Here is a 279,805-nt window from a genome sequence, read left to right on the forward strand (position 1 = left end):
TGTCCAAGAAGTTCCACCAGGTCAGCATCCTGCTGGGGATCGAGCTCCTGTACCAAGTGAACTTCAGCAGGGAGGTGAGGACCAGGTGGCCGGGGGTGGTCGCTTCCACAGCCCTCCTTTCCCCTCTGGCATTCACTGTCTGTCCGTCCAACCAGCATGCATCCATCCATCCGTCCATGTGTCTATGCACAATCCATCTCTTCCTCTCTCCCTCCCTCCCTCCTTCCAACAACTGCTTACTGGGCGTGGACCAAGCCCTGTGCTCAATTCAGGGGAAATGTGGAACCCTCATCCTCCAAGAACTCACTGCTTATCAGGGAGAACCACAGAGAAGGTGGTGTCCACATTACCTTGGGAAGCTGTCCCAATGAGAGGTGCCCAGGATTCCCTTGGGGGAAACTTCCAGAGGGAACAGGGAGGGCTTCCCAGGGATATTGACAGCTAAACTGAGATTTGAAGGAGGAATTCTAGGGATCAATCAGTTGAAGGTATGAGGAGAAAAGCAACCCAGCAGAGGGAACAGCATAGGCAAAGGCCCAGAGGACAGATCCATGACAGTGGAAGAACTGAGAATCCTGTGTGGTTCCGGTGTTGGGTTTGGGGTGAGAAGCGTGAACAGGGATGCCACGAGGGAACCAGGGGACAGTAGGGGCATGTTGGTGTTTGGATCTGAGTGCCCCCTTGATTCTGAACTCTGCCACACCAGAGAGCACAGAGTATCTGCTTCAGCTCCCCTAGGACTCACTGGTGTATCCCCCAGTATTCCTCTGATGGAGGGGCCCTAAGTTGCTGGTCCTGCAGGGCTGGGTCCAATTGCTTACTTTCCTTGGAGTCAGAGCACAAGCAATTCAGGGTCAGGAGGAGAGGGACAGAAGACAAGGTCATTTCAACCCTTCATGACCTTCTCAAACACCTGCTGCAGGGCCTGAGCACAGGAAGGGATGGGGACACAGGCCCTGGCCCTGGGGAGCTCCACTCTGATGAAGAGGCACGAGCCCAGGAAGGTCATGTCAGTGAATTGTGGAAACAGACGTGGCAGGCTGGGAACTGGTCAGGGCATGCTGGGGGAACCCGTGGGCTGGGGCCTTGGCAAAGGGGCTGTGCCCCCACAGGCCCAGGAGCTCCTTTGTCTGGGAGGCAGTCCCCCAAGGAGGCTTGTGACAGGGGAGCAGGCTGACCCCTCTGCAGACCGCCATGGGTAAGGTTTCGTACCAGGCGATACTCGCTGCCCCTGGAGGCTGGGTGTAGTGGACCCTGGGGAGACTTGCCCAGGAAGATGAGGGCCCTCATGGAGGGGCCGCATTGTCGGGTGTCCCTCGGCAAACATGCACTGAGCAGCCCCTCTGTGTCGGGTGGATGGGAGGCTGGGATATATACACCAGGCAGCTGCTTGGTGTCTGCCAGGCCCTCCACCCTGGGAGCAGGCTTCTCCCCACTCCCCAGAAGGAAAGACCAAGCAATGGAGGGCCCGGCCGGAACTCCTTCCACCTGTTGGCTGGTGTCCGGGCCACCACCATGGACTCTCACTCCCGGGTGCTCCCTTGTCCCCACTGACCCACTGTCTCTCTCCCCACAAGGCCCTCCAGGAGCGCAGGGCGCGTTGCGAGACACAGAACACAGACCCTGTGGTCTGGACCAACCAGCGGGTGCTCAAGTGGGTGCGAGAGATTGACCTGAAGGTGAGGGGCCGTGGCAGGGCGAGTGGGTGCAGTCTGTGACCTCAGGCGTATGCCAAGCAGTGGGCACCTGTGTGTGAAGCGGTATCTGTTTTTGAGTGACCAGGGGTATCATTGCCCAAGTTGGCAAGAATAACCTGCCTCCTGTGAGAGGAGGGAGATACTACCTGCCCCCACCCTGCAGTGCATCCCCTTCATGATGCTTTTCTCATGGGGGTGGGGGTGCTGGGCCACCCTCACCCTCTTAAGCTAATGTGGGGTGGAATCCAGGTCCTCTTCTCACTCAAGTATCTGTGGGCTGCTTGCTAAGGACTGGGGATACATCAGCAACAAAATCATCCTGGCTGCTGCCTTCTTGGCCCTATAAGTTTTGGGGTGGGGTGCCCGTTGGTACTAAACTAACTGGTCCCCACGGGTCCAAGTCCTTGCTATTGCCCCCTCAGGCCAGGAGGGAGGTCCCCTCTGGCTAACCAGCCTCCTACCTGCCCTCAGGAGTACGCAGACAACCTGACCAATAGTGGCATCCATGGAGCTGTCCTAGTGCTGGAACCCACGTTCAATGCCGAGGCCATGGCCACCGCCCTGGGCATCCCCAGTGGGAAGCACATCCTCCGGAGACACCTGGCAGAGGAGATGAGCGCCATCTTCCACCCGGCCACGTGAGTGTGGGCTGCTGGCTACAGCTCAGGGGCTTTGGAAGCAGACGGTCCTGACTTCCCACCCTGGCCCTGGCACTTACTGTGTATCCCATTTCTTCCCTGCAACATAGTGGTCTCCTTTACAGAGCAGGAAACTGAGGCTCTGGGAAGCAAAGAGCTTTAGCCTAAAGGTCATGGTCTAGAAAGAGGCAGCAGAGGGGTCACGTCTTGAATAAAGCACGTGGTGAAATCCCCAAATCCCCTGGGCACTTAGAGAAGGGACAGTGAGCAGCACATGTGTAAGGAAAGGCCGTGTGAGTGTGGAGTGTGAACTGGGGAGGATTTCACTAGCCTGAGAGAATGAGGTGGCCATTGTAGGCAGGGATAACTGTGGGAACAAATTTTGGAGGCAGGGATGAGCATGTTAATGGTGTTTGTGGTTCAGGTAAGCAGACCGTGTCAGCCCACTCACCCCAGCCTCCTCATCTGAAACATGACCAGAGAATAAATACCTGGCTGGATAAACTAGACCCTCTCTCAGTGGATTCTGTCTTTAAAATAAGTGCAGTTAGGGTTAGATGAGCATTTATTGAGCACTTACGTGGACACTAATTTCATCCTCATGACGATGTCAAGAAATCAGTATCACTATCCCTACTTTATAGATGCGGAAACTTGTGCAAAGGGGCCGAGGTCGTGTCCAATGTCACACGCTAGTAAGTAGCAGAGCCCAGATTCATCCTTTATTCTATTAATATGGCGTATTACATTGATTGACATATGTTTGATTGACATATGATTGACATACATATGTTGAACCAACCTTGCATTCCAAGGGTAAATCCCACTTGGGCATGCTGTATAATACGTTTTATATGTCGCTGGATTAGATTAACTCGTATTTTGTTAAGGAGTTTTCATCTATATTTATGAGGGATATTGGCCTGTAGTTATCTTTTTTTGTGATATTTTTGTCTGGTTTTGGTATCAGAGTAATATACTGTCCTCACAGAATTAGTTGGGAAGTATTCTCTTCACTTATGTTTTTGGAAGAGTTTGTGAAAGACTGGTGTTCATTATTCTTCAAACATTTGGTAGAATTTGCCAGTGAGGCCAACTGGCACTGGAATTTTCTTTGTGGGAAGTTTTTTTTATTGCTAATTCAATCTCTTTACTCATAGGTCTATCCAGATTTTCAATTTTTTTCTTGAGTTGGTTTCAATAATTTATGTCTCTTAAGGAATTTGTCTTTTCTCATCTGTGTTAGCTAATTTGTTGGCATACAATTGATCATGTATTCATTTCCTTATAATCCCTCTTACTTCTGTAAAATTGGTAGTCATGTCCCTCTGTCATTCCTGGTTTTAGTAATTTGGGTCTTCACTCTTTAATTCTTGGTCTGTCTAGCTAAGGATTTGTCATTTTGTTGACAGAGCTCAGATTTGAATCCGAAGCTCTCTGAGTCAGTCCTGAGTGATGAACCCCCAAATGGCAAGGCCTCAGAAAGCAGCTGGGCCACACCCCCTGTTACGCAGGGGCAAAACAGGCCTGAGAGAAAATTATGCATCTGTAACAGAGTCCAGGCGTCCTAGACTTCCCTTCCCCCTTGGCCAGAGGATACCTAAGCCATTCTCAAACACACACACCCCTATAGCACAGTCATTGGTGCCCTTGTAAAATGCAGATTCCCCGGCACCTTCTGTTATACAGGACCAGCATTTGCTGGCAGAGCCCAAGAATCTACATTTTTAGCATTTTGAGATGATTCTTATGGAGACCAAGTTTTGACAAAAACCCTTTTACATGAGCCATGAATCAACAAGCTCAAGAGAAAGGCTTTTCTCAGGATTGTCCACCTCGCCTTCTGGAGCCACAAGACCTGTTACAGGTTTAAGAGACCTTCCGAGCCCTGAAGGAGCAGCACAAACATTAGGGGGCATTCGTGCGTCTGATTAAGCCCTTGATGACCCATGAGGGGACAGGTGTGTGTTAAGGCCTGTCCATGATCAGTGGTGAGCACTGGGGAAGGTTCTGGTGGTGCACAAATAGGGTGGGTTCTTATGTTGTTGGGAGAGGTCAGGGACTGCTTCAAGAATGAGAGGAAAGCAATCCTCCTGATAGCAGAATAAAGAACAGGGAAATGGGCTCGGTCCTCCTCATCTTACAGATGGGGAATTGGAGGCCGGTCAGCCAGGGAACTGAGCGGCAGTTCCAGCCCTGGGTCCCAAGCCTGCCTCCCTGTTTAAGCAAAACACCAGGGGAGATGGAGGTCCCCAGGCAGGGGAGAGAGGCTTGGGAAGGTCTGATGGGTTTATATTGGCCAAGATCTGTGAGCTTCACCCTGGGACCTCTCTGCAGTGGCTAGAATATGGAGTCAAATCCTGGCTCCATGGCTTTTTAGCTTGTTGAACATGATCAAGTGATGTCACCTCTGAACCTCAGTTTTCTCATCTGAGATATGGGAATAGGACTTATCCCTATGTCACAGCTTTGTCACAAAGATCTGGTGAGGCAAGCTGTATGCAGAATGCGTCATACATAGAAGCCCTCCAATACCTGATAGTTCATGCCTCCTGGCTTCATGGGAAGACAAGTATTTCAGAAGAGCCAACAGTTTCCTCTTGAATGGGTCACACGGCGTTCCCTTGCTGTCAGTTCGCTCCAGCTTTCTCATTAGCTTTCCGTGCAGAAAAGCAATTCCACTGTGAACTCAAGGAGACTTGACTCTGAAACAGAACAAGAAGCCTCTTGTGCCTCCCACCTCCTTGGCTGGCAGGCTTCCCAAGCCTGCATCTGACAGATCCAAGCAACAGACAAGGAGGAATATTCTCGGACTGCTTGGCAGGTCAAACAAAGGGTGGAGGGAAGGGACACATTGAGATTTCCAGGCACCCATGAGGTGATGTTTTGTAATATTCTGCATATTTTATAGTATTCTAACATAATAATTCCAACCTCAAACAGGTATTGGAATGTGAGCCCAGAGATGGGGCACAGGGGTGATTATTGCCCAGAGTGGTGGTCCTGTGTAATGAGGGGTCACAGCAGTGGCTTTGGGGGCTGAATTCTGGCTCCCCTGCCATCATCTGTGTGATTTTACGCAAGCAATTCACTTGCTCTCTCCTGGTCTCAGTTCCCTCTGCTTGAAATGGGGATAAAGAGCCTCGTGTGACACCAGTCACACAGTGGCAGCCATTTAATGCCCTCTCCAACCCCACCTCATTGGTCTCCACCAAATCCTGGCCTCATTAACCCTTGTTTGCCTGGGTGTGACTTAGTCCTAGGCCGGCAATGGGCAAAGGCTGATTTCCACCCCAAGACCTTCCTGCTGCTCCCCAGTGCCTTTCCAGTGCCCAGCGTGCCCTCTGTGTTGACTCAGGGACCCACTGAGATGCCCTAATTCTCCAGAATCTTTTCTCATCAAACTTATCTTTCCAGTGTTCCATTCCCTCCAGATCTGACAAAGTGGCTAGATATATTTAAGAAGCCATCTCGAGCCTTGAAAAACCTTCATCTTGCACTTGGCTTAGTCCCTGCAGAATTTATGACTTCATAGTTTTAATCCAAAGGAGTAACTGAGGGTGGGGCTTCAGCCCCTGTGGAAAAAACAAGAAGGGGCGATGTTCTGGCATAGCGGTGGCAGGGGCTGTCCGCATGCTCTGTCTGTACCACAGAGGCAGCCACTTTCCGTTCAGGGAATAGCTTGTTAAGACCAGAGCTGCTTACCAGGCCCCAATGCACAGATGAGGAAACTCGGGCCCAGCAAGGTAATCAGCCGGCACAAGGGCACAGTTACAAGATGGCTGAGCAGGGACTCCAACGAGATCCGCACCCCTTACAGCTGGTGTTGGTCACAGGAGAATATAATCATAACAAGTTTTCATGATATGCCACTTCTGGGTGCTTTATATGTATCATTTCATTTAATGCTTGCAATGACCTTTATGAGAGAAGTGCTTTTATTAAGCACACAACTGCTAAGGGGTCAAGCCAAGCCGCTGATGTGAAGCCCCTGGTCCTGCACTACTGCCCAGGGTGGGAAAACACAGTGTAGGTCTTGATCCTAGAGGCCCAAGCTCTAGTTCCATCCCTGTGTCTTGTGTTACCTTTGATGAGTCTCTGGACTTCCGTCTCTTCTTCAGTGAAAATAAGACAGTGGGCTCTGGGGGTCCCCCAGGCTCATTCCCCTGCTAGTGTTCTGTGAGTCAGGGGGATTTAATGCCCTTCCTGCAAAACAGCAAACAGCTGGCTGCGTGAATGTGAATTTTTGTGGCTTCTGCAATTAGAACTGCTTCTCCTCCAGACCCAGGAAATCTCATCTCTGGGTGGAGGAGAGAGAGGAGAGTGGTCATTAACAGAGACCTTATTTCCTGACCCACCACAGAACTCTTTCACGTGGACGCCCCCAACCCCCACGGATCTGAGGACATAGCTTGATTCTCTACCCAGTCAGCCAGTGTTGTCTCCTGCCTGCCATCTCTCCCCTTCCTTGACATTTCCCAACAAAATTTGCCCCAGAAAAAGCAGAAGCAGCTTAAAAGATGTTAGGAGGTTTATTTCTCTTAATGAGTCCACCTCCAGGATGGCCTGAGCTGAGGCTCACAGTTCCCGCAAACCAGTCTGGCTGCCTGTCAGCCATGGCCATTTCCTTTGTAGTATGTTTTCAATGTTAAAATGGATTATTATTATTATAGCCATTTATTTGGATGTCAGCAAAGCACCAAAGCACTTTTCAGCTAACCCAGGCAAGAACTTCATGAGGTTGGCTCTGTTATGATCCCCATTTTGCAGCAATAGAAACTAAGCTTTTAAGAAATGAAGTGACTTGCTCAAGGTCATACCAACAGTGAGCAGTAGAGCCGGGGCCCCTATGAAAACCCCTAGAAAGATTCTGGACATAAGTTTTTGGTTCTGTAAGGGTGCCTAGGAGGTCTAGGAGGCTCTCTGCTGTAGCCACAGCCACCCTGTAGACAAAGAAAAGAAGACTAGAGCCCAAGGGAGACAGTGATTTGCCCAAAATCTAAAAGAGAAAGAGGACAGGTTGAATGACCAAGTTCAGAACTGGGTCTGGACCAGAATTTTTGCAGCACTGATGTTCCAGCCTGGGAGTTGGCAAACCTTTTCTATAAAAGGTCAGTGATATCAAATATGTTAGTGCTTGGGAACCATATGGTCTGTGTCAAAAGTATATGACTCGGTCATTAATAGCAAGAAAGCAGCCTTAGAAAACTCGTAGACAAATGGGCGTGGCTGGGTTCCAATAAAACTTTTATTTACAAAATCAGTCAACTGGCTGGATTCAGCTCCCAAGCTGTAGTTTTCCAAATCCTATTCGAATGGAAGCCTTTGAAGTTTTACACAACGAAGAAAGTAAGCGGCCGGTACAAGCAGTAAGTCAGTGGGGAGACACAAATTTCAAGCGCCACGCGAGGGAAATTTTCCTGATGCTCACATCTAATTAGCTAAAATTTTGGGATTCTCCCATCAAGTCTTTGTTTTCCTGGTAAGGTTTGCAGTACACCAGAGAGTTAAGAGCAAGACTTTGGAGTCTCAGAAACTTGGGTTCCGATCTTAGCCCTGCTGCTTCCAGCTGTGTAATCCTCGGCAACTTGCTTAATCTCCCTGGGTCCCCTTTTCCTCATGCAAAATGCAGGGACGGCAGCCTTGACCTCTAGGCATGTTGTAAGAATTGAATTTATAAAGTGCTTAGCACAACAGGAACCCATAGGAGGTGTTCAGTAGATTGTAGCAGATACGGTCGCGTCACCAGTGTGAGTGTGCGTGTCTCTGGGTGGTAGCAATTGGCTGCTCCCCCTGCCCCCTGCTGATGTGAACTGCTGTCTCCCCCCCAGCTCCACAGGCATCCGGGAGGCTGAGCGTTTTGGAACCCCCCCAGGGAGGGCCTCCAGCATCACCCGGGCCGGGAAGGAGGAGAACAGTGCTGGTACCAAGTACAAGACTGGCCGGGTAAGTCTCACGGAGCTCACCTGTGAGTCCTGCAGCCTGGGAAAGGTGTTCTCAGCATCTGGGTTTCTGTTGCCCTCTCCAGCTCCTGTCTTAGCCTATGGAGGGAAACCGATGGGCCAGGTCCCAGCTGCAGCCGGGAGAGAGGCCTAGATTGCTGCACAAAGCCCCCACGAAGCTTAGAGTAGTACCTCGAAATGTAGGTCTCACCGGCCTGCATCACCTGGGTGTTTGCATAATGCAGATTCAGGGACCCACCTGGGCCTCCTGAAGCAAAGGGCCTCTGGGGTGAGAGGGAACCTAGCATGTGGCCAATCTGCCCAGAAAGCTCCAGTGCATCCCAAATTCTGAGAACCACTGACATGGATTTTGAACTCCAGGGACCTGACCAACAGCAGCACTGCTTTCAGTGCCTGAAAACACATGCAGGCTGGGTGTGTTCACACAGACTCAGCCAGACACAGATTCCTAAAGGGAAACGTGGACATACAGTTGACAGAGGTCTTCCATTCATTCAGCAGACATGTTCTGGGTACTAACTGCGTTCCAGGCACTATCCTAAGCATGGGGTATAAGCATGAATCAATTATCCCCTTACGCTTAGCACTCTCAGTCTAGAACATGCAGTCTCATTGGGGGTGATATCAACTGGGGAGCAAAAACCTTATTCTTTTTATGTACAAAGCACAGATATGCATATGGCACATAAACAGAAACACAGTATATCTATGACATCTCATGGTGGGAGTGTGATTAGGGGAAATGTCTATCTAAAGGCTCTTTTTTAAGGCAGGCAGTAATGAAAGAAAGGTTGAGAAACACTGGTCTGGCAAGAAAGGGAGTCAAGTAAATAAGTAATTACAAAGCACTATCATGACAACTGTAATAGATGTGTGTTCAAAATAAGAGATATTTATTGAGAATGTACTGTGTATGATAACAATAGCTATTCTCTGCCAGCACCTTGCTATGTGCTTTACAGATGGATTCTCTACTCTTTGCAACAACTCTTAGAAAAAGGAATTACAATATTTTATAGCTGGAGAAACACTGAGACTTAGAGAGGGCAAGTCACTTGCCCAAGGTCACACAGCTGGGATGTGGCAGAGCAGCTCCAAACCCCAGTTTGTGAGTTTCCAAAAGCCCACGTTCTCTCTGCCACACCAGGCGGTGCTAGAATGTTTCTTCTTGACTTGGGAATGCAGTCAGACCTCACGCCCATGCTCAGGCACTCTCACCTCTCCTCCCTTATACCCATTCTCCACTCTCCTACTGAGGAGGAAGATAGGAGACTTTGGCAAATAATCAGAAAGACTGGATTTGTCCTCAACCTTGGCAACCAACTGGTTCCTTCCAGTTGGGAGCACAAAGTTCTCTCCTAATTTCAACTCCCAAAATCCTTGAGCAGTAGAATGTTATTGCTAATCAGAGGAACACAGAGAGGTTAGGTAAGTTATTCAAGGTCACACAGCAATTAGAATTGGAGACTCCACATGTCCCAGATCTGAAAACATTCCATTTCTTTTTCTCTTCTTCCTGTCTTTGGTCTCATTCCTCCCTTCTCAGCTGCCCCTGGGGAAGATAGGAAGGGGCTTCAGCAGCAAAGACCCTGATTTCCATGATGACTATGGCTCTCTTCAAAATGAAGATTGTGGAGACGATGACCCCCAGGGCAGGCCAGAGCAGTGCCGCCTGGAAGGCTACAATGGCCTGGAGGTCACCAATGTGTAAGAGATTGCTGCTTCTCCAGACCCAGTACAGACACTCACGGAGGAAGAACAGCCAGATGCCATCGCTGCTGTACATAGCAACCTCAGGCTGAAGGTGCGCCTCTACTCTCGGGCATAATCCCATCACATTGCTGCATTTTCAGATGGGAGCAAAGGAACCAAGAGGCCCCAGCCTGCCTGTCTTTGGCAGCCCCTCTGCAGTACAGGCGCCGCCTCAAGTGACTGTCGGCTCCTGAGCAGTCCCAGAGGCTCCCAGAGCTTTGAGCTGAGCTGGCAAGGTGGAGGGAGGCCCACAGATCCCCAAACATGCTCCCAGGAAGGGCAGGTGGGCCTCTGGGCTGACACACAGAGACCAGGATGACAGAACTAGAGGCACACAAAGCCTGAGGCCGACCCAGCCCCACTTGGACCTGCCAGCCAGCCTGGTGGACGTCTTCGGCCCAGCATCCGTGCCCTCCCATGACGGAGGTTCCAGCTTAGGGCACTGATTGCTCTCTTGGGAGAATGCAACATGGGTAGGTCACTCCCGCCCACCCTAAAAGCCGTGTGTCACATGAGGTGGATGTGTGGAAGAGCTGTTTGCCCCCTCCTCCCAGGAGTGGCTACACAAGGTGGAGGCAGGTGAATGAGGGGTGCAGGGGTGGGACTTAACAGCAACATTTCCAGGAAATGCAGACATCCTGTCACCAGGATAAAGGATGTATGACGACAGGATCAGAGGTCTGTGACAGCAGGACCAAGGGTGAGTGGCTTTGGGAACGGGGAAGTGCTTGTCCTTGTTAACCCTATGAGCCTTCATTGTGATGTCTCTGTCGCCTGAAACATAGGCGTGCTCACAGTGCCCTAACTGAGGTGGCTCTTGCAAAGTCATTAAGGGGGTGGAGAGCGTCCCAGACCTTGCCCTGACCCTGCCACTGTTTTGCTGTGTGGCTTCTTCCCAGTGGCCTCCTGTCTCTGTGCCTCAGTGTCATCATCTGCAATACTTCCAGTTCCCTCCCGGGGACATTGGGGGGATTAACACTTGCTAATGTCTGTAACACACTTTGCAACCTCCCAGGAGACAGGTGGGAAGTCATGGTATGGGGAGGAGGATGTCTAATTTCCTTGCAACACAGAACGGACATTGAACTGGTGCTCTCTGGCTCTGTTTTGGATGGAGCGATGAGAAAAGGGGGTCAAAGAATTGACCTCTCCCCACTAGAGAAAGATGAAATGCATCGAAGCTCTGCTTGCACTTCGATTATCAAAGCGAATGATTCGTTGGAACCACCATGCTCAATTCCACTGAAGCCATTTGCATGGAGAGTCAATGGGAGGTTTGAATTTCTGAGACTCAAAGCAGCTGTCAACCTCTGCAAGCCGTCAAAGCACATGCTCTTGAACCCGGTGAATTGTTTCCCCTAAAGGGAAAAGCATAAACTGAGGCCAGATGAACTTGAGGATTACTCTGCCCCAGAGAAAGACCATTCTCTCCAACTTTGACATAAGCACAGCCTTTCTTTCCAGCAGAGACCAACTGCCCAGCTGGTGGGCAGGTGTATGGTCCCCCTTCATCTGAATGTTTGGCCTCCTGGGGACACAAGTCTGATTCCAGGGCCTGAGGGGTGACGCTCTGGTACCTGAGTTGGCTTTGCTGAGGTTCAAAACCCCGTATCTTTACGACATTCAGCCACACACAGGGGCCTGAAGCTGTAGAGCCTACAGCCCAGGGAGGGGAATAAAACCTCCCGGTAACCTGATGCCTCAGGTCACTCCCTAGCAGCACCCAGACTGGGCAACCCAGGACCCCAGCGACTGCCTCTAGGCAAGCAGCGAACCAGGCAGGCTGCTATTCCTGCAGGGTGAGTGGGAATGTCAGGAGGGTGCCCGAACGCTGGCCTGATCATTTGAAACCAGTGTTCACCCGAGTTGTCAGAAATGAAGCTTGCGTTGTTCCCTGATTCTATTCCATTGAGGATGCGATGGGCAAGTGGGCAATTGGGGGATCACTGGCATTGCCCGAAACATTTGCAGCATTAGGCCCACGGGGCTGGGGCAATGTGGGCTTGGTCCTTAAAGGCTGACATGGCATCTGAACCTGGAAACATATGAATGTGCTTTTTTTGAGAGGTGTTGTCACCTGTGCCCATGGGTGCTGGCCCTTAGAAAGAGGTAGTTGGTACCAGAGTTTGGGAAGAACCAGGGTAGGCAGAGCCACCCCCATATTTCTCCTAGAAGCTGGGGGCCAGAACCACCAGAAGGCACCTTCCCGTGAGCTCTTAGCTTTCTGATCCCAGACACCTCTGAAAGGCCCCTTTGCTGTCAGCTGAGCAGAATGTTTCTCCCAGGAATCCATCTGTCAGCGTCACAGTCCTCAGACCCCAGGCTGCAGGAGGCAGGGGGAAGCCACATGAAAACCTGGACCTGGTGAAGCCGAGGAGAAGGGGTCTGTACACAGCCCAGCCAGCACAGAGGGGCCTCAGAGCAGTGCCTCCAAATCCCAAGCTAATGAACAGGTTGGGTCTGGCAGAATGGGAAGATTTGACAAGATGTGACTTCAGTGCTTACTGCGGGGGCACCCAGATCCCTCTACTGCTCCAAACCCAGCTCCCCCCTTCCCCTGCCACACCACACGTTCTGCGCCCCATCACTTCCATGCTTCAACAGGCTCCTGGTAGTTGAGTGGTGAGGAAAAGGAACCCCATGGGAAATGGCAGCTTCTGAAGCTAACACTGCCCCCAGCGGCGGGCTGGCGAGGAGGATTTCCTAAGCCCTAACACACAGGGGAGGTTGCGGCTGCAAAGCAAACGAGTTGTCCACGAGCAAAGATGATGTGGCTGACCTTTAGTGGCTGGTCACGGCCCCGAATGTCTTCTCAAGAGTGAATTTTAACACTGTAACAATAAATACTACTGCACAGTGCTGTATTGATCTGTAGCCTTTTTCCATGTGTGTTGTCATTTAATTTTCCCTGCAGAGGAGAAATTAATAACCCGTTTTACAGATGGAGAGACTGGGGTTGAAAAGGTGGAGGGGCCTGTCCAACTCCGTAAAGCTGAGAAGTCACATGGCAGGGACTTGAACCCAGCCATCCGCCTCCAAACCCCAGGCTCACCACCTGCACACCTCCAGCCCCACCCTACCTTCCAGCAGGGGCATACCTTACGGGGCAGCATCACTCAGAGTTGCAGTTCAGGGGCTCTCTGTCCTGCTGGCAAAGTCTGGGACCTGCTCTGCCTGTCAGGGCTCGGCCTTCTGTCCTGGGACCCCACTGTCAGGAGGGGAACATCTGACAAGTCCCCTCCCTGCGTGTCATTTGCTCCCCCATCTCACTCCTCCCAGGTCCTGGAATTTCCAGATTGCCAGACTAGATCTGCAGTGGTTGTCTCAGCTCAGGTTGTTCTAACAAGATACCAGAGACTGGGGGCTCAAACGGCAGAGGCTGCCAAGTCCAAGATCAGGGTGCCAGGCTCTCCTCCTGGTGTGCAGGTGGCCGCCCTCTCACTGTGTCCTCACACAGGGGAGGGAGAGAGAGAGGAAGCCAGCTTGCTTCCGTCTCTTCTGAGAAGGGCACTAATCCCATCATGAGAGCTGCAGCCCAGTGAACTGGGCACCTCCCAAAGGCCCCACCTCCAAATACCTTAGGGGTTAGGGTTTCAACACACATTTTGGGAGGACGCAAACATTCCGCCCAGAGCAGTGGTCGCACCGCAGCTGTCTCAGCACCGTGCTTCTCAGACGTTAACAGGCTCACGAGTCGCCAGGGAGGGGCAGGTGCTTTTGGAATGCAGATGCTGGCCTGGGAGGTGGGGCCTGAGATTCAGCCTTTCTACCAAGCTCCCAGTGACGCTGCTGGTCCAGAGACACACACTGAGTGTCTAGATCATGGCAGACAGCGGGGCCCTCCTAGCAAATCCCAATCGCAGGAGGGAGGGACTGGCCTGTGGGCTCCACCCAAGTGTCCGACGGCCCTGCTGGAGCCCCACCCCAGTGACCCAGACAGGAACCCAGCCTGACTCCCTGGCTCAATGCTGAGGTCAGGCAGGGGGTGAGTACGGGAAGTGTGCACTGAACAGGCAGGATTTGGGAAGAGTCGGAAGACACCGTGAGACAGGCCCAGGCTGGCCAGCTTCTGTAGACTGACCACAAATACCATATTTAGTGACTCTGCCTGAGTGCCAGGGTCTGTTCTTGGTGCTGGGATACAGAGTTGAACTGACATAAGGGAGCAAAGGAGGACAAGAAGCTCATCCATGGCCAAGACAGTTGATTTCAGATAGTGAAAGGTATGACGGAGGGAGGGCCTAGAGGACTTTTGAACTGAGACCTGAATTCTGAGAAGAAGACAGCCCTGCCAAGATCTGGGGCAAGAACATTCCAGGCAGGCCGACTCTGAGCTCAATGCTGAGGATATAATGGTAGGCGAAATCCCACCTGGTCTCTGCCCTTGCATTGCTTACAGTCCAGTGGGGAATATAGACAGGAACCAAGTACTCCTCGGGCAATGTGAGAGTGTAATTGCAACCAGTCCTGAGGGCAGAGGCAGCTGGTTGTTGGTGGGCATTTAATGCAGTCAAGAGAGGCAAGGCCTGGGTGGAGGGGAGTTCAGCAGAGGGAAGAGGATGTTAGACCACAGAGACTGTGCAAAGATCCTGTGGCAGGAGGGCTAGAGTAAGTGGGACTGAAAAAGTAGGCTTTTCCATGTGGCTGGAAAGAAGGGAGAAAAAGGCTCATGTCCTGAGGGTGCTGAAGGGGCATCAGACAGCGGCAGCCCTCTGCTGGGCCTTGGCCCACGCCCAGGGCACCCGATCTGGTACCTGTCCATCTGTGTCATCCCTAATGTGATCAGTGCTTCCTAAGTGACACAACTGGACATGAAGTCCCATGTTCTGCGAATGGGTCCTTCTTCCCCTTTGCTCTGGTTCATGGCTAACTTGCGTTCCCCAGCCCACAGAATGATGCACTGGGATTTGTTCGTACCTGCTTCCTGGGGTCAGTACCCCACAGCACAGGCAGCCCTGGCACTGAGGGCAGGTGTGAGGGGAAGGCCTTGGCCCTGTGCAGAAGTGGAGCCCAGTGCAGGGCTGAGGTGAGGGGCTGGGTCTCCCTGAGGCTCCCCAAGCTTCACCACACCTCCCAGAGGAGGGGGCTGAGTTGTAATAAGTAGCCACTAAGATTTTGTTTGTGTGTTTGTTCAAAATGCTCACTGTATGCTAAGGGATTTGCGCAATTAACTCATTTAATCCTAGAGCCATCCTAAGAGGCATGTACCATTACTAATTCCATTTTACTGATGAGAAAATAGATATGGAGAGTGGAGGGCCTCTCCCGGGGCCTCCCAGCTGAGCCTGTCTGCACACACCGGGTTCTGCCTGGCCCTGCCTCCAGCTGTCTCTGCAATGCAGGCCCACTTCCCAGAGAGCCTCAGCAGAGCACAGATGGATTCATTCATCTCAGGATCAGTGTTAGCACTTGACTAATCCCCTCCTAATCCCACCGCCCAACTTCTCTCTGGCCATGATGGCTCTCCACTCAACTTCCAGACCATCACCTGGGCCTCCACTGAAACTTTCAGCTTTGCATGAGGGTTATTTGCATGGGGCCCACGACAGTACTTTATTCCCTAGTACATCATCCAGCACGCACTCCTCGTTTGTTAAACAAATGACTAGATTGAAAAACAAAAAAATAAAAATTCACAGAGCACCACCCACACCATGCAAGACGCTGCATGGCTGTGCTGTCTGGCAGCAGCCACTGGCCTCGTGCGGCTTTTTAAATTATTAATTAATTAAAATGAAATAAAATGTAAAATTCCATTCCTCAGTCACATCTGCACATTTCAAGTGTCCCAGGATCTTTGCACAGTCTCTGTGGTCTAACATCCTCTTCCTCTGCTGAACTCCCCTCCACCCAGGCCCTGCCTCTCTTGACTGCATTAAATCCCCATATGATATCTCCATATAAATCCCCACCAACAACCAGTTTTATTAGACAACTCTCTACTTCCGCCCAGAGGGAATTTAGTTGCTCTAGAAGCTTATGACTTGGCAAAGGAAAAAATAATAATAAAGTCACTAAAAAACACAACCAGAAGAAAGAAAAGATTCTAGGGCAGGTGGGATTTCTGCATCGGCCAATGACAGTGATAAAAACTCAGTTCAAACACTGGTTTAAAAATAAAAAGGAATGTATTGGCTCATGTGAAGAACAGTCCAGAACTCTGGCTGGCTTTGGAAGAGCTGGATGCAAACAACAGTTTCAGGATCTTTGCCTTTCTTCATCTCTTGGCTTTGCTTTCCTCTATAGTGGGTTCGTTCTCGGACAGGTTGTCCCCAGCTGTTGGCAAAATGGCCATGAGACACACAACCTCCCATGAGGTTAGCAACCTCCACCTGAGAGACAGGCTCTGATCTGGAAAGAGCAAAGCCTAGCAAAGTCTCGGGTGGGATCTTACTGGCTCAGTCAGATAGGGCTGCAAGCCCCCCAGGGGTTGGGGTCATGCACACACGGGTAAGAGAACCCTCTGGCTCTTAGGGCACTGTGTCAGTGGGATCCTTTAATGTGGCCCAACGGGTTTCTTCTTTGCTGATAGATGCTTCCTCTCCCTAGATGTGCCCTGGGAGAAAAGCCCCCTGATATTCAGAGAGGGAAAGAAACTTGAGTCCAGGTACCTAGCAGCTCACAGAAGCACCAGAAACAGAATGGAGGATTCAGGGGCATCTGACACAGAGGTCAGACCTAATAACAGCCAGCGTTGGCTGGACACCTGCCCTATCCTTCCCAGCATGGTTTCTCAACCTCGGCACTGTTGACATTCCGGACCCACTTTGTCAGGGGCTGCCCAGGACGTGTAGCAGCATCCCTGGCCTCTACTCCTGGGGTGCCACTATCACTCTCCTCCAGTCATGACAACCCCAAAATTTCTCTGGACGTTGCCAAGTGTCCCTTGGGCAGGCAAAATCGTCCCCAGGTTAAGAATCACAGCTATACATGTTTTTGCCCATTTAATGCCCCAGCAACCCCTTCTGGTAGGTACTGTTTTTTTCTCCTAACAGATGGGAGGCTGAGGCACAGAAAGCTCACATAGATTAACAGGGCCTGGGGCTAGTGAGTGGGAGTCTGGATCTTGCCTGCTGGTAGACTGGCTCCCTGTGGAGTCTGGGTGCCCACCTACTCGCCTAAGGCTGGCCAGCCACACCCAGCTGTTTATGGTGAAAGATTCCTGAAGCCAGATGTGCCCAGGGCAGAAGAGATTTGCTCACTGTGAAGTCCAGCACTACCGGAAGCCGGGTCCACTCCTTCCACCTGGCAGCCAGCCGCTCTGTAAATTACAGGTTTAACGCGCAAAGGCAGATCCCGACTTAAAACAAGGTAGTAATTTAGGGAGGAGAGCGGTCTGGTAGAGTGAGTACTTATAATAGCTAATCTCACGCTACACCTCCATCATCCCCATTTTATTTTTTTTAAAAAGTAACAAGCAGGAAGTTTTGGACAATTGCCTAGATCCTCACAGCAAATCCGTGGATAGAGCTGGAGGGCAGCTGATGCACCCGCCCACCTGACTCTGCTAATCATGGTGTAAGTCAGAGACCCGGCAGGGGCTGACTGTCCCTCGAGACCTGGTCACAGACACAGGCTGTGCAGCCTGGGGCCAATTCCTTTCCCTTTCTGGGCCTCAGCATCTCTGCTGAGCAGCTTTCCCCTCTTCTGCAGGTCTTGGGGGACTCCTCCACCCTCACTTCCCACAGTTCTTAGGGATGGGACTCTGCCCCCTCTATTGCCCCCACTGCCTCCCTCCCTCCCCACTACCATGCCCCAACTCCCACCTTCAGGGAGGTCACATGTTCCTCGCTAGACCAATCCTGGCCCTGCAGCCCCTTGGTCATGGCAAATGGTCCCGGGAATGGGCAGTGAGATCTGAGAAGGGAAAATCAGCACCCTTACCTAGGCGGTTCAGCATGGCGAGCGGAAGGTCAGCCCTCACTTTCCTTCTGGATCTGGAGCTCTAAGACGTGCCTCACAGTTGCAGGCTGCCGTGTCCGGCCCACAAGGAGAGGAGGCCCGTGTGAATGGGGCCAACCTACGAGGTGGGGCTTACAGAACAGACATTTAATATCTCACGGTTCTAGAGGCCAGAAAGCCAAGATCAAATGGACAAACAGAAGCATAACCTGAAAGCAGGTGTGTGGGGGAAGAAAACCAAAAAGTCCAGGGAAATGTCTGCAGGAGATGCGTGCTCAGTGGGCACGGGGCCAAAAGGGCAGGCTGTTTCCTCCTTCCCTCTCTGGAACCATCTGTGGCTGTGGTTTCATGGCCGATTAACCCAGTGAACTCCAGCGTTGAGGTCACTGGCAGCTTTGGACTCATGAAAGATGGCACCACCCTCCGGGTTCCACGAGAGTGTGGGAGTCATGGGGTGCACTCTACATTCAGGGAAGGTGACCTGCAGTTCATAAACCCAGCAGAAAGTTCCTCCGAGGCGGGTTCCCCCAGACCGCCTGGACACTTTCTGCCATATCCGCAAACCTGCTCTGTAATTATTGACTTCATGTCCTCGTCTGTTCCGGCTGCTATAGCGAAGCACCATAGACTGGGGGCTCATAAACAACAGGCATTTATTCCTCACAGCTCTGGAGGCCGGAAGGGTGAGATCAGGCTGTGCGCACAGTCAGGTGCTGGCGAGGGCCCCCTTCTGGGTTGCAGATGCCCATCTTCTCATTATATCCTCACATGGTGGACGGGGCCAGGGAGTTCTGCGGGGGTCTCTTTGATAAGGACTTTTATCCCATTCTCGAGGGTTCCTTCCTCATGATCCAGTCACCTCCCAAAGACCTCATCTCCAAATACTGTCACAGTGGAGATTAGGGACAATGTATGAAGCTGGAGGGATATAAACATTCAGTCCTTAACACTTCATATCTGTATTTTAAATGTCAGACTCAGACCTGACATTGCTACCCACTTCTGTGAAACCATAGGCCAAAGATACTGGCTTTATTTTTTTCTAATACCTAAACATACATACATACATGGGTACAAATACATACATATATGTACAAAGTATATGTACAAATATATGCTCAGTATATATTTATATGAGTATATAAATAGCTATTGCAGCGAATGCTTGTCTGTGTAGTCCCCATTAAAGCCAAGCTGGGAACCGCTGTCTTCTGGCACAGAGTTCTCATTCAGCCACCTGCCATGACAGCAAGCTCACTACCCCGAGTCAATCTACACCCTTCCTAGTTCCAGGGATTCAAAGGTGCTTGCTCACACAGATTGCCCCCTGATCCCCATCCCTTCTTGCACACTGGAGCCTGGTCTGGTATTTTTAAAGCAGGGCCCATGCCTTGCTCCCCAAACACCTCTTCTCCCCAGTTATAGGCCCTTATGCCTTCTGCAGGTCGCCAGCTCTTCCATCTCCTCCTCCTCTAGACATTCCGCTCACAAATATGTCACTAAAATCAGACACAGTATCCCCCCAACAGAGCTGGGCAGTGGGACTGTTAATACAAGACCTACTTCCTAAGGGCCAGGTGCTCTGCTAAGTACTTATACCTGATCTCACTGAGTCCTCACAACAACACTGACAGACAGGTACCCTTACAGCCACTTTACAGAAGCAGGAAGATGTTCAGACATTGGCCCAAGGTCAAACAATTGGTAGTAGAAAAAGCAGGGTGTGAACCCAGATATTAATCACTATATTATATCCTCCTCTAACCTGGACTTTAGGCTTCTAGAATATGACCAAATACAACATCAGCTTTAAAAAAAAAAATCCACATCCTACAGTCTTATTTAACTTGTGGGAAACTGAGTCAGTAGTATTCAAGTCAAGCTGTCCATGGAGTTACTGGAGAAATCTCGATAGGAATTCAGATTTTCAAATTCTTTCCCAAACCTAGTAAATTAGAGTTGGAAGGTAAGGCCTGAGAATCTACATTCTAAAGCTAAACTGAAGATTTTCAGGCCTCAGAGTTTCTGATGCAATAGATGTAGGGTGGGGCTTGAGCATCTGTATTTTTTAAAACGTCCTTGGGTGATTCTGTGGCACAGCCAGGTCTTGGGACCACTACCGTGGAATAACCAACTCTGGGGCAGACAGTTCTTGAGCCTTTACTGCGCCCAGTCCCACCACTGGCCGCTAGATGGCGAGATGATACCTCCCTCGCCAGCCCAGCCGCGCCCAGCTCAGCCTTGGAGGGAGCACATCCGCCCAGACCACACAGCCATCTCGGCCCACTAGGGCAGCTTTGCGTGGGCAGGTGACCCTTATGATCCTGGCTGTTCAAAAAGTGTGGCTCCTGATGGAGAAATGTGTTTGGTTCTCCTCCCACAGAAGGCAAGAAACACCTCTTTTGTGGGACAGGCAAAATTTGGAAGCTGACATGAGGACAACTGGGAATAAGCCAGATTCCCTCCCTGCCAGGAGGCCAGGATCCGAGCCCAGCGCAGTGCCCCAGGGTGACAGGCTGCCTGATGGGAGGCGAGCTGAGAGCCAGGGCTGATGCCAGCTGTGAGGCTTTCCTCTGTTGACACGGCTCCAGCATGAGGCGCTGGCTGTTTCTTCTGAGGAGTCCTGGGGAAGGGGGTGGGTAGCTGCCAGGAGCGGGACCTGCCGAGAAGCAGCTGGAGGCAGCAGGGTATTTTCACGGGCCCTCGTGCCCAGGCAGAGAGGGCCATGAAAACAGCCCGGAGGGACCACGTGGGCAGCCCCGAGGGTGTCAGACACGCAGGTGGGGCCCCTGAAGAACGGCCATAAACCTCACCTTGTCCTGCCCCTCCTCACGTTCCTAGAGGACAAATGATCCTTCCTGCTAGCCCCAGGGCGTGCCAAGGAGGGCCTCTCCCACTGGGTGCCAGGTCGCCACAGGGTTAATCAGGCAGCCAGGTGTTGGGTGCGGTGGGTGAGGAGGGGAGACCCTCACGGCAAATGAAGACAGACGTGTGAAGGAATCTGCGGCGGGCAGGTTCACGAGCCCCCGGCAACGCCCACATCCTAATTCCCAGAAACTGTGAGCTTGTTACCTTCTGTGGCAAATGGGAAGTGAGATTGCTGATGGAACCCATGTTGCTAATCAGGTGACATTAAAACAGGGAGATACTATTTGGGGATTGTCCAGTGTGATCACAAGGGGGCTTACAAACAGGAGAGGAGGGTGGACGGAGATGTGACTGTGGAGGAAGGTCGGCCCCCTCCCCGCCACGTAAGGGCCAGGAGCCAAGGAATGCGGGCAGCCCCAGGGGCTGGAAAAGGCCAGGAAACTGATTCTCCCCTGGAGGCTCCAGAAGGATGTAGCCCTGCCCACACCTTGAAACCCCCTGGGCGGGCAGCACATCCAGGCCCATCACACCTGGTCCTCGGCTCAGCCCCAAGACAGCAAGTGAAAGAAACAGCCTCATTTTAAGAAGAGGCTCTGAGAAGGTAATAGATGAGTTTCACGTTGCCGACTAAGAAAACCAGCAATGAACTTGGTCTGGCCACACTCCAGAGTCATGTTCTTTCTAATGCCCCTGATCTCAGAGTGGTGTGCCCCCTATGGTGGGCCGCACCTAAATGACTCCCAATGGCCCCACCTCCTGGTGTTCCTGTGCTGGCGAAATCCCCTCCCCTTGAGTGTGACTTGCTTCAAGGAATAGAATCCAGCAACAACGATGGATGTCACTCCTAGTTACAGCCTAGGAACAGTGATCCACACTCATCCTCGACAGGTATTCTAACAGGCCACTTACATCAGGCCTGCCTCTCCTGCCAGCCAGCCACACCCAGGAACCCAGCCAAGGGGAAAGGGGTTCACGGCCCAGAGACCTGCCTTCACAGTTGGTCCCACCGCTTCCTACTGGCATGACCTTGGCCTAGATGGTGACCCAGTCTCAGTCACCTCATCTGGAAAAGGGGCATGAGAATGGTTGTTCCTCTCTCCCACTGGGTTATCGAAGGATAAGAATCCAGCAAAGGAGTGTCACCAGGGGCAAAGTCCTCCAAACACCACTCACTGTCATATAATAGTCGTAGCTGAGCTCATATACCGGTGCACCAGATCGCAGAACGGGAAGTGCTTCTAGCTGGGAGGGACAGGTGGGGGGGAGAAACGGTATGGGGATTCTATCTGGAATGAAAGTAAACCACACTATGAAGTTCAGATTTTCGTTCATCAAACACCATCAAATGTCCTCTCCAGGTGGGTGCCTGAGCTGGCCTCCGGTGATAAGGAAATGAAGGAGGCACGGTCCCTCTCCAACTTGGGCTTGCATTCTACTAAAAGAAGGCATGTAAGCAAATTAACTCCCTGATGAGTTACAGGAGCTCTTACAAAGCACCCGAGGCACACAAAAGAGGGGTGTCCTGGCCTCCTGGGGCTCTCTGGTGTGCCTCACTTGTGTGCATGGGGTAACAAAACAGCTGCCCTCGTGAACCCCAGCTAGAGAAAACTGTAGGAACAAGGAGAGGGGTGTCAGAGCAGAGCAGAAAGGGCTCTGTACCAGCAGTCAGAGGACATGAGTTCGGGTCCAGCACTGCCTCTGATTTGCCATGTGATCCTGTGCACAGAAGCCACAACCTACACTGATCTCAGCTTCTTATTCAGAAATGAAAGACTCTGGACAACGCAGCCCTTGCAGCCTTGACAATGGGAATTCTAGAAAAGATGGTGATGGTATGATTAGGGCACTCCATCCAACAGCCCCTGAACTTGGTGTCTCAGCTGGACTGCATTCCCCAGGGAGGCAGTGGTGGGGGTAAGGCAGCCCCAGGCCCCTCCTCCAGCCCTGGGCCTTTGCACAGAGGCATCTACCCTTCAGAGGTCGATCCCCAATGGCCCTGTGGCTCTTCTTAAGAAGTGGTAACCTTGATGTTGTTTATACCACACAGCATGTGGGGCTGCTGGGCCATGTAGCACAGCAGAGTGGACAGAAATGACCTGGGTCTGATTGCCACCTTGGGCTCGGCTGAGAGTGCACAGTCAGGCCGTGGATTGCCAGCTCGATTATGCATGTCAGCCATTTGGGATTGTCATTATTAGGACTGCCTCTACTCCCTGCCACCTGACACCTGTGCTTGTCACACACCACCCATTTGCTGTACTAATATTATTCTGGTTCAAGAAATAATACAGACTTGGAATACAGGAAATGGGAAATAAAAGGAAAAACATACTGGATGTCCAAAATATATGGATTAAGAGGGAGACGTGAATATTTTTCTAACGACAGAAATTCTATGAACTCTGGAATCAGTTTTTATTTGCTCCTATCTATAATCGTAAGGAAGTTTTATAAGTGAAAAGTTATTCATGTTTTTCCAGTACTTTCTACAATTACTCATATGTCTTGAACAGATATTTGTGAGCTAGCTTGGAAAACCACTTTGGTTTTATTAACACTGTTGCCATAAGAAAATATATTTTGATTCCCAGTCACACACCTATCAGGGAACCTTTGGAATGTAACTGGCTCTTTAGGTGTGAACTGGCCAGTTCCATAAAGCTTTCTTGAACAGAAAATCAGGAACATTCAGGTACAACAGTCACTGGTAATGCCACTGAGTAAATAAGGACAGAAAAACTTTTTCTCCCCCAGGCAGCCATCCTGTTAAAGAAGCTCCAGGGCCATATATCTCCACCTGGGAGGGGAGAAATAATTCTTAAGTCAATGCAAGGGGCAAGGTCTAATTTAAGACCTTCCAGGGAAGAAAGATACTACTAATTTCACAGGAAAATGAGACTCAAGTGGTTAAACCAGGGTCCTTCTAAAGAGGCGAGAGTAATTTAAAGATTCATAGACTCAGAAAAGGGAGCTTAGATTAAGTTCCCACAGCAGGGTGGTGAAAGGGTCCTGAGATATTCATCCTGCCAGGCTCAGTAGGTCAGTAGGCATACCCATGCTAATCACCTCTGCCAAGAGAAGCCTTATCTGTGGATCCCAAGATGCCAAGCTATGAAGGAAAGCAGAACCCTCAAGCTTTCAGAGGTTCTCAAGCTTTAATGAGAATAGGAAACACCTGGATGGCTATTAAAAATACAGATGCACCAGCCTAGACACGCTGAACTAGCTAAGTGGTTCTTAGTCCTAGAGGCCAGGCATGGTAGAAACACCTGGAGAGTTTCTTTAAACCCTAGTGTTAGGGTCCTACCCCCAGAGATTCCTATTCAATTGGTCTAAGGCGGGACCCATAATAACTCTTCAAAAGGTGATCCTAACACACAGCTGAGATTGAACACAGATTTTTTAAATCCAAACTCCTACCCATCCAACCTTCCCAAGACACCTCGACAGGTGTATCTAGCCTTCTTCCCAGACATTCTCACTCCTTCTTGCTGCTGAGACCAAAGCAAGTTCTATGTGAACACTAGCTACTGTTATTATTGTTATGTTATTATAATTATTGCAACTATCATTGTGTTTGGTCATAGCTGCGAGTTCAGCTCTCCTGTCCCTGTATCCCAAGTGCCAGGACCCTCTGGTTTGGGTGGAGCTAGGCTAAGCCAATCAGAGTAGTGGTGTTTGCTTCCCTACCTGCCTGTCTGTGGTTGGTTCAGCAATGAGCATGTGACCCAATCAGAGCCAAAAAGACCCCATTCTAAGTCTTATACTGGAATTGTTGGCTCAGAGAATTATACTCCTTTCTACCCCTGTATCTGGGAAGATGTCATCCTAGGGTAGCCAGAGCCACCAGGATGAGAGAGAGGCTGCCTGAAAAGACAGCAGCACAGAAAGAAGTAAAGCCAAGAGATGGAGAGAGACTTTAGGTGACACCATTTGACGCCCTGGATCAAGCCATACCTGAAGCTTGAAGTCCTGCTTTACATTCCCTTTTCCACTTAAGTCGATTTGAGATTGGTTTTCTTTGACTTGCAAATGACAAAGACATACTATTACATTAACACCCAAGCTCACTGTGGACGGTACCCATACTGGCTACCAGAATGGGAAAAGGGCTTTTGCTCCTCCCGGTGACTAAGGCATTCCTACCTGGTTCCAAGTTTCCCAAGTGTCCACGAGCTGCCTGGCTACACTTATTCTTCATCGCTGTGCTCTGCTCACATGTCAGGACACGTCTAGGTCATTGAATTAGGGTGACCAACTGTCCTAATTTGCCTAGCACTGAGGGAGCTCCCAGGATGGGGAACTTTCAAAACTTAGTCCCCACCAACCAGGGTGGGTGGTCACCCTATTTGGATTGCATATGGATTGGAACCAGAAACTGCTGGAACTTCTGGACACTGGGCTCCAAGAGCAACCCACAACCCACACAGCTCAGGCTGCCCCCCCAGAGGGCTGACCTACTCCAGCAGGAGGGGAAAGAGCACCTGCTCCGGCCAAGCAATGCCCAGCAAAGCTGGAGATGGACACCTCCAAGAGAGTGGGCACAGTACAAACAGTACCCAAGTGCATCCTTCCCACCGAGGGATGGTAATCCAGCCCTCCCACTCCTCCCGAGGTAATCCGTTTTCCAGCTGGAAAACCTAACGTGGGAAAAATAACAACTTCATGTGTATAAAGATCTTAGCACAGTACTTGATGAGCCCTAAATAAAGACGGTAGCTGATGCCCCTGCTCAAAACAATGGCTGATTATCTGTTTTCCCCATAAGCACTAATTTTATGGTGCCTCTTATATGCCAGGCCTTATTATAAGTACTTGAATGATATTAACTCACTTAATCTTCACAACAACCTCAGGAGAGAAGTATTACCGTTATCCCCATTTTACAGGAGAGGAAACCCCAAAATCTGCCTGCTTCATGGAGAATGAATTGTTGGCCCCTATTCTGGAGTCAGCCTCCCCTTCAGTCCTAATGATTATTTATTCATTCAACAAGCATTTAATTGAGCACCTGTTAGGGGCCAGGCACTGTTCCAGGCTCCAGGGATACTGTACTGAGCGGGACAGTCCCTGCTGTCCTGGGGCTTACATTTTAGTGGAAAGGACAACAGTAAAGAAGAAAATCAATAGCAGAAACCAGCTCAACTTGTTTTTTGTAAAAGGAATTTACTGGAAGTGCCTCTCAGGTCCTCACTGAATAGATGGACCCGCTCAGAATTAAGATCCAGGGAGGGAGCATGTGATTGGCTGAGCCTGGGTTATGTGCCTGTCAGTCATGTGACTTCCAGAGCTCCTGATTTCCTTCCTCTTTATCAGACTGTCTCCAGAGGAACTGAGGAAATTCCCCCAAAAGGACATCAGAAGGGTTAGGTAGCCAGAAAACAACCCTCAAATATTTAAAGATACAACATTCTATGGGGACCTGGCCTCTCTGAACTGAAACCCCTTGTTCTTCCTCTGGGACTTGGTTCCGGTCAAACTAATCCTAGAACTGTATGATTGTAGAGCCAAAAACTAAGGTAACCCAACTATACGAGTGGCCAAACCCCTGTCATGTGTAGGAGAAGCAGGATCCGGCCAGAGAAACAGAATCAGTAGGAGACATAAATCACGAGATTTGTTGCAAGGAACGGTGGGGGCCTGACGAGGCAAGTCCAAAATCTGCAGGACAGGCCATCAGGAAGGCAGGGGATAAAGCGGCTGTCCACAGACTCCACAGGCAGAGATTCTTCTTCCGGGAAGCCTCAGCCGTGCAGTAAGGCCTTTCAAGTGATTAGATTCGCCCCACCCAGATTATCTAGGATGCTCTACTTAAAGTCAATCATTATAGACTTTGATTATATCTATAAAATGCTTTTGCAGCAGCACCTAAATTAGCATTCGGTGGAATAACTGCGGGGGATGGAGCTGGCCAAGTTGACACTAAGACCGACTATCACACAGGAGTGACCTCACTAAGGCTCTGAAAAGATGTAGCACGCGCAGGGTTGACTGGCAAAATAAAGGAAAATTTAATGCCCAATTAAATTAGAATTTCAGATAAACAATAAAGAGGAGATGGAGGAAAGAAGAGAGAAAACATCCCTTAAAAGCTTTCATATATATTATATAGAGAGAGATAAAACATACAGTTGACCCTTTAACAATGTGGGAGTTAGGGGTGCTGACCTAACCCCCATGCAGTTGAAAATCTGCCATGTAACTTTTGACTCCCCCAAAACATAACAACTAATAGCCTATGTTGACCCCTATTCTAGCCTTACCGGAAGCTTTACTGAGAACATAAATACATATTTCGTATGTCATATGTATTATCTACTCTAGTCTTACAGTAAAGTAAGCTAAAGAAAATGTTTTTTTCAAATTGTTGCAAATCTCCAAAAAGTTTTCCAATATACTTATTGAAAATAATCTGCTTAAAAGTGGACCTGTACAGTTCAAACCCGTGTGTTCGAGGGTCAGTTGTATACACACATATGCACCATGGAAGGCACATGCTGTCGCCTCACACTCCGTTGGTCACACAGGGCCCACCCTAGGCAGTGTGGGAGGAGATGCCTCAAGGCATGAATAGTAGGAAGTGGGGGTCCCCCAGCCAACTCAAGAGACTCTGCCACACTTCACTACTACTCTGCCCTCTAGATACTAAGCCTGGTACTTAAGGAACAGACAGTAAATGAGAGCAACTCACTCCCTGCTCTTGAAATGCCTTACAGAGTAAGGCAAGGGACCACCAATAAGTAAACTAATAAATAAATCATCACAATCTGTGGTGTTAAGCAGAAAGCAGAGAAAACCTGGGGTGACTGATTTCCAGTAGGGATGTGACGTTTGAGGGGGCATCTGAACAGTGAGGAAGAGAACCACTCAAGGAGCAGGACCGACAGCAAGTACAAAGGCCCGGAGGCGGAAAGGCTTGGAAGGTCAAGTGGGGCTGGAGCTGAGTCAAGGACCACCAGGTGTGATCCTGCAGGTGTTTGCAGGTCTGATGAACAGTTAAAGCTTTGTCAAAATGCCTCCTGGAGAAAAGAGAAAGCGGAGGAGCACATAAAGGGACAGGTGAACCAAAGTGACCTCCCTTGCCCTGGACACACATACACACATACTAACATGCTCACATATTTACTCAATTGAAGGGCTCAGTCCTGTGTTGGAGGAAGACTTTCTCTGGATGATTTGGGGAAGGGAGCCTCAAGGAGGGTTCTAGAAGGAGAAAGACCTTGCACCTGAAACTCAATGACCTACTTTGCTGAGCACATCTGCTTTGCATGTAAGGTGGCCCTTTATGCTAGGAAGTCCTGCCTTCAGAACACCACCAGGGCATGTCTCCCTCCGCTGTCTCCTCCTGGCCGAGCCCCATCCCGTCACTGGGTTACTGTCAAGGCCTCTTAAATGGCCTCACTGATTCTGTCCTTGTCCCTGTTTATTCTCCACACAGCAGCCAGCTCCTCTTAGAAAGACTGGGTCAGGTCTCTCCGCATACCTGAGTCCCGGCCAAAGTCCCTGGGGTAACTGGTGTGGCCTTGCAGATCCCCTCCACCCCCTCACCTCTCCAACCTCCCCTCGCCTATCCAGCCAAACCTTCCTTCTCATTGTCCCCCGGACACCCCAGGCAGGCTCTTGGTTCAGGGCCATGGGGCTTGCTGATCCTCTGCCCAGAACCCTCTCCCCATCCCATAGCCCCACCCCTCTCCACAGCACTTCCTCAGCTCCTTCAGGGCTTCTCTGTCACCTTCTCTGATTGCTCTTCAAAAATCCAGGCTCCCCCCATCTCCAAAGCCTCCAACACTTCCCATCCTCCCTCCTGTTTTGTTCTATTCTGTAGAACATACCTTTATCCAACTTATTCCACTTTACTTAAGGGTTTATTGGCCTTCTTCCCTGAGAGAATGCAGGTTATAGGAGGGTAGGCATGCTAATCTGCTTGATGCCAGCTGTAACCCAGAGACGGGAACAGGACTGGGCACATAGTAGGTGAACAATGCAGTTTATTTATTGAATGTTGAATAGAGTAAATGTAGAATTGCATGTCCAATAGAAGGATGATTCCTAGAAGACTACGCTTTTGTGACGACTGTTCCAATTTAGCCCAATGGCACTGGGGAAGATGAATGAATGCACTCCTTCCCTTCCTGTGTAAGGACAAGGCCACTAGAGGCCAGGACTCTGAGTTCCCGGCCCTGCCAATTACCAGCTGGGAGGCTCCAGGCAAGTCACTGCTCTGGGCATCAGTTTCCCTACCTGTAAACTGACGAGTAGATTTGATCATCTCTGAGGTCTACCAGACATCCAGGACTTCAAGAGGCACCATCAGGAGGAGAGGGAGGGGAACTTTCTTCCAGGGTTCGAAAAATCTCTCAAGCACACACATTGCCAGCAAAAGGTCAAATAACTTGTTTGAAAGGGGAAGTGCTGTCAGCAAGTGACTAACATCGTTTCACATCTTCTGATTGTGGCTGCTGGGGTGCGGTGCCCCGTCCCCATTCCGCTTCTCAGATTCTAACACCTACAACCCCAGGCAGCAACTCAGGGGAGTGGCGGGGAGAGATACAACTAGTTCCCCTGCCCCCTATCTTGGAGGATTTTCAAATAGAACATCTAAAAGGCCTGGAAGCACTCCAGGATATGCACCCGATGGAAGCGAGAGCTTCTGTGCCCCAAAAGCCAGATGCACAATGTTCTTAGATGCTTTATTCATAATAGTTCCAAACTAGAAAAAACCTGAAGTCTGTTAACAGGAGAATGAAAACATAAATCATGGTGCATTCATACAGCAGAATATCACAGAGGAGCAAGTCCAGATATATAAACAGCTCCACGTGGGTCTCCCCGACACGACGTTGAATGAAAGAAGTAAGATGTGAAAGGGTACATGCTGTATGTTGCTGTTTATTTGAAATTCAAAAATAGGCAAAAGGAATTCATAGGGCTGAAGTTTAGAACTGGGCTCACTGTGGGGAGTCTTGACTGGGAAAGGGTATGAGGCAGGCTTCCTGGGTCCTGGAAATGCTCTAGATTTTGATCTGGGTAGTGGCTACATGGGTCTGTGCAAAGATAAAATCTCATCAAGCTGTCCACCTTTGCCCCTCACTGAATAGAAGTTATGCCTCAATAAAAAAGAAGAAATGGAAATAAATAAAAAAGGTCTGGAACCAGAGGAGAGTTCCAGGACAGGGGATTTCCACGGGACTGAGAGGCAGTTCCCACCTCCCTGGCAGCCCGTGAGATCACTAACTCAGCTCGCTCATCTGGCCTCCCCCTTCCGAGCAGCCAGGGCCCCAGGTGCCTGGGGAATGCGGGCACAGCTGCTTCTGGCTCCAGGCTGCTATCTATCCCACCCCCTTCCTAAAAGCCAAGGTCAGTGAGTGGGCCCCGTTTTGCCAGCCTTTGCCCCCAACCAGTGGTTCCATGATCCCCAGTGAGATGGAGAGGAAATCCCAGGCTGGCATCTCCTCCTGCCCTTTACGGCCTTCTCAGCACCCACAGTTGGGTCTCTGGTGCCAGTCAAAACACTGCAGAGTCAAATTCAGCTGCCAGTGCTATGTCCTTGGCACTCAAATCATAAGTGTGCGGAGACCAGTGACCCCTGACTCAAGAGCAGTGGCCCCTTCACCCTACCCACTTCCTGGCCCAGAGTGTTCCATTTACATTGGGAGTTTTTCTCCAAGAATAATAATAATTAATATTAATAGTCTCCTTTTACAGAGCAACTTGTCATGAGCGGGGTGTTCCTTGCTGCACGTCATTGACATCCACATAGTCAGGACTATTACTAAGCCCATTTTATAGGTGAGGAAGCTGAGGCTCCAAAGTTTAAATGACTCACCCAAGGAGCTGCAGTCAGTACGGGCAGAGCCAGAGCACAGCAGGGCCGCTCAGCTGTAGGGCCGTGTGCTTAAGCACCAAGGAAGACTACCTCCCTCCTTATCCCCAACTGTGAATATGAGTGGTGGCACTATGAATGGTACCTGGTATCAGCTAAAAGGCAATAGAAGGTGGAAGAAATGGGTACGTTTTTCACAGGAAAAATATCACAAACTCGATTAATACAAATTTTTAAACTTTGAATTAGATTGAATTAGAAAACAAAAAACCTTCCCCCTTTCTGGCCAAACATAGAGCCATTTAGCTCAATGGTGTCGTCCAGACCAGGTCTAGAAGCTGTGTGGGCCAGGGGCTACCCCTGAGAAAGCTCAAGGCATGGGGTGGGTCTGTCTTCTTCCAGGACTGCGCTGACGTCCAGCCTCCTGGCTGAAGAGAGCCCCAGGGCTGAGCCCCTGGGTGGGCAGAGGCCTGGCAGGACAGATGGCTTATCGGGTGCTCCTGCTCACCAAGGGTGAGGAAGGAATGCCTTCGTGCCCAAGTGCTTAGAGAGAACAGTTCTCCCGGGGCCCCAGTGACTAACAACCTTTTGGTTGCTAGCAGGGCTCCTGGACTTGAAGCAGCCAAGGTTACAAAGGGGGAAACCCTGCAGAGAGCTGGGCAGAAAACCCAGGGCAACTCTCTAGGTTGTGCCTTATAACTGGATTTTCGGAGAAATGGTTTTGCCCAGCTTGCAGGGCGGGCTGCTGATTTACAAATGAAGACACAGCCAATATTCACCTTTTCCTGTAACTGGACTTGCCGACAGACGCCACCTCTTGTTTCGTCCTTCCATTTTTATTCCTGCTCTTCTCCAGGGGGTCCCTTTGTCGTGGCCGTCTGGATCTCACGCTGCTGTTAAAGCGGCCTGCGGAGGTCAATGTATTTCTCCGCGTCAATCGTCAGAACCCTGTCCGTCACATCCACTCTGCCAATCAGCTAGGGAATGGGCGGGCCTTAGGAAAACTTTGACCAATGGCCTTTTATTTTCACTCAGGTAAAGATTCTGACTGGCCCCTGGCCTACGCAGAAAGCACCTGGAGTGCCGGAAGCAAAAAAAGGGTGGTGCTGAAATAAAGCGAGGCTTTTAGGGGGACCGAGTATCTAAGAGGCTAGACTGTGTGTTCAAGTCCCAGCTCTATCCTCACTAGCTGTTGACTTTGGGCAAAAACTCCCTCCTTCTTAGCCTTGTTTCCAATTTGAGCTTGAAATGAGATAATGCATGTAAACAGCTTAGCATAGCACCTGGCATGTATAAAGATGATGAGGGGTGACATTTAAAATTAACTGATGTGTTTTTCTTCTCAGTTTTTCTTATTGCTTCAAGAGCTCCACTCCCCATATTCAGGCAGCTGTTATCATATGCCTCTAGGAAGGGATGACACAGCGAAAACAGAGAACTGAACAGTCCTGGCTTTTGAATTTTGAAAGCCTAGGAAATCAGGGCAAATAGAGAGGACTGGTGTGTATAGACAATAGAATGGATTTATTCGAAGTAAGAATGACAACACAGATGTTAGACTAGTGAGGCTTCCTGCCCCTTAGGACAAAATAAAGGTCGCTAGTTCAGGAGGAGAAGGGAAGGCCTGAAAGGAAGTGAGGGAAATGGAGAACGAGGTCCCTGGGCTGTGTCCCATTGTGACCCTTTCCCGTGTGGAGCCAGGGAGTAGCAAGACCCTGGGCTGCATGGCCATTTAATATATCCAGGCAGATGGGACTGAGACAGCACCACAATGTTTCCCTGCACCTGGCACGGAGCAGGAAAAAAATGGCCCCTGGGGACCCAAAAGTGACACAGTAGGAAAGACTGAGTGCCAACTCAAGTGTCTCTGTGGGCCAGACAGATTACATAAATGAGGGAATCCAAGCTGGATGATCATAGAGAATGGTGGGGACTGTGGCAAACACCAAGGGGCATGCCTGGTCTAAAGGGGATGCCATTACACAATGGGGTTTAGTGGATTGCTGCCCCATTGAAACATTTTCCCAGAGCAATCTGCTCCAGATATCTAGATTCTTATGTGAAAATTCCCATTTCAAATATTGGCAACTAATTTTTTAAAATATTATATGGGCCAAATAAAACATACCTATGGACTGCTATGAATCAGAGGATGCCAGGTAGTGGCTTGTTTTGCCAGGTTTTTCCCCAGCTCAGCACAGCATGGGTGTTGGGGTGAGGGATGGCTCTGCATGGACTCGCAGGGACCAGCAGCCAGCAGCCAGTCTGGGAATATGGATGGATGGCCTCTGCACCAGATGTGTTCCTGGGGGACTCTGGCATGACAGAAGTCTTCAGAAATTATATGCAACCCCAGCAAAAGGGGGAGGAGAACGTTTCTGACACCTGGCAGAATAGGAGCTTGTAAGATAAATTTGATTGAGTCATGGAAAAGTACTTATGTTTCCTGCCAGTTTGAGTTTGTGGTCTGAGTCTCTCACCTCCTCTGCTGATTTGGGGAAATTAACTATTTCTGTGCTGCCCGTGCTTTTGAGAATTCTATTTTCCCTTATGTCCCTATGTATTTCTTTATGTATGTATTATTTGGGTTAAATCTTTATTTTGAGATAATAATAGATTCACAGGAAACTGCAACAAAAAAGGGTACAGGGAGGTCTTGTATGTTGTCATGTGGCCCTCCCACCAGTAATGTCTTGCATAACTATTGTACAGTATAACAGCCAGGAAATTGACATTGGTACAGTCCATGGAGCTTATTCAGATTTCATGCTTCTCATGTATTTGTGTGCATGTCTGTGTACATGTGTAGTTCTATGCAGTTTTATCACTTGTGTAGATTCACATAACCAGCACCTCCTATCCCCACAAGCTCTCATGCTGCCCCATGATAGCTGCTCCCATTCCCCCCTCCTCATCCCCAATCCATGGCAATGTCTCATCTCTATAGTTTGGTGATTTCAAGAATATTATGTAAATGGAATCATATCATATGCAACCTTTTGAGACTGGCCTTTTTGACTCAGCATGATTCCCTTGAAATCCATCTAGGTTGTTGTCTACATGGATAATTTGTTCCTTCTTATTGCTGTATAGTATTCCATGGTGTGGATGTACTATGGTTTGATCATTCATTTATTGAAGGGCATTTGGGTTGTTTCCAGCACTTCAGTATAATAAAACCATATGCTTTTATAAAATTAATTTAGAAAAGTTTAGCCAGTGGGAGCTATATTCTGAGTTTGGACAAGATGCAGTATTTTCTGTGGTCCCTCAGAAATTTGCAGACTTTTTCATCTGAACCCTGCAGAAGTCCTGGGAGGGAAGGCAATCAGTCAGTCACCACGTTTTTATTGAACATTTACTAGGTGCCACGTACTATTCCAGGTATTGGGGATATGGCAGTGAACCAACAAGCTAAAATTTCTCTCCTCACCTATTAGCCTCAATACACATACTGGGGAAGGGGGGTCAGAGAGGCTATATGACTTGCTTAAGTTCACAAAGGAAGTAACAGAATTAGGACTTGAACCCAGTGTTCTGACTTCCAGCCTGTGGCTTTTCTGATTGTATTTTGGGTCCCTCCTTGTTGACATCAACTTCACAGCAAAAAGCCTATGCTGGGGTATAGTGTGTGCAATGATTTAAGCAGTGGTTCCTAACTGGGGGTGTCCCCCATCCCCAAAGGACATTGGACAATGTCTAGAGTCATTTTTGGTTGTCACAACTCAAGAGGGATGGTGCAACTGCCATCTAGTAGGCAGAGGTTCAGAGAAGCTGCCAACATCTTACAGTGCCCCAAACAGCCCCACAACAAATAATTATCCTGTCCAAATGCCAACAGTGCCCAGGTTGCAAAACTCTGGCCTGAGTCACAAAGACAACAGCTACCCAGACAACACGGCGTAATATTGAACTTCCCCTAAGTAGACGCAATGATTTGCATGACAGGTATGATGAGAGCAGGAGCTGATGCAGGTAATGTGAAGCAGGTATGAAGACTCACCTCCACTGTGTCAATGCTGGGAGGCTTTTCTGCAGGAGGTGAGGGAGCAAGGACAGCGTGAATGGGAGAAGACAGGGACTGGCAGGCTGCCTGAAAAAAGAGGCAGGAAGTGCAGGAGTCTCATATCTCTGCCCCACGCCCTCTTCATCTGTTTTCCCGAAGAGCCTTGTTAACCTCCCTTCGTGCACAGACGTGCAAGGCAGCAGAGCTGAACATGCGAAGTGTTTTGAGGAGCAGCTGGAAGGTGGTTAGGACATTTAGTCCATACCATGACGTATGGGAGAAACAGAACTTCAGTTTTCAAAACGAGGCTTAATTTCTATTTCAAGACCCCGTTCCACTTGGTGAACAAACTTAATCATAACTAATCAGATTCTCCCTGCCTCTTGTTCTGGGTCATGTCAATATCTCTTTCTTGGCTGGGGGAAGCTCATGAAGTGCCAGGACCTGGGCACGGAGCAGCGGCAATCTGGTCTTCTCAGGCACCTGCAGAGATGGCCTCATTTCTGCCTTGCAGATGCAGACATGGCCACCTAGACCTCCCGGAAGCCCTCTGTGTGCTCAGCTTTTCCCTCTTTCTTCTCTCAGCTTCTGCTTTCCTCTTGGGCATCTGGGAGCAATTGGCAGACACTGGCAGGGCCTGGCAAGCCTCTGAAGGGCTGTGTCAGGCCCCTGCCAACCACTACTTGTCTCTATCCCTTCCTGTGCCACACTGGGTGAGGACAGACGTCCTTCTGGGCTTGCCCCCAACCCACACTCACAAAACCAGCAACAGGGCCACTGTGCTGGCCACCACTCACCTCTCTGGAGACCCACATTATCATGGCTCTTCCACACTCCTCTGTCCCTCTGCCTGGACCCCCAACCCAGTGACACTTGACCTCATCTGGGTCAGGGGAAATGGCTCCTGGATCTTGCTTGGTCTCCAGAGCTTTTGTTAATGACATAAACTTTACACCCAGAGGCCTCCAGGGCTCCCACTTTTGAAACCCCAAACACAGGTTCTTTCTTGCAACCCCAAAGTCAGAGTTCTTAAAACTGAAAAAAGGTTATCTCTGCTTTTCTGCTGAAACAGCCCTCCCCAAATTAAGGGTCACAGCCTGTAAGAGCAAAAGGGGAGGAAAAAAACAAAAGACAACTTTCCTCAATATCACTAAATATTCCCCACTCCAGCAAATGTGCGGAGGAAAAGGATCTAGCCGCAGCGTAAGACGCCATCATGCTCCTCCTTTCGGGCACCTCTCAGCCAGGGGAAGCTGAACCTCTGTCTCCAGGTTCATCTCCTATGGTCTGAACGTGGATCAAATAGTCCCAAAGAACATCACATGCACCATTAGCCTGAGGGCCAGATCGAAGAAGAGTGTGAGAGCACAGACTCCAGGCAGCCTGGGTTCAGAGGCAGACCCTGTCATTTACCGTCTGGATAAGCTTGAGCAAGTCACGTAGCTTTTCTGTGTCTCAGCTGTAAAGTTGGGGAACTAAAGTATAAAGTGGGTTCGTAAGGAGATAGAGATCCCCTCGTGTGGTTACAGGGGTGATTAAATGAGACAGTACGTGTGCAGTGTGTAGAATAGTGCCTAGCACTGTATGAATGTTGGCTCTATTGCTGTCATTTATTTACCCTAGGGGTGAATGGGTTTCCTTGGAACCCGAGTCACATGCCCCCCGCCCCCCACTTGCTGCGGGTTTCAGTGCAGGTAGTTAGCCAGAGGGTTGGGGCATCTGTGCCTGGCCTCTGGCACTGCTTCTTGGCTGCTTGCAAAAGCTTCAGAGGGATTCTCTTAGGATCCCTTTGTTGCAAGAAAAGGAAGCTCATCAAACTAGTTTAAGGGAAAAAGGAAACTCACTGGAAAAAAAGGAATATGCTCGGCCCTACGAACTGGAAAGCCGACAGCAATCCACACAGCCCCTCTCCCACTCCTTCAGCAGCTCCAACACCAGAAGGTGTGCAATGGCCCTACATGGCGGCCTCCCTGTACCAGAGGGCACCTGTTCCAGGGACCTGCTAGAGGCTACCAACGCCAGAGTGGCTTCTCCCTCCTGTTGGCAGAGCCTCCATTTGGTTCAGGTGTCAGTACCAATCCAAATGACTCCAAGTGAATCCCAAGAGCTACCCCGATCTTGAGAATCCTTGCCAGTGATAGGCTTAGGAGTGGGCATGAGACCCATTTCCAGCAAGGGAGATTCCCAAGAAGTTTATGGGGAGCTTCTGGGAAAGGTTTCATCATTGATGGAGAAAGGACCCACAGGAAGGGTGACAGGCTCAGAGCCTGAGGGGGCTATGAGTAACAAGACTGAGCCAATCAGAAGGGCTCACCGATTACGAAGTCCTTGTGTATATCCTTGTCTAAGGAGTCTGGACTGATTCAGAGGGCGATGGGGAAGCACCGTTTCTGGGTTTCACACTGCTGACTATGCAACGTGGAGAACAGATTCAAGGGGGAGCAGGAACCACTTAGGAGGTAGCAGGATGAACTGCACTGGTTCTGAGACCTAGAGAAGGCTCTAGGGATGGGGCACAAAGGAATATGGGGAGATGAGGAGAGAGAATTGCTGGCTGGCTGTGCTCAGGGGTCTCAGGGGTCTGTACCCTAATGCCATGAAGTCCTCACTAGCTCCATTCCGGGCTGTCTGATCCACCTACACAGGCCCAGTTACATTGGTAACTCAGGTAGAATGTATTTCTTGAATGAAAAATTTTTGGGAAATTGGATGAAAATTATTTCATTTAAACAAATAGTCCAGTTATCCAATTTTGCTTTGCTCTCTGAGCACAATTTCTCTGCCACGCAGACGTGATTCACCCTTCACAGAGACTGCGCCAGTATGTCACCAGTGATACCTGTACACAGCACATCCCTCCCCGGTGACTAACGTGAACCGCTACAGCTGAAAACCGGGAGGCAAGTACACATAAGTACGTAGGCGATTTATGCCAACTGTTTACGTTGGCAAGAGTCACACTGCGGAGACATTGCTCAGTTCCTCAAGGGTTTAGAAATGAGCAAAGAGTAGGTGGGAAGAGGAGGTCACCTGCTCAGAACAGAGCAAAGGAAGAGTGGCAGGTGGGGGCAGATGAGAGCAAGAAAGGGAGAGACCAGGTAAGGGGGAGACAAAGGAGGGTGTGTGCTTCTGGTGGACAATACAGGGGGCTCCTGGCTTCCTTTTCTTTTTTCTTTATCATTAATTTAACACATTCTTATTTTTAAAGATTACCTCCCTCTTTCACACACACACATACACACCTTTTCTTGATTTCTAAGGGTAACCACAGGTTTGATTCTTTCTATACAATTTCTCTGCATAATCACACACATATTTGGCTACATCTCTTTAAAAGCCCTGGGGCATCATAATTCTTAGTCTGTTGCCTCTCTCATTTAGTGCTGCATGTTGGAGATTCTTCCCTGCCAGAGAGTTCTACCTCTTTTCTCATGACCTCATAGTATTCCCCCCATGAGCCCACACCATAATTTGTTTAGCATATCTCCCCCTGGTGGCATTTTTCACCGTCAACAAACAATCAGCAATGAAAATCCTTGGACACATGCTCGTGAGCACCCTTGTGAGTTCTGCATGAAGCTGTATTCCTCTAAGTAGACTTTCCAGTTTTACTTCATAATTGATAGAGGTCTAGTTACCAAGCAGACAGTCTCATATTTTAAATCAGTTACATGCCTACTCAGCAAGAGCAAAAAAAAAAATGCATGTCAGGGGAATGCTTGATCCCTCCTCTTAGAATCCAGACTTTCAGAATTGGACAGGCTAATGCCTGGAGCAACTCATGTGCAAATGACACTGGACCATTTATAAGATGCTTTGTCATATTCTGTTTCACCCCATCCTTGTATTGGTCCTGGGAAGTAGCTATTATTAGCATCACTTTTTTTACGGTGAGGAAATTGAGGCTCAGAAAGGACAAGACATCTGCCTAAGGTCACACAGCGGCCAGAGTATTCAGAAACCAAAGTGGCAAAGGACTCAGAAACCAAAAGACAGATCGAATGAAATCCTACCTTCTTTCTATATCCATGATGCAGAGTCTATCATGGTGCCTCTTATGAAAAGGAATTTATGGTGGACAGTTAGCTGAAAAGGTGGGTGAAATAAACATCTGCCTACATGGCTGAGTTTGCAGGATGTGTTGGTTTCTTATTGCTCTTGTGACAAATTACCACAAAGGTCATGGTTTAGAACAACACAGGTTTATGATCTTACAATTCTGGAAGCCAGAAGTTCAAAGTCTGTCTCACTAGCTGCAATTAAGATATCAGCAAAGCTGTGCTCCTTCTGAAGCATCTAGGGGAGAAGCCATGCCTGACCTCCAGGTTCTAGAAGCTGCCCACAGGCCTTGGCTCATGGCACCATCCAGCAACCACTTCACTCTGATCTCTGCTTTTTCCACTGTCACATCTCCTCTGACTCTGACCCTCCCTTCTCCCTCTTACGGGGACCCCTGTGACTACATTGGATCCACCAGGGTAATTCAGGATAACTTTCCTTGTCAAGATCCTTAATTTAATCATAACCGCAACTTTCCCTTTGCCATGTAAAGTAACATATTCCCAGGCTCTGGGAATTAGGAATGTGAACATCATTGGGCAGCATTACTCTGCCTACCACACAGAGTTCCCAGCATAGTGGTTCAGAGCAAGAGTTTAACCTTGGTTCAAATCCTGACTCTATGTGCCGTCAGATCCAGGTATGTAACTTCTCTGAGTCTCAGTTAGCCTCACCTGAAAAACTGGAATAGAATTTTCCTTCTCAGGCTGTTGTGAGGATTAAATAATACAATGTCTGCACCGTATCTGAAACAGGACCGGGTAAATGGCAGCTGTTATCTTCCCTGCTGCCTATTATGATAACATATAACAAAAACTCCATATTCAAGATTTATTTTTTTGGCTCTCCCTAAGGACACATCTCAGGCCCCTGTCAGCTGACACTTAGTGAGATAAGTTGGCACTTGTAAGTCAGTCTCCTCCCTGGGACCTAGAGAAACTCCCAGGAAGAGTCGGAAAAACTGACCTCATAGAGGGAAAGGGCGCCGAAGGGGAGGCGAACAAGGAGAAACGTGCTTCCTCTGCCAGGTTTTGAGTTTTACGTGTAGCTCGGCTTTGCACGGGAATTTCTCCAGCACCTCCCCATATCAGCCAGGGCGAGCCTGCCTAAAAGGAACACTCTGAAGTCAATTCTCTGAGATAGATGAGACCTGCCCGGGTGGGTCTGCAGCAGAGCAGGGCGGATCTGGAGTTGGATCCTGGCGTGGAGAAGTACTGAGACGCTTCGACTCCAGGTAGGAGCTGGAGTAGCCGTCTGAAATGATTCTCCCCAGCCCAGGCCGCTCCAAAGTTGGTCTTGAGGAGGGAAATGGAAACCAGATTCCTAGTCTTATCTGAGATCTATGTGACTGTTTCCCATCACTCCTTTGGAGCCTGGAACGTTCCCAAATTTACTGTCTGAATTTTGCAATGGAACACACAGCTCTCCAATGGGAGCGTGTCATCACAGGTACCTGTCTGCACAAAGGGTTGTCCGTATTCACTAAAATAATGATTACTACTTGGGGCTTTCATTCATTCAACAAATATTTATTAAGCACCCGCTGGGGACAAAGCAAAGCAGGAGGGGACAGGGGTCCTTGTGCTCAAGGAGGGTAGGAAGCAGATTCATAAAGAATTACAGCACTGTGCAGCAAGTGGGACAAAGGTGACTTCTCTTCCTGAAGAGACAGGAGAAAACAGGAGAAGTGGGAACCTGCCCAGGGTCGGGTGTGTGCAGATGAAGAAGTATTCTATATCAGGGAGAGCACAGACTCTGCAGCCAACCAGCTTGCGTCTAGCTCCTACACGTCCCAGCTGTGTGACCTTGGGCAAATGACACCACCTCCTTAAGCCTCAGCTTTGTCTTCTGTAAAGTGGGTGTAACCAATAACTGTTTCCAGCGTTAGGGGGATTAAATGGGATGGGAAGTGGGAGGCAACCTGGAGATTGGTCCATAGTAAGAGAGTGAGGAATAGCAGTTATCCTTATGCTGGTGGAGACCCATCACTGTTTCCCCAAATGCCTTCCCCACCCCAAATCACAGAACTGCCCCAACTTTGCCTTTTTGTGGACACCAGGGTCCTGTTGAACTGTTGTTGTGCCAGTAAAGAAGCAACAATGGCAAAAAAACACCCACATGGACAACTCTGTAAGTGCACATACGTGGGGACCATGTGTACACATTAAGTTGCTGTTTGGAGGTGAACTGGATTGACAATTCCACCAGCGGTGAGGGGGTTTCTAATTTCCGTCCTGGAAATGGCAGATTCTCAGGAGGAGGCGCCTTCTGTGCTCAGCTCCAGTCTCTGACACTCCGCCAGCTGTCTATCAGCTTTTCTCAGGGTTTGAACTTCAAAGGGCTGGACACTCACCCGAGAAGGGAACCCCAGCCTGACCTTTCTTGGAATTCAAAACAATCTAAAATTGAGAGAGCAGGCAGGCTACTTTCTCCAGGGTTTTTGTGGTCTGGCTGAGATCAATCAACTGAATTTGGGCGCCAGAGCGGCAGGGTTCCAGAGCAAACCTCCAGGCAAAGGCCGTAGGTAAGAGGCACCCTCACTGGCTCAAGTTAGCCTTCCCAGAGCCAAGCCTTGGGCAGCAGCTCCGGGGCTGTGACCAGAGGCGGGCCACCTGCCTGCAACCCAGTCGGCCAGAGGGCGACAACCGGTGCTTCGTTGGGAAAGTTCTCCGCAAATCTGGGAATGGGCCCCCAGCAGGAGAGACTCTAGGGCCAGGGCGCCCCCATCCCTTTGCGTGGGCGAGGGCACCCGGAATGGGCTCCACCCCAGCGGAGGCCCGGCCGTGCGAACCGGAGGGTGCGCAGGAGACCCGGCAGGAGGTGTGGGGCTGGGTCAAGAGCAAGAACTGACTCGCTTTTTAAAATCTCGCTTCCTCCTTTCCTACCTCCGCCCACCAGTCACCAAGCAGGGCACCAGCCCTGGGCGGTGCAGGCGGGCCCCAGCGCCCCGAGTGCGCCCAAGGGTGGAGAGGGAGGCGGCGGCCTCCCCAGGAAGTGGAGAGAGGCCAGTGCACCGGGCGGCCAGGTGAGTGCCCGGCCAGGTGAAGGGGCCGCGGTTGGCTCAGGAGTGCTAAGCCACTACTCTCACGCCTGGGGTGAGAAGGCGTGGAGTCACCCAGTTCCACTTAACCCATAAATACCCGGGACTCTCGGCCCGGGACACCTCCCCCATTAAGCCTCAGCACCCCCGCAGCCCCCGAACCCCCACTTTCAATACCTCGGCCCTGGCGGAGGGGGTGGGGAGGGGTCCAGGGCTCGGTTCCCTCCCAGACCCGAACGAGGCCACCTCCGTGGGGCGGGGGACTGGGGAGCGCTAGGGCCCAGCGTCCCCACCGCGCACTCCGATCAGGCGACGCGAGCGAGCGGGTGCCCGCCCTCCGCAGCTCGGATCCCGCGCCCCGGGCCACGGGGTGGCGCCGAGGGCCGAGAGGGAGGGTCGGCTGGTGGGCGGTGCCTCTCGGAGCCCGTGTCCTCCCGGGGCCGGCGCCGCGCTCCGCCCCTCGCCGTCCTCCCTCCCGCACGCCGGCGCTCCGAGGCCGCGCTTCCTACATGCCATCCCGGTCCCGGGCCGGGCGGTTCGCTCACTCCGCCACCGCCTCCCTCGGTGGAGACTTTCCCGTGCCCCCAGCCCCGGGTCACAAGCGCTGGAGGAAGCAGTCCGCGCGGCCGGGGTCGTGGAGCCCCCATTACCCGGCCGGCCGTCCAAGACCAAGCCGGACCCTCCGCCGCCCCGGTGAGTCTGCGCCGCCGCGCCCCGCGGAGGGACTGTCGGCTCCCGGTGGGGCCGTGGGGGCGGGGGAGTCGAGGGCTGTCTGGGTCTGTCGGTCCGTCCGTCCCAGGACTTCCTGCCCCAGGTCGGCCGCCGGGAGGACTCAGCACCCGCACCCTCTGGAGCCTCACCCCGCCAGTACGGGACACCCCCGCCTCCCGTGCATCGCGCCGGGCCAGCTAGCTGTTGGCGGGGACAGGTGCGATCCGCCTGCGGGGTTTTGAACCCTTGGCCTCGACTTAGAGTAGAACTTCCCAGTAGGTGCCCGGAAACCGCTCTGGCTCGGCCAGCATGAGCCCCTCCCCCCCCGCCCCCACCCATCCCTTATTCCCTTCGGCAAATATAAATTTAGGTGTAGATTCGTGTGTCTTTGTTTTTACGTACCAGAAGCAAAAGGGTGGGGAATTGAGCTGGGGTAGAGTGGGGTGAAACTCAGTTTCTTTACTGTAAAACGGGGATAACTTCCTGGGGGAGGTGGAGCGCTCATGCCTAGCACGTAGCAAGTACTCAAAATCCAGATCAGATTTCTAGTCTGTTCCCTGACGGGAGTTGTGTATCCGGGAGCACCAAGTCTGATTAAGAGGATGGTCATTTATAGACAGAAATCTTTCCTAACCGAGGGCTGGGGGGACCTGGAAGTTCCTGAGCCTCCCCCAACCCCTCTAGGGCCCCCCCTGGCCGGTGGCAGCCGTTCGGTACCTGTGCAACGCTCGCGGGAGCACTTGAGGCCCGAGCCGGCCCTACCCAGCTGGGTTGGTGGTCCTGGCGCTGGGAACCTAGGTGCGGTGGGCGCGGGGTGGGCGGGTCCGGAGCCAACCTGGACGCGAGGCTGGGGAGGGATTGCCCTCCAGGGCTGGCTTCTGGCTTTGGTTTTGCGCGAGTGCTTCCAGGGTGACTTCTAGGTGGATGGCTTCAGAGCCCTTGGCTCTGGGACCTGCGGACACTTGCACGCTTGGAGACTTGTCACACAGGATCTCGATCTAAGTTGATAGGGCCACAGGGAATTGGGAGGGAACCCCCTTTCCTCCAAATATTTCCCTCCCCAGGTTGCCAGAGGTACCGCCTGGAACTTTGAGAAAAGGCAGAAGAGAGAGGAAGAGGAGGAGGCTGGGGTGCATCCTCAGGATGTCCTGAGCTGGCAGAGGTTGGATGACTAGGGCCTCGGTGGCATCAGGCAGGGCTGGCCTGCCCCAGCAATAGTACAGGGCCAAGGGGCCTCCCGGAGCGCTCAGCCTAGAGAATAGTAAATGACAAGAGTCCCAGAGAGGTGGTGATTTAGTCAGGCCCCAACACTCCCTGGCTGCAGGACCTCCACCTCGGGGGAAGTGCCTAGCACATAGCAGGTACTCTGTGTAGGGAGTTGTGTTGAGGGCGTTGGGGACAGCAAAAGAAAGAAAATAACTCAGGCCAAGAGGTCCTGCTAAGAAAAGAATGCTGGAATATTAACCAGTGTATTGGTGTCTGGGGCGGGGGGACGACGGGACAGCACAGGCAAAAGGTATGGAGGTGTAAAGGTCTGGGGGTTTCTGTGGGAGGGGATGCTACTCAGGTAGTGGCGGGTGGGTTTGTGGGAGCTGGAGAAAGTGAAGGGAGTGGAAGGTCTAGAATGTGCTGGACTGGGTAAGAGGGCCAGTTCCTTGCAGGTGGGACTTTATCATATAGCCCATCGTGGAACCCTTTAACAGATGTTGTCTGAGTGCCTGAGTGGTCCAGGTCCTGTTCTAGGGGCTCCCAATAGGTGATGAAGAAAGACACAAATTCCACTCGAGTTCTTTTAGGCAGGGAAGTCATTTGATCCTATTGATAACAAAAGGAAGAAATTCTGGTTGCCTGGAAGTTGGATGGGAGTTTGGGGGAGGCTACTAGAGGAGAGAAGGCTGGCCCACAGGCTGGGGGCAATGGGAATGAAAAGGGGGGCTGCATTGGAGTGTCTCACAGGAAGCAGAGGTTAACATGTGGTCCTAACACAAAACCACTGGTCCAGGGTGAGATTTGTGGATTTGCTGTGAGCCCTAACTGCCGGCCTGTCTTCTGCCAGAGAGAGGGGGCAAGTGCCTGGGCTTTCTAGCTCCAGAAGTCGCAGGCCCAAAAGTTTCTCTGTGTGAGGAATGGCAATGCTGGAGGAAGAGCCAACAGCATGGCTCCTGTTGACATTGGCGCTGAGCAGCCTGCCCCTTCTGGGGCTCCTGTTCAGTGGGCCATGGCTCTGGTAAGTGTTCTCATCCCTCCCTCTGAGCGGCTGGCAGTAAACCCCTGAGAGCTCTTGGGCTGGAAGAGGCTGGAGTGTGAGGGGCTTTGGCTCTTTGCTTCTCTTCCCCCAACTCCAAATGCAGGTGGAATTCCAGAGACTGGGAAGGGTTTTCTCCCTAAGTGTGGGAAATCTTCCAGAAGCTCAGATGCCTTCTGACTGGGGATGTGCTGAAGGGAATGGGATCTGTCTGCGTCTGACTGCTGGCTTTTGCTTTCACTTTTGTTGTGTCTGCTCTGAAACTTGGAGGAGTCCTTCCTGCAATTGACAGCAGTAAGAGTACCCTTGTGTTACCAGTCTCCCCTTGCTTGGAGGTGGACCACACACAGTCTTTCACCTGCCACTGGAGGGCCTGTGGTGGCAGGGACCACTCTCATTTGACAAATGAAACTCAGAGAAGGGGAAGGGACTTACCCAAGGGCACGCTGCGCAGCAGAAGTGGGACTGGATCCCAGCCTCCTGCCCCTGCAGCATCCTCAGCATTATCCTGGGAGGCCTGGGCACATTCAGGTCAGAGACTTGTTTGAGGCCCCAGGTTGGTCCAGGTTTGGTGATTTCTCAATGTCTCTCTCTTGTCAGCTACTGCATAGTCTTGCTCCTCTCCAGCCCAGATAGGTGGCCCAGCCCCGCCTGGCGGCATTTCTTTCTCCCACCTCCCAGACTGGGCCCTTCATGCAGCACTGCCCTTCCCAGGAGCTCTGACTCCCCACAGAAACAGGTAACTTTGTATTTTCCAGAGTCAGGCCAGACTGCCCCGCCCCTCCCAGAATGCCACACACTGGCCAGAGGTGGCTCTGAGGGTCCCTGCTGAGCTCTCCCCCTTGCTGAGGCCTCAAGCTGATTCTCAACTCCTCCCTCCCCTGAGCCCGAACCTGCATCTCAAGACATCTGGGACCGCCTGCCTTCTATGCAGTGTTGTTACTAGGGCTAAGCAGCCAAGTCTCCTCATTCTCTTGTGCCCTAGATTTAACAGACTAGCAGCCCTTTGACCTGAATGCTCGTCCCTTTCACTCTTAAAATAGTGGAGCCAGAAGGAACCTTGGCCATTAGAAAGTCCATACTGCTTGTTTTACAAGTGGGGAAACTGAGGCCCAGGGAAGGGAGGAAGTTTGCCTGAGCTCAGACCTAGGGCTAGAACCCAGATTTCCCATTCTGTCTTGAATGATTGTGAGAATGGTTTAAAAAAAAAATTAAGAACCAGAGTCCTCTCCTCTCAGGAGCCCCTTCCTCTCTACACTCCCCACGGGCAGGTATTTTGGAGGCATCCTCAGTGACATGTCCCGAAGGAGTAAATGCCGAGGGCCCTGGAAGACGAGGGGGCACATCAAGGAGTATATATCTTGACCTTTTCGGGTCCTATCTTTTCCACCTGGCATTAACGCCAGAGAGTAAAGTCATGATTAAACTGACTTGCCACTCCCTGAACCATGCTTTATAATGCACCTCTGGATGGGCAGGCTTTTGAACTTGTTTTCTCCCCCTGAATAAAGAAGGAGCAGAGGTTCATTGTAGAAACCTAGAAGGAAGCATCCCAGTGTGCTGGCAGCCACAGTTGTTATTGTGGGGTTTATTGAGATTTTTTGCTTGCTTGCTTGCTTGCTCTGATATTTCATATCCTGATTTTTTAGTTCATTATCATAACATGTATTTTCCCTGTATGACAAGTTTCCACAACGGTTTTGCCCTGCTGGTCTCATGGGCTTCTACCGTCTGTTGGCTAGAAGGTACTCAGGAGGCCAGCTATCTGGGTTGGCCCATCAGAACACTCCAGTGCCCCAAATCCTGTAACACTATGCAAATTATTCCCCACCGTGGGACTTCAGGAGGCCCTTTCTCTGCATCACGGTGCCTGTTTAGAAAAGGGCTATATTTACAACATCAAAGCAAAAACCGATCGTCAGTGAGCCTCTTAGAAGTGGAGGAGGTCAGCCATCTAGGTGGGATGGGTGTGAGCCAAAGATGAAAGGAGGGAGGGAGAAAGCTTCGTTTCTTCTGATTTTTTGCTGTGTTGGTTTTAACCCAGCCAAGTGCTTCCAGCCCACCATTATCAGCCCTTGCCCCAGAGCTTCATGGGAGCAGGTATCTGGTGGCAAGTGCAGATCCCCAGGAAAATCAGTATTTGGCTTGCTTGTCTCTAAGCTCTACGTCTTGGAGAGAAGACGTTTCAATGGAACGATGAACCCAGAATCTGTTACCTACTCAGATGACCCAAGTTGGTCACTCCAACTTTGGGACAGGCTCTTGGGGCGTCTTTCATCCTGTAAGAGGATCACAGCTTTGTTAATGGCCACATTTGTTAATATAACACATTTGTTAATGCCATATAAATTGTTGGTACTAGAAGCAGTCTCGGAGGTTCCCTAGGTTAATATTTACAGACTGTGGACAGTGACTTATTAGTGGGTTTTAAAATCAGTTAAGTGGTTTTCCACTGTTTTTTTTTATATGAAATAGAAGAAAGTAGACTAGAAAACAAAGTGCATCTCCTGTCATGAGAATTATTCTTTAGTAAAACTTTAATCTCAGTTATCCATATATAGGTACCAGCTGAGTCACCAGATAAATATATTTCCAAATGTCTGGTAAGAGCCTTGGGCAGTGGGCTCTGGTTCTCTGGCTTTTTTTTAATTGAGGTGTGATTGACATATAATATTATGTTAGTTTCAGGTACACAACACAGCGATTTGACATTTGTACACATGGCAAAACAGCCCAAGAAGTCTCCTTACCATCTGTCATCTTATAAAGTTAATGCAGTGTTATTGATTATATTCCCCATGCTATCTCCCTGATTTATGTATTTTATAATTGGAATTTTATTCTTAATCCCCTGTTCTCTCCCCCTATAACTCCCATCCTCTTTGTTCTGTGCATCTGTGAGTCTGGGTTTGTTTATTTTTGTTTTTTAGATTCCACATATAAATGAAATCATGATATTTGTCTTTCTCTGTCTTATTTATTTCATGAGCATAACCCCCTCAGAGTCCATCGTGTTGTCACGGATAGTAAGATTTCATTCTTTTTTATGGCTGAGTAATATTCCATAATATATAATATCACTATATATATATATAATCTTCTTTATCCATTCATCCATTGATGGGCCCTTAGGTTTTTTATCTTGGCTATTGTAAATGATGCTTCAGTGAACATAGGGGTGTATGTATCTTTTTGTATTAGTGTTTCATTTTCTTCCAATAAAAACCCAGTAATGGAATTGCTGGATCATAGGCTAGCTTTATTTTTCATTTTTTGAGGAACCTCGATAGTGTTTCTCGTAATGGTTGCGGCCTAGTGTACACAGGTTCCTTTTTCTCTACACCCTCGCCAACACTTGTTATTTCTTGTCTTTTTGATACTAGCTAGCCATTCTAACAGGGGTGAGGCGATAGCTCATTGGCGTTTTGATTTGCATTTCCCTGATGATTAGTGATGTGGAGCATCTTCTCATGTACTTATTGGCCATCTGTATGTCTTCTTTGGGAAGATGTCTATTCAGATCCTCTCCCCATTTTTTAATTCAATTTTTAAAAATTATTGATTTATATGAGTTTTCTGTATATTTTGGTTATTAATCCCTTATCAGATATATGACTTGCAAATATCTTCTCCCGTTCAGGAGGCTGCCTTTTTGTTTTCTTGGTGATTTCCTTCATGGTGCAGGAGCTTTGTAGTTTGATGTGGTCCATTTGTTAATTTTTGCTTTTATTTCACTTGCCTTTGGGGTCAGATCCAAAGAAAAATCACTATGACCGATATCAAGGAACTTACTGCCTATGTTTTCTTCTAGGAGTTTCATGGTTTCAGGTCTTACATTCAAGTCTTTAATCCATTTGGAGTTAATTTTTGTGTATAACGTAACAGTCCACTGATTGATATACTGTGATCCTGGGAAACTTGGGATTCCTTGGACAAGTCCCAGAAGCAACTCAGGTTTGAAGGGACATGGCTGAGGGCTGCGAGGCCGGGCCAGCAGGAAGGAGACTTCTTACAAATCTTTGACATGTCAGAGGTGTGAAACATAACCTTTAAAAGAATTCTGCTGCTTTAAAAATAAAAGTAAACAGGGCTGCCTCTGCTGGTCTAACCACCTCAGTTCTTAGAAGAAGAAACAGGCCAGAAAACAGGCCAGGGTCTGTGCAGGGTGGGTGGGCTCTCAGGCCTCACATTGATGAGAGTCTCCAAATGTAGACCTCTGATAACCACTCCCGATGAGGCACTAAATTCAGTATTAGACAGAGCTATAAAATGCATGGTCACCGTGCAGCCTGAGTCCCCTATGAGCTACACTGTCATGTGTCCTAGGAATGAATGTTTCTTATAAAGCCTGTAGTTATTAGGCGAACGGTCCAGTTAATATTGCCACAGTACACAAAACAGTAATGGTTGAATTGCCAGCATTTAAAACACGTCACAGGGTTAGTAATCCCATTTCGGTACTTCTTTTTTTTTTTTTAACGTCCCCAGAGCTTCATTAATGGAAGTGTCCTGAAGGCAGTTGGCCCAAGGTTACCTAGCAAACACTGGCATATCCAGGATGAGAACTCACTGTGGTGGGCGAGTTCATTTTTTTAAGACTGTGGTTTCAAATGTACAATTCTGGATGTCTCTAGAAGGTTCTGCTATTTTTCGATTCAAGATGTAGAAGCAAGTGGCTCGAATTCCTGGTGAATTCTTGGTGAACACACCTTTGGTCTGATAGACAGATGGAAAGAGAGAGGGGATGGGGGTGGGGAAGAGGGAGTGGGGAGAGGGGAGGAGCGGAGAGAGAAGGGGTATTTACTTACCTTACCATTGTTTACTTACCTTACCTGCATTTCCCCCACCCCACCCTGGCCGGGCTTGTATCAGTTAGGATATGGGCATGGCTGACACATGGAGGAGGATGTGATACAAAACAAAACACGCACACTTTCAGACCCCAAATATTACATCTTCATCAACTGCAGTTTGGAGGGGAGCAATTATGTATTGGAGTTGCCTTTGGATAATTGCTGTTTTCAAATAGCAAGAGATGCAAGTGCCACTATACGGGGGAAGACATCTTTGGCTGCCACAGGCTGTCACTTTAAACAAACGTACTGCATGCCAGTCATGAGCCAGGGGTGAACTAGAGAGGGCCGCTGCCACCCCCGGAGGGGCTGACCGTCCCAGGGGAGACGGCCTGAAGGGGCCCTCTCACGACAGCTGACCAGTGGGGCATCCGCCCAGGAGCATGAGGAGGTTTAATCCAAACTTGGAGAGTCAGACCAGTTTTCAGAAAGAGTGAAGTCTAAGCTAAAACCTGACGGGGAGCAGCAGGCCAATAGCAGAAGAGTGTGTTCCAGGCAGAGGCTGCAGCCTGGGCAAAGGTCCAGAGTGTGAAAGCTTAGTTCACACAGGCTAACAGTAGGTGTGGAGGGCACGACTGGGCAAAACCTTTTCTATAATTTCTTCTTAGAAGTCATTTTGGTTTGGTTAGGTAACTATATTCCTATTATGTTAATGTGTGTGCACAATTTAATTAGTCGTTTAAAACCTATCCATGCTGAAGTTACTCTACAAGAAGATATGTCAAAGAAATAATCAATCTTCCCATGTTTTCTTCCGTCTGCTACTTCTGTAGCTTTTCTTCTTCCTACCCAATCACAACCTTTAAATAGAACTCGTGCCACATGTCGAATTTACCAAGTATCATAATTCTTCCAAGTGGTAAAGACATCTCAAGACAAATGCTGGGCATAGAAGCCACAGAGCATAAATATGCAAAGAAGTAAAAAGCTAACCTTTTCAAATGATAAGGCTTCTCTCTCACTTACCAACTTAACATTTCCCTGTATGGCCCCGGAAGATGACTGGTTAGCCAGAGACGGGTAAGATTCCTCAAGGGAGGAACAACCTAAGACAGGCACAGTCGCAGTAGGCCATCTGGTGAGAAAATGGGGAGCAGCAGAGGTGAGGCTTAGAACCCCCCCCCTCGTGTTCTGAGAGAAATCTTCTGCATATGTGGATGTTTTATTGCCCTTGTCTAGCTTGGATTAACACATAGTCTACAGGCACACACCTGATCATCTACATTTGCTCTCTTACAACACTAAACTCTGTTTTCTACCTTTATCTCGTATCTACCTACCATTTCAGCATTTTATTAAAAATAATAATAATAGAGAAATGTGGTTTCCACATATAAATCAGGTTTAAAAATCAAATGAATATTCATATTTGAACTGTTTATAGTTCATAATGCATTAACAAAACCGAAAGTTTCTGTGATGACTGCCCTTGCACTGTTCACCATGTAACTTATTCACTATGTAAGAATTTGTTCTCCATGTAAGAATTTGTTCGTTATGCATCAGAAGATTGGAGACTGACGAAAATTGGGCTTGGGGTGGATTAATGATTGTGCATTGAGTATTGACCCCCCTATACAGAGATTTGTTGTGGTTAACAACTATTTGATCAATAAATATGAGAGATGCCCTCACTATATATATATATATATATATATATATAAACAAACTTCCAATTGTAAAATAAATAAGTAACCAGGATGTAATGTATAGCATAAGGAATATAGTCAAGATACTGTAACAGCTTGGTAGGGTGATACCTGGTACCTAGAAATATCATGTATATAAATGTTGAGTCGCTGTGTTGTACACCTCAAACTAATGTAATGCAGTACTGTTGTCAACTACCCTTCAATAAAAAAAATAAAAAAAAAAAAAAAAAAAAAGTCATTTTGGAAGCAAAACTCATTCATTCAACCAGTATTCACTGAGTTCTTTCTATAAGCCAGGTGTTTTTCTGGGTTTTAGGAAGAAGTGGGCTGTAAGAGAGACACAGTCCCTACTCTCAGGGAGCTTACACCTTTTTGGGTGGAGGGAAGAGTCAGTAAACTGGGAAACAGACAAGTGAAATAACAGACCAATAACTGTATCAGGCGCCCAGCTAGAATCTGTGCCACCTCCCCACTGCCCGCGGGATCAAGTCTAGGCTAAGCTCCTTAGCTTTCAAAGCTCTAAAGGCTGGACTCTTTAGAGTTCAGACTCAGTTTACTGAGACCCATTCTGCTGCCCCAACCCCTCGCCCTACCCAATGCAGGGGTCACAGGACCCAGGAACCACATCCCATGTCCACCTCCCTCCTAGACGCCACCCATAGCCATGAACTTTGATGGTTTTTCTCTTTCTATTCCTTCTGCTTTTTCTGCCTAGACCATTCTCTGTCCTAACCAAAACTCCTAAAAAAAAAAAAAAAGCACTTTTTTATTTTGGAGCAATTTTAGATTTATTAAAAAGTTGCAAAAATGATTGTTTCTGTATGCCCTTCACTCAGCTTCACCTGATGCTAACATCTTAGATAACCATAGTGTACATATCAAAACTAAGAAATGCATATTGCTACTAACTAAATAATAAACTTTATTTGGATTTCACCACTTTTCCCATTATGTTTCTACTCCAGGATCCATTCCAAGACACCACATTGCATTTAGTCATTTCTACTGGTCTGTGAGAGTTTCTCCCTGTTTCCTTGAATTTTGTGACCTTGAGAGTTTTGAAGAGTACTGGCCACTATTTTGTAGAATGTCCCTCACTTTGGGTTTGTCTTATGACTTCTCATGATTAGACAGGCCTGGGGTTTAGGAAAGAATACTACAGGGGTGAAGTGTCCCCACCGTGTCATGTCGGGATTTACAGGACAGCAATGTGACTTCCTGGTGGCGATGTTAGCCTTGATCATTTGATTAAAGTGGGGTCTGCAAGATTTCTCCACGGTAAAGTTTGCTACAGCCCCTTTTTGGAAAGTAAAATTAGAAAAGAAGTTATTGAAGATGATTGATAGGCTAGGCTTCTAAAATTAAAAAAACTTTGATGCAACAAATGATAAACTGGAGGAATATTTGCAACACATGTTTGGCAGATGAGAGGCTGTTTTCTGAACACACACAAGAGCTTTTTCTCCCCATCAGTAAGGAAAGGCTGCATGCCTTAGTCGAGAGAGAGGATAAAGAAGAAATGCTATTGGCTAATAAGCATATGAAAAAAAAAAACGAAATGATATTCAACCTCATCATATTAGAGACAATGCCAATTGAAACAAAATTGTCTTTCTCATAGGAAATTTTAAATGTTTTGAAAAGTTTTATAATTGTTAGTTATAAAAGGAATGTTAATGTTAGTAGGTGGTCCTTTCATGAGCTCATGGGAGTATAAAGTGACAGGACTTTCTGGAAATGCACGTCAAAAGGTTTAAAAAAGCTTTTAAAAAGGCAGCAGTTTCAATACCAGTAATTTATTCAGAGGAAACATGATTGTGTGAGGAGTTATTTTCAACACTATTATTTTTTTATAATAGCAATAAAATAAGAAATGAACTCTTTGTCCAGCAATAGAGGACTGGTTATATAAACCATGGGTCTTCATATACTGGAATATTCTTCAGCCACTAAAAATTATGGTTTAGGCAAACACTGATGATGTGCAAAATTGTTCTTCATGTATCAAATTCTTAAAAAGTGAGGTTGCAAAGCCATATTGTAGTAAGATCTCATTTTTGTAAAATGAAAGTATATTTGTTTACAAATACACAGGAAAGTCTGAACACCGTCATAGGTATTATCAGTAGTTATGGATGGTAGAATAACAGGTGATTCTAATTTTCTTTCTCTAATCTAGATTTGTTAATTTTTGTTTAATAAACAAGCATTGCTTTTAACCAGAGAAAATGTTTTTTTAAAACCTCCTAGTATTGTTGTGGACACTCCAAGGTGATTCCTAGGTAAGGCGCCTTGTGAGACATGCAGAGCTCTGCAAATAAATGTTAGCCACTGTTCCAGGCGGTTCTTTGACAGTTTCTTTGCACATCATTGGGCTTCTGGGCCTCCATTCCTAGACTTAGGAAGCTGAGATGGAGCAAAGCGAAACCACAGCAGGTCACCTGCAACTGGGAAAATGACTGTTACAGGCTGAATTCCCCAGATGGACACGCTTACCCCCCAGTGTTATGGTGTTAGGAGGCAGGGCCTTTGGGAGCTGTTTAGGTTCAGATTAGGTCATGAAAGTGAAACTGCTACAGTAGGATTAGTGCCCTTAAGATAGAGAGATCACCCCTTAGGGAAGGCCACGTGAGGACACAGCGAGAAGGTAGCCGTCTACAAGCCAGGAAGTGGGCCCTCACCAAATCTGCTGGCATTCGGATCTTGGACTTTCAGCCTCCAAAACTGTGAGAAATAAATGTCTGGTTTTTAAGCCACCCAGTCTGTGGTATTTTGTTATAGCTGCCTAAGCTGTCACCCTCCCAGAATTATGTTTTACACACACACACATATTTAATTGGCACACAGTAAAAATCACCCTTTTTCATGTAGTTCTACGAGGTTTGACAAACACATGCAGTGGTGTAACCACCACCACAGTCAAGATGCAGAAGAGTTTCATCAGCCTCTTTGTCGTCAGCCTCTCTCCTGCCCCTGGTTCTCAGCGAGCAGTAATGTTTGCTGTCCTGATCATTTTTGCTGTTTCCAGTGTGTCACAAAAATAGAACCAGACAGTATGAAGCCTTTTGAGTCTGGCCTCTCTTAGCATAATGCCTTTGAGATTCCTCTGGATTGTGTTTATTCTATTATATACTTGCACCACAATTTGATTTTCCTTTTACTTGTTGAAGGATATTTGAATTGTTTCTAGTTTGGGGTGATTATGACTAAAGCTGCTAGAACATTCATGGGCAGGTTTTAGTGTGAACACACGTTTTTCATTTCTCTTGGGCAGATGCATAGGAGTGGGACGTCTGGGTTTGTATGGTGAGTGTAGTTTATATAAACTGGCCAAACTTAGAAAGTTTTGTGCTGCTGATTCAGGTTGGGGAGGTCGGGTGGGAATGGACTCTTGTTGAGCACCTGCTGTGTGCCGCTTCACAGAGCCAGGAGCTTGACATGCACCACCTCAGGTAATCCCCACCACAGCCTAGGATATAACGGGCACTGGCCCCCCCCCTTTACAGATGACCCATTGAAGAGGCAGTTCCATGAGATTTGACCTAATAAATGCAGAGCTATTCACTTTGAGCTTGAAGGACTTTGTGAGGGGAGGCTGTTTAGCCTTAACTCTGTGTCTGCCCCTTTATCCATTCCAGCTTTGTTCTAGAATTTCTAGATCTTTATACCCTCCAGCCTAGCTCAGACATAGAAAGATGATTCTAATTTATTAATGTAAAAAGATTACAAAATTGGTCCAATTTTTAATTTTAGAAAAGATAGAGTTTACAAATTTGAATATTTACCATTTCTTAATTCCCTATGGAGATGAAAGTAACAGATGTAAATTCAAGTGCTGGCTCTCATGACTTCAGTCATTTGGCAATTGCTGAACTTCTGTAAATGGGGAGAACAGTTTTAGGATTTTGTGAGGATTTAATGAGCTAAGTGTAAGAAGTACTTAGCACATAGATGCTCAGTAAACTTTTAGATGCCGTTATTATCACAATGATTATTTTTAAAATATTTCCACTCTGATAAACTCACTCCAAGTATTTCCACTCTTGATAAACTCACTTCAAGTATTTCCACTCTGATAAACTCACTCCAAATCCAAACTAACCATTTTTGGTAGCCCTTGGGGCTTTACCTCAGAAGGCCTGGGATTGTGGACCCCTGAGAAGCCAGTCTCCACACCCTCTCTCCTCCCCCTGCCCTCTGCTTCAGGGCAGAGTAAAGACAAGTAATTGAGAGACTGCTTTTCAGCGTAGACCCAGGGGTGCTCTGGCTGATGTCTGGTGTCAGTCTTCCACACCAAGAAATAACTGTCTTCTGGGCATAATGGCATATTGGATTCTGGAGTCAGACTCCCTGGATTCCACATTTATCAAATGGGGGGAATGATAGTCTGTCTTCACAGGGCAGGGGATGAGGATGAAATGACACTAAGCTTGTGACACCTTAGCATGATGTCTCTGTAGATGCTAACTCTCATAGATGTGTGGTTAGGCTTCAAAAACTTACATAACGTACAAGCAAACATTTTAAAGTGAATAATTCAGTAGCATTTAGTACATTCACAATGTTGTACAGCCACCACCTCTATCTAGTTCCAAAACATAGTCCTCACCCCAGAAAGAAACCCCGTTCCCATTCTTTGCCACGGAACTACTTCCCTGAACTGTGGGTGGTTTTGGGGCTCAGCTGTGGGTCCCCCAGCACCTTCTGGCTGGCACACATGTGGCCCACGCAAGCAGTCCTCTGCTCAGATCATCAGTCAGCTGGGTCAGAACCCTTCAGGGAACTTATTAAAAACAGAGATTCCTAGGCCCCAGCCATGCCTGCTGAATCTCCAGCAGTGGGACCCAGGAACCTGGATTTTTAATACATTCTCTAACTGATGCAGACATCCAACCAACTTTAGAAGTCCTGACATATGGAACAGAAAGTGGGCTCTGGGGTCAGGCAATCATGGGTTGGAATTCCAGTTCTCTACTTACTAGCTGTGTGATGTTGGGCAAGTGACTTACCCTTTATGATCTAATACTGTTTACTCATCTGTAAAATTGTTACGGAACCTAGACTGGATCACCCGACAGAAGAACCAAGCAGCACTCGGAGGTCTTGGAGGGTGGTAGGAGGTTTATTTCACACGGGCAGGCTCAGAGGAGAGTGATCTCCAAAGTTCTGAGCCCCGAGCACAGGCAAGGGGAGCAATTTATACTTTTCTACTTTCGTATATGTGGCAGTTTGGCATGCGCGGCAAGCAGGGCGGGAGAACCTGGAAGGGTCCCAAGGGGGGTGGGCTGAGATCCTCCTGTTAGCCCTGTCGGCCATGTTGAAAAATTTATTTTCCTTATCAAAATGGGCATAATGCCTACTTTCTTCATGGAGGGTTATGGGAACTGAATGACATAGTTACCAAACTTCAGACATGTAAAATATTACAGTACTTACTGTAGTTAATAAGTGTGCCCAGACATGTCTGGGTGACAGTTCAGATGAGCCCAGATCTTCTGCTTCTTAGGAATATGGGCCTCACCCTGACCATATTCTTAAACAGATTTTTTCCTGACATCTCAAAAACTAGACTTGCTTTTCCTGTCTCTCTCCGTTCACACTCCAGGCACTGTTTCATGTAAATATCAGTTATTTATTTCTTCTTCAGGCAAATTTCACAAATTCCATCTCTAAATAAAAATTATGGCATCAAGACCATTCCAACTTCCAGCCCTAGATTAGATGGCTTAAACAACAGAAACTCTCAAAGTTCCAGAAACTGGCAAGTCCAAGATCAAGGTCAGCACAGTCAGGTTCTAGAGAGGTCTCACTCTTCCTGGCTTATAGACAGCCACCTAATTGCCATGTCCTTGCATGGCCTTTCCTCAGTGTGTGTATGTGGAGAAAGAGAAGGCAGGCTCTCTGGTGTTTCTTCTTATAAGGGCACTAATCCCATCATATGGGCCCCACCCTTGTGACTTCATCTCAACCAAATTAGCTCCCCAACGCCCCATCTCCAAATACCATCACACTGATGGGTGAGGGCTTCAACATGTGAATTTTAAATTCAGGCCATAACAGTGCCCTGCTGTCCTCTTACTTGTTCAGGCTAAAATCATCTGTCCCCTTCTCATTTCTCCCTCTAATCAGATCCATCACAAGTTCATCTCCATTTGTCAGCTTTGACCCTGCCCAGGGCAGTAACCTCCTGACTGTCTCCCTGCTACCCCTCTGCCTTGCCAGTCTTCCAGAGTTATTTCTGCCTCAGGGCCTTGGCACTCACTGCCACTTCTGCCTGGGACTCCCCCCAACCTTCTCATCCTGATGTGCTCCTTCCTTATCAGTCTCAACTGAAATGCCACCCTCTCTGAGAGGCCCTCCCTGATTAACTTATCTAAAGGGCCATGTCTGCCTTTACTCTTATATTGTTCTGTCTTCTCTTCCAAACAATTCTTGTTAATCCATTCCTTCACTTATTTTTCTCTCTCAGTAGAGAAGAAGCTGCATAAGAACAAGTCTTGTTCACTCCTGTGTTCGTAATGCCCAACAGCCAGTAGTTGCTCAGTGAATGTTTGTTGAATGAATAAACGATGTCAGCACAAATTCGTCAAGATTTTGTGGTGTATACTGTTCCATGCCCCATGTTAGAGGAACCCCAGAGAAATGTAAAAATGCCCAGAGGCAGTGATAAGAACAACACAAGTATTAAGCCTTGCCTGCTTAACTTCAAATTTAGAGATAAAGTAGGAATGAAAATTACACTGATGACATCTCTAAATGGCTGGTGGCAGTTAGATAATACACATGACCCACAGTGACAAAGCTTAGAGGAGAGAAAAGCTGCGTGTTGCTGGTACTGAAGGGACGCCTCACAGAGAAGGGGAATGAAGCCTTCAGGGTTAGCAGGGGGAGGGGAATCCCAAGGCAGGGAGACTGGGTGGTGTGCAGAGGGTGGGAGGCGGACCCACACGGCCAGGGCTGTGACATCAGGACTCTTTTCCTCTCTTGCACGTGTGCTTGACATTGCTCTGGTTTTTCTCCTGGGGGAAAGTACATTTTTATCCCCCCTGGTATCATTGGTACCTGGTACCAGGCCCTGCACAAAGTGGGTGCTCAGGGAGCTTGACATAGGGAGTCAGGTTGATGGGGTAGTCCAGACGCTCTGGAGAGCTGGACTTGGTCCCATAGGCTGTGAGGAGCTCTTTTGAAGTTTTGATAGACTGTGGCTGGACTGTTGGTGTGGATGGGCTCAGAGGCTGAGAAGGCTTTAGAGTAATTATTGCAATCAACTAGGCCTGAGAAGTAGGATGGAGCTGGATGGCGGTCAGAAGAATCACTGAAAAGAAAGGCTTTGGGAAGGGAGAAGAAACAAGTCTGGGGACCAGCTGAATGTAGAAGTAGACAGGGGTTACAAATGCATATGTCTAAAAGGAGGCAGCAGGGGATGCTAAGGAGAGAGTCTGGCCAAGTAGGAGGCGTCAGGGAGTGGTGGGGATTGTGGCAAAGTGGAGGCCAGCCCCTTCCATAGGACACAGTTACAACTTGGCACCTGCTGCCTGTTACATGTGAGAATTTGGGCCAAGGTTACCAAATTTTCAAGTTCTTAGATATCACTCACCTTCTCAGTATTGGCAATTACTGTATATTATATAAATTGAATAATCCTTAATGGGCCAAATAAGACACTTCTGTGTGGCCTTAGGCCACCAGTTTGAGACCTGGAAGTGTGTATGTGTTGGAGATGGAGTGAGGAGGGGCGAGAATGCCCAAGGTCACGAGATGGCAAGTCCAGGTCATCAGGAGAATGGTGAACCCTAGCACTATAACTAGGAGTACAGGGGGGTGGGACGGGACGGTGGAGATGTTGAAGTGACTGGCCCAGTCATAAGACAAGGGAGGACATAAACATCTCATCCTGGGGGAGCTGTGGGTTGCAAAGGCAGTTGTTTGAGACTGGAGGGGAGGCCTCTTTATCGTTAATTAGTAGCAGGTGTGGAAAGTGGGCTCTCTGCAACCCTCTGTGCTTCTGTAAGGGGTTTATTTTGTTTTGGATTTTTTTGTGTGTTTTATCTTTTTTTTTTTTTTTTTTTTTTTTTTGCTTAAGATTTCCTGCTTTGCACCCTGGTAGGCAAATGTAAGAACACTGGTGTTGGAGCCTTAGAGACACAGGTTTGAATTTCGAATTAATGAATTAATATTCATTAATAAGAGCATGCTCATCATTAATAATCTTAATTACTACTGGCATGGACCTTGGGTGGAGTCCCGTGGGGCCCTAGTTTCCTAGGTCTCTAGAGACCTAGGCCAGCCTTGATGCTGGGCAGAAGGGCGCTCAACCGCCTCCCCAGTGCAGTCCACACCCCACGATTGTTCAAATTGTCTTCAGGAAACTGTCCCTGTCACAGAGCTGCCCTTCTCAACTGATATGAAGGGCTCCGGGGTCCTTCCTGGTTCCACTCACCCAGCCTGGGGCTGCAGAGGTCCCCGTGTGCCTGGGTGCACTTTGGCTGGAGGGAGGAGGCGGAAGAGGAATCTTCCAGCCAATACAGGCTGCTTCCCCCAGCCACCTAAAGCCGCAACACACCCTAAACATTCCAGAAGAGCCTCCTTGTACTCTGACGGACTTTGAGCCACCTGGGGCTGAAAGAGCAGTTCTCACAGCCGCAGAGCATCCTGAGGCCCTGGACACCTGCTCAGGTGTACTTTTGTCCAACAAGGGTCCTGCCCTCCCAGGGCTTAAATAATCTCTGGCAGGCTACTCAGCAGAATACTAACCCACAAAGGCTGCGACACTCTTTGTTGAGTACTTACTGTAGACCAGGCTGTGGCTCACCTGGCTGATCCGGCTTGTTTCACTTAAGCCCCACGACAGCGCACTAGGTAGGTATTCCCTGCGCACTTTACAGATGAGGAAACCGAGACTCAGTGAAATTGCCTGCTCCCCTCCTCACTCAGGTTGCAGGGCAGGGTCTCCCTGGCCACCAGGAGACCCTGTAGCTGTCCATGGCTAAGCAAATGGGTGCACTGGGGGCGTCTCGGACCAGTAGGGTAAAGCTGAGATGCACAGGAAGGAGAACACAGCTGTTCAGTTGCAGAAGAGCCATGGCCTCTCTTCCCAGGCCCCGTGGACTGGGGAATATTTCTCAGTTGTCAAGAGTCACCAGCTGCCTCCCCAGACCTTGGGCTACCCCGGTACCAGCCATGTGCAGGATGCCCGGCATGGTGTTACGTGCTCTATCCACTTCGGCTCATGACTTCCGTCTGGGACCTCCTTAGAGAAACATTACTTTTTATTATTTTTTTATCCCTTTTGATGGCTCAGCTTTCAACTTGCTGAGGTTCTTCCAACTGGGAACTGGTGTAGCTGGGAGTCAAACCTAAGGCCTCCTAACTCCAGAGTCAAAGCTTTTAACCCTGGCCTGATAATGGCTCCTTTGCAAAGCTGTTAGGACTGCTGAGTTGACCCGCAGGCCACATGAGACACGTGTGGCTGGAATTCCTGGGGCAGAGCCTTGGTGGGGGAATAAACGCATCCCTGGGCCTCCGTGGTGCACTTCTGTGCTGTGGCTCCTCCAAGCCTTAACTGCCTTCCTGGGTCGTTCCACCCCACCTGACTCTGCACCCTCCCACCCAGGTGACTCCCTGGGCTCCGCCTTTGTCCATACTCCGGATGGATGAGGGTGCTGAGGCTTTTGTGAGCATCAGGATCCCTTGGGGAGCTTGCAAAAAGCAGATTCTGAGCCCCAGGACAGATTCTGATTCTGTAAGTCCACAGTGGGGCCCCAGAATCTGCATATTTAGCAAACCCACCCTGTCTCTGTAACAGCGGCTCTCAAGTTGCTGCTGACCCCCATCTGCTGCTCAGCCACCACTGCCGCTCCTTTTATACACCTCACACTGTGTAATGCTTGCTCTGGTATCACACGGTGGTACTGCAAATGTCCCCATTTTACAGGTGAGGAAAACGAGGTGCAGAAAGGTAAAGCAGCTTGCCTGAGGCTGCCCAGACTGATACAGATTTTAATCATCACTGACTCCAACTACCTTGCTTTACTGCCTCTGTTAAATTGGCACTGGAGGCTTTGGGGGTCCCCGGTGGGGTTTAGAGGTTGGCCCACAAATGGTACATTTTCATCAGTGCATTCAATCTGTAGTCCACAGGCAAAGGAGGCGTGACACTCCATCAAAGCCTCGGTAACAGGTATTTCTTGCTCTCTCCATGGGGTTTCAAGCCCTGGTATGAAAAGCTGATATTAAAACAAACAACCCAGAGTCGGTTCAGCTATCAAAGCTATATGTGAATCAAAATGTGGAGTGATTCAAGGATCATTGTTTAGAAAGGTAGATTCCTCTGTGAACTGGGGCAGGTCCTGTGACCTCTGGGGGCTTCTCACCTGGATAGAGGGCTTAAAAGAGGACAGACAAGGGAATTCCACCCCCACCGGGCTGCTGCAGCACCAGGAGAGGGGGTTAAAATAAAGGCTTCTCCCTCGGCACCCGCAGTTCTGCCCTGTGTGTTTATGGAGAGGAAAGCAAACATCTGCCCACACAGACTCCTCCATAGTGTTCACAGCAGCTTTATGCGTCACAGCCAGAGGAGGAAGCGGCCCAGGTATCCATCAGCAGGTGACAGATAAACTGTGATATATCCACACAGTGGACTGCTGCTCAGCAAGGCAGAGGAACGAGACATACTAACTACCGACACTGGCGGCGCCGTGGATGGGCAAAAGGAGGCAGACCTGAGAACACGCGCTGTGTGAGTCCATTTATAGAAACCTCCAGAAAAGGGAAAACGAACCTATCGTGGCAGAAAGCAGATCGATGGTTGTCTGGGCTGGGAAGGGTGGCAGTTCATTGGAAGAAGGCACACCCAGGGAGCCCAGGGAGATGGAAATGTCTTCTTTCTTGATCTGAGCAGTGGCTGCATGGATACATGTGGTTGTCAAAACTCATCAAATTGTACAGCCAGATCTGTGCAATTTACTATATATAAATCATATACTAAGTAAACAAATAAGTAAATGAGCAGATGCCTCTTCCCCAGCCCTGGCAACTCCAAGTCAGCAGGTCTTGGCACGGGCCCACAGGCATCTGTTTTCACCAAGTGCCATAGGCACTATGGACCCCCAGCCTCGGGTGAGCACCCCCAGACTCTAATCACCAAGTCTTTCCTGGCCAGGACAGTTGAGTCTTTGAAGATGCCAAGCTTGGACTGTTCATCTGTTTTTTAAGCATAAACCTAACTGGGGTCAAAGTCTGGCCCCAGGGCTAACTCCCGATGATTGGCAAGACCAGCTCTAAGCCCTGGACAAAGCACCTGCAGTCCCCAGGCTGATGCTGGCCGTGCCGGGCTTTACAGGGTCTGCGATGCTGGCATCAGAGGGCAGGATGCCCTCGCAAGGCTGCAGACATCTGCCAGGCGCTGGGCCTCAGGCAGAGCTAGACAGGCCCTCTCTGGGCTCTGTCTCCCTGGCCGCCCTCCAGATAATGATTTGGGCTGAGTGTTGAGAAGCCGTTGCATTAACAGGCACTATGATGGTTGTCTTGTACATGTTGACTTATATAAGAGCGTACATTGTGCAGCTCTTAGGAGCCGGGGCTCAGAGTCAGCCTAGGCTCAAGTCCCTGATCTCCACAATTAGGTGCATGCCTTTGTGCAAGTGACTTAGCCTCTCTGAGCTCTTCATCTGTAAAAGGAGGAAGACGGCAACACTTCTTTCTTCACGGTGCCCTGAGCATGGGAAGCGTCTAGTAAATGTTGGCTGTTACTGTTATTAATAATACCGAATTTAATTCTATAACCCTACGGGTTAGGTGCTTTTCTTATCCCCATTTTACAGAGCAAAAAATTGAAGCTTGGAGGGACAGGCTAGGTCCCTGGCCTAAAGTCACACAGCTGGAAAATGGCGACACTGGAATTGAAACTCGGGTCTGCCTGACCGCTGAGGCTTTGCTGTGCACTGCACTGCCGTCAGCTTAGTGGGACAGGAAGCACTACAGGAGACCCCGTGTACTAGAAAGAGGATCTCTCCTTGGGCAAGAGACACTCTTGACTTCAGGAAGGCTGTATGAACTGATTCTGAAAGTGGGTTCAAATCCGAGTTCTACTGGACAAGTTGCTTAACTGCCTCAGTTTCCTTATCTATAAAACGGGTGCCAATGCCGACCTCACAAGGCCGTTGTGAGGTGAAATGAGTCACTAGTGCACAGTATACAGGATGGCCGCACACATGGCAGCCCCTCACACTTGTTAGCTTTACTTACCGCCCCCCCTGCAAGGTCGCAGGCCTCCTGGCTCGTGACTGAGCTGGGTGGGGCTCCAGGCTGCAGCCGGAGGGGAGGTCGTGCTTCGTGCCTTTGAGGAAGTGACGGGATACTCTCCAGGGAGGCCTATGTCAATGGGAGCAGCAAAAAGCCTTTATATGAGCCATGTCCCGGGAATCTGAAGGTCTACAATTAAACCCTCTCTTGAATTCTCTCATTTTAAAAATGCAAAGCCTCCCTCCCAAGCTTTGTGTTCTGGTTGTCGTGTGCCCTCCATTGCAGGACACTCAGGGATATGGGAAGGGAGGCGGGCCTCGCCCCGCACTGAGCCGGCGCTCAGACTGGAGGGTGGGGGGCGACAGGTGCTCAGTGAGACTGAGCCCAAGGTGGACGAGCAGCCCTTTGGACTGGCGATTTTACGTTTGTCCTGTTATTATTTTTGCCTGCATCTTGGGAACCCTGGTGCATTTCTCACATTTCCCTGTTTCCTTTTGGTTGAAAACAAAAAATAAAAGGCGAGCCGTCCAACCGTGCCATCCAGCTGCCTGCATGAGACTCTGCGAGGGCTGCTTTATCAGTGAGAAATGGGTGACCGCACTAGGCTGAAGCTGAGCTGGCAACATAGTGCAGCGTGTCGCTGCTGGATTCGAATCCCTGCTCCCTTCTTGGCTCTTTGACCTTGAGCATGTGCCAGCTGCCTCTCTGAGCTCAGTTGCCTCATCCACAGAATGGACACCGTCATGACACCCTCCTCATGGGGCTGCTGTGAGATCAGGCCTGGTACATGATACAGACTCAATAAGCGTTAGCTAACGTGAATGTAGGTATGCCAGTCCCCCTTTCAGTTGAACAGTTCAAGTTCTGGATCTCTCATCGACTGGCTGTGTGACCTTGGGCAAATTACTTCTCTGAGCTTCAGGTTCTTCATTTGCAAAATTTGAGACCCATGATTCCCACATAAAGGATTATCCTGAGGAAGATAACTACCAAAGGCCCCCCAGCACAGTCCTTAGGACATGCTGAAGAAATACAGTGACTGTGCCGATGAAATAACAATGGGGTCGCGTGACCCTGACTCTCAGGGGGGTCAGACAAGGTCATGAGTGCCCCTGCCAAGTGTCCCCAAGCTGCAATGGCAGGGGTATCTGGTCTAGCCCAAGTGACAAGGGTCGTGGCTGAGGCCCCTTGGAGCCAGGGAGAGGGCAGACAGGAAGGGCCGCAGTGGGAATGCTCTGGCTCTCTGAAGATGAACTGCTGCGTGTCTGGTGGCTGTTGAGAGGTGAAGGCGTGCCAGCCCAACAGAGGGCACAGAAATAAATCAACTCTTCCTTAACTGAATAGCCCCCAAATCTTTCCTGTTGGGCTTGTTTCCAGACTTATGTCTGGAGGTAAAATGGTTTATAGCAACAGTCTTTGGTACCATATGGATAGACAGACCTTATTAAACAGATTCCAAATACAAAGATGTAATTTACTCAAAAAGCATTATGATGGGATAATGATTCTCCAACAGTAGCAGTCTTTATTTTTTAGAAGTATTTACTAGGAAATGCTTTTCCATGTCAAGCCCCCATGTGCATGTAAAATGCTGTTTGACTTACAAATAAGAGGGCAGGATTGTGCAGTAGTAACAGGTGTAGTCTCGGGCACCAGAATACCCCCCACCAGCCCCCAGATGGAAACTACTCTGCCTGTTACCAGCTATGAAACCTTGTGCCACGTGTCTCTGTTTCCTCATCTGCAAAATGGGGATTATCATAAATAGCACCTATCTTACCTTGTAGGTTTCATGAAGAATAAACAAGATAATCCATGTAAAGAAATTTACTGACACATATCAAGGGAACAATACTTGAGGCTGTTATTAATTCCAAAAATATTTGCACAACGCCTTCTATGTGGCTGAGGCTGTCTGCCCTGTAAGTGACCTCGTAGGGCTTACTCTGGTGTGTAGGATATGGAGAGAGACAGACAAATACAACATAAACAAACAAGGTGATCACGAGTTGCAATCATAGCCAGGTCCCAACCCAGCAGAGCACTAGGATACAGAATCACACAGGCAACGAACTGCAAGCATTTGGTTTAGACTGTGTCACCACGATGGTGATATTTAAATGACAGATAAGAAGGAGCCAGTGATGAAGGGTGGTATGGTTGGGGCACAGGGTGGAGTGGGGAGACTGGAGCAGCTCTTCACAGACTTGAAAACGTACCCCACCTGTGGGGTTGCAGGTCCAGTGCAGACCTGAGACTCTGCTTTTCTAACCAGCTCTGGGGCTGCCAGGGCTGCGGGTCCACCAACCACATAGTGAGCGGTCAGAGTTTAGAAGAAGGCAGAGGGGGCCAGGGACCAGATGGCAGAGTGCCTGGAAGGCAGGCGAGGAGTTGAGATTTTATCCTCAGGGCAGTAGGAAGCCATGCAGGAGAGTAACATCACTAAAGGACACTTCTGGAAGCTGATTTGGCTGCTAATATGGAGAAGACTTGCTGGGGCAAAAGGGTGGCAGCAGGTGGACAGGGTGGGGGGCAGTGTCACGCACTGACTGGTAACAGTGTCAGCAACGGACAAGGCGGAAAGCAGGTTAATCTGAGATCTTTGGCAACACTTGCTGAGGTATTCAATATAGATATCCTTAATAATCTTAATACAACTTGTTATATGTGCTTCTTTAAAAAATTTTAAGCCAGTAATCTAGAGCACTGAGTCTCAGATGGGGACATTTTGCCCCTCTGCCGTCCTTTGGGATGGGGGTACATTTGGCAACACCTGGGGACATTTCTGGTTGTCCCAGCTGGGATTGAGATGCTGCTGGCACCTAGTAGGTAGAGACCAGAGATGCTGCTAAAAATCCTACATGCACAGTACGACCCGCATAACAATTATCAGGCCCAACATGTGGCTGGTGCTGAGGCAGAGAAACCCGGGTGCTAGGGTGTAGACAGCCAGAAGTGTACAACCCCTTCCACACCCTGACCCCCGCCAAAGATTAACAGTGACAATGTCCTGGCGGTACTTTATGCATGTACACTGGTGGCCTGTAGACCGTCTCACCCTGGAAAGAATGCCAGGGAAATGCCCAAAACATGGCAGCTCTGAGCCCGCATGGGTGAGGGCGTCGGTCTGTTTGCCCAATCTGTTGTGCTCCCACCCCACACCGAGGTCCGCCACCCAGCCAGAGGGCCAGGAGGTGGGCAAGCAGCCCCGACCACCTTCCCCTAAAAACCGTGATGCTCTTTCTTTTCTGTAAGATCTCTGCACAAAACTCATAGCCCTCAAACCTGGGACTAGCCCACGAAGTCAAGAACTTCAGTGCCGGGAGAAACTGGGAAAATCTAGTCCCACCCAACCTCTTATTTCATAGATGGGAAAATGGAGGCCAGGGCTTTTTGTAAATGGGAAAATCCTACAATAAAAACAGTCTCTTCTTAATTTTTTAGATCTTAATGCACAATGACAGCTTATGTTTCTGGGTTTTTTTTTCTCAGTTGTGTCCTTATGTGGGGTTGGTGACGACGGCCGACAAAAGGGGACGTGGCTTAGCCTTGTATTTCCTAAATGCTGTACGCAGACCCTGGCCAGTCAGTGACAAATACTCCATCAGTTCACAGCAGGATTAGAAAACTGAGGGCACTGTATCAAATTTCCCTGAAATCAGAATTACTTTCTTTCTAAGCATGTGCCTGTTACCCCACGATTCTCTCCTCCTACTTTTCCTGTTACACTGAACTTAATCTCATATGGCAAGAGAAGGCAGTAGTAGAGGGAAGGATGCTTTTTGTTTGGGTTTTATTTTATTTTCGTGCCCTTCTTGGTAGAAGAGAAAGGTTACCAGCAATGTCAGTCTTCTCAAAAGACCGGGAGGACCCACGGGCAGGGCTCGGCCTGGGCGAGGGAGAGCCAGGAACCACGGATGGGCTGGGTTTCGCGCCCAGGAGAGGATGGTGATTCTGTCAATGTGGAGAACTGGAAGGGGTTACTGAGCCTCTCCCAGCCTCGGTTAAGTTGTCTGTAGAATGGGGTGAGACACCGGGTTGTGGGGAGGATCAAATGAGATCGTCTGTGCGGATAGCCCAGGCCCCAGAGGAGCGGCAGGCCGGTGTAGGGGCCACAGGGCCCTTTGAGCAGGGCTTTATCCTGGGGGCCATGGGGAGCCAGGGAGGGATCTTGACTGAGGGTGGTGTGATCACATGGCCTGTAGAAAGACAAGACACCCTTGGAAGCAGTGTAGAGAGGATAGGATGGGAGGAAGGGAAGCCAAGGGGGAGGCCTCTGTGGTCCAGAACCAGGTGAGGTGTGAGCTTGGCCTGGACCAGGCAGGAGGCCTGGCTGCTCCCCACAGCCCTGCTTGCTTACAGGTATCCCCTTGCACTTGAGCACCCACCGCCATGAATGTGGGGTGGCGGGCATGTGTCCCGGCAACCCCGCTGTGCGGCTCTCCGTAACTGTTGGCCTTACACAAACATGTGCTGCCTGGCCACTCAGACAGTAGCCAGGACAAAGGCCTGGCCATCTGACCAGCGCAGCCCAGTGGGAGCATGGGGCCCAGCGCCAGATCCACCTTCCCTGCCATAACATCCCCCCCATCCTCTGCCCCCGCCGCACCCCTCTGCCCCACAGGACTCTCCCTGCCCTCATCAGAGGCCCGGCCCCCATTTCTCTTGCTCCTACGCTTTCCCCATGAGCCTCCCCTTGGCTCCCGTTTGTCTCCCTCCTTGGGGTGCCCATGCCTCTCTGTTCCTTCCTGCTCCCCACTCCCCATGTGCCACCTCTCATGGCTTTTCCTTCTCCTTCGCCCTCCTGGGCCTGCAGGAGGCTGGGGACAGAGTTGATGGCTATCTCAGTGCCCAGTGCAGTGCCTGGCCCCCAAGGTGGAAAGAGAGGGCACCCCCTCGGGCAAGTCTGCCTGTCTCAACACATCCTGCCAACTCATTCCCTCCTTCCTTTCTTCCTCCCCAAGTGTGTATCTGTTTGCTGGATGTACATTATAACTTTGGCAGTAATGTTTTCAAGGGCAGGCCCGGTCCTTCTGCCCTGTAATTCCTGCTAACAGCCTAAAGGCATCCCCAACCCGGTGATGGATGATGGGCCGGGTGGCGTGTTCCAGGACAGTGGCCCAGGGAGAGATTGGCCAGCTTTCGGCCCTGGGACTGTGCCCTCTCTCAGTCACTGCCACGGCCACAGGATTCTCTTACTGACTGACCCTAACACTGTGCTCAAAACATTCTGGCCAAGGAAAGAGCTCCAGTAACCCTGGAATCAGGCCTTGATTCTGGGCTCTGGGTTCCAGAACCCCCCGCCCCCACTCTGCAGGTGCTCGCGGCCTGGCTGTGTAATCTGAGAGGACGCTGAGGGGGGTGCCCCAGGGAAGGTGGTGGCCACGGCTGGTCTGTCAGCAACAAATTTGCCTCAGAAAAGGGAGAATTGGGGGGCAACTGGCTGGTTTGGTTTTTGTTTTTTTAAATCACTATTTAATTTTTTGTATTAGGCATGAGGGTATGTATTGGTCCATACAACTGAAACACTGGTCGGTCCAGCTGGATTCATGGGCTCAAGAAGTCTTGCTCACTCTCCATCTCAGCTCCTCTTCCCTCCATGGGGCTCCCTCCTCTCCCCCTTGCAGGACCAGATGGTCAGATAGCTGGGGTTCCCCCAAAAAGCTTTTCCTCAAGAGTGAAGAATTGAGTGTCATTGGTCCTAGCTGGGCTGGGGCCCCGCCCTTTGGGAAATGAAAAGATCTGATTGGCCAGGCCTGGCCACCCCCAGGTCTAGATCCTAGAGCAGGGGTCCTGGTCACCTGGCACCTGGAGGGCCACGCAGCACCTACACACTGGTCCAAGTGTCCCTGGGCAGCCTGGCCCCTGCAGCCCAGAGTGGCCTATCCCCCCAGGACCTGACCCTTCTTGGGAGGATTTGTGGAACAGGCTCTGAACAAGTTGGCACTGGAGAGAGCACAGCAGTGGCCTATTCAAAGGATCCCTGCAGGGACTGCTTATGTGATACTTGCGTCCTTCAGATCACTGGGTCAGGATTTTCCTATTTGATAGTGGATTTTTGTAAAGAAAGGGCATACCTGTGGGGTGCCTGGCATGGGGTGGTGTCTCTGGGAAGCCCGTTGCCATGTCCCCCTGCACCTGGACTTCTACCTGGCATGTTGTGGGTGTGCAGTGAGTGACCACCGGAGACAGCAAGCCAGAGTTCAGCAGCCTTGCTTCTGCACAGCCCCCTTCCAGCCTCACCAGGCAGCAGCATCCGTGCCCAGCTTGTAGGGGGCACTTAGGACATAGCAGCTATTTTATCATCGTTGTTATTACTCTTATGACTGCACGGCTGTTGTTACTGTTCAGCCTGAGAGTTTCCTGGCTCAGGGAGCACTCTTGACCCTGGCTGACCTCACCCCCACTGACTGCCTTTGCTTCAGTGATTCCATCCGATGCCAGAATGTGTGGACTTACAGTTCCTCAGCTGATCTGCAATGTCATGCCTTGCAGGGCACGTCAAAGGCCAGACCTCACAGATACTTAATAAGCTCCTGTGCCATCTGGGCCTCCTGTGGGGCAGAGACAGTATGGCATGGCTTCTGGCCTGAGGGTCCTGGGGACATACTGGAGCACCCACGGACCAGGGAACCGTGGCACCTGCCGTGCAGCTTCCAGATGGATGACTGGGTTGAATCTGGACAGTAACGGTTATGGGCCTGTGGTCTCTGGCTGGTCACCTCCCTCTGCCACCTCCTCTCTCTTACAGGGAGGACAAGGGTTAGCCAGGGAGCCTTAGGATAATTACAAAGATGATGTGTAAACGTGCCCAACTTAGACCTGGGCCCAGGAAGGGCTCTGAACAGGGGACTGAATGGCAGCACTCCCCACTGTGCGGTGGCAGCTGAGAGAGGGCCAGAGCCCTAGGACGCAGGACAGGGCTGCAGGTAGCCTGTGAGCCCTCAGGTGGTGGAGAGGCGCAGGGCCAGCACTCAGCCCTGACGCTGGGCTGCTTAGCAGGTTACTTAAGGCACTGGCATTCGTCTCTCTCCCTGAGGAGTCTGGGACAGCCCAAAGCCCCTTCCGTGTCTCTGCCATCAGCAAACCCCTGCTTCTGACATTGGACAGAGGGGCGTGCAGCTCAGGAAGCAGTGTGTAGATGTTTAAGAAACTTCTTCCTTCAAAGTGTGGCTGGGGTGCAGGTGAGAGGCAGGATTTTAGAGGGACTGTGGACTCAGACTATCTGGTGGTTCACAGCCTCATTCTGCTACTTAATAATGTAAGACCTTGGGTAGGTTACCTAACCTCTCTGGGCCTGAGCATCGGCCCCTGTGGCATGGGAATGATGGTAGCAGCTTCTTCAGGAAGATTAAATGAGCAAATCCAGGCTCCAGCTAAGCAGCCGATGCATGTTAGCTATGCTTATGATTTAAAGTGGCCTTTGAAAATGAAAGGCCCTCCTGTAAAATGTGTAGTCAGCCCACTTGTGTCTGACGCACTGTGTCCAGCCTGTATCTGTGGTCTGTATCCAAGCAGCCTGGGGCTCCAGGAGCCAGGCTGTTAGGTGCCAAGGGGGATTCTTCCCTGGGGGACAGTCGCGGGAAAGCCAGTGAATCTGACACAGTACAGGATCGTACCTAGGGCCCTTATGGTAGGCTGGGCGATGAAATTATTAATGAATAACAATACACTCCCCAAAGATGCCCAGAACCTGTGATTACCTTACCTTATATGGCAAAAGGCCTTTGAGACTTACATTATCCAGATGAGCATGATGCAGTCACAAGAGTCCCTATAAAAGTCTTCGTGGGTCCACATAAGAGGGAGGCAGGAGGGCAGGTCAGAGGAGATAGGAAGATGGAAGCAGAGGCTGGGAGGAAGCACGTGGAAGACGGAGGCAGGGGCCAGGGGCCAAGGAATGCAGCAGGCCCCAGAAGCTGGAGGAGGCAAAGAAATGGATTCTCTGCTGAACCTTCCAGAAGGAATGCAGCCCTGCTGACACCTTAATTTCAAACTCCTGGCCTCCAGAACCCTAAGAGAATGAATCTGTGTTGCTTTAAGCCACTGAGTTTGTGGCCGAGCGCCACGGCAGCCACAGGGGGTGGACCACGGGTGCTCGGCAGGTTTTCACCTGGACTGACCTGGAGACGATGCAGCCGCTGGTCCAGAGCACCCCACCTGGCCCGGGGACCCCTGCCGCGTGTTAGGCCAGTCCCTTCCCCCTCGGGCCTCCAGGTTCCTGTGTAGGACGTCTGAAATATGGATGCGTTTTTCACCAGCCATTGCTTCTCTGTGAAGGGCTCTGGGGATTCCCTCAGAGCAGCCTGTCCTTTCACTGTGGGGGCTCTTGAATTAGGGCCGTCACAGGTGCCCGGGGAGCACGCCTCACTCCTTGCCTGGTCCGCAGTCACACGTGACACTGGCTGCGGGCTGCCCTCCTCACCACTGCTGCCTGAGTGGAGAGCTGGCTGCCATTGAGGCAGCAGACTCCATACAGGCGCTTCTGGGTGGGGATAAACCTGCTAGCAGCTGCTCAGGGCCACAGCCTAACTGGGGTTTATCATTTCACACACCCTCGGGCCTCCACAACTCCCAGTGCTCCCCACACACATGATAACAGCAGCTAGCTCTCTGCCTGCTCTGGGCTAGCCCTGGGCAGGCTATAGCCCTGGGTCCTCGGGATCTTCCTTTTACAGATGAGGAAACTGAGGCTCACAGAGGGAAGGTGCCTTGCCAGAATTAAAGAAAGATCAGAAAAACTCCAAAATCCACGTATTTTCCATGATACCACTATGTCATGTTACTCATTCAATGCACCAACATATATTAAGCTTTTCCTGCATGGGCTGGGCCTTTTCAAGGACTGAGAGAAAGCAGGGAGTGGATCAGACAGACAGAAGTCCCCACCTCAGGAGCTCATATTCCAGAGCACCCCATCCAATAAACAGAATGAAAGTGCCATGTCTAATTTTAAATTGCCCAGTAACCACGTTTTAAAAAAGTACAAAGAAACAGGCAAAATTAAATTTAATAATATACTTTATTGAGCTCAGTATATCTGAAATATATCATTTCAACATGGCATTCATTAAAAATGTTAATGAGCTATTCTTTTTGTCCTACTGATAGGTCTTTGAAATCTGGTATGGCTCTTAGGCTTTTATACCACATCTTGGTGCAGACAAGCTCATTCGCCACGTGTGGCTAATGTCTGTTGTACTGGGCGCTGCAGCTCCTGAATACAGGGAGACAGTCTGGCCAGCCAGCCAACCTCCTGGGTGGGATTGCTGTCACACCCCCCAGGGGTGTTGAGCCGCCATCCGTCCGTTCCTGCCACATCCAGTTTGGGATTACAGTGGTCACACTCGGCTCTGTGGCTTCCGGTGGCTGGGTTGTTGGGAACGAGGGAGCCAGCATTTCTCTGTGGGGCAGAGGTGCTGGGCGTCGGTGCAGGAGGTTGGGATAATCCAGCCCTTAATTGGTACCACACCATCATTTATTTTTGTTACTGTTTTATTCCCTTTTTCTCCCTTCTCCCACTGCATTTTTCCTTTCCTCACGGGGGCAGCCATCCCAGGGGTGGGGGATGCCCTGATTGGCCTGACCCCTGGGGCACATGCAACCCCTGGGGCCAGAGTTAGGCTCGAACACCTGGACTGAGAGTGGGGAGGCCCTGGCAAGGGAAAACAGGGTGCTGTTCTGCCAGGAGTGGGCGTGTTGGCTGGGCAGGCGATACAGCTTCTCTAGGGCCCTTGACTCCAGCGATTGCTCCTCCCTGTGTGCACCTCCTCCTGGAGCCCCCGGACTCTCTCTGCCTGAAGACCCCCTGGTGCTTCTTTGCCCACGCTGCCCTCCTTCCCCGCGTCTGGCTCAGGCCCTCTCAGAAAGTCCGGGCTGAGTCCCACACCTCTCATTCCTGAGAAGACTGCATCTTGACCAGCACCCCATCGATGAGCATTTTCTTGGGGTGTTACCCCTTTGGGAAGGTACCTTTACCGCCATATCACAGGTGAGGAAACAGTCTCTGGGGAGTAAGGAGTAGCCAGTGAAGCCAAGGCACTGAGGCTCGTACCAGAGTCCTCGCCTTGAATCACCGTAGACCCCACGTCCCAATCCACATGTGCCTCCGTCACCAAGGCCCTCTTGGCTCTGAGACTTTGCACCTTGACCTTGCAGAGCTGCGTCTGCCCACAGGCAGCCTCGCAGGCTGAGCTCCCCCCAGTGTCACCCTCTCAGCCTTCCCCTCCCCTTCCAGGTCTCACCCGTTGTTCTACTATGTGGGGTCCTTCACTGACCTCCCCTCATCTCTCCATAGCCCAGTGGGAACAAGACGTTACCCCCTTTGTGAGATCCCCTCTGGATCTATTGCTATGGATCCAGTTACTACAAATTTAGTGGCATGAGATTATTCACATTTATTATTTCATGGTTTTCGTGGGTGAAGAGTCTGAACACAGTTTAGCCAGGTCCTCTGCAAGGCTGCGGTCAAGGTGTGGACCCACAACGGGTTTTCACCTGGAGGCTTAAGTGGGAAGGGTCCACTTCCAAGATGACGTGGTTGATGACAGGGTTCAATTCCTTACAATTGGAGGACAAGAGGCCTCGTTGTCTTGCTGGCTGTCATTGAGAGGCTACCTCAGGTCCTTGCCAAGTGGGTCTTAAAGTCAGCAAGCGAAAGACTTCTCTGCAAGGCAGGCCTTCCAGTTTTCTGTAATACAATCTCACATAGTCACATGTACCATATTTTTTGGCCGGAAGCAAGTGACAGGTCCCTCCCGGACTGAGGCGGAGGAGTCACAGGAGGGCATGGGCGCTAGGAGGTGGGGACACTGGGAGGTGGGGACCCTGGGACCGCCTCAAGGGTCTGCCCATCACACCCACTCTCTGGTTATCTTTTCTTAATGACAGAGTGGGAAAATAGAGTCGGAGACGTGCTCTGTGGCTTTGGGAAAGACATCAGTCCTCATCTGTAAAATGGGGCAGTCCCACCTGGCTCTTGGAGTTCTTGTGATGATTAAATAAGCTCATACAGGTAAAGCTTTTAGCACTGCCCATGGCATAGTTGTTAGTCTTATAAATAATAACAAATTCACTGTTATTATTCACCACCCTCCTTCCCAAGAAAAGCAGGCTAGGGAGGCAGCACCACCTCTTCTTTCTCTCCCTTTAGCAAAAGTAGGAGAAAAGATCAGGAGGTGAGCAGTGCTTGGAGGTGAGCTGTGACCTACAGGTGACACCTCACCGCAGCCAAGTCCCGATCGGCACTTACAGATCAGAATGGCAAAGAGGAAGTGCCACCGAGGTGTGCCCTCTGAGGCCCCCGAGGAATGTGTTTGTACCTCAGGAATGTCCTGGGGCTTTTCTGTAGGTGATGAGGTTCCTCGTTATCCCACAGCTGCAAAGAAAGCAAAGGAGTCTTTTTTCAGTTCCTAGGATTTGTACAAACCTGGGTGGTGAGTGTGAGTCAGGGACAGGCTGGGGGATTGTAAACGCCATCCCTCCTCTGCTGTGCCGTATCTTGGCACTCACTGTATGCCCAGCACTGAACACGTAACGGGCATGAAACATTTACTCCTCGACCCCGTGAGGTCGATGCTGTCTGTCTAATCGCTGGACAGGAGGGGATTTCATTCCAGCCTGGACTGGACTGCGCAGGGACTGAGCCTTGACTTCTCTGTGCAGTGGGGTTAAAGTAGCACTTCCCTCGTGGGCTACTGGGAGCAGGAAGGGAGATGGTGGGAAGTGTTAGATGTTGGGGGTTGTGAGCACTCGGTCAAGGGTAGTTCTCATTTAACTTCTCACTGTGAAAGAGGCGCCAAGCCCCGCAAAGCAAGCCCCCTCCGTGGGCTGTTAGGCACCTCCCCCTCTCCTGTGGGCTGCCCCGTTTTAACCTCAATTCCAGTTTTATGATTAAACATCCCAGCGTCAATTATTTACAGTATGTGCAGATGAGTATCGGGGTTGCAGGGGGCTGAGTGACTCACATGGAGGCCAGTCGGTTTTTATGGAGGGGAAATAACACACACAAAAAACAAGGAATTCTGCAGACCGAGATCAGCCTAGGGAGGGCTTCCAGCAGCCAGGGCGCGGGGAAGGGGTTCTCTGTGAGTCAGGGGGGACTGGGAGGCAGTGGGTGGTGGAGCATGTGAGCCCTGGAGTAAGACATACCTAGTTTGAATCTTTGCTGTGTCCTTCACTGTGTGACTTTGAGTAGATATCTTTACATCTCTGAATTTCAGTTTCCTCATCTGTGAAAAAATGGAGATTATTCTAGACACTTTTTCATTAGGGTTCTTAGGGAATTTAAATGGGACAATAAGTAATAAATTGAAAGTATATTAAATAAATAATAGTAATAATAAATCATTGATAAACATGTAAAATAAGATGCACTGAATTGTATAAATAGAACTAATAATCATCATCATAAATGCATGGAAAGCACCCAGCACAGTGCCTGGCAGTTGGTAAACACTTAGGAGAATATGCACTGTCGTTGCTACAATTCTAAAAAGTAACAGATGGAAAAAAAATTGGGTGTGATTTTACAAAAATCAGAAGCAGGAAGAGACCGGGGACTCAAGAAAGCAGCTCTGGCTACAGTGCCTCCAGAATCTCAAGGAGAAAGGGAAGAGAGGTGAGAACGGGTGGGACAAGCTCAGCCGATTTCCAAAAGGGCGCTTGGCAGAGGCTTTGGGAACCACTTCCATGGAGGAAGCATTGCTGTGGCTAAAAAAGAAAATGTCCAGATATGGGCAGGATAAACTTTCTCTGAGTGTGTCCTCATCTCCAGAAGTGGGGCCAGTCTGATACAGGCCTGGGAACAGGGAGGGCTCGGCTTCTGGAGGACTCAGCGGCCCAGGTCTGCCTGTCTCCTCTACATGCTGCTGGTTTTGATTTAAAACCCCTCATGTAAGGACCACATAAAATAAACGTCTGCCTTGTTTTGTCCCAAGGGTGTAGGAAATGTAGTTTGAGCCACCAGGAAAGCGGGCGCCTGCGGATACAGCGTGACAATGCCTGCCTTTTATCGGTTTTTATCCACACAAAGTTAGAACACGTGCAGATGCGGCTCACTAGGGAAATGGTGGGTTAAGATGTAAACCCAGTACAAGACCCGGCCACACAACGAATGGGTGCAAAATTCACCAAGGGATTGGTCTGACCAGGATTAAGGAACTAGGCCCAGTTAAACCATGTGTTGGGTAAGGGACAGTCTGAGTGTTGGCAGGTGCCTAGAACGGTGTGCAAAGAATGCTGCCCGCGTGCTTTCCTGTGGCTGCCGAAAAAAATGTGGTGGCTGAAAAACACACATTTATTCTCTTGTGGTTCTGGAGGTCAGAAGTCTGAAGTCACTTTCATGGGCTGAAGTCAGCAGGTCGGCAGAGCCAGTTCCTTCGTTCCGGAGGCTCAGGGGAGATTCTGGTTCCCAGTCTTTTCTGGGTCTAGAGGCCCCCTACATTCGTTGGCTGGTGGCCGCTCCATTAATCGCGCCAGACTCCCGCTTCTATCAGCACATCTCCTTCATCCTCCTTTGACTTTTTTGCCTCCCTCTAATAAGGACACTTATCTCTGGGCTCACCTGGATGATCACGGCTGACCTCCCTAGCGCAAGATCTTTAACTTAATAACATCTGAAAAATCCCCTTTGCCATATAAAGTAATAGTCACAAATTCCAGAGATTAGGATCTGCGTATCTTCGGGGCCACCATTCAGCCTCCCACATGCCTCACCCCAAAGAAACACAGGGTGGTGAGTAGCAAATAGCCCTGAGCTGGACCCCAGTCTTCGGTGCCCCCAGCTTGAATGACCTTGCACTGACAAGAAGCAGCAAAGTAGGGTGGGCTGCAGCCTCTCCGGCCAGCCCCCGATCCTGCCACCTCCATGGATGGCTCTCCAGGTCTCAGGAAGGTCGGCCATGACATCTCACTTGAACTTCCTCCTTGTGCCCAGTGCCAGTGGGTGGCCTCAGTGCCAGACACCTATGAAGGATTCTGCCCTGCCTTGGTTTTAGTCAATCAAGCTTGGCTGACAGGATGGTTTTCTGTTGCCCAGTGGATAAGGAAGGTCTGAACAAGGAGACTTTGTGCACAGGACCACCACTTACAAGCTGTGAGACCTGGGGCAAGTTTCTCAACCTCTCTGTGCCTCAGTGTATTCAGTGATAACATGGACAGAGGTGGAGATAGCAGTACCTCCTCACATGGTGTTCGGGCAGCATAAATGCACCAACCCGCGCAAGGCACTTAGGATGAGCCCAGCACGCAATCAGCGGAGGAAAGAGTAGCAACTATTTCATTGCCGACTGTGTGCTGGGGCCAGGTGGGTGGTCAGCCCCTGTGCTCAACATTGCTTGCCAGAGTGGAGGCCACTGGTGGCTCACCCCCAGAGCCTGGAGAAGGATCAAGGGGTCAGACTGGCTCTGAGTTGACAGGAGCTCTGGCTGCTGCCCTGCACCTCACGGGCACCAGACTCTATCCAGGGAGAGAAACACACAGAGATGTCACGTTTCCCAAGAACTACTGAATGTGGCTGGAGTCCTTGCAATTGGGTCTTCATACCAGCCTTGTTATTAGGCTCACGTGCCAGCCACTTGCTTAGAGAAAGATGCTGTGTCAAGCTCCCAGAGAAAAGAGATCTACTTCATTGACTTGTTCCTTCTGTTTATGGCTCCTGGAGTCTTCAGAATGAATTTGTCTTTAATTTTGCCAGCACTTAAATGGATTAGCAAGGAGACTGGAGACATCAGGTCTTATAAAATTCACTTACAAGGGGTTAAAGGTACGACTTTTAGAATCAGACATACCTTACCCTTGCCTAGTACTAGCTGTGTGACCTTGGGCAAGTTACTTTACCTCTCTGGATCTCAGTGTCCTTACCTGTAAAATGGAACTAATAACTGTTATAAGATTATGCACAGAAGGAGCTCAGCCGAGGGCTTGGCACAGAGTCAGCACACAACACATCTTAACTGCTGTCAACTTGCCTTCCATGAGAAAGAATCACCTGTCTACCTGCTGGACTGTAAAAGTTTGTCTCACACATCTGTGTGTGTCCCCCAAAGCCTCTAATACACAATAGGGACCTAGAGGTTGCTAGAATCAAATTCTTTAAAAAGTCATTCATTTTTTTTAAAAATGCGTACCTGTCATCCCTCATGCCTTTGTGATGAAATATCTCCAAGAATAAACGGTGTCTCCAATACTCAGTTCTGGCCTGCGTGTCCCATCCAGGGAGTTGCCCACAGGGACTTGGCCTTGGGGGAGCTGGTATGGTACAGTGTAAGGGACAGGAGATGGGCTTCAAAGTCAGCCAGATTTGATTGTGAATCTTGACTCTGCTGCTTACAGCTGTGTGACCCCAGGGCAAATTACTAACCTCTCTGAGACTCAGACATAGTGGGCCTAATCATCCCTTGAAGGGTGCCTGTGAGGATTGGATGCTTGCTGCTGATTTCATTATTGCTACGGCTGGTACTTCTATTACTATTAGTGCTCTGCCTTGCGGGTTCCTTAACATCCTTCCTTTTTCTTTTCCCGTCAGCTCTCTCTGGCTCAGGCAGCCCTCCTTCCCTCTCCTCTGCCTCTATGACCCACTTGCCTGGTGCTTTCCAGTTTTCCTGAGAGCTCAGTCTACAAAAGCCTATTCAAAAGGAACAGGCACCTGACACCCTTTGACCTTGGTTCATGGGGAGGTGGCCTGAAACCCCCCTGGGCAGGACAGGAGCAGCAGTGGTGACTCAGAACCTTTCTTCCCACCCCCACTCCACCCCACTGCATGGGACTGGAACTTGGTGACAAAAGGGACTGTGGGCTGAAACCTGGCCGAGAGGGCCCCACTGAATTCTTCCTTTGTGACGGGAATGTGGCATGGCCTGCTCCCTGCCAGTGGAGCCGGGGATCCCTTTCCCAATTATGCAGCTTGGCAGGAAGAGGTTGGGGCGCAGGGAGAATGGTCAAGCAGCCTCTTTGTCTCGGAGGCTGGTCATGCTGCCAGACACCTCTGACTGCCGAGATCTCCTCCCCCTAAAGCCAGCTGGGCTGGACGCTTCTGAAAAGGCACCTTCCAGGGCCACGGGGCAGAGCACAGTGGCCACGTGAGGGTCTGGATCAGATCGCTGGTTTCTAAACTGTGTTCCATAGAATTACTGGGATTCAGCTGGAAGGGGGCAAGGAAAGGCTTGACCGTCAGCACTTGGAACCCTGTGCTCTGCTTCAGCCAGAGCAGCGCTGCTCTCTACTGATGCATTTATTTAAATCATCGCCTTTGTATTACATTCACAGAGACACCAATTCAGGTGTGGACAGTGATGACCCCACTTGGGTCTCGGCCAGGTGGAGCACTCTGCCGGGCAGAGCTGTGACTACCTGCCCCCAGGGAAATCCCTGCTGGCTCTGGTTGGCCAAAGATGTGCATGGGGAGCAAAGATGGCTGCCCAGGTGGAGGAGAGAGGCTCAGGGCTTACATACCCCTGCCAGCTTCTGCCTTAGGAATGCCAGGGCACAGCTGAAACCTCCACCCCCACCAGGGAATATTGGAAGAGTCACCTTCTCGGGTCAGAATGGAAATCACATTTAATCTGGGCACCGTTCCCATGTCACTGGCAAATCATTTGCATGCAGATATAAGATGTGGTATAGGTACTCCTGAAAGCTAACTAATCCTTTCCCCCTCAGCGTCCACCTTGGACTAGGAAGTTCCCCTGATTGATCTAAGACATTGGTTAACCTTTTAAACTTGCCAGATATTCGTTCATTCATTCTGCAGATAGTTACTGAGCACCTGTGGGATTCCCAGCATACAGGGCTGGGTCCTGGGATACAAAGATGAGCAAGGGAGAAGAGAAGTTTCCTTCAGGGAGTTTACACTCCAGCTGGGGAGACAGGGAGCCAACGAGAAAACAAACCAAGACTGTTATAGTTATAATGTCATCCGTCCATGGGAAGAAATGTCATCAAGGAACCAAGTATGGGGCTTGAGAGTAGCTGGGTGTGGGGGGGGTTGTTTTACAGAGAGTGTCAAGGAAATCCTCACTGAGAAGGTGGCATCTGAGCTAAGAGACAGAAGTAGTAAAGAAGTAGCCACACAAAAGAGACAGATGGAATAGTGTTCTAGGCAGCTGGAAGCAGCAAGTGCAAAGGCCCTGTGGCAAGAAGTGTTTAGTGTGACTGAGAACAGAACAGAAGCCACTGAGGGGTAGTGAACCGAGAGAGGGGGTTGTTTCTGAGGTGGGAGCCCAGGTCCAGTATGGTGAGATTTGAAGGTCATGGCAAAGGAGTTTGGATTTCATGCTAAGAGTAATGGAAAGACATGGATGGGTTTTTAGAAATTCCTATTACAAAATATTTCAGCCAATCAAAAGAGTACATACCTCAGATACATGTGAAGTTTAAGGCGTACGATAAGCGGTGAACACCCGTGTGCCTTCACCATTCCCCTCCCCAGCACCACTGCTCACTCCTCCAGGAAGGTGGCTCTTACCCTGAATTTCGGTTTATGATCTTTTCCTTTCTTCCTAAATTATTTGGTTTTGCCTGGTTGAACTTTATATAAATGGAATCCTGTTGTGTGTATTCTTCTGCAGTTTGTGTTTCAGTCAATATCCGGTTTGTTGCAATGACCCCCGTGGGCACGCGTAGGTACAGTTCGTTCCTCGTCACTGTCCGTCCTAGTCCACCGGATAATGCTGTCATGGCGTATCCCTTCTCCTGGGCCATGACTTGATTCAATTTCCTAACATTAGACAAATGCAACTTGATTGTGATGTGTTATCTTCTTTTTTTTTTTTTTTTTAACATGTGTCAGGTTCCATTTGCTGACATTTTGTTCGGGGCTCTTGTTTCTGTGCAGGCTGATCAGACAGGACAGTTTCAAACAAGGACAATTTCTTGCCTTGTAGGTTATATACTCTCTTCATAAAATGACCCTGGGGGAGTATTTCCTCCTCTTTTTCCTCTGGAGCACTTGTATAAGAGGAATAAAACCATGGAAGGGTTCGGTACATATAGCCGTCACATTGTTCATCCTTCTGCAACCCCACTTTTTTTGGTACAGAGTCTTGGGTTCTTCTGGTCCAACTCAGCTTACAAGTTGTCCTACCCCAACCTCTGCCCTTCTCCCAGGAAAGACAAAGAAAACGCATGCCTCCGTCATGAGCGCAAACTGAAGTGCTCACAGCTAGCTTAGAAAGCTGTGTTTCTGGTTGTTTACAGGTGAGTCCTTACCTCAAGATGTTAGCATGAAGAGTTGTTTTCAGGCCTGCCCTGTGCCCCTCCCGGTTTCAACAGGTACGTGCCTCTCTTAAACTGTTAACCGTCTGTCTTGAAAAGCCAGACACAAGATCGCTCACTTATCCTTTAGGACTGCCTTGAACACGAGCTGTATTAGGTCCAACTCCAGTGTCCAGAAGTGAGTCTGGCCGAGCTGGGACCCCACGCTGCCCACCAGGATTGCTTTATTTTGGGGACACGTTGGAAACTATGTGGTCTAAGTCCTGGAAGCACAAAATTAGCTTCTTTCCATATTTTTGAAAGGGAAAGAACACTATACTAAATATAACGTGGGTCAACAAGCCAGAAACAAGATAAATAGCCGCCAGCTGCACCTCGGGGAGCTGGGTGTCCATATCCCCTGGTGAGCCCATCCAGACCCTGGTCTCCAGAGGGAGGGTGAAATCAGCAAACAATTTTAAGCCACCATTGGACACATCACCCTGCCTTGAACCCAAAAAACCAAAAACCTTTCCTTTTCTTATTCTAAAAGTGAAATCTGCACATTTCTGTGTTTTCCATTGAAAACACAGTCTATGGAATTCTTACTCTAATAAAAGTCTTAAGTAACAAAAAGAAAGAAAAGAAAAGAAAAATCATTCTAATCCCACCACACAGAGAAAATAACTCTAAATATCTTTGTATGTATAATTTGAACATTTTGAAATTTAATATAACACATTAGAGTTTCTCAACCTTTTTTTTTCCCCAGTAGCATCCCCTAAGGAGTCTTTTTAGACCTTTTTTGCAATCCCACCGCCCCCCCCCCATGAAATTTTAATACCACAGATACACTGTGTATCTGTCTATTACCTTGGAGGGCCACAAACCACTGTAATATCTAAGATTATTATTATTATTTTTTTTTTTAGATAATTATTTTTTATTGAAGGGTAGTTGACACACAGTATTACATTACATTAGTCTCAAGTGTACAACACAGTGATAAAACATTTATATACATAATTCTAGGTTCCAGCTATCACCCTACCAAGCTGTTACAATATCTTGACTATATTCCTTATGCTATACATTACATCCCGGTTACTTATTTATTTTACCATTGGAAGTCTGTCCTTTTTTTTTTTTTTTTTTGTGAGGGCATCTCTCATATTTATTGATCAAATGGTTGTTAACGACAATAAAATTCTGTATAGGGGAGTCAATGCTCAATGCACAATCATTAATCCACCCCAAGCCTAATTTTCATCAGTCTCCAATCTTCTGAAGCATAACGAACAAGTTCTTACATGGAGAACAAATTCTTACATAATGAATAAGTTACATAGTGAACAGTACAAGGGCAGTCATCACAGAAACTTTTGGTTTTGCTCATGCATTATGAACTATAAACAGTCAGTTCAAATATGAATACACATTTGATTTTTATACTTGATTTATATGTGGATACCACATTTCTCTCTTTATCATTATTATTTTTAATAAAATGCTGAAGTGGTAGGTAGATACAACATAAAGGTAGAAAACATAGTTTAGTGCTGTAAGAGAGCAAATGTAGATGATCAGGTGTGTGCCTGTAGACTATGTGTTAATCCAAGCTAGACAAGGGCAATAAAACATCCACGTATGCAGATTTCTCTCAGAACGGGGGGGTGAGGTTCTAAGCCTCACCTCTGTTGATCCCCAATTTCTCACCTGATGACCCCCCTGCGACTGTGCCTGTCTTAGGTTGTTCCTCCCTTGAGGAATCTTACCCGTCTCTGGCTAACCAGTCATCTTCCGGGGCCATACAGGGAAATGTAAAGTTGGTAAGTGAGAGAAAAGCCTTATTGTTTGAAATGGTTAGCTTTTTATTTCTTTGCATATTTATGCCCTGTGGCTTCTATGCCCAGCATTTGTCTTGAGGTATCTTTACCACTTGGAAGAATTATGATACTCGGTAAATTTGATATGAGGCACGAATTCTATTTAAGGGTTGTAATTAAGAAGGAAGAAGAAAAGCTATAGAAGTAGCAGATGGAAGAAAACATGGGAAGATTGATTATTTCTTTGACATATCTTCTTGTAGAGTAACTTCAGCATGTATAGGTTTTAAGCTACTACTTAAATTGCGCACACACATTAACATAATAGGAGTATAGTTACATAACCAAAGCATATCTGTAATTACCAGCCATCTCCAGTGAAACCAAGAAAACCAGTTAGGCACCTTAGGCATTTGTGAAAACTTATCTATGATATGGTGGATATTGTCCAACTGAACTTGAACAGTCTGAGAGAAATCAGACAAATTAAAACAACCCATTCCTGGGGAATGTTCACATCCCTTATGTTCTTTTAACAGTAAATAGTCTGTAGTTGTAAGACTTTGGAGCGCTACAATTTGCACTTCTCCTAATTCTTGGTTGAGTTCCAACAGTATAGATCCAGTCAAATTTGTTGTTTTACTGTATGCACAGGCCAGCTTGGATATCTCCTTCATTCCCATGGCAAGTCCAGGAGCTGGTGGGATGAGTGCGTGGATCTTTGTTGGGGTTTTTTGACGATCGTCTTCTGGCATGAGTCTTCCAGAGAGTGCTGATGTTGGAAGTTCTTTTTCATATCGTATCTTAGTTCATTTTCGGGGTAGCCCAATTAGGCTTTGATCCTCTGTATAAACACAACCAGACCCTTTGCCTACACTTTTATATGCCCTTTATACCCTTGTGTAGAACTCAGTGGAGGTCACCACACAGGAACTGCTTTTTTTTTTTTTTTGGTATCATTAATCTACACTTACATGACGAATATTATGTTTACTAGGCTCTCCCCTATACCAGGTCCCCCCTATAAACCCCTTTACAGTCACTGTCCGTCAGCATAGCAAAATGTTGTAGAATCACTACTTGCCTTCTCTGTGTTGTACAGCCCTCCCTTTTCTCCTACCCCCCCATGCATGCTAATCTTAATACCCCCCTACTTCTCCCCCCTTTCCCTCCCTACCCACCCATCCTCCCCAGTCCCTTTCCCTTTGGTACCTGTTAGCCCATTCTTGAGTTCTGTGATTCTGCTGCTGTTTTATTCCTTCAGTTTTTCCTTTGTTCTTATATTCCACAGATAAGTGAAATCATTTGGTATTTCTCTTTCTCCGCTTGGCTTGTTTCACTGAGCATAATACCCTCCAGCTCCATCCATGTTGCTGCAAATGATTGGATTTGCCCTTTTCTTATGGCTGAGTAGTATTCCATTGTGTATATGTACCACATCTTCTTTATCCATTCATCTATCGATGGACATTTAGGTTGCTTCCAATTCTTGGCTATTGTAAATAGTGCTGCGATAAACATAGGGGTACACTGATCTTTCTCATACTTGATTGCTGCATTCTTAGGGTAAATTCCTAGGAGTGGAATTCCTGGGTCAAATGGTAAGTCTGTTTTGAGCATTTTGAGGAACCTCCATACTGCTTTCCACAATGGTTGAACTAACTTACATTCCCACCAGCAGTGTAGGAGGGTTCCCCTTTCTCCACAGCCTCGCCAACATTTGTTGTTCTCTGTCTTTTGGATGGCAGCCATCCTTACTGGTGTGAGGTGATACCTCATTGTAGTTTTAATTTGCATTTCTCTGATAATTAGCGATGTGGAGCATCTTTTCATGTGTCTGTTGGCCATCTGTATTTCTTTTTTGGAGAACTGTCTGTTCAGTTCCTCTGCCCATTTTTTAATTGGGTTATTTGTTTTTTGTTTGTTGAGGCGTGTGAGCTCTTTATATATTCTGGACGTCAAGCCTTTATCGGATGTGTCATTTTCAAATATATTCTCCCATACTGTAGGGATCCTTCTTGTTCTATTGATGGTGTCTTTTGCTGTACAGAAGCTTTTCAGCTTAATATAGTCCCACTTGTTCATTTTTGCTGTTGTTTTCCTTGCCCAGGGAGATATGTTCAAGAAGAGGTCACTCATGTTTATGTCTAAGAGGATTTTGCCTATGTTTTCTTCCAAGAGTTTAATGGTTTCATGACTTACATTCAGGTCTTTGATCCATTTTGAGTTTACTTTTGTATATGGGGTTAGACAATGGTCCAGTTTCATTCTCCTTATCTAAGATTATTTTACACCATCCCCAAGAACCATTTTTTGGCCCTGTGGGTGATGTGACCCCACTGAGAATGAAGGCTTTAAATACTATTATATAACCAACCTCTCTATAAGGACTCATAGAACTATATACTGGTATTATATGTACATTTACTTATTTACTTATCATAACTCCCTGTGAGGTGAGTACTAGAGAGCTTTTATCTCCATTTTCCAACTGTGGAAATAGAGGCACAGAGAAGTTATGTAACCTGCCTAAGGTCACACAGCTGGGAAAGCACCAAGTAAAGATCTGTGCCCAGGCAGCCTAGCTCTGAAGTTCACACTTAATGACCAAGCTTAGTCGCCTTGTAACAACACATTCTGATCGTGAAAAATTCAAAATGCAGAGATAAGAGTAAAAGGTACGCTTTCCAAGCCCCATCCACCCTCAGAAGCAATTGCTTGTTCAAGTTTGAAATCTGCTCTTTGTCTGAGATTATTATATATATTTGTATAGGTGAAAATATATTGTCTTGTTTTTATTTTAATGTTTAAGTAGGATCATCCAGTCTTTTTTTCCTACATATTCACACACACATCTGTGTACAGAATTTTTTAAAGGTAGAATCATACTGAACATACTGTTTCTTAAACCTTTTTTTGACTTTAAAATGAATCATTAGCTGCTTTGAGACCATAATTTAATAAGTACATGCACCATATTTTATTTAACCAGATCCAGATTATTGACTAGTTAAGTAATTTCTTGTTTCTCATTCCACAAAACTATTATGTATATCCTTGCCTTGTACACGATTCTTAAAAGTTGAAATTACAGAGCCAATGGGTATAAACATTTTTGAAACTTCTGATCCATAAATGCCAAAATATGCCATCCAGAAAAACTGTATGAGATTGCTCATCTTAACACCCTCACCCACACTGGGTATTATCTCCTGTTTTCATCATTGACAATTTAACAGGCCCAAAATGTGTGAATCCTAACATTTTCATTTCTGCCTGTACCTCTCCTCTGGGACCTGTTTTAGTCGTGTGACAACATAAGACAAAGCCTGCGTTGAGATGTAAGGAGAGCAGGAGGGAGGGAGGTTAAAGTGGCCCCAGTCACTGGTTCAGGTAAACTCACCATCAGCCTCCCTACAGGCCTACCTGTCATGCTCCAGGCAGGTGCCCAGTAAGTGGCTTATCATCTCCTGCTTCCAGCACAGTCCTGGGGCTGCATCTCTCCACCACCTTCCCCTCCACCTCTGGCCTAGTCTCAGACCCATTTGGCAGAACCAGTGCATTTCTAGGGCTGCCAAACCCCTCATCCATCCCTTCATTGGCAAGGAGTGATACTGTAAGAAACAAATACCCTTGTATGTACAGTAGCCTGTTCCCAGCCCTGTCCACTGCAACTTTCTGCAGTGGGATCCCTGTTCAGTTCCCTATATGGATACATGTACTTATTCACACACCACCATGCACACATATACATGCTTGTACACACCCGTGCATATGTGCACGCACACATAGTACACACAGTGCATTCCAGGTACTGACCCTATGAGGTGCAATAGGACCCTTCTCTATCAGAGACTTTGCAGATTCCTTCCAGCCTGGGCTGGGACACCTGGCTGCCCTAATTCCACAATTCCAGCCCTTCCTTCCTACTTTATTGTTAATCCTCATAGATGGTTTTCCTGCTTCCCTGGAAGCCCCACTCACCCCTAACTTGCTCACCGGTGTTTCTCCAGGACCAACCACCACCTAGCAGATGCACAATAAGTTATTTGTCAAGTGAAGAAAAGAAGGAACAAACTTCAAGGCGATAAAGGATGTTATCCCAAATATTTTTAGAGTATTTTTAACAAAGTGGCCAGTTTCATATTGAGCTCATTGTTTGATGAGAAAATATCTCTGCAGCATCAGATTTCAAGCAGCCTGGTTAGCCGTCCTTTTGGAAAGATCGGAAAGAATGCAGAATTGAAAACAGGACATTGCCCATCTAAACACTGCAGAGTTTTATTGTGCTGCAAAGGTTGCTGTCCCAGGAGCAATGTATTGTGGATTGGTTAGCATTGTTTGCGGGTCCTCCTGGCCCTGGAAAGTGTTCTGAGTTACCTTCAGTGACTTGGTTCTCTGGCTTACTCTCCCAGCCAGCAAATGGTTCTGGAACCCCAGGATGGATGACTGCTCCCTTTAGCATAAGGTATCTGAGCTGCTTCATGCGTAGAGGGTTTCTTGTCCAGCTGGGCACAGCAGCTAAGATGAAGAATGTGCAGGCTTCTGCCCCTTTAAGAAAAGCAGAACCCCATGTGGCCAAAGAGAAGCTTGTCTTGCAGGATGGCTTCATGTGGCCTCTGTTCATTTCATTCAGTTGATTGAGCAGTTTTTGAGTCCCTGCTGTGTTGCAGGTGCAGAGATGAAGATGTGGTCTGGGAAGAGAGAGACTTGCCACAGTAGTCGATGGAGCCTGTGGAAGCACATGGAAAGGACAGCTGAGCTGGGGTGATCAGGGAACTGTAGAAATGCTAGAAGGGGTGGGGTGTGAGGGGGGAGATGAGTGGGAGTTGCAGCCACGAGCATGATTCTAAGGAGCCTGGATTTTCTGCCTTGGGAAATGGGGAGCCATTGAGGGTGGTGACCAGAAGCAGTAGGCTGTCTGGACTGGACCATATCATTGGCTGGTGCCTGTCACAGAGGCAGTTCTGCTCAAACTATTGATCATGGCTTAGACCTGCCATCGTTCACACCCCTCGCCGTACCTGGTAAGAGTTGAGATTTTACTGCAGTTCATTAAATTCCACAAAATGTTTTAATGACCTGGAGCGCTGACCTTGCTGGCCTCCTGCAGGGAAAGGTCTGGCTTTTCCTTTTCGGGTGGGGGCAGGCAGATCAGCCTGCCTTCTCTTCTGCAGGCTCACAGAAGGAGCTCGAGCACGTAAGACATCTGGAATGCATCAAAGGCGAGGCCCAGCCAGAGCCTGCGCTCAGTCCTGCTTCTGAACTCCATCAGGAGTGCAGGCACTGCGTTCACAAAAGCGTCTGGAGTCGGAACTGATTTGCCTGTCTCCGTTCTGCTTTCTTTTCAGACCTCTCAGCCGTCTGCACGGGACGCCTCACACTTGCTAGAAGCCGCCCCTGGAGAGGTCAGCTGCTGTTCTGCGAGGGTGGCGCTAGGGGTTTTGTTCGGCGCGTCTAATTTTCTGCTGCTACTGCCTGTCTATTTATGTTCTTTCTTTGAGCCCGGCCTTGCCCTGAGCCCACGGGCACGATGGCCCAGTCCAAGGCCAACGGCTCACACTATGCACTGACGGCCATCGGCCTGGGGATGCTGGTCCTCGGGATCATCATGGCCATGTGGAACCTGGTACCCGGGTTCAGCGCCGCTGAAAAGCCAACGGCTCAGGGGAACAACAAGACGGAGACAGGCAGCGGCATTCTCAAGAGCAAGACCTTCTCCGTGGCCTACGTGCTGGTTGGGGCTGGGGCAATGCTGCTTTTGCTGTCCATCTGCCTGAGCATCCGGGACAAGAGGAAGCAGCGGCGGGGCGAGGAGATGGCAAACATCCAGGGTCAGCATGGGGCCGAGCCTCATGCTCAGGAGGAAGACAGGTGAGGACCGGCCGACCCGCCCGCCACCGGGGCGCACACACGCACACACTCACAGCATCCAGTGATGGGATTATTTCAGTCCAGCAGGCTTCACCTGCCCCTTTCTCCCATGAAGGCTCTACAAAACAGTTTATAATTTTACAAATGACTGTATACTTTTATCCCAGAGTTTCCCAAATAATGCAGTAGGGATGGATTACAGGTGTAACAAGATTTTGACACCCTCAGGGAAGCTGCCTGGGGCAGCCCGAGCCCCCAGGCGGGCTGGTTGTCCATTCACCGCAGCACATTGTGTGTATATGCTTTGAGCGGAACAGGTTGGGAAGCGGTGTCCTACTTGACCAAACATGCCACAGGCAAATTTAAGAGATACAGGGCAAGTTGGGGAATGTGTGATAAAGGTTGACATCCCTCTTACGAAAAGAGCCCTTACACGTGAATGTGAGAGATGGACCACCAGCAGGAGACTGGGCACTGGGATACAAGCAAGCATTTCACAGGCGTTCAGATAATCCATGTTCAACCTCATTAGTCAGGAAATGCAAACAAAACGAGGAATCATCATTCCTTGCTGCTGATGTTCACCAAGATTGACAGCCCCTGGTGTTGGAGGGCAGTGGGGAAATGGGTTGCTGATGAGTGTTCATCGGCATAACCTTTCCGAAGGGGGATTTCACAAGAGGCAGTATTAAAGATATGTGTCCTGTTGATCCTGTTCCTAAGAGCCTATCCTTGGGAGACAGTCACACAAGTGCTAAAGGAATTTCTACCCGTGTTAATCACAGCATTACTTAGAATTGCAGAAACTGAGAAACAACCTAAATAGCCACCATTTGAGCTTAACTGTGACACCCATTCACTGGCATTCTGTGCAGCCATTGCTGATCTATGTTTGCTAAGGTGGTACGTTATCCACCACCTTGAGGAAAGGCAGTTATAACACAGCCTCTTTGGTAAGGTCCTGATCGCATCAGATGTGGCTGTGGGATTGGAGAGAGAAAGGTACACAGCAGAATGTTAGTGGTTATCTCCAGGTGGAAGGACTTGAGATGTTTTTGTTTTCCTTGCTAGATTTTTCTGTATTGTTTTCATTTCCTAAAAGTCTGTCTAATCTTTATAGCAGGAAGGGAGCTGTTTTTATTTTGCAAAAATGAAACCCATTTCCTGAAAATAAAAGATAATGTGTGCATATTCTAGAAAACTGAGAAAATATAGAAAAGAAGAAGGCAAAATCAGTCACCGATAACTGCCCACCCTAGCCATAAGCACACACAGGTTCATTCCCAAAGGAGATGGAGAGGAATGCCTGGACAGTGAGGTTTCTGACACTGGCCATTATCACCCACAGGTAAGTGTAGGTAGGGTCCTAGAATATGGCTCTTGGCATTACTCCCTATAAATGTGTGAAAAATGCCCTTTTTGGGTTTGTCTCTCAATCGTCAAATGAGAGGAAGGCCTAGGACCTGACCTGTCCATTGAGTCTTATCGTGAACTTGGAAGATAAAATTACAGGTCAACTTGAAATACATTTTATACTCAGACATTCCTTCTCTACCCGAGGACAACCATTTTACTTCATATTGGCATGCACGTTTATGCTGCATTTGACCAAAGGACCTGGGTGGGCACTAGAATTGCCCACCCACATGGGGTTAAGTGTGAGGCTTTAAGGCCAGGGTGCAGTGGAGGTTAACACCCAGATAACACAGAATAGTAACTGAGACTATGGCATCCAATTCCTGCCCTCCTGCTTCCTAAGGTATACCCAAGTCATGGAACCTCCATGTATCAGATTGGCATCCATAAAATGGGTATGCAGTTGTACCCAACTCAGAGTGTTGTTAGGAAGATGGAATAGGTCCATATGTGTTAAAGTACCTGGAAGAGTCCCCAGCTCATAGCAAACACAGTTGAAATGTTAGCTTTTATTACTTTGAGGAGCCATGTGTTGTTGACAAGTCTGGTGTATGTGGAGCCAGTGCCCACCCAGGGTTTGGAGCCCGTCCCTTTGTGACTTTTACTGACTTGGCGCATGCTCACACTCTCCGTGTCTGCATTTGTTGCTGTCTTGCAGCCAGGAGGAGGAGGAGGCCTCATCAAGGTACTATGTCCCCAGTTACGAGGAAGTGATGAACACAAACTACTCGGAAGCCCAGGACCTGGACCAGAACCCAAGGATGAGCATCTCTCTGCCCTCCTACGAGTCCTTGACAGGGCCCGAGCAGACGAGCCCCACGACCACCAGGGCCGCGGCGGAGGCCAGCCCTGGGGGCCCGCCTGACAGGCAGAACTCCAAGTTGGCCAGACGCCTGAAGCCGCTGAAAGTTCGGAGGATTAAATCCGAAAAGCTCCACCTCAAAGACTTCAGGATCAACCTCCCAGACAAAAATGTGCCTCCTCCCTCCATAGAGCCTTTGACTCCCCCGCCCCAGTATGATGAGGTCCCGGAGAAGGTCCCAGACGCCCGGCCACCTGACTGAAGCCCCCCTCAGGCGTGTTCCCTCCTGGCACTCACCCTTCACACCGACAGACCCCCAGTGAAGCCACTGCAGCCAGTTAAGAAGCGGAGGGGCCAGATGCACACTGAGCAGTTGGGGTCAGGGGTGGGGTGGGGGGGTCCCTGCAACTCAGGGGTGGCTGTGACGGCCACGGCACCTCACATAGCAGGCACATCGGGGAGACGCGTCTGGGACCCCGTGACGTTGTGGACAGGGGGAGGCATCTTCCCCAGGTTTCTCTTCAACTCTGAATTGTTGGCCACCATACTCCTTTCCAGTTCAGAAAGGATACCTAGCAACTGGTTTAGATGGTGATTTTTGTTTTGCTTCCACTAGGACTGTTTTGTTTCAAAAAGAAAAACAAACTATGCCTTTACTTTCTTCACTGGAGTCCTGAACTATGGGTAAGAAATATGACTCAGCTTTGTAGGAAGGACACAGGCCGTTTGGTGATTTAAGCAAACCCAGAGGCTGAATGATTACGTGGGGGTGGGGCTCTCCCAGAGCCCCAGATACCGTTGTTTCTTTGAGGGCCCAAGGCCTGATGACACAGAAGGTCACAGTCTTTACTGATACATTGTCCTGGTCTCCTGTGTAAGAGGAAAACTGTACGAGATGACTCTGTTCCTTCTAAAATGCCATGCACCTGAGCATTTTTGTAATAAAATATTTTATATGTAGTACATTTGGGTGCTGAATTACTTGAGCAGTTCTTCCAATACAGACGAAATGTCACTGACAATAATACCCAATATGTACCAAACAGGATCTGCCAGCACTGCGCTAGGTATTTCACTATGTTATCCTGCTTAACTACTATTTGGTAGGTTAGCTCGTGGAAGCTCACAGAAATAGTTATTAGCTCACTTAATTACAGGGCCCCATGTCACACTGCCTGTAAGTGGCAGAGCTGGGATCCGAATGAAGGCTCTCTGGCTGCAGAGCCTGAGTTCTTAAACACTCTACTTACTGTGCAAACCAGTGTTTAAAAACTTTTTCAGACTTTGAATGAGAACCTGTGCTCCCCCCTTTTTCAGGCTTTGAATGAGGAGTCAAGGTTGTCCCCACCAACCCGAAGGCCCAGTAGAAAGCTCTGGTTGTTTAGACAGCAGCTCTCTACCCATCTAAACATCCTTCCAACCTTCCTCTCCTGAGAACTGACCCAGCAGGGAGAGGATGGGCTGTATGATCATGGAGGGTGGGTAAGTGTGACCTCATGGGGAAGGCAAAGTGCTACCTACCTGGAGAGCCCGGGACAGCAGTTCAACTCCTGAGAATTCCCAGCGGGTGGCAGGCTGCTGAGGCTGGGCCAAAGGAGAGGGACGGAGACGTCTGGGAAGACAGACCTGAGTCCAGAAGTGCCTTCCTGGTATTGGTGCGCATGGAGCAGATCTGCTGGGAATCTGCATGGCTAGAAGCTTGGTTGGCAGAGTGAATTCTTAGGCCCTGGATGACGGGAAGAGACCACAGTTAGGAAGTGAATCACCTTCTTATCTCAGGATTGGCAGCAGGGCCTAAATTCCAACCTTTTAATTTTCTCATGCAAACATATCTATTCAAAAGGGAGCCCCAGAATCTGCTTTGTGGCCTGGGACACCCGGAGGCTTGGTTTGGTCCCAGCACACTACTGAGCTGGCCTGTGGCTCTCTGTGTGTCTCTGAGCTGGACTTGTCCTTTAGTTACTCTGTGCTTCCTCCTGATGGGAGGACAAACAGGAGGAGAAAGAAAAAGGGACTAACAAGGTTCTAAACGGGCTGAGAAACCACTTTGTAGAACCACTTCCATATAGAATCTGCATATAGACATCCCTCAGGGTGTCTGCCCAGCCTAGGCCCTCCTCGGGAGAGAAAGAGGTTTGGAGCTTATAATGGGCCAAAGACATGGTGGCCCCCAAAGACATCAGGCCCTGATCCCTGGAACCTGAGAATGTTACCTTATAGGGTAACATTTTTGCAGATGTGATTAAATTGAGGACCTTGAGATGAATTATCCTGGATTATCCAGGTAGACCCTACATGCCACCCACAAATATGAGAGGCAGGGGGAAATTACAGAACAGAAGAGGAGGAAGCAGCATGACAGGGAGGCAGGGGTCAGAGTGAGGAACCTACGAGTCGGACCGCCAGCAGCCACCGGGGCCCGGAGAGGCCAGAACGTGTTCTTCCCAAGAGTATCCTAGGGAGCGTGCCCCCTGTAGAGAACCCTTGATTTTGGCCCAGCTGATGCTGATGCTGGACTTCTGGCCTCCAGAGCCATGAAAGGGTAAGTTCCTGTTGTAGACCACCAAGTTTGTGTAAATGTGCTACAGGAGTGTTAGGAGACGAATGTAGGGCTCAGCCATCAACTTGTTGAGAGACCAGCCCCGTTTCCATCTGAACACATCTGGATTCTTCCTACAGGCAGAGGTACTATGGAAATAGCATTGAGGACCCTATTTGCCTTGTATGTGCAGAAATGATCAAGTAGAAAATTCTTATTACTCAGAGGAAATACGTATATTTAGCATGTAAAATGTAGAACATAGGTTTACCTCTGTCAAAAAGGAAGGCAGAGAGAATGTTAGCTGGGAACGTTAGCTATAGGCTAGGGTCCAGAGCAATGCCTAGAGAGGTTAGGAAGTTATCTGCACTATGATGCAAAAATGGCCAAAGCAGGGGGCCTCCTTCATCTCAAAATTCTTCAAGGCATACTTGTCCCGTTTGCTTATTGGTTTAGACCTATCAGGGCTCTCTTTTGACTCAAAAAAAAGCTGAAAAGGTAAACACCAGAAGAAAGACCCCAGCTCTCTCCTTGTCATCATGCTTTCGTTCTTAAGGTAAATATAAGAGCGCAGAGATATGGGAGAAAATTCAAGCCACTCACCTGTTCTTGGGCCCTGCATGGCCCCAAGGCTGTGAAAGAGAAAACTCCTACCTAGCAGGTCCACCCCCCACAGACGGCGGAATCTGAGCCGCCATGCTGGTGTCATATGACATCCATCCTCTCAGGTCACAGCTGATTGGACCTGAGGTATGTGTCCACCTGACCCAGGCAAACCAATCAGAAGCAAGGCTGGGCTAGGCTCTTCTCTCCCAGGAACGGTCCAGGGACCGATGGAGAGGCCACTGGGTGATGTGGTCTCAGGGATTAGGGGGCCATCTTGGGGCCAGTCATGATGGGCCACAGGTGAGTGAAGCAGGGGAAGCTGCTGTGCAGAGAGAAGGATGCTAACTGCTGGAAGAGGCAGACCTGAACAATGAGACCTTCCAGATGGCTATCTCCTGATGGCATTTTGGTCCTTGGACCTTGTCCCTGGAGAAGCCCAGCTTTCCTTCTGCTCTTGGCTCCCATTAGAGATGCTGCATCTTCCCCATAAATTCCCCCTTTTAGCCAAGGTCCTTGAAAGCAGGCACTGCTTTTGCATCACAGGCACCACTGGCCCATAGTGGGTACTCCACCTGTTCTCGATTTCTATTCTCATTTTTCTCAGACAAGTCACAGTTCTGACTAAGGGGAGCCGCAAGCAGTAAACAGAAGCGAAGGGTTGCTTTGAACCATGACTGTGACTGCAGCATAGCACTGCCTGGTACGTGTGCAATGAAACTGACTGGGTCCACCCACCGGTATGTACTGAGCTCCTGTTGTATGCCAGACACTGTTCTAGTCTCTGGGGACACAGCAGTGGAGCTGAAGCCCTGCTCTGCATAGGAAGGGTTCTTACTTGGGCAGAGCTCCCCAGAGCGGGTCCTGTGACTTGGGTGACATTGGCCATTGTCATTTTTCACTGGCTATTTGAACTGGGTAAATAAACTTGAAAGCCACAGAGAAGCTGCGTGCACAGAGAAAGCTGGTCTGCAAGAAGAGACAAATGAAGCAGGGCATCATGGAGCAAATGGCCTGAGAGATCAGCTGCTTTGCATTTCCTGGTCCAGGTTCTCCTTATTCTGGCAATACCCTCTGCCCTTTGGGTCTATAGGATGCCCGGGCTGCTTTCAACAGAGTCCCTATCTTTGTCTAAACAAGCTGGAGTGGGAGTCTGTTACTTGATGCCAAATGTCCTGAGACAACTTAGTTCTGGATGAACAAGCAGGAGATGGCAAAGCCAAAATCCACAAGTGTGCAGGCAAGACTGAAAATGGGACACCATCGTGTCACTGCAAATGGACAGATCAATTGAACCACGGGCTGTAAAGGGCAGCTCACAAAGCCCTTCTTAGGATTAATAGACTCATTTGTTGTCTTAAAGTCCTTGACAAGGACCATTTAGCTTGGAAGACAGACCATGCTCGTATTCAGGTGCAGAGTTAGGGAAGGACAGCCCTATTCTACTGGCAAGCCCCGAAGGTGAGAGATGGCTTCCTAGCACAGAGGACCGCTTTAATCCTAGTGCTGCCGCTTCGTAGAAGTATGACATTGGGCAAACCATTTGGCCCTGCTGAGCCTTGATCTCTTTACCAGCAAAATGCAGGTTACTAATTTTGAGGTGGGCACCTGAGAAAACCACAGGTAAAGTGCCTGCGCTGTACCTGGTGTGGAGAAAAAGCAAGGGCTGGTGGCAGCTGTGACTAGACCACAGTCTCCTGATGGAGAACCTGAAGACCAGCACTTCGCCAAGCATAAGCCTCACTCTTAGTTCTGGGAAAATTACAAGTGCCCTGTGGGTAGTAGGGCAGCCTGTGAGCAGCCTTCACAGAAAGCCAGCACCACGAAGACGGCAGCAGGCCCACATAATTAAGGCCAGTTGAGGCAGCCCTGGGGTCAGCCTAGAGCGAGGCTCGGTCCCTGAGTTCTGATGATGGGAATGCCCAACACAGACAGTGGACAAATCAGTCCTTTTTGTTTGATTTTCAGTCTAATGCCACGTCATCGGTATTCAGAACTGAGTGGCTCATACTAAGAAGATGAATCTCAGGAAACTGCAGCTATCGGAATTTTAGAGCCCCCCCCCCCTTCCCTGGTGATTCCTCAAGCAGGTTTGCCTGGATTTTATTGGGTGGAAATGAAAAGGGTCCCTTACTAGATCCATCTGGGAATCCCCAAGATAAAATGTATTCACTCAACACATTTTTACTGAGCACCTACTATGTGCAATATACTGGGCAAAAGGTGCTAACAAGCCAAGTCCCTGCTGGCACAGAGGCTACATTCTGGGTGGAGGGGCACAAGGGGTGAACAAATAAATAAATATTATGACAGAACACCAGAAAACTGAAGAAAAATGAGGCAGGGTATAGACCAGGAGGTGTTGGGGAAGCCTATTTGGGTGACCAGGAAAAGTGTGTGGGGATGTCACACTGGAGATAAGTCGGGAGTGAGCCCCATGAATATCTGGGTGCAGAGAATTCTAAAGTCCCTCATATGCTTAGCACATTATGAGTCTCCAAGCAGACGTGGTAGGACATAGCATTTCCCAAACCAATCTGGCCACAGAACCTTTTTTCCCCATAGAGCATCTTCCATGGTCAATTTTCATGGAACACACTACAGAGAATGGAGATGGAGCCGAACCCAGTAATTCTACAGGGGGAGAAATGGGCCCTACAAACAAGAAACTTGTCTAAAGTCCTACAACTCACTGATGAAGTTGCGCTCTAGCTTTCTAGCTGTGTGGTGTCAGATCACAGATCACCAGCGAGGGCAAGCGACTAGGATATCCCCAGCACCTGACTCACAGGGAGGGAACCAGATCTGTGGACCCAAACTGAGCCAGGCACAGGTGCCTGGAGCCTCTAGCGCTTAGACCCACCCCATACCTCTCTGCATCTACTCCCCTGCAGGGAAGCTTCTGCCCCTGAGGAGACACCCACACCCCCTCATGACAGACAAATGCATGTTTTCCAAAGTTCTTGCCGCCTGTGTGGATGGTGGTTTGCAAGACACACCCAGATCATCCAGAAATGCCCTCCACATTGTGCCTACAGTGGAAAGCTGTTCCCAACTCCTTGTAGCAATGCAGCTGGCCTAGGAAATGATGTCCAAGGGTGCCTGAACCTGGGATGGTAATTTGACATTGAGCTATTGCACATCAGTCTCGGGTTCTCCAATAATCCATGGGGAGCAGCATTTGGGAGACCTGCCCCCTTAAGACATTACAGAGCAAGGTGACCAAGAAAGGGAGGGAAAGACACCAAAGTATGAGCACACAGCATGTAGATGCAAACCTATCCAGAAAAGCCACAATAAAGAACATATGTACACACACACCAGAGCCTTTAAAATGGAGCACTTGCAACAAGCTTGCTTGGGACCAACCAAGCTGCTCGCCACTTGTGTCTCATCAACATACCAACACGCCGGATACACGGACCCCGGAACTCTGCACGTTGGAGGAAGACAGCTGAATGACAACACACTGATACAAACCAACCAACTCCCAAATGCAACGTGTGATTGACAAAACGTTCTCGGCTCCCTGTGGGTCTGTTAAACATGCCCATGAACACCAGACTGGACATTATCACCTTAGATTAGAGGTTCTCCACCAGGGTTGATTTTGCTTCCCAGGGGGCATTTGGCAATATTACAGTGGTTGGAGGGGGGCTGCTTCAAGCATCTAGAAGGACAGAGAGGGAACTAAACATTCTACAATGCAGGGGACAGTCCCCACAACAAAGAATTATCCTGCTGCAGATGGCAATAGTCACAAGGTTGACGAATTCTGCCCCAGACAAAGGGAGATACATTCTCTTGGGCAGAGGGGACTCCAGTTATAGAGCCTGGCCACCCAATTCAGCTCCATCAAATGGCAGGAAATAGTCACCCTTGCAGATCAGCCTCAGTGAAGTATTTATCATTCTTCTTTAAAAAACTCACTTCTACAAAGACTGTTGCCCTATACCCCTCTAATCCAGAACTATAAATCTAATTCTCCATGGCAAGATATAAACATCTGTTCCCTCTCCTTTTCTCCATCCCCAGTCCCAACTCTGCATTGAAGTCTGGAATTTATTAACTAGAATTTAAAGGATGTGGGAAAGACAATGGTCAGTAGAACTTGCAGAAGTAAATAGATTTTGAGAAAGTTTAGTTTATTTAAAAGCATACTTAGAACTAATGAAAGGTACATAACAAAATTAAATAACTAGAATACAATTTGGGAAGCAAAAATTATGGCAAGACCTTTTCTGAACTATAGGCCTTTCTTCTCAGAAAAAGTCAAATAATACAGGCTGCTTCTCAGAGATAAGCTGGGCTCAGTACTGTATAATTTGGGATGTGCCAGGAAACTTTAAATCCAAAAGAATATACTTAATGTTTATCTTCAAGATGTCTTATTTCAGTATGCATCCTTGGCGGTTGTATCCAGTCAAGAAAAATCGTTAGCATCTACTTTAACAAAACATAAAGAGAGAAAAGTAATGTAATAATGTGATAACAAGCTTTTTCCTTCACTTTTCGGATAAAATCTGACAAGCTGTGAATATGTGTTTGTAAGAGAAATTGTGTGAATACTTGATATTTCTAAGCAAATGAATTTTAAAAATGCATCTGCCTTATCTAGTTCCTGCTTCTTTCAAAGTTGAACAATAAAATAAAAACCTGAATTAAAAAAATTTTTTGTTAAGTTATCACTGATATACACTCTTATGAAGGTTTCACATGAAAAACATAGTGGTTTCTACATTCATATTATCAAGTCCCCCACACACCCCACTGTCCATCTGCATAGTAAGATGCCACAGAGTCACTACTTGTCTTCTCTGTGCTACACTGTCTTCCCCATGATCGCCCCCACACCATGTGTGCCAATCATAATACCCCTCAATCCCCTTCTCCCTCCCTCCCCACCTGCCCTCCCTCACCCCTCCCCTTTGGTAACCGCTAGTCCCTTCTTGGAGTCTGTGAGTCGGCTGCTGTTTTGGTCCTTCAGTTTTGCTTTGCTGTTATACTCCACAAATGAGGGAAATCATTTGGCACTTGTCTTTCTCCAACTGGCTTATTACACTGAGCATAATACCCTCTAGCTCCATCCATGTTGCTGCAAATGGTAGGATTTCTTTCTTATGGCTGAATAGTATTCCATTGTGTATATGTACCACCTCTGGTTTATCCATTCATCTACTGATGGACACTTAGGTTGCTTCCATATCTTGGCTATTGTAAATAGTGCTGCAGTAAACATAGGGGTGCATATGTCTTTCTGAACCTTAGAAATTATATTCTTTGGGTAAATTCCTAAGAATGGAATTCACAGGTCAAAAGGTATTTCTATTTTTAGTTTTTTGAGGAACCTCCATATTGCTTTCCACAATGGTTGAACTAGCTTACATTCCCACCAGCGGTGTAGGAGGGTTCCCCTTTCTCTGCATCCTCACCAGTATTTGTTGTTCTTCGTCTTTTTGATACTGGCCATCCTAACTGGTGTGAGGTGATATCTCATTGTGGTTTTTATTTGCATTTCCCTGATAATTAGTGATGTGGAGCATCTTTTCATGTGCCTGTTGGCCATCTGAATTTCTTCTTTGGAGAAGTATCTGTTCATATCCTCTGCCCATTTTTTAATCGGATTATTTGCTTTTTGGGTGTTGAGGTGTGTGAGTCCTTTATATATTTTGGATGTTAACCCCTTGTCAGATGTGTCATTGACAAATATATTCTCCCATATTGTGGGATGCCTTTTTGTTCTGTTCATGGTGTCCTTTGCTGTACAGAAAGAAGCTTTTTAGTTTGATGTAATCCATGTGTTCATTTTTGCTTTTGTTTCCCTTCCTCGAGGAGATGCATTCAGGAAAAAGTTGCTCATGTTTATATTCAGGAGATTTTTGCCTATGTTGTCTTCTAAGAATTTTATGGTTTCATGACTTACACTCAGGTCTTTGATCCATTTCAAGTTTACTTTTGTGTATGGAGTTAGACTATAATCCAATTTCATTCTCTTATATGTAGCTGTCCAGTTTTGCCAACACCAGTTGTTGAAGAGGCTGTCATTTCCCCATTGTATATCCATGACTCCTTTATTGTATATTAATTGACCATATATGCTTGGGTTTATATCTGGGCTCCTTCGTCTGTTCCATTGGTCTATGGGTCTGTTCTTGTGCCAGTACCAAATTGTCTTGATTACTGTGGCTTTGTAGTAGAGCTTGAAGTTGAGGAGCATAATCCCCCCACTATATTCTTCCTTCTCAGGATTGCTTTGACTATTTGGCACCTTTTGTGGTTCCATATGAATTTTAGAACAATCTGCTCTAGTTTGTTGAAAAATGCTGTTGGTATTTTGATAGGGATTGCATTGAATCTGTAGCTTGCTTTAGGCAGGATGGCCATTCTGACTATATTAATTCTTCCTATCCATGAGCATGGGATGTGTTTCCATTCATTGGTATCTTCTTTAATTTCTCTCATGAGTATCTTGTAGTTTTCTGAGTATAGGTCTTTCACTTCCTTGGTTAGGTTTATGCCTAGATTTTTTTTTTGATGCAATTGTGAATGGAATTGTTTTCCTGATTTCTCTTTCTGCTCGTTCATCATTAGTGTACAGGAATGCAACAGATTTCTGTGTATTAATTTTGTATCCTGCAACTTTGCTGAATTCAGATATTAGATCTAGTGGTTTTGGAGTGGATTCTGTGGAGTTTTTTTATGTACATTATCATGTCATCAGCAAACAGTGACAGTTTAACTTCTTCCTTCCCAATCTGGATGCCTTTTATTTCTTTGTGTTGTCTGATTGCTGTGGCTAGGACCTCCAGGTACTATGTTGAATAAAAGTGGGGAGAGTGGGCATCCTTCTCTTGTTCCTGATCTTAAAGGAAAAGCTTTCAGCTTCTTGCTGTTAAGTATAATGTTGGCTGTGGGTTTGTCATATATGGCCTTTACTATGTTGAGGTACTTGCCCTCTATACCCATTTTGTTGAGAGAGTTTTTATCATGAATGTATGTTGAATTTTGTTGAATGCTTTTTCAGTATCTGTGGAGATATCCTGTGGGTTTTGTCCTTATTCTTGTTGATGTGGTGGAGGATGTTGGTGGATTTTCTAATATTGTACCATCCTTGCATCCCTGGAATAAATCCTACTTGATTGTGATGGGTGATCTTTTTGATGTATTTTTTAATTTGATTTGCTAATATTTTGTTGAGTATTTTTTGCATCTATGTTCATCAGGGATATTGGTCTGTAATTTTCTTTTCTTGTAGTGTCTTTGCCTGGTTTTGGTATTAGAATGATGCTGACCTCTTAGAATGAGTTTGGAAGTATTCCCTCCTCTTCTACTTTTTGCAGAACTTTAAGGAGGATGGTTATTAGGTCTTCACTAAATGTTTGATAAAATTCAGTGGTGAAGCCATCTGGTCCAGGAATTTTGTTCTTAGGTAATTTTTTGATTACCAATTCAATTTCATTGCTGGTAATTGTTCTGTTCAGATTTTCTGTTTATTCCTTAGTCAGCCTTGGAAGGTTGTATTTTTCTAGAAAGTTGTCCATTTCTTCTAGTTTATCCAGTTAGTTAGCACATAATTTGTAATAGTATTCTCTAATAATTCTTTGTATTTCTGTGGTGTCTGTAGTGATTTTTCCTTTCTCATTTCTGATTCTGTTTATGTTTGTAGACTCTCTTTTTTTCTCAATAAGTCTGACTAGCAGTTTGTCTATTTTGTTAATTTTCTCAAAGAACCAGCTCCTGCTTTTATTGATTTTTTTCTATTGTTTTATTCTTCTCAGTTTTATTTATTTCTGCTCTGATCTTTATTATGTCCCTCCTTCTACTAACTTTGGCCTCATTTGTTCTTCTTTTTCTAGTTTCATTAATTGTGAGTTTAGGCTCCTCATATGGGATTGTTCTTCTTTCCTGAGGTAGGCCTGTAATGCAATATACTTCCCTCTCAGCATGGGCTTCACTGCATCCCACAGATTTTGCAGTGTTGAGTTATTGTTGTCATTTGTCTTCATATATTGCTTGATCTCTGTTTTTATTTTGTCATTGATCCATTGATTATTTAGGAACATGTTGTTAAGCTTCCATGTGTTTATAGGCTTTTTTGTTTTCTTTGCATAATTTATTTCTAGTTTTATACTTTTGTGGTGTGAGAAGCTGTTTGGTACAATTTTAATCCTTCTGAATTTACTGAGGCTCTTTTTCTGGCCTAGTATATGATCTATTCTTAAAAATGTTCCATGTGCACTTGAGAAGAATGTATATCCTGCTGCTTTTGAGTGGAGTGTTCTGTAGATGTCTATTAGGTCCATCTTTTCTAATGTGTTGTCCTTTGGAGTGAGTGGTTTGGTGAATTCTCCTAAAATGAATGCACTGCATTCCAGTTTTCCCTTTAATTCTGTTAGTATTTGTTTCACATATGTAGGTGCTTCTATGTTGGGTGCATAGATATTTATAATGGCTATATCCTCTCATTGAACTGACCCCTTTATCATTATATAGTGTCCTTCTTGTCTCTTGTTACTTTCTTTGTTTTGAAGTCTATGTTGTCTGATACAAATACTGCAACTCCTGCTTTATTCTCCCTATTATTTGCATGAAATATCTTTTTCCATTCCTTCACTTTTAGTCTGTGTATGTCTTTGGGTTTGAAGTGAGTCTCTTGTAGGCAGCATATAGATGGGTCTTGTTTTTTTATCCATTCAGTGACTCTATGTCTTTTGATTGGTGCATTCAGACCATTTACATTTAGGGTGATTATCTATAGATATGTACTTATTGCCATTGCAGGCTTTAGATTTGTGGTTACCAAAAGTTCAAGGGGAACTTCTTTACTATATAACAGTCTAACTTAACTCACTTAGTACACTATTACAAACACAATCTAAAGGGTTTTTTTTCTTTTCCTCCTTTTCTTCCTCCTCCATTCTTTATATATTAGGTATCATATTCTGTACTCTATACCTATCCCTTGACTGACTTTGGGGGTAGTTGATTTGATTTTCCATTTGCTTAGTAATTAATTGGTCTACTTTCTTTACTGTGGTTTTATTTTCTCTGGTGGCAGCTATTTAGCCTTAGGAACTATATAGCCTTCCATCTATAGCAGTCCCTCCAAAATACACTGTAGAGACACTTTGTGGGAGGTAAATTCTTTCAACTTTTGCTTATCTGGAAATTGTTGAATCCCTCCTTCAAATTTAAATGATAATCTTTCCAGGTAGAGTAGTCTTGGTTCAAGGCTCTTCTGTTTCATTGCATTAAATGTATCATGCCACTCCCTTCTTGCCTGTAAGGTTTCTGCTGAGAAGTCTGATGATAGCCTGGTGGGTTTTCCTTTGTATGTGATATTTTTACTCTCTCTGGCTGCTTTTAATACTCTGTCATTATCCTTGATCTTTGCCATTTTAATTATTGTATGTCTTGTTGTTATCTTCCTTGGGTCCCTTGAGTTGGGAGATCTGTGTACCTCCATGGTCTGGGAGGCTATCTCCTTCCCCAAATTGGGGAAGTTTTCAGCAATTAACTCCTCAAAGACACTTTCTATTCCTTCTCTCTTCTTCTTCTTCTGGTATCCCTATAATGTGAATACTGTTCCATTTGGATTGGTCACACAGTTCTCTCAATATTCTTTCATTCCTAGAGATCCTTTTTTCTCTCTGTTCCTCAGCTTCTTTGTTTACCTGTTCTCTAATTTCTATTTCATTTACCTTTCCTTTACTTCATCTAATCTGCTTTTAAATCCCTCCATTGTATGTTTCTTTTTGGATACTGTATTTTTCAATGTAGTTTCAATGTATCTCATTCTTGAATTCCTCCCTGAGGTCTTGAATATTTTTCTGTAGCTCTGTGAGCATGTTTATGATTTTTATTTTGAAATCTCTTTCAGGAAGATTGGTGAGTTCAGTTTCACATGGCCCTCTTTCTGGTGTTTGTGGGATTTGGGTTTGAACCAGATTCCTTTGACAATTCATATTTGCAGATGACATCCTCTAGTGCCCAGAAGCTCTACTCTCCAAAGCTGCTCAGCCCCTGGAGTGATGGTGGGGGTCGCACACGAGCAGCACTGGTGCCTGTTGGGAGGAAAGAGCTCTTTCCTGCTTCCCAGCTGCAGTGCCTGCCTCCACTGCCAGGGCCGGTGGGCCAAGCACACAGGAAGGAGCCTCTATACTATGCACTTGTATCTGCTGTAGGCAGAGCCACTCTCTGGCTGGCCTGGCACAATGGTGGGGGCAGCCAGTTTCTGCACCAGTGCCAGTGGGGAGGAAGGAGTAACAGGCTATGTATCACGGTGGGGGACCTCGTAGCTGCATTGCCAGCCAGGGTCATGGAGCTTCTGAAGCTCCTGAAAGTTCCCAACCTGCTGGGCTGAGAGTGTCGGGACGATCTTTTCAACATGTCCTTTCTCCTGAGCAGCAAGCTCCATGCAATCCTTGCCCCTTAGCAGCCCTCTTGCTGTTGGGAAGTCTCTCAGAGTGCCTGCCTTTCTTCTGTCCCAGAGCGGCTGGTTATGGGTACCTGTTTTCCACAAGCAGCCAGAATCTCAGTCTCTTCAATATTCTGCCTGTCTTGGCATTCCAGCCCCACTAATCTCCAGGGCACCGTGTAATGTAGGTTTGTGCTCCCAGAGCAGATCTCCAGTGCTAGGTGTTCAGGAATTCTAGGCCTCCACCCCCTCCCTGCTCTGTTTCTCTTCCTCCTGCTGGGGTGGGGCAAGGGCTTGGGTCCTGCCAGATCACAGCTTTGGTACTTTACCCTTTTCCATAAGGTCTGCTCTGTTCCCCAGGTGTATGCACTCTGCTGCAGCCTTCTTTCCTGTTGCTCTTTCAGGATTAGTTGTATTTGGTATATTTTCTATTATATGTGGTTTGGGAAGGAGGTTTCTGTCTCACCTCTCACATCTTTAATTGAGCTTTCAATTTTTTTAAATTTCTGACAAATTGGTTGTCTGTTTTAAAAATCAGATCCAAATTGACTCTTTAAATTGGCAAGGTCACACCATTCTAGCAGTTGCCAGTGGTAAATTCACGTTAGCCCCAAATGGGTCCTTTTAAATCAGCACAAATGCCACAGAGAAAATGATACTGGAATATGCATCTTATAGGAGAAAAACTGAGCAGAAGAGTGCAAAATTTAATTATTTTAAAAGGTAAGGCTAAGTTTATTGACCATATCCATTCAATAAATTAAAATGTCAAAGAAATGGGACCATAAAATCTAACTGCAATTTGGGATAAAACTTGGTTTTGATGTTTACTTCCTGAGTTGGGAAAAAAAAAAAGTTAAGGCCTAAAATGTTTCCATTAGCCTGAAAGCAGTAAAAAATTGTCCATCAATCTTCCTTTAAGCCAATAATAGAAAGGTCTCAAGGGGCAAAACAGGAGCCAGAAATAAGATTTATGGGGAAATGGTAGAACACCAAAGGGCTATGTTCTATGGATATGTTCAAAACAGCCCATCCCATCATCCTGCTTGATGTATAGTTGAATTCTCAGATGTACACATTTTTATATATCCTCTCATTGAGTAAAGAGTGAGTTAAAAGAATATGATTTTTGTCTCTCTGAATTGCTTCAAGCTAGGATTTCAAGTTGGCACTACTGACATTTGAGGTTGGATAATGCTGACATGATGGGAGGCTGCCCTGTGCTCTGTAGCCTGTTCAGCGGCATCCCTGGCCTCTTCCAACTAGATGCCGGTTGCCATGCCCAGGTGTGACAACCAAATACATCTCCAGACATTGTCAAATATCCCCTGGGGAGCAAAATATCCCTGATTAAGAACCACAGCTCTAAGTCTACTGGGAAAAATGCAGGGTGAAGAAGTCAAAAAATTATCTTCACCTGGGTGGCAATTTCCATGTTTATAAAATGAAGATGTTGATAACTGCACTGGGTCACGAGACTGAGAGAATCAGCTGAGCAAACTACATGTGAAAATGCTGCAAAAAGTAGAGCTTTGAACAGGGGCACTTCTGGAGCTCATCTTGCCCGACTTACTTGTCCTGGGAAGGAAAACAGATGAAGGGACGTTTGCCTCAAGACCACACCAGCGTGATACAAACGTAGATGGTTATAATTAAATACTGCATGGTTTCCACCTGGAAAAACAAAGGACACCGGAGCCAACCTCAACCGACCCCTGAGATGGCCCAGGGTGAGCATCAGACCAAATAATGACTTCAACGGACTGAAAGACGTCTACATAGTTTTAAAGCAAAGATTCCTAAGGATATTTTTGAAGACTTAATTTCAAGAAAATTGGTCACGGCGGCAGCTGCTGCTTTCTTTGAATATCGACACATGAAAGGAAAAACCATTTATTCTGCCTTTCCTGAACAAACTGTGTTTTTTGTGATAAAGAGTTGAGGAAGGAAAATCCTTCTTTATGGAAATCCAGCTAATAATTACCAAAGGAATAACAATCAGAAAAACCACAACTCCACAACCCCAAAGGAAATGATGGATCTAGGGGATGCTTAAACTAATAGGTAAAAAGTTGATGAGCCCAGTGTCCAGTGACGGATGAATAGATAAGCAGAATGTGGTCTATCCATACAATGGGATATCACTGAGCCTTAAAAGGAAGGAAATTCTGACACATGCTACAACATGGATGGACCCTGAGGACATTATGCCAAGTGAAATCAGCCAGTCACAAAAAGTCAAATACTGCATGACTCCACTTGCATTAGGTACTTAAGAGAGTCAAATTCACAGAAACAGAAAATAGATGGGTGGTCTCAAGGGGAGGGGGAAATGGGGAGTTGTTGTTTAATGGGTATGGAGTGTCAGTTTCACAAGATGCAAAAATTTTGGAGATTGTCACACAACAATATGAGTATACTTAACATTAGTGAACTGCATACACAAAAATGGTTAAAATGGTAAGTTTTCTATTATGTGTATTTTTCCACATTTAAAAATAAAAACTAAAAAGTATTTGAAAAATAATTGCCGATGGGGACTTCGTAATGGCCGGCTGGCTCAATCTACTAGCACTGTTCCTACGGATCAACCTCGGAATTAAAAATGGGATGACCGGACGTTATGTGCTCACAATGTGGTGCAGGAGGGATCTCACAGCACCACCTATGAAACAGTCTTGACAACAAAAAGATTCTAAAATCACTGTGTGTTCAATATTTTTCAGAAGAGGGATTTTTAAACAAGCAAGGAATGAGACTATCAAAAATGGCCAGGCATTTGTCCTCAGTAGTTTGTGGGAGCACAGAGAAAACTATTTAAACCCTGTATTTTTGGCACTTCCATTGATGGGAGGAACAGATGTACTTACAGAATCAAATTATACTGGGGGTAAAACCAAGTGTTTCCAGAAGCCAGAGAGGAAACGGGAGCAGTGCTGTGGGCAGAGAGAATATAGGCTGTATCTAAAGAGAGCTGTCCCACCTCGGCCCTAGCAGATTGTTGATCTATCTGCAAGAACAGAGCCCAGCTATGGCCAGGTGTTCCCATCTTCCAAAAAAAATGTACAAATCCCGATTTTAATTGCATTAAAATGACCTGTACATGTTGGCCACTGCAGTAGACGTCTGAAGTTTTTGTCACCCAATATGGTCTCACCTCTCTTCTGAAATATTATGGTGTTATAATCTCCCCTTTGGGGACCACACCTTTCTCCCAGTCTCAGTCCAGTCTCTCAGAGACTCCATCTTTGGCTGCCGAGATGTGCATGTGACCCAAGCTCAGCCAATCAGAGCATAGCAGTCTCCCAGGCCCGAAAAAATGAGAAGCAGTTAAGTTAGGGCTTTGGGGGGAAAAAAGACTCTCACTCTTCCTCATGGGCTTCAAAGCTGAGAGGATGTAAGGGCTGGAACTATGACAACCTTTTTGTGACCATTATACAAAGAATCTGTCTGATATTGGATCCACATGGTTAAAAACATTGATGAGAGCTAAACAGAAACCAAGGCCTGATGACATCACTTGGGCCTGAACCCGGATGTTCCCTCTAGACCTTTCATTGATAGTAATCAGTGAATTTGCTTTCATGCTGAAGCAAGTTTGAAATGGTTTCTGTGTCACTCCACAAAAAGAGAATAATCCCTTCAGCAACTAATTAAACATCTTCTAACACACTGTGAAAGCTAAACAAACATATCTGAGGACTACCTTGGCCTTCAGTTTGCAATCTCAGCACGGGGCATCCCTCTGCCTCTGTACCACCTAAGTAGCTTTTCTTAATACCTGTCTCCTAGCCTCTATTCCCAGTGCTCCTTCTCTTCCCTGCTCTACCACCTGAAATCCTACCCACCCTTCATGACTCGGGTAAATGCTTCCTTTTTCTTAGAGCCTTTCCGGACCAGCCCCCATCCATACTGCCCTCCCTCCCTGTCCCCAGGTCCCTCAGACCACCTACTGCAGGCGCAGCCCTTCTACCAAGCATCCTGATTACCCAGCACCATCCTGTCTCCCTTGCTTTTTGACAGTGATTCATGCTCAGGCCCAGATTAAAAGGGATGATCTTCCAGGCTTAAATTTCAAAAAACAATCAGTTCTTAGAAGAGGTCAGAAATGGTGAAAGATGAGGATCTGGGTGAGGGATCAGAAAGAAAAGAACGGTTGTTCTGGGAAAAGAGAGGGTCTATGTTGAGTGCAGTGAGGAAGGAAGAAAAGGTGGACATACGTAGACCAAATGAAATGATTCAGAGGGAACCGGAGAAGAAATGTGTAGAGAGGCACAAGGGTGAGCTGCTTGGAAAGAAAGACAAGATGTGTGCAATGAGAATGACCCCCTACCATGCCAAAAAACGCTCGAAACAGAAGCACTGTTCAAATGAGAAAAGAATGCAGGCAGCAGCAAGATGCTGCACAACCTCCAGAAAACGAGAGAAGGTGACAAAGGATGAGGTTATACCCAAACTAGATAAACTGGGAGCCTTTCTGTTGATTGATGCAGGTTGTCTCAAAAGGTGGGGCTCATGTCGGCTTGCCACTGAAGAAGACTCAAGGCCACTGAGCCTTCTGGAATTTTCTGTTCAACAAATAGACTCCGGGGAGGGCCGCAAGAGGTGAGGCAGTTGCCAGATGCCCCCAAAGAGCCACTGCAGGTCAAAGGTGAAAACAAGCCAAGTGACAGCTTAGGAGTCACTCTCGGCAACCCCGGTCTCCCTTCTTCTAAACTCCTTCAAGCTCCACCTTGTAGGTGGTTCCCAGGCCTCCTTTTGGATTATCAACAACTGTTTCTTTATGTGATACAATAACTAAGCCACCACATCCCATCACAGTGACCTTCCTCTGCTGGGGAGAAATCTGGTTAAGGCTCTGGGCCCTCTTTCCAGAAAAATGTACATGGGCTCAGACATATCAAAGTTTCCTCCCCATTTCAGTGGGTTCACACTCTCTCCGAAGCCCATTTCATGAACAATAGTACTTAAACTCATTCATTTAATCAGAAAATAATTTGTGTGTCACTACACACCATGTACTGGTCACCAGGGGCACATCAGGAAGAAGACAAGGATCCTTGCCTCATGAATGAACTTTCCAGTTTATTGCCTGGCCTTCAAACAACCAGAAAGTCTGGAGATGTGCTGGGAATTTGGTGATTCTGACACAGGACCAGATTTAGGACCTACAGTCCTAAGGAATCTCTGGTCAAAAATCCCCTATGGAAGGAGAGAGGGGAGGAGGATGTTTTAAAATGTGTGCTCTGGCTTCACTACTCATACCTGCTGGGAGGTGCAGGTGGTACCAGTGCTTTGGAAAAATGTGTGGCAGAATCTTGTAAGCTGGATACCCTACGACCCACCAATTCTACTCCTGGGTACATAAATGCATGTGCTTACCAAACAACATAAACCATAGCCCCCAATCCTCCCTGGGGTTCACACCTCTGTGTGATCCCCTCCCCTTGAGTGTAGGTAGGACCTGCACCTTACTTCTAACTCACAGAATGCTGCAAAGGTGATGGGATGTCATTTCTGTGATTACATTACATACGATTGCAACTTGCATCTTGCCAGGAGATTCTATTGCCTCTCATCAGCTTTGACGAAGCAATCCACCTCACAGAGAGGTTCACAAGGCCACAAACAGAGGGGGGCCTCTGGCTAACAACCAGCAAGGAGGTGAGGCCCTCAGTCAAAAACCCTCAAGGAACCGGATCAGCCAACAACCACATGAACTTGAAAGTGGATCCTTCCCCAGCTGAGCTTCAGATGAGACCCCAGCCCAGGCTGACCCACCCACTGCAGCCTGTGAGAGACCCTGAGCAGAGGACCCAGCTCAGCAATGTCCAGTCCTGCCCCACAGCAATGGTGAGATGATAAGCATGTGTTGTTTTGAGCCACTAAGCTTGTTATAACTTGTTATGCAGGAATAGATAACTAATGCAGGGGAACATGATACAGAAATGGGAATGAATGAACCATAGCCATCCCAGGCAGCATGGCTGAGTCTCCCAGACATAATGCTGATTGAAAGAAACCAGGCAGAAAATGGAATCTGCCTGATTCCATCTATATAAAGTTCAAAAAGAAGCAGAACTCATCCATGATGTTGGAGGTCAGAGTAGTGGGTGGGTGATAACCAGAAGGGAGAAAACAGCAACTTCGGGAGGGGCTGGTGATGTTCTACTTCTTGATCTGGGTTCTGATTAGTTGGGTGCACACACTATGTGAAAACATGTATATTATTTTCTATAAAAAGCTTACAAAAAATTACAGCATTCTGGAGTCAAACCCTGGACCCACCATCTTATAAGATCTGTAACTGGGAAAATTACTTGATTTTTCTGTTCCCCCTTCTGTAAAATGGGTTAGGCTGAGAATTAAGTAAAACTGTGCATGGCATAGTGGCTGATACCTACCAAGTCTTGATCAATGTTAGCTGGTTTTGTTAAGCACATTCATAAAGATTCATTGTTACTAGCCAAAAAGTAGTGGGGGTTTGTTTGCCCAGATGCCTGGAAGTAGAATTCATGGGGTGGTCCAACAGGTACCACCCACAGAGGCCAGCTGGGCTCTCAGGAATCCCCTCTAGGGGCCATCAAGGGAGGGATCAGCCTGTCTCTGACCTCCATACCCAGAAAGGTTCCAGGGCAACAGGCAAGATGATATAAGACTGTTCAGAAGCCAGGTTTGCTCTGGGTTTTTACTGAGTCTGTGCAAATCAAAGTTTTCCCCAGGGTATTTGTCACGTGGGTTAACATTGGGCTGTCCTCCCATATCATCAGAAAACAAAACTAAACTAAACTAAAATAGAAATTAATCATTGCAAACACTCACAGAGCAAGTGTGTTGTACCAGGGCCAATTTAGTACTTTACACATATTAACCCATTTAATCCTTACAGTCCATGTTGTTATCATCCCCATTTTACAGGTGAGAAAAGTGAGGCAGAGACACAATAAAACAAAAAATCAGGCCCCTCGTGTAGGATCAGCACACTTTGCCATTTTCAAACAGAACGTACAGACCAACTCCCACGGCAAAACCCAAGGAACCGAGGGGAACTGACTTTGAACCCTAACTCGCAGGAGAAATCAGTGCCCCAAACCAGCCATAGAAGAGTCCGTTTGAGAAAAATCTGGGTGTTTCCTCATTTTCTGTGAGGGGCAGGGCATGAGGACAGCTTCAGAAGACCTCAGTTACTAGTTCTTCTCATGGTTTGAATTTATTTTGAGAGAGAGAGAGAGAGAGAGAGAGAGAATGTGTGTGTGTGTGTGTGTGTGTGTGTGTGTGTGTGTGTGTGTGTGTGTGTGTGTGTGTGTGTGTGTGTGTGTGTGTGTGTGTGAAAACCTGCATTTCCTCCGCCCATAGGGGTCAGGTCATTAACGGGCCATGGAGCCTCTACTGGGCCCTCTGCTGTCCCAGCTGTCACCCTACTCAACATCTTGGCTGCTTCCCGCCCACCCCGCCACCCAGCTCTTTCTCGCTCTTCTCCTCGCTTGCTCCTCTTCCACACTTTCTCTGGCTCTCTTTCCCCAGAGGCTGGGCAAGCCTCCCTGCCTCTCCATGTGGGAGGGCTGGGGCCTGGGGCCAGCATTCATTTCTTGTTGGAATGCAAGGGGCAAAAGAGGAAAAACAATAGACGAGTGGAGGGGTGAGGGGTGGCGGACAGTGCATGCGCTCTCCCCAGTCAAGGACAGCCTGGGGAAGGTAGCTCGGGGAGAATGAGATTTCACGGAAACAGCGGGCCCCTAGCTAGGAAGCCTAGTGTCTGTGGGGAGAATTTGGTGGCAGTGTCCAACTGGCCCCTCTTGGTCTCAGCCCCTCCATGCCTCAGGCACCGCCAGGGAGTGAAGCCTTCTTGTTCCTGTGAAGCTGTCACCCAGGCCCCAGCCTCTGTGGTCACACCTCAAACTTTATGCCTAGGATCTTTCTGGCTGTAGAGTCTTTCTGGTTGAACTGATCCAGGCAGAACTTGACAGGCTGAGAGAGCCTGAGGGACAGACTCTAGGAAACGTATTTACGGTTCAACTGCGTAAATCAGGGTTTTTGCCAAGGTTGGAACAAATACACATTCCAGACTTGCTCCATTTAAATCTCTGGGGTCTGTTTCCAGGAATCTGCATTCTAAAAACCTCCCGGCATGTTTGAACATCTCTTTTCCATATTTTCCACCCCAAATAGATTTCTGTGATTTCTCTCTTTTACATCTTTTAACTGACTAGGATAAAGTCTGCCGTATTTCATCTAAATGGTTTGTTTTTTTCTTGAGGCACCTTGCTAGCCATTAGGGGCTGGTCTGAAAAAGGTGACATGAGGGTTGGGGGAGATAGCAGGGATCTGAATGTCTTCTCAACACACTCCATTCGCCCCAGTCCTGTGCCGGCAAGCGGAGGTCCTCTTAAGGGCAGTTACTAATCCAGCTCAGTTCTGGGGGCCACAATCTGACATTTATAAGGGATGTTTGTAGAGATAAAGAAAGAACAAATGAATAGGTAAGTACCAGTTTTGACAGAGAATGACAGGAACAGTCCCCCAGCGCATGGAAGAAACCCTCATTCTTTCGAAATTGTTCCTTCCGCCTCACCCCTCCTCCACCCCCACCCTACCCTCAGAAGTGGCCCCCTAACTTACTCTATTCCCTTGTCTGCAGTAGAAAGGACTAGAGGTTTGGGTGGGGGAGGGGGCGGTAACCTCCACGTTCTCCTGATTCGTCTCCATTACCCTCTTCCCCTCAACCTACCCAGCCTAGAGCAAGGGGTGACAGGAAGGACTCTTGCTCCTTCCTGGCCGTAAAGCCTTGGGCTACTTCTGCGACCTCCGAGCCTCCGTCTCCCCATCTGAGCAATGGGACTGAAGACCCAAGGGCAGGGCCCGGAAGCCTCCAGACGCTGGGCAGGTGCCGTTGCACGGGTGCTCGCGTGCCGTCCGTCGCCCGGTCCGCGCACGCCACGCCCTCGGCGGCCGGGCGGCGTTGCCATGGCGACGCGCGTACACAGGCCGGGCGGGCACGCGGGGTGCGGGCGGCCGGCTGGAGACTCCGCGGGAGCGCGGCCAGGCGGCCTCGCCCCGGAGCGGGCGCTTCCCGAGCCCGCTGGGCTCTCGGAGGACAGAGCGTAGACCTCTTCCTCCCGCCAGGTGAGTGGGACGCGGGAGGAGACGGCGGCGGGCGAAGGCCCGGGGCCGGGCTGCGAGGTCACGGGCTTGGCGGGGAGGCGCCGACGCTGCCCCAGCCCGAGCCCGAACTCCTCTTTGATCCAGGCTCAGGTCCCAGGAGCCCCCAGCAGCAGCCCTTCGTCCCTAAGTGCAGCCCCCGATACCGCCCCTCGGTTGTCCTGTGGGGTACAGCTGGGATTGGGAGGGGCGCCCCCTGGTTCCCTGATTCACAGACCACACACACCCAGTAGTCCGCGAGCCCACTTGCCTGACCTGTCCTCTGATGAACTTGTACAGCTCCGAGGCCACTGAGGACGTGGCCGCCCTCAGAAGCAGTATTACTCCTGCCGCGCAATCCTGACCCGTGGGAACTGGTCAAGGGGATGCACATGTTGAAGCTCTTCTGCCCTTTACAATGGCTGATGCTCCATGACACTAAGAATGAACTTACAGAGTTTAACACATTCACATTACTTTCTACAGTGTTTCCAGGCAGGGGAGTAACTCACAGGACAAGATTGAGGGGAAGAACTATTATCTAACCCAAAAGCTAAGGAGGTAGTATTTAGATTTTCTGAAGTCATCTAAGATAGATACTGAAGGGAAAAATGGAAGATAGTTACTGTCAAAGATTTCTAGCCAGCCAGCTGCACTGACTTGCTTTAAGGTGTCATTGTGAATCTTCATTCATTCGACAAGTGTTTACTGAGCACCTACTATGTGTCAGGCCCTGGTTCAGGCACTGGAGATGGGGTCATGAACAAAAAGGTCAGAAACTGCAAAGGGTCTGAGGTTTTACCCTGCTTGCAAGAGAGGAAGTTAGCCTGCCCAGTCTTCAGATGCTCCCAGAAGACAGACTCCTGGACAAGGGACGTTATTACTCACAGGACAGCAGGCACAGCATATCCATAGGCCTCAAGAGTTTACAATATAAAATAAACTCTCTGGGTTATTTTTATTTCTCTTACCCTCAGGTAGGATCTTTTCCTTTCAGAGGATAGAATCCTGGTTTAAAGGACTTTCTGTTTTTGCATGTCCAAAGGGTCAGTAGTCAGGGTGCTAGCCCTGTCCCACCCCCAGCGACAGCAGAGGTGTAGAAAGCTAAGCAACCAGAGGACTGTGCAGTGCTTACATGCAAAGGCTCAGGGTTCTCTCCCTGACACGTACTGCTGTGTGACCCTAGCCTGAACCTCAGTTTCTCCATCTGTCCATTGGGACAATACTGATACCTACCACACAGGATTGCTCTGAGGATGAAAAAAGGCAATGTGTATAAAAGGATAGCATAGTGCCTGGCACTTAGCAGGGAGACAATAAATGATGATGGAGATGCTGGCGAAAAGTAAAACCAGACCTTTATGATCACAACTAGATGAATTTAGGTTTTATCCACAGCCCAACAACTTCACATTACAGTGACCTTTCAGTTCACAAGAAAAGAGAGGGACTTTTGGTCTTTGTCATGGCTTTATGATGCACTGTGTAACTGGACACATCTCAAATCAGAATTCAAACACCACATGAATCATCTTCAACATTTTGGAACCCACCAAAGTCAACTGAAATTTTTATGTTTTAAAAAACATGTATAGCATTTACTGTGAAATGTATCAAAATGTAAAATAGGTGGATGAATGGCTAGATGGATAGATAAGTGATAAGGCAAATATAGCAAACTGTCAATTGTAGAATCTATGTAGCAGGTATATAGCAGTGTACCATCCACTTCTTTCAACTTTTCTGTGTGTTTGACATTTTCACAATAAATATGCAGAGTCCTGATCATATGGCCAAGCTATATAATCTTTATACTTTGCCTTAAGAAATCATCCTTTTTTTCTAAGTATATGAAAAAATGGAGTGATTTAAAAAGAAAATATCATTTAAAGCACATTTTCTCAATGACTGACTCAGCATTTCAAGAAGTTCTGTAGAAACTTGGAGATCCTTGGATCAGAGTTCAAGAAGTCCAAGAAGACAAACAATAATAACAGTAGTGATACTAAATGTGTATTTAGTGTGTAGCAGTCACCATTCTAAATGCTTCACACATATTATTACATTTAATCCTCACAAAATACAGAGTGGTATTAATGGTTTTACAGGTAAGGAAACTGAGGCATAGAGAGAGAATAAGTAACTTAGCCAAGCTTGCAGACCAGTAAGTGGTGGGTTGAGAGTACTGAATGTGAATACTTGGTATGTCAGGTAACAAATCGCATTACTAAGCTTTATGGGAGGTGGAGAGCAATTACCAGAGGAATTCAGATTTGTTGTTGAGTTGTTTGAACTATTGTTCGTGCTCTAAGTTATGTAAAAAAAATGTCTTCTATTTGATTATCAGAACCAAGCTAATCTATGCTAGATATCGCTATGAAGTTAGTCTTGAAAATATGCAGAATTATCATTGTGATCATTGTTAAGTCCATCTGTCCACTCCTACCTCTGCTGATTTGTCCTTTGGCTGTTACGGTGTATTTCATTCATTCTAAATATGATATTGTTGCATGATTAAAAGACTACCTTTTCCTAAAAAGATATTTTTCTGAAAACCTCATCTAGGAAAAGCAGAGAGTATGAAAGCCTACCTAAAGAGTGCAGATGGCTTTTTTGTCCTCAATAAAAGTACTACTATTGGAAAGCATGAAGACTCAGACCTTGTTTTAGAGGTAAGAACTCTTCCCACCCATTCGTCACCCCTCCCCAACACCTCACCCTCTCCAGGTGTCCTTACTGCTTTGTAGCCCGGAATGTCTTTTAAAGCACAACCTCTGGCTAAGAGCCACATCTCTCCTCAGTGTGCTGTCAATAACCAGTTGCTGAGTTTGCTGGGTTCCCTTGCATACACAGTGAAAATGAGCACACAGCAAAGAGCAACGTGCCCTCTGTCCTTCGCTGACAATGTCTATGGGTGTCCCACCCATCATCCCCGCCCCAGCAGCCTGAGGGGGCAGGCAGTTTGGAAGGTGGGCCTGGAGCTGCTATGGGCCTGATAGCCAGGGCCACCTGAAGTGCCCAGTATGGCCAAAGGGCCTTTTGTCCTTTCAAGAGCTCTTGGAAACTGTTGTGATGTGTATAACATTTCGAGAATGTTTTATCAATGGAATCATACAATATGTGACTTCTTGAGATTGTCTGTCTTCACTCAGTCTAATGCCTTTGAGATCCATTTACGTTGTTAGCCTATTTTATGGCTGAGTTTCTTTTTCTTGCTGAGTAATATTTCATGGTATAGATGCACCTCCATTTGTTTAACTGTTCACATATGGAAGGACACTTCGATAGTTTGTGATTTTTGGGCTGTTACAAGTAAGTCTACTATAAACATTTACGTATAGGTTTTTGTGTGAATGTAACTTTTTATTTCTCTGGGATAAGTGTTCAGGAGTATGATTGCTGGACCACACAGGAAGTATATTTTTGGTTTCTAAAGAAAACTGCCAGACTATTATCCAGGTGACTGTACCATTTTACATTCCCACCAGCAATGGATGGAACATAGTTTGCCTGCATCATATTATTGTCACTGGTTTTAATTTTAGCTGTTCTAGTAAGGGTGTAGTGAAATAGCTCATGGTCTTAATTTTCATTTCCCTAATAGCTAGTGATATTGAATGTCTTTTCATAGGCATATTTGCCTTTTGCATATCCTCTTTGGTGAAATGTCTCTTCATATCTTTTGCTCATATTATAATCAGATAGTGGTTTTTTTTTTTACTGTTGACATTTTTTAGGGTTCTTTATATATTTTAGATATGAGTCCTTTGTCAGATATATAGCTTGCAAATCTTTTCTCCCTGTCCAGTCTGTCTTTTCAGTCTCAACAGTATATCTCACACAGCAAAGATTTTAAATTTTGATGAAATTCAGTTATCATTTTTTGCTTTTATGAATCATGCTTTTAATGTCATGTCCAAGAACAAGTTACCAAGTCCTTGATCCTGAGGATTTTCTCTTGCGTTTTCTTCTAAAAGTTTTTTGTTTTATGTTTTATGTTTAAATCTATGAACTATTTTGAGTTCATTTTCATGTAGGACATGAGGTTCAGGTCAAGGTTCATTTTTATTGCATATGGATATCCAGTTCCATGACCATTTGTGGAAAAGGCTGTCCTTTCTCTATTGAATTGCTTCTGCAATTTTGTCAAAAATCATTTGGCCATACTTGTGTGGGGACTACTTCTGAGTTTCCTAGTATGTTTCATTGGTCTGTGTGTCTATCCCTCTACCAAAAAGACAATCTTCATTACTGTATCTATATAAGTCTTAAATCAGATAGGTCAGTTCTCCCATTTTATTCTTCTTAAATATTTTTTAACCTATTCTAGTTCTCTTACCTTTCCACATAAGTTTTAGTATTAGCCTGTTTATATATACAAAATATCTCATTGAAATTTTGATAGAATTGTGTTTAAACCTATATATCAGTTGATATCTTTACTATGTTGTTTTTCAGTCCATGAACATGGTATATTTCTTCATTTATTTAGGTGGTCTTTGATTTCTTTCATGAGTATTCTGTAGTTTTCAGCATACAAGTCCTGTACATGTTTTGTTAGATTTTCACTTAAGTATTTCTCTCTCTTTTTTTTTTGAGTGATTATAAATGGTATCATATTCTCAATTTCAGTGTCTACATGTTCATTGACAGTATATAGAAATACAGCTGATTTTTGTATGCTTATATGGTATCTTGCAACCTTAACTGACTTTTCTAGAAGATTTTTTTGTAGATTTCTTGAGGTTATACATAAACAATCATCTCATTACAATCATAAACAATCATATCATGTCATCTGCAGTTAAGAACAATTTTATTTCTCCTGTCAGAAAAGAGATGTAAATGACTTTAATTTCCTTTCTCTTTCTGTATTGCACTGGTTCCAGTATTCTGCTGAATAAGAGTAATAAGAACAATATAATAAGAACAAAATAAATATCTACTTGTTCCTGATCTTAGGGGGAAAGCATTCAGTCTTATACCACTAAGTCTGATGTTAATTGTAGGTTTTTGTAGATGTCCTTATCCAGTCGAGAAAGTTCCTCCTTCATTCCTAGTTTTCTGAGAGTGTTTATTATAAGATTTAAAAATAACTCAATGGCCCTCCCATTGAGATTCTCATCCATGGTGTGGTCTCCCCGCAAGAACACAGAAAATCTGTTCAGTGTACAAAGTGCAAGGCTGTGGAGGATGCAGGGAGTGGAGAATTACAGTTTTTTCTTTATCATAACTAAGGATAGATTTCAGGTAATTTTATTTCCTGTCTGGCCAGAGTAGAGACAGAGATCTCTGTTTTGAATCTGACTATGATATTAGGAAACTGCAGTCATTTTTAAATTACAGGCTTTGGAGATAAATAGAGCTGGGTTTGGATTTCATTAGGCCACTTTCGCTCTGAGCTCCTTTTCCCTGTCTGTAAACCTCTAAGCTCACAGCGTTATTGTGAAGATTAAGGGAGAAATGCACATAAAGAGCCTGGCATGTGGTGCTAAGTAAATGACACCATGATCGTTATTATGGTCTCATAAATTGGAGACTGAGAAGATGCCTCAGAGGTACACAGGGTTGTGATGAGGATCCACTGATACCAACAACCTGTTTGGAAAATGGAACTAATGAGGGAAATCAATATGTAGACAGAAATTGAGTTGCTTTTATTGTATTAAAATAATTGGCATCTTACTGCTCCTTGTACTTAGTTTAAGAAATAAGTTACCAGTGCCAGCAACAGTCACACTGATTTATGAAGGAATCAGGTGCATTTCCAGAAGTTGGCTCCCTTCAGAACATGATACATGGATTGCCAAATGTTTTGTGAATAAACTTCTGATGGGAGCTTCTATCTCTTTGTGAAAAATTCTCTTCCCAAAGTTTAAGTGGCTTTGGGGAAGGGGATTTGCTTTAAAAAGGGATGGGGGGACACAAGCCCATTTTGAAGAATTGAACCTGCAGATGTGTCGACATTTTCCAGTTTTATAAAACAAGATGAGGTGAACATTTCCTCTCTGCTGACTTCATTGGGCCCTTCTGATTAGAAGAATTACCCTTGGCCAGCAATGGGCCACTCTAAGGAGTCAACAATAAACAGTCAATTTATAGTTTAAAGTTCAGAAATATATATGAATAAAAAGTTATCTTTGAAATTACCTAGAGATTACAGCTAGCAGATAGAAAAAATTGTTTGTTTTGCTTACCTGGGTAAATCCTAAAGAATATGCAGTCATTCTTCTTAAGATTTATACTCATTTGCATAGCTGACATATTGTTTTGATGGTTGATACCACAATATTTTGACATCATTTACTTTTTCTGATAATGGAAGGTAGTTACATGCTTGTCGTTTTTAAAAGTTAGGAGGAAGCAAAATATAAGAAAACAAAAGTCACTTGTCATCATTTGGCTCAGGGAAAATCAATATTAATATTTGCAGGGTTTTGCTTTCCAGACTTCTTTTTTTCCATATCCTCTAAGGAGTTTGGCCTCCTAATGGCAATAGGAAGCCTCTTTTAGCCAGCCTAGGTTTCAGGGTTGTTATCACTCACTTGTTCCATAAATATTTACCTGGAACCTCAGCGCTGAAGCAAGCCTAGGGATACAAGGCAGAACCAGGCGTGGTACCTGCAATCAGGAAGTTGCTAGGAGGGAGAGACATAAGTCAAAGACAATGTATAGTCCATTCTAATGATGGGGCTCTAAAGGAAAGGAATATGGAGGACATGGGGCACTTAGCAAAATGGGAGGAGGTAATGGCATGTGCAAAGGCCCTGGGATGGAAGAGTACATTCTGAGTCCAAGGGACTGAGGGAAAATCAGTGTGTCCAGAAGAAGAATGGGAAGAAAGAGGGCATAAGAGACGAGCAGGCCCCCTTTGTGCCACCATAAGGATTTTGATCGTCTGATGAGGAATGGGAGGAAGGCACTGAAGGACCGTAAACAAGGGAGAGAACTGCGTTTTGAAATGACCATCCTGGCTGCCGTGTTCAGACTAGCTATCAGGAGCTCTGTTCAGAATATCCCCTCTCCTGTTTTACAGGGATCCAAACCCTGGGCCCTTGCTTCTGTCAAGGCTAAACGTTGTGAATTATAATTTGCATAATTTGATGTGGCTTGTGAGCTGTAATTTTTAGAGTTGGATGTGGCCATTATTTAAACTCTGCTGAGAAAGGGGTTCAGTTCTTCCAGAATGAAGAAACGCTGCAAGCCAATGGTTGTTGAATTTTTCATTTGCATAAGAGTGTTTGTTAAACACGAACCCCTAGACATTCTGACCCAGTGGGTTTGGGGTAGGACCCAGGAATCTGCACATTTGTGTGCTCCCCAGGTTCCCGTGGGTGGAGTGGGGCCCCTGGAGCGCACTTTGAGAACCTCAGCGGAGTGCTCCCTCCACCTCCTCCTCGCTCGTGGTGCTTCTCTGCTTCTGATATTGTGGGAGCTCCTGTTTGGGGTGTGTAGTATTTCAATAAACTTTGTTGTGAGGAGAAGCAGAGGTTAAACAGTGGAGAGCTGACTGGCCCCATTCCCTCCCCAAGAATGTACCCAGCTTACACTAAGGACAGAAATGGCAGGGGGTGGAGTGCTCGTGCCCACACCTCTGCCCTCGGTGGCCAGGGTCCTGCCAGCTGGCTCCTTTCCCACTGGTGGAACAATCTCTCTCGAATGTGCCAATCGCTCCTCTTGTGGGATCCGAGGGTCGTGGAGCAAGTCTGATCTAATGAACACGCTGGAACCCGTACAGCCAGGTGGCTCTTGTCTCTCTGCCTTGCACCTGGCGGTCTGGGCTGCCCCTTGGAAAAGAACCACAAGAGCCTACATCATAATCTTTTTATAATTATTAAACAAGGCTGCTGTGATTTCCTGTTATTGGCATCATCTCATGGATGCGTGGGATCATCTGCTGTGCCGAGGGGCATGTGCATCTGTAACTGACAGCGTTGCCCAAATTGCCCAGCAGAGATTTACAGATGCAGGTTTACGGAGGACCCCACTCCCACCCCGGCGTGGTATGGGGCCCCGACATTAGATCTTTGCTAATCTAAGAGGTGAAATATGATACCCGTGTCATTTTAACTTGAGTTTGCTCTTGCTATGAGTGAACCCCTGTGTCTGGGGATGTATGTTGACAGGTGGACCTGGCCTGGATAGGATTCGTATCCCTGATCAGTCCCTGTGGGGAAATCCCTGAAAGGACAGGCCTTAGGGCGCCTGCCAGCCCCTCAATCTGCCCTTGCTCACTGGCCTTCTTGCCTGGGCCTCACTCTCCAGTTTGAGAACTGACCACTGGAACTTGGGGCTGATTTCATTAGTCAATTCCCACTGCAGCGATTTACGGGCCTATTTTTCCCTCTGGCCTGTGGAGGGCTTTTGAGGAGAAAAAATTCAGGGGAAAGGGCTGAACCATAATCTCATTGTTCTCTTTTTTTTTTTTATTGTGGTAGAATACTCATAAAATGTACCACCTTACCCATCTTTAAGTGTGCAGTTCAATGGCGTTAAATATAGCCACACCGTTGTGCCACCATCACCACCATCCCCCTCCAGAACCTTTTCATCTCGCAAAACTGAAACTCAGCACCCACAAAATGCTACCTTCCCTTTCTCACCTCCCCACAGCCCCTGGCACCTCTGCTTTCTGTCTCTGTGACTCTGACTGCTCTGGGGATCTTGTGTAAGTGGAATCTTACAGTATGTGTCCTTTTGTGATACTTGTTTCACTTAGCATAATGTCTTCAAGATTCATCCATGTTGTAGCATGTGTCAGAATTTCCTTCCTTTTTAAGGCTGAATGATACTCCATTGCGTGTATTCACATTTGCTTATCCACCCATCGATGGACTCTTGGGCAGTTTCCACTTTTGGCTACTGCAAATAATGTTATGAACACAGGTGTGAAAATATTTCTTCCAACCCCTACCTTCAGTTCTTTTGAATACATGCCCCCAAGTGGAGTTGCTGGATCATATGATAATTTTATTTTTAATTTTTTGAGGAACTGTCCTTCTCCTTCTGTAGCAGCTACACCAATTTACATTCCCACCAACCGTATACAAGAGTTGTACTTTCTCCACATCCTCACCAACACTTGTTATTTCCTGGTTTTTTGTTTTTTGTGGGGTTTTTTGGATAGTAGCCATCCTAATGGATAGGGGGTGGACGATCATTATCTTTTGAATAACACAAATGATACAAACATCTACAGCTTACTTTTTATAGACTACTTACTGTGCCTCATATGGTTTTACATGTTTTATGTATGGTCTTTATATGTATTTTACAGACTTGTATCCTCAAAACAAATCCTTTGGGGTAGGAACTTCTATTATCATTATATCCTCATTTAGAGATGTGGAAATGAAACTTAGAAAGGTTAAGTAACATGCCCAGAGTCTCACAGCTAGTCATGGAAGGTGGGGCTGAGCTTCTGACTCAAAACTGATAGAAAAAGAAGCATCGTGCGTGCTTTGGGAACACCTAAAATCTAAATATCTGAAATTCCTTGTGAGTTAGCGTGACAATAAGGTAGTTGACTAAGCTAAGGAAATCCCATAGAGCGTAATCCTAAATGAGGGTCGTCAGTGAAACATAACTCAGTTTCTTTGTGATCCTTATTCACGCAATTAACTGGAGTGGCACCATCTAGTGGGAGATGTGGGTAAAGAGGGAGTGTGTACCCTGTGCTTTCTGGGAAGAAGAGCTTTGGGGTCTGTCACTAGAGGCCCCGCAGGAATCCCGGGTCAGGCAGCCCCTCACAGTAGACCAAACTCTTGCCTAATTGCTCTGGCTGGAACTTTTAGTATTTTGTTGAATAGGCTGGCAAAAGCAAGCATCCTTATCTTGTTCTTGATCTTAGAGGAAAAGCATTCAGTCCTTCACCATTGACTATGATCTTAGCTGTGGGCTTTCATATATTGCCTTTATTGTTTTGAGGTAATTTCCTTCTATTCCTAATTTGTTGAGTGTTTTTAACATGAAAGAGTGTTAAATTCTGCCCAATGCCTTTTCTGCATTAACTGAGATGATCATGTTTTTTTGTTGCCTTCTTTCTGTTAATATGATATATTACATGGATTGATATTCATATGTTGAACCACCAACCCTATATTTCAGGAATAAATCCCATCAGCCATAGTATATAATCATTTTACTATGCTGTTGAATTCAGTTTGCTAGCATTTTGTTGAGGGTTTTGTATGAATGTTTAGAAGAGATATTGGTCTGTAGTTTTCTTTTCTTGTAGTTTCTTTGCCTGGTTTGGGTATCAAAGTAATGCTATCCTCTCACGTCACCTTTTGAGTCCCAGCTTCCACTGTAAGATGGGGGTAATAATAGAAACTCTTGTATAGGGCTGTGAGAAATATGAGAAAATGCACACAAAATGTTTCAGCAGGGCCCAGCTCACAGGAATCCTTATAACATATTAATTGCTAATGATAATAATAATAAAACATTTTCTCTCATAGTGGGACAGCTCAGGAGGATGGAGCTTATACATTCAGCCTGTATCAGCAGCAGGACTTTTGTCCAGTAGTCACTGTCCAATAGTAACTTTTAGCAGTTTTCCAAGGGAAACGTATGGTATTATAGGGCAAAGCTAGAAAGCTCTCTCTTGACCTAACATGTGGCGAAGGCTTGTCCCATTTGTGGAGTCATTAAAAACTTCCTGCTTGCTTTGATTTCTTAATAATAGTTCGACAGCTTTTGAAGAACTGAAAGTAATGAGGCCTGGGAAAAGAAAAGCAAAATGAACCACATGAAATTTCTCTCTTTGATGGGTTATCAAGGGTTCATAGAGCACGAAGATGAATGGAAATGGTGATGAAGATGACATGGTGGTATTTTCTGAAGAACTGATGTTTTTTAATGTTTTTAAAAATACTCTATTTTTAGAATACTTTTAGGTTTACAGGAAATTAAGAAGATAGTACAGAGAATTCCCATATGTCCCTCCCTTCCCCAACACACACAGAATTTCTCCTATTATTAATATCTTGCATTAGTGTGGTTCATTTGTTATGACTGAAGAAATAATATTGACATATTATTATTAACTAAAGTCCATTGTTTACATTAGGGTTCACTCTGTACATTGTGTGGAATGACACACATGTAAAATGACAAGTATCCACTACTACAGTATCATACAGAATAGTTTCACTGCCCTAAAGGCCACCTTTTCATCTCATCCCATCTCTCCCAGAGCCCCTGGCAACCACTGGTCTTTTTGCCGTCTTTACAGAAGTTTTTTTTTTTCTGGAATTTCATGTAGTTGAAATCATACAGAACATAGCCTTTCAGACTAGCTTCTTTCACTAAGCATATGCATTTCAGGTTCCTCCATGTCCTCTTCTAGCTTGATAACTCATTTCTTTTGTTGTCAATGACTAATATTTCGTTGTATGGATGTACCGCAATTTGTACCCATTCACCTTTCACAGGACCTCTTAGTTGCTTCTAGTTTTTGGCAGTTATGAATAAAGATGCTATAAACATGTATCCAAAATAAATGAGTCTTAAAACTCAACAATAAGAAAACAAACAACCCAATGTAAAAATGGACAAAAGATCTGAACAGAGGTCAAAGATTATTTGCTACAGATAGCAAATAAACATATGAAAAGATGCCATTTACCATTATGGAATTACAAATAAACATGGAATATCTCTTCATTTATTTAGATCTTTGATTTCTTTTATTAACACTAGGTACTTCATATAGATCTTGTACATATTTTGTTAGATTTATTCCTAAGTACTTCATTTGTGCATGTGTGCTAAATAGTGTTGTGTTTTTAATTTCAAATTCCAGTTGTTCATTGCTGATATATAAGAAAACAACTAACTTCTATATATTAACCTTGTATACTGCAACATTGTAATAATTGCTTATTAGTTCCAGACATTTGTTGCTGATTCTTTGGGATTTTCTACATAGACAATTATGCCATCTGCAAACAGAGACAGTTTTATTTTTTCCTTCACAATTGATATACCTTCTATTCCCCTTTCTTGTCTTATTGCATGTCCAGGGTAGGATAGCCACTGTGATGTTGTAAAGGAGTGGTAAAAGGGCACATCCTTGCCTTGTGCTTGATCTTAATAGGAAAGTTTCTAGTTTCTCACTGATAAGTATAATGTAGCTTTAGAATTTTTGTAGAGGTTCTTCAGGTTGAGGAAGTTCCCCTCTAATCCTAATTTGCCAAGATTTTTTTTTAATCGTGAATATGTGCTGCATATTGTCAAATGTTTTTTCTTCATCAAGTTGATATGATCATGTGATTTTTTAGCCTGTTGAGAATGATGGATTACATTAATTTATTTTCAAATGATTTTCAAAAATTGAACCAGCCTTGCAAACTTGGTTGTGGTATATAATTACTTTTATACATTATTGAATTCTATTTGCTAGTATTTGTTGAGAATTTTGCATCTATGTTCATGAAGGATATTGGTCTGAAGTTTTTCTTTCTTGTAATATATTTATCTGATTTTGCCATTAGAGTAATGTTGGCCTCATAGAGTTAGGAGTGTTCCTTCTGCTTCTATTTTCTGGAAAAGATTATAGAGAATTGGTATCACTTTTTTCCGTCTGGGCCTGATGATTTCTGTTTTGGAAGGTTATAATTATTGATTCGAAGCCTTTAATAGATGTGGGTCTATTCACATTATTTATTTCTCCTCATGTGAGTTTTGGCAGATTGTTTCTTTCAAGGAATTTTTCTATTTCATCTAAATTATCATATTTGTGGACATAGAATTGTTCATAGTATTCCTTTATTACCTTTTTAATGTCTCTGGAATGTGTGGTGATCTTTCATTTCCAATTTTAGTAATCTGTATCTTCTTTCTTTTTTTGTTGGTTAACCTGCTAGAGGTTTGTCGATTTTATCAATGTTTTTAAAAAAAACAGCTTTTGGTTTCATTGATTTTTTTCCTTTCTTTCTTTTTATTTTATCAAACATGCATCACATGGTTCAACAGTTTCCCCCCCATCCCTGCTCCCATCCACTCCCCTCCCCCTTGGTAACCACTAGTCAATTCTCAGTGTCCATGAATCTAATGCTGTTTTGTTTCTTCTGTTTTGCTTTGTTTTTATATTCCACAAATAAGTGAAGTCATATGGTATTTATCTTTCTCCACCTGGTTTATTTTGCTGAACATAATACCCTCTAGATCCATCCATGGTGTTGCAAATGGCTGGATTCTTTTCTTTTTATGGCTGAATAATATTCTATTGTGTATATGTACCACATCTTCTTTATCCATTCATCTACTGATGGATACTTAGATTGCTCCCATACCTTGACTATTGCAAACAGTGCAGTGATAAACATAGGGGTGCATATATCTTTTCAAATCAGGGATTCTGTTTTCTTTGGAAAAATTCCTAGGAGTGGAATTACTGGGTCAAATGATATTTCTATTTTTAGCTTTTGAGAACCTCTATACTGCTTTCCACAGTGGCTGCACTAATTTGCAGTCTCACCAACAGTGTAGGAGGGTTCCTATTTCTCTGCACTCTGGCCAGCATTTGTTATTTCTAGTCTTTTGGATAGTGGCCATTCTAACTGGTGTGAGGTAATATCTCATTGAAGTTTCATTTGAGTCTCCCTGATGACTAGCGATGTGGAGCATCTTTTCATGTGCCTGTTGGCCATTTATATTTCTTCTTTGGAGAAGTGTCTGTTCGGGTCCTCTGCCCATTTTTAGATCAGGTTATTTGGTTTTTGGGTGTTAAGGAGTATGAGTTCTTTATATATTTTGGATGTTAACCCCTTATCAGAGGAGTCATTTATGAATATCTTCTCCCATACTTGATGACTTTTTGTTCTGCTGATGGTGTCCTTTGCTGTACAGAAACTCTTTAGTTTAATGTAGTCCCACTTGTTCATTTTTAATTTTGTTTCTCTTACCCAAGGAGATCTGTTCAGAAAAAAGCTGCTCATGTTTATATTCAAGAGATTTTTGCCTATGTTTTCTTCTAAGAGTTTTTTGGTTTCATGAGTTACACTCAGGTCTTTGAGCCACTTCAAGTTTACTTTTGTGTATGGGGTTAGACAGTGATCCAGTTTCATTCTCTTGCATGTACCTGTCCAGTTTTCCCAACACCAGGTGTTGAAGAGACTGTCATTTCCCCATTGTGTACTCGTGGCTCTGTAATCCCTCAAGCTTTGTTCTTCTTTCTCAGGATTGCTTTGGCTATTCGGGGTTTTTTGTGGTTCCATATGAATTTTAGAACTATTTTTTCTATTTCATTGAAGAATGCTGTTGATATTTTGATAGAGATTACATTGAATCTGTAAGTTGCTTTGGACAGGATGGCCATTTTGACAATATTAATTCTTCCTATCCAAGAGCACAGGATAGGTTTCCCTTGTGTGTGTGTATGTGTGTGTGTGTGTGTGTGTGTGTGTCTTCTTTAATTTCTCTCATTAGTGTCTTGTAGTATTCAAAGTATAGGTCTGTCACCTCCTTGGTTAGGTTTATTCCTAGGTGTTTCATTCCTTTTGATGCAATTGTAAATGCCATTGTCTTCCTGATTTCTTATTCTGCTAGTTCATAGTATAGGAATGTAACAGATTTCTGTGTATTAATTTTGTATCCTGTAACTTTGCTGAATTCAATTATTAGTTTTGTTAGTTTTTTGGTGAAGCCTTTAGGGTTTTCTATGCATAATATCATGTCATCTGCAAACAGTGAGAGTTTAACTTCTTCCTTACCAATTTGGATGCCTTTTATCTCTCCGTGTTGTCTGAATGCTATGGCGAGGACCTCCAGTACTACATTGAATAAAAATGGTGAGGATGAGAATGGGCCTCCTTGTCTTGTTCCCGATCTTAGAGGGGTTTCATTGATTTTTCTCTATTATTTTCCTGTTTTTGTTTCATTCATTTGTTTTCATTTTTCTTTCTTTTCTTCTGCTTGTGTTAAGCTTACAATGCTATTCTTTCCCTAGTTTCCTAATGTAGAAGCTTAGATTGTTGATTTTAAATCTTTCCTCTTTCCATATGTATGCACTCCATACTATACATTTCCCTCTAATCACTGCTTTCACTGCATCCCACACTTTTGATATTATATTTTCATTTTCATTTGATTCAAGATAATTATTGATTTCTCTTGAGACTTCTTCTTTGACCCATGTGCTATTTAGGAATGTGTTGTTTAATCTGCAGATATTTTGGAGTTTTCCAGTTATGTTTCTGCTATTGATTTCTAGTTTAATTCCATTGTGATCTGAGAGCATGTTTGCATAATTTCTACTCTTTTAAATTTATTGAGGTGTGTTTTGTGGCCCCAGAATGTGATCTATCTTGGTGAGTGGTCCATGTGAGCTTGAGAAGAATGTGTATCTTTTTGTTGGATGAAGTCCTCTATAGATGTCAATTAGATCCAGTTGACTGATGGTGCTGTTCAGTTTAATTTTTCCTTACTAATACCCTTCCTGCGGGGTCTGTCCATTACTGATCGGGGGGTGTTGCAGTCTCCAACTATCGTAATGAATGTGTCTACTTCTCCCTGGACTTCCATCAGTTTTTGCCTCTCATATTTTGACACTTATTGTTAGGCACTGACAATTAAGGATTGTTATGTCTTCTTGGAGATCTTATGCCTTTTATCATTATTGTAATGCCTCCCTTTATCCCTGATAACTTCTCTTGCTCTGATGTCTGCTCTATCTAAAATTAATATAGCTACACCTGCTTTCTTGCTGTGTTTGAATATTTTGAGTGCCAAACTGTTTGGTAGATATTTGCAAAGTGGGTAAGAGCACAGACATTTGAATCAGAAAACCTGTGTACAAGCCAAGCTAGTCAAGCTGGGTGACTGTGGGCAAATGTAATCATTCCATGCCTCAGTTTCCTCACCTACAGAATGGAGGACTATCCCTTTGAATTATTGTGAAGATGAAATGGAATAATGCAACAAAGCACATAGCAAATTTCCTGGCATGTAGCATTTAATTAATATATTCTGTTAATGTAAGCTATTATATTATTATGTAATAATACAAGCTATATAATATAAGCTATTACATTAGTAATATAAGCCATTGGTTATTAATGTATTAGGGGACTTTAGTGTAGATTTCTAAATGCAGGTACTCTTTGTATGAAAGTTGGATGAGGCCCTCTAAGAAGAAAAACTTAAGAAAATAATTGCAAAATTTCAAGCTGGAGTGGCTGTCTCATAGGCAGTGTCCTGCAAAGACCAAGATGTCACATGTGCCCTGCAGCCCACAGTCCAGAGCCCTGCAACCAAGAGAAATGAAGTATTTCCTCCTGGGGGATGAGCTTTGCTCACTCTTCTTGTTAAAATGAATTTACAGAGGCACCTTCTGCCTCCGACTCCCAATTCACAGACGTACTGTCTGGGATCACTTTCTTTTGGGGAAACATGGTCACAATAGGCCCCCTATTAAAAAGTAGGTCATCTTTAACTAGATAAATTCTGAGTAGCTTTTAAAAAGCAATAGAAATAACTAGTGACATAGGAAAACCTTTCATGTACACCAAGGTTTTTTTAAGGTATGTCATATGGTATAATCTCAATTTTGTTTAAACTTTTTTAAGAGATTGTAACCATAGAAAAAAGACTGGAAGGATATGAACCACAGTGCTAACTGCCTGCTTCTGGCGGGTGGGATCCTAAGCGACGTTAATGTATTCTCTGTGCTCTTCTCTAGCTCTCATTTTCTGCAGTAATAAAAAAAAAAGTTATTTTAAAAGTGAAGAGAACAAATGAATGAACAACAATCATCACAAAACCTCCCCTTAACTATATGTACCATATTCCATAAACATGGTATTTTCCTCGCAGAGAAGTGGACAGTTGTCGCTCGCCAACTGACCTTTCTGGTTTGTTTTTGAGCCATTTCTGCTTTCTGTCCTGCCATTTGGGACAAACAAAGGCATACCGGTATGGAGTCAGAGAAATCAAAAGTGGCTAATTCCCTGGCCAAACATGTGCCCATTCAGACTCCCCCAGGTTCCCTTTGCCTCTGTGCTGCCTGAACTTGGACACCTGTTCTGGGTCTGGAGTCGGAGCACATATCCCAACCCCACCACACATTTGCTGTGTGACCTTGGGCAAGTCACTTAACCTCAGCATCTCATTTAAAAATGAGCATTGTGGTGACCATCCAGCTAAGCTAGGGGAGGCCCTTAGCACATTCTGGCACCCAGTGCTCGCCAGTAAATGTTAGGGGCCCTGTTGTTGTTCTTGTTTTCATGGCTACAGCTGTCACGTTCTGTGTTTCAGTCGGCCGACATCGACAACCATCATGCACTCATTGAGTATAACGAGGCCGAAGGCAACTTTATTCTCCAAGACTTCAATTCCCGCAATGGCACCTTCGTCAACAATTGCCACATCCAGAATGTGGCTGTGAAGCTGTTACCTGGAGACATCCTGAGGTTTGGGTCTGGAGGCCTGACCTATGAACTGATCACCGAAAACCCACCTTTGGTAAGTCCAGGCCCCTGTGGGGTAGTGGGGTCAGAGGTGCTGTGTTGTCCTTGCAGCCCGGGGCTCAGATACAGCCGATGGGTGCAGCTTGTCCAGAGCGCACTCTGATTCACGCTGTGCACAGTACTGGCGGTGACCTAACTGGACCCTGCAAAGCTCAGACCCCTCCGGGCAAATCCTGACCACGAGAGTGTCCTCGCGCCCTCTTCTGGGCGTTGCTTGGAATTACATGTAAGAGTTGCACGTGGCCATCACAGAACTATATACAGCACATTTCCTGAAAATGTGAAGCTTGGTGAGAGGTGGGAAGCAGGTGCGTGCTTTTGAAAACTCAGAGATGGATGCTTCACTTTGAGGCAGATCAGAGCGCTGCAGCTTCCTAGTTCTGTGACCTCAGCCAGGGTTCTTTATATGCCTGCGTTTATAGCTTCTCACCGTGTGTGGCGTTGAGAAAATACCTATCTGGAAGGCATGAAAGTCAATGTCCCACCCCAGGGGACGTTCAACACACAGCAGCTGTTACTATGCCCGGATCAGAAATGTTCCTGGGATCCTGGCCTAAAGTGTGGCCCCAATTGAAGCGGAATGTAACACAAAACTTGCCACTGTGAACCCAGTCACAGTGCAAAGTTTGACAAAGGGAGCATAGAGTTCACTAGGGAGGCAGGCTGCAGGGAGGGACTGTCCACAACACAGGCTTTGGTTGCCAGCTCTGCCACCTGCTGATTCTGTGTGTTCTAAAGCCAGCCACTGGACCCCTCAGGACCTTGGTTTTCTCATCCACCACATGGGACCAATGACCACAGTGACCTTGCAGGCTTATCTGGAGGGGTGAATGAGATTATTAAAGTAATAAAACAATAAAAGATTACCACAGCAATTGTAAAACCCCGAGCACAGTGCCTGTTAGGGTGAGCCCTCCATCAGTATCTGTTGTGTGTGTCCTAGAGGGATGGTGCATTCATCTCACTCCCCACCAGCAAGAACGTGGCAGATAGTGACACCCCCAGGGATTAAAATCCTTTCTGAGACAAGGCTGAGTATACATAAGTCAAATTTAGAGGATCTAGACGGCATCCAGCCCTAAATATGCTCTCCACCAAGAGGCACAGCATCCCTCAGGCTGCATGAGCCATGATGCCACCTCTATCACATTTGGCTTTGAAAATCTGGGGCAGGCTTTTTCTGCTACTGCTTAGCTGCCTTATACTCCTAAGGAACACAAAAGTGTGTTTGCCCACAGAATGCACCAGGGTCCACTGGCAACACTGAGAAGGGGCTCCTGCCCCAGAAGGTGTTGATGCAATCAGGGTTTCTCAACATGGGTACTAAGCAACCCCCACATGGGGGGCAGACCAGGCCCAAGGACTCATATTTAGGGCTACCCAATAAAATACAGGACACCCAGTTAAATTTCAACTCCAGGTGAACAACAAATAATTTTTTAATATGAGTATGTCCCAAATATTTCAAGGGACCACTTATGCTATCAAAGTTATTTGGTGTTTGTCTGAAATTCAGATTTAATTGGACACCCTCTACTTTTTTATTTATATTTTTATTTATTCATTCCTTTCTTTAGGCAAAGCTGGCAACCCTATACATCCTCCCTGGGAATGGGGCCTGGGAATGTGCATTCTCACAAACTCCCTGTTGATTCTGATGTAACCCCAACAGAAGGGAAACCTGACTCTAGAATCATATGTATGGAGCATTTGCAGATTTTTTAGGAACCAAAGAATGGAATTTCAAACCCCAAGCCTGTAAATCCAGGTTTGTGAAGTTTAGTCAATGTTTCTCTAACATGTCTGATTAGAAGAATTTCCCTGGAATGTTCAGTAAAATTACAGATTTCCAGTCCCCCTCTCTGGGAAATTCGGATTTTATGGTTTGCCAGTGGGGGAGTGACAATATCTGCATACAAAGATACTTTTTCATACAAAGATATTTATTGAAATATTATTTATAGGGGCACAAAATTTGAAACCTAAATTATCCATCAAAAGAGGGCACTGTTTAGGAAAATATAAGTTTATTCCTATATGGAGTACTGTGCTGCTTTTTTGAAAAACAGCTTTATTGAGAGATAGTTGACATACAATAAAGTGCACACTTAAAGTATATTTTGCAAAGTTTTGACATATGTGTACACCTGTGGAACCATCACTAAAGTTGAGACAACAAACATATCCACCATCCACAGCATTGTTTCCTTGCTTGTAACAGTTTCACTGAAGTATAATTTATGTAACATAAACTTCACCCATTTTAAAGGGTACAGTTCAATTTCAACATACTTGCAGAGTTATGTGGCCATCACCACAATGCTCTTTCAGAACATTTCCATTCATTTCTATCACCCCAAAAAGAAATCTCAGATGTACTTAGCTTTTTGTTTTTAATTTTTAAAACTGTGCTAAAATACACATAAAACTTAGCATCTTCACCATTCTGAAGAGTACAGCTCGGTGGCATTAAACACAAACCCGCTGGTGCGCAACCACCGCCAGAACGTTTCCCATCTTCCCAAACTGAAACTGAATGCCCTTTAAGTAAAAACTCCCTCTTCTTTCCTCCCACCAGCCACCATTTCCTGCCTCTGTGAACCTGACATAAAGGGCCTAAGTACTCCAGGGACCTCACAGAAGTGGGATCCTGGAGTATTTGTCCTTTTGTCACCATCTTACTTCCCTTGGTTCATCCCTGTTGTAGCACGTGTCCGAATCTCCTTCCTTTTTAAGGCCGAGTAATATTCTGTGGTGTGCAGATGCCACATTTTGATTTCCATTCACCTGTTGATGGCCACCGGAGTTGCTTTCTTCTGGTTATATAGGCTGTGATGAACATGGCCACACAGGTAGAGGAGGGGCCCTTCATTTTAAGACATTCTTCTTCTGCCAGGTGAGCGTGGGGAACCGGGATGATCCCCAGCCTTGCCTAGAGCAGAAGGGCGAGGGTGCTCTGCAAAGAGGAATGAGTGGAGTAGCAGGAGGACCTTTGACGACCCTGTGCCAAGCAATTCACCTGCTTTCCCTTATTTAACACTTACAACAACCTGTGAGGGGGTTCTGTAATGGTCCCCATTTTATAGACAAGGAATCCAAAACTCAGAGAGGTTAAGTAATTTCCTCAGGGTCACCCAGCTAGTCAGTGCTAATTAAACTCTCCCCACTTACAGGACACGGAGGGGAGGAAACCACTAGTCTGATGCTCTTTAGAACAGTATCATCAGCTGGGTTTCAAAGAGAGCAAAGCACACTTTTATGGCCACTTGAATATGCACGAATTTTTTGAATCCTTATTCCTACCTGTACTTGATCCCGCTTTGTTCCCCAAATGACTGAAGGCAGCTGCTCAAAGGTGCCCCCGTCTGTGCCCAGGGCGCTTCGCAGCAACTGGAGCCTTTCCAGGGAGCCACTGTGCGAAGGGACTGCCCACTGCCCCATCTGCACAGTCGTGCTCTCTGCTGGGTGTCCCTTCCCACACTGGGAGTCTTTCCTGCAGGCAGCCTCTAAGCTCTGACCACTGGGGTCCCTTGCAGGGCCTGAGTGAGAGCAGCCTTGTGGACTGAGTAACCCATTCCTGCAAAGGCCACATCCTGATGACCCAAACATGTGGGCTATTTTTAAAAAAGAAAGAAGAGGTATTGAAGGGCATCTCTCACCAAAGAATTTGATGCCCAGTTGTTCTAAGACATTTGTGCTCATCTTGATCCCTGCATGCTCTTGTTTTTGATTGATTTGGAAGGCCCCAGGCCAGGGGCCCCCCGTGTTCCCCCCGTATAGAGTTTGTGAAGACAGGTGTCCTGATGCCATGAGGGCTGGGTGAGATCAGAACTGTTCTGCTCCTGCAGAGTCCCCAAATGAAAACTTTCATTTCAGGCTTTGTGACCATAACCAATAGAGAGGGATGGGGAAGCATTTCATTGAGGGGTGGGGCAGGGAGAAGTCAGGGAACCGAATGCGTCTGCAGATGTCACAGGACAGGTATGCATCCTGAAGGTATGTGTCCTTGATCTGATGTGAGCTGTGGGCTCATGAACAGGCCACTTCGGCGATCAAAGCTTCAGTTCCTGTGGCTGTAAAAGTGGGTTAATAGTAGCTCCCACCACACGGAGTTGCCATGGAATTAAGTGGGCAATGTGTCAATTGCTTAGCCCAGCATCTGGCACCCGTGATAGGCAGGCAATAACTCTCAGCTTTAGAATCAAGCAAACAAACTTGTTAACAGCCAGGATGCTTTGAGAGTGTTCCTCTGGACAGGAAACCTCCCAAGACCTCCCCAGCCAGCAGATGGATACATCTGCAAATAAATTATCCATAAATAAATAGAAAAATATAGAAACTCATATTTTTTAAATAAGAAAGACTTTTGGTTGACAGAATGCACTGGCACCCAGGATATGCCCAGGAAAATACTTTGTCAATCATGGCTCTTTCACCAAAGTGTAACCAAGGGCCGCCACGTTCGTTGCACAGCTCCAGGGTCACTGTTCACACGGTAGTCCGTGCGGGTGGCCCCTCGGAGTTGTGCGGGGTATACGCCGCAGGGCCATTTGCGGTGCCCTGAAGCTACCGCCCAGTAATAGCAGAGCCTCTGCCTCGGCACCAGGCTGGGAACCTACTTCTTTAAGCTCCAAAACCTAAAAATAACATATAACTTGGCTGTTCTGTGTTCCAAGTATATAATCCTGATTTCTCACATTGAAAATCCTGAACATAATTTACCCTTTTCTTGGAGACTTAGAATTATCACCCCACTTTGAATTATGGCAACACCCAGGAACTGGCAAGGGGAGGTCATTTGCCCTGGCACCAAATAGCCCCCTCTGCTGGCTTGTAACTCTAATGTCTGAGTTCTCGTCTTGTACTTATACCAGCGTGGACTCATGTATTTATTGAATGCTTAGGTTATAATCCAGTACGACATCATCTATTTCATTGCTCAAATTATTTCAGCCTCGGCCACTGGGAGCTCGCTCAGGCTGGCTGCTCTGCACTTTGACATGCACCCCCCCCCCTTTGATTTCGAGCACTTCCTTACTTTCTGCTATTGCAAGATATGCCAGACTTACCATGTATTTTCCCTGCCCCAGCCGAGAATCAGTCAAAGGCCTTCTTACTTACATTCTGTTTTCCCATCATTGCATTCCATTCAGTCAGCAAACACCTGCAGCACGTACCGGGCCCTTTGCTGGGTGCTGGCCACAGCAAGTTTTTGGCTGGTACATGTTTTCTGATTTGCTCTTTAAAAAAAGTAAAGTATATGCATGTAGAGTATAAGGTTTACTGATATAAAAAATATGTAGCATATTCTTTCCAGAAAATAATAAACAATACAATACTCTTTATTGAAAATTCCATATAGCTAATCGATTCTCACAGAATGCTTTCACGGACCTCTGGCTGAACTCTTAGATTCATAGCCAACTTCGTGTTGCAAATGACAAATGAGTGAGTTCCCCACCTGAACACTGGTGGATATTTTGTGTGCATTTACGAGTTAGACAAAAGCAAAATAAGAAAGATGTGTGTGGGAACTTAATATGTTTATTAGTGACATGAGTGATTATTTGCTGCATTATATAAATTTTTTGAATACTGGAAGAATATGTCCTCAATTTTTTGTGCTACTCATAATGTAATGGCTGCAGACACAACATGTTTTTGCATAATCTGCAATTAACATTTCCTCCATAACCGTCTTAAGTGTAGACAATCAAAAACAAGAAAAATCAAGCTGTGATTTACAGCATTTCCTGATTTCTTTGGTGTAAATATTCCCACCATGGTCAGTTCAAACTGCCAATAAAACGTCACCAACAGTCACATACAGTGGAGTTAAAAAACCTCAGGACCATAGATAACAATAAAGTAGAGTAAATTAATTAGGAAGGGATGAGTTTTGTTACCTCTGTTTCTGATATAATTTAATTTAGGCTAATGTAATTTAATTTTTATTCATGGTTGTGTTTATTAACCAGCTCACAATTTCCTGGACACTCACTGACAGGCTCTGTTGAGGCGGCCGGCAGCTGGCCCCAGCATCCCTCTGGTACAACAGTGAATATCCCCCAGGTCCTGCCTGGATGGAGGCTGGGGTCCTCTGAGCTGCTTCCAGGGTGTGGCATGTACCATATGGGCAACACTTCTGCAAAGGAGTTGTCAGTGTTCTTAGGAAACCCCTTTTCTAAGTACCCAATGCAACATCTTGAGGTTTGTCACACCACCTATTTTTTATTTTCTTTTTTTAACTCAGAAAATCCCCTATTCTTTACTAACCCATCATCTAAGATCCTTCTGCGAGTATGGAAAGTAAGCATAAAATCATGACTTCAAATAACCAAAAAGCTCCAAGGGTACAGGTTTTAGAACCCACAGCATCACCACTTCCTGGCTGTGGGACCTTGGTCCTGTCACTTAACCTCTCTGCACTCCAGTTTCTTAATCCACAAAATGGGCTTTAAAATGCCTCCTCCATTCCGAGATTACTCTGGCAACTAGATGAGACCCCGTATGTTAAGTGCATGGCACAGTCTCTGGCATTACATGCCTTCCCTGTGTGGTGGTTCATAGCTATAGTAATGTCAGTATTCAGTTACAAATGGCAGAGGCACACGACAAACTCTCCAAGGCCAAGTCTACTTCTCTACTTTCCACCCAGCCTCTGGGGCTTGATGGCTGAATGCACGTGTCCTGTAGGCACCCTATGTGCAAACAATCTTGATTGTTTTAGGGTGTCCCCTCCAACCTGCCGCCTTTACAGGGTAAGAAGCAGATATTGGACAGATAACAGAAAGAACAAGCAGATAAACTGAAAACAAAAAAGGATTGTGATTACTTGAGTAAATAATTGACTGGTGTTTGTTCAAGCTGATATAAACTCAGCAGTGTGTGTAGAAACAGTTAATCCAGGTGGTTGACAACCTGCTATTTTAAAGATATCACGGAAGAAATCAGGAATATAACACATGCTCTCTCAAAATTAAAAACCAAAAAAACCAACTGTGCAACATGCCATATGGTCAGAGAACAGAAAAAAGACAGAAAGAAAACAGGCATTAGCAAGTATTTTTAAACCAAAGTTTCTAAAAACAGACTTGTTGGTAACTGACCTTGACCCCAAGCTCCATGTACCTTCTAATGTGAGCACAGCCAAGGGCTGGCTTTTCATGTGAGTCTTTTCCTTATGTTTGCTTTTCCCCTTGCCTGTTTCCTTATATTTACCAGCAGCAATTTCTGAGAAAACTTTGACCTTGCTTACGAGAGAGCAAGCCTGCAAAATAGAGAAGAGTAACTTTAACTTTCCAACTAAAGCCTCCCTCAATCAACAAGCTGTAGAAAGAAAACAAAAAAACCTTATTTTTTATTTTTGAACCCAAAGAGCCAGTTAGAGTCTTTGCTGCATTAACACATCTTTGGCACCTTCCCCCTGTGGGGCCCTATCATTAGGGCTCTGTGCTGCAACCAACAGAAAGCAGCTCTGGCCAGCCTCATGAGGCTGAGCAGTTCAGGATACTGCCCAGCCAGGCCTCAACACCAGCTCCCCTATTTGCACCTCCATGTTCACTGTGGCATAGAGCTAGACCACATGTGTTCACAGTCACAATAGCTAAAAGGGGGGATAAACAAAACGTGACATATACATATAATGGAATAGTATTCAGCCTTGAAAAGGAAGGGGATTCTGACACATGTTACAACACTGATGGACCTTGAAGACACTGTGCTGAGTGAAATAAACCGGTCACCAAAGACAAATACTGTATGATTCACCTATCTGGGGTACCTGGAGCAATCAGGTTCATAGAGACAGGAAGTGGAATGGTGGTTGCCAGATGCTGGGGATGGGAAAGGGGGAGTTGTTATTTAGTGGAAATAGAGTTTCAATTTTTTAAGATTTGTAAGGAAAATTTCTGAAGGTCTCACAGCAATTTGAATATACTTAATATATTCACAATACACTAATGAACCATACCCTTAAAAATGGTTAAGATGGTAATTTTTTATGTTATGTATTATTGACCACAACTTTTTTTAAAAGAGGCTTCCCTCTTTCCATGCGTGGGCCCCACTCCCTCATGCTGGCTACATCCTCAAGTCCCCCAAGGTCACTCCAGACCCTGCTGGTCCAGCCAGCTCTCCTGGGATGTCCTTGGCTCTGATTGGTCACATGCCCCACCACTGAACCAATCACTATGACCAGGGAATGTGATTGGCTGGTTGCCTAGCCCCACCCACAACCTGAGCTGAGCGATAGACAGGGAGCTTCCCTGGAATCTCCAGAAGAGTCAAGTGGGTTCCGGCCTGTCCCTGAGGGGAGGGGAGCTTGAGGCAGGGGTTGTGCTCACTGCCTTTAGCCCCTTGAGCTGAGTTGGAGGTGAGGCCCATTTACCTGAGCATCCTGGCTCAGGTAATTCCTCACCACTACCAATAATCTCTAGGCTTATTCTCCAGCAGACTTGGGTGAAACACATCAGAATTTACCCCTTCTCATCTTCAGCCCATTTATTCAATAAATATTTATTAAGCCAGTGGGAAAAGGTTATAGGAATGATTGAGGCAAGGTGGCCCCAGAGAAGGAGAAGGAAGGGACAGGCAGGGAAGACTGGGGAAGCTTGTGCACGACAGGAGCAGGGTGCCCCAGGTTCTGCAAGAAAAGTGAAGATGGGGAGACTGAGATGTTAACAGAGGAGAGAGATTCAAAACTCTACGGAAGTAACAGAGTTCCTGAACACTGCCCCGTCTTTTCCCAAAACACATTTACAGTGGCCAGTGCTATGAGTGCTGGGCCAGATGTGCCCAGGCAGTTGGAGCTTGGAGCTTGAGTTCCCTGAACTCTGTTCTCACCGGCTCCAACGGGAGTCTTCAGGGGGAACACGCAGGATTCTTGACTTGCTGGGGAGAGACTGCAGCTGAAAGGAGGGTTCGGGATCTTGAGTGGAGGACCTTCCCCTTGAATAAAATCCACCTGAGGTCGTAGGAAGTTCTGTATGTCAGTGCTCATATTCTGGAAGCGTCTGTGTCTCACCACGTGTCTCTGAGCTCACATTCTCTCCAGTCTACAGGAGAAACAGGGGCCCAGGGAGACTGGATGTGGGGCCATACACAGGTGGCAAACCTTTGAATTTAGCTTCTGCCTTGAAAAGTGTGTTTTTTCTGCCAAGAGAATTGGGAGGGAGAGAAGATGATGGGCTGGGTGTGGAGGGAGAAGAGAGAGAAGGGGAAAGAGAGAAAAAGAGAACAGAGAATGAGAGAGGTCGTCAGACCGTGATCCCAACTCCCTCCCCGCCACTGCCTGAGCTTGGTACCCTCCTTCACCTCTTCAAGCCTCATTTGTAAATAGGAATAAGGAGACCTCCTGCTCAGAAGGGCTATTGGGAAAAAGAGATGCAGAAAGTTCAGTAAAGGAGGGCACTGGCCACTGTCCCTGGTCAGCCACTAGGTGCAGGGAGAAACCACCACTAAATCACGGAACCAAGCCCAAAGCCAGATCTCGATATAATGCTTAACACCCCCTCTGCCCTTGCTTTTCCTGGTTAGCTGGATTTTAATATGCTTTCCCGTGAAAGCAGCTACAAACATCTTCTGCGGGGTCAGGTGAGGAAAGTCCCTTGATGGGTATTTACAGAGCTCCTGCTGAGAATCAGGTGTGGTGGGTGTTAAGGATCAAAAGTTAATGAGACCGTTGGGATCCCTGCCACCCCAGAGCTCTCTGCTTTGGGGGACAGATGGAGTAGAAGTGCCAGGGACACACTATGTGGATGGCAAGAGCAGGCTGTGGGTGCTAGAGAGCTGGGCTTGAATCTCGGTGATTGGCTCATTCATTCTCCAACCAGTATTGGAGCAACTCTGTACGTGCCAGGTACGTGCTCTAAGTGCTGCAGATGGTGGGCAAGATTGTAGACAACCAGCCTGTATCCTCTTAGAGGTGACGTTCTACTGGCTCAGCAGCTCACTAGCAAGTCTATGATCTTGGGAACGTCACTAGGTCTTGCTCAGCCTCGGTCTCATGACAGTCAGGAGTGTGAGATGAGGTCATGCACGTGATCCTCATGGCAGGGTGCCTGGCATGAAGGCTGCACCCCACAAGTGGTGGTGTGAGAGTGTGCAATGTGACCCGGGGTGGGAACCACCATCCCAAACTTGGGGAGAATCTGGGAGGGCTTTCTGGGAGAAGTGACTTATAAGCTGAGACCTAGGGCGGCAATTACAGGACTGGGACAAGAGCCACCCCAGCTGATCACAACCTCCCTGACCCTCTTGTCTGACCCTGCAGGTCTCTTTCCCATGGATGAGGGGCCCAACACCTTGGCCAGGGCCGCAGCAGCCAAACCAGTCACCCTCGCCAACACAGATCCCCTTCTGTCCAGGCATCTGGCCAGCGCCGGTGCAGAGGAGCTGGTCCCAGGGTTTCCCCAGGCCCACCATGGCCCCGCCCGCCTCCCACAAGCGGCCCATGAGCACCAGCGGGAAGACGTTCTCCATGATGGATGATGCCTACAGGGCGCCCTTCATCAGGCAAGGTATCCGGGGCAGTCTGCTGGCCGCTCAGGATGGGCTCGTGGCCATGAGGGTGGGCCTGGGGGTTTTGCTTGTTTACTCTGATTCTAAAAGTAGAACATAGTCACTTGTGAACAAATCAGGGATAAACCGAAGGTAAGAAAACAGTTAAAGATCAGCTATCACCCTCATCACCCAGTCCCCCCTGTTGACTTCATGGTGCACCCCCTTCAGATTCTGTGCTCTGTCCGTGGGCATGCCTGTTGGGTGTGTGTGTGTGTGTGTGTGTGTGTGTGCGTGTGTGCGTGCGCGCGCATATATGTGAATGGGTAGCAGGATCTAAATTTACACACTTTTACTCAAAAGTGGAGTACTACTAGCAACTGAAATCTCCCTTGCCCACAACAGCCTTAGGAGGTTTTTAAATATTTTATTACCATTTTATAAGAGAAGGCTGAGGCTTATCAAGGAAAATTACTTCCCCAGAGGTGGTAGCATCTATTTAATCTAATCTAATATTTATCAGTCAAATTTAAGGCTTGTTACCTCAGTGACTGTCACCCACTGCCCGGTCACTTTGGGGACGTAGCGCCTTCAGGGTTTCCTCCCTCTCCCTCTCTCTCCAAAGGCCTCGTGGCATTTGGGGAGGAGACACCCTATCTGTCACAGTCTTCTTGGCCTCACCAGCCTCGGGGGCAGAGTAGCTGGGCTGACTTCGTCGCAGGAATGGTTCCTGGGTTTCCGCCACCGCCTCTGGTGTGAGGGTCCCATTCCCCGTCCCCTGTGTCCCAGCCCCAGGCCCGTCTCGGTGCTGCCACACCTGCTCTTGCTCAGGACCACTCCTCTGGCCACCTCCCTCAGCCATTCCAATAACAGTTATTTTTATGCAATAGACAAAATAAGGGGTAAACGAAATGTCTCTCTACAGTTTGCACCACCTTCATCATCATCATCATCACCACCAAACGAATCCTCGTGGGCCTGCCACCTGTTAATTACTCAGCCAGTCTCCAACATTTTAATATGAAACATTTCAACATACAGAAAGTAAAAAGAATTTTACAGAGAATCCCCACCTAATTCTACCATGACCATCTGCTGTACTCTTAATTGTATATCTGTCTCTCCATCCGGGTATTCTATTCATCCATCTTATTTTTTTGATGCATTTCAAAATAAATTGCATGCATCTATAGCCTTCCCCCTTAATATTTTAGCATATATGCCCCTAACTAGAGTTCAACAGTTTTTATATTTTGATGTAGAATTAACATGCAATGTGTATTAGTTATCAATTGTTGCATAACAAACTCTCCCAAAACTTAGTGGCCCAAACCAAAGTAAATAAATAAATGTGTTATCTTAGTTTCTGTGGGTCAGGAATTTGGGAGCAGCTTAGGGTGGCTGTGGCTGGGGGGCCTCTCATGAGGTGGCAGTCAGGCTGCTGGGCGGGACTGCCGTCATCTGGGGGATTGACCAGGGACAGAAAATCTACTTCCAAGATGGCACACTGACATGGCTGTTGGCAGGAGGCCTCAGTTCCTCACCCATGAAACTCTCCAGAGAGCTGCTGGAGTGTCCTCATAGAATGGCAGTTGGCTCTTCCTGAGCAAGTGACCCAGGAGAGAAGATGGCAACTGTAACGTCTCTTACGACCAAGCCTCAGAAGCTATTCCCTGTCATTTCTGCAATATCCTGTCAGTTCACAGGCCAGCGCTGTGCATTGTGGGAAGAGACTACACATGGGCCTGAACATCAGGAGTCAAGAATTCCGGGCAGTCCCATTGTGGAGACTGCCTACCACAGTTTGCCTCTGGTCCTCAATGATTCACCCTCGCTCCTATGTAAAATACCCTCATTTCTCCTGAGGCCCCCAAAAGTCTTACACAATTCCAGCATCAGCTGAAATTCCGGAATCTCATCTAAATCAAGTCCAGGTACAGATGGGGCTCACTGGGTATAGGTCCTTAAGTTCGGCTCCTCGAGTACTATTTCTAGCAGTCTCCAGACTGCACTGAAGAGATAGGTTGTCCGCCCCTCACACTGATGGACAGACACCGCATACTGCTACAGACACCCCTCCTAGTCAAAAGGGGGGAAAGCAGGAAACACACAGGAGTCCCTGGCCCAGAGCCGTTCTGAAATCCAGCCAGGACAGTGCTTGAAGTCCCCTGATTAGGATTCAGTACTACTTCCGCCCAGAAATGACTTTCCCAAGTCTCTTGGTTGTGCCCTCTGACCCCTCAGTTCTCAGTTATCCTACCTTTTCCATGAAAAGTAGCATATTTGCAGCTGCAGTTTTACAGTCTGCTTCCCGCCTATATAAACACTGGCAGGGAGGGGGGAGCAAAGGCTGCTTCTACCTGCGCAGGCTCTGTCCCTGTTGTCTGAGTTGGCAGTGTTTCTGTTGGGGTTTCTTATTGGAGTTCACGCTGTCAGGCAACCCACAGATTCCTTTGACACAGCCCTTCTCTCCCTTGGGCTTCTGCTGAGGGACAACACTCAGGAGTCTCTTAGAAACCTGTGTCCGACCAAATGGTTCTCTGACCCACCGCTTTGGATATTTCTTTGTCCTTAATAGCCTCACACTCAGCTTCACCTTTGGACCATGCTTTCCCAAGAGTGCCCTTGGTTCGGTCTTCGCCCAAAACCTATTGCTCACATTCCTCTTGCCATCCGGAGAGGCAGGGAGTTCTCAAGCCCAGTCCCGGCCTCTTCTCGTTCAACATTCCTTCCCTCAGCCTGTCTCTGCCCCTTCCCACTCCGCCTTAGCAGCGAGGAGTCAGCAGATGGCACCGTCCAGCACCGCCTGTGCTCCATCACCCAGTCCATCAGGAACGCTTCCCACATCACCACACACACGTGTTAGGAAGCTTCCTAGGACCGCATCGCAAGGGTCACATAACTCCCCACTTGCTGAAGACACTCCCTCACTGCCTCCTTGAAGGCTACCAGGCTTCTACTAACAGGCCTGTCATGTTTTCACTAAATTCTTGCCAGAAGTCTTCCAGCTTCTGGCTACTGTCCCATCCCAAACGACCCCACATGTTAACATTTAGTTAAGGCAGCACCCCACTCATGGTGCCAAAATCTGTATTAGCTGTTTGTTGCTGGGTAACAAGTTACCCCAGGACTTAAGGGTCTAAAATAACCATAAACATGTATTATCCCGCACACTTTCTCTGGGTGAGGAATTTGGGAGTGGCTTCCCTGGGTGGTTATGGCTCAGGGTCTCTCATGAGGTCACAGTCAGAATGTTGGCTGGGCTGCAGTCATCTGAGGGCTCCCTGGAGCTGGAGGGCCCCTCTCCAGGATGCTTCACTCACATGGCTTTCAGGAGGAGGCCTCAGTTCCTCAGTAGCTGTTGACGGGAAGCCTCAGCTCATCACCACATGGACCTCTCCGTAGGTGGCTTGAGTTTCCTCGTGACATGGCTGCTGGCTTCTCCAGACAAGTGGTCCCAGAAAGCAAAGCACAAGCTGCCATGTCTCTTATGATCTAACCTCAGAAGCCAAACTCCGTCATTTCTGCAATATCCTTGGTTCAATAAATAATGAAGGACTTAATTATGTCCCCCAGAAAATGTGTATGTTGGAGCACTAACCCCAGTACCACAGAAAGTGAGTGTATTTGGAAGTGGGGTGTTTAAAGAGACAATTAAGTTAAAATGAGGCCCTCAGGGGGGGGCCCAAATTTAGGTTGCCTTGCATTCTTGTAAGAAGAGAGAGAGACAACAGGGATGACCACATGTGGAGGAAAGGCCACGGGAAGCCACACTGAGAAGGTGGCCGTCTGCACACCGAGGAAAGAGGAAGCCTCAGGAGATACCAACCCTGCTGGCACCTTGATCTTGGAGTTCCAGCCTCTGGAACTGTGAGAAAATAAGTCTCTTACTTATGCCAAATCTGAGGTATTTTGTTACGGCGGCCTGAGCTGACTATCACGAAGTCTGTCTGCTGTCAGAAAGGACAATACAAGGGTGTGAGTACCAGGGGACAGGAACCACCAGGGCCATCTTGGAGACTGGCTGACACAGAACAAAAGGCACAAATCTGGAGTTTGCACTCACTGAGTTTTGGTAGTTGTACTCTGAGACCAAATCTCTATTGAGATGTAGAACAATACCATCACCCCAAAAAGTTTCCCCATGTCCTCCTAGTCAATTCTCACCCCCATAAGCAGCCACTCTTCTGAATACCTGTTCCACCATGGTTTAGATCTTCCTGTTTTGGAGTCTCAAATGTCTGGTATATGTTCTTTGTGAAAGGCTTTCTTCAGTCAGCATATTTCTGAGAGTCATCCATTTTGCCATATATATCACAAATATGTTCCTTTTGATTGTTGAGGAATATTCTATTGTATGAACATATATACAGGTTTTTTTTTTATCCATTCTCTTATTTTGGGGACATGGACCATTTCTTTCCTTTGTTTCTTAGCCATTTTAACTTCTCTACTGTAATCAGTGGATTTCACCACCTGTTTCTCCAGCCTACAGAGAAGGGCTTTTGCTTCCCTGTGTGATGGGAAGTTCCCTGGTGTCAGACTCTGGGCCTGTCTACTCCATGCTTTGGAGTCAGCCCTATGCTCCAGTCCTCGAGGCTGACTCTTGATAGAAAACACCTATTTTGAGGGTTCTGAGAAAACCTTTCCCCTCTTAACAAAGCCAGGCTCTTCAAATAAAACTGTTTTGCTGTTAGACTGTTCCCCTGCTTTAGACTTGAAAAGTTCCAGTTGAAAACCAAGGACTTACTGTAGGTCAAACCTACATTTAGGTCTCAGCCAGATATTTGGGGGACCAGATAATTCTTCACTGTAGGATCTGTCCTGCACACTGAAGAATGTTTAGCAACCTCCTGGCCCCTACCATCTAATGCCAGTAGCAACGCCCTGTCACAGCTGTGATGCTCAGAAATGTTCCCAGACATTGCCACATGTCCCCCATTTAGTGTTCACCTCTCCCCTTCCATAGGCAATGAAACTTCAGCTCCGGGGCTGAATCTTAATTCTCAAAAGCTGTGGAAGGTTGGGGAGAAAGAATTACTAAGAACAGAAAATTCGTGGGGTAATTTTTTTGATTTGTATATTCTTCATAATGATGGAATCATTCAAACCTGACAGTGGTAATCCACTTTTTTAAACTCACTAATATATCATGAACATCTTCCCATGTCATCAAATTTACCACATAACGGTTAAGAGCACAGGCTCGAATCAAACAAAGTCAAACCTTGGCTCTACCACTTACCGACCACTTTGGGCAGGTGACTCGATATCTCTGTACAGCAGATCCACCATTTATTAAATAGAAGTGGTAATAATGACACTTACCTCACTAGGTCATGAAGAGTAAATAGGGTCCTGCCAGTGAATGCTGAGTACAGTCCTGGTGCAGAGTGGACACTCAATAAGTACTTAATTTTCAAAATTAAATTGTTATCTACCCATGCTTGTTATTGAACTTGTATTTACAACTTACAATGTGTAGAAACCGATTCAAATCCCAAAGACCCGGATGAGGTACACAGTGCCGTCCCTGATGAGGACTAGTGATAATCTGATAAGCACCAGGGCGACTGGTGGGTTGGTAAATATTGAGTAACTTCCCTGCCATTTGGCAAACAGCTGCTGCTTGAAAATCTTCAAGTGCTTCTGTCCCCACTCCTCATCCCCCTGCCCCAGCTGGCCTGTCCTCCCACCGGGATTCTCCCCCCTGGGACCTCCAAATGATCTGACAGTGAGAGGGTTTGTTTTGAACTGACTCAAGCCAGTCTGGCCATACACAGGCAGTAGGTTCTCCCTGACAGATAACAGGGGCCGGTGACGGCGCTGGGGGCAGGGGAGGGTAACTTCCAGCACCTCCCAGCCTGGGCACGAGGAAAGTGAGTCTCTGGGCAAATTTCACGCCTGTGAAGACTTTCAGTAAACACACCCTCAGCAGCAAAGGGATCCTGAATGTCACATAGCCCATCCTGTAGTTTTGATGAAGCCCAGGCTCTCTGTCCTTTAAGGACTTGGCCGTCACCCTGCAGAAAAAGCTCACTCAAGGCAGTCACTCCCACATTACAGAGGCATCTGGAGTTACCCCTAGAGATGGCACCAGACAGCAGAGGTCTAACCCAAGCCTGGACACCAGCCCAGTTAGGGCCAGACCTCAGGGCCCTCCCTGAGGGCACAAAGGTGAGTCCCCAATCCTTCAGCTGACCCACAGGCCATACCTTCCTCCATTTGACCCCTGGGAGCCTGATTCTAACATTCAGCCTACCAAGTAACAGGCCACCCTTTTTACCAGTAAAAACCATGTGTGGCCTTCCATCTGTTAATTAGGAAAGCCTCAGGTGTCACGGCTGCCTCTGGACTGCGGCCCCTCTGATTAATGCTGCCCGGCCACCCAGCGTGGAGACTTCTGACTAGGGCAGCTGACCGACCCTAGGTTGAAAGTTGAGCAACGCGCACATAGGCAGCATCAAAAAGACTATGCTGAATATTTAAAAAGTAAGGCACAGGCCTTGTAACAATCATTAATGCACCACAGGGGCCTCCAGAATTCAACTGGATGTTAGAGTCAAAGCCTGTGCCATGTTTTTTAAACCTCACTTCTCCCATATTCCTTAAAAAAAAAAATCCATCTATATAAGTTGGCAGGAAGGGAGGTATTAGGTAAAGAAGAACAAGAGGGAAAATGCTCTAATTCTGTGCTTTCTGATGCCGTGGCCACCAGCAACCTGTGGCTACTGAACACCTGAAATATGGCTGGTGTGACTGAGGACCTACATGTTTAATTTTAATTAATTCAAATTTTAAAATTGATACCTGATTCAGTTACCGAAAGACTTTAAGTATGCCTGGAACATCTTGGGTACACAAATCTTTTTCAACCATAAGTTTTTGTGAAATCCAAATCCAAATCCAGTATTTGCCTGGAAGATCTGGCTCCCAAATGGAGACACAGTATCGGCATCAAATAAACCCCAGGTTTCAAAGACTTATTTCCCAAAAGAAAAAGCGTAAAATGTCTCCATATTTTTTGTCTTGATGACATGTTGAAATGATAATATTTTTTATATATTGGGGTAAACAAAATATATTATTATGGTTAATTTCACTCTTTTTACCTTTTCCATGTAACAATGAGAACATCTTAAACTGTGTCATGTAGCTCACATTATTTTTCTGTCAGACAGCGTTGCTCTAGTCAGTGAGGACTCAGGTGCTCAGGACCCCAGGTGGTGAGGAGGGGGAAGTGGGCTTCAGGGGAGGGCCTTCTAGTCGTGGACTTTGGGCAAGTGGAGGAAAGAATAGCAGCTGCCTAAACAATTCAGGGAAACGCCACGCAGCCCTTCCGCTGCCCCCTGTGCTATTCAGCACCTCCCTTTTCGGCCACCTCCAGTGGCAGCTGTCTTCAAGAAGATATGGGGAAGGAGACGCAGGAGGAAAACTGTTTCAGAAAGAGAGAGAGAGCCGCCGTCCTGGTGCTTTGGGCCCAGCCCAGGGCCTGCTCCCCACATGGCACAGAACGAGAGCTCCTGGGAGGTGCGGTCCCTGGTGGCGTGAGGCTGCTGCCTCCTGACTTGACAGCAGAGCACCAGCCGGCACCAGCAGGGCCTCCTCCCCGAGTCCTCCTGCCTGGAAGAGCCGCAGGCCTCCCCACGGTGGCAGGAAGCCAAGTGGGTGTGTAAGTGGGCGGGTGGGGAGCTTGCCTCAACTACTTCTAGGGAGACCACGTCATCCGGGCTGCCTGGGACTTTGCTGGCTATGGCGCTGCAAGCTCTCCATCCCAGGAAGCCCCTCAGCCCCGGGCAAGCCGGGACAGTCACCTTCACTGTGTCATCAGGCTGCCGCTAGAACCACCAAGCGGATCATCTAGCTCAGTCCTGGGCAGTCAATGGGAGTGAGACGCTCCGAGGGGCGTAGTCCACTAAAAGCACTGCTGTTGATGGCTTGTCAGGGTGATCCGGGTTCCTAGATCCCTCACTCACCCCTCACCTTAGGACCAGAGCCCATGATGGCTGACCCTGACCCTGACCTTGCCCCGAACCAGACGTGTGGCCCCAGTCTGTCCGCGCCTTGGCCTCCCAACGTCTGGACGGGGCCAGTACCAGCCCCACCTCAGCGAGGCTGTGAGCGCTGCTGCTCGCCTAAGGAAAGTGCTGGCGGCCCACCAGCCCTCGTGAGTCATCAGTTATGAGTAGAGGCCAGCTGGGCAGGACGGAGGGAGGAGGCCCCGCTGGTGCCAACAGACCCTCTGGTCTCGCAAACAGGCCCACTGGGCACCTTTCCCTGTTGATATGTACGGAACAGCCTCGAGGCGAGTGGAGGCTCCCAGGGGGGCTTGGCCTATTCCCAGCGGTGAGCCTGGGTGAGGGTTTTCTCCCCAGGCCCCACTCCGCACCCCTGTCACAGAGGATTAGTAAACTCATTTTGAGGGGTACCAACTGAGACATGGTCGGTCCCCAAACCCACAGAACTTACTCTCCAGCCAGGGAGACTGACGTTACCAACCAATCACAGAACAACAGCTACATGGTAACCATGACAACACCGGGTAGGAGAGGTACCCCAGTGGCCCTTGAGCTCATAACAGTCGGACCTGACTTAGTTGGGGGATCAGGAAGGTGTCCCCAAGGGAGCGACACTCAAGCCAAGTGCAGAAAGGGAGTGACACCCACTGAATGCAGAGGGGAGGGCACAGCATCCAGAGGAGGGGCCTTGAGTGCTGAGGCTGTGTGGTAGGCGGGGTGGGGTGAGCTCCAGCTCCGTCAGTGTGGCTTACGTGGTCTGGAGAAACGTGTCTGGAGATCACATAAGAAGAGCAACAGGAAGCAATCGCTGTTGTTAGGCAGGGAGGGGACCTGACCCAAGTCTGGCCACACCAGGTGTCAACTTGGGGTACACTGCCACCACAGAGAAGGTGACTTGCCTGTAACTGAGAAGGGTTTTGTTCCTTCCCTCTTTGAGTTTTGTTTGATCAGTTTGTTTTATTGCCTGTAAAGGAATAAATAAGAAACCCAACCCATTAAAGAGCAGAATCAGGACTCTCCTGCAATCCTAGCCAGCAAGGGTGGTCAGGATTTCAGGCTCTGTTGCTTCGGCCTGGGAATCACTATCTGAGGCCATTCATTCAACATGAAAGGCCATGCATCCCCCAGGCACCATGGGCCACTGGCTATTTCCACTAGGGATTCTGGGGTCCATAAACATATTTGAGATGTGGAGGGTGGGGGGAATCATTGGCTTAAAATGCACAGATAAAAAAACGCAGAATCCCATTGAACAAGTGTTCAAATAAATGTTCACAAACGTGTTGTACTTCATTAATTGTTAATGTTAGCATTCGTTCATGTTTAATTGCCTTTGAAAACAATTGATTCAATCTCTCACTTCACAGGAAGCATGTGCAATAATTGCCCAGAAATCATAGTCACTTGGAAATTTAAAATATACCACTTGGAACCAAGTGATTTCAAAAGCAAAATTAGAGAAATCTTTTCAAAGATTTCTACACCAAAAAAAATAGAACACATTTATTCAGGGTCAGTGTGAATAAACTGTGATATATTTGATGTGTTACAACATGAGATCTCCAAATGGAATAATGCCAGAACCCCTGAAAGGCACATAAACAGCCCTTATAACATTGGAGGTAAATAAGAAAAAAAAACACCAGGAAAACCTAAATGTCTGTCAAGTGAGTCCTAGTTAAACACCTTTAGACACACTTGTACAATGGATCACAATGCTACCGCTAAAAAGAACACAGTATAGCTACAAAAAGTGACACGGGAAGATGTTTTGGATACATTAGCAGGTAAAAAAGCAAGCTGGAGAAAAATCTCTGTGATATAAACCTGCTTCTGTTTTTTAAAGATATCATTGCAATAAAAATAGCTAATATATAGTGCTAAATGCTCTACGTCAGGGGAAGGAAACTACTTCCATAAAGAGCCTGATAGTAAATACTTCAGGCTTTGTGGACTTTTATGGTCTCTATCCCAACTACTCAACTCTGCCTTTGTAACTGGAAAATAGTGTAGACAACATATCAATGAATGGCCAGCTGTCTTTCAATAAAACTTTATTTATAAAAACAGCCAGAGAGCCAGATTTGTCCCTAGAGCCATAGTTTACCAACCCCTGCTGTACTCCACCACTTCGTTTAATCTTCCATTAACGAAAGACCATTAGTGTCCCTAAGTAATATATGTGGAAACTAAGGCTTAGAGAGAGTAAATGACCTGCTCAAGGTCATCAGCTTTTATGTGGCATTAAAAAAATGTCTGGAAAGAGACACATTAAAGTGAATCCAGCACGGTTAACACTAGAAAAGAGGAAGGAGGTACTCGCTCCCTTTCTAATGCTTCTGTAAGTCTTTCATTGCTTTTCAATGAACAGATACATCACTCTGTCATTTTTTATCTACATAAAATGTAAATCTCAGCAGGACATTAATGTGTAGGTTAATCTGCAAATGTTCGTCCCGACCTTAGGGGAACTCACACTCTCCTCTGTGCTCTCTGTTGGTCTTGTGTGTCAGTGTGGACCAGTGCTGGGCAACTGTCAGAACGGTCCGTGGCCGAGGGAATTCCCAGGGCAGGACCTTCCCGGGAGATTTACGTGGACCAGGACCTGCCCCCGCAGGATAAGGTGAGAGGTCTCAAGGGAAGCACAGAGCTACAGGAACAAGAGGGCCTGTGGAGGGATTGCCGTTGCCTCATTCTCTGCAGCCTAGAAGAGCCTTTTTTACAACTTCCACAAAACCGCCTCTTATTCCCAGGACTTTCAACCAAAAGTTTGGTCACTGTTCATTTTACCCCAAATAACATCTACGACCACAGTGTATTGAGCACCTACCGTGTGCTGGACTGTGTCCTGCGCACTTGACATTTAATTAGCTTGTTAATCTTCACCATCTTCAAAGGAGATTTTACCACCCTCACTTTACAGATGAAGGACCCAAAGCTCAGAGAGGTTAAGTAACTTGCCCAAGGTTGCACAGTGTAAAGGGCAGAGCTGGAATTCAGACCTACGTCTGGTTAACTTCAAGCTGGTGCTTCTAACTCCCACACAGTAACCATTAGTCAAATCATGAGAGATGAAGGTGTGGGGGGGAAACACGTTTCCTAGCAGGAAGACGTGAGTGCTGAAGCCAGAGAAGACCAAACAGGAGAGGGACTTGCTAAAGAACCAGAGAAGTTAAGACTAAAGCAGGAACGGGAGCCAGAACGAGCAAATTCAAGCAACCCTGGGCAGGGTCCATAATGGTTTCTCCCCAACTTAGACATGTGAAAATTATCCTAAAAGAAGCAGTCCTACAATATCCTGCTTCCCTTAAGGACCAGGGCCTGCGCTTGCAGCAATCCTCGGAGTCTGTGAGGAGCAGAGCCACCCTGAGTTCTTGTTAGATGCAGGGGAGTCTGCAGCTTGAGGTGGCAGGTGGTTCCGATGCCCCTGTCCTGGGACCGGACTTTGAGACATGTTGCAGAAAGGTGAGAAGCCAGGCATGCAAGTTGTTATTGGTTATCTTTTGCTTTGTAATAAGCCACCCCAAAAACCTAGTGACTTAAAACAGCAATTTATTATTTCCCAGAATCTGTGGGTTGACCTGGAAGGTCTGCTGGTGTCCCCTGGCCTCACTCAGGCAACTGTGGTCACCTGGTGGCTTGGCCAAGCCAGTGGTCTCACGTGGCTTCACTCCCATGTCTGGGACTTCAGCCAGGATTGGTGGGCCTGTCTGCACACAGGTCTTCATCCAGGGCTGCCTCACAGCATGGTGGCCTCAGGGTCCCCAGAGAGCCAGAAGAGAAGCTGAACAACCTCTTAAGGACCTGCCTGGACACTGCTCAGCATCACTTCTGCCACATTCTGTTGTCAGAATCTGTCACAAGGCCAGTCCAGATTTAGGGAGTGGGGAAATAGACTCCTGATGACAGAAAGCAGCAAAGTATTTATAGCCTTTTTCAAACCACCCCAGTTTAACTGAAAATACAATGCAACCACATTTATAGTATTCTCTGTTTACAAGCCGTTTGGGCTCTGAATTGTCTGGGTTCCTTCAAATACAAGTGACAATAAACAAATTAGCTTAAGCATAAAGCATTTATTGGCCCATTTTACTGGGAAATTTAAGCCCACTAGCTTCAGGCATGGCTAGATCCAGGAGCTTAAATGATGTTGTCAGAATACTCCCCACTACCCATCTCTCCCCGCTGTGCCCTTGGAGTTGGCCTTCTACAGCAGGCTGGCTTCCTGTGTTAGAAAAGACAAACTCAAGCAAACAAGCCTATAGGTTTAAAGTTTATGATCCAAAAGGAAGTAAGCTCACCTCTCTCTGTAAAGGATGTGTGAAATCTGGGAAAACTCTAATTGACCAGCTTGAGCCCCATGCATATGGGGAGACAGGACTGGAAAGAGCAGGGCACGTGATTGACAGTCCTACCAAGACCACATGAAAGGGGGAGCACTCCCTCAAGGAAGAGCATGAGGTCCTCACCAGGAAGGCAGAAACCACAGCTTTAGGCTTCTGCAGGCTTCTTCATACTCCAGTGCCCAGCACAGAGCCTGGCACATAGTAGCTGCCCAATAAATGTTCGGAGCATGACTTATTAATAAGCACATGGCTGACCATATTGGGTGAAACAGGGGAGGCTGCCCAGGAGTGTAGAATCTCTTTGATGCTACTCCTTGAAATCTTGCCGCAAGCATTTGCAAGGACCCAAAGAAAGACCCTTGGCAGCAATTGGCAACGTCAGACAGGCTTCCCCATGACTGGGACCCCATTCTTCCCCAGGTCAGGGTGGAAGTTCATGAGGCTGACTGAGTGGCTCCCTGGGCAACGAGCCGACCCAGAAATGCCCATTTACCTCCTTCCAACCAATGGACAGTTGTTAGAAGAGCAGGGATGCCTTTAAAAGCAGAAATCCCGAAGCTGCATTTGAAAATACATTAGGGAAGGTTTTTTTTTCAGTCTATCTGACATTTTATTGAGGACTTCTGATAAGAAGTTTGGGGGATATTTTTCCCCATTTTGGGGGTGCCTAACAAATGATTTGGCTGCAGAGCTTTTACTTTTGGGGAGATGGAGGACTGGGTTAATTATACCTGCAGATAAAGGCTGCCAGTTTTTTTCCAGCCCGAAGTTTGCATGCGCTCACACAAATTAATCACCATTCCTATCTCATTTACTTTCCAGATTCAGTTACCTGGAATAAACTTGTCCGTGAATAACCAAAAGAGGCAGGAAGTACCCGAGGAGAGAAAAGGGAAAAGAAATCTTTCAGAATGTGTTACATTTTTTAAGTTAAAAAAAAAACCTCATTATAGGCAGAATGTGGTTGAACAGAATGTTGTTTTCCTACCTATACCTTTCCTAGGTCCCCGGGTGCTAAGCTGCATATTATAAAGAAACTTTCTAGCAACAAAGGTTCCCAAGCGGGCTGGTCGTTCCCAATATGAAAGTACAATTTTAGGAGAGAGGAAGGCTTCACTACATGTGAGGGATGAACGTCACTACGACAGTCTGTATACAAGTGTGTGTGTCCTTCTAACCAAACAAGCAAACTCTTGCCTTTACGAGGTTTTCCAAGTGACAGAGCATTGAAAGTCTGCCTTTTCCCTCCCTGCTGCCCTCACCTTCCCAAAAGAATTGCACTGCGTTTTTCCTAAATTTTTTTTAATGGTCTCAGCCTTGCACTGAGACCCACACCTAGTAACGTCCCGTCGGGCCTCCCCCAGGATGAAATCATTCTGCTGCTGGGAAAAGAAGTCAGCCGACTCTCGGATTTTGAGCTGGAATCTCAATACAAAGACGCCGTGATAGCTAGCCTGCAGAACGAAGTGGCCAGCCTGAGTCAGAGGCTGTCGGACACCACCACCACCAGGCAGCACGAGAGGGTGACGTCGCAGAAGTGTCACGTCCCGGATGAAGACATCGATGACAAACAGGAAGAGATCCAGAGCTTGAAAATCCAGGTAGGAGATGCAGACAAATCGGCCGAGGCCTGAGGATCACAACACAGGATGACAACTCTCAGCTAAAGGCAGCGAAGCCCGGAGGGGAGCATGCAGATAGTTAGAAAAGGGGTAGTCAACGTCACATGGTGGGTAGGAGCACAGATCCCAAGGATTAGAGATTTGGCAGGTTCCCAGCCTAGTGAGAACTTCCGCATACAAGCCCTGGTGCAAGTGCTTTAGACGCGTTAGCTCATTAAACCCCACACTCCTCTGATAGATGCCACTGTGCCGATGAGGAGACTGAGGCAGGCTCAGAGACACCCAGCAACTTGTGACAGCTTGCACAGCAGGTGAGAGATGGCTGTGCAATTTGAAATCAGGTCTGTCTGCTTGCAGACCCCATGCTCTCACCCTCCCTTTGTATTTATTTCCACCCAACTCTGTGGTTTCAGCGACCATCTCTCACACCCACCCAGCCCCAGCCAGAAAGAGCTATGCACAGGTGTCTAGAGATGGGGAGAAGGAACCTCCTGGGTTCCAGACACTGAGGCCTTCACCAAACCCTGAAGGCAGCTGCTGGCTCACTTATGGGGAATTTCACCAAGCAAAACTTCTCCATGCAGAACTTCTAGATTTACCAATTATGTTCCTTTCTCTTGAAAGCAGATCCAAAAACATCTTTTTTAAAGAATGACCTTAAACTGGCCACTGATCTTGTACGTAAATTATATCTCAACAAAGTTTATAGAAAAACAAATTGGCCCAGTGTAGAATATGCTGCTTAAAACTTTAGTCATGCTTAAGACCTATGTTCTCTGGTTCCCTGTTTAATGCCTTTCCTTTCTATAACCTATTCCAGGTGCACAGTCTCAATCCTATAAGTGATGCCCTATGAAGGGCACAGATTGTGTGTGGTGAACCTAGGAGATTCTACCAGGAGACTGTATGCTCCGTGAGGGCAGAGACTGGGCCCAGTTACCTTCCAGAATTCTGATAGGACCATGTCTGTTCATTTGTTCATTTATTAATCCATCCATTCTTTCAAATAAATATTTGTAGGGTGCCTGCCCTGAGCCATGCCCTCTTCCAGGCTCTGGGAATTCCGCAGATAACAAGGCCAATTTGATCCTTGCCTTCCCTCAGTTCTGTTCCAATGAGGGAAATGGAATAAACAAGTAAACAAATACGTGCTTTAGTATTTAAATGAATGAATGACTTTCCTTTGGACCTGTTTTTGAAAAATCAATGAAAGGAGCAGGTCTTAAAGGAAATGTTACCACAAACAGTTGCCTTGACATGTAGCTGACCCACTGATGAGCATCTTTTTCTTGATCTGAACCCAATTTTGTCATTGGATGGAGAAATATCCCTTTCAGTTATTCACCCGTTTCAGAGCTTTCCTGAGCAAAAGTGACATGTCTTGTCCAGGTATATGGACAAAGATAAATGATTCCCACATAACTTCTTTGCAATTGAAATCTTTTTGACATGTAGCATTGTGTAATTCCCACATATTTTTGAGTGTCAGCAGGTCACAATTTGAGTATTGTTTAAAATGTCTAGTGATATCTGGAAAAAATTGGGTTTTTACAAAAATGTTACCTATAAATAATTACACTGATTCATCATAGCGTCTTCTCCCCCGACCCCTTGATCTTCACTCATAACAGAGAGAATATTTTATAACAAGGCATATCTGAACCAGAGGCTGCAGTTGGTTTGGACCCAAATCGAATTCCATCTGCTACCATTTTTAACGTCTTAAATATTCTATTGCCTGCAGAACATTCAGCCAGAAGTATGAGCCACATGGCAGGTTGATTTATCATTCTGATTACTTTATATGTTCTCCCTGGTCCCCCTGAAAGAATGTGCATAATGATTTGCTCTCAGAGATCTTCGATCCACTACCCTATCACTAGAAAATGCTTACGTCCATGCTCTCCTGTACTCCTGTGCTAATTAGCAGCCAAAGTATCATCCTGAAGCAATCGCTGCTCCAAGCACTATTAACTTGCTTAGGATTCAGTGCCCATTTTATTACACAGCATAACAGACAACAAGCTTCTTGGGATTTATGCCAATTATAGACAGTATGGATATTTATTTTGGTAATGATAGAAATGAAGAGGTTTGAAGACTCCTTGAAGTTTCCTTGCCATCAGAAATCCTAAAACTCTGGTCCTTCACTGAAATACTGCATATCTGTTAGGAACACTGGAGTCTTTGAGAAGGGGGCATATTTTACCCCCTCCCTTCTGGTAGTTTGTGTTGCATTTCTAGTATCATGCAAATAAAAGCATTAAGCTGAGAAGAGCTAGAAACTCTTTTTTATTTTTATTCCAATTACCTTTTATGGGAAAGTTGCATTTCCCCCACAGAGAAAGGTCAGGGGTGAAAGAAGTATTTTCACTCGAAGTTTCCAAAGCACAAACATGCAAACGTATACCCTTGGGGAGGGTGGGGGGTGAAGTGATTGGATCCCCACCCCCACACTTAGCATATACCCACTCCCCAATGTCTCAGATGCCCCAGGGGAAAAATAAGTGTAACTGTCCCAAATGTCAGAGGGTCTGAGCCATAATGGTGCATGAACTGAGCCAGAAAATTTGTGAAACCTTGATGTTTCTGTTAATTCGACCAGAGTACGTAGTAACAGCAAGATTTGCCAGGACAGAAACCAAGAACAAAGACTATGAGCGCCACCTGGCGGCGAGGATCAGCGCGCACTCACCGGCGTCCCCTGCGCATGACCCGCCCCCATCGTTTTTTCTGCATGACTGTGGCATGACTTGACACTTAACACAGATGCCTGCATTTCTGCTTAATACCAGTCACACTGGTGTTTAAATCAGCCTAGACAAGACTTAAATTGCATAAAAAATATTACCAATCTATCTTCCCCCCACCAGACAGATGAGAGAAGCTGAAGCTAAAAGACACTGCGAGCAGTCAGGTGAGAGGAGAGTCACAAATAATACCTACACGCCAGGCATCATCTGAGCATCCGGCCATTTACTGACTCATTAAATACATTTACCAGCCCCATCAGACTGGGGCTACCATCACCCTGTCTGCAAAATGAGACAAGAGGCAGAATTCGGTGTCCTCCCTGTGTTCACACAGCCTGTAGGTGGCAGAGACAGTAGGTGGCAGACCCATCTCCTGAGTCTGTGCTGCGCTTTAGAGCCTCTAACGTTTAGTGCTGGTTCCTAGAGGCGTCTGGGAAGGTAGAAGGAACCGGAACTAGGCAACAAAGACTAGATTTGAGTTGCGGCCCCGTCTCTGTCCAGCCTTGGGATCCTGAGCAAGTGACCCACCTCTCCGGGTCTCGATCTGCCCACTTGCAAAATGGCAACATTGATGGGAACATTTGCCTTCAGCAGCGCTGTGCGGAGCTGTGGAACAAGGAGCATTGGCGAGTGGGCTTCGTAAACTCTGCAGTGTTCTGGCATAAGCTATGTTATTATCACTGGAGGAAATGAATTCTATTACCTGCCCTCCTCTCTTGAACTTTGCTCTGCATCCAGGCAGTGCTGGGTGGTCTGGAACCAAGGGCTGGTCTGTTTATGGCTGAGAGTCCAAAGGTTGTAGGAAGGCAGTTACGCCAGCAGGTATCCCTCATGGCAGGTGTACCTGAGGCCCTCTGTAGACACAAAGATAAGGTTTATGTTTTGACTACATGTGAAATGGTGGTCACAGAAGGAACAGCCCCTCTCTTATCCTTTTTCTAGTTAAAACTAAAAGGCTTGGTTTCCCCAACACCCCAAGCAAAGATCAATCCAAATCTCTTGTCCAACTTCAGAGAAGGACTGATGTGTCTTGCAGACCGGGGCTGATCCTCCTCTGACTGTGTGTTGCCTCCTCCCACAGATCAGTGCCCTACAGAAGGGCTACAGCCAGGTGCTGTGCCAGACCCTGTCGGAGAGGAACTCAGAAATCACATCCCTGAAGAACGAGGGCGAGAACTTACGGAGGGACCACGCCATCACGGCAGGTGAGCTCTTTCTGGATTTGGGTCTGAGAGCCACACCCTCCCCCTCATTTCAAGCCACAGCAGACATCACCAATCAACCCTGGCACCTTTGCCCACTGAACCAGGCTGCAGCCTCAGAGATATTCTCAGAAGTGGCAGTGAATTAGAGTTCACCCTCAAGAGAAGTTTATTACCATCTAGTTCTTATGGCAGGGCCTGATAAATATTCGGGTGGATGTTACCTCTTAGCTGGACCTTACCAGGGGGGACATACACTGTGTGGCTTGGGCAGTCCCATAAGCCAGCTTGCCCTGAATGCAAACTAGAATGTGGACAGAATGGGATCGCTGCTTTAAGGCACCGATTATCTACCATTGTCTCTTATGTACACTTGGACTCAAATGAAATTTTCTAATTGCCCAACAGAGGTGGTTCCACATTAAGGAACGTGAGTGCAGGGAGAGTACCCAATGCATCTGGCCCAGGGCACAGATGTTTCCTCACCTGAATTCCTTCATTCAGCATGTTTATTGAGCACCTACTAGGTGTTGGGCCCTGTCCTAGGAGCTGGGGAGACAGCTCTGAGCCAAACACTCAGACCCCTGCACTCACGGAGCTCATGTTTAGGACAATAAAGGTGAAGAGTTAAGCCCATTTCAGAGGAAGCTGGGCAAGGTGGTGGCAAAGTGCCTCAAAGGATGACACAGAGGGAGATAGCTTAGTGGGTGAGCAGACAGGCCTCTGAGGAGGGCAAAAGGAAGAGCAGCCAGGAGGCCAGAGGGAGCAGTGGTCCAGGTGCAAGTGCAAAGGCCCTGGGGCTGGCAAGCTGGCCATGTTGGAGGACCTGGAAATGCAGCTGGAGATCAAGGTAGTGAGGGGCTAGGCAGGACCAGAGGGAGAGGAGTCTGGGTTTATTCTAAGGGTGGTGGGAAGCCATTGGGGTTTTCAAGGCAGAAAGTGGCATGTCTAGAGACCTGAAGAGGATGGGGCCATTAACAGAGAAAGAGGGGAGGGAAAGAAGCAGATGCTGGGGAGCAGGCAATGAGTCTAGGCTGGACATCTTGCTCTTAAAGTACCCAGTACATAGCAGGAAACGTGCCCATGGCTGTAAAAGCTGAGCATGGTGCCCTGCTGAATGTAGATCACCATCTTTATATGAATCCATCCACATGCTGTGCCCGGGCCAGCCTGACCACTGGCTTTTCTTCTGCCTCCCTCTGTAATCTGCTCCCCCCTACTCCTATCCTCCACCACCCACCAGCCCTCTGTTTATGCCTTTCTCTAACTTGGAATGTCCTCAGATCGTTGCCAAGCACCGCCTATGGGCCAGGAGCTACTCTAGGCATGAGGAGTAAAAGATAGCGGGCCCTTGCCGTCCTCCCCTGTGTCTGCCTGTCAGATCTCATCCATGGCTCAAGCCTGCCTCAGTACCACCTTCTTCAGTCAGGGAAACGGACAGACCTGGGTCGGGCTAACACTTGCGATGGGCTGGACCCACTCAAAGTGCGGTCCCCAGACCAGCAGCATCACCATTCTCTGGGTCTTTGTGAGAAACACAGCTTCAGGCCCCAACCCGGACTTCCTGAATCAGAATCTGTAGTTTATCAAGAGCCCAGGTGTTTCATGTGTACATTCAAGTTTGGGAAGCTCTGGGCTGGGTTACACTGCAGTACAAACAGCCCCCCATGTCTCAGTGGCTGATGGCTCATGGGCTCATTTCCTGCTTCCACCAGTGCCCATCAAGGGTCAGCCGGGGCTTGGCTCCTTGTAGCACTTAGGGACCAGGGTGACAGCAGCCATCACAACACCTGCTCACATGGTGAGAGAGGCAGGAAGCGTATACAGAGCAGAGAGAGGAACAAGGACTGGACTCACTCTCCTGCCTGAAACAACTGAAAAAAGAAAAAAGAAAACGGTATCTGTCACTGTGATTTTCCTATATTGGGCTCTAAGCAGGGCATGACAGTGATCTGGGAGAGAGGAAACAAGCCAGGGGAGCCCTAAGATTGCCCCAGCTTACTGCCTAGAGGGAGGGGAACCCAGGCAGAGCCCGGTGGGCCCCCAGGTGGAGGCGATGGAGTTGGAGAGGCCAACACAGTTGCTGGGCGGAGTAGCAGGGAGGAGGAGCTGCACTGAGAGAGCCCCAGGGATCTGCAGAGGGTCCCCCACAGGTCTTCAGCTGAGGACTGAGCAGCACATGTATGTGGGCAGGGAAGGAACCACCCACCAGGAGCAGCAACGATCTCAAAGCTCACACAGAGCCGAGGATAGTTCACTTTCCCAACTTCCAGGACGGAGAAACCTCGCAGCACACACTGTCTGCAGAGACTCAAGAAGGTGTTGTCTCAGTCACGAGGCCAAATTAACTCTAGACTTAAAGTTAATCTGGTCCCGCCTCACAGAGCTTGAAGGCAAGCCCCAAAGGGATGAGCTCGTTTCCAAGAAACTTAACTGTGTCCTGGGACAAAGCTCATTTTTTAAATGAAACTCTGGACCATATTGCTCTTTATTTCATGTACCTTCTCGATTGATACCTACCGATAGAACTGGGCATAATGTTCTTCCAAGAACCGGATGAGATAATCCACTACCGCGGCATGTTCGCATGCTTCATCCCGCCTGCCCTCGCTGTGATAATACAGTGATACACCAGTTATCCTACGTAACAGGTTATCCCCAAGTGTAATGGATAAAACAACAACCAGTATGTATTATCTCGCCCAATTTCTGTATTCTGTAGCTCAGGGGTTTGAGGGTTTGGGTTCTGGCTCAGGGTCTCTCATGAGCTGTAGTCAAGATGTCAACTGAAGCAACTATCATGTCACCTAAAGCCTCGATGGCAGCTGAGGGATCCCCTTCCAGAAGGGCTCACTCACGTGGCTGTTGGCTGGAGGCCTCAGTTCCTCACTATGTGGGCCTCTCCCAGGGCTGCCCGGGTGTCCTCACAGCACAGCGGTTGGCTTCTGCCCAAGAGAGTTATCTGACAGGAAGCCAAGAGGAAGTCGCGACGTCTTGTGTGACCAGCCTAGGGAGTCACATCCCATCATTTCCACAATATCATATGGGTCCTATACACACTGGCCCTAGTCAGGGTGGGAGGGGGCTACGCGAGGGCATGAATCCTTGGAGGGAGGGATTACTGGGGCCATTTTGGAAGCTGGCTACCTCAAAGAATCCCAGGCACCGAGGAACAAGCACGGTGGGTTAGCCCCTCCATTCTGATCTTTACATATATCATCTCCCTCAACCCTCCCAGCAGCTCTATGGGGGAGATACAGTGGGAGGTACAATGACTTATCCAAGACCACCAAGCTAATGCGTGGTAGAGATGGCTCCACACTCAGGTGAGTATAGGTCCGGCCACCCCATCTCTCCTCTCCGGCAGTCCCTTTCTTCCACGAGCCCATCTTATGACCTCAGGAGGAAAACTCCTGATCCTTCCTGGTCCTGGGCCTTCACGCTGTGGCCTCTCCCCCCAGCTCTGCCGGGCCTGTGTCCACAAGGCAGGCTTTTCTTCTCCCGGCCACGCTTACTGACTTCTTATTCTCACTTAGGCCTTAAGCCAACGCTGTTCAGTGCATTTTGGTCTCATCCCCATTCCAGCTCTGGGGTCCCTGAAGACAAGCTCCTGGGTTCCAGGAGTGGCCCGGCTTGGAAAGGGCTCGTCCACAAGTAGACTGTGGTGGCAAAGACAGTAATCCTTACTGCCTCTTGACCTCTGTCGGCCTTTTTATTTTACAGGGATCGTGTCATCTTTGCAAAAAGAGGTGTCAACAAGAGATGAGCGAGTTCAACAACTAATACAGGAGGTGAATCAGCTCAAAAGTGAGCACAGAGAGAAGGATCACCAGCTTGAAGCCCTGAGCTCCAGAGTGAGTGCTGGGTCGTCATCATCGTACATAGCTGTCTGCAAAAAGCAAAGCCGAGTCGCATGCCACATTCGTCTCTCTACCTTAGACCGCAGCTTTATGTGTCACTTCCTTCTCTCACGCCATGGTGAGATGAGGCCAGTGCCCAGGAACATAGGGAGGATAGAGGCTGAGTGGGCCAAAGCATGAAATGCATGCCTAGAGAGACTACAGAGGGCCAAGTGCCTTGCAGCTTTTCAAAGAACAGCACATATATGGCTCAGAATAAGCGATATGTATACTCAAATCCAGCAAACATTTTCTAACACCAATTATAAATTAGTTTGTTAATGCCCCCAGCAAGCACATATGTTAGCATGTATTGCCATTGCAAGGCTTACTATGTATGGAAGCAGCATAAAATCTCTCTGTGGGCAAGGATGGCCACACCGGGCTGTACCACCGTCCCCGTCACCACTGGTTGTCACAGTTCCTTCAAAGCAGAAGTGTGAAGGTCCAGATGCAGGCATCCTGACTTCATTTCTCCCCTTAGACTTCAGCATGTAGAAGAATTTCTCTATGTAAAATAAAGCTGGTAAGCAAGTCAAAAGCTTTTTAAACATAACTTTGACTATATGCAAATTTTGCTTTCAATCCTGATCCTATAGGATAAGATTTTTCAGGGTCTGCATGATTTGTCTGTTTCAGTGAATCAAGGTAAAGCCTAGGAGCTCTCATCTCAGGTGGCAGGTCAGTTTCCCAGCAGCTGCCCTCTCGGTCAGCTATGTCTGCATGCACACCAGGGGGGGAATAGATCTTGATGCTCCAAGAAAAGGCAGAAGAAGTATCTGGTACTTGGGACGATACCCAGTTTGGAACTGAAGAAAAGGCAGGCCATGAGCTTTGGGATCAGACAGGCCAGGATCCAATACAAGAGCTTTCTTTCTTTGTAACTTACTTGGCTTCCATTTCCCCGTCTGTGAGATGGGGATCACGGAATCATTTTCTGAGAAGTGGGAGACTGATTTTAATTGTGCTCACTGTTTTATGTGAGTATGCTGCGTGTGCGTGTGCGTGTGTGTGTGCGTGTGTGTGTGTGTGTGTGTGTGTGTGTCGTGGGTGGCATGGGTTGTAGAGCTGACGTAAACAGCACGGGGAAAAACAGCACTGCGTGGCCACTCTGCCTCCTGCAGTGGATCTGTGTTCCCGTCTCCCGGCCCCCTTTTCTCCCTGGCTCTGGCGTGAGCTGCCTTCTCTGCTGCACGCCGGCCCACAGGCTCCTCACCACCAAGGATGTTGCTCTTGAGGACTTTGGGGAGGCCTGCCTTTTGTTTTAGTTACATATGTCATGGGTGTTCATTATAGAAAAATAAGTAGAAGATATTGAAAAGCAAAACTAAAAAGAGAAAGGAATTGCTCCCCCAAGAAATAATGTTTTATTTTAATGTATATTCTTTCAGTCACGGTTCTATACATTACCTAGAAGTAAATAAATAAATTTCATATATATCTTACAGTGAATTTATACTATGCACATTTAAAAATTTTTCAATATTGTTTTCCCATGTTAATAAATAAAAGCTCTTATCATTGGTCTTAATGGCCCCATAGTATTTCACTGGAGGTGTACAACGTAATAAAGCATCTCTCGTTGTTGGACCCTTGGTTGTTTCTTTTTTCTTTTTTTTTTTTTACTGTTACTAACAACACATGAAGATCCTTGAACCTACAGATTTGCTGATTCCTCTGGTCATTGTCCTTAGGATGCAATACTGAAATGGGAATTTCTGGGTCATAGGAAGGCACATCTTTGTGCTCTTCATGCCTGTTGCCAAAGTGCCCTCTGGAAAGACTGTTCTCTTCACATTTCCCCCAGCCAGGCAGGTGTGCTCTTGAGATGCAGCTCGCAGAAAGCCCTCAGAGCCACTCACGTTCACTAGAGAGCCCCCCGTGTATTCCTGAAAGCCGTCCTCAGCTGGTCACAGAGAAAAGAAATCCCAATTCCTGCCCCCTAAGTACCCAGACTCTGCAAAGCTGGGTTTTTCCTGTGGTGTAGACTGCTGGCTTTTGAAGAAGAATATAGACTCTTTACTCCTCAGAACTCATGAGAGGGATGAACTACGAGCTGCTGTAGGATCCCACACATCCATTAGACACAAATGGTCTCTCGGGATTTGGGGGTGTGATTGGATTAAATAGCAGGAAATGCTTGTAGGGACAGACGTGGAGACCAACCCAGACAACCCCACATGGACTTGTCCTTTTTCTATACAGTGCTCGGTGTTAAAAGAAGAGTTAAAAAAGGAAGACGCTCAGAAGGAGCACCGGGAATCCCAAGAGAAAGAGTTAAAACTCTACAAAACTGTGAGTTGAAACTCCTCATTCCTACATGTCCAGAGAGAGGCTAGACTTCGACCCTTCGGGTCTGGGTTTTTCGAGGGGGAGGGGCATCCTTGGCCCTTTAGACAGCACAAGCTCTGGGGTTTTATGATTGCTTATTTGTTTGTTAACATAGTCTCGTTGATCTCTGATTGGCCGCCTCCAGCCTCAAGGAGGAAACAGGTGAACACACTCCCAGGATTCTCCCAGCAGTTGGCTCTGACCCCTCCCGGGCTTCCCCTGGAGCTGGGCTTAGGTGGGAATGGGGACAGGGGTGGAGGTGACCAGATGGCCACCACATGCTGCTAGACGTGCACTGTGGTCCCCTGCCCCTGGACCTGTAACGCCCAAGCTTTTATCTTCCACTGTCACAAGATTTATCATTGTCATAGACAGTATTACTGACATGGCCTTCTTCCTTAAGTATTTTTAGTTAAGTACATTAATTTTACACCAATTCATTAAAAGCCAAACAAAAAAAATCATTTGCCTTATAAAGAAAATGACTATAAAAATTAATGCAATGAAAATATGACCACTAAAATGCACACATTCATTCCCTATGCCACGCCATCCTCTTGCACATCCCAAGCATACATTTTCCATTTGTTGGGAAATACAGCACCTTAGACACAAGGAGGAGACATGCTCTTCTCCTTGTCAGGAACATTGCTATTCTCTGCCTCAAATGGGAAAGAAGAAAAATTGCATTGTTCTGTTCTTCCAAACTATGCCCATGGTGTCATCCAAACAGCCCTTATTTAGACGGGTTTCAAAAAATAAATCCCAGGAGAAGATATTCTAATGAACTGATGAATATCTTGTACTGTTTAACCCAGGATCCATGCTGATTTTCAAAAGAAACTAATCATTTTCCTTTAACCAGCATTTTCAATGTATCAATTGAAAGAAGTCTACTTTGCCCTACAGACATAGAATTTTCCCCCAAGGGAAGCAATTAAGCTAATACCAGACTAGGTTTCTGTCAATGAACCAATGAAATAAGTTACAGAGATTCAGACCTTGCAGCCCAGAGGGCAGCTCCTACTTCCCACCGGGGAAGTTGACTTCCTGTTGTTGCAACTCTTTCAGCAAATCCAAGACATGGAGAAAGAAATGAAGAAGCTCAGGGAGGAGCTGAAGAAGAGTTGTTCTGACCAGACCATGATCTCTAGGACGCTGCGAGAAAAGAGCAAGGTACGACAAGAACAAAGTTGGCCCAGGGACCGCTGTGCGCCAGGCGTTTGGCTCTGTTGTCTCGGCTAACTCCCTGCCCCAACAACGACCCCATGTGGTCGATACTGGTATTAACCCCAGTTTACAGTCGAGAAAACTGAGGCTTACGGAGGTACTTTCTCTCAGATACAGTAGTTGCGGCAGAATTTGAACCCAGGTCTGCCTGCCTCCAGCACTCTTGTGTGTGTAACTAGTACCCTGGATGGACTTTAGATTTTAACTGCAAAGTTTATCCAGAAGAGAACTGATCCATTAAATCAAGTTTGCTGATGAGGTTTTCAAACTTAAATGTCCTTGCTGGGATTTCTTGTTCGTATTTTTTTTGCAGTCATTGCGAGCCGTGTGTTTTTTACAAGCTCCTCATGATTGTGGATTTGCGGATTTCTTCTTTTAATATTGCCAATTTTCACTTTGTATATTTTGAAGCTGTGTTACCAGGTGCATATAAATTTAGAATTTTAATGCTTCCTGTTGCACAAAACATTCGATCATCACAAAACGTCCCCCTCCATCTCTAGTGGTTTTCACTGAAAGTCTACTTTGTCATTAATATGAGTCCACCAGCTACACTGGCTTTCTTTTGGTTAGAGTTTTCATAATATCTTTTTCACACCTTTTCTGTCAGTCTCTAAATTTAGAACATGTCTCTTCTCAATAGCCTATCGCCTTTATAAAATCCAGTTTGACAGTCTTTGTCTCTTAGTCCACTTAAATGTAATGTAATTACTGCTATATTGTGGGTTAAATTTAGCTTCTTGCTCAGGACCAGTTATGCCATCTGTGCTATATTCCCTTCTCTTTTCTTGTCTTCTTTTGAGCTGATGGTTTTCCCTTTTACTATTCTTTTTGTACTAGTAAGACAGTAATATTCACCCCTGACTTACTAAAATCCAGTATTCACTGAGTTTTTCACTCTTATTATTCTTTTAGTGGCCTTCCTAAAGACTATAGTATGCATTCTTGCCTTACCAAGATCCAGTACTAGTTGATAATTATGCCCTTCCCCTTGACAGTGCAATGACTTTAGAACACATTATCACCTGCAGATTGATATGCCATGGTTGTGGTAAAACCCCAAAGACACCATTAGTCTGCTCACATATTCATATCCACACATGGCCCTTTCATTTGTTTGACTCTTTCTACATCTCCAATCATCCATCTGGGATCATTTTTCTTCTGCCTGAAACACACCCTTTAGTGTTTTCCTTCAGCATGGCTCTGCTGATGACATACTCTTCCAGATATGTGTGTGTGTGCTTAAAAATGTGTATTTAACCTTCATTCTTAAAACACATTTTGGCTGACTGTTGAATTCTACATAGGCAATTCTATTTCTCAGCGCCTATAATCAGCAACGTCATTCTATTGTCTTTCGGATCCTGTTGTTTTTATTTAGAAGTCATTATAAGCCTAATTATTGCACCTTTGCATAATGTATTTTCTCTAGCTGCCGTTCATATTTTCTTTTCCCCTGGTTTTCAGCAGTTTTATGATTTATCTAGGTGTGGATTAATTTTTATCTACCTTGTCTGGTGTTCACATGGGCCTCTTGAAGCTGCAGCTTGGTGCTTTGCGTTAGCTCTGGTGCTCAGACCGCATACCACAGGGCAGTGAAAGCTCCTGAAGGCTTTTGAACAGGGGACAGATATAATTACATTTGTGATTAATAATAATGGTAGGAATGATAGCTAAAATTCCTCGTGTACCAGGCAGCATGCCAAAAATATTTGCCGAAACTTTTCATCTTCGCAGCAGCTCCATGATCTAGAAATTGTCCTCTCCATCTTACAGGGGTGGAAGTCAAGGCCACTAACTACTTGTCAAATAAGGAGCCCAAAGCCACCCCATCAGTAAGTGGCAGCCAGGTGTGTCTGACTCCAATCACTGTGGCATAACCATGAGCCACGTGCAACTGTTTACATTGAAATTAGTCAAAATTCAATAAAATTTAAAATTCACTTCCTCAGTCACACCAGCCATATTTCAAGCACTCGATAGCCAGATGTGGCTGGTGAGTACCGTATCAGACAGACACGGGGCATTTCCATCACTGCAGAAAGTTGTCACACAGAGCTTCTCCACAGCTTCTCATGACGAATGTGCTAGAAGGAAATAAGGGAGAGGTAAGGGTGCAGTTATCACAGGCTGAAGGTTGCCAGGGCCTGGCCTGGGCCTCACACAGGGTGGGCACGGAGAAGTGGAGTGGGTGTGAGAGGGATCGGAGCGACAGGCTTGGAGGCCCCCAGGTGTGAGAGATGAGGCAAGACGGTAGCTGAAGGAGACCCCGGGGCTCAGGGTTGGTAAGGGGGCCATTCGTTGAGGTGGGGAACATAGGTCAGGGCAGAGTCGGGGCTGGACTTTGCTTTTTCGGTGTATGAAAAAGTCTGCTGAAACAGAGGTCAGAGCGTGTTTACACCTGGGAGGATGGCACAGGGACGAAGCAAAGCCCAAGGTAACATAGCTAGTTAGCGGCTCTTCCGCTGTACCACACTCCTCAGGAAGAGAGCCCTAAAGGGCTTTTCTGGGTCTTTTATTACATCTGTGTGAAACCCCCACCTTCAGCCCCCTACAAACAACTTGTGAAGTTGTTTCAGCACAAAATCATTTTATTTATTTAGGAGAATTTGCCTCATTTCCTGATAACGACAGAGCCCTGGGCTCAGCAGGTGCTTCCAAAAGCACCTGTTCAAAATGAATTTGAACAGAAATGAATCGAACAGCCGCGGGGCCTATAATGACCAGCAGAGGGTAGCATCGAGCACCCCCCAGCTCGCCTGCTGCTGCCCCAGACAAGCGGGAATAGGCAAGTTTCCTGCTTTAAACGCCGCCTTCTGCAGGCTGTGATCCTTAGTAGACACTGTTTAGCAAGTCTCTGGTGTGGTTTCTACTGGCGAGTGTGCTGAAAGGAGTAATGACAAATAGTTATATAATCAACCAGTAATAACCTCTACCAAGTACCCATAGTGGGCCAATTTCTAATGGCATTAGAACGTGGTAGGCACGTCCTGCCCACTGGACCTACTCAACATTCTGAGGCCCCACAGTAACGCTATGAGGGGTGACTAGCACCATCATCCTGATCTGAAAGAATGAGGGCACTGGTCACGAAGCAGTGAAATAACTTTCCAGGGTCGTACCGCTCGTTAGGGACCCAGCCGGAATCGGAGCTGTCGTAGGACTTAGTTGAGCGCAGGGTGCAGAGCTTTTCTGCAAAGGGACAGCTCCTTGTGAGTGTGCCCTCACCCGGCACCTGTGACCCCTGCCACATGGGCTGCAGCTGTCCCTCCCCCCCGTGGGATGCCCCCATGGCCATGAGACCTCCTAGAAGAATTTCCCCAGAGTGCATCATAATCACATTAGCAGCAAGCACATGCTCTCATCATTTCAGGTTGAAGAGAAGCTTCAGGAGGATTCCAGAAGGAAATTGCTTCAGCTGCAAGAAATGGGGAACAGAGAGACCCTCATTAAAGTCAATTTGGAAAGGGCCGTAGGTCAGGTAGGCGTGCTCCAGAGCCCTCCTCCTCGGCTCAGGGTCCCCCTGGGTTTTCTGCACCCATGCGGCTAGTGGGGTGAGTGAGAGGAAGCCATGGTCTCTTCGCCCATCTTTCTCAGGGCCAGAAGCTCTGTGTGGCCCCCCGCCCCCCCAGGGAATCATGAGGAGGCCTTTCCTGCCGGGCAGCTGCCCACTCCAACAGCTGCTATTCCTGAGACCCTGAGCACACAGCCAGTCCCTACTCATTACCCCCAGTCACCACCCCTCCGTTCCTCTTGGAAAGAATTTGAGCCTCTTGATCCCACTGGTGTTTGCAGTACCTTCTCACTCACACCTCTTTTCCTGACGTGTACCACGATCTTACAGGCCCTGGGCCCCCAGCGGGTGTCAAGGTCAGTACCCATAAGGAAACGCTGCTTTTCTTAAGTAACACCCCAGACCATCAAAACTGGTGCTGGATGGAGCCGTCCCTGGGCAGGGCTGGTCTGGAGATGCTGTTTCTCTAATGCTCTGGCCCAAGACAGCCCAGGGGCCCCGCCTCTCACATGGCACAGATACCAGGGACAGAAATGCAAACAAGACTTGCCCAAAGGCTAAGGGCGAGCAAACAGGAAACCAAATAGGGGCACTGACCCTCCAGAATATGGCCCACCAAGAGCAGCCCACCTTGGACTCCCCTCCAGGAGGCCCTGTCCTGGCAACCGTGGCTCCAGCAGACCCGAGAATGTTTTGCATGTACCCATTTGTGCTTTATTTCTTTTCTGGAAAGGAGGATCTACCACATCCCTCAGTGGATTCTCAGAAGGGTCTGTGACCCACCAAGAAAACGTTAAGAACCACAAGCCTAAAGGGAGCTCTCCATCTGCCCCCCAGCCCCCAAAGCCCTTCCATTTGTGTCCAAGCCCCAACCAGCAGTGTGACCAGGCTTTATCAGAGGCACACACAGTAAATGATGATGCTGACTATTGGGCAGATTTTAAAGCCCCTTCAAAAAATGTCCACCACCATCACCCCCACCGTCCTCTCTCCTGCAGGGTGCCAGCCCTTAGTAAGGGCAGAGAGCCTGCCAGTGTGGGCCTCCCTTTGTGCATCTGGGCTACCCCCTCATTCCTGCACTCCCCAATGCACACCTGATTTGAGGGCATGATCTGTACCACTTGCCCAGGTACCAAGGTCCTGGTTCTGGCCCTGGACTGAGGTCATCCAGGAGGACCCCCAGAGACACTGAGGTTCCTCCAGGTCTAGACTTGAGAGAAAGAGGATGAGCCCTGTCTCTGGCACCAGGGCCTTCCCCCTGCCCCCACCCCCTACCTCCACGGCCCTGCTGCCATCTGAGGTTCTGCCATTCCCCAGGCAGGTGACTCCAGAGCTGAGCCCGTGGCAGGATGGCCTGTCCCCCACCCCAGGCAGAGCCGTAGCATGCCTCTGGTGACAGGAGGGAGCCACCAGCCACAGCGCCCTCCCTTCAGAACCTCTTCCTTGGGCGAGTTGGGACCCTCCCTTTGGCCGTGAAACCAGAGGATGACCTGGACCGCTTCTGGCAGGCTGCCTGCGGGGCTGTCCTCGGAGGCGTCGCTCCACTGCTTGGTTCCCAGAACTCTGTGTGCGGTGAACCCCTGTGGTTTGGGGCCCATCGCCTTCTAAGTTGACTCGGTAGCCCATGTGGCCCCTTAGAGGCTCTGGTTTCCGGCCTTCAGCAACCACATTTTGCACGTGAACCCAACACCCAGGCCATGTAGGTGAATTCCCAGGGAAAGCTTGCCTATCACTTCTCGTGGGAGCCAGGACACCCTGCACTGGCTGTACTTCTATAAGCCATGATTTGATTAGCCGTGCTATTTCATCAACTGTAACCTGCAAACAGGCGCCAGGGAGGCACTAGTGACAGCTGGCGGAACTTAAGTAGAGGCCCCTGTGTTTGGCATATGTTTCTGTACACAAGCACTCAGTGTATATGATGGAGTTTCAGTTCTGTGCCAGGCACTGTACCAGGCTCTGGGGACACAAAGGTAAATACAATAAACGTAGTCTTTGGGACACATATGGTCTAAGGCCCAGAAAGGAGGAAGGGAGCGCTTTCTTCCCTCCACAGGCACCCTCGCTGATTACACCATTTACTTGAGCTGACAGCCTCAATACTTATTTCACAGTCTGGTGCCCACTTAGCAATTATGGAAGAGTGCTCCCATCCCCAGACTTCCCCCTGGATAATTGGCAGCAAGTGGCTCTCCCGAGGGCCTGGGGCTTGTGCGTGCTGACCACGTGTGTGTGCTGGCCACGTGCGTCAGTTGGGCTAGGCAGGCACACCTGGAGAGTAATTAAAACCTGCTGATCTCGACTCTTCTGGGGGCACAGCCCCTTCTGGTGAGAGGTGAAGGTTTTAATAATCCGTCATGACCATCAGAGGCGTGCAGACCCTTCTAGCTGGTCTCTCCTGGCCGCAGGCGAAGGGAACGCCACGTGCAGGCTTGTGGCTGCGGCTGCCCCGCTCACTGGGCCACCTTCCCTTTGTGCCGCAGCTGGAGCATTTCAGAAGTCAGGTCATCAGGGCCGCCTGCGGACGAGGGAGGCCGCTCCAGGACAAGCCCATCACGGATCAGCAGGTTCGTCCGGCTCTCTCAGTTCTTCTCCAGGGACCTGGGACTCCAGACACTGGGAGCATATGTTTCTGTTTTTTGTTGGTGGAACATATTTTTCACACTGTTGCTCCACCATAAAAGACTTGTTTTGATTTTGTGGGAATTCCTGGCTTTTAAAGCAAAAGCCAAGTTAAACTCCCTTGAAATGTTGCTGTGAAGATCCAATTAAACGACTCAGGCCTATTTCTGGTCACCAGACGCACACATTTAACCTTCGTTAGCATCCTGAAAAAGAGGGGCTGCCCCTCCATAGGCCACAGGTTCTTGCTTCATCCATCCGAAGGGGAAGGATGGCAGTGAGGATGGGCTTCTGGCTGTAACGACTGCCTTGCTCTGCCTCCATTACTCTTTCCAACCTTCCGTCACCGTGCGGGTAAGCAACAGGCCACAGGCTGCCCTGCTTGGCTGTCAGAGAACCTGACCTGCTATTTATGAGCCTGTACCATCAGGCTCAGTGTTATGGATCACTGCTACAGAGCAGAAGGACCTAGAACAAACTCATGGCAGCATTACAGGCCCTTGGCTCTTAAAAATCATCTCTGATCTTGGGAAACGTGTCCCAGTGACGGAGCCATCACGCAGCCACGTCAGGACCTCCCTCCTCACCTGCTGACACGGACCAATGCTCCCCAGGTCCCTTTCAAAGCCACCCTACATTTTAAATCTTTTCTCCTTTTTCTCACCAGTTAATAGAGAAGATTACCCAGGTCACTGAGGACAACATCAGATTTCAGCAGAATAAATGGACCCTGCAGACGGAGACTGAGCTCAGCAATTCCAAACAGGAGGAAACCACAGACAACATTGAGAAGCTGAAGCTATCTTTAGACAGCTGCCAGGTGGCCCCTTCTCTGCTTTTCACAAATGTCCCCTCTGTCTAATTTCTATGCTCCTTATTTAGGAAATTGCCCAGCGTTCGTGGCTCATGGAGCAGGGTGGGCAGAAATGCTTTGTTTGGGTTTGTTTTTATTTTTTGTCCACCTTCTCTTACTGGAGAAACTTCAGAACAGAAAACAAAGGATGTCCAAAAACGCCTCCTAAGGGAACTTGGTTTGTCCAAGGAACAGAGATGCCTGAGACACACCAAGTATTGCCTTTGGGAGGCCCGGAACCCCTGCATAAAAAAAAAAGTTATTTCCAGAGAAACCAAAGAAATATTCCTGCTCTTTATTTGCATTTTCTTCTTGGCCCGGCACTGGAAAGGCTGTTTTTGCCCTCTTGCCTTTGACTCGGGAGGAGACAGGACGAGAGGGCCGACTGAACCCCACGGCCCCCCACTCGGCGACACAGCTTATCAGAGCAGGCAGCTGCTTCTGTTTTCTCTGGAAGTAAGCAGCTATATTTGGGGAGTTTGTGCAAACGGTGGCTTGTCAGCACTCCCAAATCAGGAAACACTCTTTCTGACCAGCTTGTGTGTTGATCTCAGCAGAAATTTTGACAAATAGAAGTAGCCAAATTTGGTTCTCATTTCAGACACTCTGTCCCTTGGCCATTTGGGCTTTGGAATTGCATCTACCTAACCAGGGTCTCTCTGACCATCAGGAGTCCAGATTAGAGTGCAAACAAAAAAGTAAAAGCTGCCCCCACGAAAAGAGGCAAAATAAAACCAAGCCATCCCAGTGCAGCCACCTCGTGCCTGCCTGCGTCAGGGCAAAGCCGGGACCATTGCTCTTCTCGGGGCACATCAGGTGCTATTTCTGGCAATGGCGTCTGGGCGCCTCATGATCTCATCTTTTTCCAGGCTTGCATGAAGCTGCCCTGCCGTAGCAATGACCTGAAGAAGGAGGTCGACCTCCTTCAGTACCTCCAGGTGAGCACACCTGTTTCCGGGCTCCAGAAGGTGGCGCTGGACATCCTGCACGTGTCGCTGTCCTGGCTGGAGGAAACAGAGGGTCTCCTGCGGGACGTCGGGATCCCGCTATCCAGCTCTGACAAAGGTGAATGGAATTTCTCACATACTTGCATGACTCTAAAATGTCACGTTGAATCTCAGGATGAGACATCTGTTGAGGAAGGCTCCTTAGGTATGTGGCCAAGTATTCCCTTCTCCAGACTGCCTTTGCTTCGCCACTTGAGAAGCGATTTTCCTTGAAAAAAATACACAAGTGAGAAGTGATTACTGAAGAAAAATGAGACGTGACAGAGGCAAAAGGGAAATTCAACCAAAATTATGCTAAATCCTCTCTCAGAGGTAATTCTCATTGTATACATTCTTAATAGATTTATTTTTAGAGCAGCTTGAGGTTCATAGCAAAATGGAGAGGAAAGTACAGAAAGTTCCATGTCCCTCCTCCATGATCAACATCCCCCACCAGAGTGGAACATCTGTTCCAGTTGATGGGCTTGCACTGACACCCCATTATCACCCAGCCCATCCTCACATGGGAGTGCACTCTTGGTGTGGATCTTCTGTGGGCTTTGACAAATATGTATTGACATTACAGTATCATACAAAAGAGTTTCACTGTCCTAAAAGTCCTCAAGATTGTCATCTGGTTGGGATTATACAGTAAGTAGCCCTTTCAGATTGGCATCTTTCACTTAGCAATGTGCATTTTAAGTTTCCTCCATGTCTTTCCATCGCATGATAGCTCATTTCTTTTTAGCACTGATTAATATTCCATCATCTGGGTGGACCATAGTTCATTTATCCATCCACGCACTGAAGGACCTCCTGGTTGCTTCCAGGTTTTCGGCAATTATGAATAAAGCTGCTCTAACCATCGATGTGCAGGTTTTTGTGTGGATGTAAGTTTTCAGCTCCTTTGGTTAAATACCAAGGAGTGTGACTACCAGATCACACAGTGAGACTATGTCTAGTTTTTTAAAGAAACTGCCAAACCGTCTTTCCCAGTAGCTGTCCCATTTTGCTTTCCCACCAGCAACAAATGAGAGTTCCCGTTGCTCCACATCCTCACCAACATTTGATGTTGTCATTGATGTTACATTTTGGATGTGACTTCAGGGCATTTTCCCATGGAAATAGCTGTGTGACTGTAGGCAAGTTACTTACTCTCTCTCTGCCTCTGTTTCCTTACCTGTAAAATGGGGATAATAAAGAATACCCACCCTAAGGGTTGTTGTGAGGATTGAAATGCATTGATATAAGTAAAATACTTAGAATAATACCTGTCACAGAATAAGTAATACCTATACATTTATTGCTTTTTTTTCCTGAAAAATAGCATTATATTATATACAATTTTCTTTAGTTGTTCAGGAACACCCTTCCATGTCAATACACACAGACCTGCATCATCCCTGTTACTGATGGCAGGGAATCCCATTATATTGGAAGTACTATAATTTATTTAGTTAATCCTCTATCATGGGCACTGCAGTTTTCCACACTTACAGATAATCCCGTGGTAAACACTGAACATATACCTGTTCACCTTTATCGTCCTAGAGGTGGAAGGACATGAATCACATCCAGCAAGGGTTTATTGCATGCCTAGTAGACACCAGGCACTGTGCAGGGCAGAGATGTGATGGGGTCAGAAACAGGTGGAATCCAGGCTGTAGAATCCAGGTATGCGCATTAGCTGTAAAATACCTCCAACTCTACTATACATTTGAAATTATTCACAATAATAATAATAATAATAAATGTTTCAGGCACTATCCCTGTCCTTGTAGAGCTTATGGGCTTGGGAGGAGTAGGGTTGGCATTAAACGAAAAATCATTCACACGTACAACTTCAGCCATTAGAACTGCTGTGAGGAAGAAATACAGAACTCTGACCGGTCAGGGAGGGGGAGGCATCTGCAAGATGCCCAGGGGTCATCTGCCAAGTGTGGAGGGGGGAGCATTCTGAGCAAAGTCTGCAGCGTGGGGGGGGGGAAGTTCAGCAAGGCCACGCCGTGGGGGGCTGGCAGGGCCCTAGTAGGAAGGTCTGCTTTATCCTAAAACCGTGAGAAGCCAGTGAAATGTTTTCAGTATAAAACTGATGGGACAGGTTTACATTTGGAGACAATCATCTGGGCTGCAAGTGGAAAATGTACTGGAAGGGAAGTGACAGAGACAAAGGGGTCTACAGACCTCCAGGTTTCTGGCTCATGTCAAAGGTCAATTGTGGTTCTTTCACTAAAATCCAGAATAAGGCATATTGCATACAACCAGGTTTGAAGGAGAAGATGGGTGCAGGGTGCCCGTGGGCATTCAGGATGGCATGCCAAGGATGCTGCTGTCACCCTGGGTGTCTAGTCTGAAATAGGTATTAGTGATGTACACCCAGAACTGAGAAGAGCATGTGCTACCTAGTGGGTGCTTAATATCTGTGGGATGGATAGATGGATGGGTGGGTGGACGGGTGGACGGTTGGATGGACGGATGGTTGGTTGGATAAGTAAAGGCAGCGGAGTGAATGGTCTTACTTAGGAGGAAAGAACTGAATGAGAAGAGAGACAGCCCAGAGCCACACTTTGAGGAACTCCAACATTTTGAAGATTACTGCTACTCCTTGCCAAATTGCCCTTCAAAGAAGCTGCATGAGTTTGACATTCTTATAGCAATGAATAAGAATAGAGGGGTGATTTTCAACTCTGGTGATCTGACATCCCCAGCCAGGATGTCTCCAGAGGAATCCAGAAGGTCATGGAAAGTTCTATTTAAAAACAAGCAAAACCAAAATTAACTTTTATGTGAGTGCCTGCCCCTCACATGTAGCACAGAGAATAAGGGGGTTGGTTTCCTCCCACAACCCAGTGGCTCCCCAACCCCAGTGTCACTGTCATCACAGCAGTCGTATCACACACGAAGTCAGGTGAAACCTGGATTCTAGTTGTTCTTCAAGGTTGGAACCAAAACACATTTTGCCTTCCTTGCTGCCCTTACTCCCAACTAACATCTCTTGAAATACTGCTCTGTGAACCACCTGCTGGGGAAACAGACTATTCTGTGATCACAACTGCTCGGTTCTAAGAAGTCAGAGATGAAGCACGGAGGGTAGTAACAGAAAGGTCAGTGAATGGGGCCCATCCTTCATTCCCTCACCAGGAGAGGGAGTCGATGGTAAGAGGCATTGTGTCTTCCAGTACAGGCAATATTATGGCAAGGTCCCAAAAGACAAAGAGAGGGGTGAGCTAGAGTATTCCTATATTCTCTGTACAGGTGCCACTGTACCTAATTCCTAGCACAGAGCCAATTAATGAGGAGGAGGAGGAGGGTGGTGTGGCGGTGGCAGTGACGATGGCGGCAGTGATGGTGGTGGCCGTCAGCCATTACTGAGCCCTTATAATCTAAATACTGTTCTGAGCATTTTCCATACTATCTGAGTCACCCTCACAACAGCTCTATGAGGCAGGGGCTATTAGCCTCATTCTGGAAATGAAGAAACTGGCCCAAACACTGTTTTCAGGAGTATTCCACCAGGAGTAAGGTGATTCAAGATACTTCCCGTTCCTGAGGCCAGCAGGGGATCCCCAGTCAGTCCCTGCCCTTCACAAGCCCTCCTAACAGCCTTCCGTGTTCACAGTTCCTGAAAGAAGGCCAGGAACTGAGGTTTATCCAGCTCTCTTGGGAATGTACCACTGTGTCAGTTGTTTTATATGCATTATGTACTTTTATCGTCCCCCATCCCAGCAAGCTAGGTACAATCACTGTCTTCATTTTTCAAGTAAGGAAACTGAGTCCAAGGACATTAAGAAATTTGCTCAAGGTCACACAGCAGGTACATGGTAGGGTCAGGATTCAAACTGAGGTCATTGTAATCCTGAAGCCGGTATCTTTTCTGTGACCCCACACTCCCTCTGAAGATCCGGAGAGGCACCAGGTACAAGCCCAGCTCCTAGCGGACAGGTTCTGCCATTAGCCTGCGCAGAGGCAGAGCTAAGCGTCTGCATTCCCTAAGGAGGTCTGCACCTGAGGCACCCCATGGGGAGTGCCTGTCCGGAGCCCCTGGGCTCCACAGCAGAATGCCTCTGAGTTTGGGCTTTGGAAACCAGCTGCCGAGGTTAGAGTCTCACTCTTACTAGTTGTGTGAGCAAGTTACTTGACTTCTTTGTGCCTCTGTTTACATGTTTATAAAATGGGAATAAGCTCTCATAGGGTTCTTATGAGAATGAAATACTGTGATATGTGCAGAAATCATAGAGCCCAGGCCACAGCAGGCCTTCCTAAGCGGGCGCTGCCGTCAGCAGGAGCCTGAAATACGTGTTGATTTTTTTTTTTTTGGCCTAAATGTGGATGGCAACCAGATGGGTCTGCATGCAGGCAGACAGCTGGATTTATTCACACCAAGGTGACATTACCTGCAACTCCCAGCTCCATGTGGGAGCAAATGGGATTTTCTCAGCCGTAAGCTCTCAGTTGGGTTGAATCCAAAAGAACCCTGCCCGGCCTCCTTTCTAGAGTCAGGAGAACAGGCCGCGTGTCCCAGCTGCCAGTGGTAACACCAGAGCTCAATCCAGGTCTCTGACCCAGAGCCCCTACCCTTAACCACCATAACAGGCTCCCGACCTGTTATAATATTGTCCTAAGAGAAAAAACATACCTAACAAGTGAGGTTTATAAATCGAAATTAATCCCCCAGGGGCATCCAGGTCAAATTACTGAGAGGGAAGCACTTGGAAGAATTGTCGGGTGACATCGTGAGCCACCCAGAAGGTCGGGGCTGCCAGGGAAGGTCTGGTTGGCGGAGGGTTGGTGCGGGATGGTGGGAACCATCTGAGGGGGGACCTTGAAAGTCCCTTCACCTCCCCTCCTGCCTGGTTTCTCAGCTGCTTCTGATAAGGAAAAGAAAGGGCTCTTTACCTTTTTCTACAGGCTCATCTGTTTGGGCCTATTTCTGCCAGACTTTGTTACAAATAAAAGCCTCCCTGCGTGCACAGAAAATCACTCTTTCTCAGATATCCAAGATATGCAGTATTTTTAAATGAAAAAAAAAAAGCAAGTTGTAATACAATATGTTAATGTGCTTCCATTTTTAAATGTTGGCCTCTGACAGAAAGAGAAGTCTGGAGAGAAAGACAGAACTGGCAGGGAGCCTCCTGCACCGCAGGCCCCCCCCCACCACCGTCCTTCCCCGGCCTGGGCCCCCTCCAGCCTGCCCAGCACTCCCAGGTCTCTTCCTTGAAACCCTCCTGCCCGTGGCTCTCCGGGCCTGGCCCGCGCTGCCTCTCGCCCGCTCTTCTCCGCTGGTCTCCACCTGTCGCCAGCCCCTGTCCCTCCCTGGGTGTCCCCTCCAGTGCAGTCCCCGGGGCTCCCCTCTCTTGTCTCCTTTCTCTCAGAGAATCTGCCCACTCTGGATGCCTCAACAGCCACTCCCATGTCGTGAGGGCCAGATGGGCATCTCCACATGCCAGGCCGCCAGGAAGAGGGGTGCAGGGTGGGTACCACAGAAGGGAGCCCAGTCTGGGCAGCCGCGGGGTCCCCTGGCTGGGACCATGTCATCAGAAGGAAGGATGCTCTGTCCTCATTCACATGAAGACCCTGGGTGGACTGGGCCGATCTGGCTAACCGAGCATGTCCAGCTCTCTGCCAGTCGCCTCTCCTGAGAGTCCTTCCTCCAGGTCAACGTGTCGGACACCAAGCTCGGCAGCTCCTCTCCTGTCCCCAGCCCCCACCCTTCGGCCCTCCTCTCTCTGACAGTGGGACCACCGTCTGTCCCTAGAAGAAGCTCGCTCTCTCCCTTTCTTTTCTCTTATCCCCACTTCTCCCACCCTGTTTAGAGCATCAGCACTTATGACCACTTATGGCTGTCCCTCGGGCTCTCAGCCAAATTCCCGGCCTCTAAGTCAGAGGAAGGGATTTTATCATTAGGAGACACCTGGCAAGGTCTAAAACATCCTTGGTTGGGCAGGAGGAACTCCTGGCATCTAGTGGGTAGAAGCCAGGGACGCGGCTAAGCATCCTAGGGTGCCCCACTCCCCTCCCCAGCGAAGAATTGCCCAGCACAACATATCAGCAGTGCTAGCTCCTTCCTCCCTAATTGGCACCAGTTATTTTTCTGAGGAGAAAAAGAAACACTTCTTCAAGCCACTTCACTACTCCCTCAGCAGCTGAAATAGCCAGTGACTCAGACCCTCAGTCACATGGAGAGAGCCCAAGTCCTGGCTCAGCCATTTGCCAGCCTTGTGGCATCCAGCAGTCCCCTGTCTCAGAGCCCAGCTGCCCAATCTGTAAAACAGCAGGACAGTCAGGCCACACCACGGGTGATACACTAGGCTGCACCCATAGGACGTGCTCAGTACATTTCAATGATGTCAAAATCAAATTTGCACTTTTTAGGCTCCTGTTCCGGCCCTGCCACAAACTGACGTCAGCGCTCCCTCCCACCATCTGCTGCGGCAGTTAAGCTCCGCACCCTCCCGGGACATGCACTGCTTTTCCCCAACTCCCCATCTGTCTTCATGCCCCGAATCCGTCTCCTTTTGCTGCTATAACAAATTAGCACAAACTCAGTGGCTTAATACAACACATATTTATTCTCTTCTAGTTCTGGAGGCCAGAAGTCCAAAATCAGTTTCACTGGGCTAATGTCAATGTGTCAGTGGGACTGGTTCCTTCTGAGGTCCTAGGAAATGCTCCATTTCATCACCTTTTCCCATTTCCAGAGCTTTATTCCTCACCTTCCTTGGCTCGGGGCTCCTTCCTCCATCTTCAAAGCCATCAGTGTAGCATCTTCAAATCACTTCTGCTCTGTCACATCACCTTCTCCTCTGTCTATAATCAAATCTCCCTCTGACTCCTCCTTAAAAGAACCCATTTGATTATATTAGGCCCACCTGGATAATCCAGGATAATCCTCCCATCTCACCATCCTTAAATTCATCACATCTGCCAAGTCCCTGCCGCCCTGTAAGGTAACAGTCACGGGCTCCAGGAATTAGGACATGGGTGTCTTTGGGGGCCATCATTCAGCCCCCCACATCTCCCATTCTACTGCATTCATGACATGAAATGCCCTGCCCTCCAGCTCCAAATTCCGTCTACCCACAATGCCCACAGCCTGTGGCTCCTGGGCCAAGCAGCCCTCTGTGATCACTCGGGGTGAATTATCTCCTCCTCTGAGACACACTCCCCGCTCTGCCAGCAGTCACCCGCAGGCCACCTGGAGTCACTCACTGCATGAGGCATCAATCCTCCTCTCTCAGACTGACCCTCAAGCCCCTGAGGAGTGGCTTCGTGTCGTCCCCCACTCAGCTCACAGCGTTGCACAGGAGACGCTTAATCAATAGGTGTTTTATTGTTGGTTTATTTTTTTTCCACCTCCAAAAAAAACGTGGATTTGAAACCAACCAGAGCCAACCAACCACTTTAAAAACAAAAGTTGGACCACAGCTCAAGTTGTCTTGATGAAGGGACAATGTCTCCCTCATCCACCTGCCGGCAAACTTTGAGGCATCATTCAGAAAGCCGAGGAAGGGAAATGAATTGATCCTTCCCTTCTCCTTTCTTCTCATTTTAAGGATTGTCATTGTATCTGAAATATCTTCGGGAACATTATAAAAAAGCTACAAGCCGGACCCAGGAACTTCAGGTAAACTTTCAACTTCAAAAGTTCATTTCAGCCCCACCCTGACATTTATACAGCACTTTGCATTTTAACCCGTCTTTTCCTCTGTTAACCAGTCAGCCTGCATCCGCCAAGAGGTGAAATGGTATCTCCATCTGATACAAAGAGATTCAGGCAGGGTGGCTGAGATCTCCCAGGAGGGCAAAGGCAAAGACAGGGTGCCTGTTTTCCCCCGTCAGAAATCAGAATGACTGAAATGCCATCAGATCTTGAAAATCGTGTTGATCAAATGTAGTGGAAAAAACATAGCTAGCCACAGTCACAGGCAGCAGAATTTCCACACGTTCCATAGTGTCAACGTGTTGGAGGCAGAATCAGCCTTAGGGATTGTATCACTCTGGCCGGTATTGCCATGCCAATGCTGTGTGACAAATAACCACAAAACCTCAGTGGCATTCCACAGTTACTGGTCACTGCTCACGTGTCAGGGGTCAGCAGCTAGGCGAGTCCATGTTAGATGGACTGGGAGTTGGCTGACCCTTGTTGCTCTAGGCTGGCATCAGCTCTTCTCTGCTCCATGCATCTCTCATCTCCCAGCAGGCTAGCCTGGGCATGTTCTCCTGGCGATAGCAGCGGTACAAGACAAAGCAGGCCCAGTCACGGAATGCTTTTCAATCCTCTTCTAGTGTTAAGTCTGCTAACATCCCATTGGCCAAACCAAGTTGCATGGCTGAGTTCAGGGACAGAGGCAGGGGCAGGATGCAGGTGGGCGCTGCAAGGTACTTAGCCCAAGACATGGATAGAGGAAGGTAAGTTTGGGATGACCACTGTGATCAGATGCAGAGACCATCTAGTCCAGGGGTTAGCAAACTTTTTCTGCAAAGGGCCAGATAGTGAACAGGCTTTGCAGACCATACTGTGTCTGTCGCACCTACTCAGCTCTGCTGCTGCAGAGTGAAAGCAGCCGTAGACGGTAGGTTACTGAATGAGCATGGCAGGCATGGCTCTGTTCCAATAAATATTTATAAAAAAGGGGCAGTGGGCCAGATTTGGCCTGCAGAGAGCAGTTTGCCAACCCCTGACGGGGCCCATTCTCTTACTTTACAGATGTGGACATCAAACCTCAGTGGCTAGGAGACTGTTTCAAGGTCTCACAGCTAGTTGATGGAAGAATCAAGACAAAAGCTCAGGCCTTCAGCCCCTAGCTCACTGCTTTGTCCTCTTACACACAGCAAATAATTACTAATAATTCTAGCCACCAGTTCCTGAGAAACTACTGTGTGCTAAGCACTGCACTAAAAATATCCCACTCTTATCTCATTTACTCCTTACAAGTGTAAGAGGTAGATAATAAGATTAATTTTCTGAACAAAGAAGCATCTAGAAAGAACTAGAGCTGAGATTTTATCTAGATCTAGAGTCTGAGTTCTTAACCACCATATTCTGCTGCTTCTCTGATAGTCACTGGGCAAAGCATCGTTTTCTATGTTTCTAAGAAAGTTTAATATAAACCTTTGTTCCCCCACCCCAACCCCCCAAAGGTGAGCAACTCGTTAAAAGGAAAATGTGGAAATGACTCCTTGGTCAGTCTGGCCCCCGTCAGCTTCAGTTTCCATTTCTCTCATTTCAGATCAAGCTCAGCAGCTCCCAGGAAACTCAGCAGTCTTTGCTGCAAGAGCGGATGCGGGAGCATCTGGCAGAGAAGGAGAAGCTGATCGAGGAAAGGACACAGCAAGAGGAGAAGCTGAGAGCCAGAATCAAGCAGCTGACGGAAGAGAAGGCGGTAAGGTGGTCCCTGTCGTCGGCTTTACTTCTGGAAACCAATGCGACCTTTTCTATGAGAAACTGAGGGCATGAACTTGGAGAAATCTCAGCAACTCTTCATTTGGTGCTACGGTAATAAATTAATCAAATGGAGTGAATGGTGTTGGAGGAATTACCATGAAGCATGAATTCTAAAACTCAGCAGAAACAACTTGAAAGGGCAAGGTTATCGCACTTTCCAGAAATGGTCCCTTATTTGTTTATGTATTGCAGTTGATTTTATAAAGCACGTCGCTCCTGCAGGTCCTCAGGTCCTAGCTGGCAGACTTCTTCCACGTGTGTGCAAGATCAACTTCCTGTTATTTCAGTCTTTTGCTTTTGCTTTATACACATCAAGGGAAACAAATGGCAAACATAGCTACTTTTTCTACAAACCAAGCCAATCAGAAGATACTTTACAGTAGTATCTCTCAAACTTAAAGGTGCGGGTGAATCGCCTGGGGATGCTGTTAAAATGCAGATTCTGACTCTGCAGGTCTGGGCGGAGCCTGGGATTCTGCATTTCTAACAAGCTCCCTGCTGATACTGATAGCACAAGTCTGCAGACCACATTTCCAGCAGCAAAGTCTTAGAGGAACGATTTCCCAAAGTTGCCTGATAAGAACCATCTGAATGCATGTTCAAAATACAGATTCTTGGGCCCCGCCCCAGACCCACTAAATCAGAATCTCTGAAGAAAGCCAGGAGATTGCATTTAATAAGCCAGTTCTCAAATTCATCATTGTCCTGGAATTGGCCCTTTTTGATATTCAGGTACATTCACAAATCTAACTACTTCATTGCCACCATCTGAGATCAATGGCTCACAACTTGGGTGGCACTTTTGTCATTTAGGAGGTTGAAAAGCACTCACGCTTTGCACCTGTCCTCCCACACACACCCCAGGTTCTGATCTAACTGGGGTGAGGGTGTAGCTCATGCACCGGGATTTGTAAGTGCTCCTGGGTGGTTCCAGCGTGCAGCCGTGGCTGAGAACCACCGCGTGCTGCCCCTCCTCCCACCCACCTCTAGGCAGCAGCCCCAGAGCTGCTGGATCCCAACTCTGCCCAGAACCTCCTTCCTTCCCCCAGGGGGACTGGACCTGCCACTTTCTCCATCTTTCATGGGTCACAGCTCAGTGGCTTCTGGCTTAGGCCAACCTTCTCTGTCACATTCTCTGTCCCACACACCTGCTCTCCAGAGCCCTTGGCCCCATTCATCCTGCAATTTCAGTTTCCTCAGGAAATCTCCTTCTCTCCTTCTACCTCTTCTCCCTTCTGCCTCCTTCTCAGTCTTTCTGCCTTTTGTGAAATAAAACATTAAAAAGGAAGAACCATCGGGCCAGAATCATGTGTGATCTTCATAAAAGCAATATTGACAATAGCCTTAAATCAAAATGGGTCCATTTTGAAAGTCGATTAGATACAGAAAAGGCCAGTGTCATTCAAGAGAGAAGAAAATAAGGCCAGAAAGGATCTAGAAATCTTCAAAATCTTCACGGAACTCCCACCTGCTTCCTTACTCCTCTCTGATTAGCTTCTCCCCTTCCAAATGTCTAATTTTAATTTTAGTTTTGGATTGATTTTTTTCCACCGTGGGTGTATATCAGCCCCACCATGTTCAGCAGTGTCTTGGGCACCAGCCTAGGCCATCCAGATGCCCCTTTATAACATAGGTCCTGACAGAGACAGAGCCTCAGGGGCTGGCTTCACACCCGTTCCACACGCAGCAGAGCTCAGTGTGCAACCACCCACTGCAGGGAGGGAAGCGCGGTCAGCTGCTGCCCGCGTAACATGCCCGTGTCTGTTACTGTCCCACTGAGGCTCATCACCCCCCGCACTCACCCTGATCAGGCAGACTTATCTGGAAGGCCCACCCCAGACTTTAGCACCAGCCGTCCCAGCTTGAAGGGGCCTTCCTCATACCACAGGACACTGTCACCCCCACCCTTTCTAAAACTATCTGTGTCAAAATTCACTAATTAACTTCCTTCTCATGAATCCTGACTTGTTTGAGGACTCTGTTTCAATGGTAAGAAACTCTAGCTGCCTGTATCGAGTGAACATTCTTTTGTATTAAGAACAGTTCACAACATTCACCTGATTCGTGCACACACTAATGGTTTAGATCGGAAGCTGGCAAACTTATTCCATAAAGAGCCAGACAGTATGTATTTTCAGTTCTGAGGGCCGTCCTCTCTGTTGTGACTGCTCAGTTCTGTTGTTGCAGAAGGAAGGCAGTCTTAGGCAATCCACAATCAATGTGGAGGTATTCCAATAAAACTTTATTTACAGAAAGCAGGCAGCAGGCCAGATTTGGCCCACAGGCCATAGTTTGCCAAGCCCTGGTTTAGAACACAGACTCTAGAGCAAAATGGGCCAGAGTTTGAATCCCTACTCAGGTAATATACTGGTAAATTAGGCAGATTCCTTAATCTCGGTTTCCTCATCTGCAAAGTGGAGATGACAGAGGAAATGCCTGACCCTTAATAATGAATGGTTATCATGTGCCAAGCCTTTCACGTTCATCATCTCATCTGCTCCTTCCATGCAGGAAGCACTACCATTGTCCCCTCTGTACAGATAAGGAAACTGGGGCTCTACAGCTTCTCACTTGCCCAAGGCCGTACAGTTAGGGAGAATGGACCTGGGACTCTAAGCTGGGCCTGCGACTCCAGCTACCGTGCTCGTAGCTCCTAGGCTGTACTGCCCAGAGGCTCCCGTGGGGTCGTGAGACGTGAAGAGCTGGCCAGCGCAGGGGCCTCGGAGTCCAGATCCCTGCCATGGTAACCATGTCCGTGAACAATCATTGACTTCCAGGCTTTGGAGGAAAGCATTACTCAAGAGAAAAACAGAGCAAAAGCAGCGTTAGAGGAAGAACAGAAGAGAGTCCAAGAGCTGGAGAAGCGCTTAGCCGGCCAGAGGAAGGTAAGCAGCCCAGGGACGCAGGCAGCGGAGCTCAAATGAAGGTCAGGCAGCTAGGAAGGACGGCCTGGGTCTCCGTCTGGGCCTGCCAACGCCAGATCCCCGGCTCTTAGCTGCCCACAGTCTGCCCGGGGCATTGTTGTGGGGAGTGAAGAGCTACCCCATGCGCTGCCTGGCACAGGGTCCAGATTCCTCCATGGTAACTATTAAACAGAAGCCATTGGTTTTCAGGCTTTGGAGGAGCGCATGACTCAAGAGAAGAGCAGAGCACAGGACGCATTAGAGGAAGAACAGACCAGAGTCCAAGAGCTGGAGAAGCGCTTGACCCACCAGAAGGAGGTACGCAGCTCCGGGAGAGAAGAGTCGGCTCGAGCCCAAATCTGGCTTGAGGGCCATATGGCAGTGAGTTCAGAACCACAGATGGTGGGGGGAGAGGGTGGTGGAACTTCCCTAGAGGACTTTGTCCCTGGGAGGGCTTAGCGACTTTAGGAAGCATGGGGGGCTCAAGGACAGGACTCTAAAATTGTAGCCTTGAGAGCCAGTTAGAAAAATTGAAACTGCATAAAATACAGTCACAGGTAGGACTTGGGAGACAGGTTGGAACGAGTGACACAAGCATCTTCTGCATTGGAGATTGTGTCCCACACATAGAAATGGAGGAATTACAGAGTCCTGGGACTTCAGGGCCATGTGAATCCTCCAGCGACATGCTAAAATCCTCCAGCCTTCAGCTCTACCACCAAGGACTTGTCTACAGGCCAGGGCAGTCCATCCTGGTGCTGACGCTTGGGGCCGGCAGAAGATGCTTCCTTTAGGTTGAGCTGAAATCAAACTCTTTCTCCCAGAAGGAGATCAACCCTCCATCTACCTCCTGGGCTCCTGCAAGACCTCATCCGCATAATAACCTTTTAGATGCTTGAAAACAGAGGCACCTGCTCCTCTCCAGACCCAAATGCCCTCGGTTCTCCTTACGTGCCTCACGGCACTGGAGCCTGGCTTTGTCCCCCACTGTCCCCCAGCCTGCTCTGCTCTCCAGAAGTCATATTTGGCAGTTCATGGGCTGAAAGGGGCCTGTGAAAATATCATGTTGGCCCCAGAGTATTTTATTTGAACTCTAGAATTCACTTAAAAATTCAATTTCTGCCCTCTCTGAAAAGTCAGAAAATCTGGCCCTCCTTCCCGCTCGGCAAAAATGGACTAGAGCTGAACCAAGTAGCAGCAGTTTGCTACCGTCCACACCGTTCTTTGTTGCGTTAAACACAGCCCACTTCATCTTTGGTAACTGTCTGGCCTCTGTCGGCATCTGAGTTTGCAACCCAGCATCTGTTTTCTTCCCAAAGGGCAGTAGCCAGAACCAGACACCAGACACGGTTCTCCAGCCGCGATGGCCTAGGGCAGGCCTCTCCTCTCCCCTGCTGAAGATGCTGTCCTTCTGTGGATGCACTTAAACTAGCTTTGAGGAAAGCTCTATTGCATTGTGGACTCGTGTGGACTTTGTGGTCGCCCTCAGATCTCTGAGTCTTTTCATAAAATGCTTTCAATAGTTGTTTGATCCTGAGGCAGCACAGAGGAGTATGACGTGTGCTGGCTCTGAAGCCTGATGAGACCTGAGTGCGAATCCGCGCTGGGCTGCTTCCTGGCTGCAGCAGGTCTCTCAGTACCTACCTTCTTTAAAGTGTGGCTGTGAGGATCAGCGACCACGGACGGGGAAGTGTTTGGCCCAGAATCATGACTTAGAAAAGGGCAGCTGTTACTATTACTCCTACTTCTACTTCTGTCAGGACCTTGTTTCCATCAAGTCCCTCTCCATCCTCATTCCTTAGAGTAAATCCTCGCCCACCCACCACTCAGGGAGAAGCCAGGAGATGCCTGGGCTGAACCCGCGCGATGTGATGTGACCCAGGAAAGGAAGATGTTTACATGGTGGGCCTCCCTGGGGTCTCCCAGACTGCCGTGCCCGGTGGCCCTCTGTAAACAGTGTCACTGAGGCCGGGCCCTGAGTTATTTCCCCAGGGGTGGTGATGAGGAGGAGGGTCTCCCAAGGGCTCACTGGGGCCAAATGCCACAGAGAGGTCAACAGCTCAGGGCTGGGGAAGGTCCCTGAATTCAGAGGTTTTGAGGTCATGGGGCACTTCAGGAGACAGATTTAAGGGAAGTCTGATGGAGGCACAGACTCACTGCAAGGAGGGCCTGTGGCCGGGTCACCTCAAGCCTAGGAAAACACCCCCACCTCTCCTGGTGGGACCTCTCCGAGGCTTCTTGATGAGTGAATCTGAGATAAAGTCCAGACACAGACTTCAATCAACCTCAGTTATCTGATTTTCCTTTTTATTAGACCTTCTGCCACACTATCAGGTGAATCTTTAAGAACAACAGAATCACTAGGTCATGATGTGGTTTTGAGGTAGCATTAAGGGTCAATTCCCATTACCTGCCTAGGAACTCAGGAGCAAGTGGCTGAGGGGACAAGAACTGCATGTGGCTCGTGTAAGGACAGTCTTCCCGCAGCGCCATCTCGGCTGCCAGGGGCTGCCAAGGGGAAGGCCCCAAGTGTAGACATGAGCTCAGATGCAGTGGAGACAGCCCTGAGTCACTGGACGCGCCAAGGCCTGTTTACAGGAAAATGTCTTACCCCAAAGCCCACCTCATATGTTGAAAGTAAAAGTAAAGCTCCCGCAATGTGACTGCTCCCCAGTTTTGTTTAGGGCTGGTCTTGGAACATGAGTGTCGGGGCTTTTTAAAAGAGTTCTTACTGTAAAACAGATAGCTTGTCAGTCATATTGTGGATTAAATACTTCATGCAGGATGATCTGGGATTCTAACCACCACCGAGAGCAGAAACCATGTTTCAAGTTCTAGACATCTGACAGCTAAGCTGGCATTTTTTTTTCATAATTTTTTAAATTCATTTTGTTATCATTAATCTACAATTACATGAAGAACATTATGTTTAATAGACTCCCCCCTTCACCAAGTCCCCCCCACAAACCCCATTACAGTCACTGTCCATCAGCGTAATAAGATGCTATAGAATCACTACTTGTCTTCTCTGTGTTGCACAGCCCTCCCTGTGCCCGCCCCCCTGCCACATTATACATGCTAATCGTAATGCCCCCTTTCTTTTTCCCCATCTTTATCCCTCCCTTCCCACCCACCCTCCCCAGCCCCTTTCCCTTTGGTAACTATTAGTCCATTCTCGGGTTCTGTGAGTCTGCTGCTGTTTTGTTCCTTCACTTTTTCTTTGTTCTTATACTCCACATATGAGTGAAATCATTTGGTACTTGTCTTTCTCCGCCTGGCTTATTTCACTGAGCATAATACCCTCTAGCTCCATCCATGTTGTTGCAAATGGTAGGATTTGTTTTCTTCTTATGGCTGAATAATATTCCATTGTGTATATGTACCACATCTTCTTTATCCATTCATCTACTGATGGACACTTAGGTTGCTTCCTTATCTTGGCTATTGTAAATAGTGCAGCGATAAAACATAGGGGTGCATCTGTCTTTTTCAAACTGGGCTGCTGCATTCTTAGGGTAAATTCCTAGAAGTGGAATTCCTGGGTCAAATGATATTTCTATTTTGAGCTTTTTGAGGAACCTCCATACTGCTTTCCACAATGGTTGAACTAATAAGCTGGCATTTAAAGCACAATCCATTTGAGAGTTCAAGTGCCCTTCTCTTCTTCACAGTGACTAGAAACGGGTCTGCTGGCAATGTTTGTCCTTCAGCAATTTGCATTAAGTCATTTAATTGAATGACTTATCAGCAAGTAACTTCCTAAATAAAATTCCTCCCTCACGGGTACCTAACCACACTTTCTTCCCTATGAGAGCTTCACTTGGGAGGTTCACTCCCACCCCTTCTAGAAATCAGTGGGTTGTGCCTTCTTAATTCAATACCCAGCCCTCCTCTTGAAACCTGATTCTTTCTAAAAGATTTATTTCAATAATGGGAAATTCCATTATTAATGAGATTCTTCTTTTTATCAGAGAAGCTGCCTGGCACAGTGATAAGAGCTCAGACTCCAAAATAAGACAGACCTGGTTCCCTCTGATCACTTGCTCTGAGCTGAGGGCCTCTGTTTGCAGGCAGCATGCTCTCCCCCTGTGCAGGGTTCGAATCCTGAGCTCACCACTAACAAACTGCATGACCCTTGGGCCCTCACCAACCTCTGTGCCTCAGTTTCATCATCTATTAAATGGGGCCACTGAGGTCTCCGGTAGTTTACTGTGAGAGTAAACCGTGTGCGAAGCGCTGGCCAAGGGCCCTGGCATGTGACACCACTCCCCAGCATTTGGGCTGGTATCACGATTATTGGTATCATCATTGTGACCAATCCCCCCTCGATAAGCAGCCAACCAAAAAGACTGGTCATTGGTCTTTCAGGTGTTGGAGACCAGCATGGCCCATGAGAAAAGAAAAGCAAAGGAGGCCTTAGAGACAGAAAAGAGAAAAGTTCAAGATCTGGAGACCCACTTAACCCACCAGAAGGAGGTATGAGGAGCAGAGGGAGAGAAAGTGGGCTGTGGCAGCCAGAACCTCCGAGGAAGGAGCCCAGAAGCCAGACGCGAGGCCATGTTTCAGGCCCCGAGAGAGAGCAGGGAGGCAAAGCAGGCAGGTCCCAGGGCAGCGCCCCCATTCGAAGCTGCCAGTATCACATCACACAGCTCACCGGCCATCTGGCCCAGGGCAGGTCACGGAACCCCCTGCACCTCAGTTAAAATGGGAGCAGAAACAATCTCACGGCCTCATGGGAGTTAATGAGGTAATATCTGTGAAGGACGCAGAATGGCGCCTCACACATGGAGGGGCCTCTGTGTAGGCAGGCCCTGCTCAGTGACCTGGGGAGGAGAGATGAACTCGGGCAGAGAGCCCTGGGTCGGAGTCTGGGTCCGTCCCTCAGCCAGCGTCCTCCTCTCATCATCAAAAGAGAATATGATGCAACCCAGTGTGGGCACAGTAGAACACTCCCTACAGCCCAGCATCCCGGCTTCACAGAGACGTGAACACTGCAGGGTGAGCTGGAATAGACGGGTACATGTGCGCACGCAGGGAGTCACAGCAAGGAAGTGCCAGAGGCCAGCACCTTCTAGAATGGATGAGAAGTGCTCCCAAAGGAGATGGGAGGGTGGAGAAGTCTGAGTGCCAGGCCCAGGCCGAGCCAGAGACATCCCCACGCAGCCAGCTCTGCCAGCCTGGGCACAGGGCCCGCCAGCCACCCCTGCCTGGGGCCACCGTGGAAGGCTGGGAGGAAGGATGCCCCTCAGGTCAGCCCGAAGTCCCCAGTCATGCCCTAGAAGTCAGAGAAAGACTCTTGGGGAACTGGAGGCCAGGGAAGTGGGGCACTCAGTGACTAACTTCTCCATGAGGTGGGCCCCAGGGATGGGGGACACAGACACATGCTGGCCCTCTTGGAGCTCCCGGAAAAGGAGTGATGACTCCGTGAATGGTTTAATTCTGTTTTCATTCATCCAGCCACAAATATTTACTGAGCACCTGCTGTGTGTCAGGCCCTGTCAGGTGTTGGGAAGACCACAGTGCACAAGGTGGCCTAGGGCCCTGCCCTCCCAGGGCTTCCAGTCTAGGGCGGATGGACAGACAACCATGTAAACAAATACACTGGATGACTCCGGAGCCCCAGCACAGGGGCACAATCAAACAGAGGGCGGGTTAGAGAGTGACTCGCAGTCAGGGAGGACCTCTCTGAGGAGGTGACCTCTGAGAGACTGGGAGTGGGGGAGGAGCACCAAGGGAGGGTGGAGGAGAGAATGCCACTGAGTAAAGTGGCCCGAGTGTGAAGGCAGGCACCTGAATTAACCAGGGGCCAGAGGCAGGGGCGGGGGCAGGAGGAACTCCCTGAAGCCAGGACAGTGTGGAAGCCACGTGAGGGGTCAGACGGGGGAAGCTGGAAGGAGACACAGCGGGTGAAGCAAGTTATGGCAAGAGAGCTTATGGGCTAAAAGTTTGGATTCTGGTTCCATTTCTGGCTCTGCCCTAACATGCTTTGTGACCCTGGGCAAGCCCCTTGCCCTCTCTGTGCCCTCTTCTGTAATGTGGGTGTAGTGACAGCCACCCTAGAGGTTTGTCCTGAGGAAACAATGCATTCATTCTAAAGCATCTGTCAGGAGAGGTCAGAGTCCATGTGGGGTAGGAAGGATGGTGTGCCCAGCCCAGGGGAGGGGGCAGTGTTGGGCAGTCAAGCAAAGACCTTGCCAGTGGGACTGTGCCTGCCTGTGCAGGGAATGAGGACAGAGCAGAGCACAGGTGGGACGAGGGAGCACCATACAGAATGGGCCTTGTTAAGGGGTGGGACCCAAACTGTTGTCAGCAGCCTTCCACACAGAGTTCTTCATATATATGAGTTGGGGTGGGGTCTCAAAGCATGGGCTCCTGCTAGATGGCGTGGCAGACCCTGCCAGCCTGAGTGTGAACGTGTAAGAATGACTCCTGCCTCCACATAGGGTGAGTTTGAATCGGGATGACCGGTAAGGCACGGTCCAGAGCCAGGTGGTTGAATGGTCAAGGCAGGGCACTGGCATCCAATTTTGCACCCCCACTACCTGGTGGTGTGACCTTGGCATGTTATAGTCTCCATGTCCTCACCTGTAAAGCAGGGATAATTGGGCAGAGACTAACTGGGGGTTTGCAGATTAGATGCATTAATGCATTCAGTACCTGGTGCCAAGAATTAAAGAGTGGGGAGCATCGTCATTATTTTCATTTGTAATATGCCAAGCAGCGTGTAATAGGAGAAGGGAAAGAGCCCTTCCGGCAGAGCATGCGGAAGGTGGCTGGTGGCCTCTTACAACTAGCAGGATGGGGTCTGGACAGTCTTAAGCAGACTGGGCAGTGGGAAAATGCCAAGCCCGTGCAGGGAGGTGAGTCAGAGCCCAGGTGGGGTGGGGAGGCCTGGGTGCAGTGCAGGGAGGGCTGGATGGAGGCCTTGGTCTGAGGCTATGTTAAAATAGCGGGGCTGTTGGGAAGCTCATCTCTTCCTCCAGGGCCACACATCCTGAAATCTCATTCCATCCCCAGCATAGGTTCCCTATAACAATTTTCAGTGGTTTTCCTTTTTGCGAAATAATGTATGTTTGCTCAAGAAAATGTAGAAGCTACAGACCAGTAAAAAGAAGAAGATGGAAGTTACCACAGTCCCAGTCCCCCAGAACTGTGTACGTTTCAGTGCCCATCTCTTCTGGCTTTCATCTATGCATATACTTGAAATGTTTCCCCATGGGCTTCATATTTATGTGGGAGCACAACGGCAAGTTGCAACAGCAGCAGGCAGTTTCCAACCTCATTCTGGCTGTGCACCTCCTGGGTGAAGGTGAAGCTCCCCGTCCCCCGACCTATGGAGTATATGGTCTCAGTTTCAAACCGTCCCGGACATCAGTTTTTGGACTCAAGCCTTTGTAGGCTGGGGAGAGACCCCTGGCGTCCTATGAAGCCCCAGGCTCAGGCCTGCTGGGACAGGAAGCATCCTCCCTCACCCCTTTGCTCCTCCCAAGAAGCCAGGTACTTCCCAGCAAGGGCCCACGTTGGTTCAACACATGCCAGTTTAGTTCTGGCTCAGCACCAGAAGCCTTGACCCGAACACTCACCAGCATGTCACTTCCTGAACACCGGCCCAGAAGTCCTGGATGGTGAATAACTAACTCCTTTATGCACATGACCAACCCAGTGTGACTTCCAGGTTGTCGCCCTGGTGAGCACGCCAAGATTCTCACCCATCCCTCCTTGAGCGCTCGCTCGCTCCCAAGCCCTGACTCACCGGTTTCAGCAGTTACTAATCCCGGCTGCCCTTTACGGCGTCACTTCCCTCTTTCTCGTGCACACTTCCATAAACCACTTGTCACTGACTTCCAGATTTCAGAGAGCAGCATCGCCTATGAGAAACACAAAGCAAAAGAAGCCATAGAGAAGGAAAAGAAAAGGGTGCGGGACCTGGAGAGCCGCATAACCGAGCAGCAAGAGGTATTAGTCCCGGAGAGGGCACCACGCACAGGGGCCCTGCATGGCTAAGAGCAGGGCCAGCGGGGGCAGGCGTCCGCAGTCAAATCCGACCCCTGCCACTCGGGCTGTGGGACAGTGGGCAAGTGCCTTACCATCTCTGTGCCTCCTTTCCCCATCTAGGAGATACAGATGATACCGAGAAATCATGCTCCTTGAACTGTAAGGCTTCATTGCTAACATACACAGAAAATGTGGGAAAGTGCCTGGCACTCAGGGAATGCTGTGTGTGTTGGCTGCTTTTATCATTTGTTGTGCTCACAGCTAGGAATAAATGCAGGGATAGAATCCACACCCAGGACTCTCTGGACCCTTCATCATCGTCACCTTGCATGGGCTCAGCTGCCTGGGGGGAAAGAGGGAACATCAGGAGATGGATGCCTAAATTTCTGGCCACTTTGATCAGTGTCTCCACCAGAACTGATCAGTGTTACCATCGCCTTCATGATCAAATGGCATTTACGGGGAGGAGCAGAAACGGTTCCACACGACCCTGTCATGGGCTCCTCCAAGCTGCAGGGCATAACGCAGCCCTCCTGGGTCCCAACGGTACAAGGGACACACACACACCACCTGACAATGGTGCCTTAAACTTGAATACAGGTAAATTTCAAAGGGTTTTCAAGACCAGACAGGACTAAAAGGGTCTTTGAGTCTACTCACATCAATCTTGGATTACTTTCTTTGAAAGAAAGGTTCCCAGACATTGGCGTGCATAGGGTCACTGGGGTTTTTTTGTAATGCCTGTTTAAATCTCACCCCAGATATTCTGGCTCGCTTTCTATAGGGTGGACTCAGGAATCTGCATCTTCAGAAAGCAGCCCAAGTGGTGGTGGTGCACTTGGACCAGCACAGCTCGAGGGAGACTAGGATGCATAAACCACATCTGGATTACACACCAGTCCTGGGCACCAGTGTTTAAGACGGGCCTTGACCAACTGGGGTGTGTCCAGAGAAGGCAGAACAGAGCCCGTGAAGCGATGGGAGACTTGTCGGCTCTGGGCTGTCGCTCTTACAAAGGAAGCCCTGGTGCGGGCTCCACGCTGCAGGCTGAGAGAGCCCCGGAACCGCCATCTGTTTACATCTGAAACAGCCTCGTTTCCCCACCTGATTTACCACGGATCCTCCATAAAATACTTCAGTTAGGGGTACGAGGAAAGGAGAAATTTAAAAATTTAAAGTAGATTAGTCGGGACATAAAATGGATCATAAAACAAGACTAATACAAACAACAATGTGTATCATGAGATCAGTGGATGGGTCACAAGCTCTTCTGCCGCAGTCACAGTGGAAGGGGAAGCCCACCTGGCCCTACAATTTGCTAGACAGAAACGGACCAATTGCTCGTGGGAATCAGACCATTCTTGGTACTCAACCCAGAGAGAATCTCCCCTAGAGGCATCATATGGAGGGCTCTGCAGTGCGACGAGCAACGTCCTCACCCAGCTTTAGATGCTTTAGATGGCACAAGGGTGACCTCAGAGGACGAGGGCTTGTGACAGCTCTCCAGGCAGGCTGCTGGCATTGCAGCAGATGAGGAGAAACAGGACTCCACGCCAGGACTCGCCACCTAAGCCGTGCCCCATGGCGTAGTTTATTTGCATGCTGTTTTACTTATTTATATACATGAAAAAGCAATGGAAAGACTGGTTCCATTCACACAGGCAAAAGTAGGATTTCTGTAAGAGAAATCGGAGAGAGGGGAGACAAACAATGAATTCAGACCCATGGGGACAGTGAACCTTGTTCTGCTGTCCTCGAGTAAGGTGCTGGGCTGCTGGCAAAGGGTAAAGATGCCTGGACACGTGCTCTGCTCTTAGGCAGCTGCACGGCCCATCACAGAAACCATTTCAGCGTGTGGCGGATCCTCCGGGGCGTCTGGAGTGTTTTCGCTGCGAGCTGTCGGTGACAGGCTGCTCTGTGGGATGCCTGCCAGGTCCTCAGTGAACACCTCCTTACGCCAGATCTGCACGTAGTCCGCACTGGGACTTCTCAACAGTAACAGTGATGTTCAGACCCCAAAAAGCATCAGGTCAATTCAGTGGTGACACAAAGAGAATGAAGCAACTCCCAGGTGAGGCTGGCCGGAATTACATGGCGAAAATAGATTGTCTTGTTTTGTTTTGTTTCTTAAATCAGTTTCCTGTCCTAGTTGTAATAGGAGCATCTGTTTCTCTAATATGAAAAATACAGAAAATCACTCAGAAGAAAATAAAAACTGCGCATAATCCACTGAGCAGTTGCCGCTAGTGACATTTTGATATGATTCCTTCTAGACTATCTACATGTTGATCATCATTACGGATATTAATGGTATCAATTTGTTACAAAGGGATTTACAGGGTTGTACTATGCCTGCTGATTGGGGTGGGTTTTTTTTTAACTTAATATATTATAAAATATGTATTTATATCATAAAAATGCCTCCATGTCATTGAACATCCATCCTCCCACAACCCGCTGTTGAAGGATGACCTGGGTTTGCACTATTAGGTGGGCCCCTCCCCTGTGGCCGGGCACTGTTTCTCACTTTTTACTAGGCTAGCAACCCTGTGTCGGTCTTTGTGCACATGTGTGGTCAAGATAAATGCCCAAAAGCAGAATTGCTGGGTCACAGAGGGTGAACCTTTTCAGGCTCATGATGCACATTCCCAAATGACCCCCAGAAAGGTCGTGGCAGCTTACACTGCCAACAGAGTCTGAGAGTGCCCAGTTATACCTCTCAAGAATATGTGCTAGGTTGGATGAAATAATGTTGGTGAAGGCTCTCTACGGTATGATTCCAGCCATATAGCTTTCTGGAAAGGCGAAACTGTGAAGACAGTGAAAAGACCAGGGGGTGGGGGCTGCTGGGTGAATAGCTGGAGCGCAGAGGTTGCTTAGGGCAGCGACACTACTCCGATACCGTCATGGTGCGTGCATTCGCCCACACCCAGAGAGGGCACAGCACCAGCTAACGGAAGCTACGGGCTCTGGGTGAGGATGAGGTGTCAGTGTAGGCTCATCGATTCTAACAAATGTCCCACCCGGTGCCGGATGCTGACCCTGGGGGAGGCCGTGCATGGGAGCTAACGGGGCATCTGAGAAAGCTCTATGCTTTCTTCTCAATTTTGCTGTGAACCTAAAACTGCTCTTAAAAAATAAAGTCAACTAAGTAAATAAAGTTCATTGAGTCCCCATCACAGTGCGTTTCACAAAGCCCACATCCCTTGTGGTTTGAGAAGGGACTCAAGGAGAGTAGAATTTGACAAAGTTTGGAAGATGGGTTCTGGAAGGAGGAGTACATTGCACAAGGACACGGCGAGTGGCATCCAGGCTGGCAGGAGCCTGGAGGAAAGAGGGCAGGTCATCCCAGGGCAAAGACATGGAGGAAAGCAGAGGAGTGTCCTGAAGGCAGGTCATGCGGGGAAGGGGGGAAGGGACTCGGCACATCTACCCTGGAAAACAGATTTATAGAGAGACATGACAGCCCTCCTCAAATATTTAAAGGGCTGGCTCATAAAAGAGAAATAAAACTTACTCAGTGAGCTCCAGGTGACAGAACTGAGCTACAAGACCAGAAATCACAGGGAGACAGATCTCTGCACAGAAAGAGAGCTGTATAATAGTTGGAGCCTTCCAGAGGAAAACGGGCTTCGGATTTTAAAAAGATCACCCAAACAATAGGAGAACAGAGTTTACGTCCTCTGAAAACAGGAGAGGCGGAGGTGAGGGCAAACATTTATTCCTGAGTTTCTGTTAATTCGATTTGTTTGTGGTTTGTCTAGGAAATAGACTTCCAAGCACAAAAAGAAGAAAATTTAAATAATAAATTAAATGATGCACTGGCTATGGTAGAAGAGACTCAGAAATCAAAGATGGCTGAAAGTCTAAAAGCAGAGTGCCTCACCTTGAAGTTAAATGAAACAGTAGCTGAACTGGAAACAGCCAAGACAAAAATAGTAAGTTGGCGCCTTCCGGGGATGGAGAATCTTGCCCTCCGTGCGAGTTCCCAATGCCATGAGAACGCATGGTTCAGACAGAGCCTCGCTGTGGCGCTGTTGATGTTCTGGGTCAGATAACGCTTTCTTGGGGAGTGGTCTTGTGCGTTACAGGAGGTTTAGCACCACCCCTGCTCTCTACCCATTAGATACCAGGAGCACCCTCCCCTGAGTTGTGACAACCAAAAATGTCTTCAACTTTGCCAAATGTCCCTTGGGGGTGGTGTCAAAAGCATCCCCTTTGGAAGCACTGGTTTAGTGTGGAATGTAAACAGAGGCCACGATGATGATGCCCTCTCTCCAGGGCATGGAAGGCATTAGAATACAGTGTCCTCACAGGAGCAGGCGGAGGGACTGAGCAGCCCCAGAATGTAGTGATGGATGACTGTTCCACAGACTGTAAGATAACGTTTTTAAATGTTATCTCGGCATTCAAGGCCCTCCACGATCAGGGATAATGTTGTGCCTGTCTGTCATTCATACCTCTAACCCGCAGGTCTGTGGGCAAGAAGGGCAAAAGGCCTCACCTGGTAGACGTGCACAGAGTGAGGCTGAGGGGCCAGAGCTGGAGATGTGGCACGTGGCCATTGCTGTGGCCCAGAATCATAAGAACCTGCACACTTGGGGTGGCAGGAGTCGCTATACGGAGAGTTACAGGAGAAATGGCAGGACGTGATAAGAGTGATGGGACATGGGTACCAAGGAGAGGGAGGTGCCGAAGGAGACAGGCAGGCCCCAGGCCAGAGCACCTGGGAGGATGACACGGGGGTGGCACATGGATGGAAACATGATATCCAGGGCAAGGCGGCGAGTGGGGGAGGGGCTCTGGGAGAAGGTGAAGAGCTCAGACTAAGGCGAGGGTGGGGTATCAAGTTCAAAGGTGCCCCAACTTTTCCTGGTAAAATACATCTGTGGAGAGAGTAAGACAAGATGTCTAAATTTAGAAGATAGGCTCATTGGTGTGGTTGTCAAAACAGTGGGTGGGTGTGAGCTTCTCAGGCAAAGTTTGCACATCGGGAGGAGATTGGAGGCCAGGGCCCAACACGCCAGCTGGGAGTGAGGAGCAGGAGCCTGAGGCCAAGACAGCCTAAGGTGCGGGCAGAGGGGCAGAGGGGGCAAGGCGGAGGCCCCAAGCTGGGAGCCTGGGGAAGAGCCTCAGGGAGGAGGGGGCGGCCACAGGGAAGGGTCCCACCACCATATGGGGGTCATTGGTAATTCTTGGTTTTAAGCAATACAAATTCACTCACTTTTTTCTTATAAAATTGTTCATTACTTCGACAAATGTCTGTTGAGCATCAGGGTCCAGATGCTGGGGCAGGGATCGAGGCACTGATGCTGTGGACATATTGGCAAATAAAACATCAATGTCTGCTCTCCTGGAGCTTACATTCCAGTGGGAGTGAAAACTAAAGGAAGGGGCTGATTCAGGTGGTAATAAGCCCCTCGTGGGAAAGAAAACAAGGTGGTGGAATAGAAAGTGCCTTGTCAGGCTGCTCTGTCAGATAGGCAGTCAGGAGGGGCCTCTCTGAGGGGGTGACATGGGAGCTAAGAAGGAGCCAGCCATGCCGAGAGCTGGGGGAACATACATGCAGCACAAGCAGCACATGCAAAGGCCCTGGGGTGGGACTGAGTTCAGTGCCTGGGGGCACAACAGGGGCCTAGCATTATTGCTATTACTGCCATCACATCCAGCTGCCAAGAGCACATTCATCATTCCCTGTGTTCCCAGGTCACGATGGAGGAGCAGGCGCAGTTGCAGCGGTACACAATAAAGGGACTCCAGGAAGAGCAGGAATCACAGAAGCACTGCTTTGAAAAAGAAATCATGGTATACAAGGAGCAAATAAAACAGCACGCCCAGACAATCGTAAGCCTAGAAGAAAGACTTCAAAAAGTGACAGAACACCACAAAAAAATAGAAGGGGAGATTGCAACTTTGAAGGACAATGTCCCAGGTTGGTCCAAAGAGACGCCAAGGAAATCTTAGTGTTCAGGGCAGGTTCTGATTCTCCTGTGGGTTACAATAGGCTAATGGATAAGAAAAGGCCATGCCTCACTTAAAAGCTCACTTAATCTCTGGAGGACCCCTGTCCTTGTTACACAACAAGGTTCGGGGCCCTCAAGGCCCAGGTAAAGCGGAAGTAACAACAATGAGTCTGGACGTCCTTTGTGCCGAGCCAGTGAGCCAGGGAGACACACAGGCTGCCGGGGCTCTTAGGGGCCAGAGCAGCATAACAGGGAATCATCTTTTCCACGTGAAAACATCCCATGCAGGGGCCTTTCAAAGGCTTCTTTTGCCCTCAGCAATTTGAGACTTTGTCTAATGTGTTTTCATAACCAGCCAGAGTTTGTCTCTTAAAAACTAAACCCAAAAGAGGCTGAAAAATGAACCCAGAGTTGGGAGCAGGTATTCACCCTTGGTCATTTATGACCAAGCAGACACGTCTTATCGCAAAGACATAAGCTCTCAGAGAGCTTTCTGGAAGTAGAGGCTCAGGCCAGGGTTTCTTAACTCGGCACTGTTTGGAACCAATAAGCCTTTATTACGGGGCTGTCCTACACATCACGGGGTGTTGTGCAGCATGCCTGGCCCACCCACCAGAGGCCAGGAGCACCCCTGCCCCAGTGTGACAACCAAACTTGCCTTCAGACATTGTCACATGTCCCTCAGGGGGCAAACTTGCCCCTGATTGAGAACCATGGTCATAGTCTCAAGCCAGTGACAAGCTTCCAGGGCTCACCTCATGAATCATTCACTCAGCACTGTTAACTGAGCATCTGCTACATTCCAAGCTCATTCTCGGCACTGGGGATGCAGTATGGACAAGCCAGGCAGGGTCCCTGCAGTAAACCAGTGAACAGGGCACCCTGACAAGGGCATGGGGCAGAGCTCAGTTTCCAGCCCAGGCCCAGGTCAGAGGGAGGAGGTCTAAGCTGGAACCTGAAGGGTGACGAGGGCTTTGTCACCCCACACTTAGATCCGTGCCTGCCACAAAGCCATAAAGCGGACATCCCATAGCATCTGTTGAGTGAACAAATGGGCGAGTGAACATGTGGCTGAGGGTGAGGATGGACACTGGAGGGCAGTGGGTTGAGAAGGAGTGGGAAGCGAGGACAGGACAAGACTTGCCTGGGAGGAAAGGAGGAAATAGCGCAGGAGGTGCGGCCCGGCGGATCCATCTCCACCTCCCGCTGCCGTGGCAGAGAGCTTCCTAGCCGGTGGCTTCCGTCACTCCTGCACAGTTCCCTCATCTGTATGTGGAGTCAACGTGCCCTGCCTTGTAGGGTAGCTGGAAAGATCTCCTGAGCTCTTACATGGTGGGTGGGCAGCCTGCAGTGCAAAATGCATGGTGGGTGTCCTTAGGTGGAGAGGGCTGCAGGTGCAGAGAGGGCTTAGAAGTTGGGAAAGACACAGGTGTGTTTATGAGCAAAGAGGGAGGGAAGCTTCGGTCGCATGGCTGTCACACACCCGCCTGCCCTCTGATTCAGCCCAGGAGGAGGAAATACAGCAAGCCCCGCCAGCAGCGCCTCCCCCGGGGAGCAGCAGCAGAGATGCCGCGTGTGAACCCTGGATGTGAGTACCCAAGGGGTGTGTGAGCTCCAGACCAAAGCCTGCTTCAACCACGTCGTCAGAATCTGAAAAAGGAGGCAGAGTGTGGGGTATCCTCGCTGTTATCTGAATGTCTCAATTCCTTTAGCAAGTCAGAATGACATCATGGAAAGACCTAGGTAGATATGTGTTTGAATCTCAGCTCAGCACTTCCTAGTTGTGTGGCCCTGGGCAAGTCATGTGTCCTTGCTGTGCCTTAGCTTCCTGGTGTGTGAAATACAGAGGCACATACCAGACTCGTGGAAACTGCTCAGTGAATGCTGACACCCTGCTAGCTATTTCTCCCGAGCCCCTACTCGAGGCCAAGCCCGTTCCTAGGTGTCATAGGCAGACAGTGGAGGTTTCAGACAGTGGAGACCACTTTTGAAAGTGGTGGAGTAGGGTCCTGGAGAAGGGGAAAGTTAAGAGTTTGAAAGAAATGAACTTGAAGACCCCTCCCAACCCAAAAGTCTGTACCTCAAGGAACTGACAGTTTCTGGAGAAACAAAACCCCATGGGTGGGAAAGATCCAGAAGCCCACTGCCACGCAGCGTATGAACAAGAGTCACTCATGTGATACAGAGAAAGGATCCAGAGAGTTCCTCAAAAGAGACAAACCACCAGGCCGATCCTTGCACCATCCACCAGTTAACCGAAGTCTAACACCATGAGGGTTTTACCCCAAAGAGACAGAGATTCCCAGCCTCCACATTTTGAAAATGTCCGAACTGACTCCTTCTGGTAGAACACTTTCTAAAGGCCACATAGCCATGACTTGAGAAGAGCTGAACCCCACGCTGCTCTTCTCTGGTCCACCTGGCTAGCTCGTGTGCACCCTTTAGTTCTAAGTTTTATCCTCAAGTTGGAAGAGTACTAGCTAGCCAAGGATAGACCGATAGATACATAGATGATAGAGAGATGAGACAGATGGCAGACAGGCACACACATACGTACGTGCATATATGTAGTTCTGTCCATTCCAGTGTTCGCCAATCTTTTATTTTGATTGCAACCTGCCAGTATTTTGCTTAACTTCATAATAAACTCTACCTTCAAAGGTCTGTATAAGAAGAGCCTGGCTTTCAAAAGCCTGTGAACTCAAATGAAGTGACATTATTACCTGCCCAACGACTGAGGTTCTGAGACCCCTAGGAGTGGGTGAGACACACTCTTCACACACGCATACAGTGGGCCTCCCTCAAGGCAGGGGTGTCTCGCACTTGCTCAGAAACGTATCCAGGTTCTTTGCATTTAACCCCCATCAAGGCACCTCACCTGCCATTACCACTGGGCCCCCTTCCCTTGGAGCACAGCTCTGCTGGGCCCAGCCGTCTTTCCTGAGCCAAAAATGCCCTGCCTTGGGGTGGGCGCATTCCCAGCTCACCCGCCCTGTGTCCCCCGTGTGGTGATCTGGGCCTCAGAGCTCACACTTCCACAGAGGGTGTGATGAACACCATTCATTCACTCTCCATCACCTCTCTCCGTCAGGAATTTTGAGCTGGTGAGAGTATGGAAGCCACACTGTCCTTCCCTCTTTCTCCTTCCTCATCCTCAAAGAACCCCTGGAACCCAAAAAATAGCCTCCTCTCCTCTTTCCACCAAAGACCAGGAGCCCCCAGCATATCAGTTTATGCTGAGGACGCTTGAGCAGGAGGAGGTGCCGCCCTAATGCGAGTTCTGTTTCAACCTCAGACCAGCCCTAGCTGGGATCCTTTGCTCTATCTCCATGTATTTTTTTTTATTAATGAAGTGCATCAAAATGAACTTTTGTTCTGAGAATTTTTAAAGAGCGTGCGTACTGCCCCGGCGGGATTGGTATCACGTGGACCGTGATGGCTGGAGGGTCCCTCTGCATTTGTGCTTGGCTTCTTGCAGGCACTCTGGTCACCATGGAGACTGAGTTGGACTGACTTTGCCTGTTCTTGTGAATTGCAGAGAGGACTTACTGACTGCTCAGAAGGAAATCGTGTCTCAGCAGGAGCTCATCCTGACGTTAAGGAAAAACCTCACCGAAGCCCATGGCCGAATGTCAGATTTGAAAGGTTTGTACAATTGCCTGTGTCTTTGACTTTCTGACCCACTTCAGGAAACGAAAGAAAAAGGGGCTTACCAGCTGGAAAGCTTGGCATTAAAAACCCCACTTGACCTTTCCTGTTATAGCCCTTGTAACTGAGCATCAGCAAAAACTATGTCCTGGACACAGCACTGATTCTACAGCAAGGGGCACAGGGAGCATCCTTAGACGGCTCAGACCTCAGCACTCAAGTGCAACTTTCTTTTTTGGAGAGAATCTCCCTCTACCAGAGAGGATTTGTGTCTGGAAGCAAAGGCTTGGAGGGCAATTGTGGGCCCACCTGGGGCGGGCCAGCCTGCACAAGCCCTAGCACTCTGCAGCTTTGGGACTCAGGGCAAGGTTCGCTCTCCAGGCCTCCTCTTCCTTTGATGCAAAATCACCTGCCATTCACCTGCTTCCTAGGGTTGGTGTGGGCACCAGGGGCCCCCTAGAGTAAGGCTAACGCTGAGTTCTCTCTTCCGAGCAGACACAAAGCATTCTGGCTGAATATCCTACTTTGCTCCTCTTCTCTCCTCCCCATCCTTCTGTTTCTGCCTCCCTTCTTCTCCTCAGAACCTTCTCCTTCCCTTCCTTAGCCTCCATCAAGCCAGAAGGCATAGGCAGGCAGGAGTCAGCAGATAAAACTAGTTTGGGGATGTGGAGGGAGGGTAAGGAGCGCTCTTCTTATCTTGTCCCCATCCCAAACCCTGTGTATTCCAAACCTTCAGTGGCATTTTCTCCCTATGGCCACACTTATTAGTATCTCCCAGGCACTTACGGCTGAATTTTTCAAAGAGTGATTTTTCCTTCCTAAGGCATGAGAAAATGTAGAGAGGCTACAGTGTCTAATTCTAGAGTCAGGAGACACTGGACTCAGTTCTGGATCTGCTATTAGCTGCATGACTTCAGGCACGTCCCTTTACCTCTCTGAGCCTCTGCATCTCTCTGCATCTGTGAAATAGGGATGTTAATAGTAACTGCCTTATAGGGTTTCTATAAAAATTGGAGGGAATGCATATATCTCAGTTTGGGTTTTCCCTGAGACCAGAATTCCATTGCAGGCAGCTTATCTGAGAGATGATTCCAGTAAAGAGCAGCAATGAAGCTGGAAGCAGGACATGAAAGGAAAAAAAGCAGATAATGCTGTTACAGTGGAGGGAAGGGGAGGAGGGGGCAGTGCAGTAGGAAACTGGAGTTTATCTGCAGGGCATGCTTGGGGCAGGGTAAGACCACATGCCTCTGGGCTGCCCACCGAACGGTGAGGGTGCTGGGCTGTTACTCCAGTCTGCACCTGTCACTGGTTGGAGGCTCTTGCACCTGGCAGATGCATAATCAGAGCAGGCTCCAGAGGCCTTAGAACACCCTTAGACAAACAGATGCAGAAGCAGGCAGCTGAAGGTCGCTGGAGTGCCCCAAAATGCCACAGGCACACAGGCAGGGCCCTGACAGCATCTGCCGTGCTGGTGCCTCCTAGAGCCAGCGTGCGCTGAAAGGCCACGGTGTGGGTCATTTTGCTGTTTGCTAAGATGCAAGCAGATCTTCTGCCCATTACCAAAGCCGCCTGAGAATTCCTGGAGGGTGGACCGGCCACATGGTTCTTGTAGATCTGGCAGACCTCCTGTGGCCCTGGCGGACACCCCTTCACCAGCTTTCCTGTCACTCCAGGGGAACTTAACGAGAAGCAGAAGATGGAACTGGAGCGGAATGTGGCACTGGTCGAGCAGCAAAGCAGCGAGCTGAGGATGCTCAAGGCAAAGGTGGCGCAGATGACCAGCTTGGTGGAAAAGAAACACAGGGAGCTGGAGGCTCTCAAGGAAGCACTCAGGTGTGTGGGAAGGTCCGCATGCCGTGGGGATCCCAGCACCCCAAGTGCCCCAGGACCCTTGCGCAAAGAGAAGGGGCTCAGTAAAGGCTGGTCAAAGAGCTGAGTGAACAAATGGATGGATGGATAGATGGATGACACATTTCATTGCTTCATGGCCTCATCACTTAAAACAGGGCCTTGCTTAGTTCTATGCTTCTTAAATATTCCTGCCCAATATTCCAGATGACAGGGCTCAGCTTCAGTGCCACTTCCTCCAGGAAGCCCTCCATCCCTTGCCCTCACCACACATAGCCAAGGACTCCTGTTTTGCCTGCAGCCCCTGAGCCCCTGCATTCCACCTACCCTAACACTTCTCACATGGCCATTGCCTTATTTAATTGTCTGCCTTCCCCATGAGGACCCTTGTATATAGACCTTGCCTGCTATTGACTCCCAGCATTCACACAGTGCCTGGCACATAAGGGAACTTAATAAATATTGATTGAACAGTTGTACAAATGGGATGTCAGAGCTTAAAATAAATATAAAATTTTATTGTTATCCCATGGTTTAGTCTAAAAAATACACATGAGTTTGCATTTTCATCCATTGCCTGTCCATATTTCAACATAAGAGTAATGATTTCCCCAAGAAAGTTTGGGTAAAATCATCATCTCATGTATACCCTGTAGCTTCATGTGCCTCATGGCTCACGGTCCAGACAGATTCACATAGTGGTTAAAGGAACAGGTTCCAGACCCAGCTTGTCTGGGTTCAAAGCCAGGTGCTCCACATGCGCATTCCATGGCTACAGGTAAATTGCTGTGTGTCTCCTTCCCTGCATAAAATGGGGCAAAGAGAGACCCCTACCCATGGGATCATTATAAAAACCAAAAGAGTTAACATACATGAAGTGTTGGGATTCACAGTCATGCAGTAAATGCCTCGTAAATGCCACAGCAGGTGTACCCCAGAACCAATGTAGGAAGCAAGTGTGGGTAGGTGCCTGCTGCCCTGGTCATGATCCTCCAAGACCCTGAGACTAAAATCTCCTGAAATCTACAGGCAGGAGACTTGAAGGCTCGAAGGCTTCAGTTACCTGTAAAAATGGCTTCAGTTACCTTTTCCTGTTCTGGGTACAAAGGTAACACGGGTTCTCAGAAGTTCGTGCTACTGGCCATCCTGCTGCCAGTGACTCATCTGCTCTGCCCTTAGGGCCTCCCAAGAGAAACACAAACTCCAGCTGCACAAGGAGAAGGAGCAGAAGCCCAGGAATAAGGCCCAGATGTGTGACATCTCGGTGCAGATAGAACCAATCCCCACCAGTGTGTTCTTGAGCAGCCAAGAGGTGAGTACCCCATCCAGGCACCCAGAGGGATGTGCTAGAAAACAGCCCAGGGGCGACTTTCTTTGCATTTGAAAATATTTTACATCTAAATTCCAAAAGTACTACTTGCTTATGGGAAATGTGTGAAGTGAAAAGCGGCATTCCCCCGCGGCATTCCCCGAGTTAGGTGGCCAGCAGTTGGCACGTGTGCCCTCTGGCCTTGTCCTCACTCAGCCGCGACTGGGCAGCGGTGGGAGATGGGGCTTGGGGCAGGGTGCCTGGGCTCCAGCCCCGACTCCTCCTCTCCGAAACCCTGTGGCCTCAGGGAGGTTCCCAGGTGCTGGATCCCTTGTCTGGAAAAGGGAAATAATGACAGTCACCACCTTATTAGTTTAGTTCTGCAAAGAACTAAATTTTACTTAATACACACAAACCTATATAGACATATATTTACTTTTTTTTTGCAAAATAATGGTACCAGGCCATACATATTCTGCAACTTGTTTTTTCCCACATCACACTATTTAATGGGCATCTTTTCAAGTAAGCATGTACAGATTTATCTGATTCTTTTAAATGGCTGCAGAGAATTCCATCACGTCCTTTTTATCTGCCCTGCCCCTGCTGAGGGGCATTGAGGTTGCTCCTGTTTTCACGTGTTGCTCTGGTTAATATCCTTGTAAGCATGTAGAACAACTTTCTAGATGTGACACTGGGGGTCAGAGGACATCCTAAATTGTGTCTGATAGGTCCAATCTGCCCTGCCTTTTATGTACCACGGCTACCTGTGATGCCTTCTCTAGGGGTGGCTGCCCAGAAGCCCCCATGCACAGCACACAGAGTGGGTGTCTTTGAGTGAGGCCAGCCTTTGGCACACTGCTCTCAGAGTGGCACACACATCCTGCCCTGTGGCTGAGACTGGGTGCCCCCCATTGTCCGTGATGGGCTGACTGGGGGTCTACTGGTTCCTCATCCTGGAGTTTCCTGGGGTCCAGGGAAATCCTTTTACCCTGTGCTTGATGAAAGCAGGCGTTTCAGTGATGGACTCTAGATTTTCACTAGGAAACAGGGCCAAATGTGTCCGCTGGCTTTGCTACTTTCTCAAAGATGCCTTTCCCCTGCCAAGCAGCAGTGAGCCAGGGCTGTGCACAGCTTGAACGAAAGGGCTCGGCGGCCCAGCCAGCTGTCCCTGGCACCGATCGCTGTCCAGAGCCCTGACACCGTGTCTCCTTGCTGCTCGGGGGTGGCTGAGAGCGGGGGCTGCAGCGGGTCTCCCTCCCATCTCAGTCCTGTTGGAGTCCCCAGCTCTTAGGGCAGGGGACTTCAACACTCATTCAGAATTCACTCTTTCACTCATTCAGAAACTGTTGAGCACCTGCTGTATGCAAGGCCCTGAGCTGGGCACGGAGGAGGACACACAGTGTCCCCACCCCCACCCCCGACCAGAACCCCTCCACACGCGTTTGCGAGAATGGATTGTTGACTGGACGCCTGGATGAAAGTTTCTATCATGAGGCGGGATTAGTTGAGGAAGATGGGGGAGGGAGGCTGCAAGATAAAAGGAAAAAGTATTTGTTCCTTCTCAGAATGACTCCCCACACGCAGGCTACTTCCTGCTCTCTAAGCCAGAGTGGGTCAGAGGGCTTAAGGGTTGTATGAGAAAGAATCTCCATCTTCTCTAAATAAACAGATTCCCAGAAAAGCCATGAGTAAGGGTCACATCGGGCTCGGGCGTACTCTTCAGGCGGAGTAGAGGCTGTCACCAGGCCTCGCTGCTGCAGCTGCCCTGCCCCCAAAGGGAGGTAGTCCTGCCTCCTCGCCGCACTCCTGCACATGAATGTGCGCACGCACACACACACACACAAACACATATTTCAGGTATTTACTCCCAGAGCAAGCATACACCCTCAAAGAGAGCAAGACCAGTGTAGAAGCAACCTGGTAAGTAGACCAGGTGTACAGCGTTTAGGCAGGTTGGAGCCAGGAGCAGGGTCAAACGAGATCCTACTAAGTACAGCCAAGTGGACCTGGGCTCCTGAGCCCTGGTCCCAGGTAGAAGGCTGGGGCAAGCTCCTGCCAGCCCCTGTTCCAACCTCCATTCATTCAGGTTCCATATTTGAGCGTCTACTAAGCCTGGGCCCAGTGCTGAGCTGAGGATACTGCAGTCTACACAGAGACAGGTACTTTGCGCTCACAGAGCCCATGTCCTGCATAGGGAGAGCCAGGCAGTGAGCAAGTCAGTACAAAACAGATTGCCCAGGGCGCCTGGGACGCATCGTGTGGGCCTTTAATAAGCATCTACTGACTCACAGAAAGAGTGAATGCCTCCCTCTCCTCCACTCAGTTTTCTTGGTATTTATTACTTTCTGGAATTCTTTACATGCCTGTCTGCTTGGTCGTCATATCTGTCCCATTGAAATGAGCCCACAGCAAGCAGAGCTAGTCTGCCCGGGTCCCTGGCCGCTGCCCAGTGCCTAAAACAGTATCTAGCCCATACGTATTTTTAAATGTATGAAGTGAACCAAGTGATTATTATTTTTAAATTGCTATCTTTCTTGCCATTTTGACTGGAACCTTCTCTAGCAACAGTATCTATAGCTGAAAAACATTCCCAAGATCCCATCCCCTTTCCAATTTTTCTCTCGTCTAGCATTTACATATATTTCCATGTTTATCTTACTTATCGTCTGTCTCCCTACACTAGGATGCAGAATCCATGAGTTTGATTTTTTGCTAGTTTTAGTCACTGAGCAGTACCCAGAGCCTAGGACAAGGCTTGGCACACAGAGGTGCTCAATAAATCTCCATGAAACTAAGGAATGAGTGAAGAAATGAATAGCTTGCCCTAGAGAAGGAATTTTTAACTTGGAGTCCATGACTGAGCTTCAGGGAGTCCAGGAGACTCCAGAAGTTATATGTAAATTTTGTGCGTATGAGAGTTTTTCTAGAGGAAGGAGTCCTGCATTCTTCTGAATCTCAAAGGCATGCATGACCCCTAAAAGAGAAAGAAGACCTTTCCTGGTCTGTGCCATTCATGAACCCAATTCTAGCTGTGTGGCTGGGGCTGCCATATTGGGCAGTGTAGGTAGAGAACACTGCAGAAAGTTCTTTTGGACAAGAGAGGCTCCAGAAATCACAAAGGAAGGTTTTCCTTTCCCCAGACCAACAAATAGCCATTCCATCCAATTCCCCGTAGCAAATATTAGACAATCATCTTCATTATCAGTTAAGAAGTAAGCATCACATGCTGTCATCTGAAAATGCTGCTTCTGGACCAGAATTTGGTGTAATTGTTCAGAGATGAGACTGGAATCACAACAAATAGAAACCCAAGCTTTGAAGAATATTAGAAGGGAAATAAATAAAACATGAGGAGAGAACATTGAGGGGATCTTCTATTTATAGTGATGCTAAGTAGATAGGGAAGTTAGAAATCTTCCTAGATATGAGTATATTTTAAATGAAAAATTTTAATTCGTTTTCTACCAAAGCCCCTTACAATATTTTCCAAGGTGCTAAGTGACAGGGTTTCTGCTAACCTCAAATCGTTCATGTTTCTTCAAATGCAAGAGAGAGATTCTGACCCCTAATAAAGCTGCTGTCCGCACCCTCTGGCCGCAGGAGCAGTCCTTCACTGATCTAGGGGTCAAGTGCAAAGGGTCCCGGCACGAGGAAGTCATTCAGCGTCAGAAAAGGGCCTTATCTGAACTTCGCACACGAATTAAGGAGCTGGAGAAGGCCTGCTCAAGTAAGTCTCCTTCCCAGGCTCCTTCTCTGCTCAGAGGTGTGGTCCCCAGACTAAGGGGTCACTTTGGGGAATGACCAATTGGCCAGGTCTACCATCCTCTATCCCCATCATTTCATAACTGAGAGGATGTTGTCAAACAAAAAGATGGGCAGATATGACCTCAAAGTCAAGGGCAGGACTTGATATTAAATAAATTGGATTTCATGAAAAACTCACTACATTGTCCTTATTTCACTGCGGCCTGGTGGAAACTTTGTCACAGACTAACATTCTGCCAGATTCGGCATTGAGGCCTCTCCTAGAATTCCCTATTTAGAGGGGCCTAGGGCTCTTCGCTGCCAGGTAGAGCAATGGACTCAAGTTCCATCCTTGTTCCTGAGGCTGAAAGTTCACCCTCAATGCTTCGGCACTGACATCTGTGAGGCTTCAGCCTCCTACCAGCTACGTGACCTTGGACAAGACCTCAGATGCCTCACCTGCCAAGGGAGGGTGGGGAGGACTTAGTACTGGCTTGTGGTAAGTGTCCAGTAAATAGTCGCTGTGACTGTTGCATGCAGTAACTTTCTCACTAGCTTTTCTTTTGACTTTAAATTATTTCTGTTGTAGAACCCAAGGACCACCTGAATGAATCCTTTCTAGACTTAAAGACTCTCAGAATGGAAAAAAATGTCCAGAAAATATTGGACGCAAAACCTAGTTTGCCAACTCTCTCAAGAATAGAGATCCAAGCGGTAACCACAGCAAGTTTGTCTCTGCAGTGATTGGCACGTGGAAAGGGTGGGCATGAGGGTGGACACTCGCCATGCATACCACGGGTTTAGAGCCAGGTCCTCTCTGACGGTTAGCATCTCTACTAACTGGTCAGGGCCTTTCTGTACCGGTGGTCTGATGCTGGCATAGAAAGACAGCTTCCCATTTGTGCACAGCACGATAGAACGTGGCATTGACAATGGGTCAGATTAGTCCCTAGTGGGCCCTCTTTTTCACGTCATGATGTTGTATTCTGCAGAAATTATTCGGCAGGCTACTTTATAACATTATGCCATGAGTTTGCCTAAAGTTTGCTTTTGGCTATAAACAGAAAAACATGAAAATATACACAGGAGTAGAAGGGAGCCATGATGCAGAAGACACAAGCTCTAGAGGCAGAGAGACGTGTGTCAGAATCCCAGCTCTGCAAGCTGTGTGACCTCAGGCAGACTCTGAACCTTTCTGGGCCTCCATTTCCCAGCCATAAAATGATGATAAAAGAATTAGAGATAATTATGGCAAGTGCTTATCCCAGTGTCTAGCTCATAGTAAACACTAAATAAACGATAGCTGTTATTATTAAGTAGAACTTAAACAGTATTACTCAAGAAAAACTTCCTTTCTTAGGGGGCAAAGCAGAAGTGATTCGATTGTTGAGTTCAAGGCGCCCTGTACCCTAAATGGATTTTGGGGCATCTGATTACACATGATGATGGACACCTCAGGACAGCATCATTCACAGGATCCACTGGGTGTGGCTTGCTTCCACAGCCAGATCTAAGCCATACATGGGCCTTTAGAACAACAACAAAGTCATCTTACCTGTAGCAACATTCTCCCCAACAGTTTTTTCAGACGTTTGCTAGGGATGTGACTCTTCAGAAATGTGTTGGTTCTACTCGTAAAACCCTCACTGTCCAAGGCTGGAAGCAGAGAGACATGCTCCATGTGGGAGCTCAGCTGCATCTCATTATCCTGACCCAGCTTCCAAGATTGACCTTCCCCTCTGCAATGACCCCTAATCCCACCAATGACGCCACAGAGCAAGAAACGTCCTGACTCTCTAACATGACCTCAATGCTCCAACACTGATAGTAATTACAATTTTAAAAAGAGAAGGAGCAGGCAGATGAATAGCTGGCATATATTAAGCGCTTACTGTGTACCAGGCACTGAGCCAAGCCCTCTACGCACATCATCTGATTTAATCCTCACAGCAGCTCTGTGATTGTAGTTACTGGTATAATCCCCATGTTACAGGTAAGAAACAATGAGACTTCAGGAGGTCAGGTGCCTCACCTAAGGTCACAGACTAATGAACGATGAACCCAGGACTGTGTCCCTGGCCGTCTGTCTCTTGCACTCTGCTAGTCTGCAGAGAAGGAGGTGGGGACTGTGTGATTGAGCCCAGCAGCACAGACTCTTCCTTAGGTGACCCTCCCTCAGGAAAAGACAGGGACTTGGAAAGTTGTACAGAGCATGCAGCTCAGGAGCTGGGGACACAGAGCGGTGTTTCAGATTGCTGCTGCCACAGATCTTCCCAGTTTATGGTCATCTTCAAATGCCCTCTTCTGTTCTCATCACTATAGATATATAGATAAATGTGTTCAATCTCGTCTATCACAGTCACTTCTTGAGCCTTTATAGTTTTGTAGTTAGGTTTTATTATTTTTTTTCCTCTCAGAGGTTTACCGTGTAGTGTCAGCAAATGCTATGCGCTAAAAGATGCTCATGGCAAGCCCTGAAAACCCAGTTTCCCCCTTTAGGGAGATTTATTATGGTAGGTGAGGTCCTTCCGATTCCCTGATCAGTGCAGCGATTTTCCCCACGCAGTCGGCAGGGACGTTCCGCCAGCTGGCTGATCAGCGTCTTAGCAAGTGCACAGCTGTGGGCACCACTCTCTCTGCATTGTCTCTAGAACGGGCCTGAAGTGATGTCACCCCCCTGGTTCTGGCACTGTGAGACGGCTTGGCCAAATTTTGTGAGGATATAGTTTTTGCTCCATGAAAATGAGATTCTTTTAATATAAGGGAGAAAGGGACTATTTCCTATTTAACCTTCATTCTTTCACTCAACAAACATGCCCTCTAAGTAACACCCTGTGCCACATACCATGCCAGGCATAAGAAATGGAATGAGCCCAAGCAACACGGTCCCTTTTTTTATGAAGTTTTTTTGTCCAGACCAGGGCTTCTCGCCCTCAGGGCTACAGATATTTGGGGCTGGTCGTTGTTCAGGGCAGGGGAACGGGTATGGCTGTCCTTTGTCCTGTAGGATGTTTAGCAGCGTCCTTGTCCATCACCCAGAACTCCCCGCCCCCAGTTGTGACAACCACAGACATGTCCCAGCATTGCTAAATGTCTCAGGGGTGAGGAGTAGTGTGACAAAAACACCCCTGGTTGAGAACTGCTGTCTAAAGGAAAGACAGTAACCAAAGAACAAGACAAGCGACATGTCCTTTCAAAGAGAGTCACACTCTGAAGGGAAGGGAAACCATTATAAGAATGCAGTTGACAGAGGAATCAGACTGGAGGGTGGGGAGGTGACATGAAAATCAACTCTCTCGAGCTGTGGTTCTTCAGTAACCACAGTGTTTGAACCTCTGAGTGTAGAAATTCATAGCGGAACGCCAAAAGAGTCTTGATTCCTTTTGTATTTCAGCCTCAAAATGGCCTTACACACGCAGGGTCCATCCCAGCCATGGAGAAGTCAGGGCACATGGATGTGGCTGAAGCTTTAGATCTCAGTGAAAAGCTGGTATGTACATACAGCATCCTTCCTCCTTCTGTCTGAACCTGGGTCTCCTGCAGTCAGTGTTAACCACAGATAATTTAACTAAGTATCACCCTTACCTACATCCTTAGTTGTTACAAAAGCTTTGCAAGACCCATCCACTATCCCAGCATGGGTCAGACGTCGCACAGCCAAATCCCTTGAAAAACTGGGCAGTTAGAATGAATGTTTACATCTGCTGTCATTCTCCCAAGTTCTCAAAAAGGCATAGCATAAATGGATGTGGGGAAAATGAAAGGTGTACTAGAAGCCCCAGCTGCACTCATGTCCAAAGCATGTGTTTGTTCTCTGCAATTGCAGAAGACAAATGCAACAGAATTAGACATTTGCCTCCTTAAAGCGGCCACCAGCGGTCTTGGGCCACGCCTCCTACCTGCGAAATGTTTTCCTTGTAGTACACGGATATGAGCAAAACTCTTGGGAGTCTGATGAACATCAAGGATATGTCAGGTCACGTGTCCATGAAATACCTCTCCCCGAAAGAGAGGGAGAGAGTCAGCCAGCTTCGACAAAGGGACCTTGATCTGGTTTTCGATAAGATCACCCAACTCAAGAACCGGCTGGAGAGAAAAGAGGAGCTTTTGAGAGGATACGAAAAAGACATTGAACAGCTCAGGTACGGCCCCCAGCCCCGCAGAGAAAGGGCCAGGTCTCATTTTCCTGTCTAAACCTCAGGGCAGCAGGCAGCAGACACCTGAGTCTGGGACAGGAGGGGACAAGGTCTGGGTGTGGAATGACTGAAAAGGTCTGGGGTGGGGAGGGGAAGGATGACTGGGGCCTGACTGAGACACGAATGACCCATCTGGTCGCCACTCCATGCCCTCTCCGGAAACAGGCTGCACCCTTTATGAGTTTTGACGAATGTTTCACCATCTGTGCTTTCATAAGTCCACTGCACCTTGAGTGGTCAAAGTCCCCCTGCCCTCGGGGAAATTGGGGATGGGGGTAGGGGTGCTGGGAGCACAGCCTTCACTGCCCTCAGGCTGCTCATGCAGCCGGTTAGCTATTGATTCTGCCCCATGTCCTCCAAATCTTTGTCATTCTCTCCTGCTGGTAAGGAAGCCACTAAGTTAGCCACACAAGGAAGTATTCTGAGACACCCCCAGGTCGGGGGCCTTGATGGTGGATGAGAAAGATGAGGGGGAAAGAGAGACCATGTCTCTCCCGTACACTCAGGCAGAGCAAAGTGTCTGTTCAGATGCACCAGTCACAGGTGGCAAAGCTGGAGGACGACATCTACAAAGAGGCTGAAGAAAAGGCCCTGCTGAAGGAGGCCCTGCAGCGCGTGGAGCACCAGCTGTGCCAGGAGAAGAGGGCTAATAGGGCCATCAGGCAACAGAAGGTAAGAGGTCCCTGCTTGGAGCAGAACCTCTGAGGCTGCCCCGTGGCTCCTTTTAGAAGAGGCGAAGTGAGGTCCCAGGGGGAGCCAGACAGCACAGAACACACTTACCCGTTGATGCAAAGGAAGGTGTTAGAATAGCTTTCGCATCAGACAGACCCAGGCTGAGATGCTAGCCCTACCACTTACTGTGTGACCTCAGGCAGGTTTCTTAACCTCTCTAAGACTCATGGTCTATCTCATCTGTGTTTTTTTAAATGATGGTTATTGTTTGTATTTTTATTGTTCTGCCAGGTGCTGAAGATACATAGATGAATACGGTCTCTGAGAATAAAGATTTGGACTCACTATTCTGAGTGCCCAGAACATAGTAGATACCCAATAAATATTTGGTGGTTGGCTGGCTGGATGGATGGATGGGTAGATGTCCTTGAAGAACATATTCTTTAGTGCAGAACAGACAGGTAAAGAGCTGACTTCAGGCTGACTTAACAGGGTAAAATCTCTGTCTAAAGGGTGCTCAGGGCTGCGTGATCCAGAGGAGGGCACTCGGCCCTGCCTAGAGCTTTCAGGGAGTGCTTTCCAAGCCACAATGCTCGCGTTGAGTTGCAAAGGAGAGTTGGGGATTGTCCTCCAAAGGATGGGTGTGCACTCCAGGCTGTAGGAACCACACAGGAAAAGCAGGACGATGTGAGCTTTGCCTCCTGGCATGAAGGTGGTGGTGGCATTGGCTTAAGTAACCAAGATTCAAGACTCAGGCTGATGATCTGGCCAAAAGAAGCCACCTCCTCCCCTTACCCTGTGATCTCATCTGTCACAAAACCCCAGCATCATCAGCCCTGGATTCAGATTCCCCCCACTTATTACTGTGTGTGTGACCTTGTGAAAATCCTTTCCGCCCCTGAGTATTGCTTTCCTCATCCCAAATGGGAGCTAATGGCCCCTGTCTTGCAGGGTCACTGTGAGAATGGAACACAGTGCGGAGACCCCTCGCTATCCAGGCTCACACATCTGAACTCAGGGGTCAAAGAGTTCACGTGGTGGGGGTACTGGTACTGCCTGGAGAGCACGCAGCCCAGGGCCTGGCACCGGCACACAGATGCTGCCCTTCTCTGTGTGGCCAGCTGCCCGCACATGTGGTCTTGGGTGAGTTCTGCCTCAGACCAGTAGAGTTGCTACTGACAGCGAGACATACACGGGCTGCACCCAAACAGCTTCAGAAGCTCCCTGGCAACCCTGAGCCTGCGCCACGGTCGGCAGAGGGGCTCGCGTCTCCTTGCAGCTTACACCCATGGCCATTCGTCCCTGCACTCACTCTGCAGTCAGCAGTGTGTCTGTGGGCAGCTCCACACTGGGCACTGGACAGTGACTTTGAAATAGAACCAGACTCCCCTTGTCCTTAACTCTTGCCTAAGGCAGAGCAGATCTCAAGACTAAGATCAGGCAGACAAGGAAAATCACCATAGCCGCCATCCACCGTGACCATCTATAGGACTGGCCTCCACCCACACTTTGCAGCCATGGTCAGGATCATTAATGCCCCTGATAGCCCGGCCTGGTTGGTACAATGATTCCCATTTTTACAGATGAGGAAACTGAGCCTCGGAGAGTTAACAGACTTGTCCAAGTTCACACAGTAGCCTAGAGCTGGCACCAGATCTCTCTGACCCTACTTCCTGTGCTAGGCTTGCTCCCATTCTCCTCCTTGCAGTTGTTAGTTTTTCTGATTCATGGTTGTGTACCTGTGTGTGCATGTGTATGGGGGAGCACATGTAAGTGTGTACATGTGAGTATGTGCTCTGTGTGTATGTGTGTTGCCTCCATGAGCTCTAAAGAGGCAAAGCCACAAAAGGCCATGGAAGGGTGCCCTCCTCCCCAGCCAGGAGGTGCTGGTCAGGTGAGTTCCTTGCAGAAGCCTTCCCTTCATCCTGAAAACCTTCCAGATAATAGGCTCCCTGGCTTGTAGCCCCAGAATCGAAGGCAGCTATGCTGCATTGAGGGAGCCCCGGATGTGGCATCTGTAGTGCTCATGGCTCTGAATCAAACATCCCAGGGCTCCATCTGTAAGTGTCCTGGGGCTGCCTTGGGCAGAAGACAGTTTCCTTTCACTCCATGCAATGCCTGGAGAGCTGGGCCAGTGGCACAGCTCCGACTTTTCCTTTGATGTGCCCTCCAGAGGGCTCACCACTCCCAAAGGGACCCCCTGCCCCAAGGCTTGGCAGTCTGGGGCCCCAAAGGCCACAGAATGGGACAGCAGAGACCCCAAAAAGGCCATTGTCATGTGCTGGCTAAAAATATAAGAAAAACTGAGGATTTACATAATTAGACTTCACATGCATTATTCATGGACTGCCTCATTCATACACAATGCAGAGGCCGTGCCAGCTCTTGGGTACTAGATATTCTTCGGTGGAAAAAGAAACTGAAATGGCCAAGTTGACCTGTGACAGGGTCCCCAGGAGACCTAGAGCTGGAATCTTTCAAGTTCATGGAGTTCACAATTTAGGGAAAGATTTATAAGAACTATAGCCACCATCACGGAAACGCTGATGGCATTGTTTACTGAGCACTTACCAAGGGGCAGGGACCTGCTCCACCTTTAGCTCTGCCTACCAGGACCGCTGGCCGGTGTCAGCTCACTCGAGAGGGGCTAATAGCGGGGGATGCTTCAAGCCTCCTCAGGGGCAGAAGCAGGATCCCCCCTGCCCTGCTGCCTCCCCAGTCCCCATGGTCACTTGTCACACCCATTCCTCTCCACCCCTTCCTTTCCAGGGTGTCCCCTCGTCCTCCACTCAGCAGTGCTCCTGGGGTCTTCATGCCAGGGCTCAGGTTTGCCTTTAAGATTTGATAGTAATATGCTGTCATTTTAATTTTATCATATTAATCTCCATTCCTGTTTGTCAGGAAAAATAATAAAATTTTCAGTTTTGCTGGATTCTAAAGGGACCTTGTATCATCTGTCCTGGCATCAGCTCCTTCCGAGGAGGACATATTCACTTTTAAAATGGGAGTTAAAGGAGAACAGAATTCCCTTTTGTTGCAGTTTTACACCTCATATTGTCACCAGGATCCTTAATGTTTTCAGTCCCCTGTAATGGAACTTCACCAGTTCATAGTGATGGGATGCTTGAGGTGCTAGGAAATGAAATCACTCACCTGGAGCCTCAGAGCCACCACCTCCCTCCAAAAACATATATAGTTTGTAATTCTAACCTTTGAACATCTCTTGGCCAAGCAGAACTTTCCAGAATCAAAAGTCATCCTTCCACATTGCTAATCTCTGGCTGTGAAAATGAGACTTGACATAAAATGCTGGGAAAACCTTGACGCTGGGCATTCACAGAGAACCCTGCGGTCAGAGCCCTGATCCTGGAATGCCCTGGGTCTGCAGCTCTCTCCGTGTGACCGAGGGGCAGTGGCCGTGGCCCAGGCTGTGCTCAGTGCAGTCCACCTCCCCCGGTCACTAGATAAGGTGGCAGTGTCTCTCAGAGCTCGGAGGCTGCCTTTGGAGTCAAACAAATAGGGTTCAAGCCCCACCCCTGCTCGTGAGTGACCCTGAGGAAGCGGCTTGACCCCTGGATCTCAGGTTCCTCAGCAAAACAACCAAAAATGTAACAGGACCTGCTTCGTGGGGCAGCCGGAGGGTTAAATGACCTAAAGCCAGCAGTGCCTGGCGCCTAGGGAGCTCAGTGACTGTTGGGGAGAGAAAAGGCAACGCACGGCTGGGTGGGGAGAGCCCCGAACTTCTCTCAGAGAGCTTCCTGCCAGCAGACACGTTCAGGGAACCCTGAGCGGCTCCTGGCCCGCCTTGAGCAGGCAGCTCTTTTGTGAAGCGCTCGCTTCTTTCTAGTTGTGAATACACCCAGGGCTACAGCCAAGAGCCGAGATACTTTTTTGTGAATGGCTTAAGGCTGGCGATTTCAATAGGATATTTCAAAATGCACAGAGGTTGCCATTTGGGAGGCACCGCAAGCTCTGTCTTCGCCCTTTAGGGCCGGAAGCGCGAGAAAGACTGAAGGGGCACCTGCTACTTCTGGCTAGGGAAGCCTCCGCTCTCCTGCCACTCAAATCTCCAGCCAATCAAATCTCAGCCAAGGGGCGTGGCCAAAGCTGGGCTGAAGCCCCTAACCTTGCCTCTGCTCAATTAGCTCAGATCCCCCATCTTCAAGATGAGAAGGAAAATGGCACTTCCCCTTTGACGTTCCATTCACTGATGGCGTGCGTGTAAAGCCTTAGCACGTAGGACCCCTCCATACAAGCTCTTCATCGTTACCATCACTGTTCTCGTTAAAGCACTGTTTTCCAAATTTTCTTGGGTCCAGGCATTCTCAAGATCCTGGTTGCTCGGTGCCGCTTGTGTTTTTTACCAGGGAGTAGAGCTTAGTGGAATGGGGTGGGGGTAGGGGTACGCTCTGGCCCACACAAGGGTCAGGAAGTAAAGTGTGGTCAGGGTGCTTAGAATTTGGATCCAGGTTGGCTTGAGGAAAAGGCCCCCTCCCCCCTTCACCTGCCCACCAGTTCCAGTGGATCCCAATGTCTCCCCGAAAACCTCAGAGGTGTGTCCCAGACAGAACAGGTAAGGACACACTAAAAGGTCTCTTGCTCACCTGGTATTTTCACTCAGGAACGTTTAGAGGATCATGAACAGAGAAATTCAAAAGAATCAACACCTTGCAACTGTTCCTTCAAAGAGAGAGAGAGGCAGGTACGGAGAGGTTTCCTGATCTTGCAGCCAGACACAAAGTAGATACAGTATTTTCAAAAGGTGAGACCTTATAAAGTGTAAATGCCAGCGTGCACTGCCCGAGGAGCATCCACACATCTCCAGCCCCATCCCTCTCCACCCCCGTGCCCGCCATCCGAGCAAATAACCCAGCCCAGGCTCTGGAGGTGAGAGAGGGCAGAGGCGAATGCAGCTGTGGTTTTAGCTGAGCAACCTCCTAGGCACTCAACGATTTGACAACGTGGAGGCAAGGCCAGTAAGAGAAGAGGAAGAAGGGAGGAGCTGGGAGCCCAAGAGCCGCTATCCTGGTAATGAAGTAAGTGGGAAAAGAAGGGGAGAAGTGAGTATAAAATGGGGCCAAGAGTGAGGAAGAAAGGTCCTGTTGTAACAACTCCCTCACCTGCCAAGGGGCAGCCACACGTGATGGTGGGCTTTCTGGCAGCCAGTGGGAACTGGAAAACCCAGACTCAGCGCTCATGACATACGAGGGACGCAAATGCTCAGAAATGTTCTTAGAACAGAGACAATACCGCATGTCCTCCCAAGGAGGACATTGTGTCACATAACGAATAACATCACTGAAAACAGCCACATGGTCCTGGCCGTGCCACATCTGAGAACAGTCCTTGGTACAGACGGATATCGTCAGATCCCAGTGAGTTCAGGAAAGCTCAGGAAAAGCAGGTGTGCCCGGCCGGGTTCTGTCCTTCAGTGCTGAGCTGTACACTCCTGGGGCTGTAATGTTGAAAGGCGGGGGGCTTCATGGAACGCTTGGGTGCCATGGAAGGGTGTGACTCAGCACATATGCACGCCCACACACCTACACCTTGCTTTCACCAGAGGAGTTCTCCCTTATCTGTTTCACATGCCAAGCTCCTCACGGGATTTTGTTGGGGTGAAGAGTTCTGCCAAAAAAAAAAGAAGGATATGAAGGTAGTCGGTTTAAAAGTACTGCTTTACAATACCTAGGAATTTTGATAGTGACGCTCTTCTGAGCTTACTTCCTCTCACTCGCATTTGTGATAAATATTGAGGGGTACAGGCTCAAGGCCTTTTCCAGGAAAAACGCCCGGAGAGCAACTCTCAGTTAAATATAGGTCCCTGGGAGTTTGTGGACAGTTGCTCTGAGGGAAGGGTCAGCACCCTTTCGTGAGTACCCAAGAGCCTAACAACACCTAAAGCCCTGCCCCAAAAGACAGCCTCCCTTCCTCCATGAGTTGTGAATACCCAGTCGAGTTGCCAGATTCAGGGGAAGACAAGCTAAAACAGGAAGCCCAGTTAAATTGGAATTTCAGGTAAACAATATTGCACAGAGCATACTCATACTAAAAAATTACTTGTTTTCATTCTGAAATTCCCATTTAACTGGGCATCCTGTATTTTATCCGGCAACCCCACCCACAGATATCTACTGAACACCAATGAGATGCCAAGGGAGAAGGCTCAGAAGCAGATGGTTGAAAAATGGCAGCCCACAGATATATTTCATTTGGCTCACGAGATTTTTTTTTTAAGTAACATTTCAAATTAGGGCACTTTCCTGGAATACTCTGGATTCTGGCTCCTCTGGGCAGCTCAGAAGATCTGGCAATACAAGTCCCATAAGCTGCCACCTTCCGGGCCCCTTCGAAAGGCGCTGGGTTTGTGGGTTTGCTGCATCCCCACCCAGCTCACTTCACCCACTTCTTTGGCTTCCCTGGCCCTGTAGGTATCAAGTTGGCACCCCCAGTGGATGCCCACCTCTCTTTCACTGTTGTGTCCCCAGCGCCTAGGGGATGTTCTCATCACAGCATGGTCCCTGAGATGGAGGGCCTGGAGGAGACAGCTCAGGACTCAGGCCCCGGGGGACTGACAAGCTCCAGATCTTCAGTGATGCTGGCTTCCAATCAGAACCCCCCAGTCCCTGACAGGGAGGTTAGCCACTGGCTAACCTTTTTCCATGGCTAATGATTCATCACACCTGGGCCATTTGGGCTGCTTGGGAGGAAACCCACCAGTGTCTACAGCCTCTTCCACTGATCTGGAAGGTTCTGCTCCCAGCCAAAGCAGACTTGCCCTCCAAGAGGAGTCCAGTGTCCCCTGGGGGCTCCTTTATTGACAAGCCTCCTCCTTTCGGATTCCCAAGGGGCTCAGCAGGACAGAGTAGCATTCCTGGAAAGCCATGCCCCCTTCTGCAGACCCACATTCTCACCCCCTGTTCCTAGGAAGGTCCCACATTCCATTCAAACGGTAGCATCTGGAAGTTGAGAAAAATCCATTCTTCTTTGGTGCAAAAGGAAAAGAACATAAGCTAAATTTTGTCAATATTCTTTTTTGTATTAAAGAGACAAATGTTTATAGAGACAGTAAAGAACAAGATGCAGGATTCAAATTTCCAGGTGAGCCAGGAGGGGAAGAGAGAAAACAGTAGGACCTCAGCAGGAAACCCAGTTGACAGTAATTCCGCACCTATGTGGCAGGTGTTGTTTTTATGCCCAGTTATCAGATGAGGGATCTGAGGCTCAGAGACTTTAAGTAATTTGTCCAGAGCCACACAGCTAAGTAGGAGAACGGGGACTTGATGCAGACCTGACACTCAGGTGAGCACTGCTTGCCCTCCTGTAGGTAAAAAATCTCCAGGTAATAAACCTGGTACATTTCAAGTGACATTCCTCTTGAATTTCAAGGAAGCATCCTCTGCAATACTTTTTTTAAGACTTGAGAATCAAGACTATGAAATCTTAAACATGTTGAAACACTGCCATTCACAATTCAGCCCCGGAACTGGAATTGGCCCAGTCCGCTTTCCCACTTTGCACAAAGTAGAGGCGAGCTCTTAGGAAGCTTGAAAGCTGAACACATTTTGGTTGAATCAAAGAGAGGAGACATATTCGGGTCTGACAACAGACCCCAATCATTCTGAGACTTCAAAGCTGTCATTAGAAAAACTGAAAATATTCTAGATAAGAGACGTTTTCTGGAAAATAGAAACCTTGTCTCAACCAACACCCTTGTTCTAAGACCAGGAGGTGGTTCCTACCCCGATCAGAATGTTAAGAGGTAGAGGGCATCCTGAAGGTCCCCCTAGATCCGAGGCCTTTGCCATCCTACAAAGTGGGAGGTGAGCGGGAGGCTTGTCACTTACTCATCCATGTGCAGGGTTGAACCAGGAGGCCAGCCAGTTTGGTTTTGTCTGAGGACCACCTGATGATGTGGGACGACAGGAGAGAGATCCGGATGGGTGCTGGATGTTGTAGGAACGTTGTGTTCCTCTGAGATGTGAAGCCCCCTGGAGTTTCAGGCTGCCTCTGGGCTTAACAGGATGTAGGCAGGCAGATGGTTCTTCATCAGAAAGCAAAAAGCGAGCTTCCCAGGCTTCCAGCCCTCCAGCCGGAGCTCAGAGGTTTGTGTCCTCCACACCAAAAGGTTTCCTCCCCGTCCCACACAGCTGCAGCATGTGCATCCCCTTCCTCTGTGATGTGCCTTGCGTCCTTAGGGGAATGGAGTCATCACGATCCCCTTGAAAAAGACAAAACATGTAAAATCTGCTTTTTCCATCTTTCATACACAGAAAGTTTCATTTCTTAGCAAACTTCAGAACTGGCATCTCCTTCCTCCTTAAGGCCCTGTGGGTTTGTTTTTTTTTTCTATCCTCCAAACTGCCATTCATGAATATTTTTTCCATCACAGCTAAAAGTTGTTTATAATTATGCATTGTATGCAAACAAGGAAAATCTTCTGGTTCAGAAATATTTGTTGAATACCTAGTGTAGACCCCATATGATGCTAGGCACTGGGGATGGAATAGCAGAAAAAAGATACAGTCCCAGCCCTCATTCATTCAAGGAATGTTTATTGAGACCCTATGCATGGCAGGTACTATCCAGGTGTTGGGGTTCCATCATGAATTCTCAATGCGGGCAGAGACACCCCCTGAGAGGGCAAAAAAATTCTTTCTTTTTTAATGTGTAGAACACAGATATACATGCAGTGCTATGAGTAATATTAAAATTTCATGGGGGTGGGAATGATGAGGAAAAAATGTCCCAGAAGGCTCCTTAGGGAGGGACAATAATGAACAACAGTGAGAAACACTGGGTTGGATCAATGAAGAAATACAAAAATCCATGCCTTTCTGGCTTACATCCTTGGCCCATCTTTTAGATGTTAAAGTAAATACAAGTAATGATTAAATAATGCTTTGCACACGATGTTTTTGAGGGCAAAGGCCAGTGGACTGAGTCCAGGAGCATGGGGACCGGCCAAATCCAAGAGCCAGAGAGGCCATCCCAAGGAGAAGCTGCTTAAAAGGTGACCTGGGGCTGTAGGAATGAACTGTGGGGTCTTCCTAGACCTCGAGCGAGGCTTGCAGTTGCCAGAAGAAGCCCCCAGTATGTCCTAGTTCATTTCCACCCAGGAGTGTCTATTTAAATGACTGGCATCTGTCCCTGCTGGTTCATGCCAAGGGGAAACCTGTGGTTCTGACATCCAGGCTGAAGGCACGGCGCTCACCTGTGTCCCAGGTTCAGGACAGACCTTGTCAACTTACTTCCACTTCCTGCCCACACTGGCATTTGTACACTTCCTATCCCTCTTCTCTTCCTCTTCTCAGATCAGCCCATTTACCTTCTGCTGCCCTCACCCTTGTCGCTCCAAAAAGTGGACCAAGCTCCTTGCAAACCTGGGGGCTGGGGCACAAGGGATGCTGAGACTGGAGACTCTATTTTTAACAAACTCTCAGCTCCAGCTCCAACAGCCAGCCCCAGAGCAGGGCAGGGCACTGGCATTTGGGAACCATCCCCAGCCAGCACTTTTATTGAAAATCAAATTAAAAGGGATATAAAGGAGAAGAGGTTTCCAGGGAAAAGGTTTTCAACATTTGCTGTCTGTTTTCGCTGGGCATTCTGACCAAGATTCACTTTGTGCACCAGTGTAGAGATGTCAGCCCTTCTCATCCTGAAATGACTTTGCACGCAATCTCAAAACACATTCCAGAATCCCGCCAGCCACTGGCACAGTCCCAGGAGGTGATTTTTAAACCTGTCTTAGAGTGAAAAGAGCTCAGGAGATGGTCTTCACAGCCCCTTCCATTAAAATCCACCCAGAATCTCCTCTCGGCTCCTGAGGAAGACATTCAAGGCAGATATTCTGGTCCCTTTTTGAGAGGTGAGGACACCAAGGATCACGTAGTAAGTGGCAGAGTCGAAACTTGACTGGCCCCCTGCCCTCTTCCCCAGGAAGTATGTGTGTGGTAATGGTTGGAATTAAAAACTTGCAGGAAGTAGGGTAGGAATTTGAAGGTCATTGGAAAGAAATTTGCAAGTTAGCAGTCATTTCTACTATATGTACAGAAGGGTGAGATTCTTGGGTTGCAATTCATGGAAACCTATTCAGAAAGAAGGAAGCGGCTTTCACAAGGAAACTGGAGGGAATGTCTCATAACAACTAAGCGCAGAGAGTCCGGCCTCAAAAAAGAACTGGTAAGCTGTCAGATCCCAGGCTTTATCTCTCTTCCACACTCAAATACACACACCACACACACACTCACACCCACACACACACAGGCACAAAAACCTGTCTCTGCATCTGTATCAGTGCTGACCTCATCTCTCTCCAGTCGTTTGACAGAGAGGGATGACCTCATGGTCCTCTAGTTGAAAAGACCAGCCTAGGAAGCAACTAGCATCTCAGGGTCCTAACCCCAAATCCTGGGAGTGATCATCTGAAAAGCAAGCCTGTGCCAAGTATCCAGTCAACTATGATGGGGGGAGGAGGAGGGTCACACACATGGCTGCCAGGAGGAAGGGGGCAGTGCTCAGAAAAGGGTTAGACCCCTTCCAAAATCCTGCATCTTCCCCACCTGTGACATCGGAGATATAAGACATATTCAGTTCAGTAACAGGTCTTCCAGAGGAAGAAACTCCATCACGATGAGCATGCCCATGATAAGAAGCTACTGATTTCAAAAACATGAAAATGTAAAAAGGGAAAATATTATCTGTATCTGGAAGGGTATACACCAAAATATTAATCGTGCTTACTTTGGAGTGGTGTGATAAAATGGATCGTTTAAGCAGCCTTCTGTTCATATCTGTGTATATATTTATTTTTTACAAGAAACGTTTTACTTGGGAGTAAAAAGATTTAAAACCATCTGAGTGGTACATTTGGGGATCTCACTGCCATTCAAGAGTTTTTGCCTTTGCTCTCTTTCCCATTGAAGGTTGGATGCAGAAAAGCCACCCCAAAGGTGGACCAAGAAAGAGACATGATGAAGGCAGAAGCATCCAGCAAATCCAGCAGCCAGGGCCTTCTGTTTTCTAAGCCTGGTGGAAGGAAATAGAAACGACCTCTCACTGGGCCTGATCAGTGTGACTCCTCTGTGTCAAAATACTAAGATGCTTGTGCAGGACTCTAAGGGTTCTTACCCTGGTGTGTTGCCTCCTAGTCGGGTATTTTGCACAGTGCTGTATTCTGGAGTGTGTGGGCAGGGGGATTCCTTTTAGAAATACTTACGAACATATACATACTCAGGCACATGAAGAATGTAAGTTTGAAACCCACACTCCTAGGCCTGGTAGATACAGTTAGGTGGTTCCACACATCACCCTTCCAAAGAGCTCCAGGAAACCCACAGTTGAGGAAACCCAAGACACGTACCGGGACCATGGGACAGAATGGTCAAGGCTGCTGGGGCCTGTGATGTAATGTATTTGTGTCAAAGTTTATTAGAATAAATTTAGAATGCAAATCTGTTTTATTGCTTACGTAATAATGACTAGCATTTATATGGCACTCTGCAATTTTCAAAACACTTCTCATCTCATCCTCCCCCAAGCCCTGGGAGGTAAATAGTACTGTGTTCCCTATTTATGCTAGATGAGGAGGCTGAGGGCCAGAGGTTAAATGGCCTACCTAAAATCATACAGCTAGTGAATTCAAAAGTTGGGCCTGGAACCCAGGTTTCTAGCTCCATGTCACATCACCCATTCTGCCACACCAAGATGGCCCAGTAGTCCAAGTCCTAGGCCATAAGGGACAGACCCAGTACCCAGTCACCTAACAGCGGGCACTGCCCAGGTGGACACACCCCTTTTCTCATGCTGTTTGGAGGGACCCTCATTTTTCTCGCTCCCATGTTCTGCTCCTTCTCCCGCTGTCTGTTCTCTCACTGCTGTCCCTGTGTGGCCGGGACCACCAAACAAAATGGGAGGAAGAGCCAGAAGTCATGAGCATCACTCTTTATTTTCAAAAAACCACAATAAAAAATTTTGATACTTAAAGCCAATGTGCTCTTTACACTGATTAAAACTAGAAGGAAATAGGAACAAGTCTTTTGTGTGACATTCCACTGAAGGTGAGCCTTACACAGGTCAGGACCTAAAGTCAGTGAGAAAGAGCCCTGCCTGACTTTAGAAATCCTCTTGAGACTCCTGGAAATTTTCCGTAAAGAACATGGGATCATTTATACTGTACTGTATCTCAAAATCCAAACCAGTACCCTTCTCCAGCACCAGAAAAGATCACTTGGTTAGTTCAAGTAGCTGACTCATGTTTGGGAGCCAAACTGTGTGGTAAAATAAGTTTGTTTATTGAACATGTATATTTGAATTTGCATACCCTAAATAGAATGCCTGTATGATTCTACTATATTTTAGGTCTTTCAAAGGACATGTTAGTTACCATATCAAATTACAGCCCATGATGGCAACTTCTTTTCTTCACTCCTTGAACTAGATGGGTTTTGGGGTATCTTCTCAGTGACACCCCCTTTGACTAACGCATCCCTCTTCAATCAGGTTTGCCCCACCTAATGTTGCTCCCTCGGCCACAGCCAGTTGGCTGAGTGGTAGATACCCTACCCAGGCTTGACCAATCAGTTTTCTCTTGTAACTCAGGTGAAACCAATCAGCATCTCTGTCATTGGGGTTTGGAAGCAAGACTCTGGGATGCCACCCAGATCATTAGTGGTGCTGAAACTGAGAATCTTGATGCAGTTCCAGGATTTGGGTGGCCGTTGTCCCCGTTGTGTCCTGAGAAACAAAAGCCAGACTTCAGAGAGAGAAGAGTGGAGTAGATATACAAGAAAAAAAGACAAGAACCCAGACCCCCAGACAGACATTGCAGCAGTACAGCCCCTTGGTCATCGTCTCCCTCCACTATCTAGGCGGAGGGCTAAGCCCTTGACTTCCCCGCCTCCCTTGCAGCTAGAGCTGGCCATGTTGTCTGTTCTGACCAATGACATAGAAATGAAGTTCCCTGGGGAGGGCTTGCCTTCTGGAATAAAAGACAAAGCATTGCTAGAAGAGAGCTCTTGCCCTTTGTCCCTTGGTCCCTTTGTCTTGTCTCCTTTTTTCACTTCTGCAGATCAGCCTTGGAGCTGGAGCAGAGCAGCCATGTTGGGGATCACCAGGCAACTAACAGCATCCCTACACTCTGCAACACCTCTGAGGCTGGAGATTCAGGACAGCCTCATTTACATGCCTGGTCATCGGCAGGCAAGTTGGGTTAGGGCAATGGTTCTCGACCAGGGGCAATTTTGCCCCCCAGGGGTCATTTGGCATGTCTAGACACAATATTGGTTGTCACAACTAGGGGGATGCTACTATCATCTAGTGGGTAGAGGCCAAGGATGCCGCTAAACACCCACAGTGTACAGAACATCTCCCCACAAGACCTATTTGATCCAAAATGTCATTTGTACAAGAATGAGAAGCCCTGATCTCAGAGGCCTCACCTGGGACAGAATGGGTCTCTCATTGCCCAGTAGGTCAGACCAGGCTCATTCACAGGGTGTTGGGCACAGTTTCCCAAGAGCAACAGACATGAGCAAGCCCCAAAGCACAAATACTTTTCAAGTCTCTGTGTTTGTTAATATCAGATAAAGCAAGTAACATGGCCAGAGTCAGCTTGGGAGGTCTCCAAATTTTTACAACTTACCGACGTCCAGTTTTCTGTTATTTGAAGCTGAAAGCATTTCAATTGACAGAGAAGGAGAAAGTTACCTTGATTCCTGACAACGTTCTGGTTCCTAGGTTCCTGTGGGTAAAATTGCAATATTTCCAGAAGGTCTCACCTGGCCTTAGTGCATCTCCATATCAGTAGGTGTTTCCAAGGGGCAGAGAGAAATAGTCCACCTCCATATCAATAGGTTATTACAAGGGTGGGGGAAGCGAGGGCATATCTGGACTGGAGAGGTTTGGTGCCATCCTTTTTTTGCAGCTGGGTCACAAGAGACATGGGCGAGCAGAAGTGGATGACTGCTTGTAAGCAATAAACAGATTTCTCCCACTTTATTTCTCCCTTTGACTGATTTCAGCTTCAAAGGTTATTTGCACCTGGCTGGGAACACACTCCCCCCTCACCCCCTAGAGTTACAGTTCCATCTTTGCAAAGACCAGTCCCAATGCCTGCCCATAGGCTCCTCTAGGACCCTTTGGACCACTCAAGATTCTTTCGTTGCAAGCAAACAACAGAAACATCCTGTGGATAAGTGAAGCAGAGAATCCAAGGGCAAGCCAAGCTTGCAACAGTCAGGAACTGACTTTTCTTCCCCGTAGACGCCCCCTTTTTGCTCCAGCTGGTTTGAGTTTCTTATTAGCAACCATAATGGCTTTTATTAAGACACTGCTGCTCAGCCCCCACTGGCAGCTCTGAGAGGCTACCAGCAGCCTTTCCACTGGAGCTGCATGAAGGAACACCAGAGTGCTTGCAGACCCCAAAGCCTCCCAACCTTCTGATCTCCCAAGAAGCTAAGACAAACAACTTCCTTCCACCCTTGCCAACAGTGGCTCATTCGGATCCTTGGCTTCGTGACTTTGCAGATAAGGTGTCCTTCTCTAGCTTCCTGGCAGTGCCACCAATGCCTGCTGTTGTGAAAAGCAGAGTCATGAAGAGTCTGCCGGGAAAAATAGCTTCCAGATCTGCTTTCAACGTGTGCTCCTGGTAAGTGGAGTGGTTTCCCGTTTTTTAGGGTCTTAGGAATGAAAGCAATATGCTAACGACGAGAAGAAACCCCAAACCTGCTAACACTCACGAGCTCTTCTCTGTCATGCTGAAGCCTCCTGAAGCAGGAGTTAGGGCGCCCGGTGAGGGTAGTCTATTTCAGCCTACTTGGCCTCATTTCCATCAAGATGTGCCGCTTCGTCTGTGTGCTCGGTGTCCCCAGTTATTTTGGGCCAATTCATGACCTTATGTGCCTGCTTTTGTTTTTGAACATTTTTCTTTGCCCATCTGATGCCACCGTCCTGTGGTGGGAAGCCCTAGCAGACTCGATGTTTTGAGTTTCCTCTCATCTTTAGCGCACTGCTTTCATCCCTAAGACCCTTTATTGGAGACAGAAATTTGATCTTCCAGCTCACTCTGGTCTTATTATCCCAGAAATCAAAGGTGCCCTGTGACTGATAAATCACTTTTACAGTTAAACACCAGCCTTCACTCATTCGGGCAACAAATACTGAGTACCTACTATGCACCAGGTACTAATGATACGGTGCTAGACCCCGTGGCCTTGACCTCTGCTCCCTTTCTTTCCATGTTCTGATCTGCTGCTCTCCTGAAAAGGAATTGGAATCGTTAATTCACTGGGTGTGTTGCATGGGAGAGCTCACCTTCATGTTCACATCCTCCTTTTTGGCTTTTGATAGGATAACTGCTGGGCGTCCTGTAGAGACAGCTGCACGCAGCAGTGACCCTCTCTGGAGTTTCTTTGTGCCTTTCAGCAATTCAATAGCAATTATGGCAAACTTCCTATAGTGTCCTTGCCAGCCGTCAGACACTGTGCTAAGCACAGTGTAGACATTATCCCACTTAGTCCTCACCAAGTGCACAACTTACCTGTGGAAACGGTGAGTAGATAAGGATATCTCAACGAGGATAAGGTCAGCAAATGTTTCTGTAAAGGACCCAACAGTAAAAACCCTTTTCTAGGAAAGGGACCATGTCACTCTGGGACCATACAGTCTCTGTCAGCACTGCTGATCTCTACCGTTGCACCATGATGTCCGAACAAGTGATCAGACTGCGTTCCAATAAAACTTTATTTGTAAAAATAGTCAGTGGGCCAGATTTGCCCACCCCTGTGGTAAACTCTCCCCCAAACTAGATTATTAATAACCACATGGCTATTGCCTGCCTCATGACTGCCATGAAACCAGATTATCATCTCAATCACTGAGCACATTTTGAGTTTTTACCATGTGCCACATACTGTACCAAACACTTTACATAAATTTTCTCATTTAATCCTCCCAGGTGCTCTGGGAGAGTTAGTTAGCACCATTTTATAGACAAAGCAACTGAGGCCAGAAAGGAAACCTACCCAAGGTGTCCCCACGGGATTTTCAGAGCCAGGTCCGAACCGTGCCACCGCACTGCTTTCACCGTCAGAGCTCTGCATCCGGACCAAGGGAGCTTTGCCCATGAGTCTGGAAGACCTGCCTCCTGCTGGACCAACGCTTCTGCGAATCACCTGCTTTCTTTAGTTAATTTCGTAGGTCAGGTGTCCCTAGCCTAGGCACCATGCTCTCTCTTTCAACTGAGTTTCCCCATCTCTGCATTTTGCTAACTTTCAATTTCCTTTTCCATATCCCCAGTTCTGGGATGCCCCTGCAGCAGCCACCTGCACTGTTTATCTCTACCTTCCATTTATTCCTTCCACCTTTCCTACTGAGCAGAAAGCTGCTCAGTGACCTCTGGGCCACACCGATACCCGAGGACTAGCAGGTCACCCAGCCCCCATCCTTATCTGATGGTGCTGACACTGTCCTCAGGGGAGTAGGGGCAGACACTTGAGAGGCTTGTTTTTTAAGAGCTTCTGTTAACTTTGGTGTTGAGTTATGTGGGTACATAGAGGTGTCACTTTAGCAGCTTCTCTTTCTTGGCAGTGACCTTGAGACCTAAAAATGGGCCACCGGATGCTCTGGAGGGAACACTGAGAAAACACCCAGCCCACCCGAACGCATCAGGCAGAGCAGGCCATCACACACTCACTCAGCAACGATTTCTCCAGCGTGTGCCTTAGGCCAGGCACCCTGCTGGGCCACAGGGAGCCAGAGCTGAACCAGACGGACAGGTCCCTTCCCCCAGGAACTGAGTTGGGGGGCAGAGGGTGGCAAGTATTTTATTAACAGCTTCATCATGGGTTGTACGAGCTCTGAGACCCAGCACTTACAATAAGTGCTACAGCCCGGCTGAGCAGTTGTCACCTCTCTCCATCCCCCAGTGTGGAGTCCAACAAATTTCACTCTTCAAACTGCTCCTCCCCCAGCCCCCAACTCTTGCCTGTGACCAGAAGAATTCCAGGACCAGAGCCCAGTGCCCAACACACTTACTAAATACGTCTTGATTGCCTGGATGGACGCACACAATGCTGTCACAGTAGCATCAAAATTGAAATCAGCTGCCCATATTATTACCATCTTTGGAAGGGCTCCAGGGAGGCACTGCAAATGGAGTATTGCTGAGTTTTAAGCCACAAGGTTCACACACACACACACACACACACTTTGAGAATTTAAAATAGGGCTAAGACGCGGGCCCACTGAGCGTTAAAACTTGGACACTCCGCTGCCTCGGATTTAACAGAAGCAGAAAACACGTGGCTTTCTTTGTTTCCCAGCCTGCCCAGTTGCATATGCAACTAATTTGAAAGATGATCTTAGTTTTCAAGTAGATTCATCGCATCCAAGATAACCACAAAAAGAGAGCTCTACAGAAAAATAACTGGTTGCTAATGATCTGCAGACAGGTCTACCTGCATCTGGGTCCCCTTTGCCTGGCCCTGGCCCCCCTGCCCTGCTCGGGAAGCGCCTGCCTGACACAGCTCCTCCCCCACTGCACCCTTTCAACAGCTTCCAGACTTGGCAGGTGAGAAAGCCTCTTCTGATCAACTGGGCTGGGCTCACCCCATTGCCTGCTCCTCCAATGGCTCCAGCTGAGTATGTGGGCTGTTCCTGAACCTTGACCTCTGTGCATCTCTCAATCCATCAAGGGATTCCTGGTGACTACAGCCTGTTTGTAATGATTAATTAGTAAGCTGGTATTTATAAAGTGCTAAGTGAGTGCTGCGCATTATGAGCCGACTTGATCTCTGATGGTCTGCCTAATCCCTTCTTTTTTCCGCAGTGTCTCAGACCAGAGGGACCACCCAGATCTCTCAGGCTCTGGAATGCCCCTCGGTGTTCCCTCCCTCTGCCCCCATCACCTAAGAATTCCCACCCCCTCCTTTCTTCTCCCCTCTCTTTTTCAAAGTGCTGTTGTTTTTCTTGATATTACTTTGCCCCTCCCCAAAAGGAGATGTGGGAGGAAGAAAAGAAAATAAGTCAATGATGACTCAGGCTGCCTAGCTCCCTTGCAGCTGAAATGTTGTCAGAATTGGCTCTTGCTCACCCCTGCCTCTGTAAAAATCCTTCGTTGAGGGTGTGATTTTTCCTGAAGATCATTCTTTCCAAGTGACCAAATGCTGTAATATGCAACCAGTCCAGATTGTTTCCTTCTGCCCAAATCCGTGCTTGGGGCACAACACTTAAGGTCATTCAAAAGTGGTTTTCCCCAAGGAACAGGCATATTTCCCATGGTTCCTGGAAATTTCACAATGAGTCAGTGCTCAGCAGCTAGCCCTGCTTCTCTGTCCTTCACTACCTCTTGGATTTCTCAATAGGTGCCTTTCCTGAAGTCCAATGACTTCAGAAGGGAAAAGTTCAGAAAACTGTGTCCCCCAGCATGCATCTCTGGCATTAGCAGACCAACAGTTCTGTCTCCAGCAGGGGCCGGAGACACGGCCTCCAAAACGAGGCATAGCACTGGACAGTGTAAGTTCTCCTCTGTAGTCACAGAGTCACAGGGCTCCAAAGCCCCAGAGCCTGTGAGAAAGTCACCCCAAGAGGTGTTAAAAGGGCTCACCCATCCGGGTAGCGTTTCCTGGGCTCTGCCTGTGCACAACAGCAGCAAGGCCAGGGCATTTGCTGCCCCTTTACAAGATGCAATAATGCACAAGAACTCCCCAAGCTGTACATCCCAGAGCCTGCCCTGCCTCCCACGGGCTGTGCCCGCACAAGCCAAATGACTGGGAAGTTTAATCCATACAGTCAGGGAGAATCACTCAAACCAAAACCCCAGGTTTTTCACGTATATGTAAGTTGTCTTTGAAGAAGGCAAACTCTCACATAATCTGGTTATTAAACATTTGCTCAGGGTGGGAGAAATAGGTGAAGGGCATTAAGAGGTACAAACTTGCAGTTATAAAATAAGTAAGCCTTGGTGATATAATATACAGCCTAGGGAATACAGTCAATAATATTGTAGTAACTTTGTATGATGACAGATGGTAATTAGACTTATCGTGGGGGTCATTACATAATGCATAAAAATATCAATCACTATACGTATACCTCAGACTAAGATATTTTATGTAGTCCTGGTACCTAGGAAGCTTTATATAAGTATTAGTTACTAGTATTACTTGAGACGGGTATTTCAACAGAAGTGCTACTTTGCTCATTTAGAATAAGCTCTGTTCCTTTCTAATGACGGGGGGGGGAAAGTTTGCTCTCGTGCCAAGCAGATGCAAAATGTTTCATAATAAAGGCAGCCCTGCAACCTTCATTGCCAACACAGCCCATGAACCTATGGTTCATGCAGAATCATAAATCATAGAAATGATTATAAATCCTGGGTTGGCAAGTTGAGGTTCACAAGATTTTTTTAAGTAATTAGCTGCTTCATGAGGAAGACTAAGAATGTGGCAAACCCAAGTGTTTACAGACTGAATTTTTTTTATTAAAGTATCACTGATATACAATCTTATGAAGGTTTCACATGAACATCATGGCTTCCACATCCACCCCTTATCAAGTCCTCTCCCCCCCACTGCAGTCACTGTCTATCAGCGTAGCAAGACACTGTAGAGTCATTACTTGTACAGACAGAATTTTTAAGGTTTCAATGTATACTAGTCACTAGTCTTTTACATTCACTTAAATATATATGTATTTGTAGTATATACAGTTATACATATACCTTATATAGTATATATGTAGTCATATACATATATAGTATACAGTTACATATCATATAGTAGATGTATAACTATATAAGATATATAACTATACAAGATATATAGATATATATATATATAGAGAGAGAGAGAGATAATAAAACTTCTGTTGGGCCCTTTAATACCATCTATAGGAAATATAGAAACCTGCCCTTTGCAAGGAGCTGGACCAGACTGCCAAGGACTGATAGAAACTTAAGTAGGCACTTGAAAAAACAAAATCATGTCGTTTTGCTGAACACCTTTATTGGACTCCAGACACAATGTCAAAATAAGTTAATGAACATTTTCATACTTTCTGACAGTGAAGGGTCTGCTCTATGCAAATCCGTCTGTAACAGCTTGCTGGCTTTACATTCTTCCAGTGCTCTGCCTCCAGAGTGATGGTTTTTAAACCCCTTCATCCATCTTTTCTCTGTGCCCTGTACTGGTGGGAGCAGTTTCTACCTACCATCTTCAGCGTGGTCCTAACACGTTAGAGAACAGGCACAAAGCACAGTCTTCCTTGTAGATGAGTGATTCTCAGACTTCACTGGGCAGAATTTCCCTGGGTGTTTGATAAAATGAAGATTTCTGAGTCCCAGTCCAGAGATCAATTTTGTCTGCCTGGATTGGAGCCTGAGAATCTGTATTATCAGCCAGCCCCCCAGGAGTTCCGAGCTGGAGGTCCACAGCTTTGCACTTTTAAGGTAACAGACCAGACCACAGAGAGAAATCCTCTCTGGCCTCTTCCCAAAGCCCCCATCCCATGAGCCTTTGGAGAGGACGTCTCTCCTCTGGGGGCCCCACCGAATTGGCAGCAACAAGATCTGCCTGCCAGTTCCCCTGAAGCGGAGTTACAGGGGGCAGCCAGACAGCCGCGCCGGCAGCTATTCTGCCAAGTCATCCATATGATGCGCTGGCCCCGGGGGGTGCTGACCGGCCCCTTCCCCTCTTGCCCTCCCCTGGTCTCTGAGCACCTTTCGGGGCTGAGACCCGGACCTAACTCCCTCGCAGCTGCTGGTCCATCCCTTTCCAAAGATGCAGCAGTTCCAGCTGTGGTTAAATCTCAATGGGGGTTCCTGCTCACCGGGTCCACCTGCATACCCCTGCCACCCTCACTGACAACGCCAGGGTTTAACGTCGAGTCGTCTCCATGGCGACCGACAGGGTGCCACAGACACCGGATTACCTCTTCACCGCGTGGGGATTCCAGAGAAGGGGTTGGGGGCGGCTTCCCCCTGGGCCGCTGACCCACCACCCAACTGCGCAGGAGGATCCCCTCTTCCTTCCCGCCCCGGTGCCCGGCCCCCAGCACGACCTCTCCCGCTCCGCTGCCACAGTGAGGACGGAGGGAGGCTGATTCTTACGGGGACCCAACCTTACGGGGGCGATGGTGGCGGGCGCGGCGCCCCCAGCACCCTTGAGCCGCAGCGATGGAGACGCGCCCGAGCCGGGGCGCAGGGCCGGGGGCGGGGAGCGGGCGGGGAGCGGGCGGCCCCGCCAGGGGCGCAAGTCCCACCTCCGGGGCGGCGCCTGGCGCCGGGGAGTGTCAGGAAGAGGAAGAGCGCGGCCAGAGGCGGTGCGGCGCGCGGCGAGCAGGGGCCGGCCGGGGCGGGCGCCGCGCGGGCCACCATGGCCACGGACGAGCTGGCCAGCAAGCTGAGCCGGCGGCTGCAGATGGAGGGCGAGGGCGGCGGCGAGGCCCCGGAGCAGCCCGGACTGAACGGGGCGGCGGCGGCCGCGGCGGCGGGGGCGCCCGACGAGGCGGCCGAGGCGCTGGGCAGCGCGGACGACGAGCTGAGCGCCAAGCTGCTGCGGCGCGCCGACCTCAACCAGGGCATCGGCGAGCCCCAGTCGCCCAGCCGCCGCGTCTTCAACCCCTACACCGAGTTCAAGGAGTTCTCCAGGAAGCAGATCAAGGACATGGAGAAGATGTTCAAGCAGTGAGTGCCCGCCCACCCCGACCCCCACCCCCACCCCGCGCGCCCGCCTTGGCCCAGGCCCCCCGAACCCGATCCCGCGCCACCCCGGGGCCCCTGCGGCCAGCCGCGCGTCCCCAAGCCCCGACACAGCAGTGGTGGGGACCCCGCGGCCGCTTCCAGACAACCACGAGGCTTCGCGACCTCCGCCCCACCGCGCATATGGGTCTGGGGTCCCTCCGGCCCCTGGCACGCGACCCCTCCTCCATGGTGATGCTGCCCCCGGTGCACCACAGGCGCGCACACGGAGTGGGAGACCCCGCGGCTCCTAGATAATCGCGAGCCTCCGCGAGCCCCCACAACCATCACGCACAGGGGTCTGGAGACTGGTTCCCTGGCCTGGGACCCCTGCCCTGTTAGCGACGCTTCCCCCTACACCCGACACCGCACACCATGAGGTTGGGGACCCCGTGGCCTCTCTTACCCCCCTGCCCAGCTGCTCGGATTCCCCCACCCCCACCCCAACCGGCTGGTCAAAACACCCACCCCCAGAGCCCGACAAAGGTTCTCTGCACCCCATGCCAGACATTCCTCTCAGTGGGGTCCCCTTCATTTCCTGTCTTGTCTCAGATCCCTGTCCCCCTACCCCTCCAGTTACTCAGCGTCTGCTAGGAAACTGCTTAGAGACCCTTCAGCCCCTCCCACCCCTACCCCATCCACTCTGTTAACTAGGACTCCGATCCTTGACCCTCAGGTTGTTTCCCTAGGGAGGGGCCCCTCCGACCTTTCCCCCCCGCTGGGCAGGCATGTGCAACCCCCCAATCAACTGTCCCTTCAGGGTTGAGTCCCCCCTCCTCACTGCCCCTCCAACTCCCCCATCCAGCAACTTTGCACTCACTGCCCCCCTGATTTCTGTCAGCAGGCCCCATTTCTCCCCTGCTCCCCCCACTCCACTGCATGTCCCCTCCCCTCCCTAAACAGGGTTATACCCCAAACCTTCCTATCTGACTTGGGCCTTTGCCCTCACCCCTACCCTTCACTCCATGTAGTTCTACACCCTGTACCCTCAGCAGATTGGATAGGCACCCCCAGGCTTGTGGCTCAGTAGCCCACCACACCCCCAAAAAAACACCTTAAACTCTCCAGAGGGGACTAGAAAAGAATGACTCCAGCTCCCCTTTCGTCCATCCCTGGGTCCACCAGCTGGGACTGAACTGAGATGGTCAGCCACACTCCCCACCCTGCAAGCCCCTGGCCCCTGGAGGGGGATTGGTCCAGGCATATGGTCTGGGGTGGGTCAGAAGAGGGCAGAACCAGCCTCAGGTTCTAGGTAGGGGAGTCAGGCGGTCTCACCCCCAGAGACAGGCAGCCCAAGGCCCAGGGAAGGTTGCTGGCCCCACCCTGGCTGGGGCAGGAGGTGGGGACTGGCCAGAGCTGTGTGCCCAGGTGACAAGCAGGAAGACCAAGAAAAGAGGGTATTTTGCAACCCCATAGCTTGAGAAAGGCTGTTTCCCACTTGTCAAAGCTCGAAGCTGCTGCTTCTGCATTTGGCCCCAACACAGAGGAAGAGGTTTCAGTTTCCCAGACCTGATGGCTGGGAGCCCCGTACTTTTTGCAAGGGCCAGTCGGAGGGCAGACAGTGCTTAGCCCTGCTCTGAGGAGCCTGCCTCTGACTCCAGGGCTTTGCTTGGGCGTTCCTCTAAAGTTTCTTCCTAGCCAAAGGCTAGAGCTAGCAGAGCAGGATTTCCAGAATCCCAACCCAGACAGATCGAAAGCTCCTCGAGCCCAGGGCTGACTATAGCTTCATTGTCTGGAACTTCCTTGCAGAGCCTGCTCGCCTCGGGAGTGCAGGGGAGATGATTCAAACTCAGCCGTGACCCCTGTATCAATAGTGCCGAGACACGAAGGAGCTCCTCGAGCCCTCCCAGTATCCCCATGGCATAGAACCTGTCATCACTACCATGGCGCAGTTGGGCAGTCTGGGCAGAGAGAGGTTGAGTAACTTGTCAAGACCACACAGCTAGAAAATGATGGAGTCAGGACCCAAACCCAGGTCTGTGACTCTAAAACCCATGTCCTCCCCTTCTGGGCTTCCCATCATGGACAGATGCTTCCACAGGGGAAAGGTACTCCCAAACACCCCTGACCATGTTCATGGCTGATTTTCTGCCTTCTGGGCCCACTGTCAGCCATATCTTCCTTCTCCCAGAATCTCCCTTCTCTTGGGCTTCCGCAGTACCCTACCTCCCACCAAAAAAAAAAAAAAAGATGGAGCCGTTTGGGAGAACCCAGACACCCCACATGAGCAGGGACTTGGGAGGCTGCAGCTTGATTAGAAGGGGCGCGTGACTAAGGAAATGTTCTTGAAGCTGCATTTGCAGGGAAAGCTCACTTTTTACAGTGACTGTTTTTGGTGTGAGGTTTACTTTGATGAAGACTGGGGGGAGCTGAACCCCTGCAAGCCACCTCTTGGCACCACGAGTGCTTGCTGGGCATTGGAAGAGGGGTAGGGGTGGGAGGGGCAGGAAGGAGCCAGGGAGCTGGACTTCTAGGGAAGGAAGTGCCGCCCGCTGGGGGCCCTGGCGAGAATGGAAAGCTGCAGATTTTGTATTCAAGGAAACAAGGCTTCACTGTGCCATCTGAGCCCAGTCCAGCCGGGTCCCGGCTGTGAACAGCCAACAGACAGGCTCTCATAGAGGACAAAACCCCCGTTCTGCTTCTGGTGTCCAAGTGGGGCTGCAGCCTCCTGGGTGCAGGCGGGGCCTGAGGATCACAGCCAGGTCTCTGCTGGGAGACTTCCACCCAGGTCTCCAGCAACCATGGCAGGAAGCGGGGGAGCCCGGCCCTCCAGGATAGGCCATCCACCAGAGCCAAGCACAGGAGTCAGGGAGGCCAGGGGGAACTGGAAGCTGGCCTTTCTTGGAGACCAGGAGCTAGGAAGCCCGGGCCTCTGGCCTGGCTCTTGCCACTGAATTGGTCGGCCTGTCCTCCTGGCATCTCGGTCTTCCCATCTGGAAAGGAGCAGGCTGTATGTGATGATTCCCAAAGGTGATTTGGCAATGACCTCATTTCTGAGGGGCCTTGACCCCTTCTGGATGGCAGAGCTGCCTCCCGGAGTCTCCTGGTCCGTCCATCAGTGTCCATCAGCAGGTACTTCCTGAGGACGGAGGGAAGATAGGCTCTCTGCCATCACTGACCTCACGCTGCAGCCGTGCAGGTTCCAACGGGGAGCAGCCTTCAGGTGGACTCCAACCCTTATCCCCATTTTAAAGGAGAGGAAGCAGACTCAGAAAGGTGTAGTGACTTGCTTAGAGTCACCGAGGTTTGGCTCATGGGTCTGAACCAGAGTCTCCCTGTCTAGGCTGGAGATGGTGGTCCCCCCCTAGGGTGGGGCTAGGAGGTGACACACTGGGGGCATGGTGCCGGCCCGTGGAGGCCCCACATCACCAGAACCAGAACTCAGTCCTCCTCCCCATGTGGCCTCAGCCCATGCCCATCACCTCTGACCCCACCCACCCTCTGCCCACCTGTCTCTGCCCATCCATCCAGGCATGTCTCTGAAATCCTTCAGGCAAGGGGAGAGTGGTGGCCCCAGACAGGCTCTCAAGGGGACCCACCTCTGGGCTGGCAGCAGCCTATGGGATTTTGTAAGCCGAGACCTCCAGAGAGGTAGGCAGCTGTGTAATTGTGAGCCTGCTGTGGAATCTGAGGACGATGCCCTAGTTCCCTGCCTTGCCCAGCCGCCTCCCCAAAGGCTTCATCTCATGACCCTTTGCATCAGAAAGGCAGGCCTCCCTCTCCTGTTTTCCTCTCCCCTTTCCACCCTGCCCTCCCCTCTACTCCACCTCCTCTGCCTCCCAGGTGTCTCCTCAGACCCTTGCGCTCCGGCACCTCTCCCAGCATCCTTCTGGAACACAGTGTGGTGCAGTGGTTAAGAGCAGGGTATTGGGAGTCTGCAGCCCGGGTTTGAATCCCAGCTGGGGGCCCTGGGGAAGGGGACTTAAACTTTCTGAGCCTCAGTTCCTCACCCGTGAGCAGGGAGAGTAATAACACCCATCTCCCAGGGCTGCTATGGGTGCTTAACCCAGTGCTTGGCACAAGGTAGGTACTTCGTAAGTTCCCGTCACCGTCATCCACAGCCCTGGCCGTGGTAGTCTAGCCCGGCACCGAGGTTGCACCCAGTAGCTGCTGGCTGCCCCCACTCACCCCCCACAGAGCTGCAGGGCCTGTCAGGCTGGCAGCAATCCTCTTGCTTTGGGCCGGAGTGACGGGGACCCAGCATGAGAACCCTCTTTCTTCCTGCTGAACAAACGCTCTGATTGACAGCTACATGTGGCTTTGATAAATAACAAAAATGGGGAAGTGAATTCATTATCACTTCATTACTTGGAAGGCAGGTGGTAGAAAAAAGGGAAGAGCACACAAGGGCTCTGGAGTGGTACAGAACTGGGACTCCCACCTGCCGCTGCCTAGCTGGGTGACTCTGGGTGGGGAGCTTCTCAGAGCCTCATCTTCCCCTAAGGCTAAAGACCCTCCCTGGTAAAGTTCTGAGGATAAAGTTTAAAACATCCTGAGCCTTTGGGAAGAATCCACCATCGTGTCTGGTTGGCTGTTAAAAATTTAGGTGATGCTTTTGAAAAACAAAGTCCACTCATTTGATCATTAATCCAACAGATACTAAGTTTGTTTGCAAGTTCCAGCAAATTAAAGGAAGAATGAAGTCCCTACCCTCAAGGAGCTGAAAGTCTTAGAGAGCAGCGTACCTAGGGGTCTTTGCAGGGCAGAGGATGGGCCCACAGGTCTGGGAATGGAAGCGCCCATCCTTGACGTCTACCATGACTACTGAAAGTTCTCATCAGGGAGGCCATCGCGATCAGTGCGCGCTCCGAAGCCAGCCCCCATCCGCCATGCCCTCTGCTTGGTAAATGGAGCCACCCAGCCCAGTTGCTCCTGAAGGAGCCTGTGTGTATCATTTCAGGAATTAAATTTAATCCTCACACCAGCACAGTGAGGTGGGTAATATCATTGTCCCCATCTGCCAGATGAGGAAATCGAGGCTCAAGGAGGTCGAGTCACTTGTCCGAGGTTATAAGAAGTGGCAGAGGCAGGATTAAAACCAGGTCAGCCAAGTGAGGAGCTCCAGAGGCTAAGTGAAGGCTGTGTTTATGGTCCGGGGGGCCCTCAGAGCCTCCGGAGGAACCCTCTGTGGGGTGCAGTGGGTAGGTCCTTCCCCCTGAAGGACAGAAGGCTGGCTTTCTGCAGAGCTGCCCCACCCCTGGGGAGAGAGGACTTCCCGACCTCAGAGCTCACTCTTTGCCCTTCCTACTTCCCTTCCCCCTCTGGGGACTTTCAGTTCCCCTTTGGTTTGCACCTTCCTGCCTGCCTTCTCTCCCTGCCCTCTGGACCCAAGGCTGGCTTCAGCTCTAAGAGCCTGGGCTCTGGGAGACCAGGCCCTGCTGCCTCGGGGGAGGTCCTTCCTGCACGGCCAGCCCAACCAGAAGAGCTGGAGTTGCTCTGCGACCTCAGCAGGGACGTCCCCACACCCGCCAGCCGCTGAGTTCCCTGTGACAGCTGAGCAGCACTTCTACTTGGCTGACTTCCGCTTTGCAAGGACTGCACAGAAGCAAGGTTCTAGGACAGAAAAATGCAGCTAGACGGAGCCAGGCCGGGGGAATCCTGAGCCTTGTGGACACCCAGCCCCAGGCCCTTCCCAGCACCCCGCCCTCGTCTGAGTGAGAGGCCACAGAGGATCGTTTAATCCTCCGTTAACATTCTGAAGATTATCTTCACTCACTTCACAGATGAGAAGACTAGGTCTCAGAGAGGTTACATGACTTGTCCAAAGCCACACAGCTGGTAAGGACAAGACAGCATTTGTACTTGAGTCTGAGTCCTAGTGCCTTGTTCCCATGGAAGCCAAACAGAGCCGCAGCACCTGGGAGCGGGTTAGGAATGCAGACACTCCCGCCCCACTCCAGACCTGCTGGATCAGAATCTGCATTTTAACAGGATTCGCCAGGTGTGCACATTAAAGTTTAAGATGCTCTAGGCCCCCCACAGCCACCTCTCAGCCACATGCCAAGCTTGAACTTACTTAGTCTAAGGGGTAAGGGGATAAACAAGAGGACTGGGGGAAAGATGAAGTTCAGTAATAAATACTGGATAATATCATTCAGTAGACGTTATTTGCGATTACTATTCTAACATTAGTCATCAAGAGCAGTCAGGGAAGGAGGGGAGAGCTGGCGGAAACCCCCTGCTGGCATATAGGGGGAGAGAGATGCCCTCCCTGCTGGGACTCAGCATGCGGTCTCAGCATGAGGTGGCTGAACCCGAGGTTAGGGTGTCCCAGCACCCGGACAGCCCCCAGCAGATTGCCATCAGCCAGGGACTCCCACTGATCCTTGGACTCACTGAAAAGCCACCGGGGAGCCATGAGCCACACACAGGCACATGCACATACCCTTTGGCTGACACAGAGCCACAGACGTGCGTCAGATTCTGCAGACAGGCCCGGAGGAAGTGGCTGGGCTTTCCCCACGTGAGTCAGGCAGTCTGGGGGTGGGGTGTGCAGGAACTGACCGGCAACACTGAGTAGTCAACCCTGAGCAGTAGGCGTCCACCTACAGGGAAGGTGGACTGTAACCACCAGCAAGACCAGAGCTTTTCTGCCCCAAAGGGCCTGCCTTCCATTTCACAGGACAACGAGTAGAGGCCTCCCCAGACAGTGGGAGAGGACCAGGTCTATGAATGTTGAGACCAAAACCAGATGGGCCTGGGAGCTCCGTGGTCCACAAACACCCCCCTCCCAGCTCCCTGTTCTCCTGGGAACCCTCGTGGGCACAGGGGTCATCAGCAAAGGCCTGGGATGGGAATCAGAAGGCACAGAATTGAGGTCCTCTGTGCTCCCAAACCACTGCCTCCACCCTCTGCTATGCAGCAGCTGTTGCGCAGCTGGTAGGTGGGGAGGGTCGTGCATGAGAAGCAACTTCCTAGTAGACAGTTCCCAAGCCAAAATGGTCTGCTTTAGGGAAGCAGTGAGCTTCCCGTCCTCAGAGGTATTCAAGACACCAAGCAGAAAAACTGCTTTAAGAATCACTTTGGAACGTCTAAATGAGGTAGCCTCCAATATCCCTCCCCACCTGAGGTTCTCTGGGACAGGGTCTGTTGGCATCAGGACATAGCATAGTAATTAAAAGCACATGTGTTTCATCAGGCCTGGGTTCAGATCCCAGCTGTATCCTTGCCAGCTATGACCTTGGCCAAGTCATTGCCTCGCTGAGCCTCAGTCTCCTTGTCTGTGATATGGGGATATTTATGCCTGCTTCATGGAGTTCTTGTGAGGATCTGCAGCAAAACGCTTGGCACAGTGCCTGACATAAAATAAGTGCTCAGCAAAGAGGAGCCAATCATGATAATATTGTTATGAAATGGGGACTGGCCTGGCTGCAGGGCCAGGGCATCAGTACTCTTTGCTATAGATGCCAGCCCCTGCCCACCCCCATACCCCCTGGTTACCAGAACCAGGGGGAAGAGGAGCAGCCAGCTGGGAGGGACCTGCTCAGCCCAGAAGAGCAAAGCCTGTCTGGGTGATGGCCGGCTGCTCCACTTCCAGGGGTGGATGGGAGAGGATTTTGTCACCAGCATCCAGGGCAGCAGCTGCTGAACCCTCCCTGTGGAGAACTACTCAGGGGGAGGCGGGCAGGAATGTGGGCACAGCGCCAGGTGCAGCAGCCTCCCTCCAGCGCTGGGGAAAGTGCTGAGCTCCCAGCCCCAGAGCTTTGTTGCGTCCTACTGGATAGAATTGGCCCTCCTGGGCAGACCCCAAGCTGCGTGCTCAGCCCAGCCTCCCCAGCCCTTGCAAGCTTGAGAATTCAAGGCCCTCCATGGGACCCGAAGCAGCAGCAGAAGAAGGAAGCAGACAGGCAGGAAGAAAGCATGCTTCCAACTTTTGGAATCCTGCACAATGACCACCATGGGCTGGTGGCTGCCCACTCTAGGCTCCAGTTTCCCCACGTGACACGAAGCAGGTGGACCAGGCTATCCAGACTGCGCTGGTGTGCTGGCTCTCTCCCTGGATCCTCTGAGCCACCTGCACCCTCAGTGCCAGCTTGGGGATGGGGCTAATGAATGAGAGGGTCTCCCCAGCCAGGGATATGCCAGTTTCCAGCCATTTTAGAACATCATTCTCTCCTATGTTGCCAGTCATCCACCTGCTGGTGGTACAGTGACAGCTCCTCTTCGTCACTTCCCTCCATGACAGAGAAGGGACAGAAGAGTACCGCAGGGCTAAGGATCCTCTCTTCCTCTGCCCAGCAAGAAAGCAAAAGGCTCTGTCCTGTCTGTCCACCTCCCCAGGTGGTGAGGTCTTTAAATCAGGCCTAATGGGGGCAGGAGTGGGACCTTCAGAGGAAGGGAAGATGCTGGAGGGACCTCTGGGTCGTCCTGTCCACCCCCTGCCTCCAGGCGAGTCTGCAACAGCCGTGCACCATCAGGTGCCCAGGGAGAAGCTGTTGTATTTTTTATCATTATGACTTATTGTCATCACCATGTTTATTTATGTTATATGTGCAAACTGTTTAACATAAGTCTGGCATACAAAAAGCTCTCAGTAGCCACTATTATTATTATAATGAACTTAGCAGGTTTTAAACACCTACTGTACTAGGCATTTTATATCCTTAATCTCATTAATCCTAAAGGTAGATATTAATAATATTGTTGTTGTTTATTTTTTATAGTGAGCATGTATAAGGGGTTCCTGTAGGCCCAGATCTGTGCTAAGAATCTACTTGGATTATCTCTGTTAATACTTGTCTCAATCCTGAGACAGGTGTTTTGATCCCCATGATATAATGGTGAAATTGAGGTTTGTGGGGTGGGATAACTTGACCAGGGTTATCCAGCCAGCAGGTGGCAGATCTGGGATTTGGACCCTGTCAGTCTCAGCAGAGTTGATAGGAGCACAAACCTTCAAGGTCATCTTCAATCAGGTTAACCCTGGAACCTAGCTGATCCAGTGACCCAGAGCCCAGGGCACACGGTGGGTGCCCGCTCCCCAGTGGTCTCGTGGGGACAGTCCCCGACAGTGTCACCACCTGTGGGGCTCCAACTCCCAGCCAGCACCTGGCCTGTTCCTGACCTGTCACCTCCCCCTAGGCAGTTAATCTGCTGTCACTGTGGCCAGCACCTACCTTGTTTCCCTGGGGGCCGGAGCCCGCCTGGGGAGGAGCCCAGACCCAGTAATTGATTGACCCTTGATTGGTGCAGGCGGCAGTTCAAGCCGCAGTGTAAGCTACAGCCCAGCCAGGCCTGGGAGCTGCCAGACACCAAGAAATCCAGAGCTCCAGTTTCCATCCAAGTTTGAACACTTTATATGCGTTTCCTCTGAAACTGAGCCAACCCTGGCTGCAGGAGAAACCTGTACTCTTGAGCAGTAAATAAAGCCAGGGCTCAGGAGAGGGAGGTGGAATGGCAGATAGAGTTATAGGAATGGGGGGTCTGAATCCCGGCCTGCTAGTTATCTACAACCCCTGTCCCCTAATCAGTCACAAGGGTAAAGAATACCGACCTCCCAGGATTGCTGAGCACAGAGGTTATGAAGAGAAAATGTCTGGCACATAGTAGGAGCTTAATAAAGGTCACTAAATCTCACTGTAGCAGAAGCTGCCGTTTCTGGGGTCAGGTGTGAGCTTGTGTGAGCCCAGTCAGTGCTCACAGTGACCCTGTGAGAGAGCTGCCGTCCTACCAGGGGTCTTCAGGGGTCCTCGGCTGCAGGCTGAAGAGGCCTGGTCTCCGGAACCCCAGGCAGTCTGCTCCTGACAGAGCATCGCTGACCTTCAGCACAGCCAAGTTCAGAAAGTGGCAAGGGCTGTGTTTTCCTGAGGGGCGCTGAGGAGGCGTCCCTGGGCCTGACCCCAGAAAGACTGGCTCCCTCACCAGGCCACCCCCCAGGGGCCGTTCTAATACCTGTCACTGCGGTCATGCAGCAGCTGCCCAGGCCTCTGCCAGGCCCCCAACAGGGCCTTGCCAACTCTAAGTGGAGCCTGGACTGTGGGATCATAGGCCTGCCAGGGCCTTCCAAGTCCCACACCCTTTACCACATCCTCCCACATCTGCTTCCGCCCCAGCTATGGCCACTGCCACAGGGACCTCTGGCCATCTGTCCCCACCCCTGCGCCCTCACCCCATGGTGGGGGGAAAGGATTCAGGACCCCATTCCCTGCAGGGTTTCCAGAGACCCGTCTTCCCTTTCTGCGTCACTGACTCACTTGATGCTGAACTATTTATACCCAGACACAAATGCTGTGCTCAGCGCCCCAGGCATTTACCTCTGTGCGGCTTGGCAGCCCCAGGACACATGGAAGGGGGCTGGGCACAGAGCAAATGTGCAGGTTTATGGCCTGGCAGACATGGAGTGGAAGCCCAGCTACTTCCTGTACTGCTGTGTGACCTTTGGCAGGTCACTTAGCCTCTCTGAGCCTCCATTAGAAAACATTACAGGGATAAAATTAAGTATGTAAAGTTCCCAGCACAAAGATGGATTTCAGTAAGCGGTTACTATTAGATATCCAAAGTCATGCAAAGCTTATGGATAATTAGAGATGGAGGCAGGGAAATAGGGAGCATTACTTCCCTGGGAAATAGGAGTGAGATGTGTGTTCATGTAGGAACTCCAAGTCCGCAGGACATAGGCTTCTGGAAGTCAGCCCCTCTGTGTCACACTACTGTTCACCCAGCCAGCTTGAGGCCCTAGTAACTGCACTAGGTTTCCGAGGAGGCACATTTTCCAACCCCAAGACCACTCGCCTCAGCCCCCAAGAGATAGGGCAGGTGTTTGGTCAGCCTGATAAGAGGGCTGGGGTGGGGCTGTGTGAACAACACCCACAGCCACCCTGCTGTGTACCCTGGCGCCAGGGCCACCGCCCGGAGGCCATCTCTGGCCCAACCTTTTACCACCAGGAGACTCGTGGAGAAAGATGATTATAGGCTCTGCCCCCAACCCTGTCCCTGCTTCTGCCAGGTGTGTTGGTTGGTGGTAGAAAAAGGAGACTTAAAGTGGGAGGGGCCAAGACTCTTGTTGTCTATTCACCGTTCCAGGCCTTTCCAGCAGCCCAGCTCCACCCCCACCCCCACTCAGCACAGGCACCCTGCACAACTTGTTCCCTCAACACACCCTGGGGGAAGCTCCCTCCTATGACCTCTGGCCCTGCCCTGTGACCCGTGATACCTCCTGCCTCCTTCCTGGGTGGGCACAGGGACTGGGGGAGAGATGGGGCCAAGATGAGCTTCAAGTGCCGGTGGAGATGCCAGTCAGCCAGCTGGTCCTGGAGATGGTTGGTGAGGCTGGCATCAGAGCCCACCTCCTGCTCCATACCCACATGGTACTGTGAATTCTTTCTCCCTACCTGCTCATATCACAGTACAGAGAGGCTGTGGTTTCAGGTTCCTTGTGCAGCGGCCTTGTCCAAAAGTTGGCACTGTTTAGCATGAAGGAGGCTGCCAGGCCATGTGGTGAGCTCCCCATCATCAGAGGTAACCAAGCAGCAGGGCCACGCATCGGGACTTTGCCTGGGCCAAGGTCCCTTCCAGCTGTGATAGGATGGCGTGTTGGTGGGAGGTGCCCTCTGAGTCCCCAGGCTCCTTGCGCTCCTGCATATGAACTGCTCTGCCTACTCAGGTGTGAGGGTGTCTGGATGCCCTTAGGCCTTCGTCTTTGCACCCACAGATACGATGCCGGCCGGGACGGCTTCATTGACCTGATGGAGCTAAAGCTAATGATGGAGAAGCTGGGAGCCCCCCAGACCCACCTGGGCCTGAAAAACATGATCAAGGAGGTGGATGAGGACTTTGACAGCAAGCTCAGCTTCCGGGAGGTGAGCCCCACTCCCCGTGGGAGGTCGACCCTAAGGGCTTGGTGGCCGGAAAAGACTAAGTCCCCTTTGTCACTGAGCAACATTTCCTTGGCAGCCGCTATTGAATGGCTGATGGTTGACTGAGTGTGGCTTCAGCGGGGCCCTAGAGCCCCGGCACCAGGGGGGATTCTGAGATGCCCCAAGTGAGGAGGAGGGAGGAGCGTTCTCTGCACCTGACCCTGTCTGGGCTCTGGGGGTGCAGAGAAGGCCCTGCTCTCGCCATGGGTCCCGGCGTGTGGGGGGCAAGATGCGCAGAGTGGAATGACAGGATCCCGTGGTTCAGGAGTGGGGGACGTGGAGTGATGTGTGCTGTGGGCGTGCGAGGGGCTGTGCACCGGGCTGCCTGGCTCCAGGCTCCCACCTCACGCAGCCCTCACTCTGAGACGGGAAGCATGAGTGAGCCTGTGTTACGGAAGAGGAAACGGAGGCTCAAAGCCAGAGCAGTGGTACTGGACACCAGGCAGCCCAGGGCTAAATGCCAGGGGGGTGGCAGGGCAGGGTGATGGTTTGGAGTCAGGACATGGGGCCAGATCTTTCTTCTGTCACTTTCTGGCACAGAGTTTTAGAGCAGGTGTTTTTCTTGTCCCTGAGCCTTCCTCATTCTGTAAAGTGGGCACAACCATGTACCTTGCAGACCCTCTAATGGAATTTAGAGCCTAGTAGTTTGGGAAACAGTGGAGACAACAATAAGAGGTCGATTATGGCTCTCTATGGGAGCTGACCATGGCCAAGCCGGCCTGCAGTAACCCCAGAACCTGGTCACCTCGCCTCCCGCTGTATAGATGGGCAATCTGAGGCCCCGAGGGGGAGGGGCACAGGGGCCTGTGCAGGACACAGAGCATGCAGAGGGGAGAGCCCAGCCCCGCGGGCATGCCCCGTGTGTCCCAGGGGAGGCCTGAGCCTGGGCCCGGGTGTGGCCAGGGACCCCGTCGCCTTCCCTCTCTCCCTGACCCCGCTTTCCTCCCTGCGGCAGTTCCTCCTGATTTTCCGCAAGGCCGCGGCTGGGGAGCTGCAGGAGGACAGCGGGCTGCACGTGCTGGCCCGCCTCTCCGAGATCGACGTCTCCACCGAGGGTGTCAAGGGGGCCAAGAGCTTCTTTGAGGCCAAGGTAAGGAACGGGAGGATATGTGGAGCCAGGTCGGGGGCCTGACCCTGGTTCAGGGACCCTGAGTTAGCTGAGGGTCAGCTCTTCCCCTGCCTGTAGCTGAGGCCGCAGACCGGACACGGGGTGCTGACGCCCCAGCGGTGCTGGGCAAAGCCATGGCACTCCAGGCTTCTGTCCCCTCCCTTCCAGGCTGTGCTCCTGTCCAGCTCCCCGTTCTCTCCCTGTCCTAGGGTTGGGTGAGGGGCATGTACTCTTAAAGAGGGAACAGGGACCACTTTGACCTGTGCCTGGCTCATGAAGCACCTACCCCAAAAGATCAGGTCTTTAAGGGCAGGTCTGGGAGACAGCAGAGCAGGCCCAGAAACACAGGGCCTCTCTGAGACATCAGCCCCACCAGCCCCAGGCTGGAGGGAGTGTGGCGAACCCTAGAGCCACCTGCGGAGTCACCCTCCCCTTTCAGCACACAGGTAAGGGGACAAGTATGGCTCCTGGATCCTGCCCTCCCAGCACCCGAGGGGACCTGCTTCCCACGCTAGCTAAGAACATTCCTTCCAAAGGCCGCCTCCCACCTCCCTCTGGGCTTCTAGGGTTGACGGGATGTTTTCGGGTTCATCGGTGGGGCTGCGTGAGCAGCTGGGCTTCTCAGGATGGGAAACAGGACAGAATAGCAACATCAGAAGCTCCTACTCCTCAGACCCACGCTGAGCAGCAGCCCCTGAGGGTGTGTTCTCGCTTTCAGTCACCCCAGCGAATGCCTGAAGTCAGGAGGTATCGAGCCCCAGGCTCTAGGTGGGAAAAATGAGGCTCGGAAAGGTGAATGAAGTTCCTGGCCGCTGCAGCAGTGAGAGGTGGAGCTATGCGTGCGTTCGTTGGTGGGAGGGGCACAGCAGAACCGGCGTCAGGGGGACCCCAGAGCAAGGCCACAGGGGAGGCGCAGAGAACCCCCTCTCACCCCATTCCTGCCCAGGTCCAGGCCATCAACGTGTCCAGCCGCTTTGAGGAGGAGATCAAGGCGGAACAGGAGGAGAGGAAGAAGCAGGCAGAGGAGATGAAGCAGCGGAAAGCGGCTTTCAAGGAGCTGCAGTCCACTTTCAAGTAGCCGGGGGCTGTGGGACGGCATGGCCCTGCCCCCCGCCCAGCCCCGCCGCTGAGGCACCGCGGAGGCCGAGCCTGAATCCTCAGCTCTGCCTGGAAGGACCATGCGCAAAACCTAAACCTGCCTGCGAACAGAGCCAGCTGAGGGGTCTCAGAGAGGTGACTCCTCCTGCAGTTCCCCAGGCCCACACCCTGGGCTGGCTCCCTGCCGGGCGCGGCCCTCCCTGGCGGTTTCTGCGTCTCTCACACCCCAGCCCCCGGCTGCCCGGCTGCCTGCTCCAGCACAGCTCTCCGCTCCAAGCCCAGCGCCTGGCTCCAGGGCGCTCGCTGCCCTCCATACACACCCCTCCCTGTGCCTCTCCCTTTTCACCACCACCCTGCCCAGAGGCCACCTGCGCATTGCCTGCAGGCCGCACCGCCCCCTGGGCTCCCTGACCCCCTTCCTAGACTAGGAGGGCAACAGATGGCAGGAGTTGTGGGCAGCTCCCTTGAGGGATCTAAGAACCGATCAGAGGCATGCGAGATTCCCCACCCCCAGCACCTGTCCCTCCAGCCCTGCCTCCTCTCTGCCAGTCGAGGGGGTGCTTCTATCTCGGCAAAGGGACCCAGGCCCCTGGCACCCCATGCTGACATGGAGACCCCAGCTATCTGGGGCCCAGCCAGGGCAGGGTGAGGGGGTAGCTGTGCCAATCTACCTCATGGGCCCACGCTCTGCCAGCCATGCCATGGATCATGGGCAGGGAAGGCTCTGGGGGCAGAAACACCACTCCCCTAACCCCCCTGGAACAGCTTGAGGGTCGCAGGGGCTCTGGAGAAAGCAGGGTGGGAAGGAGGGATGTGCCCCTTGGTGGGGTAGGGAGCCGGTGCCCATCTCTGTCCTCCAGGAGGCGTCCGAGAAGTGCTTTAAGGGGTTTGCACAGACTGGGCAGTGGGAAGCAGGGCCCCTCGCGGCCCTTTCACACCATCCTTCCCTGGTGCCCTGGTGATGTTCACCGCCTTGTCACCAGCGACAGGACCTGTCCCATCACACCCACCCCCTGAGGAAGCATGGGGACCCCAGCCCTCCCCGTGCCCATCCCCAGGCGGGCTGTGGCTACATCCCACGCAGCGCCCAACGTGCTCGCTCACGTGTGTGTCCGTCTGTGTGTGTGTGTCCGTGTCCATTGCTGTGTCGTGAAGCCGTGCCCGTCACTCAGGCCAAACAAGTGAATGGCCATCGAGGCCACAGTTATGCAGCTTCCAGTGTGTGTCATGACAGTGTCACTGCTTTTTAAACTTGATAACTCTTATTTTAGTAAAATGCCCCAAGAGTCCACAAGACTCCCGTTGGACTCGCAGAGGTTTTATTTTTTTGGCCTTAGAATCTGCAGAAATTAAGAGGTACTGACCCCAGTGCAGCAGTCTTGGCCCTGGATTGCGTTTGCCTTAGCATATATGTTTATACAGATGAATATAAACAGTTCTTTTTCTTTGGGCTTTTTGCTTTTTACTTTTTCCTCCCTTCCCACCCCCACCCAAAAAAGAAAAAAAGCTACTTCTTCATTCGGTGGTACAATTATTTTTTTTAACTAAAATAAGATAAAATTCTATATTCTTATGTGTGTGTGGTTCTTGTTGGTTGGTGGGGAGGAGAGGGGACAGGGATGAGGTCACCTGGGTGCTGGGTGGCATTCGCCTCGGCGGCTCCCTGCCTTGTCAGAAGCCAGAGAGAAAAGGGGAGCCTTTCAAGTGGGGGAGGTTGGGTTTGATGCCCACCCGCTGTCACCAGGGCCTGGTCAGTAAGTGCTTTACATATATTTACTCATTTCATCCCCACCCCGCCGGCGGGGTTCAGAGGGCATGTGCCCAGAGTGACTCCGCCACCACCGGGATCCTGGATTGATGCACCCTAGAGGACCCCCAAGACCCTCCTCCACACACAGGCTGCAACAATGGGGTGCCCGGGAAAGAGCCTGGGTGCTGCCTGTGCAGCTTGACAGACGAGGTTCCCACTGGGCCTCAGTCTCCCCGTCTGTTCAAGGTGAGGGTGGGTGAGGGTCACAAGGTCTTCCCAGCCCTGTGGTTTCCAGGTTGGGCGCCCCTCTCGCTCCCCGGAAGGGCAGTTTGGGATTTGACTGGCCCTCACCGCCCCCAAGTGGCTGTGGGTGGAAGTACAGCAGCCGGCATGTCCAGCGCCTCGGGCTTCCAACAGTCCGCGCCTGGGGAGGGCAGTGTCCTTGAACGAACTTCCTGGGGAGTGCCACCCCCATGTGCCACCCAGTGCCTCAGGTGCCAGCACCGTTAACCCAGCATGTTAAGTGAAGCACTATGAATTCTCTTTCCCCAAAGGAACATCAGGATCTGGAATGTCCTCTTGCCAAAGGCCTCCCTGAGGAGGACACTGACAGGGAAGGGCTGACACTCAAGCTCCAGAGCACCGGCCCCCCGGGCTGGCTGTGAGTAGGGGCCTCACGCCCTCCGAATGTGAGCGACACGGGGGCCAGCTGTCCCAAGCCAGGGCCCTCCACAAACAGGTGTCAGCTGGTGAGGGGGGTGCCCAGCCTTGGCCTGACGAGAACTGCCCCCACTCCCAGCCCAGGCAGAGAGGAACGAAGAGGCTCACAGTGATTCAGGGACCAGAGGGGAATGGGAGACCCATCCTCAAACCTTCCCCAGTCCCACCCTCTCAGCAGGCCTCCCCCGCAGTGAGTCCCAGCCCCCATCACCAAACACCACATCTCTCACTCAGTCCCCAAAACCTCTCTGAACCCCCAGTACTTACATCTGCTTATGAGGAGAAACCTGCCAGCCCCGCAGCTGGCACCCTAGTGGGCCTCACCTGAGCAACAGCTGCCACCTGAGTCTTGTCCCAGCAGCTAGAAAAGATGGGCCCCAAGCAGTAGCACCTGCCCAATTTCTCAGGCTCTCACCCACCGCCCCGCCTTGCTCCCAACCCTGGCATCGCTACCCCAGAGGCGCCCTGCCCCTGAGCCCAGCCACAGCCAAGTCATCCATGGTCACTTTTCCAGCAAAGCGTGGCCCTGAGTGGCTGGGGGACAAACCCACTCCCCCAGGGCTCCTCCCCGCAGATATTGGCAAGTGCCCGGGGGCGGCTTCTTCCATCTTGGTTACCATAGCCAGAAAATGGGGTGAGCCAGCCAAGGTCACCACTGTAACAGGGGCAGTTTGGGCCCCTGGAATAGTGACGTCCTCTGACCAACTGCTGCCTGCACCAGGGCCAGGTCGGGAGGGGCTGACACTAGCTGGGCCCATGCCAGAGGCAGCTCCTGCCCCCGCCTAGTGAGAACCCAGTTTTCTCCCTGGCAGCCGGGGGCACAGCTAAAAGCACCTCCAGGGCCCAGAGAAGACGCTTATGATGATCCACAGAATCTTCCGAGGCTCGCTCTCAGCCACTCGGTTGTACATCACCTGCCACAAGGAGTGGCCTCTGCCGAGGTCCGTTTCTCCGTCAGCATGGTGGGCACAAGGCCTGGGGCCCACCATACCTTTTGGGCCCACAGTAATGTTCTAGTTTATTTTAAAATCAGCAGGGGGAAAAAATGAATATAGTCCAAACTAGATTATATTAGTCTCTATGCTCATGCAATCATAAGACATAAATTTTAGTATTTTTTTAATGGAGGAAGGGGCCCCCAAAGGCCAAAGGGCCCAGTGACTGTCAGACTCAAGCTTTCTCTTAAGAACCAGATGACAACAGTTAGCAGGCTACATCTACATGGTGCTTGCCATCTGGCAGACACTCCCCACCAGCATGAGGCAGGTGCCACTTTTTACCCCTATTTTATAGATGAGTGTGTGGAAACACAGAGACATTGAGGCACTAGCACAAGGTCACACAGCTAGGAAGTGAAGGCTCTAGGTTTTCTGTCCCCCAGAAGCATGGTCCAGCACGGAGCAAAGCGCTCCAACTCCCATCTTCAGCATCTGAAGGAAATGAAGGTGACTCTCAGTTTTCTCCAAGTACAACCATTGGTGCTGCCTTACCTACAGGGCCCCACCTGGGAAATGTTTCAAAACAAGGAGTTCCCCTAAAGCTGATGCTGTCTGCACCTTCCAGAGCAGCCACAACTTCCCTCCAAGAAAAGGGTCAATTTCTCTGTGAACAAAAAGAAAAAAAATTAACGACTCTTCATCACAGGTACCTCACCACCTGTGCACCTGTGCCTTTGGGGCTATTTCTGTTTGTGCACATGTTTGGATGTGTGACACTGGTATGTGCCTGTCAGTGGATTTGGAGGCATGTGTGTGTCTGTCTTCCTGTCCCCATACGCTTGTGTATCTACAGACACGTACGCCTGAAATGGGCACTAAGAAACTGCTTTATTTCTCTGAGTACAAATCAGCAAACTCCCCACATAGAAGCCCGCTTAACCATTTTTCCCAGGTTGCTCAAGAGAAGCTGAGGCCCAAAGAGGCTGCCCGAGGTCTGGGGCCATCCAAAATAAGTCACTGGCTGAGACAGAAGCCAGGAGTCTTGTCCCCTGCCTCCTAATCCCTACTGACCCCCAAGACCTGTCACCTAGTTCAGTCCACCTCTCTGTTTACAATGTCAGTCCCTAGACCAGAGTGACCCTTTGCAGAGCTTGGGGACCAACAGTCCTGGGTCTAAGGTGTACTAACCCCTCTATTAAGACTAGCCTCTAGAATGCCACAGAAAGTTCCCCACAGCCTGAGGTCCCCCAGACACCCCTAGGGCCTAAGAACATCACAGCAGGAGATACCCCTATACACACCTTCACGCTCCCTGACTCTGTCTTATTTTTCATCAGAACTTTACTGATTTTTATATTACAAAGTAATGCATGCTTGTTTTAAAAAAGAATTTAAGCTGTATAAAATATGTAAGTTAGAATCCTCCTGTGCCTCCAGATAACCACTATTAACAGTGAGGTGCATAATGTTCTGAACTTCTTTATTGGGAAATAATTCCTAAGGTAACCCCCCGGGCCCAGCTCAGAAAATGACTTCCAAGGAGCACATGGATGAAGGGGAGGAAGAGCAGACCGTAACCAGGCTGAATGAAGTCAGGCTTTGGGGCAAATGGGTTAAACCACACATAGACTGGACCCTAGCCTGTCCAGGCTCTGGATAGAACTTCTGGGCACATAATGCTTTGGACCCACACCAAGTCACTAACCCAGCTGTGCCACTTGACCTTGACATTCAAGTCATGGAAACTTAGAACTGAAAGAAGCCTGGGTATGCATCTGGTCCCGTCCACCCATGTTAGAGACAGCAAGACAGAGACAGCAAGACAGCTTTGCAGAGAGACAGCTGAGCTAACTCTAGATAGAAATTTGTCCAACCAGGCACCTTCCAGGGGCTGCCTGGACCTCACCTCCATCCATAGTCTGGGGAGCAGGTGCTGGAAAGCAGAGGATACCCCAAGACCAGACTATATTAGTGGAAATAGGGAGAAAGAAAAAAGAGGAAGCAAGAGAGAACTATAAAGACAGGGGAGGAAGTGGTATACCGCAGCAGTTTGAAGCCCCCCCCAAGACTGGTGTTAAAAGTGCTGACTTCAAATCCTGGTTCTGTTGCTAAGCAGCTGTGTGACCCTGGCCAGTCACTGACCTCCTGAGTCTCAACTTCCTCATCTTTAGTGAGTGGACAAAAATGTCTACTTCGTGTTGTTGGGAGAACTCAGTGAATGCAAGAAGTATTGAACACAATGCCTGGTACACCATAGGTGCCCAATAAATGATGATTAAAAAGAATGAGTTGGGGAAGAGAATGAGAACATACTCCAAGCAGAGCAGTGGACCCCCAAAACCTGACAACCCCAGAAATTGTTCTGTGTCAGGAGATTTGGGGATCCATGCCTCTGGGCCAACCCCGTCTCCTGTCCAAATTAAACAGTAACCACTCAAGGTCAGGGAAAGGGCCTTGTCGGACCAGGTTTCTCTCCAAGGAGTGGCTCAGCCTTGACCACCCCCCCTTCTGCCTATAAGTGCGCCCCCACCCATCCCGACAGCCACTCGGTCCTGAGCAAGTCCCACTCACAACATGTTGGGTGTCACGGTCCTCGCCGCGCTTCTGGCCTATGGTAAGGTGTGGGTGGGGGACCAGCTGCAGCCAGAGCAAGGGAGACTGGGCCAGCTTCCTGGGGACACGGGTGGGAGCAGGGGGCCCTTCATTCTCCAGGGCTCCAGGAAAGAAGTTTTGGGGTCCCACGTGGGTTCAGATACTGCTGACTAGCTGTGTGTCAGACGAGCCCCTTGCCTGCTGGGGGGATATGTATATGCCTCCATGTCTACAAAATAGAGCTAATGGTCTGACCCCCCCAGGGTGAGTATTACAGATGAGGCGTGGGCCTGGGGACACAGTAAATGCCTGCTCCTGGTTTCACTGCAGGGAGCCTGGGGCCTACCCTTCCCAGTGTTGGCATCCCTCCCGGGGATGCTTTACCCACCCATTCCTCAGGGGCCTTCTCCCAGATTAGGAATCAAGGAACTTGGCTGGGATGTCACTCACTTCCAACAGAACCTCCGACAAGCCACTTCACCTCTAAACCTCACTGGCGTTTTTGGCAAATGAGAGCACTTGATGAAGAGTCCTTGCAGATAACAATAGCAGCAGCAATAATAATAGCAGCTGCTGTGCATTGCATGGTTACTGTGAGCCAGGCGCGGCGTCAGGCCCTTCACGTGCAGGAGCTCACCAGATCCTCACAACAGCCTTGTGAGGCAGGGCCTAGTGATATCTCCACTTTACAGATGAGGACATGAAGGCTCAGTAAGGCCCAGCCTCTTGCCTAAGACCACATGGCTGGTTAGTGGTCGAGCCAGAATTTGAGTCTGGGTCTGCCTCACTGTGGAGCACAGGCCCCTGACCCACACACACTCCCCAGTTATGACAGCCGGAGTTCTGGATTCAGTGCTCACACACCGCATTATGCTGTGGTCTAAAAAGGGACGGCAGGCTAAGGATGAAGGACGCAGGTGTCCCTGGGCACTCAGGCACATGCAGCCACCTTTTTATTTCCGTTAACATATTAAGCATTTATTCTGTACCAGGCCTTCCACTAAACTCTTTATGTGCATTGGCTAATTTTGTTCACATACAAACTCCCAGGTTACAGCCATTCTTCCCATTTCACAGAAAGGGAGGCCAGGGCCCAGAGAACTAGATGGTTTCCCCAAAGTCATGCAGTGAAATCTGAACCCATGGCTGCCTAAAGTCTGTGCTCTTTCCACCTGCCCCGTCCCCAACCGGGATGCCAGCCCCTCTCACCTGTGCACCTCCTCTCTTGTCTCCCCCAGCCTCCAGCTGTGGGGTCCCCAGCTTCCTGCCAAACCTCTCAGCCCGAGTGGTGGGAGGAGACGATGCCAGGCCCCACAGCTGGCCCTGGCAGGTGAGCACACTACTGAGGGGTGGGAGGTGGGGATGGGGGTAAGGGTCCCTGGGGGCTGACACGTGGCCCTCCGCACCCTCCTCCAGATCTCCCTCCAGTACCTCAGAGATGACACGTGGAGGCACACATGCGGTGGCACCTTGATCGCCAGCAACTACGTCCTCACGGCGGCCCATTGCATCAGGTGAGCAGGAGTTATGCTGGAAGAACCCACCCCCGTCCTCGGGTGGGAGCCCGCTAAGCTGCTCTCACCAAGCCAGGCACTGGGCTAACTAAGCTACTACTTACATCCAGTACCTTAGCTCATCGTTTATTCATTCAACAAACATTTGTTGTACACCTACTATGTGCCAGGGAACACAGCAGTGAGGACAAAGTCTGCTCTTGGAGCTTAAATCCTAGTGAAAAATAGAGCAACAGACCATTCAATGAGTCAATACTTAACATATCAAGTGGCAACGAAGAAAAAAAAAAGGCAGGAAGAGGATTAAAAAGTATGAGGGATTCTGTTTTAAGTGAGGTGACCAGGGGACAATCTCTCTGAAAGGGGGATATTTGAGCAAAGACCTGAAAGAAATTGGTCTCGGGGAAGGGTGTTCCAGGTGGAGGAACAGCCAATGCGAAGGCCTGGAGGAGGGAGCCCACTGGTGTGTTGGAGAAATAACGTGGCAGCTGGTGTGGCAGAGCACCGGGGTGGGGGGGTGGCGACGAGTTAACGAGGCACGTAGGCAAGAGGCGACGGACCAGTTAATTCATTCTCACAGCTGCCCTGGGAAGTGAGTTCCAGTGTTCACTCCATTACAGGTGAGGGAACCGGGGCCCCAGGCTACCCAAGTGGCCTTGACTCCAAGACCAGGGTCCCTACCCCAGGTCCTGGAAAGGGTCAGCAGGAATGGACACTCCCTTCCCCCAACAATTCTCCCGGTGGCTATGGAGCTGGATCACCAAAGCTCCGAGTCTCCTCTCCACCCCATTGGCCGGAGGGGACGGAGGCGGCCCTGACCGGTCCCCTCCTCTGCTCAGCAACACCCTGACCTACCGTGTGGCCCTGGGGAAGAACAACCTGGCAGAGGACAACGAGGAGGGCTCCCGGATCGTGGGCGTGGACACCATCTTTGTCCACGAGAAGTGGAACTCTTTCCTGGTGCGGTGAGTGCCCGTCTGTGGGCCCCTGGGAGCAGCACAGACGAGCGGGGAGGGGTCCCTGAGACAGAACCTGCCCCACCCTGTCCCTGGACCCCTTCCATATCCTGAACAGCCAGCTGACGACCGCTTTAAGCAAAATGGCAAAATGTTAGCTGGCATCTCCTTCATTGGCCAAGGGTCCCCAGAAGGTACACGATGAATAAAGACACTGAGACCCCCTGAAGTCTCAGCCAGAGGCGAAGCCAAGCTCGGCTTTATTGCGTGCCTCACCCTAACTGCAGGAAGCACTTCACAGGACACTTATTTAATCCTCCCAACAGCCCTAGCGAGGAATTGAGACTCAGAGAGGTGAAGGAGTATGTCCCAGGCCACACAGCCCAGGATGTTGAAAACCCAGAATCAAGCCAGGTCCGCCTGGGGTTGCCAGCTTTCATTCTGTTAACGCGAAAATATTTAAAAATTGCATCTGCAAGTGTCCTTCATTTATCATTATAATTTCCAGTTTTCTTTAGCGTGATTTCTGGTTGATACATGGCCTGCGGTGGTTTGGAATGCTTCTGCTCTAGTCTCGCCACCGTAAAGCCCTGTGTGATGTGAGGACGTGGCTACATCTAAAGGGGTGGGTGTACCTGTGACACGGTGGCTCATTTGCCGTCTGACATCCCTGTTGGCCGGTAAAAGCTGGCTGCCTGGGACGTTTATGGAGGACCTCCGGTCACCACAGGCCTGACTCTCAACTCACAGCCGGGGGCCTCCTAGCGCTGGCTCGTGGGGCCAGGGCCCTCGGCCGTGCTCACCACCTCTGCTCTGGTTCCAGCAATGACATTGCCCTCATCAAGCTGGCGGAGCCCGTACTGCTGAGTGACACCATCCAGACGGCATGCCTGCCGGAGGAGGGCTCCTTGCTGCCCCAAGACTATCCCTGCTACGTCACTGGCTGGGGCCGCCTCTGGAGTGAGTACAGCCCCTTGACAAATCACGAGAGCCTTCCCGGTGGAAGCGGCTCCCACAATAAGCACGCCACCCTTATTTGCCCACCATTTTTCCTTTTGGCCTAAACATCTTCACATCTTTTTTAACTTTGTAATACAAACAGTTAAGAGGCACATACATACCCTGTGACAGACACTCTAACAAGTGCATATCAGGAATACGGAAGGATTAAATGGATTCGAATTCGTCAAGCTCTTAGAACAAGGCTTGGCACATACTAAGGGCCGTGTAAGTGACTACTAAAAAAATGAAACTAGCCGTTTGCCAGCAGGGCATTCGCCCTTATGGCATACCATGTGCCCAAATCAACTCCAGCTGAATCGAAACGGTAAATGAGGATACGTGCAAATGCAGAAGATGTAGAGGAAATGCAGATCGATACTTGGAAAATCTGAGGGTGAGAAAGACCTTTTAATGTGTGACACTAAAGGCAGAGACCTACAAGGACACAATGGACAATTAAAACCCCAGAATCCAAGTTAAAGATAGCTCAACTCAGTGATTATTCCTGGAGGGTTTCCCACGGACTCGTTCTGTCTGGTCGGCTCCCCCGCCCCACGCTCCACGGGGTCTCCCACCCACACAGTTGGGACCATTGGCTCACAGTCTGTCCTCTTGATGAAGGGCATGTGTGTGGTTCCCACAAAGCCTAGCCGGAGCTCACCTGGGTCCTGCCCCAGCCCCATGCAGCACTGCGCTCCCGAAGGCCTGCGGCTGCCTGGGCTGACCCTCCCGGCACCATGTGTCCTCTCCACAGCCAATGGGCCCATTGCGGATGAGCTGCAGCAGGGCCTGCAGCCTGTGGTGGATCATGCCACGTGCACCCAGAGCGACTGGTGGGGCACCATGGTGAAGGACACGATGGTGTGCGCAGGGGGTGATGGCGTCATCTCAGCCTGCAACGTGAGTGTCCGGGCCCTGCACCCCGTCCCTCTCCAGGTGGCCAAGTGGAAGGGGGCAGTGAGGAATGCAGAGGGTGGGGAGTGGAGAGACCCACATAAATAAACGTAAGTGGGGGGCCAGAGGGTCACTCTGGACTGGGGGCTTTCACTGTGGGGGCAGGATGCGTTCTGTCTCAGGAGCAGACTGAGCCCTGGTTGGGCCCAGGAGGCTTAGAGGACATCTGTCACTCCCACCTCCTCCCCTTACCCCACTTCCCAGCACAATAGCCAGAGCATGAGAGCCAGCATGAGTCTCTGATTTCCAGTCCCTGTCCCACCACTCAGTAGCTGTGTAATCTTGGGCAGGCTGTTTAACCTCTCCAGACCTCAGTTTCCCCATCCATAAAATGGGACTAGAGTAAACACAGGGCTGCTGTGAACACTGAGTCTCCAAAGCATAGAAGAGACTTCACTGAAGTGTGTGCACATGTTCCTTCATGCCAGCAGCCCCGTCAGTCCCGGGAGATAGAGGACTTAGGGAGTCTGACACAGACCCAGGAAGCACCAGGCGGTTCAGGGACTGTGCTGTTCTCAAACCCATGACCCCTCCCTGCTCCACCTCCCTCACTTCCCAGGGTCTCCGGCACAGCTCCCAGCATCCTCACCCCTCTGAGCAGTCAAGGAGTCTTAGACATGGTGACCTGAACAGCAAGGGAAACTGAAGCACAGAGAGAGTTATTACCATCCCGAGATCACACAGCAGACCAAGAGCTAGTCTGACAGCCCAGAATTGAGGCCAAGACACCCCCCAAACCACATCTTCTCTGCCTCCCTCACCACAGACAGGATAAGACCAAACAAGGGGTACCAAGGCCAAGGTCAACCCACACCTCCCAGCCTGACCAGTCCCTGCTCCCTAAGCCTGCCCGTGGGGGAGGCCTGGTGGTGACATCTGCTCTGCCTGGCACAGGGGGACTCGGGTGGCCCGCTGAACTGCCAGGCCGAGAACGGCTCCTGGGAGGTGCGGGGCATAGTCAGCTTCGGCTCCGGGCTGGGCTGCAACACCAAAAAGAAGCCCACGGTCTTCACCCGCGTGTCCGCCTACAACAGCTGGATCAATGAGGTGGGTGCCTGGCTCTGAGCCTTCTCCCTGCGCCCTCCAGTCCACCCTCCCTCACCCACCCTTCCTTCCTTCTGACAGTCACTCACTCACTCATTTGTCACTCATTTGATCACTTCATCATCCATTCACTCACTCACTCATTCAAGAAGGGTTGAGTGCTCACTGTATGCGGGCATGGAGCTGGTTATGGTGAAGGAAATGGCCATTAACCTCTCCGGCCACTCATCCACTGGCTTTCGCAAATACCTATGTCCCCATCCCAGACACCCCACCAGTCGCCCCAGAAGTGAAATGTGGCTCCATGAGAGCGGGGCTCAGCAGAGAAGAGGGGGCAGAGTGGAGGGCCACATATATCTTGAGGGTTGGGGGACCAGAGCATCACTCCGGGCCGGGGGCTTTCACACTGGGGACAGGTTGTGTTCTCAGCCCCATGGGCACAGTGGTCTGAAACGCTGGGATGGGGGGGTCAGTCCCCTTGGATAGAAGAGAGACAGCCTTGCCAAGGCCTGGGGCTGCCTGCCATGCCCCCTTTTCCTATAACAGTCTCTCATCCTGTTCTTTGCTCTTCCAGAAAATGCAACTGTGATTCACCCTTGGGAGCCATGGCCTCAAATCCCTGCAACCACAATAAACCTCCTTCCCCCTCCGGCTGCCTGCATCCTTGATTTATGTCTCCCGCCGTGGGTCCCAGACCCTCCCAGGGCTGCCCCTTTCCACCCTAGGGATGCAACCCAGCTGGTCAGGCCTTCCAGGGAGCAGCTGAGGCTGCTAGCCCCGGGGAGTCTCAGGAAACCACCCGGTAGCCTGAGGGGACCTGAGCTGGGGACACATCAGACACTTGCCTCTCAACATCTCACAAGCTGTGGCCCTCATCCAATCCCCCTCTTCCTGATTCTGCCCCCCACAGAGGAGTCTGGGAGTCCTCAGGCCCTGCAGCTGCAGGTGGAAGATGGCGTGTCCCCAAGTACAGCCTCCCAGCCCAGAGAGGCCAGCCACAGAAGGATGCCTGTTGCCCAGGGATAACCACTGGTTCCCTGAGAAAGAGGCTCCCTAGCAGGCTTGCCACCCCAGAGCAGACCCCCCAGCTGCCGTCAGCCTGGGCTCTCTGAGCCCAGAAGCGTTTAGTGAGCTCTGACCTCAGGCCAGCCCAGGGTGGGGCATGGTGAGGGTACAAGAGGAGGAAGAGACCCTGGCCGAGCCTCAGGGGGGCAGGTTTGAGGAAAACGATGGTTTCCACACACAGTCACAGCAGGCCAGAGCTGGGAAAGCTTCCACGGTATTAAACAGGCAGGGAAACTGATCCCAGAGGCAGGAAAGAGCTGGGCCAGGGCATAGGAAGAGAGAACCAGGAATGCGTGAACCACAGAGGAAGGGAAAGCCCACATGGGCTGACTGGAGGGCAGTGAGGCCAACAGAGAGAGTGATCCAGCGTCCGCCAAGAGACGGTCTAAGCGGGGACCCTGCCCTGGCCATGGCGCTCCTAAGAATGTGCAGATTCTACAGGGAGAGGTGCCCCCACCCCAGCCTCTGAACCCCTCCTTCTAGAGCCCTTGGCTCCAACTGCCTCTGGTTGGTCCATGAGTTGTCCTCTTTCCCATCAGACTTTGCTCCCCCCAAGAGGTGAGGACCGTGGCATACCTCCCAAGCCTTGCTAGCCTAAGGCGAGTCTCAGGGAAGGCTGTGTACCCAACAAGCCCTAGTGCCTACTAGCAGCCTGGCACCAGCTCAGTCCTGAGAATCCAGGGATGGTTCAGACAAGATCTCTGCTCTGCAAGAGACAGACCAATACACAGATCATTGAGTTCCCTGGTGTCAGCAGGCAGGAGCAGTCCAGGATAGCTTCCTGGAGGTGGTGATGCCCAAGCTAAGTCTTACAATTTGAACAGAAGGTACCCAAGGACTGAAGGTGCTTCTGGTCGCTTGACTCAAACTTCACTCCCTGCTACCTCCTTTTGTGCCTGTCTCCACCTCACAGGTTATAAATGCTAAAGACTTGCTGTCCTCCAATTCCTTGCAGTTATAATAGTGAATTAAAAGCTAACACATTGAGTACTTACTATGTGCCACGTACTGTTCTCCACTTTTACATGTATTACTTCACTTAATCCCCAAAACAACCTATGAGGTATGTTGTTATTAACATCATCCCCATTTTGCAGATGAGAAAACTGAGGCTAGAGAGGGTTAGTGATTTCCCGAGGTGATTTAACCAGGAGGTGATGGAGCTGGGATCCGGATTTCGGTAATCCGATCCCAGATCCCATGCTCTTGACCACCAAGCTCTACTGCTCTGCAGTGAATATGAATATAGGCATGATGCCTGGAGCTGAGGCAGCCATCCTGTAGCCAAGAAAGTTGAGAGCTATGAGCTCTGATATCAACAGGCTGCAGATCCAATGCCAGCATCTGTTCTCTGAATGTCTTGTTATGTGAAAAGAATAAACTTGCATGTATTTTAGCCACTCTAGTCAGCTTTTCAGTCACTTGCAGCTCAGCATACTCCTAACTGATACCCTGGGGGGATAACATAAGGGGTCAATCCCCTGGCTGAGAGAAGGGCATGAGCAAAGTCATAGTAACTGCTTGGAAGGCATCTCCAAGCAGCTGCTGTTGCCAGAGCATAAGGCACAGGGCAGGGGCAGGGTGACCAGCTGTCCTGATACTGAGTAGTTTTCCAGGACGTGGGACTTCCAGTGCTAAAACTGGGACAGCCCCTGGCAAACTGGGATGGTTGGCCACCCTAGCAGGGAGGGGCAGGCGATGTGACTGGAAAGTAAGCAAAGGCCCTTCATGGAAGGCCTTGTAGCCATGGTAGGGGGTTGTTGGGACTTTATTCTGAGGGCAATAGGGAGCCATAGAAGGGTTAGAGAAGTGACCACTGTTGTCAGATGTGCCTGCCAAAGTATTCGTCTGTGCCGGCGGGGCAGGCATGAAGGGGTGAGGAGGTGGAGGAATGGAAGTTCCTCAGGCCAGGATCTTCATCTGACCCTAAACTCCTTGATGATGTAATTGGCCTACCTACTGCTGGGCCACTGCTCCCACACCCATTGGCGATAAGCTATAATTGACTGAGTCACTATATAAAGAGCTCTGCCCAGTGCTCTGGGCGGAGGCAGAGGCTGGACCGGGTTACAGACCTGAGGGCTGCTGGATGCAAATGTGACTATGCTTGACCTACTGCCGGGAGAATAAAGCCAGGTATAAAACCTTTTACCCAAGGATGTGCCGTTGCCACTTTTCGGTCTCACCAAAAGCACAGTGAACCTGCCGGGGGCTGAAACCCTCAGTTGAGACAATCTGACAGCTGTGCGAGGATGATTTGGAGCAGGAAAGAGGGGAGGCCAGTTAGGAGCTGCTGCAGTGGGTTAGGCCACAAGTACTGTGGCCCCAACCAAGGCAACAACAGAAAGGAGACAGTGAGTTCAGGAATTTAGTCTTTATTTAAGAAGCGTACGTGTAGCGTTGAACAGCTGCCCCCCAAGTCCCAAATGCATATAAACTTTTGGGAATGTGATTGAATTGTCAAGAGTACTTTTTATTAGCTAATAAATGGTGAAACAAAAGCCATAGTTGTGTTTGTTCCACAGGAGTGTAAAATTCTCAGACTCAGGCACAAGATCACTGTTGTGTCCAAGAGTCAGTGCCTATCTGTGGTGGACAGAATAATAGCTCTCCCAGGACATTCATGTCCTAATCCCCAGAACCTGTGAATTCATGACCTTATGAGGCAAAAGGGATTTTGCAGGTGTGATTAATTTAAGGGACTTGGGATGGGGAGATTTTCCTGGCATATCCAGGTGGGCCCAGTGCAATCACACACTCTTCTAAGAGGGAGGCAGAGGGGTTAGTCAGAAGGAGATACGAGGACAGAGCAGGGGGTCAGAGTCAGAGGGAGATGTGAGGGTGTTAGCTGCTGGCTTCGTAGACAGAGGCAGGGGCCACAAGCCAAGGAACACAGGCTGCCTCTACAGCTGGAAAAGACAAAGGAAGGGGCTCTCTCCGCGCCTCCAGGAACCAGCCCTGCTTCAGTGCAGTGAGGCTGACTATGGACTCTGCCTCCAGAACCGTAAGAGAATCTATTTGTTTTAAGCCCCTGCATTTTTGTGATAATTTGCTAAAGCAGCAAAAGGAAGTAAATACACCATCCCTTCTCCCTTCTGGCAAAATCTATAATACACTGTGGGGATGTAGGGGAGAGGAAAGGGAGGTGTCGTGAAGGTTCCCTGGGATCTGGCTTAGGTGACAGCAAGGATTTATGAGCTTTATCCAAGAGGTCCCAAACCAGTGGCTGGAAGTGAGGGCCAGTGGGCATTTAGGCACCGGCCCACCCATCTCCACCTTCTGCCTCAGCAGAGGACCCCCTGGCGTGGGGGCCTGAGAGCACCACATGCCAGCACCCCAGTACAGTGCCTTGTGGGTCTAACACAGCCACCATGGCCACTGTGTATTGAGCATTTGCTATCTGTGTGCTGGGCACCATCCAGGGGCTTTACTACCTGATCTTATTCATGATCATGACAACTGTGATGATTACCTGCCTTTACAGATGAGGAAACTGAGACTCAGAGAGGTTTAAAAACTCACCCAAGATCACACAGCTAGTAATGGGGTACCAGGACTTAACCCCAGGTAGTCTGACTCCAGAGCCTGTGTGACTGATGGCCAAATCTTAGGGACTCCCTAACACACTGAAATCCTCTAGCGACCTTGCCTGGGGGTGTAGGCTGTGGGTATGCTCACAGACCTCAACGAAGATGGCAGTGAGTCCAGACAGAAATCTGAAAGGAGAATTCTTGCTTACAGATGCTCACAAACGGCTTGCACCCACTCCATCAGCTGCTGCTGACATAATTAAGAATACTGAGTAACAACCACAAACCCCCAGGGACACCCAGTGACAACCACTTATTGCTCACACACTGGGGGTCAGTTAGGTGGCCCTGATGAATTTGGCTGGAATTCCTCCTATCTAGGGGGCCACCTGGGGTTGGCTGGTCTAATCTGGGTCTGGCCAGGGCAGCTCAGCTCCTCCTCGGGCAGACACTGCAGAGTTACATGGCGAAGGGGATGAATCAGGGCTTCACGAAAGGGTGAGGAATCACGGCTGTGTTGGCAATCTACCACCCCTACGTTATCTTTGACCCAAGTCAAGAGCATAAACTATGGCAGGGCACAAGGGAAGGCACGCAGGGGGCTTGAGCTCTGAATGCTGCCACCACCAAGCAGTGTCACTGAGTCACCTAAACTCCCAGAGCTTCAGTTTCCTCATCTGTAAAATGGGCCCCTGCTCCCTCTCCCTGTTAGCAGCCAGTGAAATAACAGAGGCTTGTGATAGAGTCACTACTACTGACCTCACACCCTGGACTCCTGTGAGCAAATCCTCCCTTTCCCTTCTGTTCCTAAGGAGGGAGAGCCTCATTCCCAGCAGGCCACAGGGGCCAGTTTCCTGAGCTCACTCTTATCAGGTTGGGACATGGGTCTGTGAGATTCAACTGGTGGTGGGCCAAGGGGCAGGTAAAGGCAAAGAATAAATATGGAGAATCTTCCCAAAACATCAATTTTCTATGAAGACTGGGCGGGAAGAAAAAGATTTATATTAAAGTAAAACTCAGCGATGCTATGAAGTAAGCTGCAAAATTCAAATTAAACTTTCCAGATGAAGAAGGAGACTTCTGAGACATTTTTCCTGTCGTGATGACTGCTGTGTGCTAGACCCCAAATCATTGTTCTACTGCAAACAAGAGCCTGCAAACCAAATGTTTATAAATAAAGATTTATTGGAACACAGCTATGCCCATATGGCTGCTTTCGCACTGCAACAGCAGAGCTGACTAGTTGCAACAGAGACCATATGGCCAGCAAGCCTAAAATATTTACTATCTGGTCCTTTACAGAAAAAGTTTGCCAACCCCTGATCTACTAGGATTTTGGGGTAGAACAGTTTGAAGAACTCTGTGCTATTCTGATGTCTGAGGCCTGCAGGTCTAAAGATTTAAGAGTGAGCATTTTAGCGTACATTTACTCTGCTCAGCATTTTAGGTAAATACACCGTTATTTAATTCTAACAACAATCCTAAGCGACAGATAGGATTATATTGTTTCTATTTGGTCGGTGAAGAAACTGAGAACAGGAGAGATTAAACTTGGCCAAGTCCAGTTCTTGCCAAATTTTAACATGCACAAGAACTCGCTGGATATCTTGTTAAACTGCAGGTCCTGAATCAGGAGGTCTGGGTGGGACGGTCTGCATTTCTAACCAGCTCCTTAGCTCTGCTGATACTTCTGGGCCAGACCACTCTTAAAGGTACAAGGATCCAAACCACAGAGTCACCACACCAAAGCAGGAGCCTGGTAAAACCCAAGCCCCAAGCACTGAAATGTACGGCTTCTCGGAGGAACTGAATCCACTTGCATGAGTCACAAACCGCATGAGAAGTTCACGTCTGCGTCTCCCTGCCCCCACTGAGACCTCAAGGACCCAGGCCAGTTTAGAACTCTACAGATTGCCCTGTTGTCCAACAACATATAAATGGGGGGACTGAACCCCAGAGAAGGGAGCAGGCTGTAGCACCTATTTGCTCTCTGCCTCCCCCCCAGCCTCCATTCCTTCTTCAGAAACCTGGGTTTTTATTCCTTGCCACGCCTCCCCAACTCCCACTCCTCCTATACATGATCTGGGTGGAGCCTCTTGTCCAGATCTAGGGGCAGGACTAGTGCTCCAGGCCTGGCCAATCAACACGTGGCATCCCCTCCCCCACTAATACAATTGGTTCAGGGATGGTCCTCTGACCGGAGTCGGGCCCAATCACAGAGAGTTGAAGGACTTCGGCCCTAGCTCCCAGAAGGCTTTCACTTTCCCTGTGTTGGGTTTGAGGATGAGGGGGTGTGAGGCCATCCCGGCAAAATGGGGCAAAGCAGAAGGGTGGTTTTGCGACCAAGGATATGTCTGACAGTGTGGAGACATTTCTGTTGTCATGATTTGGGGGATGAGGGAAAGAGGTAATGGCATCTCCTTGGTGGGGGGCCAGGGATGCAGTGCACAGGACGGTCCCCACAGCAAAGGATGGTTGCCCAAAACAGCAGTCATACTGCAGCTGAGAAGCCCTGGGCCAGAGATTCTGTAGCCGTCTTGTTCCCTGGAGAAGGCAGAACCTGGAGCCTAGGAGTGGATCCCCACAGCAGAGGGCAGAGCCAAAAGATGGAGAGAGGCCAGGCTCTGAGGACCTCATCAGAGCCCTGAGCCCAGCTGTGCCTAAAGCTAGATCTGCTCCTGGACTTTCCCATTTTGAGGCTCAGTCAATGACTTTTTGGCTTAAGCCTGTTTGATGGAGTTTTCTGACAACTTTCAATTCCTCACAGCAGGGTGGTGAAACAGACTGGGCATATTGTCCCTCTCTCTGCTTTACAGATGGGCAACCCCAGGCCAGAGAGCCTGTGTGGCTTACCCAAGGTCACACAGCAAGCCCTTAGCATGGGCCAAACTAGTATTTGTTCAGTGACCTCATGCAAGACAAACCTTATTTATATAGTGAAACAAACACAGCTACATGGAGCACAGTGCCAAGTTCACATTCACTTTCAGGATAAAAATAGGAGACTTCAGAAATAGTTTGTTGTAGCCATTGCTACTAACTGTAAACAAGAGTCCAGACTTATGAGGAATCGGGTAAAGCTGGGACTAGAACCCAATGTTCTGATGCCCAGTCCAACGGGATTCTGCGCCCCAGTCACCCTCACCTTTGCATGACCCTTGGGCAATCACAAAATTCTTTCATGCCCGTTTTCTCACCCTTACAACAGTCCCACAGTCTAGGCCTGGATTGTTATCTAGAAAACCCAGGCCCAGAAGATGAGTGATGTGTCCAAGATGTAACATTAAAATCTGATTGACTTGAACCCAGGGCTTCATGGCTGAAGTCCATTTTCTCCTCTGCTTTTCTGGCCAGGGCCCAAGGTAGAGTCTGTGGGCACAGAGCAGGGCTGTCTCACCAGAGCCTGGCCTGCCTGGCACTGGGCTCTGACCACAAACAAGGAGAGTGAAGGTCTAAGGAAGAGCGAGGGAAGAGGAAGCCCTGCTCATTTTCTCCACCCATCCCCTACCAAAAAGAAGAGGCTTATTGTAGTACTAGGAGAAGATTCAGAATGCCCTCCCCAGGAGCAAGGACCCTTGAAATCAGACCAACCCAGATTGGGATTCCTCTTCTGACTTAGAAGCTGTGTGACCTTGGGCAAGTCACTTTCTGTCTCTGAACCTCCGCTTCCTCATCTGAAATATGGGACCCTCCTCCAGGGTGTTATGAGGCTTAAATTAGAAAGGACATGTGAATGCATCTGACATCTATGTGGTGTTTGGTTAACATCAGCCCCCCTTTCTAAGAAGCTCCTGCTTTGACACCATTTGAAAGAAAAAGTTCTTAGAGAAATGCAGATTGCTGTTGTCTTGGGAGCCCACAGTGAAAGACACCTTAATTTACCCCAAAAAAGTCCTCCTCTGCCAACATTCTCTCCTCCAGCCCATTGCTGGTGCTGCCAGCCCCGATGTGTGGATCTGTCTGGTGCTTCTCCCATGTTTTTCAAATCCTCACCACCATGTTGGAAAACATTTCTCTCCTGTTTCACAGATGGGCGGGCCCCAGGCTTAAAGACATACATCACTCATCCAGGGTCACACAGTAAGCCATGGCATGGCCTGGAACAGGCTTCCCCAGCCTCAACACCACTGACACAGGGGGGGCGGATAGCTCCTTGTCAGGGGCTGCTCTGTACACCGTGGGATGCTTACAGCATCTCTAGTCTCTGCCCACTAGATGCCAATAGTACCCTTCCCTGGCCATGACACCCAAAATTATCCCCAGACATTGTCCAATGTTCCCTGGTGGGCAATACCAACTCCACTGAGAACCACCGGCCTGGAATGCTGTGCGTTCAGCATGCCAACCTAATCTTTTCTTTGAAAGCACATCCGCAAGAACCAACAACTTGTATTTACTTCTTCCACTAACGTGCCACATAATCTCTTGAAAGCAGATAGAACCCAAGTTCAATATCAACCTTTGGCACCTTTTTCAAAGTATTTGCAGGGTGACAGTGAGAGAAAATGGAAAAAGAAATATTTGAACACAGGCCCTTTTTTCCTCTGGGCTTTGAGAAAATCTCCAACTTGTGCACTCGGCGCATATCTCTAGCCAATAAGCCAACTCATCAAACCAGGGCCTTAGCCAGAGCCACATGAGCAGGACTCCTACAGACACACTGTGCTCAGGGCCCAGCTGCTGTCTGCATTGAGCTGTAGGAAAGCTCTGTCACCCAGAAGCACTTTCCCAGTCCCCTGGACTCAGCCGTGTGGTTATAAGAAAGTCTGGATAAAGTTCCAAAGAAGTAGAGCAAAGGTCAGACTCTATGACCTCTTGGGATCCTTCCAGAACAAGGATTTTCTGTTTGGGGTTTGGGAATGCAGCAACAGTGGGTTACATTGTTTGGGTCACTGCTTGCTGGACTCAAAACCCTTCCTGTTTTACAGCTCCCAGCTGCGGGTTCCCCACTAGGGTGGTTAGAGGTGAAGATGTGAGGCTCGACAGCTGCCCCTGGCAGGTGAGTCACTGCCCACTCCACCTCCCTCCCTGCCCTTACCTACCTCACGACACCCCTGTGCCCTCCACCATGGGGTCTTTGCACTGGCAAACTCAGAGAGTAGGATGGGAAAATTCACCAATACAACACATTTCTGTAGCCTTAGTCAACCTTAGGGGTGGAGAGAGAGGGACCCCCACCCCACCACCCATACAGGCAAATTCCCAAATACAGTCTTATTCTGTTAACTAATCAGTTGCTTGCTTACAAAGGTACTGTCATCCTATGAACCGTTCATCACCACCTATGCAAATGTTCCTTGCTTTCAAGAACTAATCAGTGTGTTTATGCAAATTAATTCTTAACTACAAGCAAATTGATGTTACCAATGAAAGGAAATGTTTCATTTCCTTGAAATAATCATAGTGATATCAAAATTAAAATGTTGGATGGGGTACAGGCACAAATTACTAGGACCTGATAGTCATAGGATTCCCAAAGGAATTATCTTGACATGAATAAACAGAGTAAAACCTCTCTCATCTGCTGTGATTGGGACTGAGTAATTGAGAAGTTGGTTTGAGAGAAATTATTAAAACGGTACACATATTCTGTAAACATTTTAATTTAAATCTTATAACTATATATTCGTTCACCAGTCTTTGGAGTTCTTGACTAGCTTCCGTGTGTAAACCAACCCCATAAGATACCATGTAAATTCCATTTCTTTAAAGTGAAACAATGACTTTGAGACACTCATGAAGCAATCTGCACGCACCCTTCCAGATTTTTATGACCTTTGTCTCCAAACTTTCCTTTTTTCTCACAGACACAGAAAGGGAAAATCCCAACCAAATGAATTGCAGAAAGATGTTCAGAAGAGTTATTTTTTAATAGTGTCTTTATTTAAATGTTTGCTGTTTTGTTCATTGTGGATTTTTTGTGTGTTAATTTTTATCCTGTTAATATTGCATTAAAATGTCCCATAGCAATTTTTTTAAAGTCACGGTTATCCAGTCTCTCCCAAGCATTTAACTTAGTGTCCATACAAATCACAACTCTCTTTCTGAAGGAATATTTGTTGGTTACATGTTTAATGAATTTATATAATTACAATAAGAGCACAATTGGCGTAAGCAGGCTTGCGAACAAAGGAGCTGAAACACGTCAAGTTAGCAAAAGTGAGTGTGCAGGGCCCTCGGGCGGCAGTCGGGATGTTTCACAGAGGGATTGGCAGGCTGCGGTTCGCCTTCCTGGCCAGTAAGGGAGCATCGGTTATAGAACGGAGACTGATGTTTCACATCTTATCTACAGGCACGCCTCACTCTAATGCACTTTACTTTCTTGCACTTTGCAGATATCGAAGGTTTTTTGCAAACTGAAGGTTAGTGGCAGCCCTGCACTGAGCAAGTGCACGGGCGCCATTTTTCCAACAGTATTTGCTCCCTTGGCGTCTCTGTGTCACATTCTGGTAATTCTCACAGTATCTTAAACTTTCTCATGATTATTTAATTGCTGTGGTGATCAGCGATCTTTGATGTTACTGTTGTAATGGTTGTAGGGCGCCAGCAATTGCACCCATGTAAGAAAGCAAACTTAATAAACGTGTGTGTGCTTACTGCCCCGGCCACTGGCTGCCCCCGCTGCCCCATCTCTCTCCTCCTCCGGCTGTTATTGGGGAGGGTGGGCAGGTCAAGCAGGGTGGGGCTGAGGGGGAGGCAAGTGAGGCACTCAGTTTGGGGGTGCCACAAAACTCAGGAGCCAAAATGAATCATATTTTAATGCAGTGTTTTTTAACAATAAAACTTAATGCGAAAATAATCCATGATGAGCAACATATCAATACTTTAAACAAAGCCAGGATTAATATAACTTGGCTCTGCACTGCCTGAGGGGTCTCTTCTATTCCAACTCACCCCAAGATTGTGGCCCTAAGTCACAATCAGGCAGCCACTTAAAAATAAAGTGCTACGTGCTTTAGAACTAAAGCAGGATGTGTGAAGTTTCCAAATATAGGAAGCCAGATGAGCAACTCAATTACCTTTCTCAGTGGGTAATGTAAAAAATATCTAACAGCCCTTATGGCGTGGGTCACACTGTACAAATTTCTACCATCTGCCTTAGTTTACTCATCTGTGAAATGGGTAGAACAGAGCCTCATGGGATTCCTGTGATTAGGATGTGAGTTGACTCACATCCTGAACTCAGAACACTTGTCTAGTACATGTTTAAGTGCTCAAATTGTTAGACATTCAAAATGTTAGCTATTATGATAGTCATCCCAAATCCCTGCACAGTGAGCATTAGGATCCCCACTTTCCAGGTAAGGTACCTGGGCCTCAGGAAGATTATATAACTGCCCAAAGTTACCCCATTATTGTAATTTTTATTTTATAGTATATAGTTGGTATAGGATGGTTGTGATTATTATATTGGTATAATTATTATGTTATAAATGACTGATGGCCTCTGGGGAAGAAAAATTCCCAAGCAGCAACTACTGGCTTGCGGAGCAGTCACTTAGCTGGGCCCCTGGAGATGGTGTACTGGGGTGTGACTGCCCACAGTGGGCCAGAGGAAAAGACAGCAGGAGCTGGCCCTCCCCACTCGGCCCCTTCCTCCCAGCTCCCCCAGGAGCCACATGCGGCGCTGGGCCAGCACAGCCTGGCTTGCTGGCCATCAGGGTCTCCAAGCTAGTGATGCACAAGGACAGAACCTTTAACTAGCCCTCCAGAGGGTGTTTGATGTCTGGGTGCAGTTGGGGATGAGGTGTGGGAGTCGGGGGACAGGTCTCACAGGAGGCAGCGGGCACAATCCCATGCCCTCTGTTGCTCCTTCTGCAGGGACAGGGAGAGGCGCTAACCCCTTAGAGGTGAAGCCAGCCCCAGAGATGCCTGAGGTGGCATGTGAACTGGGGGAGGGAGATGCAATACTGTCCAGGTCACCTAAGTCTCCTGCTGGTTAAGCCTGCCGGTCCCCTGTCCACCCAGGCACTCACTGACCAGATATTTATTCCAGGTGAAGCCCTGAGGACACGGGGATGGGTCTGTAGTTCCCATGACAGTCAATGGAGGACACAGTCCGTCCTGCATCCCCCACCTCCCTGCACCCACCTCCCAACAAGGCTTTTAACATTTTTGAAACTTCCCTGATGTCCTGCAGAGACAGTCTGCAGGGCCAATGACACAGGCAGATGACTAGGGTCTCAGAGCTCTCTAAAGCCTCCCAGCGATCTCTTCCTGCCCTGCAGGGAAATGGCAACAGCCCCTTCCCACTGCCCCTCTTAGGGGAGCACACACCATCCCATGTTCATGCTAAGCCTTTAGTGGCTACCTGCCTGTACCATACAGCATGCTGGGCCCTGGACACTAGGGGCTAGACACCCAGAGATGCACAGGTCACCCAGCCAGCTCCCAGGGAGCTCTTGGAGGTAAGTGTGGCCACGAGGCAGTGTGCAGTAGTGGTTAGGGTTGAGCTCCTGGAGGCTGATGGCTTAGGTGTGGATCATGGCTGTGTGGCCCTGCACGAGTCCCTTAGGCTTCCTGTTGCCTCAGTGTCCTCTTTGGTAAATAGAGTTAATATCAGTGCCTACCTCTAGGGATGTTGTAGGGATAAATGAGATAATCTCTGTAAAGCACTTAGAAAACAGCCTGGTCCATGACAGAAGCCATATGTGTGAGTTACTAGTCATAGTGGTAGTAGAATCATAGTGCAGCCAAGAGGTTAAGGGCAACCACCGAGGTCACGGGGAGTGTCCCAGGCCATGGGGACAAGGAGGGAGAGAAAGAAGGGATTTTGTGAGAATTCAATGCGATAAGGCTTGTAAAGCGCTTGGCTCGGTTCCAGGCACACAGAAAGCATGTTAGCTCCTGCTGGCATTATGCTGCCATCCGTGAGCTGTGACCACAAGGGTTAGCCTCATGGTGACCCACAGTGGAACAATATAAATGCACAGCAAACGTGAAACACGGGGCTCTAATGGGCAGCCCTTTCCCCTCCCATTGCCCCAGAGAAGCTCTCCATTTCGTCCTGCCAGAACTCTGGCCTTCCTCAGGGGGACGCCAGAGGTGGCTGAACTCACGGAGGACTAACAGCCAGCGGGAGGTACACCACGTGGTCAGCTCCGAGTCCTCCCTTGGCTGTAGCTACTACCACAAGCTCTCTGTCTGCACACAAGTCTCCAGCTAAGCCTGCAGGTCCCCTGTCCACCCCAGGCACTCACTGACCAGGTATTTATTCCAGGATCAGTTCTGTAAGAGACAGACATGCCCTGAGCCCCATAGCCCTGCCCTGCTCACCTGGCCCTACCAGGGCAATGCTCACCTAGGGGCTGACAAACCCCTCTTCCTCCTGAGAACTAGGCAGAAACCCCCACCCCAGGAGGAGGTGGAGTAACCCCTGCTCTGCCCGGCTCCCTGGGCCCCCTCAATCTCTGTGTGGCTAAAGTTGGATGAAAAGCCACAAAGACAGTGGCCTTGTCCAAGGAGATCGAAAACAAAGGATACTCCTCATGCAGTATGAGTGGGTTCCTCGGGATATTTAGGTGGGGTATTTTAATTCTGCTTTTTTCTGTATGTAGGCTTAGAGCCCGCCATCCAGAGCAATAAACATATTAATCTGCAAAGCCCAAGCCCTGATTGTTTGAGACCTCTGCAGCCTTAAAAAATTAGAAATTAGCCCCTCTAAAGGGTCCCCCAGCTATTCTATAGAGTAACCAGTCATCTCAGGACTGAGGCCTCCCAGACACTCCATGCCGACTGCAGGGCATGTTTTCATCTTCCTCCTGGCATCACCACTGCCTTAGTTTGTCTGTCTGTAAAATGAGACTTGAACCAGACTGGGACTCCTCCATAGTTTTAGGAGCCAGAACAAGGGGAACTGCAGTTTTTGTGGCAGAGCCCCAAAAAGAAGGGAAAGCTGACATCTGGTCTCATTATTTTAAGTTTAATTTGCAGAGAACTGTTCAATTGAATCAAACCAAAACTCTGTTTTAAAACAAAACTTGAAACCACAGCTATGAGCACGAGGTCACAGGAATAAAACAACACTGTTGAATGGGCACCGTCAAAATGAGCAGGTGGCTGCCTGCAACTTTTCCCATGAATATTTGCCGGCTCCTCCGTTCATTTGTCTGCCTACTGGCACTTCTGTGCCAACAAGTGGTCACAGGCACCAGAGATTCCAGAAAAGCTTGTTGGAGAAAACTGAAATCAAGAAGAGAGTGGCCATTAATTCACAGGGGGATTTTTTTGGTCGATTGGAGAAAACACATTATTCCATTTTGGTAGAGAAAAATCCAAGTCCAGCTTTTGAGGTGCCACCAGCATTTCAAAGGAGGCTGGCCTCAGACTGATTGGACAGAAGGACACTCAGGGCCTTTTCCCAGCCAAATCCTAGGATGTTCTCTAGCCCCAGCTGCTGTGTGAGTCACTGTGCAGCTGGTCCTGGCAGTACCTTAGGGACCCAAAGCAGGGGCCAGGGGCAATTGTCCTGACTTTTTGTCCCAGCATCAGCTGTTCCTACAGGTGCAAGAGCAGGCCACAGCCAAAAGCATGGCCAGATGTCAGAGGGGATCAACGGGGAACAGAGACGGCTGGGCAGAGGCCATGCATGCATGGGACAGCAGCCAGGTT

The 279,805-nt window shown here is 48.7% G+C and overlaps 5 protein-coding genes and 2 long non-coding RNA genes across 15 annotated transcripts in view; 5 read left to right on the plus strand and 2 right to left on the minus strand.

Annotated features, from left to right (window-relative positions):
- Positions 1–12,924, plus strand: part of KAZN (kazrin, periplakin interacting protein) — a 1,067,116-nt gene extending 1,054,192 nt beyond the window's left edge. For 4 of the 5 annotated variants that reach the window (XM_057499760.1, XM_036914289.2, XM_036914291.2 and 1 more), the window contains 5 exons: positions 1–74; positions 1,578–1,679; positions 2,169–2,335; positions 8,167–8,281; positions 9,845–12,924. The exon at positions 1–74 is cut by the window's left edge and continues 158 nt beyond it. In XM_057499760.1, the coding sequence (XP_057355743.1) occupies positions 1–74; positions 1,578–1,679; positions 2,169–2,335; positions 8,167–8,281; positions 9,845–10,009 (623 nt within the window). In that variant the 3' untranslated portion in view covers positions 10,010–12,924. The remainder of the gene's footprint in view (positions 75–1,577; positions 1,680–2,168; positions 2,336–8,166; positions 8,282–9,844) is intronic. The other variant, XM_036914290.2, reaches the window with a different exon arrangement.
- Positions 12,925–41,603: 28,679 nt separating this feature from the next.
- On the plus strand, positions 41,604–92,525 carry TMEM51 (transmembrane protein 51). Of its 5 annotated transcripts, none has more exons than XM_036914297.2 (5): positions 41,604–41,733; positions 81,648–81,722; positions 88,144–88,237; positions 88,822–89,344; positions 91,419–92,525. In XM_036914297.2, the coding sequence occupies exons 4-5, from the start codon at positions 89,004–89,006 to the stop codon at positions 91,822–91,824; spliced, it is 747 nt and encodes a 248-aa protein (XP_036770192.1). In that variant the 5' UTR covers positions 41,604–41,733; positions 81,648–81,722; positions 88,144–88,237; positions 88,822–89,003; the 3' UTR covers positions 91,825–92,525. The 5 variants fall into 5 exon arrangements, with proteins under 5 accessions (XP_036770192.1, XP_036770194.1, XP_036770191.1 ...); XM_036914296.2 differs by lacking the exon at positions 41,604–41,733 and adding an exon at positions 42,225–42,441; XM_036914299.2 differs by lacking the exon at positions 88,144–88,237.
- A 21,613-nt stretch (positions 92,526–114,138) lies between these two features.
- FHAD1 (forkhead associated phosphopeptide binding domain 1) lies at positions 114,139–229,179 on the plus strand. The gene is made up of 32 exons (XM_036914302.2): positions 114,139–114,244; positions 116,825–116,931; positions 131,519–131,725; positions 142,004–142,250; positions 152,762–152,871; positions 155,959–156,195; positions 160,051–160,174; positions 163,895–164,025; positions 166,276–166,365; positions 167,473–167,577; positions 171,008–171,115; positions 173,632–173,715; positions 174,438–174,590; positions 175,493–175,688; positions 183,163–183,233; positions 184,840–184,992; positions 187,832–187,939; positions 188,168–188,275; positions 192,326–192,433; positions 195,806–195,913; positions 199,717–199,890; positions 201,659–201,884; positions 203,419–203,503; positions 205,454–205,560; positions 207,237–207,396; positions 208,591–208,723; positions 212,324–212,450; positions 213,057–213,181; positions 215,862–215,957; positions 216,389–216,609; positions 217,170–217,335; positions 228,258–229,179. Exons 2-32 carry the CDS (start codon positions 116,839–116,841, stop codon positions 228,375–228,377), a joined length of 4,281 nt encoding a protein of 1,426 aa, XP_036770197.2. The 5' UTR covers positions 114,139–114,244; positions 116,825–116,838; the 3' UTR covers positions 228,378–229,179.
- Positions 215,871–221,347, minus strand: LOC118926896 (uncharacterized). The gene is made up of 3 exons (XR_005030647.2): positions 220,489–221,347; positions 216,367–216,553; positions 215,871–216,004 (listed from the first exon to the last, which is right to left on the minus strand). It is a non-coding gene; the product is annotated as an uncharacterized LOC118926896 (long non-coding RNA).
- Positions 229,180–238,636: 9,457 nt separating the features above from the next.
- EFHD2 (EF-hand domain family member D2) lies at positions 238,637–254,694 on the plus strand. Its single transcript, XM_036914306.2, has 4 exons — positions 238,637–239,014; positions 250,719–250,866; positions 251,879–252,013; positions 252,978–254,694. The coding sequence occupies exons 1-4, from the start codon at positions 238,704–238,706 to the stop codon at positions 253,107–253,109; spliced, it is 726 nt and encodes a 241-aa protein (XP_036770201.1). The 5' UTR covers positions 238,637–238,703; the 3' UTR covers positions 253,110–254,694.
- A 1,992-nt stretch (positions 254,695–256,686) lies between these two features.
- On the minus strand, positions 256,687–260,664 carry LOC130683647 (uncharacterized). Its single transcript, XR_008997533.1, has 3 exons — positions 260,561–260,664; positions 260,339–260,471; positions 256,687–257,029 (listed from the first exon to the last, which is right to left on the minus strand). It is a non-coding gene; the product is annotated as an uncharacterized LOC130683647 (long non-coding RNA).
- CTRC (chymotrypsin C) lies at positions 258,998–265,248 on the plus strand. The gene is made up of 8 exons (XM_036914307.2): positions 258,998–259,151; positions 260,368–260,459; positions 260,546–260,643; positions 261,483–261,608; positions 262,423–262,559; positions 263,356–263,501; positions 264,450–264,602; positions 265,174–265,248. Exons 1-8 carry the CDS (start codon positions 259,112–259,114, stop codon positions 265,186–265,188), a joined length of 807 nt encoding a protein of 268 aa, XP_036770202.1. The 5' UTR covers positions 258,998–259,111; the 3' UTR covers positions 265,189–265,248.
- Positions 265,249–279,805: the final 14,557 nt, after the last annotated feature.

This window comes from Manis pentadactyla, chromosome 4, assembly GCF_030020395.1.
Source record: "Manis pentadactyla isolate mManPen7 chromosome 4, mManPen7.hap1, whole genome shotgun sequence".
NCBI lineage: Eukaryota > Metazoa > Chordata > Mammalia > Pholidota > Manidae > Manis > Manis pentadactyla.

Excerpts from the sequence above, each read along its gene's own strand:
- TMEM51 (XM_036914297.2), top strand. The coding sequence starts at position 89,004 with ATGGCCCAGTCCAAGGCCAACGGCTCACACTATGCACTGACGGCCATC. Across the intron at positions 89,345-91,418 it reads CATGCTCAGGAGGAAGACAG|CCAGGAGGAGGAGGAGGCCT; the intron begins GTGAGGACCGGC and ends GCTGTCTTGCAG.
- FHAD1 (XM_036914302.2), top strand. The coding sequence starts at position 116,839 with ATGAAAGCCTACCTAAAGAGTGCAGATGGCTTTTTTGTCCTCAATAAA. Across the intron at positions 156,196-160,050 it reads TCCAGAGCTTGAAAATCCAG|ATCAGTGCCCTACAGAAGGG; the intron begins GTAGGAGATGCA and ends CTCCTCCCACAG. Across the intron at positions 216,610-217,169 it reads AAAGACATTGAACAGCTCAG|GCAGAGCAAAGTGTCTGTTC; the intron begins GTACGGCCCCCA and ends CCGTACACTCAG.
- EFHD2 (XM_036914306.2), top strand. The coding sequence starts at position 238,704 with ATGGCCACGGACGAGCTGGCCAGCAAGCTGAGCCGGCGGCTGCAGATG. Across the intron at positions 239,015-250,718 it reads ATGGAGAAGATGTTCAAGCA|ATACGATGCCGGCCGGGACG; the intron begins GTGAGTGCCCGC and ends TTGCACCCACAG. Across the intron at positions 252,014-252,977 it reads AGAGCTTCTTTGAGGCCAAG|GTCCAGGCCATCAACGTGTC; the intron begins GTAAGGAACGGG and ends ATTCCTGCCCAG.
- CTRC (XM_036914307.2), top strand. The coding sequence starts at position 259,112 with ATGTTGGGTGTCACGGTCCTCGCCGCGCTTCTGGCCTATG. Across the intron at positions 261,609-262,422 it reads TGGAACTCTTTCCTGGTGCG|CAATGACATTGCCCTCATCA; the intron begins GTGAGTGCCCGT and ends CTCTGGTTCCAG. Across the intron at positions 262,560-263,355 it reads TGGCTGGGGCCGCCTCTGGA|CCAATGGGCCCATTGCGGAT; the intron begins GTGAGTACAGCC and ends TCCTCTCCACAG.